The sequence below is a fragment of the Rhyacophila brunnea genome, unplaced genomic scaffold (assembly GCF_057557595.1).
Source record: "Rhyacophila brunnea isolate RB1 unplaced genomic scaffold, BYU_Rbru_1.0 scaffold_4, whole genome shotgun sequence".
Lineage (NCBI taxonomy): Eukaryota > Metazoa > Arthropoda > Insecta > Trichoptera > Rhyacophilidae > Rhyacophila > Rhyacophila brunnea.
Window position 1 is genome coordinate 44,606,711 of NW_028233068.1, and position 277,438 is coordinate 44,884,148.

General features: G+C 34.1%; 3 protein-coding genes and 2 long non-coding RNA genes across 5 annotated transcripts; 3 read left to right on the plus strand and 2 right to left on the minus strand.

The window, feature by feature from the left end:
• Positions 1-2,178: 2,178 nt before the first annotated feature.
• On the plus strand, positions 2,179-98,867 carry LOC147067421 (solute carrier family 41 member 1-like). The gene is made up of 12 exons (XM_085953952.1): positions 2,179-2,308; positions 16,400-16,501; positions 55,577-55,707; positions 70,325-70,429; positions 76,428-76,494; positions 86,284-86,396; positions 88,347-88,491; positions 90,104-90,250; positions 92,399-92,546; positions 95,566-95,771; positions 97,033-97,181; positions 97,716-98,867. The coding sequence occupies exons 2-12, from the start codon at positions 16,402-16,404 to the stop codon at positions 97,902-97,904; spliced, it is 1,500 nt and encodes a 499-aa protein (XP_085810078.1). The 5' UTR covers positions 2,179-2,308; positions 16,400-16,401; the 3' UTR covers positions 97,905-98,867.
• Positions 98,868-114,404: 15,537 nt separating this feature from the next.
• Positions 114,405-218,040, minus strand: Cals (calsyntenin 1). The gene is made up of 20 exons (XM_085953945.1): positions 217,811-218,040; positions 130,543-130,703; positions 129,804-129,925; positions 128,709-128,917; positions 128,101-128,247; positions 127,320-127,535; positions 126,857-126,937; positions 126,591-126,773; positions 125,108-125,235; positions 124,764-124,941; positions 124,464-124,601; positions 124,169-124,301; positions 123,066-123,259; positions 122,342-122,523; positions 122,103-122,219; positions 120,561-120,698; positions 119,897-120,053; positions 119,477-119,667; positions 119,081-119,183; positions 114,405-115,045 (listed from the first exon to the last, which is right to left on the minus strand). The coding sequence occupies exons 1-20, from the start codon at positions 217,899-217,901 to the stop codon at positions 114,978-114,980; spliced, it is 2,937 nt and encodes a 978-aa protein (XP_085810071.1). The 5' UTR covers positions 217,902-218,040; the 3' UTR covers positions 114,405-114,977.
• LOC147067423 (uncharacterized) lies at positions 183,751-210,931 on the plus strand. The gene is made up of 3 exons (XR_015071470.1): positions 183,751-184,984; positions 210,138-210,572; positions 210,617-210,931. It is a non-coding gene; the product is annotated as an uncharacterized LOC147067423 (long non-coding RNA).
• Positions 198,179-199,030, plus strand: LOC147067424 (alpha-tocopherol transfer protein-like). The gene has a single exon (XM_085954637.1). It carries the CDS (start codon positions 198,179-198,181, stop codon positions 198,956-198,958), a length of 780 nt encoding a protein of 259 aa, XP_085810763.1. The 3' UTR covers positions 198,959-199,030.
• LOC147067425 (uncharacterized) lies at positions 208,584-213,688 on the minus strand. Its single transcript, XR_015071471.1, has 3 exons — positions 212,404-213,688; positions 210,070-211,098; positions 208,584-209,323 (listed from the first exon to the last, which is right to left on the minus strand). It is a non-coding gene; the product is annotated as an uncharacterized LOC147067425 (long non-coding RNA).
• Positions 218,041-277,438: the final 59,398 nt, after the last annotated feature.

Genomic DNA, 277,438 nt, shown 5'->3' on the forward strand with positions numbered 1-277,438 from the left:
ATGTATTACTCGTATACCGTGAGAGAGATAAGAAAAGACAAACATTTTGTTTCAGTCATGTAGTTAGTGATGCTAGGATGTAACTGAAGAAAATGCTATTATAAATTTTAACAGAATACTAGTAGTATAAATATTTAAAATTATACAATTAAATCATACATCACTTTGGATATTTTATGGATAGAGTAATATTTTGTATCTGTTATAGTTTGATTAGGCAGGGTTTAATGAATTTAAAAAAATAACCAACAATATGTGTAATATTATGTATTCTTAATCCAACGAAAATAAATAAGTATGAATGAAAAACAGTGACTTCCCTAGACAAAATGCCGCCCCTGGGCAGCGCCAAAATTCCGATCCATTTATTATACAGTATTTTTTTTATCATCCGCGCGCGTGTCGTTTCTGGTCACCAAGGACGTCGAAGGGCAAAGGAAGTAAACTAGACATCTCAAACCCGATAAAAAATAAATTTCTGTTCAACCTTTTATGTTAGTTAATACATTTTGTTTCCAACCAGTGATCAGATTTTTTAATGGAAAGGTATTTTCGTTATTACTAAGTTTAGGTAACTATTTCTATATATATACCAAATGATTCTCCTCGATTTGCCGCCCTTCGAGTAACTGCCGCCCCCAAGCGACGCTCAATCTGCCTACCCCCACGGAACGTCACTGATGAAAAAATATGCACAATTTTGTCGTATCACCCAAGGTATACCAAAACTATTATGGTTTGGTTAGGAAGGGTTTAATTGAATTTTAAAAACTAACCAACACCATCTGTAAATTGTAGTATTAGTTCAATAAAAACAAATCCGTATGACTAATAAAGTTTAATGTGCACTATTTCATATAATGTATAATATAAAATTAAATTTCAATTTGTTCCCAACCCCTGTTTAAGGGAACTTCATCGTCTGAGACAACGTTAGCGATAATGTTCATTTTTCAAATAGTATGCGAATCAAAATATCCAACGACTTATCGGCAAAGTGCAATAAATATTTTTCTCGCCAACTTTTCCAATCAGTATAATCGAACTTGTCACAGGCGCCGGTCGCGCTCTCTGTTCGCAAAATTCGCGCGGCATATCAATTCTATCGAAACACTTTGTTTTTATTACCTAGATTGAAATTTAATAATATATATCAAAGGTATCCCGTCTACTTTCAATATTTTTTTCTGAAGTTATCAATGAAGTGATGCAGTGATTTTTCACGTTGTATTGTTTATCTGTGCATACTTATTTTTATTTGTATGTATAGCGTTGAATTTAATTTAATTGTTTTTTTTTTATTTTAATCAATAAAAAAGTATGATTATCGTTTGATTAATATTATTATATTTTTTTATCATTAAAATATGTTCATTTTAAAATAAAACAATCAGCATTCGAGATTGTTTATTAATATTTTAGTTAAATATATATCTATGTCTTTGGTCAATTATTTATTATAAGTGCAAAATCATTTTTCAATATAAATATTATAGTTTTAATGGTTTTAATTATTTTGCAATTTTACATTATTTGAGATATTTATACTGACGACAGTGTAGTTTATATGAAATAGAAATAAAAAGATTTAACAGTATGTACCCTCTACTTCTGATATTATTTGCAAAACGTGAAGATTTTCCGTTTGATTTTTTAGTAATAGTTATATTTAGATCTTTTGAGGATGATTTTACAACCCAAAAAAACCGTCAACATAAATAATACAAATATCGTAGAAAGTATAAAAATTTAGTTTCAGACTCATTACAATGTAATTTTACCACAGTTAATAGTATAAATTTTACTATGGTTTATTAACTCTTTCATTTGGGCAATCAATAATATTAAAATAGTGAGAGTATTCAATCTTTGTTTCAAGTTTTGTAAAAAAAACGTACATACCTTTGCCGTTTCGTTTCTCTGCTTAAAGTTAAAAATTGTTAGGTTAAAGCTCTTATGTTGAAAATAAAACAATTTTGCATGTCTTATAATAAACTGACCAGAATAAATTTATTAGAGATGGTCTCCCCAAATAAAATATTGAATTCGATATATTTTTTTAAACAAATTTGACTTTAATTGTTTATTTTTACAGCGTTCTAAAGACAAATTAATGATAATTTTGATGACGAAACTATTATTTAGATTTAAATCCATAAAAACCTTCCATGGCAATTTTGTCAAATAATAAATAAAATTATTTAAATAATATAAATTGGAGATGTTTGAATAGGATTTTTTAATATCTGTGATTCAGTGCATTTTGTGGAGTTCTTTCTTTTTATAACACAGGACCACCATTTTACAAGTAAGTTAATTATACACATATAATATTTAAACAATTATTGTAACATTTATGTCGACAACCTGTTTCGAGCTATAAACCCGTTGCCAGAAAGGTTCAAATAATCAAATGTGACTAAAGTAACAGTCGTATTCTCAAAACATACTTGTTTCGCTCATTGGCAGTGGCGTAGTAAGTTTATATTTTTTTAATGCTCTTTTATCTTTCAAAAAAGCTTTAAATATGATTCTTAGACATAATTTTTTAGTATTTTATAACTAGGTACATTACAAATATGTAAGTAACTATTTTAGAGTCATTAAATTTTTACAGCAATAATAGGTACTTCCATAATATTGAAATAAAAGTTTTATGTTCAACAAAATAATAATTGAAAAAAAGTTTGATTGCCATTATTATCACAAATCTATAATTATTATTATTGGTCTTTTTTCAATAGGCATTGCCATATTTTATCAATCGGCTAACGTTTTTGCTACCAGCATTTTTTTACTCTATCGTATATATTCGCACACATATCTATTCAATCTTCAAACTCAATTTATTCCGAACTAAAAATCGCACGTGTTGGTATGACGAGTTTTAAAACTTGTCTGCAATACAATTCACTATGAAGACATGAGTTTTTTTTAAATCCAATTTTTCGACATTTGACAATTAGCATCTTACACACAATTTAATTTCACATATTAAATAACATCTACTTTCAAAACACCAACAGCATTTTTCTCTCTTTAGTTCTCTTAATGTTAAATAAAATCATTCTTACAAGTACCTTACTCAACGTGAAATCTTTTAATAAACTTTTGAAAGAGAAATATAATATAATTTGTTAATCGAAATGGGTATACTTTATATATATAGGAAATAAAAATAAGTGCCTCGCGACAAATTTGAACAAAAACTTATCCATCGCGTCAAAGTATATTTTTATTAATTCTCTTCAACGTTCTATTATATTACCAATAAATTCATATTTTTATGATTCAATCCATACTATATAATATCGTCACTGTTCTGGCAGAAGACACTAATTCGACAAAATGACATATTGAGTTAGTTATACCAAAATGTTCCTTATTTCAAACTTTACCGTCTGGAAACCGTCTTAATAAATAAACAGTCTTTATTTTAAAGTCATCCTTCTTACGATTACTTAATAAACTCACATGATAGACCATTTCAAACATTTTAACAACTTCAAAGTCAAATTACTCAAAACTAGTATTCTCCAGTTAGTGTGTTCTGCCAGAACATAGACGATACAATGACATGATTTAAATGTACAATGAACTGTCATTAAATAGTTAAATTTAGTTTAATAATACATAAATGTATGGATTATATTTTATTTCTAGAAACAAGAAGCAATTAATTTACTATTGAACAATAATTATTTGCAAATCATTGTTTGTAAAAAATAAAACAACGAAAATAATATATTCTATGATTTCACAAATTACTTATGTTTATTTTCGGTAGATTGGTTTTGACGCCGTCAGATTAAATTAAGACAAAAATCAATTCAAAATTATTTTTTTTATAGATATTTGCGCTCAGCGAACCAAAAATAAGACATGGATACGCTCTGTCAATAAATAAGGGATTAATAGTAATCTATTATAATTGTAATGGATTTAAGTTTTGTACTATTCCATTTGAGTCGTTTTTTTGAAACCCGGTTTTCGCCTTTCGGCATCTTCAGGCACTGTGTACACTCACCAAAGGCAAACATACACTGACAACGAACACTCTTAACTCTGGCTTATATAATAATCAATTCAATAAAGTAGGTAAAAATTCCATTACCTACCCATCAAGTCAAGGGTCAACAATAAAAAAAACCTATTACAACAAACAAATTATGAATAGTTAAAGTTTTAGTGAAAATCAAATTAATAAAAACCGGTATCGATAATATCGGTACACTCGATAAGCATATTATAATAAATCGTCAAAGCTTAATAATAGATCATTAGCACTTATAAACAATAAAAATACTACACTCAAGAGGTGTAAATCGTCAATTCTAGGAACAATGGTAAAGTATCGGTTGTTAGTTGTAAGTTAGTCTTCAAGTCAAGTCAAGTAAACAATCAATACTTAATAATATTCCCAGTGTACCTACTTTTATATTTTTATATAATATTTTTTTATTTTATTTTTTAAATATACTTACATATAAACTCAGTAATATATATATATTTATATACACACGTATACATACTTAAATCCACATCCATACATTCTTATACCTATATACATAAATGTTGCATATCAATACCATTGACCATCTATGGTCTCGCATGTAAACCCTCATAATACGAGGGTGGGTCAATAAGTCCTTAGAAAAGCCGACAGGTGGCGCGACTAGTACTGTAAGCGGTTTGTTTTCATGCAGCGGCACTACCGATTCAGTATGCTGCGAAGTTTCAATCAGATTGGTCAGGTTGTTGTGTGTTTCTCGTACATTTAAAAAAAAAATTGCTTGTGGAAAATGGAAAAATGGAAAATTGAGTTTAGAGCTGTTATTAAACATTTTAATATAAAAGGGTTAACAGCAAAGGAAATAAAAAATGAGTTGGATTTAGTTCACGGCATATCTGCTCCTTCATTTGCAACTATTTATAACTGGTTAAATGAATTTAAACGTGGTCGTACATCAACAAAGGATGAACCACGCTCAGGACGTCCTGTAGAGGTGACTACACCAGAAATGATCAATAAAATCCACGATATGGTGTTAAGTGACCGAAGATTAAAGTTGAGTGAGATAATTGAGGTTACAGGGATCTCAAAAGGTAGCGTCATTTCTATTTTACATGACAAATTGGGCATGAAAAATATTTCTGCAAGATGGGTGCCGCGTTTGCTCACAGTCGACAATAAACGCAATAGGGTGGTGGACTCTAAAGCCCTGTTGTCGCTCATGCAACGCAATCCGGATGAATTTTTTCGTCGCTTTGTGACTGTAGATGAAACATGGATACACCACTATACTCCCGAGACGAAAGAACAGTCAAAGCAGTGGATTGCGAAGGCAAACCATGTCCAAAGAAGGCGAAAACCGTAAAATCAGCTGGTAAGGTTATGGCTACTGTATTTTGGGATGCACGTGAAATTATTTTCGTTGACTATTTGGATAAAGGAAAAACAATAACAGGGGATTATTATGCATCTTTATTGGACCAGCTAAAAAACAAAATTGAAGAAAAACGGCCTCATTTAAACAGGAAAAAAATCCTCTTTCATCAGGACAATGCCCGTATTCACACATGTTTACGATCAATGGCTAAAATTGAAGAATTGAAGTTCGAATTGGTCGACCACCCACCGTATTCGTCAGATTTAGCCCCCAGTGACTTTTTCCTTTTCCCAAACTTAAAAAAATGGCTAAGTGGACAACGTTTTTTTTCAAATGAAGAAGTCATCGATCGGACAAATGCTTATTTTGAGGACCTTCCGAAAACTTATTTTTCTGACGGTTTAAAAAAAATTGAGAAACGTCTAACCAAGTGTATTGAGCTCCAAGGAGATTATGTTGAGAAATAAAAAAAAATACAAAAATAAAAACTGTTTTAATGCTTTTTTCTAAGGAATTATTGACCCACCCTCGTATATAGGATATAGCAATGGGCTACTAGGAAAGCTAAGTTGATCATTTAAGATAGGTAGGCTCTGCAATTTACAGAATTTAAATTCAAATTCCATCAAGTATCTTGGGTCGGTAGTATTAATATTAATCTTTTATAAGTTTTCAATCCACATGTTTTAGTTGAAATTATATTTGTGGTCATTGTTTTTTTTCTTTCTCGACTACAATCCGATGAATCTTGACCGCCTCTCGATGATGTTTCTTAACAGATTTTTATTAACGACAAATTGATTTTAGCCACGTCTTGCTGAAACCATTAAGTTGATTGTCTGGGCCTGATCGACTATAGTCAGGTCGGGGCACTGAATAGCGAGTTACGATGGTAGTGATAGTTATTTATTATCTTCGAATGCAATGCGGAACTGTTTTGTAATAAATGAAGATTTATATTTTATTCAAATTAATTATTTTTACAACAATTATTATTTTCTACAAACAGTTCACGTTATTGCATTCAAAGAATAAGCAACATATAGCACTACGACCATGCCCTGATCTGAAGGTAATCGGCCTTGGGTCTATGTATAACACATATTTAAAAACAACACGTGTATGTGCCATACCCGGTATTCGAAGTAGTTTTTAGTATGTCTATAATATATTTACAACTGATATTTTATTATGATTAGACTTTAAAACTTCCCTGCAAAGCAAGAAAAGAATCTGCAATGGCAATTTTTATAAAACTAACCGTCAAATTCAAAATTATTTCAACATTTTGTATTGACCAAAAGAAGAAAATACAAATCTTAAAATATCTTGAAATTACTAATTTTGCACTTATCATTAATTAACCGAAGACCAGATAGCTATGATTTCATTTTAATTCTTATATTATGATGTTTTTAAAATTAATCTGTATACATTCAATCACCTAGTTGTATTTAATATGATATTGTAGCGGCGTGACTTCGAAAAGAGACCTATTGATGGCGCGGCCCATTGACTGCACGCCGCAAGCGCTATGTAGATGGATTAGGATTTAACTCTATGTTAACTCCGCAATTTTTGTCTCTCATCCAGTCAGCTTAGTCTGATAAGCTCTGACTTTTTGATCATACGGATCCTCTATTTTGAAACTAAACACCTTACACTATCGAGATTCGTTTCTTCTGAGAAGTATAGTTTCTAATTGCCAAATGTGATACCCACCTGAACTGAACGAATCCTTTGGAAAGTTCATGTGGTTATTTGATCAAGCGAGTCATCTTATCTTGTTAAAATGTTTTCGTGTACCGTTTGAAGTATTCTCTGTTATTGTTGATTAATCTCTGTGAACTCTGAATATATACTAAAACCGGAAGTTTTTCTCCACTCTACCTAGATGTATGCAACCTCGAGTTCATTGTTGTCATGTTAGTTTAGTCGATATTTTCGCCAATGCCACAGTTTTCCGATAAAAATATGTGTTTATTAAGAAGCATATAATATGTATAAGGTTACGCTACACACCTATAAATTATTTTAACCGATAGTATATTAAATTTAACTAGGTAGGTAATCGATCGCGACGATACACTTTATAACTCACAACCAGAGCTGCCAAATCGAAATAAAAAGTATAGATATGTACCTGATATAGGCATTGTATCGAAAGAAATACTTTAAAGTAGAATAAAAGACATCTTTCTCAAGACTGTGAGCGATGATGGTTAGTAAAAAAGCAGAAAGTTGCTTTATGAGCTAGACTAGGCTATCGACGCCCTCAGCGATAGGTAGGCCCGCCAAAGATTCTAGCCTGGGGGCCCACTTCAGTATGTAGGGGGCATGTTATATAATATAATATGACATGACATGCATACGTACGCAGTCTTCAGTTGTTCATATCTCCTAATAATAAAATTGAGTCTTTCCATGAGCTCAAAATATCTAAATTTTGATAAACGTTTTGACTAGTACCATAATACCTAAGCCAAATATTTGTCCTTCTGTAAGCAAATCTGTTGCTAAAATAATGAAATAACTGGGTCTTAGGGTCGCCGCTCGATAAATATTCACACTTACACAACGTATAGATTATATTGTTATTATCAATGTAGCAGAGTTTCATCTCAATTTCTTTATTTGAGGCTTCTTGAAAATCAAGTATTTGCAACAATTCTCGGGTATAAAATGTTTGAAATAGTAGCGGTAGAGTGGTGATATGAGGTAAAAGGGCGGGTGCCTACATACAACTGTTTTCATCCACGCGAGATCAATCGAGTGTAATATCTACTGACGTGGTGTCTAAAGACACTGACTCTATATTCATAGAAATGAAACGGCTAGGTATAGAGGCGCACGCCTAGACCCAACCGCTGCATATCTCATTGATTAAAAAAAAGTGGATAAATTTAGTTCAAATTTATTTATTTAGTCTGAATTCCTGTTCCCCGATGTCTGGCCTAGAATCTATACAACCCGTCGACATCATGTTCTACAATCCGCATGTCCGTATCTGTAATTATTTAAATAAACCCACGATAGCTGAGCGGCTTAAGCGTCGGCCTTTTACGTCGTGGGTCGCAGGTTCGAATCCTGGGTCTAGCAAATACACATTGTTTTTCAATTTGTGTGTTTAGTGAGAGTATGGACCTAATAGGTTGAGCAAGTGGCTAACGTCCATTTCTCGTAAAAACAAAAGATGAGGCCCATAATGATCTTATTAGGTTCGGAAATGGCATTTTTTTTAAACATGGGTTGTGTATTTTTGCGAGCATGCAAGAGAAACATCATGATTTAGTTTTTATTTTAAATGAAAATTTTCCTTTCAAGGTACTCGTATATTCATAGTATTTGTGTGCTACGTGTCTTTCCATTACATATTGTTTATCGTTATGTGCATTATATTATAAAATATACCTAATATTTACATAAAATAGACTTCGGGCCTTCCCCGTTGTACTATAAGTATGTATAGCTAATCGATTTTTCCCGCCGCCCATTTGAATACACATAAATAAAAACCTTGCAGCCATTTGTCAAAATGCACAGGTCGCGTATTGAAAAGGAAAAATATCACCTAATTTTTCATGCACTTTGCAAACATACGTTTTGAAGAACGGTGACGGTCGTGGAAATCATGAATATGCATGATGATGTTTTCGTAAAGTCTATATTATTGTCACTACCTATTCAAGTTTGTTTTTCTCTACTGTAAAATTAATTTCATTTTATGGTACGTAAGGAAAACAACATGTTTGGAAAAATTTGCTTGCGTCAGATAATAGAAGTCAAATCAATCAAATAATAATAAAGTAATTTATTTAAAAATAATAATATTACAGTTTACTTACTTCAATAAGGTATTTTAAAGAAGAAATATAATATACCTAATATATCCGAATCTTTAGGGTACATTAGTACGACTGCGTTACAAACAATCAAATAAAACGAGTTTGCGAGCTGACACAGCATCCCTCGGTGATTGAAGTAATAACGAAGAGATGCTTTACATCAGTGCTCCGCAACCGGTGTGCCGCGGCACACTGGTGTGCCACGAGACGATGCTAGGTGTGCCGCGGCGCATTGTGTATTTTCTGGATTTCGGTTAATAAAGAATATCTTCGGATTTCCGAGAAGGCTATCGCGGTTCAGCTCCCATTTTATACGACATATACCTATGTGAAAAACTTTTTTCAACTCAAGCTATAATTAAAAATGATAAGCAGTCATACCAAACGGGTGATAATAACTTCGGGTTTCTCTTTCGTCAGAGCTCTAGTCTGGGGGGCCGGGCTCAGGGGGGGCGTGGCAGATCAACCAAATAAGTGAGATAAACACAAATTACAAATTTTCTCTAATGGTTAAAAAAAACTAGCTATAATACTACACTGATACTAATATATTTAAATATACGATTGGGGAGTGTTTGTATTAATAAATACAAAAAATAGCTGAACATACAATGAATACCAATAATTTTACCTCGAACACCATTTGAAAAACACTACCTACTTTAGAGTATCTCACTGTCTTTAACCTTAGCGATAGGTATGGGGCCCGCTTCAGCATGTGGGGTCCATATTTTGATGGATAAATTGTTTTACCTGTGGTGTGCCGTGGAATTCTGGGAATACCTTTGGTGTGCTATGGGTGTGAAAAGGTTGCGGAGCACTGCTTTACATGACTGGTCATAGCCTCAAGAGTTCCGTCGTCGTGGCCGGCCATCCCTCACCCTGCAGCAATGCTACAAAGTTGATCTACGCGCTGCAGGTCCGGTATGAGGGAAATGGCTCGAACGTGTGCTTGCCCTATGCCCCAATGCTGGGGCGTGACAGGGTTAAAGAAGAAGAAGAATATAATCTGCATACTTTGAATAACGACGAACAGCACATTGATAATGTACTGATACTGATAAGCAGACGAAAGGGTTGTTCTACTTTAATAAATTGACAATTGAGACTGAGTATTAAATCAGTAAAAAATACATATTCATATTTAGGTACATAAAAAATAGTTAGGAGTAGGTACCTATTTTTATATAGTATATATTCAGGATCGACTTTAGGCGAAGAATTGTGCACGTGATGGTTTCATGCATTCAAGAAAAACTAAAATCTGGCAAAGAAAAATTTCGTTTACAATATTTTTGTGTGAGGACTGTGCGGGGATGAATACATGTGTGCGGACACATTTTGGTAGATGTGCACGCGCACACCTTACAGAGAACATTGCTGAGTCGTGAATCGCTCGATTAAGACCGAGTGTGGTGCGGGGTGGGGGCGGGGAGTGCTTTTAGCCGCCTGAATAATGTCTTCCAAAGTGACCTTCCACTGTACCTAAAGCGCAGTGTTCAACCAGTGTGTACTTCTCGTAATCACATATGCGTGTGAAACATGGACCCTAAGTAAAAGAGGGATCCAGAAGTAGAGATTAGAGTAGCACAACGTGGTATGGAGAGGCGCATGCTGGCCATAACGCGAAAGGACAAACAGAGGAGTGAGTGGATAAGGAAGCAAACAAGGGTTTGCGATGTAATAGAGTTCATTAAAAGCCTTAAATGGAGATGAGCTGCACACATAGCTCGAAGAAGAGTCAATCGTTTGACAAATTTAGTCATCCAGTGGTATCCAAGAGGTAAAAAACGTCCACAAGGTAGACGTAGAGGCCGCTGGATCGATGAAATGATAAAGTTCTGCAGAAGTACGTAGCAACGCAATTCACAGGACCGAGAGAAGTGGAAGAGGCCTTCATCTAGCAGTGGATAGATTCAGCCTGATGATGATGATGATGATGTTTGTGTGGCCCAGTATAGGGAGATGTACCTACTGCAATTTAGTATATAGTTGACATTGTCTGATTTGTTTTCCTTCAGCACGATGCTGAAGTCCGTGCGGAACGTCGCACTCTCGGGCTTAACTAACTTTAGTACCGTTGATTCTATGATTCGATAATAATTGCACAAACAACACGCCACTACCGATTAAAAAGGTTTCACCGATCGATTTTGATTAGGTATGTTGGATTCTCTCGGTTCGCTTTCTTTGTCATTTAAAACGTAGTTTAACGATTGTCTGCACAACAACACAACCGTATTATATCATATTGTGTAAACTGTAAAGTGATCTCTTAGCAAAGCAATTAAATTTTATTGAGAAATTGCCCCAAGAAACCGCATTCACGTGCCTACAATAACAGATACTTACCGCTCTTTATCCTTGAACTTAGAATCAGTCTACTGTATCTCCATAATTGCATCACACTTACGTTATTATCAGATCATATAAATTATTGAAAAAATTAAATTATAAACTATAACGTTTTAGTGGGTTTTTTTTCGATGTCCGATATTAATAGGATCATAATATGGGCCTCCACAGAGTTGGAGGTTTGTATTAACAGATTTTGTTTTTACGAGAAATGGATGTCAACCACTTGCTCAACCTATTAGGTCCATCATGGCCCACACATCTTAAAGCGAGCCCCAGGCCAGGATCTTTGGTGCCCCCCTACCTATGGCTAAGGTTAGTGGCAGTATGTGGTTCTACAGTGGCGATTTTCAAATGGTGTTCGAAGTCAAATAACATTCAGTGTATTTTTAGCATTTTTTTAACACATCGAACTATGGGGTTGTCGAGTAGGTATATGTATACACAACAACAATCGAAATTATGTCCCACAACTATATATTTTTAAATGATAATAATTTGAAGTGAAAAAGCGCCGCAGAATAAATACTCCGCGAAATAAATTTATATCCTCTGGTAAAAAAATATTAACATAAAATTAACCTATTACATCATTTTACACATGCAATGCACTTAAATATAAAAAAAAACAGTGGGAAAAACACAATGATAAGGGAAATGGGTTACCTTCTGAGCAGTGGTGAAAGGTGAAGGTAGGGTGTTAAGATGATCCGACATAAATAGTGTACTTATACTAAACTTTGTCAGTCAAATGTATTTGTTTTCATTGAACTAATATCCCGTTTAGACGTACGTGGATTTACTGCTGACAGTAAGTATTATCACGGCCATAACAAGAAAATGTACGTGTAAACATATATTATCCTGCAGTTGCAATATTGCATGCAAGAATCAAGAAAGTTCGGAAGATTTTGAATTTTCATGCGACAGTTCAGAATTTTTCGATCTGCGCTTGCGCAGTAGAACGATAGTGGAGAAACCTGTCGGCAGAAAATCGAGCTACGAACAAATTTTAAGGATAACCGATTTTCACTACCTGTCAAAGAATACCATAAGATAACATCGCGTCTCGCTCACTCTTGAAGAATGTGATTGGAGAGAAAGTCAGGACATTTACGTGGAAACAGGTATTGTCATGATAGTTTAAATACGCACTATTGATACCAGTAAATCCATGTACGTGTACAGGCGCTATTCGACTACAATTCGTAGATATTGTTTAATATTTAATTAAACCCTGCCTCATCCATGCCATAGTAGATAATGGTCAAAAATATTCATTTATCTATAAAATATCTTAAATTATCCCATTAAACTATACATCGTTTTAGATATTTTATAGATACAAGAATATTTTTTATCGATTATGAATTAGTATAAGCAGGGCTTGATGAAATATAAAAAACTAACCAATACCATCTGTAATATAATATATTCTTAACTCAACGAAAAAAAATAAGTATGACTGAAAAAGTGTGCAGTATTTTTGTTAGATCACCGATAGCATACCTAAACTATTATGGTTTCGTTTAAGCAGGGTTTAATGGAATTTTAAAAACTAACCAGCACCATCTGCAAATTGTATTCTTAATTCAATGACTGACAAAATTTTAGTGTGCACTATTTATGTTGCATCTTAACAGCCTACCTCCACCCCTCGCCACTGCTTCTGAGTACGACTGTTACAAATTACAATTTTTATTCTCGTGTGTGAATAAATATGGGATAAACTTCTACATGTATTAAAATATACTTTATTTTCTATAGCTATGTCTGTAATACGCATTAAAGTTTGTCACTTAAATAAAACGCACATTCAATGTTGGTAATATTTGAGGACACTAACTAATCGGGCTTTATGACCTGACCGTCAAAGCTGTTTTCAAAGCCTTGATCTACGGCGACTGTATTCTGCATTTATATTTGTAACAATATATTAATTTTCTCTTTGGTAAAAACCTAAGATTTTTATTTGACAATATTGTTTGGAGATCAGATCAAATACGTATTGTAATATCTCTCGAGATACGCCTGTATTTATCTAATCATTTTGGAGATACCTAAGTCTGCCGATTATAAACTAGCAGTTGACATTATACCTACACTAAAGCGTTGCTCTTTTGCGGAAACAATTTTCCGAGAATCCACAAACTCTACATCCGTTATCTCAGTACTCGAGTGGTATCAGACCGACATGGTACTCATTACTATTTTTGTGATTTTATATTGTTTTCAAGAAAGTTCAAACGTGTATGGTTGAAGTTCTAATGAAGCTATATTTTATATACTAATAATACATTTTGTTCAATCGCCTACTATGGCGCACGGACCAGCTTTTGAACAAGCCGAAGGTAAATAGTTTAATACATACCAACGTAAACTATGCCTAAAATATTTAAACATGTTTATTTTACAATGTTTTGTGTTATTATATTATCTAATACCGATGTGTTTTATTTATTCGTTTCAATAACCACGTGTGAACAATATTTATGAATACGTTGTGATTAATTCTAATTTGGAAGCTTTTTGTTGATAGTTTTCACCGCTATTTAGTGTAGATATAAAAAAATAACATTTTCAAGATTCTAGTATAAACTATTAATCTTATCGTAATTTTTCTTTCTTAAGCCTCTCGCAAGACTAATGTTTTCTATCAATATCCAGTAGAATACTTGTAGACTTTTGATCAGGGGTGATGAACCTGCGGCCTTTAGGGCCGCATCCGGTCTTTTGCGGTCTCAAGTGCGACCTTTTGACTGAATCCAAATTTTACACAATGAATCCTTTTATTTTTATATAACTTTTTATTTATTAGGTACCTAAGTATAAAGAAGGTAAGATTATTTCTCTAATTTCTTTTGTATTACATCAACAAAATCTCTGTGCTAAAGCTACTATTTTAAGTGACACTTTGCAACAAGTTATAAGTATTGTTTAATTTAAGTACTGTATTTGTGCAAATGCAACATGGCATCGGCCGTTTCGTAACATGCTGAAGTCTAACGATGAGATATTCAGTGTGGATTTACCGTATCATTCTAAAGTGCGTTGGCTATCGCAGGGACAGAATGTTGTCTCTGCGAGAACAGATAGTTGAATTTTATGAAGAACAGGATCTGCGATGTGAGTTATTTATTGAAAGTAAATTTCCATATGAATGTTGTATTTTTGTATGATATCATGTTAAATAAAATTAACTTGAATATTTCCTTGCAAGGTAAAACTAAGTCTATATAATATTATGACGTGTGGAAAAAAATCCAGGCATTTCGTAAAAAGCTTCACTTCTTAACAACTTCAAAAATGGAAACACTTCTTTTTCAAAATTAAATTTCGCCTCTGCGCTGTAACCAAATATTCCAATGCTTTCTAAGAAAAGGCAGACACAACCCAGTCATTAAAAGCTGGCAAATTAATAAATAGTTTTCATTAATTTTATATATTTGCTACGAGTATATCCGTGTAAATATATACATTTTAAAGAGTAACCCTGTATATAAATTAATTAATAAATTTCATTGTTTTCCTTCATTTACAAAATTATGTACTATAAATTATGTACATTATTATCTCTCGATTTACGCGGTTCACTTTTACGCGGTCGAGAAAAAAAAAAATTTTCTTGACTTTATGTCATTTATGATAATTGAATGCGGCCTTCTGACAGAAAAAGGTTCGTCACCCTGCTTTTGATACTCTTCAAGGGAGAAAAAAATAATATTTAATTTATCGTTTATTCTATTTTGAAAGTCCTGTGTGTATCTCCTACAATCCTTGTATTCCGCGGTCTACACGCCCTTAACGTATTTCAACTGTGTCGTACCATCTTAACGTCATCGCCTCGATGAAACTTTGCAAACTATTATTTTCTGTTCTGGCTATATTGCGAAAGAACGGTAAAACTTTCTGAAGACATATTTTTAGAGCCGGTTATCGTAGCGGAAATATTCATAATATTTATCTAGGAACTCGAAAATGGTACATTATAAAATATAATACTTAGGGATAATGACGATATACATTTCAAAGAAAAACCATATAAACCTGCTGTTGAAGATATGATCAGTTTGTCTTCAACTTTTCATACGGTGCGTTTTCAACGAGCCGGTACAAACTAGCGAACATCTAGAACATTGAACCTTCGTTCGGCACCAGTACATGTGTACTAAATCGCATTTATAATACGTCTCAAGTCTTGTTATTTCCGCGATATCTCAGTGATTCGGCGGAATTAATAAAAAATACACCTTTCCTAATCATTTTCATCTGCTCGTATATTATACAAAATTGCTATAAATACGCCTTTTCTCATTTTAAATATTCTGAAACCTCGTAACAAAATTTCATGACTGTATGAAGTATGAAAAACCGAAGCAGAGTCCAGAGTTCGGGGGTCTATATAAGTAGGTACATTAGTTTCGTAGTACTATGATGTTACATTCATGATTTTTTTAGTCCATCTATCTCTTTAGCATTGTATGTTACAATTAATCCTCTACCAATCATTGCAGAACTTGAGTCCGAAATGAGAAATCCATTCCATAACATTAATTTTTATTTTCTAGGAATACGGAAATATAGCATTTTATGTTTCCATCATTAACAAACAATTAGTAATCTTCTACCAACTATTACAGTACTTAAGTCAGAAATGAGAAGCTTTCTTGACTTTCATAATAGTGATTATCAATTGAACCATTGGTTAATATCGTTTATAATAATCTTGTTTATTGGTGACGTATTTTCTTCTACGCACATTCATTTTCATACCAAGATTTACAATATCAACATTATGTTCTATTCTAGGAATGGTGGGATCGCTCGACCCCACCAAGAACTCTGGCGCTGAGAGGAAAGCCATTGATCAAAAGTTTCCTGACTCCAAAAAAGAAATCTACATCATCAGCGGTGAGTATTAAAATTTTTCCATCATGTTTTTCCGTCATATACCTCCTCATCTAAGGGCTTTAACGCTTAAATGCATTATGAGAACCCTTTAATGTGTATATTACTTTTATAATTGACCACATTAAATTTAATGTTTAATATTATTATAAATTTCATTCACGCAAAAAATATTAAGAATAATTCAGTTTGTTGCTGAAAGGCACCATCATGCAATTAAGCGTAAATATAATATGAAATGATATTTGTTTATCAGAATTACCACGTCGTATGTCCGTATAAACGTAGTTATTCCTAACTTTTTCTATGCATTGTAAAAGAATATATGGCTTACAGTGAAAATTACTGAGTAATAATTATTATTATTGTAATGAATTCGTGTACGTATCCAAAGTTATATTAAAACGTTAAGGCATCGTTCTGTTGTACTCCAGATACCTAAAACCCAAAAAATATGAAGTTGAAACAGAACTATTTTTTTGCTGGTGAGATAAAAATATAATAATTGTGTTTTAAAAAATTCATTAATTTAACCATTGAGATATTTGCAAAAAAGGTTGCATCGTTAACATTGTGTTCTCTCCTGCATTTTCTAATGTATGACATCCAACATGACATGTATTGTATAATTAAATTTCTGCTTCCATTTAAAAATATTCGCATTGACCCTCCTGGATCCCTGCTCTAAGTTATTATCAATTGTTCTTGATTTGATTTCATAGAACGGGCAAGGTTGATTAGGTCTTACTAATTAGGTATATATTTGTGTGAGTATTAAATGTGTACAGTTTTCAGTTGTGAAACTTACTACTAAATAATTACAAGATAAAAAGAACTTTTTATATACCACGTTTTTAAATTTTCTGTTTAATCGTATAAAATTGACAATTCTATGTATTAATAAATACTTTTTTTGTACTTGATAGAAATACTGAATAAATATTGACTACTGAAATGTCATTTTGACATTTCATATTAATTTCCATAGTAACGTACGTATATATTAATAATTTAGTTGCTAGGACCCCCTTAGCAACCAATAATAGTGTTTTACTTTTTACGAATCTTTTCCGAAATAACTTTCCATACAAAACAGAATTGACTGAAAATTAATTCAATTCTGCTTAAAGATGGCTAAAAGTATTAAAAGAATGTATTGTCATCGTGTTCTGATATATTCTAAAAGTTTCAAATGTCGAGGCTAGTCGGGAAGTTAGTTAGAAATCTTCAATCGTCCAATACAAATCTTGGACAAACAAGAAAAAAATTGTATTGGACAAACAAGAATACAAGCTAATAAAAACGTGGTAAAATCAAAAGTATTTCTTCCGAATTAGAGTTCCTGGGTTAACCATTAGTAGTTTATGTGTCCCAATCATATAGCCCATATAAAATACATAGGTAGCCGTTTATATTTCGGGAATTGGCAACACTGGTGTTGCTAGGTGCAATTTGACTTAATATGTATTTTGAAATTTGACATTTTTAACGGCAGAAGTACTCAGAAAGTTTTAACAAACGGACGCTTTTTTTTTTAATTCATTTGAAAAATTTATTTCGACCATAAAATGGAATTAACTCGTGAAAATTTTCCTGTGATTATTTTTCACAACTTTCGATGTGGATTATTGCGGGAACAGTGCATTTCTGAACTTAATGCTTTATATACCATCAAAAACAACGGTATATCGCTGGTTTTCGAATTTTATCCTGGCCGTCGTTTTCTCACAGTCGAGCCGCTTGAAGGTCGTCCAAAATCGGTTGTTTCTCCAGAAAACATCGATTCTGTGCGTGAACTGATAATGCAAGATCATCATGTGACATACCGTGAGATTGAGGCATCCCTGGGCATTAGTAACACCAGCGTGTATACAATCATGCATGAACATTTAGACGTAAAGAAGCTATGTTCGCGTTGGATCCCGCAAAATTTGACAATCGCACCAAAAGAGGCGCGTGTCGATTGGTGCAAAGAAATGATCAAAAACACGATCGAGGTGATTCAAAAAGCGTTTATAAGATTGTTACATGTGACGAATCTTGGATCCATACGTATGAGCCCGAAAGTAAACAGCAGTCGACCGTATGGGTCTTCCAAAATGAGCTTAAACCAACAAAAGTTGCTCGCGCTCGAAGCACTTCGAAGCAAATGGTCGCCTGTGTACCTTATTTCGTCCGTGTCCTGAAACGGACCATATCGCAACTGTACCTTTAGAGAATTGTAGAACAGTCGATTCTGAATGGTATAAAACTATTTGTTTGCCAGAAGTTTTTGGTGAAATAAAGAAAAGCAACCGTCGGCGTCAAATCATCCTTCATCTAGACCAGGGGTTCGCAAACCCGTGCCCGCGGGCACCATGGCGCCCGCGGAACGATTCGTATGTGCCCGCCACTATTCGACAGAGACAGCATTTTCACGCTAGCCTGACACACGCAGAAAACCCGAAGTGAACGAACGCCACAAACTGAGCCGATGATCGCCGAAGCACGTGACAGTAGTCACGTGCTCGTACCGTCCCGATTGCTTCGGCGATCATCGGCTCAGTTCGGGTTTTCGGCGTGTACAAGGATTGATGTGCAAATAGCATTCCCCGCCTGGAACCGCGTTGTTGTCATTGTGATTGCGATTGCTGCCCCGTTCGGGTCGCGACAGTTAGCTAGGAGACATCTTTGTCTGACGAAACACGAATTAGGAGTTTTGTTATTCCTTCTATATAGTTCTAAAATGAGTGGACCTTCTTGAGAACTTTTTTTGGAAATTTTGGAGCTTAAGAATGATATTTTGCTTAAATCCTTAATATCAGAGGACTTTTGGAATACAGTGGACAGAGAAGTTCCCATTTTTGAAAAAATCGGCATATAAAACTGAATCATTTTTCGGTTCGACATATTTATGCGAATCATTGTTTTCAAACATGAACTTAATAAAATCAAGATATAGATCTCGACTCACCGATGAGCATCTTTATGATTGTTTGCTAACAGGATTATCGTCACACTCTTCTAATTATGAGGCACTGGCCAATGATATGCAATGCCAAAGATCACATTGACATATTGATATTCTATTTTTTTATAAAATGTCTTCTTTGTATTTGTGTTTTTTGTTTACTTTGTTTACGTTTTGTAAATACATTTCTCTGTGTGTATGCAATTTGAATAATAGTTTTATTATTTTGAAACATTTTTGTTTATTATTTATTAATAAATTATGAATATAAGAAAATAAATTATGGGAAAATGAGAAGTTATGGAAGAAGTTTGTCGATTAAAAATAGGTGGTGCCCGCCACCCTACCGATATTTTAGAATGTGCTCTAGAGTACAAAAAGGTTGGGAACCCCTGATCTAGACAATGCGAGCTCTCACACATCGGCTCAAACAAGCGCCTATTTGATTACTCAAAACATTAAATTGATAGGTCATCCGCCGTACAGCCCCGATTTGGCACCGAACGATTTTTTTTATTCCCGACAGTCAAAGATAAATTGCGTGGTCAACGATTTTCTACACTAGAAGAGGCGATTGATGCATTCAAAAACCATGTTTTGGAGTTACCTTCTGCAAAGTGGCAAAAATGCTTTCCAGATTGGTTCAAACACATAGAAAATTTAATAAATTATCGTGAAGAATATTTATAAAAACAATAGAACTGTTTTCATTTATAAAAAATCGTTTTTGTTTTTTATTCTCGAAATATAAACGGCTACCCTCGTAGTGGCAGTGGAATAAACCAACAACGTAAAAGCTCGTGACGCATGTATTCATTAAACACCTAGATTATATCGTCTCTGTTCTGGCAGAACACACTAACTGGAGAATACTAGTTTTGAGTAATTTGACTTTGAAGTTGTTAAAATGTTTGAAATGGTCTAGTTTATTAAATAATCGTAAAAAGGATGCCTTTAAAATAAAGACTGTTTATTTATTAAGACGTTTTCTAGACAGTCAAGTTTGAAATAAGGAACATTTTGGTATAACTAACTCAATATGTCATTTTTTCGAATTAGTGTCTTCTGCCAGAACAGTGACGATATTATATTAATCCCATTCTATTTGCAATTATTGTGTATATTATATAAACAATCAATAATTACTATTTATTGCCGTTTATATTAATTTACCACAAGTATGTAATTACTTTTACCGAGTACCTACAGAGTACTTGTCATACATGTTTTGCAATAATGATAATAATTTTCCTTTGTAAAGATCATCAATATTGTTTTACAAATAAAAGTGTTGAGTAAATAATTACATCATGTTCATTACTAACAGATATGCGCAATGTCTCGCTTATAATATAAGAATTCCCATAAAAAAAATAATGCACTGTCTCCCCCCGTCAAAAACTTATGAAATCTAGAAAATAAACTTTCATAACATTAATTTGAAATGTGTATTCTCAAAATATCTTTTTAAGTTTTTGAATTTTTCATGCTTTTAAAGCGTAACGTAAAGAACGTATCGTAAAACTGTGTGAGCCACTTTAAGGCTTTGTTTTATTAATAATTCAACTTAATTTTAACCAATACAAACTGGAAAATGTTGTTATTTCTATGTTAATTGAATTAGTTTATGAGAATCATAGCAATATAGCATTATCGCCGTGAAATTAAAAGTTAATATGCATGTATTATAATATCATTTAATACTAATACAAAGATAGTTAAATTACCTACTTTAAAAAGTACGAGCAGTTCACGGTCAATAATGAAAAAAATCTTTTACAGTTCAATGATTATGGACTTATTATATTAAGCAATTATTATCAAGGTAAATATGTAGTTATTAAAACTGAATTCTTATTAAATTCCAAAGTTGTCGGATGAAACCTTTTTCTATAGAGGTGTAGCCTGGACATAAGCCTCTAATTTTCATATAGGTATACTTTGAATGTGTAAAATAGAGAAGAAGGTTTAACATTATGAAATAGTTTGAACTTTATTTTAGTTTTGTCGCCTTTGCAAACAAGTTTTTAAAACTTCACTTTTTGAAAAACGCGCCAAACTCGTAGGCAACGTTTAGGAATGGGAACCGCCCGAAATTTATCCTTCTAACGAAATAGCGGCCATGTTTCTCAAATTTTCCCCAATAAGTACGCTTAATATTATTTTTATAATAATTTGCTAGTTAGATTTCAAATTTGTTTTTAAATGCTGGATTCAAAAAGGGCTGTGAAATGTTGTTGAAAGTCCATAGCACGAGGTATCCAATATGGTGACCAAAATGACCGCCGTGTAAAAATTATAATGAAACCATTATTTTACAACAACCATGCAATGTTTTTATATATTTAAAGTAAATGATAGCTTCTACTGAGACGGTCTGGTAAATGTGGTCGCAGCCATTTTTATAGAAATGCTACATTATTTTGTTTTAACCGAAATAGCATTTACTATACAGTTAAAATTCAATAAACAATTTAAAAATCGGGTTCTTCCATTAATTTCATATATGACCCGGAACTTCTCCTTCCGTGAAAGAATGGCAAGCTAGTACCTTACTCGTGCAACTATCAGAGTATATTATGTACATAATATGCGCTTATATACATAATGAAAATATATTTCCTTGAACAGACATCACGGCACACGTTTCAAAACCAGATGCAGTCTCAGTCTATGGATGATCTCTAATTCCTTTGCCAACTTCTTGCCTGGTGGTTTCTTTAGAAATAATGGTTGCGCTATAAACATGTCATTAATTGCGATAAACTTTTTAAAATAGGTAAAATTAAAATAATATAAGTAATACCTACCATTATTATCCGCGTTTAAAAATAATGACTAAAAAAATTTAAATTATAATTATGTTTGAAATTTCCCCGTTAGCTAAAATTGTAGGTGATTCAAAATAATACTCGTAACATAGAATTATTGTTAATTCATAAGATAAACAAAATGCGCTTCAAACCTTCAACCTATAAAATAATACGCTTATATTGTAGCGATAAAAAATTACTTTAAACTGTTTGTATAGTATATACTTTGTTATGTTTCTACGTGTTTTAATGCTTTAATGACTTATTTTATTGTTTTTTATCTTATCTTATCGGCTTTATCTTCAGATCGCTCTTTTAAGTTAATTAAAGAGATCGTAATTAGCTACTTTTACTGCGATTAAAGTGAATTATTATTTAGCTTCGAAGATAATCGATCAATATTGATTCGATTGATGTATTTTTGCATGGATTTGATAAAAATGTCATAATTATTAATTTAATACTGAATGCACACAAATTAATCAAAGTATTGCGTTCTTATGACCGCTCCCGGTGTTAGATTTTATCAGTTTTTTTTTTTAAATATACAGTGGCAATACCAATTTGTACTCGTTCATCGGATGTCAATATAATATATTCTGATTTAATGTTCACTTATCCGACATGTTTTTCTGGCGTGATTTTCAATTATTGATTTGTATGAAATCTTTATCGAAACTTTATTACAACCAATCGGAAACATAATATATTATGTAACTGCATTTTAGAACACATATCAATCTGTATTTTTTAAATTTAAGTGCCTATAACTTATTTCAATCTTTGAATTTATATTTTGATGTGTTATAATTAAGTACCTATAAATATTTTTGGCAAATGGGTGTGTTTAACCTTGCAAATTTATTTATACTTCATTATTATATCTCTCCATTAGTAAATTTTACTTTAATATAACAGGTATATTTAATGTCAAAAATATCATGATTAAAAATGAGTGAACTGTTATCATTTTAAACATATAAACATTTCAACAATTGGCATTTCTATTGTATTAATCCTCAGAACAGATAATAAATAGAATTCTGATATAGTTAGTGAGGCTATAGTATACCAATACACTAAATTTTGAAGCAGGGTTTTTAATTTATGAGTGTCCTACGAAAATAAACCATACATTATAAACGTGCAATAGTGTGTGGTAAAATATTGATATGTATATACATACATATATATTTTTTTTTATCACTACAACAAGTCGTGAGACCCAATGACAGTAGTGTAGTGAAACCGAGAATAAAACTCCAGGTAATCAGTAACTATATATCGCTGCTTGCACAAATTGAGTAAAGAACAGAGTGCTATTTTGGTTAGATATTACATCAATTGCCTTTTTACCTATGATTAGCGTAATTATTATCAACGTAATTGCCACTGTAAAATGTCACAGTTAAAATCACATTTAGTGATAAGTAATATTACAGGTACCTACGTTTGTTAGGCCCATAGCGTGAACCTACCTAATAAATTAAGTAATTGGTGTCATAGTACATTTCTTGAAAAAAAATCTGTTAAGAAGATGTCACTTAGTTGGCAGAGATCCACAGCGAATAGTAGAACCAACGAAAGTTATTCAGTAAAGTAACTTTAACTAACTTTTTTACACGGCTAGTCAAAAATCCTCTCATGGAACTGTATCCTTTTGGGATACACATTTTTTTCTAAATTGTATGCATTGATTACAATGTCTAACGTAATAATATTATGTATGTTGATACTGAAGTGCTGAAGATGTTGAAGTGGCGTCAACGTGATGGCACTCAATATTAATAATTGAAACTAATAAAACTAACTAAGATAATCACGCCTGTGTACACGTGCATGGGTTTACTTGCACCAATAGTGTGTATATTAAACTATCGCGATAATAACTGTTGACTAAGTGGGTAAGCGAGACGCGATGTTGTCATTTTATGGTACTATTTGAAATTTAGTGAAAATCGGTTAACCTCAAAATTAGTCTCTGCGCGGTGTAGTTGGTTTTTGTACCGACAGATTCCCTACTGTCGTTCTACTGCGCATGCGCAGATATCGCACAGTTCAATTATTGTCGCGTGAAAATTCAGAAGCTTCTGAGCTTTTTTGATACATGCATGCAATCTTGCAATTTGCACGATAATACGTGTTTACACAAGCTTTTTCTTGTTACGGCCGCGATAGTAAGAAGTTAAGATAGTAGTAATGTCAGCAGTAAATCCATGCATGTGTAAACAGGCTATATTTAAATGCTGATTACGATGTATTAATGCAATATTTAAGTTCCATATTAGAGCATATAGATGCGAAATAGAAAGTTTTTTGTTTTAATAGGTACTCTCTGTTCGTTGTGTGCCAATAAATATAGGTAGGTACTAGGGAGTGGCGAAGGGCGGAGGAGGGCTGTTAAGATTCGATATGCATAGTGCAACAAACGCACACTTAACACGCTAAACTTTGTCAGTCAACGTATTTTTTTTCATTCAACTAAGACTACAATGTGTAGATACTGTTTGGTTTTTTAAATTCAATTAAGCCCTGTCTAATCCAAGCCATAGTACTTATATAATTGTCAAAAAATAATCGTGTATCTATATAATATCTAAAATTATGCCATTAAATCATACACCATTTTAGATATTTTTTATACAATATAATATTTTTATCGATTATGGTTAGGCTTCGTAGGGCTTAATCAATTAAAAAAAACTAACTAACACCATCTGTAATAATTCTAAATTCAACGAAAACAAATAAGTATAACTAAAAGGTGTGCTTTATTTTTGTATAATCGCCCATAACATACCTAAACTATTATGTTTTGGTTATGCAGGATCTAATTAAATTTAAATAAACTTACCAGCACCACGTGCAAATTGTATTATTAATTCAATGAAAACAAATAAGTATGACTGACAGTATTCTGCCTTTCTTAGGAAGAAGGCAGTAACTGACTCTCACACACTTTCGAGATAAATGACATAATGTGTTTTTTCTCAAACTTTAGTACTGTGAATTAATAAAAAAACGGTGGTAATTTTTATTAGTAGGATGTTAAAATACAAACAAAGTAATAATAAATAAGCAGTAACTGCAATGAATAGGTGCAATTACTGCCTTTTTGCTAAAAAAAAAATGTATTATTTTAGAAAATGTCAATTTTTTCACTAAGGATTTTAACGGTATTTTAGTGATAATACTGATTTTAAAGTGAACAGAATAGGTATATAGCTTTCTAAATTACCTAACAGATTGCATTCATAACTCAATTTCACAAATTTTGCGAGTTACTGCCTTCTTCCTTAGAAGGGCAGTATTCAGTGTGGACTATCTATGTCGAATCTTAACAGCCTACCTCCACCCCTCGCCACTGGTTTTAGGTATATATCGTAAATAATAATATATCCATCAATAAAAACCCTTTTGTGAAGTTAATAAGTTGACAGTTGTTTTGAGTGGATCTGTCAAAATCATCCAACTCATCAGTGTCATTACTCATTAGTAATACGAACTATTTTTAATGCGTAACGAAATTAATATGTATCTACATACCGTAAAATGGGGTGAGATTATACCAATATTTTATTTAATACTTTTGTATCTAATTAATGTTTTTTAGATCGATACTTTCATTAGGTATATATGATACATATACTTTTCTTACGATTTTACCCAATTTGCTATTTATTGTACATATTTACCGTAGTATCTTTGTCATATTTCGTTATGAATGAAAAATTTACATATTAACGTACGATTAATACACTCTTCACTATGATACCTTGAATCTGTTTGTTAAAATGTATTTAAACGTTACATATTACCTTTCATCTTAATGTGTTATGTTAAAATGTCTTTCGGGTGCATTATATATGATGTTTACGTGTGCAACGCACGTAAATACGACGTAAGGAAAGACAACAAATAATCCAAAGGGAATCCCCGGCAGGAATTAGTATCATAGAAACGTACCTATCTATCAATTGGTTTTAATCAGTTACTTTGGATTTAAGTACCTATTCGATTGTCTTTTAGTTACTTGTGGATGTTTGGAAATACCATAAACACTTTTCAGAAATGAACAAAGTCTTTATATTAAGTAGTAGGTATTGAAAACACCTAAGAAACAAAATCTCAAATCTTGTGATTTATGTGTTAGATAAAAAATGCCTTGTCTATTAAGTAGATTGTTCATCGTAGACTTGAAACAAAAATAGAATAATTTTCTTTAAGCTGGACCGATGTTATTAAGTTGACCCGCTTTGAGTATTCAAGAATTATACTGACGAATTTATTTGAAATTGGTATTATTTATTAATAACATAATGTGCATCTACATACTTGGTTATGTTCCAATTTCGCTATTGCGCTCATCTCACACGCAGAACGCATCCGTATTTTGTATGGGATTGTACGTGTACGTAGTCCCATCATAAATCCGTTTACCATGGACATAGGTATATCACACAAGATTTTTTTTTTGCGAGGGGACTTTTAAACCTGTCAACATATCGGGCATCCACATACTTGAAACCGCCACTACACATTTATTTGACACTACATAATGGTAAATTGAATCTAAAGGTTTTTAATGTTATGTAAATCGAAACTTAATAATGCGTGGCATATTTGAGAGCAAAATCCTAACAATCTATTGACGATGTAGGAAAGATAAATGTCATTACAATGCCATAACTTTTCTCATTATAAAAATTAACATGCCGTAAAATATAGAATTCCGATAAAACGGTAATATTGTAAACGTTTTCAGTTAAAGTTGTGAATACTCGTCATATTTTAATAAGTACAGCATATTATTTCCATGCTTATAGTACGTTTTTTAATTTATTTTCTTATTAATACGTGGAGAAAAAAAATGGGAAAAATTGTATCATACTATAATATCATATTTTACAATGAATTCATCATCATCATCAGCCTGAATATATCCACTGCTGGATGAAGGCCTCTTCAAGCTGCTTCCACTTCTCTCGCTCATGTGCGTTGCGTTGCCCCGTAATTCCGCAGAACTTTATCATTTCATCGATCCAGCGGCCTCTAGGTCTACCTTGTGGACGTTTTGTACCTCTTGGATACTACTGGATGACTAAATCTGTCCAACGATTGTCTCTTCTTTGAGCTATGTGTCCATCCCATCTCCATTTGAGGCTTTTAATGAACTCTGTCATATCGCAAACCCTTGTGTGCTTCTTTATCCACTCATTCCTCTTTTTGTCCTTTCGCGTTATGGCCACCATGAACCTCTACATACCGCGTTGTGCTACTCAAAATTTCTGGATCTCTCTTTTACTTAAGGTCCATGTTTCACACGCATATGTGATTACGGGAAGCACACACTGGTTGAACACTACGCTTTAGGCACAGTGGAAGGTGACTTTTGAAGACATTATTCAGGCGGCCAAAAACACTCCACCCTAGCTTTACTCTGCGAATAATGTCATCAAATATACATCCATCTATAGACACTTGTTGACCCAGATAGATGTAGTTTTTCACTTGTTCGAGCTGAGTGCCATTGATGAGGATCTCTTTTTGGCCCGCAAAGCAGATTCGTCGTTGTTACATTTATTGTCTTAGCCTACTTTGTTGCTTTATTATTAATACTTTATTATCTCAAATTCCACCCTCCTCCATTCAAAAGATGCCATGCTAATACATAATAATATAATAACCGCTGATCAACCAAACAACGAAACTGTCTCTTTCTTAAGGTGACGCATCAGTGAAACGCCAAATAATGTTCAACTGTACGCGCGACGAAAATTTGTACTTGCTTCGCATTCATTGAGAGAACGTGGAGTCGGACGCACGTCACTTTGCTGCGTGATGGCGACGGGCCAATTAATTCTAAAATCGTGTAAAGATGACTAAAAACTTTACCCATTTACTTTAAAAAGAAAACATGTCAATGAATATATTATTATTGATACTAATAGAATAATAAACAGAACATAAAATGGACGTATGTTGGATTTATATGAGAAATAATATTTCGTTTGACAGGCGTCATTTTCACCCGCGACCCGCAATCCGCACATCGCCTAGCAACGATCTTTTTAGACCGTGCCTCAACTAATGCATGGCCTTAAATAATATTAATATAATTTGACAATAGTGTATATGTTATTGTTTAGTTCCCAGGAAAGAGTGCGCGATCATCGTCACGCAGATCGAACACGTTCAAGGACGTCATTAATTTCAGCTGTTGCACTAACCATCTGTCAATTTTCCCGCGCTTAATTTTTCATCGCCTACTATGTTGCGGGATCGCGCGTGCGCCTCTTAATTCGCAAGCCTTCTGAATTCAAAATTACATCCTGAATTCGATTCGCTGCCGGTTAAACCAGAGACAAAGACAGTTTCGGTAGAAAGATGACACGCTATAAATTATTCATGCCGCCGTTTATTTTATTGTAGATGGAAAGTGATTGAATTAATACCAACGTTTCCTACCATTCATCAAATTGTCATCTAATTTTAATAATGAACAACATTTATTTTCATACTTATTAACTATTTAGATATTAAACTTACATACCTACTACCAATAATAAGTGAGTAGGTTAAAATCAAAAGGACTTGTTACTCTCCATCGTTTACACATTGAGATGCAGGGTTGGCTTTTCCTTAAGGGTTTGGAGGGACCATCCCCACATCGTTATAATGTCAAAAATACACGTCCGATATTTTTATCATTGTCATAATTAACCTACTTAGTTTCATGATTGAATGAACTATTTAATTTATTTTATCCATCTGAACCCGTTGCAATTTTATAGAGATATTTATTAGTATACAAATAAATAAATCAATGATTGCAAATTATGTAATAACATAATGATGATTACGCGGTTTTAAAATCCTATTTGACGGTGACACCTATGTACAAATTAAGAAACCTATGGCGTTTATTTTTCGCTTACCGGGGTCACTCAGTCCCATCGCGTCGCCGTGGTACAAATCGCGTTCTACAAAGTATGTGAATGCATTACCGTTGGTATACGCATACTAGGGACCAAATCAAATAACCCCTAGGTGAGTAAAAACGCTCGCTGTATGTCGTTTAAAACTGATAATGGTAAGTCTATAATAATAATTACTATTAATTAACTTATTATTTTTAAGCACGCTTTTTAGATGTTATTACGTAACGACTTAGATAATCATATTATTTATTCTGAAAAAATACTCATTTCCTCATTAATAAAATCATATTACTATAATTAGCTTATTAGCTTAGTACATAATGTATAATATGAGAAAGTAGGTATGTATGTATATTTAATAATTAATGGCTAAGCCCCATCACCTTGAAAGTCGTCGGGCCCCCACTGAGTATAAGGATACAGATAGTTACACAATTTTGATGAGTTATTTCATATTATCTACATTAAAAGTTTTATTACGTATATTGTACCCACGAATGAGGCTGCATTAAAAAATGGCGAGTAGCCCTTTTGCTTTTCACCTTCTCAATTTATTGATAGATCGATGATATTGATATTGTCAATATTTATTTATTACTTATAAAAAAAAACATTGTGGACATAACAAATCAAAATTAGGGTAATTCACAACAAGAGATTATTAGCTCATATCTTCTCGTAATCATATAAGGTAAAAAGTTATTATTATTGAAAATAATCTAACTGTAGATTTGGTTTGTTTATTATAAACTTCGTATATTAAAAATAAATGACTTATAACTTGTTACAAATTACAATATTCTAAATATTTTTCTTGTCTGCCATTGAAGTATATTTTATTAGCATAAATTACACATTAAAATTGTCATCATTTTGTTATACTTTTTCACAGATTAAATAAAATTCCGTCCGTTACTAGACAGCAACGAACAACATTTTTGTTATTGAAATGTACATAGGTAATCTACCTTATTACATGCATAAATCAATCACCGTATCGATAAAAATGGTTTTATCTGTCAAGTTAAAGTTCTCATTGATAATGTAAGCAATCATTCATATAATTTGATGCTATTTATAAAATTAATAACCTTTAAGTTTTTATGTATAATTTCGTATCATAAATTCGTAATATTCCACGGTGTGGTAGTGCTACAACTCTCATATCTGAAACCGTGGTGCAGGTTCGATCCCATCACGCTGTTTATTTGCGCGTCCGGAAACTTGTACGTATGCAGTTCACCGTTGTACACTTCACCGTGAAATGTTGTATCGGAAATATATGGCCGTATATTAAAGACCGTCCAACCTCTTTGGGTCGTATAGTACTGACATAAAATGTATGTATAATTAATAAAACACTGTTTTTATCGGTTTGCATTTTACAGGAAGCCAGCAGCAAAATAATTTGAAAATAGCCGATATACTGAATTATTTGTTAGATTAGGTTGGGTTAGGTTTCCATCCTTGAATTCATGAACTATGAAAATTGAATTAATGTTCATATTGAATCTAATAAAATTGGAGACCGTATAGTGTACGGTCATCTCTACCCGATAGAAAACTCACGGCGAACTGTGCCACGGTGATTTGGTTTACGTACAATTTACATGTAACCGTTTATTTGATCTAAAGCAAGAATCCAATGGGTTCATAATTCTGTTTATTTTTGGTTGCTATTCAGCAGGCATTCCCAAATTTTATCAATCGTAATACTTCTTTACCATTAGCAATTCTACTCACCTTATATAGGGAATGGGACGATTTGACACCGCGAACTGGCCTCCGCCGATTGGCCTCCGGTAATTGGCCGCCGGTACAATCGGACGCCGGCCCAATTGGACGCCGACCCAATTCGACGCCGACCCAATTGGCCTCCGGGAGGATTGGACGCCGCATAGTTGAATTAAATGCGCAAAGGAATAGACGTACGTTACGATTTGTTGGAGTAAGTAAGCAAGTCAGTTTAATATGCTTCTATCTTCTCAGTAGTTGTACCTTATACATTTTGCGCTTGACACAGTTCGCGGTGCCAAATCGTCCTAGACCCCCTTATATAGTATCGTCTCTGTTCTGGCAGAACACACTAACTGTAGAATACTAGTTTTGAGTAATTTAACTTTGAAGTTGTTAAAATGTTTGAAATGGTCTATCATGTGAGTTTATTAAGTAATCGTAAAAAGGATGACTTTAAAATAAAGACTGTTTATTTATTAAGAAGGTTTCCAGACGGTAAAGTTTGAAATAGGAACATTTTGGTATAACTAACTCAATATGTCATTTTTTCGAATTAGTGTCTTCTGCCAGAACAGTGACGATATACATATTATTATAATATAACATCTAAATTCTAAATTATATTATATTTCGTTTCAATCATCAAACTAGATTTACCAAAAACTAATAAGTCCCAATTACATCTGAGTTAAAGCTGGAATACCAATATATTGGCTAGCAGATTTTCCGAATGAACAGTTTATTACCGCAAGTTATGGATGATTAGTTTTCTGACATTTTGCGAGAGCGCAATAGACATTTCCGGTTTGAATTTCATTCGCGCAAGATAAGTTCTGACCAAACCACACCAAAACAGTTGGAAACGGTCAGAAATGGATCCATGCTTGAACTACTTCCAACTGACTCGGAATATATCGTTATCACCGTAATCTTTTTGGTGTCATCCATAAAATTACATGATAGTATCTTTCAAATCGTTTTGGGTTAGTGCATGCGCGCAAAAAATCTGTAAGTACTGGTTGAAATTACAAACTGATTATTATACATCAGTGGCGAAGGGTGAAGGTAGGCTGTTAAGATCCGACATAAATAGTACATACTAAACTTTGTCAGTCAATCGTATGTGTTCCCATTGAACTAAAACTACAATGTGTAGATAGTGTGTGTGAGTTTTTAAAATTCAATTAAACCCAGCCTAATCCAAGACAGTAGATAATAGTCAAAAAATATCGTTTATCTATAAAATATCTATTAAACCATACATCATCATTTAAGATATTTTATAGATAGAAGAATATTTGTATTTATTGTAGTTGGTTAGGCAGGGCTCAATGAATTTAAAAAGACTAACCAACACCATCTATAATATGTATTCTTAATTTATCGAAATTAAATAAGTATGACTGAAAAAGTATGCACTATTTTTGTCGGATCGCCCATTGCATACCTAAACTATTTTGGTTTGGTTTTGGCAGGCCTTAATTGAATTTTAAAAACTAACTAACTCAACCTGCAAATTGTATTCTTAGTTCAATTAAAACAAATAAATATGATTGACAAATTTTAATATGCATACACCCTACCTCCACCTCTCATGTTATACATGAATCTCTCTTCCGAGTCATAGCACTTATAGTGTTGTGATCGCCTTGGAATTGATACCGTGATATTTTGGACCAGCCTTCCATGCGAGCCTTGTGGTATATATGCTATCGGTTGTTTTGTAAATTCCTTCACTTGATCACTCTGGCTTATTGGTATTCATCTTATGCCTTTTTTGCCACATAACAATAATTAATATTTAGATTCTTTCTGTCCCACGGCAAACAGTATGACCAAAGAAACACAAGAGACAATCACAATCACTCATTTGATAAAATCGCATAAATGTATTGTGACCTTACCGGAAATCGGACCCAGAACCCCCGGATGAAAGGCCAGCGCCTTACGCACTGTACTACGAGGGACTTTTTACAATAAATAGCTTTGCTATTTCATCCTAAATGCCATCAGGAGATCTCAAAGTATTAATACGTTGACCGTTTTATTCAAAGTAACAAAAATAGTGCCCTCTAGTGCTTTCCTTTTTATATTATATTAGATTCATTCTTATAGAGTTCAATTGAAGTTAATAATTAATAAATACATAACAATGTTATTAGAAGTGTATGCAGGTATTTATTATAGCGAATATGGGTAGTCAACGGTTTACAATGTCTGAACTAAACGATTACCATAGATAAGACTAAACACCGCAATAATGCACAAGACAAAGAAGATGACACTGAATTATGTTCACCGATTGCAGTAAATTAACACTTTACTAGTATTATGTTATGACCGATGTCGCCATGTTGTGTTACATTGCATACTTACACACTGATAATCATTAACTAAACACATGGACAGATAGGCAGTACTTAATGTGAGCAAATCATACTAAATAATTATTAGTTCCGTGGTGTTTTTAACTCGTTTTTTTTCCTTCGATTTTGCGACCATACAACAACTTCCTCGGTCATTAGTAAATACCACGTCACGTAGGTAGATAGGTAAACACATGTGCCACGCTTGCATGGGTTGACATCATTCGATGACGCTATAAATTAACAAAAACACCACTAAACTAATCATAATAATAATAGGTACTATCATAATCGCCACCAATGTTATAACTGGTTAAAACTAGATGTACAAAAATACTATTAGCATATACCACTGTATATTATAGTATAGGTATACCACAGAACAGATTAATAAATAGAATTCCGTTCGGTTATATTCTAATACACTAAATTTTGATGCTGGGTTTTTAATGTGTGAGTGTGCTACGAAAATAAACCACGCATTATAGACGTTCAATAGTGTGCGTTGCAACCTTCAAATACACCAATCTTTAATGGGCGTCATCGCATAAACTGAGCAGTTGTCAGTATTCGACGTATGACATATTCTTGACACGTGTTTAAGTTTATCCCATATCCTTCCACACTCGAGATCGGTTGCCTGCTTCTCCACACCCGTTAGATATTTCACTTTCCATTACTTCTGAGTTCCCTAGTATATACCCTGGCCCGCCGTAATAATATTTATTTGTCATTTTATGTATTAAAAATGCCACAAACTTACATCACACTAAAATTTAGTGTATACTCACAAAATGAGCAACATAAACGCCCTCATCTCTGACAATGTATTTTTCATTGTTTTATATTTAAATTTGAATAGGTATTTTAATCTTGAGTTATTCTGACATCAAAATGTCAACTATTAACTCAATGAGTAATCACCATAGGCGTAGACACCATATACAGTAGGTACCTTTTTTTTGATAATTTGTTTTTTTTTAGTTCGTTTAATAGAAAAACTGCATTGAAAACCTATCCCGTAAAATATAAGAAGCATTAATGAACTTAGTTAAATCGTTAGGTTTCATTATTACCTCCCTTACTTTCGGCTGTATGTTTATCATCCGTGGCTCTATCCTACTGACTTTCTCTCAGGTATGCTTACATACTGTAGCTAAAAATTTAGAAGGGATCTTTATTTAGCTACATATTTTTTCCGACTTATACGCGGCGTAAATGTGAACTCTGCCATTCTTGGTGATGTTGGCTTGTGTGTCTCTGATAATTACCTTAGGAACAGAGGGCATCAGTTGTTTGTTCTCGCAAGGTGCAAAACTAACCTGCCATTAGTGATGCCAATTGGGAGGGCAACAACCTTGTTTAATGAAATCGCTTCGTATATTGATATATTCCACTTACGTAGTGGTGAATTTAGGTGGAGGTTGTTTTATAAGTTTTCAAGATAGGGCCTATCAATAGTTCACTCTGGGTGGTTCCATCTACTTTTATTTTTGTTATTTCTTTTCTTATTTTATTACTTATTGTATTATTAACTCACATTTCTCTGTATTTATATTTTAAAAACTGTTTACACTTATTTTATGTCATGTCGTGAACGCTTTGAATTTGTAATTTGTTATGTTCATTATATGTAAAATAAATAAATTTGATTTGATTTCACTATTACAAAACGATGTATAGTGATTATCGATATACAACTCAAAATAAACGATGGTAATGTAATGCGTTCCATTATCTCGAAATTTATATCGACAGCAATCATTTTTTTACATTTATATCTGGAAACCGACCACGAGGGATCTTAACAGTTTTTAAGGACATTGTATGAAGACTCATATGCTGGACTGCCTTCAGATTTCAATATATAGTATAATAATCTTGGCGAAATATCCGTTAGAAAGAAATTATAAAAAATTGCCTTTTTAAACTTGTTAGTATAAATATCTGTATTATGGTATACTTTGTACCAGTTAAAAATATCTCTAAAGCATTCAAAACCGCTCATGGCTATTGTTAAACTAAGCCGAATTAGTACTACGTATTGTGTTTTATTTTACTTTATATAACTTATGTATGTACACCAAGAATTAACAGTTATCACCGTAAAAGATATTAGCCCAATTCTAAAAATATCTTCCAAGCGATGACTATCATTACGATAGTGTATTTTATAATATCTCTATTTGGCAACACCTACATGGGTGAAAAGACTTAATTAAAGATGAAATACACAAAATCTCAACACAACAGTGACGGATGAAAATTTGCACTTGAATTTCATATTTTTAACCCCAATTTAGTAAAATTGTATGTAAAAATTAAGCAGTAATTATTCAATTATTGTCATTAGTTGAGCTGTATTTCAACAAATACTAATAATTAGTTTAATAATTGTGGTCAATAAATTTGTGAAAACGTAAGTAATCTTACTAAAAAAGTTTGCCAATACTTGGTTTAATGAATATATATATATGTATATATATTATGTATATATATATATTATGTATATTATAGATCAATTTATGTACACAAATCCCGAGTAAAAACAATATGAAATTGTATGTAAAAATTAAGCAGTAATTATTCAATTATTGTCAATATTGTCATTAGTTGAGCTGTATTTCAACAAATACTAATAATTAGTTTAATAATTGTGGTCAATAAATTTGTGAAAACGTAAGTAATCTTACTAAAAAAGTTTTCCAATACTTGGTTTAATGAATATATATATATATATATATTATGTATATATATATATTATGTATATATATATATTATGTATATTATAGATCAATTTATGTATACAAATCCCGAGTAAAAACAATATAAAATGTATGTAACAAAAAATAATTCATTGAAAATTTAATTTTGTTCGCCATCTCTGCTCTCTACGGCCTCGTAGAGGTAGCTACGCCAAACACTCTATCCAAAGTCTAACTATAATAATCTGACATAAAAACATTAATAGCACTATTTTTAATTAGCGAAACCCTAATAATTTAGCGATAATATTTAAACAATTCTGAATTTGGAAGAATTTTGCTTTTTAAAAAATATATATTTATAATACTTGATAGTTTAACCGTTAACGTATGCCTATGTATTGAATGTAAATCACACACCTAAATAACTATAATATACTGTATTATCTTATCACTATAAGTATCCATTCAACTAGATAACTATTTCAATAAAGAGACCCCTTTACTATATGTCATATCTGCGATGAACTTATCATAATATCCTTATCAATTCTATATGTTAAATTCGATTACCTGTCCAACGTTTGAATATTTACGTACATCATAATAGTATTTTATCAGACTCGCACTAAAACCCATTCAGATACTTAGCCGCATATACAACTATCCTACAGGATCTCCATCCTAAGATGCCAGCGTTCACATGGTAATAATTTATGATAATTTGTCATAATATGGTGTTCACTCGCATGTAACTTCTACAGCTCTACGTAAGTACCGAACCGGAAAAAAATTGTTTTTTTTAAACGGTACATGTTCAAACACGCGCGTTAACATGATCTTACTCCCTACTTCAGTTATCGTTTGTCAACTTATGGCTACGGCCGTATGTTGTAGCTTAACTACTCTGAAATGCCAATAGAAATGGCGTATTTCAAAAAAATACTACCTTTTTCTTAGGTCAATAATAATTATTATAAAACAATCAGTATTCGCAGGATGTTTATCACATTTGAATGGTCAAAGACATAGCTTATAATCAGTATCTTTAGAATTATCTATCTATTGAATAATAAAATGCCTAATTCTTGTCAAATTTGGGATCACAGAGATTATAAAATATAATTTTTTATCGTAAATATTTTACTATATAATGTTAACATTAATTTTACTAATGATTTTGTAAATACGTTTAAAAATTAATAAATCTAAAAAATCTTCACACCACTTCACATAGACGTACTGAAATATGACTATATTCTAAAACATTAGAGCGAGAGGCTTAAAAGAATACTATTTTATCTAATAAAAATTCTTTTTGCAGTCATCAAATGTTTAAAATAAATATAAAGGATAATAAGGCTTCAAAGTTATATAAATAGATTATCTACAACGTTTAAGTAATGTCCAGAGCTATGCTCTGAAAATACCATAAAAGCGCCATTTTGACTTACACTGAGCATGTGGGCCGTTAAGGAGTAATTTTATTCCAATTTGTAGTTTGTCATGCCCTCTAAAATCAGGCACAATGCTAGTTTCTTCGTGCTTTATGACCATGTTCTGTAAATCGGATGAACTTGATTTTTTTCTAGCATAGGTACATATTTATTTATATAGACACATAATCCGTTAACTGTAAATACCTAAATTGTCGACTTACCAACTTTTAGCAGCAACCCCGCGATATTAAAAGATCTAAAGGTCGAACAATGTATAGTTGATATACTTAAGGTTAAAGACTCAATGGCGGTCCTAGTAGTCCAGTTCATAAGGCGCTGGCCTATCATTCAGGAGCTCTGGTTTCGATCCCCGGTGATTTCACAATATATTTATGTGAAATTCTCAAACTCTGGATATTTCTACACTACTGATTGGGTCGCATAGCCTCTTAAAAAGGGACACAAATGAAAACGTGACAAAGGACTGAAATGAAAAGAGACGACAAAGAGAGACATTTATCCGGCGATGGATCGATAGTAGATAAGATTATGATGATATAACGTAGGAATAAAATCAATTATTTTAATCATCAATCTATAGATAAAAACAGCCATAATAACTACTAAACTACTCATTTACCCACGTGTATAGTGTTACTATGACTTCAGTATAGAAAAATTGTGCTATTCGTGAAATTAGTTTAATTTTGTTTAGTACTATTGTATTGCGAAAATCAGATGGACTTTTATTACCTATTGTCATTTATCTAGATTCTAGATTATTACGTTATGGTATGACCAATAAATCCATACGTATCCCTCAATTACGTAACGTAATGTGATATCCTATGCCAGGGGTGGCGAACTTTTGTCTGCTTAGGTGCCAAAAAACTAAAAAAAAATATAGCAACGGGTGGCGTGCCAAGGGACTTTTTTAAAATTATTAACAGCATGTAAAACTTCGTGTCCGGAAACTTGTACGTATGCAGTTCGCCGTATCATACTTCACCGTGAAATGTTGTATCGGAAATATATGGCCGTATATTAAAGACCGTCCAATCTCTTTGGGTCATATAGTACTGAAATAAAATTCATGTTTAATTAAAAGACGATTCTTGTCGGTTTACACTTTACATAATGGAAGCCATCAGCAAACACAATTTGAAAATAACCGATATACTGGATTATTTGTTACGTTCGGTTAGGTTACGTTTTCATTCTTGAATTCATGGATTTTGCCAAAATCAGCTATAAAAATTGAATTAATGTTCATGTTAAATCTAATAAAATTATAAACTGTATAGTATACGGTCATCTCTTTCCGATAAGAAAGCTCACGGCGAACTGTGTAACGGTGAAATGTTCTACGGTCTATTTACATGTAACCGTAAAACTTCGAGTATGCAGTTTTCCTCCAACGAAAGTGTCCGTTCTGATTCCATATGTACTTAGTCGATTTTTTTTATTAATGCCTTTTTGGCGCTTCTTCTCAGAAGATTGTCTTCTTCGCCAAATACCCTTTAAACCTCTTAATTTAGGTTCTATAATTATTTTGCATGTCAGCAGAATTTCTGCGCGTGTCATAAGTTCGTCACCACTGTCTTTTACCAAAGTCTTCCAATCTTTTTCGAGTTGCGTAATTTTTTATATTAAATGACCCGAGTACGTTTACCTTCGATCTATGTATCATTTTACATGTGGATTATCAATCATCACACTTTTATTAATTTTCGCCGTTTCTTCACTCTTATCTTTACATTTTCAAACCATCAGTCAGCTGTGATGCGCCCCAGGCATCTCAGTCTCAGACGTGCAGATCTTCTTTTGCACACACGAGTTGTATACATATCTCCTCCGGCATTATATATACGTAACCGATCCAGCGCAGTCTTTGAATTTTTATTAGTCCCATATATTATTCTTAGGATTATTCTCACAAACATAATATTATACACCTTTCTTTCATCCTATTAAATAAGAGCCCAGCAATCTGATCCATATTTTTACACTGAGCAAAGGGCATATTTTCTATAAAGAATTATCTTCATATTTTCCGAGAGCCTCATATTCTTCAGAATCTATTGAATACCGAAATAATACTATTGTTACCAACGTCTATTCACCGGTCTATTTCATCGCTTGCGTTATCTGTACTTTTGAACAAGGGACCAGAGATAAATACATAAATGTCTACAATACTGTATAGCAGGGGATCCTAACTGCGTGCCCGCGGGTGCATGTGCGCCCCTGGCAAAGTTTCAAAATTTCTTATTTGTTGACACAAAGTAAAAAACCATTTTGAGACAGCTAATTAATTAAGATCTCACTGGTGCCGATACGCAGTTTGAGGGATTTTTTAATAAGCGAGAATTTATTTCCGCCATTCAAGATGTTACATGCTAAGACGCTAGATTTTTTTTAATCTTTTCAATACAGACATAGACATTACTAAAATTGCTAATTCCATAGGGGAAATTCTTCAAGAAGACACACTTCAAAACTTGAAGAAGAAATTTTAGATATACAAAATGAGATCTTAAAATCGAACGGACTGACTGAAAACATTTGGAATTTAGCTGAACATAAAAAGTACCATCTTTTGAAAAAAGGAGCTTACCAAATTAAATCCTGTTTTGGTTCCACATATTTGTGCGAATCTTTATTTTCCAACATGAACATAATAAAATCAAATACAAGATCTCGACTTACTAATACCAACCTTGATAATTGTTTACGATTGGGATTATCATCTTACACTTCTGACTTTGAAAAGTGAAATGCAATGTCAAAGATCACCTGTTTTATTTTGAATATTTATTTTTTTACTCTTTATAGAATTTTATATCTTTTTATTTTCTATATGTATTTGTATGGGTGTTTTATGCTTATTTTGTAAATGGCCTCACAGGCGTTTAAATGTAAATAAATGTATAATCTACCGATACAATAAATGTAACACATAATACTTAAATCTTGTTTTTTTAGAAACAGTTTTGCGCCCGCCACTATTATCCCAAATCTCAAATGCGCCCGCTTCCGCAAAAAAGTTAAGAACCCCTGCTGTATAGTGTATAATAATAATATGTAAAATAGGAGTGGGGCGATGTATCCATAATATAACCTTTCCACGAATTCCATTTTATTAATAAGATGTTCGCATTTTTTTTTTTAAATATGGAATTTTATATTTTCAAATTTGGAACAAAATTAAATTTTCTTTCCGGCGTAGGTCGCGAGTATGTTCGTAATTGTCATTGAAATAACAAAATGTGTTTGCTGATCAATAATGTTCCGCTACAAATAGCTTTTTAACCGTATGCCGGTAAAATTGCTACGTCGAGTTAAATATTGTGATTTCTTGCGCACTGCACGTACCCATTTTCTTTACTCACGGTCGTGATTATCGTCGAGTTAAAACAAAATATTGTCTCGTACTCATTGGTCTCGTATACCCGGAGACATCTCTCATTTCAATTAATGTTATGTAACCTTCTTATGAAACTCGATTATATAATTTTTCGTTTGCCCTGAGCCACCCGCTATGCTTTAAAATGCTGTGTGTTATACAAAGACATTGAACAGAACTTTCTCTATGATATCCTAAATATACACAATTGAAGCTGAAAATTACCACTAAAAACTAATGATAAAATTAGATGCAAGTGTTTGATGGATTACGTATTGTAGATTCATTTGTAGGAAACTTCTCACTATTTATTATTAATTAAAAACCGCAAGCATTTGAACACAATTTTTAATTCACTTAATCTGTCATAAATTATTATAATATATACAAATAAAGCTAAGATAACTTTACTCATACAACTTGAATTTATTATGAATCGATAGTATCATTTTATTTATTGCCACATACATTGACCATATCAATATGATTTTTTTACTGCTACCAAAACTAAAGCATTCACATTATATTGTGAAAATATATACCCATCAATATTCTCGTACAGACAATAAACAGCTTAAAACTGAACAATTACTATTTAGAATAAGTACCTACTTATTAAATGATCAAACATAAAAAAAATCTTGTAAAGCGTTGGTACGTATTATATCTACTGTCGAACAAGAACTTCTTGTCTACGTTTTAAAACTTTGAACTGACAATCCTTTGCAGTGCAGCCAATCGCACTTCCGATTTCAAATGAGGTACCCTCCTAAATTAATCATTTCATTTTACGATCCCGTGGTATACAGATATATCAATTTACGTAATTTGAAGCTTTTTATAATAAAAATGTATCTAAAACGATCAGGAGTGATGTTAGAATTATTATTAGTAAACTTTAAACATTAACAAAACTTCATAAGGCTGCCAATAATGGCGGTAATAAATAAGATTTTATAGACACAACTTTTCAATGAACCCAACATACTGAATATTTAAATTTTACTATGGTAACTAGTCAACCACACTAAAAATGCTTAAGAATCAGCAATGACGTCCCTAAACTAAATGCTGCCCCTAGGCAGCGCCAGAATGCCGCTTCATTGTGTATACAATATCACCTTTCATAACTCCAATATTTAAAAAATGTGTTGTTTTGATACTAACAAAATACATACCACTAAAACATACAAAATTAAATTTATAAATATTTTTTCCCCTAAAGTTGGATTTTTCGATGTTGGTAATACAGCGGCTTCTTACACATCGCGAACCCGACAAAAAAAATACAATCCTGTTAAAACTTTTATGTTAATTAATACATTTTGTTTCCAACCAGTCAGCTGTTTTTTTAATGGAAAAATATTTTCGTTATTACTATGTTTAGGTAGCTCTTTCTATATATGAAATGATTCTCCTCCAATTGCTGCCCTACGAGTAACTGCCGCTCCCAAGCGACGCTCAATCTGCCTACCCCCACGAGACGTCACTGAGTCGCCATCATGTGCTATAAAAAAATTCTAATGCTAAAAACAATTTACGATCACGTCACGTCAGCACCTGTACGCTTACATTAAGCACTGGAAAAAAGTGTGCAATGTCGTTTTACTTGGTATGTAAAAATATGTTATCAGACATACTCATCCCATGAACCGAAAACGATTAGTGTCAGCAAAATCTGACAATATGTATCGGAACCAAACAAATGTCACCTCACGCGTATCACGCCACACCACCAAACTGACGCGTTATATAACGTGTTATATTACGCGCACTCACGTGAGTTGGTAGTAATGTGTTCGGGCCATTAGTATTAGAGAACTTATTCGCAATTTACTGTAAGAAAAGAACGATGAAATACGAATAACTTACCTACTCCCATAGTTATTTTAAATCAAATCAAAACTTTTGGCCAGTACGATGAATAGCCGAAATGTTTTTACTGGTATACTATAAAATTATGGGTTCACTGAAACATAAAAAAATTAGCATCTCAAGGACTGCAAACGTGTACCTAATATCTGAACAAAATTAATATCTACCTATTTCTTTTGACACTTTCACATATTTCTATGAATCTCCAACCATGTCCGATCCTAATAGGATCATATATGGTCCTCCACAGAATAGTGGTTTGTATTAACAGGTTTTGTTTTGAAAATTTTTAATTTAATAAAATTGAAAAACAATATGTGTACTTGTCAGACCCAGGATTCGAACCTGGGACCCACGGCTTGATAGTCCGACGCCTAGGCCGCGCGGCCACCGCGGGTGAATGATTACTGAATAAATATATGTTTTCTAACTTTCGTTGCCGAAGTTCAAATGTTCAGAAGTTTTTTGTTATTGTCATGTTTGTCACACTAAAATAATATTAAAAGTTAATGTGTCAATATAGAAGAAACGAAAACGCTATCTAGTTGTACATTTGTTTGAACTATCTATCAAGGAAACTGTTTATTTTATTATTACAACGTTTTTCTTAGCTCGTATTCTTATTTGTCCGGTGGTTCTTTGTCCGTTACAAATCTTGCAATCGATTTTTAACTAACTTCCCGACTAGCTAGACATTTGAAACTTTTAGAATATATCAGAACACGATGCCAATGCATTTTTTTAATACTTTTAGCCATCTTTAAGTAGAATTGATTTAATATTCAGTTAATTCTGTTTTGTATGAAAAGTTATTTCGACACCATTATCGGTTGCTAGGGATCTGGGGTCCTAGCAACTAAATTATTAATATATACGTGCGTTACTATGTAAATCAATATGACATGTCAAGTAAAATTTTTTTTGATAATTTAAGCTAGCCGAGATGTTATCATTGCGAATTCGGCCGGACTATTTTTTATTCCGTTGAATACAGCACGGAGAGATTTTATATGATTTCTCCAGCAAAGCGGCCGGTCGCAAGCTACGTCTTCTATTTGTCATTAGTATAAATATTATAAATAACGTGCATAAAAACCATGCATGCACTCGAAACGAAAACATTGACATCATGAAATTCCTAGCATAGCGTTAAAAATCTGAGATTAAATTAGATTTAGGAGGATCACCAAAAATCATTATCAGGCTTACTAACATGCTAATCCAAGGTCACGCAACTTACATTTGCGACGGCGGCAGAGGATTACGGAACTTTGAAATTGGCAATATTTCAAATGATTTTTAAATTTGCGAAACTGTCTTAATAATTTGTATTTAACTATTTTTGTTATTCAATGAACAATTCACAAGATTTAAGAAAGTTATTCTAACTCTTAGACTATTTCTAACTATTGAACAAATACATAAATATGTATATTATTCGTTGAATAAAAAAAAATGTTAATTAAAAATTATTACCAACTTCAAGTAAGTTACAACACTAAAATATCTTGGAGTAATCTATGACATCGGTTAGTAATCAAAGTAACACCTACTTTGATTTAAAATACAAAAACCGATAGCCAATCGTAGCTCAATTTGGAAAGTACATCAGAGAGTATGTACGAGCCAATAGTTAAAATTTGTCGTAATTAGTATGGCAGCTTTAGCATAGTGGTCTATGCACGGCGGGCGCGATACCCGAGAGATGCAGGTTCGATTCCTGCGGGGTGTCTTACTTTTTTCAAAAAGTTTTTTTTTCTAATGGTTATAATGCATTTTCTCAAAAGTGTTTTTCAAAATTATGTATGTCTTAATTATGCTTGCGACTTTCACGGTCGCTTTTTTAACGTCATTCTTGGGTTTCCACCGCGTGTACTTCTTCCTTCTTTACTCGACGTTTCATGCTTGTAGCAGAGGCCATTATCAAGAGATTATTTCTATCTCTAAACGTCGAGGAAAGAAGGAAGAAGTACACGCGCTGGAAACCCAAGAATCTATTACCTGTCATAATAAATTTATGTTAGTATTAGGTACTACGCAAGTTTATATTAAATCCCTTTATTTTTTCATTGATACGTGACAAATTGATAATATTTATATTTTTGCGACGTAGCAGTGCATCCGATCGAATGTTCAGATAACAGAGACAACCATGAAAACAAATCCACACCGATTAATGCCCAAGATGATAATTTATTATTCTAGGATTTGTATTTGTTCATAATACTCTGCTGTTGGTATGTACTAAGTAGATACTTACATAAAATATAAGTAGGTACATAATGGGATAACATAAATATTATAACTTTCATATTATTCGCCTACTGTGGTTGAAATAAAATGATTACAGTACTTTTATTCTACTGTTCTTCCTTTTTCTTACCTATTTTCTATAATTTACAAGATTTATAAAGTCGTGTAGACACAGAAAAAGTTGACAAACTCATAAAATATTTATTATAATTATCATAATTTATTTTATTGTCAGTTGTTTTAATGGATTAATGCTAACTACAGTATCATTTTCATTACTTTTATTTGCCATAATTTAGTTTTTAATCTATTCGAGAAGCAGTTCTTATAATGTCTACGTATGTATTTAAGGTATACGTATAACATATTTTCAAAACAATTTCAAAAATATTTATTTTACATAATATAGTAAAAATGGAAATTTACAAATTCAATGCTTTCGCAATATGAAATAAAACTGGAAAATGTAAGATTTTAAGCCTATTTAAAAATATCTATAAAACAGCGTCCACCTAAACTCGCTCTCGCGTAAGTGGAATATAACAATATTTGAAACAATTCGATTGAATACAGTTATTGAACTTCCAATTAGCATCATCAATCTCAGGTTATTTATTGGGAGAATAAATAACAGGTGATGTTGATTTCTAAAATATCTATCAGTGACAACTGGCAACATGCTAATCATAAAAAAATAACTATATATACTATTGCTTTGCTATTGCTGTACCAGAACAGATAAGAAATAGAATTCCGATAGGCTATATACCAATACAGTGAATTTTGACACAGGATTTTGTATGTGTGTGTCCTACAATAATGAACCACGCATTATAGACGTGCAATAGTGTCTGTAATACGCCAATATTAAATGAGCGTCAATGCATAAACCGAGAGCAGTTGTCAGTATTCGACGTATGACATATTCTTGACACGTGTTTAAATTTAACCCGTATTCTTCCTTACTCGAAATCGGTTGCCTGCTTCTCCTTACATGTTAGGTATTTCAGTTCCCGTTATTTCTGAGTTCCCTGCGTTCAACTTTATAATTTCTTCTAGTTTCCCTTCACATAATATGTTCCTATTCGTATAGCAAAATAATTACACTCAAGTAATTGACACACCTTCACAAAGTCAGTGCGATACAAAAACATCATTTTATTATAACCCATCATTAAACTATTGTATATCTAATCAATTATGTGTTCTTAAAAAATCATACTTAATTTGGATATATATTAATTCCACGGTATTTTATAAAATCGTCTATAGCCTAAGCAATATTGATTTATTTTCTTGTGGCTTCACAGTATTTTTCTTGACAAAATTAGCACGTGTGATAGATTATTGGAAAACGTGTCATTGTGTATTGTGTGCGTAACAAATTGATTTAAACATATAACATGTCGTACTAATCAGTATACGTAGAGCTTTTATGGAACATGGTCTTTTATATGGACAGAATAATTATCCATTTACTGTTACTAATACATTACCTATTGTTTTTATAAATAGGATAATTAATCTTTTACAGAAATTTATCTTTTATTTTTTGTTACTCGCTATGCACGTCATATAAATATTATTTAATAAGTTCTTGACGTATTTCGTATTTCTACGTAATCCAGCGTGGGCAAACCTACAGCAGGCGTGTCACGTTAGACGCGTGGGGAAATTCTTTTGGCGCACAAAAAATTGTGGAACCATGTAAAACTTCAACCACCGGCACACAGAAAGTTGAGATCGATGCTGGAAATAGTAAAGGTGGCAATTTTGACGGATTTCTTAAAAAAAACTTCTTGATGAGGGAAAAAAATAGAGGAATAGCTGTAAAATGCTCTCGTCTTTGATTTTGGATAATCTGAAATTTCGGAATTTTCCTTACAAAGGACAGCTTTTATTGTCAATAGTTTCATTAAATAATACAAATATGGACCTCCACACAGTAAATTTCATCTCTCCATCAGAATGCAAACTCGAATTCCTTGAACATATTATGTGAAATTTTAAATTAATGTGAACTATTTCAATTAATCAAAATGGACAAAATAGAGGTAAAATAGACGAAGAAAAAAATGCATTTCATGGTAAAAACGCAATCAAAATACATAGTCGTGGCCCAAAAAAATAGAGGGTTTTATATAGGTAGGTATATATAAAATAAAAATAAAAAAGCCTTTTTATTTCTTACAAACAAAAGTAAATGACAGTTAATTGACTATATCTAATGAATATATATACATATATAACCTATAAACATATTATGTATATATATCTATCTATGATTGTATTATCTATTTATTTTCTAGTTTATGTAATACTATTATTATTAATTTTTTAAATTTATTAAAAATGCAATCAAAATACAGAGTCGTGGCCCAAAAAAATAGAGAGTTTTCTATATATACCTACTTAGTGATAAATATGGTAGATGTACTTCTTAATTTTATTAATCTAAAATAAATTATATCGCTGTCGGGATCACTGGATCGTTTAATTTAATACGACTTAAATTTATTTATTTATGTGTTGCCTGTTCAAAACGATAAGCAAGCTATTCCGTAAGTACCCAACCCAGTCTGAGATTTTTAAACATCCCTATCACGGGCGTAATCCAGTTAATCCGCGAGCAAATACTCTTTTTTTAATCACTTTATCGTCTCTGGCAGTAAATTAATATGGCCGCTTATAAAACGGCGCGAATCGGAAGTGTTTAATGTTTACGCGCGAAAAAATGACAGACGAATAACTTTGGGAAATGTCACCGTATTATAATGACTATAATGAGACAGACAGACAAATACGGTTATCATTTTTGACACATATTTATTTCAGAGAATAAATACTTCACCACTTACTTCATTTTTTTCAATGATCACAAATTGTTTTTCTAACCGTTTCCAATCATTTAATTATTGCAATCCCGGATAGAATTTCAATCAGCGTAATTTGGAACTAATATTCACAATCCAAATCCCGAGTGCACCAAGATTTATGAAAACATGAAAGATTTCCATTTTTTATGTTGTGTATACCTATGATTTTTTTTTTTTGACATTGAAATGAAAAAAAATACATTCTAGTATATTTCAAACTTTGGAATTTGTTTTTATTATGTTAATGCAGTTAATATAAAATCATGTTATGTTTATAATAATTATAATTTTAATAATCATTGAATCCAACTATAACCTACGTCCGGATTAGGATGGTTGTGAGTTCAAATGCAATTATGTACAAATATTTTTCAAATACCTATGTGTGTTTGTGAGGTGTTCCAAATCATGTAAAGACGTATGTATACTTTAATTTACCTAAATAAGTAATTTCGGGTGAAGATAATGTGAAAGCTTATTAACTTTGAAAATATTCTATCGTTATTAATCCCGGAATTTTGGCAATTCAAACCACAAAATTCAATAGCTAAGGATAAAAATAACATTTATATATTATTTCTTTCTCTCTTTCCATCGGTTTTCGTTCAGTAGAAGAGTAAATTCTATTCATTTTGCCCTTTGCCCTTTGCTAAATAAAGGGTAACTTTATATTAGGTGCGTGGTTTAAAAATCTTTTCTAATATTGTATATAACTGGTTTATGTATCAAAATTGTAATACATACTTTTCGTTTGTAAACTTAACTAACTGAGAAAGCTATCTGATTTTTATTGGATACATTTACTTTTTTCTTAATTATTGGTAATCACTTTTACGTTTAAAATCCGCCAAATAATAGTATTTTTCTCATTTGATTTAGATATGTCTTAGGTATCACCGAAGTAATTGTCTTTATTGCATTTGGCCTCGAAATCAAGAAAAATTCAAACCAATGGTGAAATGGATTATTGCGGCGGCAAAATCTCAGCGAAATATTTCCTTACTTCATTGTATTACAAAAAAGTAAGACAATTGAACAAACCTTGTGTTTTCTTGACAGTAAGTACATCATACTCTGATCTCGATAGTAAATAGTTTACACAAGGTAATACATTTAAAAAAATACCAGTGCTGGACATCTGAAATGTACTTTTTATCCGCTGAGCACACTGCATTGATAAAATAAATACGAAATCATACATTGCCATTAACAATTAAACGCAGACGTAATATTAAATCATTATGTAATGATTTCAGGATAATTTACCGTTTCTTTATTTACATTGTAGTTGCTGCATTATCTAGCTAGAGATCCATAAAATAAACTCCACTGATGATCCTTATGCATTCAATTGACTGCGAACTTTAATTATTTGACATTTCATACTCTAAAAGACATACTCCAATCCGCAATAATAAACGGTAATTATGGAGAACTATAGTGATCAATATTATTATTTTGTAATAAGTAACAGAGTGACCATATTTTGATATAAATTTTATATCTATGCTAGTGAATCTGTCCGTGCGTTCAATAATTGTCCTGGTACGCAACATATTGACCGAGCTACTTTGTAGTTAATATTGTGAAAATCAATCTTCAATATTAAATATATAGCTATTATATCAAAATCATCATTGGCTTCCCCACTTCTCATTATCTTGCGTCGTTATCATCCATGTTGACTGCATCCCGGAAAATAGTGCAACACCATCACTCGTCTATATTCCATCTGTTTTTTGACACTCTTCCGATGACATATTCGTTTACACTTTTATAAACAATAGTCATCGCCTAAGGTAGGTAATTAACTACATCGGTTCTGGCATCAATCATTTTTACTATTTATCTCAATTATAACTCGTTAATCAGGTATTCAATGGTGCTACACCCAGGCTACTTATAATAATTATTGTTTTCAACTGTGTACTATATTTTACCTTGAATGACCACGTTGAGCTACCTAAGATACCTACTCCTAAAACCAATGAATACATTTCCCTAAATAACATAGAAAAATAATAGCTGAACAGTTAAATCCGCCTCTGAACGTAATAAGGTGCATTGGGGTAATTCCGAATATGGGTATATTCCGAAAGTTCAAAAATTCTACCAATCGAAGCAATATTTTCCTATTGGCAACATTTAGTCTAGACACCATGTTCATTGTGTTCGCCTTGACAGTCGTCGCTAGTCGCTAGTGTCAACAATGCGTGCATACCATCAAGTTTTTTCGGAGAAGTGTTTTTCGCGCCATTTTTGCTGATTCGTAATTACCCCAACTTACATATCTCGAAATTCTGGTAAGTTATTTGAATAAGTGATTGCTTTTACGATAGATTATCGTTTTTTACGAATTGTGAGAGGAACACAATGTCCTAGCTCTGTTTTTTATTTTTTTTCGGAAATACCCCTTTGGGGTTATTCCGATATATATTCATTCCGCAATAGCCCACTTAACTTTTTCATACTAATTGGCAGTGCTTCTCAATCTGTAAATATACTAAAATTTTATCTAATTTAGATGTACATAATATACTTACTATAGTAAATTTAGCGTCGTCCTAATAAGAAGCTATCGCACGTCCTATTATATATAATCTTGGGTAAGTGCGGTAACACCAGCCTTCACTTAACAGCATAACTAGTGTATCCGACATCATGAGCGAATATAGCGATTCTGATATTATAGATTATCTTGATTTTGAAGTATTGATGGATGAATACTCTGAAGATGATTTTAAAATATACATGGAAGAACCAAGGTCACAAAAAAAACAAAAGATGTGAAATATGGTGAAAGTTTAACTGACGAAAAGATGCTCACCAACAACGATTCAAATTCTCTCTGTACTAAGAGTAAAGGTGTTGGCAAAAAAAGTAAAGGTAAATAAAATCAAGCGGATAAAACAGACAAAAAAAACGAAGAGAAAAGACACATCGAAAGAGATGACAAAGACAACGTTGATGTTTTTATAAATGGAAAAAAATATCACAACTAGAGAAGACTCAGAAGAAAAGGGCAAAGATGAACAACTGCTACTAAAACTGAAAAATAAAGATATAGTATACAAAACTCAAGAAAAAGACCCTCAAGAAGAAGGAAAATTACAAATTAAATGATTCAGTGCTTGTCAGAAAAAAATGGAGGTACTATATTGGGTTCATAGAAGAAATAATAAAACATGAGGAAACATACTTCTCTATCAACTTCTTAAAAACTATGAGACCACAGCAGTAGCTAACCTTTATTACGACCAAAAGAAAAGATAGTGACAAAGTTCCAGAGTCATTATAGTGAAGAAGATAGATAGATCGGTAGGTTACGCCGCTATTCTGACAAGACGTGCAAGTCTGCGCTCTAAGTTTAAATTCAATAATTTACTTATAAAACTGAATTACAATGTCTAAAAACATCGGTAATACCATGGAAAATGTGGATTTGTTGTGTGTTATAAGACAGCAGTCTGAAATGATTGCCATTTTGTTAAAAAAGGTAGAATCAATTGAAAAAATTCTAACTGATCACCAAATTTATAAAAATAAATCAGTGTCATTTAAAAGTGCAATTAAGCCCAGTGCAATTGTAGTAGACGTACCGTTGCCAGCGACATCGCCTACACCGGCAGCGCGTGCACTAGCGAACGAGCGAGCGAACGACACTGTTTGCTTCTCGCTCTCGCCTCCTGTGCCGGCACCGAGATCGACACCGCCACCAACTTATGCGAGGACGACACGGTCGCAATCGAAAATTAAAACAAAAATAGAAAATTATCCTGCACTCGGGGTTATCCCAGCAGTCGCCCCAGAAGAGGACTCCTCATCGTCACACGAGGCCTCACAACCGAAACCAGCTGAAGATTTACCTACGCCTAGGATTGTTGATGGATGGGCCACCGTTGCACGGAAGCGGCGTGTCGCGGTTCGGGGAAACCTCGCTGGACGAGCGAAAACTGTTGTGAAGCAGTATCACATCTGCCCGCTTCACAGAGATACAACAACGGCTGATGTTTTAACTTATTTAAATAAGTTATGTACCGCTGATTTCACAGTCGTGAAAATTAAATCAAGGGGGGACTACGCATCCTTCAAGGTAGGTATCCCTTCTGATGTCACGGACACTGTTTTGAGAGCGGATAACTGGCCACTTCACTCATTCATAAAAGAATGGGTGTCGAGAGTGGAAACTCCACGGTTGCCGGTTAGCTAAAAATTATGTATTAAATTAACACTTATTTTATGTCATGTCGTGAACGTTTTGAATTTGTAATTTGTTATGTTCATTATATGTAAAATAAATAAATTTGATTTGATTTGATTTGATTTGATTTGATTTGATTTGATATACAAAAAAAAGTGCTGATGAAAAAGAATATTACTTATGTAATGATAAAGATAGAATTTATTTTGACTGATTGCGTACCAAACCAATAGATCATTATTATGTATATGTGAGGCTTTCAGACCGTGTCTTTATCAATTCTGTTATATTTTTTTAACAGTGTAGCCCGCATTTTAGTTTTAGGTTTGCTAGCAGGAATAAATTATAAGTTTATGCCATAAAAGTAGATGAAAATGATTAAAAAGACAAGTTCCGACTTTCATTTAACACTTTTAATGTTGACTAATTTAATTGTATGGGTATGAAGAAAGATTATTTTGCTATGCAAAAAGCAGTAAGTAAACAAAAGACATCTTTATAAAAAATATTATTCTATCAAGGTAAGCAAATAAGAATGTAGACTCAAATAAAAATTGATTTTTAAAATTATCACTTTCTTTGATTTTCCTCGTCTTTATTTTATTGATTTAAGGTGGTAGGTACTTGTGTCATATTGAGATATTTTTTCTCATTATTTGTCACCGGTCGGAACAAAACTGGTAGTGACAACCGGGAATAAACCTGCTCTGCTCCATCCCGTTCCACAATCCCTATAATCCTAAGTACTTAACTGAAATGTTGAGAACCACTATCTTTTTTTGGGGTAATTCCGAACTAATAGTATCAAAAGTTAGGGATTATGGAAACTATTAACAAAATTGATGATATTTTGTGTTAGGAGTAATTACGGTCGAAAAAGAAAGGTAAACCTTCGGTCAAAGTGCAATAAAATCAACTTTTGAATAATTTCGGAATTACCCCAAGATAGTTCGTAATTTCCCCAATGCCAAAAAAAAATGACTCAATATTTCAAATTCTCAATTTAAAGAACCCAACTATATATTCAAGAATCTAATATATATTTATCATACATCTTTTCTTTAAGTACACAGGGGTAAAACAATAATGGCAGTAAATATAAAACACTTTGAATAATTAACCGAAATATATAACCTCTAGTCATCTCATAGAAATTCCTGTCGGAATTACCCCAATGCACCTTATATGAATGTATTGCAAAGAAAAATATTTCAACGAAATATTTCGTTAAAAATGTCGTTTGCTAAGAACGAATCAAAAAAAGTGTGCGGTTAAGTGTCAATCTCTTGGTAAAACAGTAATCTCATTATTACCTTATACCTTATAGGCATTGTTGTAAATATTGTAAAAAATCTATTTCCAGAGAGAATAAATTATATTTCTCAAACGGCATGGTTGATTTCCTGTCGGTCGCGGTCCGCTGGGCAATCCGTCATGCCAATAACTCCTCCAAACCAGAGAAAAGAAAGTGCATTGACCACGCCAAGAAGTATTCTTGACAGATCCAATGATTCGGAGATGGCTTCATTGTCTTTTTAATAATAACTTGAACTTCGACCTCGTATTTAGATTATATTTTTAAATCACTGATTCTATTACCTCTCCCATCTTCATGTAGTGTATTTTGACTCTGATAAGCGAGGTTATTTTCTATGGTTTTCTCTACCTAATTTAACTCTCTTGAAAATGTATGACTTCTTTTCAATGTCTTTATACTGAAAAAACTTAGGAAGCCGAATTAATTTGAAAGTTGACCTGTATGCTTATTCATTTATTTACAGTATTACATGCCATAATAACTGGCCTATTTAGCCGTAAATTACTAGCTATAAGCTACAAATTGTATGGTATATAATATATATCATAATATATAGGATACAATATATAGAATATAGAATACAATAATTAATTAAGAAAATTAAAATAATATAATACAACAGAGAGGTGCATTTTTTAACGCTTTACCTACGTCTTTTGTATGCTTATATACTTATGTTATGAAGGACTCTGGTGTCTTTAATCAATTTAATTATAAAGTTAACCTCTGAAAAGAACACATATTATGGGTACATGTAAATTCTATGAAGGTATTTTTTTATATTATTAATAACCATGTCCTTGCTTTTTCGTACTAGGTGGTCGTTAATAATTTTGAACAATCACAAACACCCAGGCTTTGAGAAAATCCCGTAAATAATATATTGTGTCCTCACTGGGGATCGAACCCAGAGCTCTCGGATGGAATATATGTAGCTATTACATTTTACCGTATCGTACCGCAAAGATATGAGCGTATAGCATTGAGATAAAAAATTACACGTAATGTTCCAAATTTATTAGATTCAATATTCACTTGATACTTACGAACACTTACTTGCTAACCTACTTTTGAATCATTCAATATTTTATAGAAATATATACGATATGATTGTATTTCTAATTTGCTTACTGTCTTTTCCTTGTATTCCGTTTGTTTTTATGACGTGTGTTAAGTGTATTGTTTAGACATCAATGCGATACCAATGCTATGCGGCCATTGGTTTATGACAAAACAGCTCACGGTTATCTTTGATATGGTCAACTGCATACGTGCAATTTTCCGGACACGGCATATTATATAATATGTTCTTAAAACAAACTATAATGAATATATGAGTCTAACTGTGTGTCGAAAACCATTATTTTTTTATTATGGACATAAAATTATTACAAATAATCATATTAATGACAGCGTAGCAAACACTTGCTTAATTATTTGAACAAACTGTGTATTTTCATTCGTAACCAATGACTACAGAACAATAGTTTAAGTACTCACTAATAAACCTATAACAACATAGATATTATTTTTGTAACGCATTGTGATTATTACCGATGTATCCATAAACACATAAATTGCTGAAATGGGCCATTAATCGTTATGGCGTATTGTAACTGTCATAATAATGTAAAAATACCACCATAAAATTACAGTAATAACATCGATTATCCTGATTTCATTATGATCACCAGTTTCGTGAGAGCATCAGAAAAATGTATAGATGTGTTATCAGAGCCGCACCCTGGGTAGATGCTGCCCAGGTGCCGTGTGTAAAATTAACACCCCAAAATAAAAATATATTTTTTTAGTGTAAATGGTGTTGTGTGTAATATATGCATAGTATATTTGAGCCCTACAAACTCCTCCAAGAACAATGTATGTCTATATTATAATAATAATGATGGTACGAGTATATCCTAGTAAATTATGCTCTTAATACATTCAACTATGCGGAACGCGAAATGTAGAAATAACTGGAGAGATATAACAAGGACATTTAAAAAACAACTATCATCAGTCGTGTGAGGCATACGTAAACGAAGAGGTTTAAATAATTATTATTGATTTAAGTTTTGCTCTCTTCCGTTAATTTGTGTCATTTTTGCGACCCGTGTCTTGCCTTTTTGCCATCTTGAGATACTATAGTTTAAATAATCAAAACACGGTCTGATTTTTTACTTTTGACTTTGTTTCAGATGAGAAAAGCAGCAGTTCTACCTTGGACATGGTGTCGCTAAGTTCCGCCTCCAACAGCGCCACTTGCGGCAGTACCGGAGACCTCGAGAATAACAAGGCGTCCATACACGAACACGAAAAACAACCACCAGTAAGAACATTAATATATTTATATAATGATTTTCCATTAACGCAAAACATCCAATGCCTACATATATTTTCACTATGTCTAGCTCAAGGCCCAGATGCAGAGTTGTCACAGTAAAGATAACCTAACTTAAGTCTAGACGCGTAGACATAATTATTTGCATGCGTGAAGCCGCCTCTAAATAGTGTTAGAATTGAAAAACGCAAATGGCATATTATGTCAAAGTAGTCAAATGCCTATATCTTACACATAATTAAATAAAATAATATAGTCATGAATCTCGTTCATTTGTTCGCAACATTGGTAATTTTTCATGAAGCATATAAAGCGGAAGAAAGTACCTAAATCTTGAAATGGTGCCTGTTTTTCGCAATCTGAGTGAAATAAAAATAATCAAAGAATAAAACTCCTGGCAACATAACTATTATAAACCCAATCTTTTAAAGCTTATCACACAGGCAACGTTTTTACAAGGGGCCTCCGGGTTATCTAAAACCGCCACTGGTATCCCACTGTAAAATAAATCTGTATTTCGATTGAAATTCAAACGAAATATACTGCTTATGCTGCGAAATAATATGCTTTATTTTTGTTTATACGATATAGGTATATATTATTATCTACTTGATTATTTTAACAGCTTTCATTTGCGTTTCTCAATTAAGCCACAATTCAGCAGTGTTGCTAGTCACTATACGTTTGATTTTGGCAGTATCAATGCCACATATAAAATATTTAATAACTGACCAGTTCTGACTAACTGTATTTTCCATCGGTGTGATGATAGTCGCCCTTTGATTGGCTCGCTAATCCATGATCAATACGTCAAAAAATATATTTCTATAACTCAACAAAGGCTCGATGTAGGTAAATCGGTCATATTTAAGTCCAAAGCCGTGGTATTTAAATATTTTGACATTTCGGTACGATTGTAGGTTACATTATCGGAAGTAAAGAAATTTCGTACAACTTTTTATAGTGCGTTTAACGATTCTGGAGAAATTCATAGATTTATATCATTATTACTAGCATTGCGGTACACAGTTACATCTTGAAAGCATCCAGTACAATATTTCCATCAGCCTCCATTTTCAATGAGCTCTCTTACTTCTTTCAACCTACCAAACTCCAGCATTAAAGAATCCGGTTATCACAAGGTCGTATCATTTGCCTTCTTGCATGTGAAACCTGAAGCGCGTAGATCAATGTTGATGGGGGCAGAAATTTCATCAGGCACACTATTATCGACTACCAGTGGCGAAGGGTGGAGATAGGCTGTTAAGATCCGCCATAAATAGTGCACACCAAACTTTATCAGTCATACATATTTGTTTTCATTTAAATAAGACTATAATTTACAGACGGTGTTGGTTAGTTTTTTTAAATTCAGTGAGATCCTACGAACCCCAAGCCATAATAGGTAATATTCAAAAAATACTTGTCTATCTATTAAATATCTAAAATTACGCAATAAAATCATACATAACTTTGGATGTTTTATAGATAGAATAGTCTGTGTATCTATTATATTTTGGTTTAGGCGGGGCTTAATGAAATTAAATAAATGAACCAACAATATGTGTAATATGGATTCTTAATCCAACGAAAACAAATAAGTATGAATGAAAAAATGTGTACAATTATGTCGTATTGCCCAAAGTATAGCAAAACTATTATGGTTTGGATTAGGCAGAGTTTAATTGATTTTTAAAAACTAACCAACACCATCTATCTGCAAAGTGTAGTCTTAGTTCAATAAAAACAAATGCGTATGACTAAAAAAGGTTAATGTGCACTATTTATGGTGGATTTTAACAGTCTATCTCCACCCTTCGCTACGGCCGACTAAAGTCGATACAAACTAGAGACATTTTGATAAATAAACAAAAACTACTTAGTTACTACATTTGGCAAAGAAAAGTCTTTAGGTATATATTATTACAATCATCGTTGTTTTACATTTAAAACATACTTATCGATTGAACACGCAAAGCTTATTCTGATTTCTTAGAATCCTTGGAAGGCTTGTTTTTATTTATTGTTTATGTTATAAACCCGATAGCTCTTACAAGATATTGCCATTATTAATTAGAAAAGATTGATATAATCTGGAAATCTACTCGACCTTCCTTCTGTCTAATGTACCCACTCCGTCTTTGATAAAGATCTATTTTCATTAATAATTGTTTTTTTATTATAATATAATATTACACTCACGTACCATACCTATTAATAGGATCATCATTATGATTCATTGTTTACTCTGTTCAAATGATTATTTATTATGTTTTCTTTGAATATAAATACGTACTTCAATAGAAGACAGTATAATAAATAACGGTGAAAATAATATGACGCATTTTACGAAATTTCCCAGAAGCGTGTGGAAGACCGAGGGAAAACAAATGAATCGTTTTTCCTGAAACAAAAACAAATCGAATAAAAATCATTTGTATTGTCTGCATCTTCACAAAGCTAGATATGACGTCACACTCTTATAATAGTCGATGAAAAAAGGCTTAGAATACATCATGGCGATTAAAACTAATTTATATGTATATCAATTTAGTCAGTGAGTATAATTTTATTTTTTGTGTTATGTTATCATTCGTGACCACTTAAAATCCAGTTGTTAAATAAATAGACAAACTTATCAGACCCCGACGCCATTTTTTTGCTGTTTCTTGTTGTTATGACAAAGTATGTTCATAAAAAATGTTCTGTTCGTACATCGACGTAGCAACGATGACTTTGAAGGTCGTCACTCAGACCAAGTGTGGTCACCCTTACTTGGTGGCAACACTGGAAATAGGGAATATAGTAATTATATTGTAATACGTTTCATAATTTAATAAAAAAAGAGAGAATAGGTTTCGACTCAAAAATTATGCCATTAATCCTTACATTATTTTACAGATATTACAGATAAAAGAATATTTATTATCGATTATGGTTTTGTTTAGGCCAGGGATTAATGAATTTTAAAATACGAACAGCTTTGTAAAATGTATTATTCTTCATTCAACGAAAACAAACAAATGTGACTGAAAAAGCACTAGTGTGCACTATTTTTGTCGGATTGCCCATAACATGCTAAAACTATTATGGTTTGGTTTAAGCAGGATTTAATTCGTCACCTCAATACTACAACTAGATAACTCTGATTTGGTCATTGTTGATAAATTTTAGCTTTACTTGATTAACATAAATCTAGGCTATAATTATTATTTAAAATAAAATTGTAAAATTGTGCTTTTCTTGGGAACAATTAAATAATAAATGTTCAATTATATGAAAAAATATTGTAGATATATTATTTTATTTGTTTAATGCATTTATGGTTTTAAAGTTATCTAATATTTTCAAACACAAAATTAATACAGTTCCCATTAACTTCTGACGTACCTACCTACCTAGTTTTATCGTTTTGTAGAGAAGGAAATGTAGAATCATATTCAATGGCTATCTCAAAAACAAGAAATCAAGTTGTCTGGTTTTAGTATTCAGGTGACGAATTGATTTAAAAAAAAAAACTAACCAACACTATCTGTAAATTGTAGTCTTAGTTCAATGACTGAAAAAACAGCCTACCTCTACCCTTCGCCACTGTATAGCACTACCATCTTAATTCGCTATTCAGAGCCACGGCCGAGGTACCTACTAAGCGAAACCATACGAATGACATCGTAATTTTTCATTCCTTAACTTATTCATACAATATCACATAATATATTTTACGTCATTATAATCTTAGCCTAACATAGTGTTAACTATTAAAAAATATGTGTTATTGAAATGTTATTATTATAAAGTTGATTGTGAACCGGCGCGGATGGGTTAATTGCAATCATGATAATAATTGGGCCAAATTATAGACAGCTGCTGACAGCTGATATTTGCACAGATGCAGATTTAAGTGAAAATGAACTTGCATGATGAACCTTGCGCATTCGATTACTGTGAATCCAAAACGCATGTGGACAAATAAACTGCATTAGTAACTTACATACTTGGAACGATCAGATGTGAATTCAAATTTATTGTCATATTTTCAGAACATAAACTACCTGGAATATGAATTTGTATTTGACATGGCAAGAATATATTACATAGATAGACGAAAGTCAATTATTATGTATCTCGAAGATATTCTGTATTTGTATTGTATTGAAATATTACTATTTATTACGGAATTATACATGTTTTTTTGAGAATGATAACTAAGCGTGAAATGATACACAATTACCACCAGTGTGTGTTGTGTATATCCGTGTACATTTTTGAGGCACTGACTATTTTTTATGCTAAACATTATTCAAAAATTTAATACAAACTAAAAAATCAACTCACAGTGTAGGTACATAATCAATGTATCTTTTTACTAGAATCACATGCTGTAAATAAAAATGATTATTATTGAATATGACAGTGAAGAGACATAACAATATCAATGGATTATTTTTTGTGAAGAAGTATTATTTGTTTGACTATTTTATTTACATTATATGCAGGGATTTTGTTATGTTTGGGTTATGTTGTTTGCTCAACGTGTGAAAAATACGTATCTTTTTAAGATTCTGGTATTCTTTATTAGTTATATGACTGGCTTCAACTGTTTACTGGGACCCTTTTAAATCTTGTGACGGATCGACTGCATCAAAAAAATCCGCCTCATCTCACAATCGAAGAAGAACGCATACGTTACAGAGTTCCCCTCGTGAAAATATGTATACTATTTTTTTAATCGGATTTATTCTTCGGCATTAAAATGGTACCCTGGATATACATATTCTTATCGTGACATCCCTTATCAAAGGTTAGCCACCATCCGGGGTGATCTTCGCTCTATCATCTACTACCCCGAAACAGTTCTGATATAAATAATATTGATTTAAGAAAAATAAACATGTTAATTTTATCCTGCAATCGACATTTCAAATCATAATCCACCGATCACAATTGAGCCGCGCTATCCTTTTCTATTATAGTCCCCACAGCCTAGCTAGGTCACATCGGGAACACGGATATCATTGTCGCTTTCCATCCACGGATTGTTTAATATATATTTTATGGACAGAAAAAATAGGTTCTACATTATTGAAAAGCACCTATAGTATCTTATTATTTATAGATGCTCTCATCATGAACCAAAGATAGAAAATTCGTTTCGGCAAGTGACATGCTTTAAAAATTTGACTATAGAAAAGCAATTTATTTGATAACATTAATAACTTACTATCGCATCTTATTTCGTTGTTTTTTACCCACATGGCGTATTTTATTCTATTTCCCTGGCTCCTGTCTTACGAGTTGATATCTTGTACGCATACCATGTCAAAATTTACTACCCTCTAACGCTACCACTCGTAATTTTCACTTTCAAACGTCAACGTTTTTCAAATAATGACATTCATACTTGATTTTTCGGGATTTACCTACTATTATTATTTAATAGTCGGTCTTATTATCATCATACCCGTTTACACGTGCATGGATGTACTGTGCACAGTAAGAAAATGTATGGGGAAACATGTATTATCCTGCAATTGGTAAGATTGCGTGCATAAATCAAACAAGTTTGGAAGCTTCCGAATTGTGATGATTTATTACGCGCAAGTAAGATTATTTTCGATCTGCGCTTGCGCAGTAAAGCGATAGGGGCGAATTTTCTTCTTTTTCTTTCGACCATGTCCGATCCTAATAGGATCATATGAGCCTCCACAGAGTAGAGGTTTGTATTGACAGATTTTGTTTTTTACGAGAAATGCATGTCAGCCACTTGCTCAACCTAATAGGTCCATACGCTGACGCGCACAAATTGAAAAACAATATGTGTACTTGCCAGACCCAGGATTCTAACCTGGGACCCACGGCGTTATAGTCCAACGCTTAATCCGCGCGGCCACCGTGCCGGTAAAAAAAACTAACTAATCATTTATACGACCTGTCAGATAGTAGTATAAAATGACAACCTCGCGTCTCGCTTACTCTTGAAGAATGAGATTGGAGAGACAGTCAGCACTTTTACGTGTAAACAGTTATTGTCATGATAGTTTAAAATAAGCACGATTGCCGACAGTAATTCCATGCACTTGTACAGGCGCTATTATGACAATTTTTTCACATTGATGCCAAAAGTATTGACGTATTTGTAAAACATAAGAAGAGCAAATTCGAAATTTAAACCCCACTCTTAAGGCTATTATAATTGCTCCCGTTTGTTCAATGTCTATTAGCCAGTGAGCTTAATTTCGCGCGATGTTGAAAACTGTCAGTAGGTCAATGCAATGAATAAAATTTGCACCGAATTCTTTCAGATTTGACGGAACGTAACCTTTCTCAAGCTATTGCCGGTGTATGAAATTTAATATTATTACCCAAACGCTCTTGTCTGAAGCATGCCAATGCGGGAAAGTGTCGCGTCTGTTGAGATACTATAATAGTAATTTTCTTACGTCAATATCAGAGCACACATTTTAGGCTGTCACATTCATTCCAAATTTTCCCGCATAATATCGTTACATAACTTACATAAGACTTCACTTAAAGAATTTGACTACCTATAACAAAATGTAGGCCTTATGACATGTTAGTATTAAAACACTTGATGTTATTTTTTCTGAACCGTTTTTAGTGTTGTTAATTTTGTGGCGTAAACACTATTGTAAACCGTACTATAATAATTATAGTAAATACTAGAATTTTGATTCCGCGGAATAATTTTAATTCTATAATTTTACGCCAACTATGCCAAAATATTATAATTTTGATGAATTCAAGACGAAAAATGTAACTATCAACGTTCTAACTTTGACACCTCGTATCAGACATTCCATATTTTTGATGGAGGTAATTAAAATGTTATATAAAATCAGGTAATCAAAATAAAAACCAAAATACATTTACCTTTAAAAATAAATTTACTTACTTTTGCACCGAGCGTATTTTTGTTTTTATTTAATTTCATTTAATAGTTTTTTTTATAACATTTTAACTCCCCTGTCAAAAATATTAAATGTTAGATACTAGGTGTCAATGTTAGACCATCGCTATATTGATTTTTTAGTAAAAATAATATATTTTACACCTCTGTACTTACAATCAATTCAGAAAAAGATGATAGATAACAAACACTGCAGCCCAATTAATGTTATGATTTTTGCTTGTTAAGGTTTATCTGTGGCTTGTTTATGGTCATATTAATGACGCATCGGTACGCGTTTGAAATATTTGTGATTGGTTTTCATATATGGTGGCTGCATTTTTGCACCATGTCCGATCCTATGAAGATCACATGAGCCTCCACAGAGCGGAGGTTTTGTATTAATTAACATACTTTTGTGTGTTGCCCTATAATGCCGTGGGTCCCGGGTTCGAATCCCGGGTCTTGCAAAAATTCACATACTAAATCACATCTTGTTTTTCAATGTGTTGTTGGACCCAGAGTGTGGACCTACTAGGTTGAGCAAATGGCTAACATCTACTTCTCGCATTTATTTATGGGGCATGAAAAAATTTATACTTAACATGTAGTTATTTTCCCCCTAGAAAATGTAACTTTCAATTTATATGTATTTGATTATTGATTAATTTAATACTTTGGACGCTTAAGGTGACGCATCAGTGAAACGCCAAATAATTTTCAACTGTACGCGCGACGAAATTTTGGACTCGCTGCCATTCAGTGAGAGAATGTTGACCCAGGAACACGTCACTTTGCTGCGTGATGGCGACGGGTCAATTAATTCTAAAATCGTGTAAAGATGACTAAAAACGTTACCCATTTACTTTAAAAAGAAAACATGTCAATGAATATATCATTATTGTTACTAATAGAACAATAAACAGAACATAAAATGGACGTATGTTGGATTTATATTACAAATAATATTTCGTTTGACAGGCGTCATTTTCACCCGCCACCCGCAATCCGCGCATCGCCTAGCAACGATCTTTTTAGACCGTGCCTCAACTAATGCATGGCCTTAAGACGCACCCGGCGCATAATGACCAGGCGGCCGATCGATGTAATTAGCGTGCATTTTAAATGTTTAAATCATTATCTAGTCAGCAGCGAATGAGTTAACGAAAAAAAGTATTTATTCCACGTTTAATAAATAAATTTGGACCTGTTTCGTCCGCCTCAGAGGGACATTTTCAACTGAATAATATTTATAAAACAGGTATTTACCAAAACAAAATATTATTGACAAAGTATTATTGGACGGATAATGATTGTGTCGCTTTTTGAATTTGTTTTGGTAAATACTTGTTTTATAAATATTATTCAGTTGAAAACGTCCCTTTGAGGCGGACGAAACCGGTCCGGATTTATTTATTTAAAGTGGAATAAATACTAAACTTTTTTGCGTTCATTAAATTACTCAATAATAAAATGCAGTTCCACCATAAATTGACAGTTAACACAATAAAATAAATATATGTATTTGACGTTAAACCATATTTTTAAGAGGATTCTAAATTTAAATTCAATTTGGCAACGCTGCGGTAGACATGATTCCATTTTTATTAAATTTGCTTGCATATACACAATATGAATTTAGACTCCGTCTTGGGAAGGTTTTTTCAGCGTCTTTGGTTGAGACACTGTTATAATAATAATATACACTTTAATATTAATACACACATTTTAGGTTGTCATGTTCACTCAAAATTTCCCCGCAAAATAGCTTTACATAACTCAATGATAGCTTCACCAGGAATAGCTTTGAAAAACGTGATGAATACACCCTCGTATACAATACAAGTTGTGTAATCGCTAGGGGTGGAAGGCGTTTTATAAAGAAGCGACCTTATTATATTATCGTGTCTATATACACCACCACAAGCATATTATGCTAGTATATAAGGGAGTTTTATTTGGTCGTTTCTTTATACGAACGACTACATATTATTATTGTGATATTACTTTGAACTCGCAAACTTTTTGTTGCCTTAAAAAACATAGAAGGAGGTAGTTTCATGTTCTACTGCCTACAGCAGTGATCGCCAATGCAACCACCTCGTTGTATTCACAATGGATATAATATTGCTGATGATTTACTTACAAATCGGTTTGCCGCCAAGGTCTCTCGTCAAGGCTTTATAGAATTCAACAGTACTTACGTTACGTGCCTAGCTCTCCAGCTCTTAATTATTGGGGTGATCAGCAATTACGACCAAATTTCTACATGGGGTAGTATTTATCTTTTGTCAATTTGCGGCATCATACAGCAAGAATAAAGTTGAAAATGAAGGAGAGAATAAATAGTATTCAAACAAATTAATTTAACCGTGTCATAAAAAAAAATACACAACATCTATCAGTGAGCTATTAAAAATGAAAATCAGTTTTTTTAAAACACCACAAAATTACGGGGCTCTGTCAAAATTTGTATCTTTCACAATGGGTTTTTTTTCAAATGTTATATTACGCTCGTAATGATAAAAAGGTTACCGACCCCTGTTTTTGTTTTTCTTTCAATATCTGCTTTTATCCTTGCATTTAATGGTTAGTGGATGCTATAAATAAAGTTTATCAGAATCATCATCAGCTAAGGTCGATCCACTGCTGAATGAATGTCTCCCATCGCTCCCTCCACTCTTCTTTTGAAGATACTATTCAGGCGCCCAAGTGCACTCCATACCAGTTCGATAATACAAACAATATTATAGATATTAGTAGAATAATAACGAAATATTATTCATCGTGTTTTATAATAATAAATTATATAATTTAATAATACAATTGAGACGATGTACCTATAACTAATATGATTTTGTTACAATTGAAAAAACAGTGATATTATATTTGATGAAAAAGACAACAAAAATAAAATATTGCTACGACAAACATTGTTTATTTATAGTGAATAATTTCAATAATAATTTGTATTGTACAGCTGCGATCGGTCTTAGATTAATTTGATTGTTTAAAATATTCGGTTTATGCCATGCCGCGATGTGCGAGTGGCAAACCGTACGCTTGTAAATCCGTGTCTGACAAATTCACAAATTGTGTTTTTTTTTAATATGTGTTTGAATCCAGCGTGTGTACTTCATTGGTTGAAACCTCTTAGCGGGCAAAACTCACGTCGGATTATCTCTTTTTCTTGGTTATTCCCTCATAGCTAAGGATTGTGACCACCTGGAAACTCAGTCATGAGCGACCAAGACTGTCCACTTCTCTGGGTCCTGGGTTTCTCTCAGGGCCGAGTGAACGCTGCTCCCAGTAAGCTTCTACACTTAATCACTACAGTGCGCCGAACAATGTGTCCAAAAAACTTCAGAATGCATCTCAGACATGTTGTCGAGAGCCGTTTCTTTATCTGTAGTCTTTGAATGATTGCTTCGTCCTATGTTCTGTCCAAGAAAATAATACGACTTATTCACCGCCAACACCACATTTCGAAGGCATCAATTACTCGACACCGAACAAAAATATGGAGAACACGAACATAATTTTCGTGGTATTTGAATTTCCTCGATCCTTTCATATAGTGGTAAGACGTGTCATCGTATTGTAGAGCCCAATGAAAAAATTAACACGTAACTAGCCCATCCGACTTACTAGCTGTCAGTAGCGAAGGGTGGAGGTAGGCTGTTAAGATCCACCATTAATAGTGCACTCTAAACTTTGTCACTAATGTATATTTGTTTTCATTGAACTACGACTAACTTACAGATGGTGTTGGTTAGTTTTTAAAAATCAATTAAACCCTGCCTTAACCAAACCATAATAGTTTTGGTAAACTTTGGGCGATAGGACAAAATTGTGCACACTTTTTCATTCATTCTTATTTGCTTTCATTGGATTAAGGATACATATTTCACATATTATTGGTTCAATATTATTCTATGTATAAAATATCCCAAATTATGTACGATTTATTGGCATAATTTTAGATATTTTGTTGATAGAAGAGTATGTTTTGACCAGTATCTATTATGCCATGGTTTTCGCAGAGTTTAATTGAATTTAAAAAACCAACCAACACCATATTATGTAAATTATAGTCTTAGTTCAATGACAAAAAATACGTATGACTGAAAAATTTAGTGTGGACTATTTATGGCGGATCTTAACAGCCTACCACCACCCTTCAACACAGCGATCTGCTATTTGATTTTCAATGGGTTTTTTTCCCATAAATTAAATAATATCATATAATTACCTATCATCACAATAGGTACTCACTTTTCTGAATCCATAATGTATTGCAAAGTTATGTAGCACGGTCGATCGCGATCCTGATAGTTCTTATTCAAGGTTTATCGATTGTTTTCAAAACCTCTACGTGTCGGCGTAGACACACTGTAGAGGCTATTCTTTGTTAGACACACTATAGAGGCTATTCTTTGTTCTTCACACAGATAATCCTATATTTATTCTATTATCTAGTAATATACTTTGTATATAGTATTTATTTTTGGTATTCGAATAGATTCAACTCACAAACCCGACTCTTGCCAAAATTGTGTCTACTAGAAAAATGAGAGTTTTCATTTATTTTAATATTTGGTTCGGGAAGTGATCTATATTTAGAACAAATCTTTTTACTTCCCGTTGAAGCACAAGGCCCTATGTAGTCCACAGCACTAAATTGTGAATTTCGGTTGTAGTGCCAGTAAAGTTATCGGTTATCGCTTATACTTTGAATGCAATGCGGTAAACTATTTATAGGATTATTATTTTATATTGAAAGAAAATGCTAACATGTTAATTAGTACGTACGAACAAAATATTTAATCATAAATCTTCATTAACTGCGAACATGCATTCGAAGTATAAGTAACAATTAGCACTACGATAGGAACTCGCGTGATCATGCAGCGGCATGATTATAAATAGATGTCCTTGGTTGGAGCCATTGCGGAATTTTACACCGGGTAATGATGATCGGTGACGTTTGCTTATAAGGAGTCTGTTCGAAAAATACACGTATACCTTTATTTTCTACATGTTACTATCTACTTAGGCCACTTAGGGTTTTTTAACTAAATTATTCATCCAGCAGCCGTGCAAAGTGGTTGTTTTCCGATATCCTAAACATATTTACGTAATATTCATAATATATAATAATATGTAGAACATAAAAAATAACAAGAACCTTTAGAAAAAGTATAGTTTTGTAAAATTTCCCAGACATTGTGCAATAAATCTTGTATCAAATATTTCTGGGGGTGCTCTGCACCTGCAACATCTATGAACCGCATTCCACTGTAACCGGGTCATAATGGGCGTGTAGTTGTCCTTCAGCGTTGCATAAATTCCAGGGAGTATACAAGGTTCAACCTTCTGAAGAGCTTAAACGATAATTAACGTGTACTGAAGTATTTATAAATAGCTAAACTTTAATATTATCATAGATGAGAAGACACTTGCGATACAGCTCGCTGTACTTATTTCAGTGTTTTGGAGTCATTTAAAATAAATATATATCCGTCTCCAAACCCACAAATACTCATGACTCTGACATCACGAATATAATAAGAAGTCAGAAATAATCACGACTATGACTTCAGCCCTGGTTTATTTGTTGTTAAATAATATATCTCATCCGTAAAAGTATCCAAGAAATTTACATAGTTACAGACAGCTTCAAGATCTCCAGTCGATATTATGATTGAAATCATATTCCTAAGTTCATTACATTAGCATGAATCTGCAACTGTATGGCCATGGTAAAAGATTTCTTTTTCAGAAATGTGCTCATAATATCACAATCGAAATTTTGTACATATAATGTTCTTTACAAAAAATAACATCCAATTATTATCTACTTACCATATAAACTGAAGTGACTTCCCGCGATTTTTTTATTGAGACAATATAATTAGATTTCTTTTTTTATAGACTTTTTTTTTACCAGCTCAAATATTTGTTATGTCTGCGATTATTAAGTCTTATCGACAAGTATTTTAGATTTGTTGTGAACGTATTCATATATTTTTTTCATTCGCTTGGTTAATTTATTATTTTTTCTTCTGTTATATTTACTCAATGCACATACATATCTGAATATACATAGTGTCTGGAAATCTAATTTACTATCGGAAAATTGTAATTAGGCACACATATGTTCAGTAAATATTATCAATGTTTTAATCTTAATAAATAATCAGGTTCAATGACTCATTTATACTTCAGATATTCTTTTTGATAAATATGGTACAATTTGTGTTATAATTTTTGAATGAAGAATTAAACATTTTTAAATTTTAGATACGTAACATTCATCGAATAAAAAAAATGTTTCATAATATGGAGGGTATCATACACACCTGTTGTAAATTCATTGATAAACCCAAAAAATAAATATGAAATATCTACTTATTTAAAGGGCTTTAATGATCAACATAGGACATGAGTCATGAGTGAATAGGACCTACTGAATTACGTAAATATGTATTTTTATGCCGGGTACTCATTAGCGTGACCGTTGCAGATACAGTAACCACTACGGACGCCAAATAATTAAGTAGTTTGCGAGCCTAATAAATAATTATTTCGTATCTAGAGTTGGTTACAGTATCTGCGCATCTATTCTATACACAAGACTGCTTTCGGCCGCTATCTATAGTAGGAAAGTATCCAAGTATTAACACTTATTGTAACAATTACAATAAGTTAGTTGTAATTGTTACAATAGGTGCTATGTTTTAACAGCACCTATCTTGGCTGTGATACATTTTATAGTGCTTCGCCTAATAAATTATTATTTCGTATCTAAAGTTGGTTACAGTATCTGCGCATCTATTCTATTCACAAGACTGCTTCCGGCCGCTATCTATAGTAGGAAAGTATCCAAGTATTAACACTTATTGTAACAATTACAATAAGTTAGTTGTAATTGTTACAATAGGTGCTATGTTTTAACAGCACCTATCTTGGCTGTGATACATTTTATAGTGCTTCGCCTAATAAATTATCATTTCGTATCTAAAGTTGGTTACAGTATCTGCGCATCTATTCTATACACAAGACTGCTTCCGGCCGCTATCTATAGTAGGAAAGTATCCAAGTATTAATACTGATTGTAACGATTACAATAAGTTAGTTGTAATTGTTACAATAAGTGCTATGTTTTAACAGCACCTCTCTTGGCTGTGATAAATTGTATGGTGAGATAGACCGTTTTGACAGTTCAGACGGCTAACTTATTGTAATTGTTGCAATAAGTGTTAATATTTCGATACTTTCCTACCCTATTTAGCTGCCGTAAATGTGTATAGAATAGATACGCTGGAACGGTTACAGTTACGGATCGCTAATGAGTACCCAGCTTAAGAGAGTATGGGTTTCCTGCAAAGACTATATTTATATTGTGTGTATACTTAGTAGGTAGGTACTACATATTTTGATTATTATTAAAGCCGTTTCATGTATTTTTGTATAATATAATATATTGTATAATATAAATTATGTTGCAATACAATTTACTTTCATTTTATGGTTTAATTATAAATTAATCGATGTTATGTAATATCGTAATTTTATTATTTTAGATATTTCCACAGTTTTTGTAAAAATATCAAAGCGAGAAAATTTATTAATATTTTTTTGTGGCCGACGCTTGCCTACATAATATTATAATATATTGTTTTTTTTATTTTGCAGAGGAAAGAAGAAAAATGGTGGAGTACGCTGATGCAAGTCGCTGTCCCATTCTTCATTGCAGGGATTGGGACGATCGGAGCGGGTTTAGTCCTGGGCCACGTGCAAGTAAGCATAATTTTATTATTATTATTATACAATATTAATGATTTCGAAAAACGTCATACAAAATGAAAGTCATTATAAAAGACCGACACAATCTTTCTTATCATTTTCTAACTGTGTTTCATTGTATGATAGATTTGTGCGATTATAAAATAATTGGATGGCAACAATAACGATTGTTTTCGCTGGTGGGTCAAGAGTGTACGTCTTCTTGAAATTTTGTAAATCCAGATTGCGAGTCAAATATTTAATGAATATAATTATTAAGAAAACAGATTTTATAGTGCCGCTGCAGCCCGGAGTAAACCTTGGCTATCACAATTAGACTCTTTTGTTCAGGTCAGTCTTCCGGTATTCTTCACCAGTTGATAATTGTCAGCATTCGATCTTGCTAGCTGCCCTCCATTTTCCATCTGGTCTACTAAATGTGACGCTCTTCCACTGTGCTTAACCGTATATTATACGTGTCACGTGGATGGTCCATATCTAGCATTTAATTCATTTTACACATTCACTTGATTGTAGAAACATTGATAAATGCCATCCTCACAGATGAGCCCAAAATCTTCTGCCAGAATCAAAAGTCGTCAGTATCCACGAACCGTATTACAAATACTACTTCACCCTATTACGTCACAGCATTGGAGAATATGGCAAGTACAAGATCGCGCCACTTACCCTACGGGTCTATTCTTTACACAAGGCGGTGTCGACGGTAGTTTATCATATTATATATGTATTGAGGCGGTTAATTGTTACAATAAGTTAACTGTCTAAACTGTAAAAAAGTGCTATGTTTTAACAGCCCCTCTCTTGACTGTGCTAACTTTTAGAGCGAGATAGACAGTTTTGACGGTTTAGACGGCTAACTTATTGTAACAATTATAATACCTCAATACATAAATATGATAAACTACCGCCTTGTGTATAGAATAAACCAACTGGGTCGCTTTTGTAACTCCGTTGTAGGGTGAGGAAGGCCTTACCTGTGACGGAATCCTTGAGGCTGTGCCACAATGGTACGGAGTGTCGCACTCTTCGGCGACATCCGGCACACATGTCCAAGTTACATGAAACGTTTCTTCATGACTACCTACTTCAATCACCGATTGTCTGACAAGTTCGCTCACTAATGCAAGTGTTTGTAATGCGGTCGTACCAATGTATCCATAAGATTCGGCAAAGACATCTATTCTTTAAGCTCAAAAGACGAATCCTTTGGAATCTGGTAAGATGATATATGTCTCACAACAATACAACGCTACGCTTCAAACAAACGACAATTAGTTATTAGAAGAGATAGCCTTAGCTGAATGAAGCCCCACTGTCCCCATGCTCTTTTTTATTTTCTAAAACTCTTTCTTTAAGCACCAAAGTGCATGATTGCTACATCAATCACATGCAGCTTTGTTTCGGAACTAGGAAGCGTGGCACTAAAATCTTTTAATCTTGACACGTGTATAGCGTCATGGAAGGCGACCGTGCACAAATCGCGGCTGCATATACATGGCGGTTAGAGATGAGGTAACTCAAATCATCTCCCCATGCGGAGTCTACGTGGCACAATACCGATCATAACCATGGTTTATCTTTATATAAGTAGACGGACTTTTTTTTAGTTCTTTTACAAATTTAATTTAATTATTATATATATTTCCACATCAAAATGGCAATAATAAGCTCAATATAAAAGAAAATAATGATGTATTATTGTAATATATGTTAACGGGGAAAATATTATGTAAATTTAATCGGACATCTTTATTCATTCGATATCGTCACACGGTCACTAGGTATCTCTGCGGATGACATATTTACCATTGCTATCCACCGTAGAGCGAATGTTTCATGTCGGATATACACTGCCTGTTAAATTGTGTATTCATAAATATGTGCATTAGGATCCAAAACATTCACCATCGAAAATAAAATATTTAACACACCGTGGAACTACATAATTATAATGTACTTAATCATGAAACACATATTATGACTAATAACCATTTAATAAGAGCATTATTATAGTTAATATAACAACACAGAAAATTACCCGGGTAGATTATTCAGAAAATTACAGTTTAAGTACGTATTCACATAATCTTCGTTGATTTCATTTGAATAGTGTGACGTCAAATAGTGTAGATAAAAAAAATACTAATATCTATATTGTATGTCTTAGGGAAATCCGTTCACTGAATCACATCGCGATTAGGTTAGGTAAGTGTTTTCAAGCGTGCAATTGAACATTACACTCTTAAATCTTAAAAGAGAATCATAGTAATTCTTAGATAGCTTTATTTTTAGATAAGTTAAAAGCGACAATTGTAATTTATACTTCATAGATTAAAAAAATTGCCGCTAATAGAACTAGGTACTAATATTAGTTACCACTATTGAAAAAATTAAAAAGCTCCTAAACGTTTACGTTCAATTTGTGATTAATTAGTAGGTAGTGATCATGGCCCCCACAAGGGGGGGGCTGACAGGGCTCTAGCCTGGGTGCCCGGACTCTGAGGGGGGGGGGGCGGCGTGACGGGTTGACCTGATATGTGAGATAAACACACATCACAAATTTGCCCTAATGGGAAAAACAAATCGCGTTATTTTAATGGAAGGGTATAACATTTCAAAATGTCTAGTTGTGTGATGCATTTTTTTATTATTGTGTCGATATTCGACAACTTCATAATTCAAGTGAATTTATTCAACATTACAGAAAAGCGCTAAAAATACAACGAATACCTTAGCCTGAAACAACATTTAGAAAACGACTTTGTAGAGCGTCCCACTGTCTTCTCTAGTGATGGGTAGGGGGGCCCGATTCACGATGTCGGGGGACATGGTAGTGATACTTAGAGCCAACGTCAGGGAGTTTGTTTTTATTTTAAATTAACCCTACATTATGTAGACTGTAGAGTAATGGAATATATGAATGACATATTTTCTTTTGATATAAGACACGTTGATAGTAAAAAAACATAGGTGAAGGTACATTAGGTAATTATTATTATTATTATTAATCACTTTGTCGGTAAGGATAAGCTATTACACTATTACAATATTGTGTTATTATTATTATTACCTACTAAACAAATCAACAGGTAGAACGTTTTGCGTAAATGTAGCGTATCGATATTTTGGAGACATATTACCATGGAAACATTTTCAGGCTTCGGAGATAACTGACTATTGGCTTTCAATTTTAAAGCCACGCAAAAATTCTTAATTTTTTTTTTTGTTGCAGAGTAAAGAGTGAGTTAACTGAGTTACTGATACAGCGTTTTATAACCGTTCTGTTTCAGAATTACACTCTTCTCTGTAACTATATATTTTGCAAAATTTTCGACGAGGGTTCAGGCATTTACACCAATTTAACATTATCTGATATCAATGGGTACCGTTTACCTGCCTAATATTTACGAAATGCTTAATATATTATGTAAATTAAAACAGTGAAAATTATCTAAAATAGCATCTCGTCTGATAGTAGGTATATGTCCTACTTATATAATAATATATACATCGCTGACAAATCAGTTGGTTAATTATATATTACATTACTAAACTGCAGAAGCTCGTAGTATAAGAAATATATAAATCCACGAATACAGCGGAAAACGCATTTTGAAAATAGCCGATAAACTGGATTGTTTGTTAGTTTGGGTTAGTTTAGGTTAGGTTTGGTTAGGTTTGGTTAGGTTAACCTAACAAATAATTCAGTTTATCGGCTATTTTAAAAATGCGTTTTCCGCTGTATTCCGTATAACCGAACAGTACCAAAAAACAATATATTGTATTGTTTTTGCTGCCAGACTGGGGACCAAACCCGCACCCACGCTCACTGCTCTAGACGGTCGTCCTGCTAACTACGCCACCGTGAGGACATTACTGTGTTATTGTATTACTTATATATATTCAAGCTTTTTTTCAATGTAATATCACTACAATAAGCCGATGTTTTAGAGCAATAGTGAAGTAATCACATAAATCATTGGGAGTCGAACCTGGCGCATTACGCATTAGACTACGAGTCCCGCCGAGTTATACATAGTTAGATATTCAGTACCTACTCGCAGTGACGTCCCGTAGGGGTAGGCAGATTGAGCGTCGCTTGGGGGCGGCAGTTACTCGAAGTGCGGCAAATCGAGAAGAATCATTAGGTATATCTATATAAATAGGTACCTAAACTTAGTAATCACGGAAATATCTCTCCATTAAAAAAATCAGCTCACTGGTTGGAAACAAAATGTATTAATTAACATAGAATGTTTAACCGGAGTGTATTTTTTTGCCGGGTTTGCGATGTCTAGTTTACTTCCGTTGTCCTTGGACGTCACATCCTTGATGACCAACAATAACACGTGCAGATTTGAGAATTATAGGTAGGTACATATTACTCACCTAATTATTTTATCCAAATATTTTTGCCATGTAACAACTACAACTCGCAAGTTAAAGTTGTCAGGTGTATATTTAAATGTATCTGAAAACCGTGGACTCGCAATATTGTCTTTTGAAGTAGAGCTGGCATTTAAATTAGACCTATATATTTTGTTAGTAATATATACATACAACAGATTTCTTAGATATTGAAGTCATGGAAGGATGATACAAAATATTGTATAAAAAAATGGGGTGGCATTTTGGCGCTGCCTAGGGGCGGCATTTTGTCTAGCGACGTCACTGCCTACTCGATGTGATAGATATAAAAAATGCGGAAATGGCAATGGGCTGCACATCTCGTTTGCCACACAATAATAACCAACGGGAAAAGGCAAGATTTAAAGTATGTAGCAACATTTAAGCAGATATGTACGTTTGCAGAATATGAAAATGTTGTAAATAAATCAACGCGGGTTTGCAATGTTCATCATATTCATATGTATTCATATGTTTACTAAATATTTAATTTTGTTTGATCAGACCCGACCTAGATGTATATGAGCAGGGTAATGTACGATGCTCCAAAATGAGTACGAATATAATGACGTTACATTTATCACAATAATACGCGAAAAGTACCAACTGAAGTTTCCTCTCGACTGTGTACAGTGGCAATTCTTTTTTTAGCATACGCGTTAAAATAATATGATCATTAGAGGTATCTACTTATAAAACCCAGGAAATTTTTAACATCCGTCTATTCCACACGATCATTAAATATGAGCCAAATAGCAGGTGAATTATTCTAGTTAAAATTAATGACTTTTGAGGATAACCCACGTGTCAAAAAAAGACTTATGTCTGTTATATTATATATAAATAGGCATACCTACTCGTAAGTTAATTGGGGAAAATCATAAAATAACACGACACAAAATGTAGTATACCAATTATAAGTGGTTCCATAATTTCTGACTGATATATGTGATGTTTACCGATAATGTGCTAGCCAATGGACAAAAATTTGGGTGAAAATGAAATTTAAAAATCATTATTCTGAAGAAGGTGTTCAATACAATCACCTGAAGGTATTAGGGATTATAATTTCGAATAGAATTTTATTATTACGGTATTTTTATATTGGCTGCGTATAGTGGCCTAGACAGAGACAATAACCAATGCTTGGATTCTGCATGAGCTGCACATCAATGACAGACTTCCTTGCGTCATTTTTTTGTGATTCTTTGGTCATACTGTTCGCTGTGGGCCGGAAAATCTTGAAAGATTAATTTCTCCTAGGCAGTGTCTGGAAAAATAGATAGTGGGCGAACACCGATATCAACTAAAATAATTTACAAGAAAACCATAAGTCTTGCAGAGGACATGGAATACTGGACTTACCACAATATTGATTCCGGAGTTATCACGATCCATTGTGATGAGGGTTACGATGAGGAAGAGAGAGATATTGAAATAGATGCTTACTGTTTTTTGACGAAAGTAATATTTTTCTTAAAATTTTTCATCTGAACTGTGATTAATTATTTTCTACGTTATGTAAAGATAATTGTTTTTCAATTTACATCTTTGATAAAACGATGTTTTCTTTTTGTTTCAGACATGGCCCGTCTTTACGAATGTGTCCGCGATATTCGTCCTCGTCCCTTCCCTGTCAGGCCTAAAAGGTAATATTTGTAATTTAAAAAACCCTTTCTCTATGATTTATCCGAAATCTACTATTTATTGTCCAGGCACTTCATTGAAAATGCTATAGTAATTATTGAAACAGTAGATAAACTTTCGCCTCCTACATCGTCAGGAACACTACTAACTACCGTCTCATCTGCAACACCTATCCACCGTCGAAGTAAAATAATATATTAGTAAAAAAAAAATTTAAGTGTTCTGTTTTTTTTTTCATATCTCGACATTGATCTGATATCCTTGATACTAATACATTGTGTTGTCAAAGTTGTTAAGAATTGGCGTTACCTTTTCTCTCGTGTTTATGTGATATTTTGGTACCTACCTACCTAGTTTAAATCAATCAAAAATTATATTTTTTACATATAGCTACAATATACGTTTATGTATTATTATTTACTAATTGAAAATTTTTATCTGTTTGTAAACATTTTAAATAAAGGGGACAAGGTTGGATTTACAAAAGAAGAATTGCATTTTCAAGTGTTTGTTTACCTACTCAATAGTATTTTTAAGTGTTTTTTTTTCTACAATTAAGTATGTGGTAGGTACGAATATATTGATACATTAAGATTACTAAAGACACTGCACTTCTGATACTAATTAGTGCATTTCTTGAAGTTATTTGAAACTGTGTCAACTGATTTGAAGATAATGGGAACGCGATTATATTCAATACCATGCACCGTAGACCTGAGACGAGTAAGTAATCTTTTATCGAAAGCATTTTTATCAAGAAATAAGTAATCTATCCTGATAATTAATATGTTGCTAGCTGCCCAGCAGTTAATGTTCTCTATGGGAGTAAATTTTATCTGGTATGGGACTTTCTATTTGTTATTCAAAATAATTTATAATATACCTAATTAGGAACATTTTTTCATTGCGTAGTGCGAATGAAAACAATGTATAATATAGGTATTTTAAAATTGGAACATCTGCCGTGACAATAAAAATGTTACTTATACCGCCTGTATACGTGCATGGATTTATTGGCAGCAATATTTTAAACTATCGTGACAATAATTTTACTGTTTACACGTAAAAGTACTGACTGTCTCTCCAATATCATTCTTCAAAAGTAAGCGAGACGCGATGTTGTCATTTTATGGTACTATTTGACAGTTAGTGAAAATGAGTATAGTTCGATTTTTTGCCGGCAGGTTCGCCACTATCGCTCTAATGCGCAGGCGCAGATCGAAAAAATCCCTACTGTCATATGAAATTTCAGATGCTTCCAAACTTTTTTGATTCATGCATACAAGCTTGCAACTGCAGGATAATACCTAGATGTTTACCCATACATTTTCATGTTATGGCCGCGATAATACTTACTGCCAACAGTTAATGTGTAAACGGGGTAATATGTTTCAAAATACTCTTCATAACTATATTAAATATAGTTAATAATCTATTACTAGCTGCCCGGTACTGTACGGACTCCCTATGCAAATGTCACGCGATCTAAGACTTTAATAGGTATTATACCTAGGTTGTGAAAAATAAAATTCGTACAAGAGTGAAAATTATTAATTTTGGTTATAATATTTCATGAAAATGGATTATTATATCATCACTATTTAAAATTAATTTGTAAATAAGTTTTAAAATGTAGGTAGGTAGGTACCTTGTCCACTCTTTGCCAGTGCATATATCCTATACTTAGGTACTAATATTTTTTAATCTCGTATAAAATTAGTAAGATCTAAAAAATGCTACACTCTATTATAGGTAATATCTAACATATACATATAACGGAAAATACCCTACGAAATTAATATAAGTATATTTAATATACATAGTTATTAGTTAGAAAAATCTTGGGCCCACAAACAAAAAGTGGCAAATACACATTTTTCGTTTGCAGTGGGAGTGTACTGCCTATCGGGTAGCGTATCTATCGTTCAAATTTTGCACCAAATCGTACCTACTAAATACTGGCGCCCAATGAGGGCAATAATTTTGACTTCAATAAAAACCTTAAAATAATGGTGTTACAAATTTCGAGCCTTGTTTAAATAACATGAGGTTTACTGATATTAATTATTACATTGTAATATTACATATACGTATGACTAACATTCTGCAGACAAATATACATTATATTCATATGTTTATGCACAACTCGGAAAAGCCTCAGATACACACTTATTAAATAAGCCGTTGATAAACATTTTACCTATTGGGGTTCAAACACACATATTTCGGTTGCCGGTCAGTCACTGATCTGTCGACCAGTTCGTCGCAATTTGTTTGTGGAATGTATAATTAAATAATCTTTTTATAAAATGGGATTCTACACTGTGACTATTCAATTAATTAAAATCTATCTATATCTAATTAGAGTCTTAAATAAAACAAATTTAAAACTATTAATTAGTCGACCACTTACAACAGTTTATAGGAGTAGGTATCTATTCGGATGCAGAAGTACTATAAATAACTTCTAGCATGATCCCAACATTGTCAATCCCCGGAAGAAGGATTATTATGGTGTCTAAAGCCGCATTTATACCAAGCGAGCGAATGTTCGTTCTTCCTCCACTCCGAGAAATTCTTATGCTCGCTGAACAATAAGCGGAGAATATCGCTGGAGTGGGGGAAGAACAAACATTCGCTCGCTTGGTCTAAATGCGGCTTAACAACATGAACGGAAATTTGTACGTATACAGTTCGCCGTATCACACTTCACCGTATCGGAAATATATGGTCGTATATTAAAGACCGTCCAACCTATTTGGGTCGTATAGTAATGAGATAAATCCATATCTAAATAAGACACGGCTCTTGTCGGTTTACAGCAGGCATGCCCAACCCGCGGCCCAAATGAAGACTGTTTGCGGCCCAAGTCGCAATTGAAGTTTTCAGCTTTCTATATTTTGCATTTTGGTATTCATACAATACAAAATACCGTTCTCGTAAATTTACCACATTTAACGTGGAGGTGGAATCAGCGCCTCCAAATTTTACTAATGGAGCTAATAGAACTGCCATCAAGCATGCAGTTAAAATGCATGTTCGAAGGGAATAAGCATGAGTTTTATCAGAAATAATATATCCTCGAAGATATATTATCCAAAATTAAAACGATTGGCAATGTGCATTACAGTAGCATTTGGTATTACAAATCGCTGCAAATCGTTCTTTTCGAAATTAATTGTAGTAAAACCGAAATGTCGCACCAGTGGGTCTATTCTATACTTATCGAACACTAAATTGATAAATAGTATCAAACTTAGGGTAGGTTTGTATCAAAATATTAGCACTTATTGTAACAATTACACGAAGCCGGTTTTTATTGTTGCAATAAGTGCGATATTTTAACAGCAGCAAGATAGGTGCTGTTAAAATATAGCACTTATTGCAACAATAAAAACCGGCTTCGTGTAATTGTTACAATAAGTGCTAATATTTTGATACAAACCTACCCTAAGTGTGATAATATTTTTCACTTTATCACTTTAGCGGTCGATAAGCATAGAATAGACCCACAGGTTGCTCAATGAAAACATGATCAATCAACTGCGATGCGCGTCAGCTAAATTACCAGTCAATATGAAAAATATATCAAACAATATACATACAAAAACAAGTGTCACATTAATTATAATATGGTAATAAAATATTTTGAATAAGTTGTTTTATTTTTTATATATATGTGACCTATGTGGTCAGTAATATTTTTTTTGGCCCACCAAACGATTTGGATTCGGCACCCCTGGTTTACATGAAGCCAGCGGCAAACTGATTTTTAAAATAGTCGATATACTGGATTATTTGTCAGTTTAGGCTAGGTTAAGGTAGGTTAAGTTAGATAAGATTTTCATTCTTGAATTTTGCCAAAATCGGCTATGAAAATTGAATTAATGTTCATATTGAATCTAATAAAATTGGAGACCGTATAGAATACGGTCATCTCTTTCAGATAGAGGGATCACGGCGAACTGTGATACGGTGAAATGTTTTACGTACAATTTACGTGTAACCGTCTAACAATACTAATTTACTAGTCCCGCCTAAGCTGAGGTTTAGACGTTTAGAGGTTCCACAAAAACAGTCAACATATTAATTGTGAATATCCTAGTTTCCCATATGATTGAGTTATTTCAATTGATTAGATTTTCAATAAAATCAACTCTGACGTACTTAGGCATACATAAATATGCTAAAAAAATAACGGCATGTTTTTGTAGGTAAGTAGGTATCATGTTTTGTTGGTTTGTTAGGCATTCCATCAATATAAGTCATCAGTGTAATTTAATGGCTGTAATTAATGATGGAATCATTCACATTACGACACAAAGTAATGAATTGCATGAATATTTTACAATCTATGGTTTTATTGCAGCCTAATCCTATCATTATGATTACAAGGTGTACCTACCTCTCTGGAATCAGGGTCAACAACTGAATAATTCATAATAGAAATAAAGAAAGCAGTCATATTATTGTGCAATATTATTATCTTTAAGTTTTGATTACATTGAGATGCACGTTGAGTACTATCACGTGACGTCACAGTAAGATGCCGCCACAGGAAAAAGTGTGTAATATTGTTTTTCTTGGTATTTAAAATGTCAGATTGATGCTCCCATCCCGTAGCACATTTTGAACCTTTAAAAACGAACATTGTCAGCAAAATCTGCCGAAATCTTCAGAACAATAATGAGGTCACCTCACGCGTACCGCACTGCATCGATACCCGCATGACTCAATGAACGTTTTTGATCATTTTCTACATGCCTACACATTTTTGCGTGTTTTTTGTTTTTTAACGGTTGACACTATGTATTTTCTATGAGAATGTTGTCTATTATCTATGGTCTGCAGGTTGGGTTATGTTGAAAATATTATCTATGGATGTGTATCGCAAGTAATTTTAATGTACGCACACATAGAAACTCTTAAAATTATTTGAAATCGGCATGAATAATAATTCAAAATACTAATGCATTAGAGTTGGCACTCTCCATCATTGAATTTACAGACACGATGATCGATCAAAATATTCTACAAAATGAAGAAACCCTAGACTAAATTTGTCGCCGTGACAGTACGCGACGTGCATCTCAATATAATCACAACTTTAAACTCAACTGGATGTGAACGAATGAATTTTTAATTAAATACAGATTTAATGTTTTTTTTAATTCTACAATGTCTCTGTATAGATTATTATTACATATTATAGTTTTATTTCAAGTCGGTATTTCATGTTAGAGATGAATATATTTTATTTGATGCCTTATAGTGGTTTATCATTATTACAATGTAGCGCTAAAAAAATATTTAATTCGTTGGAAAATTCCCTTCGACTGACAACCCTAATATTCTATAATCCTGCTCACATAAAAACATTACGAGTTTTATCTCACTATCTGAAATCTGTGAGGATACCATTAATATATTAACTCTCCGGACAGATTTCTACTTAATTCTAGATTAGAGAGGATTTTTCCTGTTAAAAAAAAAATTTATATGCTTTTTATTTATTTTTCTGTGTTTGTAAAACAGTTAAGGATAATTCATAATAATATTCTTCCCTACTATCCGAAATAGTGGTTGGGTCAACAAACAATGCTCGTGAAAACGGCTGTCAATAAAGATGCCTCGATATTGTAATTTCCTAATACTTACCTCGTTTCGAGAATTCTCGAGAAATTAATTTTCTGATGTTTCGAGAATTCTCATTTCTCTAGAAATCATCAAAAGTGACACAAGGATGTTGAAACAAAAAAAGAAAAATTTTAATAAATCGCGCGTTAAAAAAATGGCAAAAGAAAATCTAAAAAAGGCCTCGCTCGACTTTGAAGCAAAACAGATTTTTTTAAATAGTTTTTGCTAAGCCAAAAAAGTTCTCGAATTTTATCTGAAATGGATTCGGTCGACAGAAAATATGGAACGGATGAGTAAAAAAAAATAAGGATATTCTTGAGAAGAAAAAATGTTTTTCAAAAATATATTGTGTACTCGAGAATCCAAATTACTTTTACGTTCAACTTGATTCTCGTTAATGCACGATGTTTGTACGTAATTACGATGCTCATCCGGGGCACCGTATCTTCTATATAGCTGCTTATAATAATACAAAAAATGCCACCCTGTATTAGAAAAATGTTGTGCTAATTATTTAAATTTATCAACAATACGCAAGCTGCATAAGTAGTCAGCATGAATCATTAACGTCACCCACTTCAATAATTCAAATGTTGTTTATATTCAGACTGGCGTTACATATCCATATCTACTTCCACAAAATCAAATACTTACACCGAAATAACGATAACACCTCTCTATTAAGGTGTAGCAATTAAATGGTAGAATTGTGTCAGATTTTTGTGGCATGCAGGCGACTCTTTTAAGTGTTGGTATCGATATTTTCAAATGAAACCGGTAGAGGAAGGGCAGATTCTTCTGGCATTGCAACCACGATGGAGTCATTTTAGAACGGTGTTAGGCCCGTTTCAGACGGGACACCGGTATCGCGCTCGATATAATATAGGAGGCCTTTGTATTCGAATAAAGGGGCCTTTGTATTATGTTTATGAAAGCCCCAGAGCTAATGAGTCAACGCATAATTTTGCGTTATAAATTAGAACATAAAACTGGCTGCGGTAATAAAAACAAGTGTATCGGTGGCTTGAGAATGTAGCGGCCGACGGAAAAGTGTACCGGACACGCGTTGACTCATTAGCTCTGAGGCATTCATAAACATAATACAAAGGCCTCCTATATTATATCGAGCGCGACACCGGTGTCCCGTCTGAAACGGGCCTAACACCGTTCTAAAATGACTCCATCGTGGCTGCAACACCAAAAGAATCTGCCCTTCCTCTACCTGTAGTGTTTTGAAAACAAAATAATATCTTCACATTTACTTTTGTATGCGAATCTAATCTTAAATGAAGGACTCCTGAAGACACCCGAATCAAAGTGGCAGCTGGTTCAGAGAGACAAATTCGAGAGGCCCTAAACGAACACGCCTCCTTACTTAAACATGACCTAAACGTGTTAAACTAACATGACATTTTCCATGGATTTCACTCTTTCGTTCTAAACTCTAAATAAACAAAATGAAAGAGTGCCTATTAGCATTGACCGGATACTTTACTGCGCAGTGAACCCGTAAATTCAATCATAAATTGTAACCGAAATTTTAAAATGTCTCTAGTATTAAAGGATAAGTGTCACAAAATATAAAATTTAATGATATCAGTAAGTTAATAAGCTATTAAGATAACTTGGCTCTGACTGTGCGCGGCACGTTGCCAAATTATGGCCGTTGTTATTTTAAAAGTCCACTCCACACATTACGTTGAGTTAATGATTACTTGACAGAGACACGTACAATGTAACGTTGCCTACACTGAAAATAGGATAACTACATAATGTAATTTGTGAGACTCCAGTTAAGGCGATGTCTTTACCTACCAGAGGCACCTAGCGGAAAAATACGAAGCTTGCAATTTGAGACATTTTTTTGATAATTTACAATTTCAACTGTGTTAATTAAAAAATACATCTGAAAACATTAAAAATAAAAATATTTTTTATTCCAAGTCAAAGATAAACTTACAATTGTAATAAAATGTGAATTTGCCGCAGGGCCCCATGTTATTATTATATATATTTTATGGTCATATTTATTACTTAATAAAATTTAATTTATTAATTTTTCTAAGTTTCGCCTAAGAGATTTTTGGTTTTAATATATTTTATATATTATATATTTAAAAAAATATCGATTTTTATAAAAATATAAATGTGTATAAGGTTGAAATCCTTTTTATTTATATATTTATATATATTATATTTATATATATTTTATTTAGGTATGATTCCTCGATTTGATATAAATAAAAACGCTTCCAAGTTATAAACATTTATGTATTTTTTAAATCGATGTTTTTTTAAAATAAATATAAGAAATATTAAAATAAACTAAATTTTAATAATAAATATACATACCATAAAATATATGTAATAATAAGGTGTGGGGGGTCCTGCGACAAATTTACATTTTTTTACATTATTGTAAGTTTATCTTTGACTTAAATAAAAAATATTTTTCTTTTTAATGTTTTCAGATATTTATTTATCAATGAATACAGTTGAAATTGTAAATTATCAAAAAAATGTCTCAAATTGCAAGCTTCATATTTTTCGCGCAAGGTGCCTTTGGTAGGTAAAGACATCGCCTTAAGGCTTTGAAGAAAACCTTCTCAAGAAGCATTTATGAAAGCTGAATAAAAATCTGAAAAAATGCCATTTCGCTTTGCAGATTTATTTACAGCAAACATAGTAGGTAGGTACTTTTATCGCAGACATTTTATGAATTATTAGGTAATTAATGCCTGATATTGTTTTATGAATTACTACATACATTAACCATTTCGTACACGAAACAATATTGTCAACTTCTGTCGAAACCAAAACATATGATGCAAATATACTGCCCTGCTAGTGTTTTTGGTTTTGGTGAAATGTGAACCCAAGTTTTAAACTACCTTTTCTCTTATAGAGTAAACTCCCGATTATCCGTGTGCGGATTATCCGGTTTGCGGATTCCTGCAATCAAACCAAAATCACAGATTTTCTTAATAAATAATGAGTATTAAACATATTGTTAAAATAATAATTGTCTGTTTTAGAAATGTACAATAACACGTAGTATTTTGTAAAAAAAACCCATAGTTCGGATTATCCGTATGTTTCAATTATCCGTGCCGCCTCTCCCAACCATTCATTAGCCCGGATAATCGGGAGTATGTATTATATAATATTATTGGATTGTTTGGACATAATCTCTAAATAGTCTAAATAGACAATGTATATAATAGCATCCAATAATTATTATACATAATAAAAGAGAAACCATTGTTTAAAGCTTGGATTCTCATTACACTAAAATCAAATAACACTGTCTTTTTTACTTAGCAGGGAAGTATAGCTATCTATTGTAATACAAAAATAAAGCCTTCTTCTTTCACCCTGTCACGCCCCAGCATTGGGGCATAGGGCAAGCACAAATTTGCGCCACTTCTCTCGGCCCATCTACAACTCTCGCGCGTCCCGCCATGCACAGCGCATAGATCGCTTTTCTAGCACCGCTGCAGGGTGATAGAGGTTCTGCCACAAGGATACGGAGTGTCGCACTCTCTGGGGGCAACATGTCACATGGCCCAGCCACGTGAAGCGTCTCTTCGTGATTACTTCAATCACCGAGGGCTGCCGTGTCTGTTTAAGAACTCGAATGTTTGTAAGGCGGTCGTACCAATTTACCCCTAAGATTCGGCGGAGACATCAATTCTCAAAGCTCAAAAGCCGAGACCTACATCAATAAATTATTGTGGATAGCTGGCAGCCAAATTTCCCGAATAATTAATATTTAAAACATTCGGATGGAGAATCACAAAAACCACTAAAACACTATATTATAAAATGTAGGTATGTCTTGTGTAAAATATAATAATATAATAAGCGAATTTAGGGCATGTAAGAGAATCTTAGGATTTTATGTGGGTGGTGGAGGGTTAATATGTAAGCAAATTTATGTAGTAAATAATACCGAAAGGTCAAATTACATACCAAAGATAAACAATATTATAATTTTTCTTTAGCTACCAATTCAACCACAGTTAAGCATTGTGGAATCGGCATCACGTGTTATAAACTAAAAGATCTCTAGTTATAGTCCAAACTGAGTGGATTTCAATTCTTTTTTTTCAATTTCTTTTTTCAATTTTTTCAATTTCTGTTTACTTTCACAGGTAATCTGGACATGTGCCTCGCCTCAAGACTGTCAACGCAGGCCAATCTCGGGAACATGTCCTGCCCGAGAGAAATCACCAAGATGGTTGTAGGAAACATCTCATTGGTGCAGGTACAATACCTAACATTTCTTCACATATCACATCATATCCAAGATACTTATAAGATGTAAAGTTCACACTTCGGGTTACCTTCTACTAGACAGGGAGATATCATTTTGAGGTTGGAGAGTTTAAAACAATAGAAGTGACCACTAGGTAATAAAATGTATTACATTCAAAATAAAACAATCAAAGTTACAATTTTATACATTTGGCTATAATACTAATAGTAGGCTGAAAAGACCCAGGCTCACATTCCCCGCCACCGATAACGGTATATGCAAGAAGTATTGGATTCTATTCTCGACAAACGTTATTATACTCTTCAAAGAATAGACCTTGTTTATTTCTGGAGGTGGATAAAGAAAGGACTATCAATGGCATTTGGATTAGGTACCGCCATCTTTGTTTTTCAATCAAATCGGGAGGGACTATTCTATTGCCATCTGCAGATATCAAAAGAAAAAAAATTTACCAACAGTGACTTGCGAAAAATATGATTTAAAAAAATCAAATAGGATGTTTTTGGTCAAATTAAATCCCGAACACAACATCAAATCACATACCGTTGGGCGTTGTGTGTTTATAAAAGTACGTACCATACATATTTTTATTCATTATAATCATCGGCACTACATATTACCTAATGTGCATCTTGACTGCATTCAGCTACATCTACACTTCACTTCCATCAGTCTGCCACGAGATTCCTACACTGCTTTATTTTCAGGGATGCTGTATCTCTTTCCACAGTCCAAGTCTACCGACTTCCTCTTTTTCCCTTCCGCTCTATTAAAAAAATAAGTCTTGGGTTATTCAATATTTTTCATCCTTGAGACATGGCCTAATCAGTGTAGTCACCCCATTTTCACGTCTGTGACAACGGGGGAATATTGTTTTATGTGTAATATTTATCGTTGTACCTTCCTCGTCATGTACCATCTTCATTGTGTATCACTCCGAAGACCCTTATCAATATCTTCTTTTTATAGATATCCAACTAGAGTCTGTATTCTATAAGCTGGCATTCACCTCACGTCGTTCGCCGATGGAGAGCATTGTGCCATCGCGTTCGACTGCTGCAAGTTTTCATTGGGAGGGAACGAGAAAGAATGCAGTACTGAATGCTGAAGCGCGGAGGAAACCGCATGCCGGCTTATATAAGACAGACTCTACCTTTCATCCTATTTGATACGACTACACTCCGATCTTTTAGTCAGTACAGACCTGATCAGAATTTGTAGAGCTTTTCTTTGGTTTCTTTGAGAGGGGTTTTAATCTGAAGTGTATTTGTAAACCATAGTAGTGAGACCCAATATAATATAGATAAAATAGATCTAATCTCTGTCTAATGTTTATTTTGGTCAATGGCCTGGGCTTTCCATTTGCGCTCTGAAAGCAGACATGTTTGAGGAAAATGATGTTATCATTAATTCAATTATGTATATTTTATTTTCATTACGAATGAATATGTAATCTCTGTAATGGAAATCAGTAAATTTATCAAATGAAATGTGATCGTATCTACGATAATTATTGTTCACTTTAAATGCACAGACTAATAAGTTATGATTTTTATCAAGTATTGCATAATGTCTGTCTGTCACCTTAAACTCAAAAATTTGTATATTTTTTTAGGTTATGAAGTAGTTAGTGATTTCAGAGCATGGCAACAGAATTAGCCATCGTAATCTCTTAACCCGCTACACTTTTCATTGAGTTTCCTTTAATTTATCTACCTGATCAATCACATTTAAATCACGATGATCGATCCTAAACGAAAACAGTTTGGCCCTAACAAATACATCTCAGATCATGACTGGATTTTGCTGCTTATGTACCAATCTACAATGTAAATTGAGTTGCATCTAATTTGATGATTTTTCACCTCCACCTTCCATTATTTAATGTCAGTTTATATGCACCATAATATATGTTATTATATTGTTACGTTTTGACAGGTGCAAGCGATAGTAGCGGCGATAATTGTGTCAGTCTTCGCGATTGCCGTGAACGCCATCGTGGATCAAGAGTTCAGCGCGCACAACGCGCTGCTGCTCACCTCCTCGGCTGTCTTCACCGCAACCACCACCTGTTTTGTGCTAGGTAAATCCATATCCACATTTCTATGTATTATTATTCTTTCTTTCTTTATTCTTTTATGTATTAAATTATTTTTAATCAAATTTAAGACGTCGCTGATTGATGAAATCTCTTAGTTTTAGCATTATTTATAGTCCTAGTCATAGTCAGATCCGTAATGATGAAAAGAGTGACATTTGGAAGAAGGTAAGCTATAAAGATTCAATTATATAATTTAATATCATAGATTATCTTTGACAGAGACTTACATATAAAACACGACTCATGTCCTACAGTTTGCCTGCCTACTTGATTATTTGAAGAACATCGCCCATCAAAATGTATACAAAAAACTTTGGATTGCACCAGTGGCTAACTGCATGTGCATTGGTGGAATATACAACACCTCTATCTAGGTGTAGATGTATTATTGCGATTACAATTAAATTATAATGCATATACAAAAAGTTCTAACTAAAATAATTAATAATAAAATTATTATTTTTGAAATAAATATGTTAATAGGTAATTAAAACCAATTTTTCTTAATAAGGTAGGCTTTAAATAATCGCCCAGGGTGGAGTCATCGCCACTGCCACGTACAGAGTGTTGGTTGACATATCTATTCAAATAAACGCTTACGGTCAACCTTTTTAAGAGAGATTCCTGAATCTCTCTTATTTCTCTGTAGTGGGGCGTCAGTTGCTTTCATACATTTTTGAGTTCTACTCCTGATGCCAGCTATAAATCATGTTGGTAATATCATTACCTGGCAGCCATTTCTTGGCGGATTTGAAACACTTATAAAAGGTAGAAGTAGGTACATTATGGATCTCAATATAAGCATTCACCTGTGTAAAAGTGAAAAATTTGGGTTCCAATACATTCAGTTCAAGTTTAATATTGTAGCTGAGAATGTGTTTTTAATACCCAATCTATATTATTATATTTCACAACAGATTTATTTTTTTCAAATAAAATCAGATTTACAAGATATATGATAATGATAATAAGTAATTCATTTTGGTGCAATGTGTGGTGTATTTAGTACATTTAAAGAATAATAATATATTTTACAAACTGTTCAATGTCGATTTGGTGTAAACAGATAACTCAAATGCGATATTTTTTTGCACATTGGTCTCTAGAAACGAGACAAAGGTTTTAGTTGCATGAATATTAATTTATATTTTAAAAAGCGAGAAATCTCAATTACTGCCTGGCTATCAGTGGAATTATTGTTATCAGGGCACCACGCCAAATCAATCAGACACAGACGGACGGCAACACTAATACAATAAATGCCCTCTGCAAATTAGTAATAATAACAAATTTTCCTAACTCTGAATTATCGACCATCATAGTTTTTGTTTTACAAATTATACATATCATATAAAAAAACTAACATACAAAATAAACGATATTACTTACATATATATTTGAAATTAATCACATGCGTGAAGAATATCACAACAAAGTTTTTGAGTATCCAGACATATATTGCTTGCTGGTTGAAGAAATTTGAAAACATCTTCAGGTGAACGTAGATATTAAAATAAAAACAATAATTATGACATTTTAAGTCGTCAATTGACTAAAATTGAGTTTCATCATTTCTATATTTTTTGTCGCGCAGATTTTGTCCTGGTCACAGTGATAATAATGTCGCACAAGTTCAAGATGAACCCCGACAACCTGGCGACGCCGCTCGCAGCTTCAATCGGAGACGTCGTCTCTCTCACCGTGCTCTCCATAACAGCATCCTATCTCTACAATACAATGGGTGAGTACAAATACTTTGTCGATGCAACTAATCATCATCTTTTAGTACGAGGGTGGGTCAATAAGTCCTTAGAAAAGCCGACAGGTGGCGCGACTAGTACTGTAAGCGGTTTGTTTTCATGCAGCGGCACTACCGATTCAGTATGCTGCGAAGTTTCAATCAGATTGGTCGGGTTGTTGTGTGTTTCTCGTACATTTAAAAAAAAAAAATTTACTTGTTTACAAAAATGGAGAAAATTGAGTTTAGAGCTGTTACTAAACATTTTAATATAAAAGGGTTAACAGCAAAGGAAATAAAAAATGAGTTGGATTTAGTTCACGGCATATCTGCTCCTTCACTTGCAACTATTTATAACTGGTTAAATGAATTTAAACGTGGTCGTACATCAAGAAAGGATGAACCACGCTCAGGACGTCCTGTAGAGGTGACTACACCAGAAATGATCAATAAAATCCACGATATGGTGTTAAGTGACCGAAGATTAAAGTTGAGTGAGATAATTGAGGTTACAGGGATCTCAAAAGGTAGCGTCATTTCTATTTTACATGACAAATTGGGCATGAAAAAAATTTCTGCAAGATGGGTGCCGCGTTTGCTCACAGTCGACAATAAACGCAATAGGGTGGTGGCCTCTAAAGCCCTGTTGTCGCTCATGCAACGCAATCCGGATGAATTTTTTCGTCGCTTTGTGACTGTAGATGAAACATGGATACACCACTATACTCCCGAGACGAAAGAACAGTCAAAGCAGTGGATTGCGAAAGGCGAACCATGTCCAAAGAAGGCGAAAACCGTAAAATCAGCTGGTAAGGTTATGGCTACTGTATTTTGGGATGCACGTGGAATTATTTTCGTTGACTATTTGGAAAAAGGAAAAACAATAACAGGGGATTATTATGCATCTTTATTGGACCAGCTAAAAAACGAAATTGAAGAAAAACGGCCTCATTTAAACAGGAAAAAAATCCTCTTTCATCAGGACAATGCCCGTGTTCACACATGTTTACGATCAATGGCTAAAATTGAAGAATTGAAGTTCGAATTGGTCGACCACCCACCGTATTCGCCAGATTTAGCCCCCAGTGACTTTTTCCTTTTCCCAAACTTAAAAAAATGGCCAAGTGGACAACGTTTTTTTTCAAATGAAGAAGTCATCGATCGGACAAATGCTTATTTTGAGGACCTTCCGAAAACTTATTTTTCTGACGGTTTAAAAAAAATTGAGAAACGTCTAACCAAGTGTATTGAGCTCCAAGGAGATTATGTTGAGATGTAAAAAAAAAATACAAAAATAAAAACTGTTTTAATGCTTTTTTCTAAGGAATTATTGACCCACCCTCGTACCATATCTGTTCTTGTTATATTATTTGCTTTAACACAGTCAACTCTTGAAGGTGCAGATAATTCTACACACCATCCTTGGTTATGACTGAAAAGGAAGAGACTAATGCTAGAAACATAATACCATCATGTCACGTGAGCTCATGTGCTATAACCATTCTATATTTAAAATTGACAACCTACAAAAATATTGTCTCAATTACCTGTCATTTGTAGCTCCATTCTATACGATTGAAATAAAAAAAATATGTGAGATCATTTGACTCAATATATTATGACAAAATAAAATAAATGTTCTATCGAAGGTTGGTGGTGTGGCATGATACTGACCTTAGTGTGGTTGTGACACTTTTTGGCAGATTTTGCCGACACTATTCATCTTTCTGATAACATTTTATATACCAAGCAAAACAACATTGCACAGTTTTTGCCCATGGTGCAAGCTTGCTGTGACATGGTGGTCATGTGTTTCTAGCATTAGTATCTTCTTACAGATCTATATTTGCATCACCTTCGCCTACTGAGTCGTGACGACTAGTAACTACAGTTGAACTCAGTTATTATGATCTCGGATGTAATGAGGAAACATTCGTTGACATTTTGCTTTATGATTTTCTCCATTCACTGTTATAACGAGCAAATTCAGTCGACCCCATATTCCTCGTAATAACCAAGTTCTACTGTATCTGCTTATCCAGCCTATATTAAAGGTACTACTCGTCTGACTTCAATTCTTGCCTCCTTGCAGATACTTCACACAATGTAAAAAAATTATTGCATATTTATTATATTGATGTTAATTTTCAGATGACAGTATCTGGTTACCATGTGTGATGTTGTCTATTTACATTCTGATTCTACCGATGTGGGTATACGTCGTCCTGAAAAACATTTACACCCGACCTGTCCTCACAACCGGCTGGACTCCTGTCATCAGCGCTCTCTTCATCAGTGGGTATGTAACAAAAACCGCAAAAGAAGTAGCGTGTATATTATATTTTTTTCCATAAATACATCTCTTTTTTCTGATTTAAATCAAATTCTTGCTCAAACAGCATCATATATTGGAAGTATTGTTGGATTTTAAATAAACATCAGAGGTAATAGAATTTTTTTTGGCAACATTTTGTCAAATTGGGCTGCCTATTTGATACAAATATTGTTATTGTAATGCTCTAATTACACAGAGTCGCCGACTACCATTGACCGTCTGGTCCAATCAGTAAATGTGACTTATCTGTATACTCAACTAGACAATTATTGTAGTCAACTTTTGCCTAAAAGATTGCTTAAAATATCCAAAGCAGGCGATAGATAGCACACTGTCAATGCTGTCATGTTGACTTAATAATTGACACCAAACTGTATTTATTATATTATGAGCAACCAATGATACTCCAAAATACTGTCTGATAACAAGAAATCGGCGATAACAGGAAGTCGCTGTAGTCGCATATAGAAGACTTCTCAGTGACGTACCTGTTATGGCGGCAACACGTGCTAGATGCGTTCTGTGCCAAAGCGAACATATTCACGGATATGACCGGGCGTACAGTGCCGGCCATACAAAAAACGCGAACTTATTCGCCTGGCTTTGAAGACAGAATGCTAGTCTCAGGCGTTTGGTTTGAATAATTTAAAATTCGGAAGAATACTGGTCCAATAATGAAACATTTAGCATAATATGCTCATTTCGCGCTCCGTGGTATACGTATATATCAATTTACGTAATTTGAAGCTTATTATAATAAAAAATATGTTTAAAACTATCAGGAGTGAATTATTATTAGTAAACTTTGGTTTATTGCGAAGAAGAAAAAGAGTCACATCTAAAACGAGAGCTGATACATTGACTGATCTGTGCCGGGAGGTTTTGTATGGCGGCAAGTGAGAGGCATCAATCATAGATGTGACTCTTTTTCTTCTTCGCAATAAACCAAAGTTTACTAATAATAATTCACTCCTGATAGTTTTAAACATATTTTTTATTATAATAAGCTTCAAATTACGTAAATTGATATATACGTATACCACGGAGCGCGAAATGAAATGATAAATTTGAAATTAATGGAAGTGTGATTAGCTATACTGGAGGGGATTGTTAGTTCACAGTTTTAACACGTGGACAAGAAGTTCTTGTTCGACAATAAATATATTATGTTTAATTTCAGCTACTAGATGCTCTAAAAAGCAGCTTGTTAATCTCCAATCTCCAATAGGGTATGATGACATTTAAATTGGTGTAGGTAAGGTCACCAAAAGGCTTGTTCGGACTGTTCCAGTGATTTAGTCGAGTAGCGAGTGATTTGGTAAATAAACATGTCTGTACAGACAAATTTAGTCGAGTAGTTTAGTAAAATCGTCAGTCCAGTCGATCCATTTTATTCTATTATTTCGGCCAAGTAGCGACCCCCACCACCTCTCACTAAATACTAAACAAGCCACGAAACAAGTCTGAACAGGCGAGTTCATTAGTCGTCGACTGCCATAGAAATGACACAGCGTTGGAGCGAAGATACTACTCGAAATAATATAACTTATAATTATTATACTTCAATGCGACAAACATTAAGATAACCGTCGCGAATGTGTGTTGATAGATCCGTAGATAAATGGCAATATATTTCACAGAAAGCTTGTTGTTATTGACGATAGGTAAATTATCTTATAAATTATATTCATTTATTATTCCGTTTATTTTGTATACTCAGTATGAAGTATATTATGTCATGTTGATAATTTGTTGATTAATACGATAAATAATGGCAATATTTCTCAGAAAATTTGTTGTTATTGAGAATAGGTAAAGAGGTAGGTACACACTATCCTAGTGTTCATAAGAATAATTAGTAAGTTATATTAATTTATCATTCCGTTTATTTTGTATAGTCAGTAAGAAAAATGGAGCATAAAGTACCCATTTATTACCTAAACGAACTACAAAAATACATAGGTAAGCATTTAAAAATTTATGAAACCACAAAAATATAATAGGTATCCTATGTAAATTAGTATTCATCAATAGGAATTTGGAGCATAAATCGATTCAATTATGTCAACGCCGTTTTTGTATCGTGTCATTTGAATTATTTTTGAAGTTACAAGTTTATCTGACAGATGGCAGCACTCTCGTGTCGCGCGTATGGTGTCCGTTTTGAAATATCCGTCGCTCTCGTTGTTCTGTTCATTTTGACACGTCACTCACAAATGCACTGTGTTCGGACACTTTTCAGTTATTAATTCACTGAATCACTCGCCACTCTACTAAATCACTCGACCGGTCCGAACCAGCCATAACTGACCAAAAGATATTTCTTGACATACTTATAATTTTTAAGACTATCTGCTTATAATGTTTTGAAATACCTAATCCACAAATTATTGTGTGTACAAAATAGCTATTTATGTTTGTTAATAATTGACCATAAAGATTGACCCCCCCATTGTCATCCTTCATCACTTACCTCCTGTTTAAATAATGTGATGATTTTTAACTAATCAATCCCCGATACCATTAGTTAAAAAAACATTATTCGCATAGAATATTTTGTTGGTTTCGTGATGTCACATTTTCTACATCACCTACTCCTTCTCATCAGAAATCATCACATTATATCCGACCCCTCCCTGCTTATGCTGTGATGTCATGTACGGATGACCCCTCAGACAGACATATTGTCAATCTGATTATTGTTTTCTATTTTTACGGAAATCACACCCAATAATCAATTATAGCTATCAAGTGTGAACGAAACCAATTCCGTCTCACAATTTAAAGCTAATTTAAAATGGGTTCATTTGTTACCTGTCGCTTATGTTGTAATTCTAATTTCATGCTGAAATAAGCACGTCATGCAATATAATGAAACGGGCGCATTGAAAAGGTCATCGAATTTTTTTATTATTATTTATAATCTATATTCATGGAATGTTATGTAATTTTATCTAATAAATATTTAATATTTTGTCTCCAGACTCGGTGGCATGGTATTGGATCAGGCTGTCGACCGGTTTAAGGGTTTCGTAGTTTTCCAGCCGATAGTGAATGGAATCGGAGGAAATCTCGTGTCGGTCCAGTCATCGAGAATATCTACAATGCTGCACCGAGGCTCCATGCTCGGTCTTCTGCCTGAAGGTGCCAAGGTGTGGGAATGGCCGTGGAGGGTGCTGTTCTATGGAAGTGAGTAAACAATAATTATCTAATAGTGTTTGTCTGATATGTTTTATTATTTATTTGGTATTTTGTTTTTTTTTTTTTAATTCATTTCATTTATAAAGTGACTGTAATCTATCATTATGTTGAATGCATCTTTTACAAAACATCGATATCGATAAGACCAGTTCTCGCATATGGGTCGGTAACCTGATAAGTACATGACTAAAAACATTCTTCCTGCAAACTTTTGAATGGGTGGTGCTCCATGGTATGTTTGGATCCATCAAATGCAGTCAATTGGGGTGGAGAAGGACACAATGATGAGCTCCGTGATTTATTCAGTGATCCCAATATCACACGGGATGAACAAGTCATGCTCTGCAAAATAACTAACTATCTAGCCACATACAAGATGAGAGAGTAATTGACCACAACTTTAAGACACTGGGAGTGGAAAACTGGATGCAAGTTGTCCAGTGCAGATTCCCGTTTAAAAAAAAAGATTTTTTTTTCGGTTAGGTACATGTTCAAACACGCGCGTTAACATGTTCTTACTCCCTACTTCAGTTTTAGTTTGGCAATTTATGGCTACAGCCGTATGTTGTAGCTTAACCACTGGGGAATGCCAAAAGAAATGACGTATTTCAAAAAAACACTACCTTTTTTTTAGGTCAATAATTATGATAAAGCAATCATTATTCGTAGGATGTTTATCACACTTGAATGGTCAAAGACATAGCTTATAATTAGTATCTTTAGAATTATCTTCAAATGTGTTAATCTTGCCCATTTTTTGAATAATAAAATGCCTAATTCTTGTCAAATTTGGGATCACAGAGATTATCAATATAATTTTTTATCGTAAATATTTCACTATAATAATTTCGACATAAACTATACTGATGGTTTTATAAATGCGTTTAAAAATTAATAAATGTAAAAAATCTTAGCGAGAGGTTTAAAAGAATTAAAATCCCTTAAAATCCAGTTATCTAAATAGCAGATCACATCCCAACTATCATGTAATTGTACTCACCTATATTGTAGTTTTACGTTGATTTCATTGATAAAAAGTTAACAGAAAACTTTAAGAAGAGATAATAAGTAGATACGTTGTATGTATGATCCAATATTTTATCAAAATAAAACTTAGATCATACAACATACTTGCTCTCTTTGTGTGAATAGTGTACATTCCCTGCATTCCCCAGCTAGAGAAGTGGCAATATCAGCTGTGAAATAATGCTGTATTTTATTACATTGTGTTATTGTTTGCCCGTTACAGCTCATTCGGCGAGGATTGCCAGGATGTTGATCTGTCTTGCCATCGTCGGACAAATAGTCTTCATGATAGTCGCCGACTACATGTACATGTCGGCTGTCACTCTTACCGTAGGGTTCAGTGTAGCATATCTCATCTGTTCCACTCTGCAGGTAAATACCATATTCTATTTAATTTGTTAATTTAATTATTCTCACTTTATGATACCATAGGTGACAAAATCACATCATTTAGGTATGTTTTACAAACCCAAGTGTTCATTGATTACTAAAGACTCTTTATCCTTTGCACCTGCATTGACATAGTGACACAGTGTCTGAGTCTGAAGCTGTGAGCTGCGGATTTGAATCCCATATCTGGCGAATTTATATTTTTTTTCAGTGTATGTTTGACGCAAAGCTGACTTGACAAAAAGTTGACAAACGCAAAAATGGTAATTTATCCTTTCTCTGAAAGACTCTACCTACCTACAGCCATCTGATATCTGGTAAAAATAGCTTCATGATATGTCCATCTTACAGAGGTGATTCCATGTTCTCTCTTTCCCAGTTATCATAAGAGTTTTTTAAGTTGTCACGCTGCAGACGAATAAAATTATTTATTATTTTTTTATTATTAATAATTAATTACCAACCGATCTGATTAATATATGTTGGTGTTATTAAAGTGTCATTCTCCCTCAACAGGTAATGGTCCTCTTGTACGTGGCACACATCATCGTCCATGAGATGTGGAAACGTAAAATAGACCCCGACAACTCGGCCATCCCCTACCTCACCTCACTCGGCGATCTTCTGGGCTCCGTCTTCTTGGGGCTGTCCTTCTACATTCTGGACATGTTTGGTCAGGAGTACGGGGCATTAGGTGACGATTAAACGTGACAAGAATGTACAATTTATTATTGTTCAGCATCAGAAAGTGCCATCCACGAGAGCGCGCCTAAAAGGTTCAGGATATCTTGAGAAATTACCAAAACTGCCTTTGTGGTTTCTTTTTTTAAAATATGTACAAACGCTACTGTTATGTATTTAAATGCAGACGATGCATTCTTTACAAATTTTATTGTAATTTTTGTAATGAATATTCGGGATGACTCTTGCCTTGGTAGAATATTTATTGATACATGATTTTATTTCGAATCATGGTTGTTTTTACTAGGATTATAATAACTTCTTTAACTAAAGGTGATGTTATGTTTCCTTTTAATTCAACAATGAACAAAATATTTTTATTAATATTTATAAAATGTAGTTTAAAAAGATCAAATATGATCACTAAATTCGTCTGTCAATATTTGTACAAATGATTATTGAATCAATATAAGTTACTGAATTCTGGTCATAAATATCATGGATGATGGGTGATTATGGTTTTCGCCCTTAAGCGGAGCCTATGCATCTCCACAGAATGGAGGTTATATAAATGCACTAAATGGATTAGGGCCATTCACCCAAACCCATTATGTCATTGCTCTGTGTCAAACAACATATTTTTTGCCAGATGCTCTACCAATCTTCACCGTGGACGGGCACTTATTTAATTTCAAATTCAATTACCCACATGACCCAACATAACAAATTACAATTTTTTACACGTTGATTACGTTGTATCCGAGTTAAAACTCATTAAGTGCAACGGTAATTTACTATTTCACTTAATGAGTTTTACTTCTAATTTGAGGATTACGTATCATATATCTGTATATAACGTTATATTAAATACCTAATGATTGTTACAACTTTACTAATCCAAGATATGTCCAAATAACATTAAAATCACATAATCAATGTTCATTTACATCTACATCCAAATTCACAAAGATATTTATCTACCTATTTAAAAAAATATCATGTATCAGAGTCATCCCACATGTTGACATAAATAAAGCATTGCGTGTCAAGGAAAGAAAGGAGAAACTTCTTTCAATCATCGTAAATCATGTTCGGCCTACATATATTTTTTTATCTTTTTAGTGAATCTTCAATGAACTAATTATTTATTTTGATTATAATTTTGTTTATCTGTAACTATAATAGCAGGCAGTAAACTTGATTCTATCTTACATGATTTTGATAAACATGCATGAGATGTAGTTGTGTGAAATGTCAATGAATTTTAAGTGATGTATTTTTATCTGTGATCCAAAATGTCTCTTTGTACATTTTTTTGTTTTAACACCTAGTAAACAAAATATTTTAAATGATTGTGATTGTTCTGAAGATACTCTTGCATACAATAGTGATGTATTTCACATTAAGCATAAAAAGATATTTTCCTTTATGTAAGCTTTTTCTTTGTTGATGTATTGTTTTTTTTTTAATAAAATAATACAAGATAAGGTTATGTGAAATTAATTTCCCAAGGAATGTTAATGAATTATTGTCTGTAATTGATTTTAAAACAATGAATATTTAAGTAATTCGATGATATGTGTTAGTATGTAATAGTATAATTATTATTTCCGGCTTAGTAAGAGGCCTTTTATAACACGTATTTATATATTTTATATAATTGTTTAAATCTTATTTGTGTCCAACACAAAATAATATGGAAGACACTATTGTATCATATTATTATATATTATTTGAATTAGGTAGATTATGTTAGTATGTATACATTTTGTAATATGAAGTATTTACACTGTTACATGATCAAACAACAATCTATATTTCACGCAATTTATAATAACCTAAAACAATCTTAGAATTTGTATGATTCTTCTATTACAGATTTATGAAGACAAAATAGAAGATAGAAATAGATTCACAGATGAAAAACATGGCTATAATCTAATTTTATAATGGTTTCATTTTATTATTTTATGGTTGATAAATAAATATAAATTTAAGAAATATTTCATTAACACACTTAATCGGCTTTAAATCATAAAGTAGTCACATCAGGCCAATCTGTGTTATTAAACGTTATTTGTGATGAGATAAAGTAGCCAATGCACAACTACTGTTTTGTAATGGCATAGTGTTTTTATTTATTTTTCTCAATAGTGTGAGTGGTTAAATTTTTTTTGTTTAAACTTGTGAATCTATCAGTGTGCGTATGATAAAAACGTGGTTTTCTTTAACAAAACAAGCATGTCTTGTCGTTGAATTTTAAATGCATGTTTCACGAACGATACACAAAATCTGTTTTACACGTAACGCTGTCCTCGATATGGTAGATTTTCAACTTATCAATGATATATTCACACATACAATAAAAATCACAGCAGTTTCTCAACAATGTGAAAATTTTATAGAGTAACTGTTAGGTAACGAGCAGAATTCGTAGTGAAGAATATGTTTTAGTATTTAGTGTATGTACTTCATATTACGATTAATATTACAAATTGATGACCACCTTTATATTTAAATATTTTTTTAGTGTTCCCTTTAACATAAAGCAGGTCTTTATGATTTTAATAATGCATTTTTTTTTAAATAAATCAAATTAATTTAATGTAATAAATAGGTGGGTGCCCACTAATTGTGATTTTTAATTCGGTTTTTATATAATAATAATACTGTGAATATTATTTATTAATTTCGATATTTGACAACATTTTTAACAGCATATTAAATTTATAGATCGGCTAATGGATAATTCGTTTAGTTGCCGCTTTTGAATTAGGAACACCATCTAAATGACTAATGTGTTTCTCTAGGAACTGTCATACAGTATTATAATTTTATATTTTTTGTTGTCTATGATGAATATTGTTAATTCATTCATTATTTATTTATCAGTGTTGAATGCATTACGGAGTTCTGTGAAGATTGAATGTCTATTTTTGTCTTTTCTATGAGACACACTAGACCCCAGAGAATGCAAAATATTAATAATTATAATATTTCTATGAAAATTGTGTATGTATGACTACAATGACAAGTATAAGTTTGTGGTTAAAACACATATAACTGAATAGTAAAAGAGAAGTATTAAATTCGAAATAATGGCTGTGTACAAATTGGATGCTCCAGTATTTTTGTATTACGTTAGGTCTTTCTTTAATTGTATAGATACCAAAAAAAATTAATAATGATCATTAAACTGTCAATGTCATTCATATAGGTGTAATTATAATTCTAAATTAAAATCATATTAAGAATAATGTTAAAAAAAAAACAGTGTGATTGCCTTAACCGGAAGCTTCGATAATTAAGTGCTAACAATCATAATAATATAATAATATTATCTATATGTATGAGGGATTTTGATTGAGTGATTCAAATGCATACTTTAATGAAATAAAAACTAACTTGTCGGCCTATTATTGCAGGGAAATATCTACCTCGAGATATATTTTATTTTAAATAACTACAGTTACACACAAGTTTTCAACAATGAGCTGTGCAATGCGATATTATAGCGCCTCTATACGTGCATGGATTTACTGGCACCAATAGTGTGTAAATAAAACTTTCTTCAAACATAAGCGAGACGTGTTGTTGTCATTGTACGATGCGATTTGACTGATTGTGAAAATAGGTAAACGTCAAAAATGTTGTGCGCTTTGTAGTTTGTTTTTTTCCACCAGGTTCACCGTTCACTTGAAAATTCAGAAGCTTCTGAACTTTTTCGATCCATGCATGCAATTTTTTTGCGACTTGCACGATAATACGTATTTACACATGCATTTTCTTGTTATAGCCGTGATAATATGTACTGTCTGCAGTAAATCCATGCGTGTGTAAACGGGATATTTGATAATATGGGTTGTATATTTTCAATATCCATTATATTCAAACAATCAATTTTTGAAAAATTGTCATTTTTATGGATGAGATAAATAAATAGCAGCAACTAGAGACCATCCGTAGACTGAAACCGCATGTGCAATATTAAACTTATGATTTATGTTCGTGGAAATATTGTATTCACTAAGTACAAAAGCGTATATGTATAAGGTATATTAAATGGGTGTAGTCATACTCTTATGAACTTTGAGAAAATATATTTCCATGACGGGTCGGGTCGACCACATGCGGTTTGAGTGATGGCCTACTATTCATAGACAAAATAGATTACTACCAAAAATATGATTCTTTCATATTTGTGAAACGAATATTTGGAAATATACAATTGATTCTATTATCAAATTCTTAAATTTGACTATTTAACTTTTGGGTAACTTAAGAAACCAAAGTCTTATCCTCACTCATCAAAAAATATTTAAAACGTAAAATAATAATATAATAAATCATGTAGCATTTATGCATATTTTTAGATCATAGACAATAAATCACTCAGTGAATGTATTTTTGATGTAATAGTATATATTTCATATTAATAATTAATAGTCATAATTTCCATAATGGTGATAATTCAATTTCGATTTACTATTTGGAAGTTAATAACTCGTTTTAACTATCTAACATATAATTTTTTTATTTATCTAACTTGTCAGTATATAATTCTGATTTTTACGTTTCATCTCAGTCCAGTGCACACTGGACAAGAATAGCCACGACCAAATCTGTGACCCAAGTACCTCTCTTAATCAAAATCATGCTACTCAATCTACACTTATCGATGGATGCAACCAATATCCGTATTTATATGCATCAAAAGTATCACCATAATTCATTTGTACAGATGTAATGTTTGTAACAATAGTAACAAACATGAGTTATGAATTAGAAAGATTTCTTCTTCTTTCTGTGGCATGTCTGTTAAGGGATGTCGGCAATGGTTTTGACCATCTTTTCCCTGTCTGTCTCAGGACACCGCACAATGTGGCCAAAGTATGCCAACTTTTTATTGACATGTTTAGGGTCTCGTACAATGGTGCAGAATAAAATTCAACTGCAATGTGTCTCCTGTTTCTACAGATTAGCAGCAACACATACTGCAGAGTTGTAGCCAGGAGCAGAGATACAAAAAACAGAAAGATAACATATATTTTGGAATACCTACATTTTGCACAACGGCAAATTCAAAATGCCTCTACCATCGTTTCGTAGTATCCAATAGAGACACAGCAGCTTTTAATCTTAAACATTCTGTCCTGGAGTAGTGTGATGCTTCCATTTTAATACATGTGTTGCGGGAAAGAGTTAAATGAGACGAATTTGTTTCCGTAAATTTGCACTGTGGCTGGACCAATGATGTTGAAGAAACCTTTCGTCTGATAGATTGAGCATTCTAGTTTCTTTTCTGAAGTCACTGAAGCAAGTTTCAGTTACCATTCTTCTATGCAATAAACAATGAAGAAGTTCACTGATTTCACTTTGATACATTTTCTGTATTAAAGATATTCCTTCGGCCGGGCCCTTACTTATTTATTAAATCATCAATATTACATGCAATCTTTCGGGTTGTTAATGTTGTGAATGAGGCCCATTGTAAAAGGTAATATTGCAACCAAAATCTCGGTCGTGGTCCTGGCCGTCTAGTATACATACTAAGGCTTCATACCTCTATACCATGTTATACTAACACACTTTCAGTAGTAAATTGTTATTCGAAATCTATCACAATACTATTAAAAAAGAAACATGTCCATATCCGACATGATGACTAATTTTATTAGTTCTCGCTATGGAAGAGAGATTATTAAAAGTTATTCAATAAATAATATGATTTGTCAAAAAAGTTTTATAATTATAACTAGATACATAATTGTATTAAATCGATAATAGCCCATTTTTAAATTATCAGTTGTCTCAATTTGATTTAAAGAAATGTTCAAACAATGGCATATTTGGATTGGTTGCGGTTGCATGGATTAATATTTTAATTAATCTCCCTAAATTATTATACATTTAAAAATTGCCATTATTATAATATTAAAATTATGAACGTTTAAAATTTAGTTGAATCTCCCAAATATTATTAATTTATAAAATAAGTTCATGAAACTTTGTAATCATTATTGTTTGCCAGTAAAACAAAATTTGACAGTAGCACATCGATGAAGAGGTCTATTGGTAAATAGACACAACTAAATACTATTATGTAGGTTATAATATGTATTTTGTATATAAAATAATATTCTATAAGACTATAGATTTACTCTACATGCATGATGGAATCTTTTGCATTTTGTTGTAAATTGTAAGTAGGTACATATTATGTGATTGGTGCTTGAGTATGTCTTTTTTAATACTATAAGTCAGTATACTATAGGCAAAATAAATTATTAGATTATTTTCATGTATGTATGTAATGAATACTGAATACGTTTTGAGTAGCATAAATCTGCATAAGAACGTGATGTATAAAGTGTGGTATTGTCATTAAAATTTAGTGAAATATTTAACAAAAAGTAACGAGGTTGATTGATATGCATAAATTTACGAGCCTTTGCCATTGTAAAATAAAATTTTAACCAATCAGAGTTCCGGGACCCGCAAACAAAAATACTTCACGGAAACATGCTTGCGAACAACCTACTCACTCATATATTTATCGAGCCTACATCTACATGCCTAAAGCAATTATTAGTATGTTTTCTTGGTACATATTATTAAGCCACTTTTATTAATTGCAATTACTTAATTACCAAAATCATAAGATATTTAACAGATATTCTACGAATTAATTACATTAGATAAATGTAGTTTACCTACACCACGATGTACCAAACTGTACCAGTATCAAATACCCAATTCAATTTTATTATGTCAAAAGTGGATTAGTTTTTTTTTATGAATATTCACAAAGATCAAGCGGTTCACGAGATTCAAAAGGCCGGATCACGAATAACAATCTATAAGTAAAATCTTTATATTTCACGTGTTTAAAAATTATTGAAGTGTAATAAAATCGATAATTTTGTCACATAAAAACATAATTTTGAATTTCATGTGAAAATAATAATTTTATAAACTAAAATTCGAATTGCAGGAAATTTCAAATTATGGCTCCTTGAATCAGACTATTCTGTACTCATTTAAGATCTTTGTGAATAACATAATAATTAAGTTAATGGACTGTTTAGCAGTAATTAATACTTTACTTCTGTATTTAAAAGCCCCCCATGATTTGATATCATCACACGAAGATTTAATTAGTGAGATTCATTAATTTTAAGTTAGTTTAATAAGAATATAAAATTTATAAGGTTAGGTATCTGTTATGAGATTCTGTTGTATTTATCTGTTCATCCTAACCCTTTAGCCTGATCTGTCCCGGGAGGTTTTATATGAGAGGCCGCGAATTTTTTAGCAAAAATAAACTTTTTTTTTTGTTAATTATATTGAAAGTTTATCATAAACACTTACCAATCATATGCTAAATGTCTCATTATTGGACCAGTATTCTTCCGAATTTTAAATTATTCAAACAAACGCCTGAGACTGGCATTCTGTCTAAAGACAGGTGAATAAGTTCGCGTTTTTTGTATGGCCAGTACTGTACGCCCGGTACTATCACTGTTCCTATTACATACATAAACAATATTCTATCTTTCAAAATAGTGCTTACATGAAACACCACCTAAAATTATTGTGGTCTTACATACAATACTATTTGCAATGTGTCAACGTAAGTTAAGTCCACTTATGTTTACAGAATAATCATTACATGTGAATGAAATACATAGATCAAAAATAGTGTGGAATGTTAGTTACCCTACAATACTTGAGCAATTTAAAAGTATTCAGTGGAAAACTATATTCACAAATCATGGATGGATAGATTATGCAAAATAATGATACGCATTGGACAAAGACAAATTACAGTAGAACCTTGATTATTCAGGGTTCAGGTTAAAATAAAAATTAATACGCAAAAGTTATATTCCGGAAATAATATAGATTTTTTACTATTTTTTCACTTATCCAAATTTATCATTGTTCGGACTATTCTCATCTTCAATAAGTTCTACTTCTAAAAAAACGGAATTTAAAAACGTTCTCTATATTTTGTATAACAATAAATTGTATTCAAAGATAGATGTTCCTCTAAGGCCCTTGTTGAATTAGACAAGTAAAAATATATATAAACTATGTAAAAAAAATTATGTAGATAAATCATAAAATTGAAAGATCACTTTCCAAAATTGTATACTTTTAGTAAAATTATAACGGCGATTAAAGGGAAATTTGCCTCATAAAGTGTCCTTGCATAAGAGACACTGATTTTATGAAGAATTCAACTTTTATTATTTATTTTCTGTGATAAAACATTATAAAAATGAATATGTTAACTCTTAAAAATCAATGTGTGTTACAGTGGCGGCTAACGGTCGTAAATATCAGATGGGGCTGGAGTTAGTAAAATTTAAAACAAATCGACAATGTATTTAATCAATAAATTATCAACATAATTCATGATTGAAGATAAACAGATAATTGCAAATTTTAAAAAGGAAATAGTGTAAATAAGTCTGCGGTTCTTCGGCAAAACCTGATGTCACTTTTTGTTATTTTTCAGGGGAGCACTTTGAAATGTTAACCACAGTTGGTACATTACGTTCTATAGAACTACCAACTTTTATTATATATAATATATTTTATTGAAGACATCATAAAAGATAATGACATTTTGATATCATATGAGTCTTGAAGCACCAGATGCCAAAATTTAAAAAATGTGACCTCAACTTTTGCCAAAGAGCCACAAAAATATAAAATGGTTTGCAAGTGTTTTGGCCAGATTTACCGTTGAGATAGTGATAAAAATCAATCTTCATTGGCTTACAGCATTACACAGACGCGACACCAAACAGGCAGACTTGTCAGCTACCCTGCCCTGCTAAAGTAAAGACAGTGTATATACTTGGTTTTAGTGAAATTTGTTGTAGGAGAACCCAAATTTTGAACTACCTTTTCTCTTATATTATGTAAAATTCTTGGATTGTTTTGGATTGTCTATTTAGAGATTAGGTCAAAACAATCCAATAATTTTACGTAATATAAAAGAAAAAGTAGTTTAAAACTTGGGTTCTCCTACAATAATTTCACTAAAACCAAAAACACTTTTTACTTAGAAGGACAGTTTACTGGCCGCCCGCCTTTGCCATGACGTGATAAAAAACATCTAATAGATACTGAGCTGACTCATGCCAGCCAGATACGGTTAAAACCGGCAAATGCACTTTTCCACCCTGTATTTCTACAAAACTATGGAAGAAACACTTGGGGGCCGGGAAGTTTTATATTATATTCCACATTATTTTGTCAAAATTTAATATTCTAATTATGTTTTATCGGCTAGAGAAATACTGCCGAGGACTGTGACCCCTAAAGATAGACCCGGCCCCGATTATTTAAAATACAATTTCAATAAATGTCTTTGTTATAAAAATTGGATTGGATAATCAAACATATTGATTGGCAAACTAACAAATATTTTTCAGTTTGTATAAGTATAAAATTTACAAAGCAAAATAGGTAAAGAACAATTATCGCAGAATGTCCAATTAACTCATTTAGTGCTGACAACGCGACTGGCGCGTTTGCATTACCTGGCCATTCGATATAATTAACATGATATTTAAATGTGGTTTGTCAAAATACATCAGCTAGTCCCTTTCTTTATTCACAAGTTACGAATGCTTGCTTTAATTATGAAAGAAATCCTACAATATGATTTTAAAATGTCACATAAATGAATGAATTTAATTTTCTAAAGTTTATGTACCTAACTAAATAAATTATTGTCAATTTTTTTAGCGCATAGTTCTAAGTAAACCTAGTGCCAGTATTCCTATGGTTAATTTAAGACCTAGTTTTCATGTTCCCTTAATAGTAAGTAATTATTTTTATTTTGTAGATTATCATAGACTTAATAAACAATATTTTTTTAATGTTGAAAATTGTCTTTCATTATTTCCTTATTCACACATCTAGACCAGTGGTTCTCATGTGCGGCCACCAGAGGATTTTGCTGTGGCCACCAGCGCTTTACAGAATATTTCAAAAATAATTTATGAAATTGGTTGAATACACAAATGACTTGTCTTAAATTTCTTTCCACACTCAAATTATCCATAATGTCTTCTTGTGAATGAGATCATGTGTGAAATAGTACATATAATAAAAAACCATTTTAATAATAGCACAGTTGAAAAATTGAAAAACGGTTGACCAAGAATTAAGTCAATTTCAAATAATTGGCAACAATTGCTTTATTAATATTGCCGATTTTTCCTACTACTGTACACTGTGAAAGATCATTCTGTCTAATGCACTTCATAAAAATCAAATGTCGAAGCCAGTTAGTTGACAGATGTAAACTTAGAAGCAGCCATGCGGCTCGCATTGGAAAAAAGGAGTATTGAGGAATTTCCATTTACATTATTTTAAATTAAATAGATTTGTACTAAAATGTTCAAATGTCTTTTATTAAATGGACTTGTATATAAATAAATTGATCAATTTTTTCAGTATATAAAATTTAGATTTAATTTTTTCAATCACAATAAAAGTGAAATTTGGTGCGGCCACCAGACGTTTCCATAGAACTGTCAATGTCAACTGTGCGGCCACAGTTATTAAATCTCACGTGAGAACCACTGATCTAGACTAAGCACAACCTCATTTACACATTTGATCCAATTGAAAACGAATCTGAAAATTATTACAAATTGTCATTTTGGAATTTTGTTATACACCACTACATATTTATATATCCACCATGACAATAATGAGCATGAGTGCATGTTGTCTGAATCTTTAGGGTTAGTTACCATGAGAGAACAATTAAAAAAACTTTCCTACAAAAAACCATCACTGTGTTGAAATAGTATGTGAAGACCTTCAAAGTGTATGTCGAGGTATTGAAATAAAAGCCAACTATTCCTTACTTATATACTCATTTAATCATATATTTACCACCTCTCGTCATCTACAGTCAGATTAACTCAAACTGTATACATGCTGCCAAGTTTAATACTAAAATATATCGTGTATTAAATATTACATTCCAATTTACTTTGTTATAATAATATTAATCATAACTGATGGGGTTTACGTAACAGGGTTAAGGACACCACTGGAATGGGAATGGCTAATCATTGACCAAGCACCTGACAAAACAAAAATGACCCAGAATGTACCATTCGATTTTTTTGATTTTTACGATCAGCAATTTGTATTTATTACCAAAATATTCAAGCACTAGAAATGATTATAAAAATCCTAATCATGCAATGAATAATTTCAGTAACAAGTACACAACCAATTTACCAAGAATGTAAATGAAACATCATTTCAGAACACCCTATTATTAGCATATTATATTTTAATTAGTCCTGAGGAATTTTTAGTTCATGATTTATTAAATACAGTTTATGGTGTCAGAAAATGTTTAGCCATTACCGTGAGAATGGAGGGTTCTTTTGCCATTTACAGAGTTGGGGAAATTACGTCTTATTATTACTTCAAAGTACAATGGACAGTCTAAGGATTGATATGAACAAATCATTGTGCCGATAAATTATTATGTAGACATGTAATTTGAAGCGTAATATATAATGAAAACTATATAACATGAGAAGTATATTAAAAATGAAATATTAATTATTGTAAATTTATTAAAACGTAACTGCGTAAATAATGAAGTCAGAACACAAATCCTAATCAAGATGTCATTCTGAAGACAAATGAATGTAGCGTATCACACAAGCTACAAATACCAGCTAACTAATAATGGAATCAATATTGTCAGTTAAAACATTATACAACTGTTAAAATATCATAGATTTGTATTGACTTAAAATATTTGTTAAAAATAGCACAAAAACGTAAGTATTGTATTTATAACGGTACTGAGACTGTTCTTTCTTGAATTCTGGACATATTATAATTGATTTAAAATTATTAAAAGCGTTATAACATCATGTAACATCATAGAATAGAACGATCAAAATATTGCATGTAATTAAAAACAATGAATGATAGCCCAAGGAAATGCTGCTAGGCTGTATGTAATAAGTTATTGATATTGTGGAAATACCTTTATCATTAAGAGATGTCATCGTATCATGATTTTTAGGACCTGAATAACAATTTATATATAGGATAATGTTTATTTTGTAAAAGTTCAGTAATATTCTTTTAAATTCATTTTTGATATTCTGACTACTCCCATAATAGTAATAATTACAATGATGAAATCGCGTAACAGGAACAGATTAGTAATATTCATCACAGAAACGTATCTCTGTACCATGTACCTACCATTTAGGACCATTCAAGGAGTAAAAAATTAATATATTTTTAAATGCAAATGTGATATTTAATTTCTAGGATTATTAATCGGTGACATTTTTATGCACAATCAAAAGTAGAATACTAAAATTTATTCAAGACTCAAACTACAAATTGACAAAAAATGGTGACGTAAAATCCAAATCTAAAACTGAACGTTAATTAAATATAATATAATATAGTAATAATAATTTATTGTGCTGGGTGCACATTGTGTGAGTGGGATGCGTAATATAATATATTTATATTGAGGAAAAATATTAATTCGAAAGTTTCATTAGATTTCACAATGCGCAAGGTTGAATGATAATATTAATTGCAGGAATTATAACTGATTTATTTGGTCATTATTTCGCCTTACGTTGAATTCAGATATCATTCAATCAGCGTAGAATGAGTGCATCAAATTCCATATTTGCTTACTGTTTTTATACCTGAGCGTTTATGGTTTTGTTACAACTCTGCTTGGGATGACAACAGTAATAATCCCCACATTAATATTTTGATAATGCAAAACTTGACCGAAGTGTAGGTATACAATATTAGTATTTGAATCATCCAATCTGAAGTACAGTATAGGGTACCAATATGAACTTTCTTATAAAATCATTTATAAATAAGTACAAGTAACGGATGGTCCACTGTATACTTCAAATTAGCTGATACATTCAAAATGGTGGACTGCAACAAAATGGCGGCGACAATAAAAAAGTGAAGTGGCGAGAAGGTCAATAAACCAACCTCATTTTATTACTACCACAACTTGTAAGTGCATTATTTTATAACTTTCAGTTTCCCGCCGTTTTTAAATCATTCAATTACTTCTAAATTTAACTTAGCTTATCTTACATGGACAGGGTTTCAAACTTAAGACTATGTTACTATAATATATATAAATGTATAATATAGACTTTATCATCTAAAATGTATTCTTTTGCAGCTCGATATTATTTCTCAGTTTTTCTATTTCATTCTTTAAGAGGTTAGTCGATATTATTGCAACGTTGTAAGTAGGGCAGATGCAAAAATGTAAACAAAATATATGTTTTTTACAATACACATTAAGATTCGCTATGAAAAGCACACTTACCCCGACAAATATATAAACTAAGCATATTGAATATATTTAGAAACAGCAATATTTTCCAAAAAGTAATGTTCTGAAATATAATATTTAGATTTTCAAATAGAAGATTTCAAAATAAACACTCTAGATTTTATACATAGTCAACTTTCAATTCATTTTAGTCTATCGGTTAATTTAATGTATCATCAAAATTATCAATCGCCATAACGAAATTTGAGAAAAAAATCTAATAAATAATGGAAACACTTTTCAAATCATCTTAATATTCACAGATCTATAATAATATGCAATCATAAATATGTACTTTTTATATAGAAACGACAATATAAACAATGTTCAAAATTCATGTAAAATGAATATATTTATACATGTATGTGTGTGTATAAAAAGAAAATATGTAAATTGATTTAATTGAGAACCATTCATGTTAACAATATGCATTGCGGTATTATGCATATGATATGTATACACATTGCTAAAATAAAGGATATGTACTTGATAATTTGCAGTACAATTCGCACCATATAAATAATTAATCACACATATCACCAGACGCCATGTTAGCATCTTAATACTAATGCTAATTGTTGCTTTCAACTATTTCAGGATTGCAATAAAATCCTTAGGACACGGTGTCAGACGCAGTTCATCAAACCATATTTTTCCAGTCTGGGGATGCATGAACAGTTTTTTAATGTAATGGAGAAAAAAAACACGTTTAATTGAATATATTTATTTCTAATATTCTAATTAAAAATAGCTTACAAATTTTTGTAAATGATATTAAAATTAAAATTAATACAGATAGTAAAACTTAAATGTTATGATTCTTTCAAGCTTTTGAAAACTTCATCATTACAAAGATTCATTATGCATGTGGAAATTGTTTAATGATACATATTTGATGTAAAAAAAAAAATCGTGTATATCGAGTATACAAATGCCATGACATGAATTTTGAACATTGCGAATGAAATAATTTGAATGTAATTTAAGGAATGTCCTCTCCGGATAACAAGACATAGACAAAAATCAACAAGAGACGAAGAACAAAATAACGTGTTCTCTTAACATACAAAACAAAAACACGATTGCCTATTTTCCGGTACCAATGCGGGATTAATAATAACAACTACAAAAATATATTAATAATAATATAGCAATAAGAATAATACTTAAGTGAAACACATTTCCTTTGAAATATAAATCTCATAATGATAACATTTGTTTTACGAAGTAGTTGAAATACTGCTGCTGGACACAAAAGTAATAAAGAATAATATCTACTACAATGATTTAATATGTACCGACATCACAATTAGATTTGTTTGAGAAGTGACCCACTTTTGAAATCTAATAATTGTTAGAAACATGGAAACAATATTTAACTCCTGGTATAGTGCAGTGAACAACTTTAACATAAAATTGATAGCAAAAATATTATCATTCATTACTCAAAATGTCCAGCATATTCAAAGTAAGTTTTCTTCCATCAACAATATCATATTGCATGTTTTAGTTATTTATAATTATTAAAAAAAGAAGTATATAAAAAATACTGACTAAAGCTGGGATTAATTTAATACATCAGTTTAAGATTAGGTTAAAGCAATGTTAAGTTATAACTACCAAGCTGCCGACGAGACGTTTATAAATGCAAATTTAACAATAAAATTGGAAAATAGTTTTAAATTATTTTCAAAAAATTGATATAGTATATATAAATACAGGTTGAATTCGTGTGTGTGGGGTGTTTTATGGGCGAAGCAACATCCGATTGTGTTGCGAGTAGTAAAATTTACATAGTTTTTAAAGTATGCTAACACACATTACAGATATTTTGTCTTGACAATTTCAAAGGAAAAGAAAAATACATACATACATTACATATTATATTTTGATATACATCTATTATAAAATACAACTCATGTACGCGATACTATAATATATATTTTTCTATAGAAATGATTATGTTTCTTTTTTGAAATTGCTTTACTTGTGTATATAATATTATTTTATTTCCATTTTTATCATACTTTTTTTTGTTTAAATTTAATCCAATACATTTAAAAACTATCATTAATAGAAGAAATATACAATCTTTACACACAATGGTTTTCAAATGAATCTTCAACAATGGCGACTATTTTCTAGTGAACGAGGTAAAACAAAAAAATGCATTATTTGAATGAGACTGACCGCGAGCGCGCGCCTAATTAAATTCTATGGCAGGAAAAAAAATTAAATAATATCATTATTGCAGGGAAATTGTCATCCAATATTATTTCCCGCTGATAAAACAGATTCCCCTAATCCACTGTGTGTTGCCTGTGGAGTTCACTATTACACGTACAATCTAATATGGCAATCATTAATAAAAGCGATAATAAAAAATTAAAAGGAAACGATAGGAATTTTCCTAGAAGGCAGTGGATATGCATTGATAATACATACAATAAAAACAATTACTACAAAAATGTCGACAATCTCGTAATAAATTGGATTTCAAAAGATTCCACAAATACAATAGATTAAAATAGCGAATGAAGACATCTAGTGACAAGAATTATTTTCACATTAGATATTATTTAGCTCAGCACGCGAAAACGAAATCTACTTTATCGACTGGCTAAGTGATAGTACAAAAATTAGCCGTATCTTAACAATTATTACATAGATAATGGCCACCTCTTATTCAAAATTGATATGAAATTTTTCAAATTGTCAAGAGTTAGTCACAATAATAATTAAGTATTCATAATGCGTATTTTTTCAAGTTTTCCTTGCATTAAAAAGCCCATTGTAAGAAATTATGTATATCCTTCGATATGCCCGTACTTCTTTCCGTTAACTGAAGCATAATCTGAAAAAAGTATTGCCACACTAGAAAATAATAATTGTTCCCTGTAGAATTTTATCATACTGCGGACGCGACATAATGTAACCTTTGTTCAAAAGGTACAAACAGAACGGGTAAAACAAATAAATCGGAAAATTCAGATTTATCCGGACAGGCTACGAGGAAACTCTCTGCTCCATATAAAAAACTTACAATACAAAGTGAGGAGTGTTTGCATCAACGCATATAATAATTATATATTAAATTTTAATTATTATTCATTCATTATTATTTAGTGTGCAAGTAAAGACGGTGATAAGATTTTTTTATTCACTCTAACACCAACAACGGACCGGCGCGGAACAATACAAAAATCAAATACAACCATTTCCCCTCCCCGAATGAAATCAATAAAATATATTACTGGATTGATAATTTACATTAAATTAATTTAATCAATCATAATTAGATAGTTATTTTTTGAAGATTGCTTTATGAGATATGACCGATAGAATGTTTAAAACAATTGTACAGGAATTATCTATTATTTCGCGCCTTACATTCTAACAACGATATCATTCATATACCCACCCATTTTGCATGAAAAATGTAAACAATCTTCAACAGAAAAAAAATCCAAATCGAAAATGAATACAATTATTATAAATTTATTATTCTCGTTAGGATTCATCCGTTTGAAAACAAAATACATTTTCCAACGCATAATGGTTGCCGATTTTTAAAATTTATTCTTTAAGTACACGACATTCACAACAAACGAATCTGTCTCTCCCCCCCTCGCTCTCCCTGCTTTTCTACCAGAAACTTAAAATGACGACAGCCCGTCGAATCGCACCGACACGACAACTTACATGTTGGAGTTGTCCCACTCTAGTTGGTTGATGTTCTTGTACTTATTTCGGTTCTTGATAATCACTGAAACAAGAAAAAATATAATAAAATTACAATTGATTAAAACATGCAAACTTACAGAAACAAAAGGCAAAAAGCATTTTAAGTATCCCCACAGAATACGTCCGCGTGAAAATTATCAAAGGCCAATGGACAGCCAAATATTTATGCGAGTGTGTATGCCATCTCAAAAATTAAAAGCATGTAAATGTTTCCATTTCTTCATATTTACAATCCAATATAAGCACATATTTAAAAAAAAAAATGAGATTAAACATTTAAAAAACCAATGAAATCGGTAAACTAAAATATCAACAATTTGGAAACCCAGTAACATATCCCTGCTGATAGGTTAATAGGTATATAGAAACCAATTTGCTCTGTATATAATAATAATCAATTCAAACTAATTTAGCAATATGCCTAGATAGCTAACTAGCACTCACTAAAAAGCATAATAATAAACATAAGCTTAAAAATCCCTCGAAATAGGCAGCCAGCATTATGTATGACCCATACTATTCGTTTTTATATTTCATTATCATTTTGTGTTCACTAAGTAATCAGGTTCTAATTAACACATTGACCGATGACAAGTTTTATATAAAATGATTATTTGTTTTTAAGTATTATGTGATAGAATATCTAATGATAGTGTTTTTATTTTGAAGCAATTTTTTATACAATAATTATTGGTTTTTTTGATGTGCCGGCCGCAGGTGTCCGTCGCGACGCCAATACAATAATTTATAGCATTGTGCCGGACTCTCCACCTCACTGGTCACCTGTCTCGGTCTACCAACTGCGAATGAGGTTATTTTTGTAAGCTTGGCTGTATTCCTTTTGATTTCAGATTAGTCAGTTAATCACGCATACAACAATTAGTCATACAGCGTAATCTTATTAGCGAAGTCACATATTGTGTCACACTGCATACATGAACTTTTACTTTGCGAGTCTATCTCTAGTTACTATGGAAGAATAATCTCAGGTCAAGTTACAGTAACATACAAAAGAGCCATGCCGGTCACCCCATATGGGATAATACATAGTACGCATGCCTGCCAGCTCTGAATAAAAACTCAAAGATAGTCTTCCTTGCCGGTCACCGGTAACCCCAATGGCGCTCTTGAATTAACCCAGTGCCGGTACCCGGTGACCACGGTGATCAATGTATTAACGAATTAAATTGGTTTAGCTTTACAGTTTCACCAGATTCCTATAAACTGTCATGTTTATCCAATGATTTGATCCTTTCATCGATTTCTGTAATAGATATCAAATTCAAGCGAGTGCAAAAAAAAATCCGCATTTAAATAATAATTAAATAAATTAGCAAACACAACAAAGAACAAAATAAAATAAACAGTAAATTACCACATCAATACACTAGCCACTTGACTGGGTATACTTAGATCTAACCTACAGGTGCTCAACATAATATGTAATCACTTCAAATTTTTCTATAGTCAACACTAATTATAATTCATACTACATGTACGCAATTTCAAATTATTTTCAGGATGAACACTGAAGCAGGATAAGCAAAAATGCAACATAACAAATATTCAAGTGTAGTTTGAAGAATCATTTGAAGAATTTGCAAAATACAAGTATGTAATCTATTTCGATAAATGTGGTGCCGTGGAAGACGATAGATATTACATTGAGATCCTCTAGGCTTGTCTGGACAAACTGACATAACTTGCATCATGCGTAATTAAATATGGAGTACTTTCATTGTACGGCACCCACTTACCGTTTGACTGAATATAGTCCAAAAATGGAGTGAGCTGACGGGAAAAGAGAGAGTACCCAGTCAAGATAAATAATACGGTCCAAGCGCAACCGATCATCGGTCGGTCAACAAGCGAGACAAGACAATCAATTGTTATTTGTTTTGTTAATGCCGATGTAATATTACGACAACTGCCAACCATACTAGGCGGAAACCTTGTGTCATGATATAAAATCACGATGGTAAATAGTTGGTTAAATTATTTATCTTCTATTTGGGCCATACCACACCGCTATGGACTTACAATAGTATAATAGTAATACTAAATTCTACAGATGGGTTGATTAATAGATAACTATTTCGGTTGCAACACCATTAAGCGTATAATATGAACAATGTTTTTCATCTTCGTCGGAAAACAAAAATACATGAACAATTGTATCAGAACATATACGTAAATGTTCAGAAACCATTTTGATACAACTTTCAAACAGTTTGTATACAATAATCAATGCTGGTCAAGCCTCAGTCTATATTAGTGTTACAATTGAAATAATAATCGACTAAAAAAACTAAATGCAATTTAATATAATTACTATTATACTATTGAAAAATAGATTTCTAATAAGTAAATTTAATGCAATCTTGATTCATAACCTCTAAATTAATTCAATGTTACATTTTATTTATATTGTTTGTACCGTTGAACTAGAAGTTTAGGCCGCATTTAATTTCCAAATGCTCATGAAATCGGAATAAAACGTGTCTATTGCTGTTTCCCCGCCTCTTTCGGACCAAGTCGCAAGTTTCGCAAGTGATTTCACAAAACTATCTAAATTGTAATTGAAACCGCGATCACACTCCTTGATTCATACAAAATGTGGTCCCCTGACAGGTCGGTAGATTCTTCCTATGATATCGATGTTTTCCAAAATTTAAAACTACATAACCTCACAACATCCACTTTTCCAAATGTTAACATTGACACAAAACACAGGCATTCGACAAACATAACCGCTTTTTATCATTAATCTAGACAAGGAAGGGCACGGCACATTATAATTCATTCAATTCACTTGACAGCATGCAATATAATATATTACTCATATGAATTAAATTGCACCGATTTATAAAAGAAACTTAACACATATTAATGACATCGAGATATATTCAATTATATGAATACCGATACATAGGCCTAGAATAACATTTAAAATCGGATACTAAATACAATTGGAATTTACCAAAATGAATTTTACGGATATCTGAACAACGAATGACCTGAATTTTCACTTAATAAATTACTTTGGAACAATCAATACGCATATAAGGCCCAGTCCACACACGCACAAGTTTCCATATAAACATGACAGCTTGTAACAATCTGCGGTAACTTGCGGCAACCCTTGTTGCCGAGTTTATCCGGTAATTTGAGGCGTGTCTGTGGGCTGACTCTAAGGAAGGGACAGCGTAAATAAATAAGGCTATGCGGCCACTATGGAATTTTAGCAAGATTATAACAGCCTACAAGAGCAGCCTAAGCTCGGAGTTATCAAATAATGATGTAAATTGAAATTCTTAAGCATTTATCTACTTAAATTATGAAATACTCCTTGGACTTCTACTTTTAAAATATTTTAAAATAATTCTCGGCTGTATGCATACTCCATCTATAATAGCTCATGAATTGTATTACATACACAATAATTTATGGCTCATGTTACTCAGTATTGTTACAAACTAGTCCATTTAAAATCGCCAGACTCAGAAAAGTGTAATTCGTTGTCATGTAATTTTACAATATAATCTAAGAACCAGATGCTCGGTCACATTTAATTGCCGCTTGATGTTAAGTAGTGAAAATTAACCATTTAGTCAATAGTGGCACCATTAATTAATGGAAAATCGAGAAACACAAGTGACACTTGTCAAAATATTCAAATACCATAATGTGCACATAATTATGATTTTATCTAGCGTACAAATAAATGTAATAAAATACTATATTTGCTTGAATTTTGTGTGCAATTTCCACATGCGTTTCTCACGCCTGTCCTTATAGTTTTATTTAACAGCGAACCTCTGCATCTGGCACTGAGTAGTTTGTTTTTTGATGTCAAATGTAAGTTTACCCTGAGCCATAAATTGTAAACATATCAATAATTTCCCACATTAATAACATTATCTATAATCTAATACTTGACACAATTAACAGTAATTCAATAACTAATACAAAAACCACATCCATTCATAAAAGACCACCAGTCAACATGATTTCTATGACATCGTCAAGATTAAAAGTATAATAAGTTGCTAAATACCATCGTGATCCTCGTCATCGGAAGAGTCGTGCTGACAATCCGAGTCCGAGTCGGAGCAGCTGTCTCCGTCGGACGTCTCGTTCTCGCGAACCTCCTCCTCGTTCTGCAATCAGGCAAACGACAAATTACAATTTAAAACTTCATAATTAGTCATTGTTTTCTACTTAGAGAGAGCATTACGTATCAAGTAATCAAACAAAAATTTTATGAATGAGATTTTTAGTATTTTTCAATTTTTAAACATTATTTCTGATACAATTTTAAATTAGTACTATGATCACGTTTGAGAAATAAAAAAAAATTATAAATTATACGTTATGAAAGTAGGATTACAACACATTTAAGGATTTGCAATATCTATTGTTAATAAACTGAAAGTAGACAAAGATAGCTCACCCTCTCCATGGGATTAACGGTGATGGTTAAAGCCGAGTCATCCCAAGCCATCTCGGCGTCCTGCGATGCAGGAGTCGGTGCCGTGGGCTCGGAGCGAGCCGACCGAGAGCGCCGCGCTCTCGCCGCTGCCACACCCACACCCAGGATAATGAAACCCGCGCACACCACTCCTATCAGCAGGACAACGTGGTCTGCAAAAATATAACACCGAATTAGAATCGTTTTGATACCAAACATTATTTTTAATTAAGTTATTTTAATTGCAGTAAAATCTTGGGGACTAAATCAAATTATTCATTTTGGGATTATGTACTAGTTTTTATAAAGAAACAAACGACCATAGTAATTATGAAGATCAATCAGTCGGCAAATAATAATAAAAATGAATAAGTGTAGATAATGATGAATAGCGAAGCTTACTGTTTTGTTTGATAAGGGTGTCGGTGGTGTGTGGCGCGACCATCTCCACGCTGTGCTGGCTCTGCATGACGTGTGCAGCATACTGCCGCTGGGGAAGCGAGTGCTTCTCCGCAGGACGCTGCTTCTCCTGGTGAGACACCTCTCTCGGATGGCTCTCCTATACACACATTACATTATTATGACCATTCCATTTATTAGTTAAAATAAAACTCAATACCTTAAGCCCAAGCTGCTACCCAGATATGACATAAGTGATTGGGAGGCATGCCGAAAGATATTGTTGAACAATATAACAAAAATAATAACTTCAAAAAATGATAGGTACCTAACTAAGTAATCCTAAGTGTATCACGGAAATATTATAGTTTAAATGGTGTCCCGTTACGCTAAAAAGGTTAGGTAGGAAGCACTACCTCAACTTATCGTAATTTTAAAATGCTTTGCCTATACTTGAACTACATTTGCGAACATCATCATCACCATCATCATCAGCCTGAATCTATCCACTGCTGGATGAAGGCCTCTCCAAGCTGCTTCCACTTCTCTTGGTCCTGTGCGTTGCGTTGCCACGTACTTCCGCAGAACTTTATCATTTCATCGATCCAGCGAACATACAATATATAAATTGACATTGGTAAGAATATAAAAAATAGTCATAGCTTACAGCACTAACTCTATCTACAGCGTCCATCTTATCCGCCATGCCTGTGTGAAGTTCTGTGCGGTGATTAGCCGGGAACGCGATGTGCTGCTCTTTTGTATGAGGTTCAACTCCTTTCAAATGTGGATGGATCACTGTCAACTGTAAAAGAAATAACATAAAAATCACACAAAAAACAAAAAATGGAAAAAATCATACTAAGTAGATAGTATCACCAAACGAAGACACCGGGTACTGCCCCGACATAACATTTTGAGTTTTTACAAGTTTCATATTATAATGTAGTGTAATTTTGTAATATTGTATTTGTTGGCGCCAAATACTGTGTTTTCGCTCTATAATAACCCGTATTTTCAAAATGCTCGCTAACCTCCAGTCCTCTTTAGGAGTGCCAAGGAAGGTGAGGTGGCAATAGTACAATGAAAGTGGCACAACAGCGAGAGTAGGATACACAGATACCACATCTTCCAGTGAGCAAAAAGTTTACTAAACTGTATATTGTCTATGGTCGGTATGGTATAGCTCTGTAGTTTTGCACCTCTGTCTTTGTATTAATCTGTATCAATACCAAGTACAGTAAAACCTCGTTACTATGAATTTCACAGGACCGAAAATCGAAAAAAAAATCGAATTACGAATTATGAAATGTATGGGGGGAAAATATTAAAATAAAAAAAAATTTGATTTTCATCAATATCGTTTACGATCATAGATGTGCCAACTAAATTTCCACTTCCGCGAATGTTAATGGGTCATAAAATGTCAAGATTATTTTTATTACCATCTTAAAATAAGTAATTTATGATGTTTTAAGAAAAGTCTGTCACAATTTTCAATGACTGGCTCATGAAATAGTGTACTTTATTACGATTTATTGGATATTTTTATATGCCAGGACTATTCCAGGAAATTCGAATTAAAGGTATGGTTTTATATGAAAGTAATGTTCAAGGGACTTTTTTTTCGCGAAAATTTTGAATTACGGCGAATTTCGAATTATCCGTGTTCTTATTAACGAGGTTCTACTGTATTAATATGCAGCATAATGAATGTCTGGAAATACATTTGATAAGGTGTGCTTTATCACCCATTGTTTCAAGCATTCTGTATTATAGTATGCTTTATAATAAAACATACAAGATATTATCTAAACCTAGACCTAAAGGTCTGGGAATGCTATGCTTAATATTGACTTGTTTTATATAGAATTATAGTAGCTTTCCAAGTCAGTATCAGCATCGACTGCATTCAATCACTGTATTCAATCAGTTCAACGAGTTATTGTCAAACACATAATCCATTATATATTATTACTAAGTTATCATATACATTCTAATAAAACCAGTTAAAATGTAAATAATTAGTGTTTATATGAAGTTGATCCCGCTGTTCCATAACAGCTATAGCCAACAGTGTTTATATAGCTTGTCGTATTGGGCTGTCTCGCTCGGCTCCTTTCCTGTTCTTTCTTGTTACACCCGAACTATCAAACCATACCATACATTTATTAATTATTAGTATATTATGTATGTGAGAGGTACATACCGTTTGTACATATTCATTGCTTGTGAAACGTCCGTTCAATTCTGAGCAAGTCAGCTTGAACACTCGGTTGAGGTAATAAGCCGGTTTCTTGTTGGTATATTCGATTTGATGAAGGACCTTAAAAAATAAAGAACATAAATAAATAATTGAAATAAAATACATGGTGGTCTAATTATTGATACATTGTAGAAATAACAGAATGGCGACTTGTACTATCAGTAAGTCAACCGGTCAGTTACCTGTTGATAGCTGTCGACCGAATCAGCTCCACCTAAGATAACACCGTCACGTGAAACAGTGGCGCGAATATCATGCCGCAGGGGCAAGTCGGAAGCGCCCCGAATGGCGAGAGCCTCATGATCAGGGTTCAAAGCCGGGTACACTGACACTACGCAAGAGTCCAATTTCTGAGCTGCCTTATCTGAAATAAAAAATATTGCACACATACAATAGATTGTAACAAGTGAATTACACCGGATACGCGTCACATAATACATTTTAATAAATTTCTTTTTCTTGTGTCATTTATAAGAAGTCGGCGATTATCAGGAGGATCTTTATCGTCCATCTGCTACCTGTAACAGTTTGATGTAGCTGCACTCGTAACAACCACAAAGATTCTAAGCCACGAAATATAGTGTCTTCCTATCTTCCATGTACCGTTGATCTTTCCTTAGATAATGAGCTGGGGAATGCTGTACTCCTGTCAATGTAGCTGAGGTAGAGTAGTTTTGCAGCTAAGCAAAACTTCTCGATTCTTTCCCATCAACAATAGTCACCAACTGTCCGGATAACTTTGAGGCAATGTCTATACATTCACATCTGGAAGGTCTCAACTCTCCGTGATATTTCTTTGTTTAGTGTCATTGAAACGAATTGGGAAGATATAAACAATTATGTTCTTATGTTCAGATACTGTAGTTAATTTAAAATATATAAATCACATGAGAAAAAAAATCCAACCCTTAGGAGCAGTGCCATCCGAGTTCAAAACGCTGACACCGACATCGGAGAAGACTGTGACACTGGAACGAAAGTGAGAATAGTCGCAGGGAGTGTTGGTAGAACCGTTGATGAGGATGGTGGGAGTCTGAGGTTGAAGAACCATCACAAATGATTCCGCAGGACGTACTTTCACAGTGCGACCATTATCACACCTGGAATGTAAAAATAAAATGCATTACAAAATCTACTTTTTGCTCATGGAATATATTCAAAATCTATCAAGCCTAATGGTCAAATGCAGAAATATAACAGCTAAGTTGCCAAATTAAAACATTCTTACTATCGCTTGTTTTTCTCACTGCCACCAGTTAAGGTTAAGGCCACTTCACTTACGTGTGATTATGCATTTGGCCATACGATACAAACTTTCATGTTATACTTCAATACTGTTTTTCTCTATTCACTGCAGAAGATGGTGGGGGGAGCAGCGCAAAATACCATCTCCATATTAAATTCTTGGCAGGCCTCAAACTCGGAATCCAATGGATGCAGGATCGAGTCTAGCCCCTTGCACCTACATTTTTTAATTTTTTTTCTAATAGATGTGTTTTTGAGGCGGTTCCAAATTATGTACATATACCAAAATTTATTACTTCAAAAAAATATTTATAGCATCAATTAATAGCGAAAATTGTCAATTTAAAGAAGGAAAATAAGCAGTCAAAATTTTGTTTGGTACTGTTCGGTTATACGGAATAAAGCGGAAAACACATTTTGAAAATACCCGATATACTGGATTATTTGTTAGTTTGGGTTAGTTTAGGTTGGGTTAGGTTAGGTTAGGTTAGGTTAGGTTAGGTTAGGTTAACCTAACAAATAATCCAGTTTATCGGCTATTTTCAAAATGTGTTTTCCGCTGTATTCCGTATAACCGAACGGTACCTTTTTTTTTTTTTTTTTTTAAATATTTTGGTGATTCCAATCAGCAGATATTTATAAATTGACAAAGCAAAACAAACTCATCTGGTCTATTGGCACATGGCAAATATTGCCAGAATGAACAATGAAATACTGTTGGCTTCAGTAAGAATATGAAATATCAATACACATAGAGTACTCACGTAATGGCTGTAGCAATGTGAACGTTTCTTCTTCCAGGCGTGGGGAACATTCTGGAATTGGTATAGCTCACTTTTCTTAGAAGTGTTTCTAAGTCTTGTACGCTGTCTCCTTCCACCGATACAGAGTTTAGATCTAAAATAAAATCCAATATTAATATCCATGCCAAGAATTTATCAAAAGTTATAATATTATGACTATTAAAAAAATTAACCATAAATAATGTAGTACAATATAAAATGTAGAACATTAGAAAAAAGATCAATAAAATAAAGGGAATACTTGAAAAAGACTTACATAGATCTGGGGCTAGGCTAAGTCCCTCTCTGCACTGAGCCAAGCATTTGAGTTGCTGATGTCCTTCAACGGTATTAAGGAGGACATTCAAACCAGCTAAAGATCCCTTCATAAAGTGCTTCATCTTGGCATCAGATCCTACAAACATGAGTCGGAATGTAATTAACAATGGTAAATCACCACTTCATTCTTCAACCCTCTGAATACGGGTACAGTGAATGGCTCACAACTATTCGTAATATAAAAGTATTTCCAAATAGTATTCAATTGAGTAAGCGACATAATACAGTCATTACTAACCTTGCCAGCAAGCACCGACAGTCAATGTGGTGGTGACACCTCGAGTTGGGTGAAGAGGCCAGTCATCGATAACTTCAGGGTTCTTGGGTTCGGCATGGTGAGCCTTGCCATCGATGAACAGCTCCACGTTGGGGAAACGGACGTTCACCGAGTAATGATGCCATTCGTTGTCGCACACCTGGTTCAATCACAAAAATTACAAAATAACAATAAATATTGTAATCAAATAACCCCTTAATCCTAATTCAAAAAGTTATATAATATATTATATTACATAACCAATATGCCAAGTTAGTGAAAAAGATAATATTGAAATAGATATGTAATACAAAATGTGACATCACCTGAGGAATCTTCCATCTCCATTCGGCAGGTCGGAAGATGTTGAGGTCTCCCTCGGAGAAATCTCTTCTCAAGAGAAGGATCAACCGGCAATTTCTTACAAACAATGCGTAATGGTGACGATTCATTTCTGCAGTACAAAAAAAATATATCATTGAATATAAACATAAAAAAAATAATTACACTATCTAAAAATGCTTAGTGTTTTCATTAAACCAATGAGTTGGGACTAGAACAAGCTGTACGAAATATAAGTACACAATTGTCATATTTCTGGAATGTTTCGAATGCTGAATGTTCATTGAAACATGGTTTCACAGCTTGATTATAAAGGTCATCTTCAGAGTTTTGGCTTTTTGTGCAGATGACACACTCGTTTGACATATTTGTGATTATTCATCCAATTATTCTCTAAATATCCTAGTATTATCTGCAAAGGTTCTGCCAAATCTTGCCAATGTTTATCTTCACACAGCTTCTCAATGACACCCAATGATAAATATAAGACACTGTAGGCTTACTGACATCCGAAAGTTGACTACTCACAATTCAACGGATCAAATGACAATGTTAGATAATTCGCCATCATCTGTAGAGTATCATCTTATTATGTCATGTAAAATTAAAACTATACGAATTCAGCAACTTCATGTATTGAGAATAACAATAATACAGTACACTCTCAATAATCCGCCGCTCGACTATCCAACAACTACTATAATCTGCCTTTATTTTTACTAGTTGAAAGCACAAAATCAAGCTCTATAATTCGCCGGTATTCGATTGTCAAATTCAGTAGTCCGCCGCGTACAAGTATACAACGCAGATGAGACGAGTTTATTATGGAAACTTCTCCTTCGTAAAATGTACATTCATCGCAAAGAAAGTAATGTACCAGGGAGGAAAGTCCCCAAGGACCACATCACAATCATGACGTGCTCCAATGCAACCGGTACACACAAAATGAAGCTTTTGGTCATAGGGAAAGCCAGGAATCCTAAGCCATTCAAGAATATCTGCCTCACTGAACAACTGATTGTGTCAAGTGATTTACTGTTTAATATTCAGTTAATAAATACGGATAATTTAGTAAATACTTGATTTTGATTATAAATAAAACCGTAATTTGCTAGTACAAATTTCTCAAAAACTATTTTTACAAAATACCTGTTTTAATTTTTACCATGTTTTGTATGTATGCACTTCCGCCGCTTTCACTAATTAGACACTTGTCTGGTTTTTGGGGTGGCGGATTACTGAGACAGTACATAATTTATGTAATTGACTGTTTGAAAGAATGTAAAATTGTGTTGGAAACAATATCAGTTTTGTAAAATTTCGAGTGAAGATACTGTGAAGTTTGCTATAAATGGATTCGCAAAACAAAATGTCTTGAATTTAATTCAAACATTCTTCTGTTAGTCCTCATTTTTAGATCCATCTAGTAGTAGTTTAAGATGATATATAATTTGAGCAGGTACTAACTGTGATCGTCAGCCAAGCAGATGATATGCTCTTTCCTGTGCTTGTCCATTTCTGGGTGATCGGCATGCTTCATCCAAGTGGAGATGGAGAAAGTGCTGGCCAACGAATGGTTCAAAACACTCTCCGGAATCACCGCAGCCGTGGTCAAGCCATCGAATGAGAATATTTGGTCTGACTCATGTCCTGAAATAATTAATTTCTTATTAATTCATCCATATCATAACAAATTAACTTCATGCATATCATATCAAATAGACTCATCATACCTTCGTCAGTTTTCAAAGTTTTAGTCCACTCTGATCCAACTCCCGGACTTGGCAGCAAATCAACAGATTGTGAGTTGGCACCTGCAAACATTTGTTAAAAAGTATTATTAAAACCATCGCAACAAATTTTATCTATAGTATACATGAAGTCACGGAAAATCCACGAGCAAAGGTTTAACAACTTCACCAAAATGTTTTGCATTATACTGATAAGTGAAAAGTCTTGATAATATTATCTTGGCACATTATAATAGAATAAAATTATAGTACCATACTATAATTGAATGTAGTTATACAGAACTCAGCCACTCCACAAATTGGGCAAAAATGGGTTATTAAAGTTTCTGGAGGAAGCCAAAACCCGTCAAAGATTGTAGAGCCAAGGATGATAATGGTATTTACACACAGATATACTACTCGTATACAAAAAATATAAATGTTGCTGGTCATCAGATATCCTTACCACAAATTCTCCTCTGACTGTGAACGGAATAAGTATCTCTATCGCATCCCTTTCCGATGTGCGAGCTTCGAAGAGTAACAGTCGCCCTTATTCTCCTGGCTGTTCCGGTCGAGCTGCCTTCCGCACATCTCTTAGCCGCGCACTCCTCCAACATTGCAGAAGGAAAGAGGGAGAGCGCACCGCCACCCGGAGGATAGTCCACGCGTTCTGCCACTCCTGGAATTAATCAAAAGGAAGGGTTAACGACAGTTCAAACAAAATTAATAAGCATATAAAGTATTTAGACTCCTCCATTGCAAAAAGCAAGCCATATTGTAATCAGATCGTGAGCAGTAAACAAATGATTTTATTTTCAATCATTCAACCATTGCAATATGAAAGTTTAATGAGTTAGAAGAAAACTAATGAGCGATGATCAATCCATAAGTTTTGATGGGTATCAGGAAAACAACCACATAAGTGCACCTCTTAAATGCATTAGGATGTATTCATCATAATTATTTTACATCACATTTCTTTAGAAGTGACACAACTGGAAAAATAAATTATAGAAGCTAGAAATTAACTATTTCAAAATAATTATGTTAGTTGTATCAGAATAAAGACATTATTATAAATGTTTTATCAGCACATAGTAGGTATGTTAGAACCCTAAAGATCTCGTAATCAAAAATAGAGGCTAAATCAACATAGTGAAATCTATTTCAAATTACTGTGTATTTTTTTCTTAGATACGATTGATTAGGCACTTTTATAATAAAATCAAAAGTTAGTCGGTCACCTTTCCACCCCATGTTGCACTGTCGATTAACCTTGATGGTGACCATAACAGGCACAGACTGTCGCATGCCACAGTCATATGCCACCACTGAAAGGATATGGTTGTGAGAACGCTCATAATCCAATGGCTCCGTATTCTTGATCACACCTACAAATAGAAAGATAATGAAATTTTACAATATTGCAGAAATATAGAAAACAAATACACATAGTTACTTCTTCTTCTTCTTCTTCATCGCCCTCCTTTTTTACTGAATACTTGTAACATAGATTATCCAGCCATGACATACTATGTCTACTTCCAACGCTACTCTTTCCTCGAACTTCCCACTGGAGTATGACACTATTTGACATTTTCATGCAGCCTTCTCATATGAGATAATTCCAAGGTAGTTTTTAAAGCAAATAAGGTAGAAACATGCTTTATTTAAATGGCTGGCATCTATTTGTGAATTCGAAACATTATACTGTTAGCCAATTTAACAGATAAATCTACAGACACACATTGTAAAAGGAAATTTTTGTTGAATTTTTATATTACAACTTTTTATTTTTCCAATAAATATTATCAACTAAGCCAAATCTTTTCCTCAAGGAGAATAGACCCACCTTCATTGTCAATAATGAACGGTTGATCGGCGGTTAGGATCTCGTATTTGCAGACATCGCCGTACTTCGGCGTGCAATCTCTGTCGCTGGCCTCGACACGCACAATCTCCGGATACAGCCTGCCTTCCTCCACCTCGCGCACATACGAGGATTCCTCAAAAACGGGCGGGTATTCATTAATGTCCACTACAGTTATGTGGACTACGGCTCTGGAAATGATATTGCAGAAATTAGTTTTGTTGCATTATAACTTTCGACAAAGCACGTGATATTTAAAATATTTCATAAAGAGAAACTTACTTATACATGTAATTAAAGTTTCTATTTAAAATAACAGGGCATAGCTGTAAAAAAATATGAACCCAAATTAATTCTATGAGACTCATTAATTTCAATTATCATTGAAGACTATGAATAGATATATTTGTCTACAACAGCCTTCAAATATGCTAATAAAGAAAGCATGGTGCCCACACATAAACCAAACATGGTCATTTAAAAATCAAAAAGGTAATCAACCAGTGGCTGATTTACCATTCTTAGTTTGAACTTAACTAAAAGTTCAAACAATGTATCATAAATTTTTGAACATGTTAGTCGGGAGAAGCCAGTCCGTAATAGCTTGTAAATTAATCAACATTAATGAAAATAGTTTTTTTTTACCGAGTGATTGAAACATTTTTCATTTAATAAATGTTCCATGACAAGCATATTTGAGTACTTAATTTTTTTTAGACCATGTCCGATCCTAATAGGATTATATGGGCCTCCACATAATGGAGGTTTATATTTACAGATTTTGTTTTTACGAGAAATGGATGTCAGCCACTTGCTCAACCTATTAGGTCCATACACTGACTCATACACAAATTGAAAAACAATATGTGTACTTGTTAGACCCAGGATTCGAACCCGAGACCCACGACGCAATAGGCCAACGCTTAAGCCGAGCGGCCATCGTGGGTGCACAATTTTACACGAAATAAAATTTCAATTGTGTAAGAACTCATCACAATGATGTAGTAATAATATATATTTTTAATGGGTCTTTATTTTTAAAATAATATAACTGTGACAGTTGAAAATCGAACATACGTATTGGAATAACTTCCATCACAGCCTACAGCGGCAATGTCAAACTTGTAGTTGCGTCTCTTTTCGCAGTTCAAGCTGTGACGCACCCTCAATGCGGCCTCGTTACCATTGGTAACGACAACCTAAAGACAAAAAAAAACAAATTGTACATAAATACACTACCATCCTAATAAAATTTCTACAGGTTGTGAAATTGAAAAGCGGAATATGGAAACCAATTTTTGATGATAAAGTATATCTGTAAGGATGCAATTAAATTTAATATACTTAATAACATGTATACTCTGTAGTTAAAACACCAGAATAAAAATAATAAAAAAAACCAAAAAATACATAATAGATACATTGTAGCCTTAGTTAAATAAAAACAAATACGTTTGTCTAAACAGCCTACTTCCACCCTTCGGCACTGGTATCTCTTCGTATTTAGTTTGCTTTCATAATGTTGATTTTATAAATAACTGAATATAGAAATTATCAAAAATGTGGGCTAACATTAAAATTTTTCATATTTTTTTAATATTTTCTCTAATGATAATGATGCTAGAGTCAAAATCTAGTCTTTGCTTTTTCATTTTTCTACCTATATGATGTGTAATGACATTTATTAAAGTGTATAAAAGTCACTAAAATAATGAACAAGGAAAATCAAATGTAAAATTTAAAAAAACATTTTTTCTTTGGATTATTTTGACATAACATAATATAAAATTAATAGAACAACTAATACTCTGCATACCTCGAATGGGGCTTCCCCATGATGTTTATTGTTGAGGATGAGGAAGGAGCAGATGTCCCCCTTGGCTCTGATGGTCGGAGTCACCTCCACAATCGTTTCGTTCTCCTTGATCAGACCATGATAGCCGTTCTCCAAGTCTACCAGGTCCAAATATGGAATAGCTGCAACAAAAAGAAAACAATATCAATATAACGTGCACTTTACTAGCGAACTCAATCGAAAATAAGTAATCAGCAATCAACAAATAGATCGAAACATATTTTTAGTTGAATATTAAAGATTTAAGCCAATGTTTTGTATATACGAATTCAATATACCTAACATATTATTATCAAACTTTGAACAATAACGTATGTAATCGTATACCTCATACCACACTTTGAACCGTGAGTGTGAAACACTGTACAGAGTGCGTACCTACCTATTCAGGTTGATAGATAGTAAGTAGTTAATATTAATGGTTTCCTTCACCTATTTCCTACAGGTTAAATCACACTATTATGCAATCATTTTCGTGCCATTATTATTTTATGGAGTCAATCGTAAACTAACCCATCGCCACTTTCATAAAATAAATAAGAGAAGTGTATATTATTTTATATAGCTGTTTACGCCTCACTGCCAACTATATTATACCGCAATAAAACGACATTATTGCTTTTCAAATAAACAGACTTTAGTCAATTTAAAATGTCTGCCATTGCTTATCCTCTGCGTAAATAAAAACTCCACAGTGAACGATAATATTATTACACCATTGCTGTTAAACTGTAACCGACCTTCCATGATTCTTCGATATTGTCATTTTGACTTAACACAAAGATAAAACAACTAATAAAGTTGTAATCAAAATAATGGGGTTAATATAAGGTCGTTTAATTATACCGGGAGGGATGATATTAACTTTATATAATATTACCTACAACACTTGATTAGTAGAATTGGTAGCAGTGTTGCCATCTTTTTCTATGCTGATTATAGTACAAAGGCGTAAAAATTATAGTATTTCTGTAAAAAAATATAGTACAGGAACATTTTCCGGCTTAAATCCTTTAAAATTATAGTATTTCGGCATATTTCGCGTAAAATTAGAGTATTTTACATTTTTTGCAGAATCAAAATTATAGTATTGTACTATAATTATAGTACGGTTGGCAACACTGATTGGTAGCCGTAATAGAACAATATTATTTTCGTGCGTTGGCGCATTGAACGATGGCGGCCTGTTTTGATTAAAAATAAAAACATAGGTATCTAGACTCAAGAGAGTTTTATCAGTAACAGTGATATTTGTTGACCTTGAAAAATGTCATACCTGGGATAATGTTGTGTGTCACTGATCTAGATATTTTAATTCATTGTATTTATACAAAAAAAAACTTGTTTTAAACTGGTAACACAAATACCTACCACGGGATTTACTTCACTTCACCGGAAAATAAATCTCAGCATAAAATGTATTACTTGCAACCAATACAATCAATAAAGCCGTGTTGAAACGATCCAAGTACACTTGGACCGAGAGCCATCCAAGCGCACTCGTACGGGACATCTTCATACAAATTACTCCTGCCAGTCCTATCCAAGCTACTTGGACCGCGTCCTACTCATCCAAGTTAGCTTGGATAAGAATAATTAGTATGAAGCTGTCACTTGGGTGGCACTCGGTCTAAGTGTACTCGGATCGTACTTGGGCCGTGTCAACGCGGCTTAAGCCTTACATCAGGTTCTGTCTCAATAGCAGAAGTTATCCAACGTCATTGGAAAAATAATATTTATATGATTCAAAATCGAATTATCTTTTGAATAATACGTGGAAATATACCTACTCTATGTAAACGTATTACTAATAAAATAGCAAAGAATGAAACAAAAGGGTAAGTACACATTTCCAATTATGTACACTGCCAATAACCACGGATAACAGCAATAACATATTGTAGTTGATGCAAGATATTTAATGAAATTGGCGACGCAATATTAATAGAATTTCTCGCAAAAATGCAAATAACTGGGTACTGAGTGGGAGTGTTGGTAATGAGAACAAACTCTTAGTTTGTATTTTGTAAAATTACAATGACCAGGTGTAGATCACGCAGATAGAAGTACAATAAATCGAAATACAATTTAATCGAAGGGCTGAGGATTAAGAGGACACAGGTGAGTAAATTGTCTTGAAAGTTAAATATGCGATTATAAACGTTTACAACACCATCTTTGCCAAAAGAAGTCATATGAGTTAGGTATATCGCCACATTTATGTGTGATTTTAGTATATAAAGGGGTAAGTACAAGTTTAGACAAAACATTCAAATTGATAGGGATGTAAAAAATAACCACACTTTATACGCATGTGTTAATCAAATATATGTGATTCAATTCGTTGAAATCATTTTTCACGCAATTGGTGAGTACCTACCTACCTATCAGTCAAGTATATAAATAATGATTTAAGAATAGCTTTCAAAAAACCACATAGACAACTAGGTACATTTATGTATGAATGAATGAACCAGGGATTAAAATTAAAATGAAATGCTTTGAATGAAAAGTTAAATATTACGAATTTTACTCCATACATTGGATTACACACACCACATAAAATTCTATGTATAAATTGTTATTTTTTTCATACCAACATAATATTCGATTTGAATGTTTTGGAAGAGCTTGTCACTCGTTAAACACCAAAAACATTAATATCGTACCTAATCAATATTAATATAATAATTATAATATGTACCAGTGGCGTTTTGTCCAGTTTTTTTTTGTTAACACCATGCCCACTTAAAAGTGACCGCACGTTACTGACAGGTAGGTACCAAATCAATATTTCTCAATATCAAGAAATATATTAATTCTACGTAGAATAGTAATAATGGATTATTTTGAGAACAAAGCGTTCAAAACAGTTATCTAGATTAACAATAGGATGTTTATCATTAAATTCATCCCAAGTTCCTCAATCATTTGTGAATTTTTGCGGGACAGCAATACGTGTCCAGGACACTGAAATGACACCAAAGCTCTGATTTCAAAATAGTTACATGTATTTTGTTGAAAAGAGATCCCGTTGCAATTCTAAACCCGTCAATATAAAATAAAGATATGCATGAATGTTAACTTTAACAACGTAATAGTATATTGTATATATGTATATAAATCTATATGGAACAATTCGCGACCCTCCCGCGTTAACCTTATGTGTGACGTGTACCCAACTATTCAAATGAGGCCGAAACTACTCCGGAACAGAGGTTATGATTATTATTTCCATATCAGAGTGGCCCTTTTGTTTTGGTAATGGGCCTAAATGGCCCAAAATGCAAAATTGCTCAGAGGCAGGGAGCCGGCCAAAGCGAAATGACAAATTTTAGTTACCACGGCGTAAATTTGAATATGAATTAATTCGACCGGGAGGAGGATGACGTCGGCAGTGTCCAGTTGTGATAATGAGAGCCGTGTCAACATTATAAAACAAACTCTGGACTTGTTTTGCTTTCGGCAAACCCTTTACCACAATGAAATATAAATACACATTTATACGTGCCTACCTAGAATAAGTGGGATGTTTCCGCAAAAAGAATATTACGACGCGAGAATGTTATTAAAAGCTCACCATAGGTGCCTTCTACACAGATGGACCAATAAAAGTTGTCCGCCAGCCGAATTTGGAACTAAAATAACCACTATCATCAAACTACAAAAGAAGTTGTCAAACTTTTTCTCGACACTAAATTGCGGTTACGAATACAGTTTCTTAGTTCGCGAAAATATTCGAAAAGCAATATTACTCGACGGCACGGCATCGCCAATGCGATTTCCCACGACTCTTCAAGGAGTATAAAAAATGGGAAGGAAGGTTTATTGATATTTTCGAGAATCCTCGAAAATATTTTTTGAATTCTTCCCGGAGTACATCTTAAATTTTCCTTTGACGAATAATAATACTCAAGGATTAAATTGATCGAAATCAATATAACCCTACGGTTCAATTTCATGGTTCTTTCTCTTCCGGACTTACACGAATAATAAAATTACAATATGATCTTCCTACTTATAATGTATTCAATTAAAACCACTCTACAAAAAAATAATTATCCTTGATAGTAAATAATAAGTAAGTAGGTACTCGAATTAGTAGAGAAATTAAATAATAATATCCAGACTAGGTACATCTTTAAAAAATCTCGAGAAACGAGAATCAAGATTTCTCATAATTTCTCGATCACAAAGCCTAATAGCCATCACTCGCTTGGCAGCTTGAAACGGTCGTTTAGTAGTTAGTACCTACTACGCGCAGGTACTTCTGTGACCTACATCAGTTCCGAAAAATACATTTTAGAAAATCAAAACGTATCGCGCCACGGGCAATAATAATTAAAAGAACTTTGTACAGTATTTATAAGCAACACAACTAATGTAAAATCTACATTATCCAGCGCGTACCTATTCATAAATTAACATAAAATCAATAGCTTCACTAAAATTAGAAGAAAAAACAAAAATAATGTTAAATACAGCAAGATAAAAACTTCGATAGGTAATTTGATTAATGGATAATAATAATAATAAACAAACGTAGTTATGCAAGAATTTGTATACTGATTGTGATTATAATGAAAATTAACTTGGTTACTATAGAATGCCAAAGTTTAATATAATAGGAATATGGCGGGTGGTAAAGGGTTGGTTATAAAATTACTTGTTCATGAGAGGATTTTTTCATCGATCTCGAACATTTTATTTATAACGTCATAACCGCAATAAATAGTTTACTGTACTCGTGTATGTAGGTAAGTAAGTACCTAGTTATCGGTTTTCATTATTTACTGTATGTAAGTCGTGCCAGAATATAAAAATAATAATACAAAGCTATAAATGATCTATCTTGATCGATCTATCTCTTGTGTCATTTATAAAAATTTCAGTGCAAATTAATTTGACCAATGTTCGATGCAATGAATAAATATTATATTATATGATAATAACATTACGTAATATACTTCCAGACATTATTAAGCAAATAATTTATAATAACTAACTTACTTTATATTGGTTAATTTATAATATTTATATAAATAAGATTCATATTCGTAGTACATTAATTTAAACTCTGACAAGATTTACTTGTTCGTGGGTTATTTACAATCTGTCTATACTGACAAATATTAATTTTAATGTCCACCAATATCACTCGTCTCTTAGTAAGTCTTCGTGATACCCCATTGCAGGACGGATGTGATGTTTCGCAGTGCCGTGTATCGTGCGATTAACCTATTTGATTGATTTTTTTTAACTATATTATGTTTGTGGACATGTTAAATATGTCAAATTTATAATAATTGTGTTTTAATATTTACATAAGAAACTACTTTTTCTTCTTCTTTCGTGTTATTTATATTGGTTGTTGTTAGTAATTACGTCTCTTTATTTATTTCATATACTGTTCATAATTTCATACTGTTTATAATTTTGTATTGTATTATGGCGCATTGGCCAATAGCTGCATTGCCACAATACTCTTTACAAATAAATAAATAAATGATAATATTAATCCCAAATAAATGGTAGATAATAATTTGAACAAAATATGCAATCAAACGTCTTCATTCATTGCGGACACTACCATGGTAATTCGCAATTCGTTTATTGATCAGGGGTAATCATTCTTTCGATGCAACAGCGAATATACAATTTATATAATAAAAGATCAATACACATGGTAAAATACACAGTATTCACAGTTTGACATACGGCAAATCGTTTCGATAATATCGAACCGAAAAATACGTTAAAAAACCGTTGTATCTACCTACGTACAATTGGAGTTTACTTGTACTTTTAAATTACTTTTTGAAAAATTGAACTCATGCGTCAATGAGAAATCAGTCTCAAAAAATGTATACAACGAATTACGTATGGTTCGTCTTTTATTATGTTACGGAGGTATGAACACTGAAAGAAGAAGACATATTATAGAAAGGTGAGACCTTCGATGTGTGGCCACACAGCTGTCTACTGAAAATCCCTGTGACTTACAGGGTGACAACGTCCTCACGAGCGCAACGGAGCGTCCTCGTTTATATTAGTGGACAAATTACAGCATTCACCAGTTCATTATCCAGGGAAAGATCGATGGTAAACACGGTATATGAAGATTCTGTATTTCACGGTGCAACGATCTCCGTGATTCACCGAAGTATTCTGATAAATTCAAAATTATATTCTGGTTAGTGATTAGTGATTAGTGATTACACTGATTACTGACTACTAATAATTATTATCTATGAACCTTACGCAAACCCAAACATACAAGAGGAATAAAATAATGAATACCTGTACATAAAAATAAGTCTTCGAGGGTTACAAAGACTTTATAATAAATAATAATTAACGTGCATTAAAACACTGTTAATTCAATAGAAACATTCATATAATTATTATCGGCGTCCGTGAAGTATTTTGTGCATTGTTCGTGCGTAATTAAATTAACCCGATCGGCGCGTTAAGTTTCCATACAAAAGATGTGCTGTCCGCGGTAGGTTTTTCGAAATGTTATTCTTCGCTGTATTATAATAAATACGGCAGTTAAAAATTGTGGCTACAACTGCTATCATGCCTAGATATATAAGGATCCAAGTGCCACACTAAATCACATAATGGAGTGTTGAATTTCACTGTGTTTACTTTAACAAAACTACCGTATTGCTTTGTTCGGATAAACTCTGTAGCCATTTTCTATGACAAACACTCGACTTCAAAACAAGTGCGCCGATGAAGGCAATTAATCACTGACTAATTTTATTTTACGCGTGTTAAAAACACTTAAAAATGCCATAAAAATTATTGAAAATAATAGCTTTTATTGGTGACTTATGAATTATTGTTAATTAGTGTAAGTTTTATAGATGACAAATCCATTAAAATTGGATGGTAGTCACCAGTTTTATTTCGTGGCATAGATTGTGTCAGCATTTTACATGTTTTATGGGCCATTCTAATTTAAGCGTAAAGGTGAGTCCACACTGGTTGAAAATATTATAATAATTTTTTAGTTTTTTTTTTTTAGTGAAACTTGGATTTTGTAGATTACTTTTCAGTTTTATTGAGCATTGTATTATGTTAGTGATTGTCATTTTATGTTTTGTAAAAAAAACAATATTTATTTTTTGAATTGCGTAAATTTTTCAAAGTGCTATAAAAACTTTTTTTTGGGTAAGGTTTAAAAAATTTATAAGCATTAAATTGTACGCGAAGATAATATGTAATATAGTTGAAAAGTCAATATTCCATGATTTATATTTTATATTATATTTTATACCTACCCGTGTGTTTTTTAGCAAAAATTTATACGTTTTATATATTCCTTCATAGTAATTCGTAATTTATTGGTAAAACTTGCAATCCTCTAAAATATAATAATATATATTTTTTCATTCCGTGTGGACGCATCTTTACTAAATGTTTACGACTTTCAATAATGAGCTCGATTTATGACTTTGAAACAATTAGGGATGACATAATCCAGAACACAAGTTCAAGTACATTTTTAGAAATATTACAACAAATTTCTTTTCGTTTTTTGGTTGTCTTTTTCGTATTCCCGCACATGATGTAAAAATCGCGGTGAATTCAACTTTACACGGTAAATACTCGGCGCACACTCAACTCGAATGAAATATATTTTGTATACCTACTGCGCAGCCGCGAAAAATACCGCGTAGATTTGAACTGATGCAATCGTACCGGCGAATCTCGATAGATCGAGGGGGTTCGAAAGATCGATGTTTATGAAATTAAAACAACATATTTTTGACAAAGTTATCGATATGGCGGTACGAACACGAATCAGAGCATTTTTCAATACAAAAATTAATACTATGCGTGAAGTATTTCCTACTTTACCGACATTTCAATTTTCGATATCAACAGTTGCGACATCCGCCCAGTATCAGAGCTTATGTAAAAAACAACATATGTCCCATCCGCGGCGATCGGGTTAAATGTCACAGTTGTTAGTACGCAGGGGCTTACGTCAGTGCAAGGTTAAGTTGGGCAGAAAGTGAATGTTGTCGCTGCGGCCTGTACTTTGTACATACTCCACCGACTTCATACTAACTTCTTGTTTTTGTTCAGGTAACTAACGAACCATTGAAGTCGTCCGTGAAAGGTGAGCTTTAGTACACAAGGAAATTCATGAGATCCAATAAGCTCTACGGGTATAATATGAATGAACTCACGATTAATTACTATCACGCGAACGCTTGTCAGCATCTTTTATGGTTAAACCTAGTACCTACAGACCTACATAATATAAATATTTGCAAACAGATAAAGATTGTATAAAAATATGCACTTATATTGTTTATAGTGTTTGTGTTACGCCGAGGATGGAAAGCATGTACAATTAATGCACTGGCAAACAAGTTAATGATCAACATGTTTGGGGGATTTTTTACTTTCATCGGAATCAGTGACGGGTGGTGTTGTAAACGTTTGTTAGTTTGATTAAAGATTAACGTTCGCAAATTTGTATTATGTCAAAGCTACATTCAACTTGATAACGATGTCTGCAGCCGTGGACATTTAGAGTTTCAAAAATTGTGCACGTACATTATTTGTGCACCGGTAAAAATTTGTTTAATATGATTTTAGTTCCAAATTACACTGCCAGACAATGTCTTGTGCTAAATCTGATCTGATGTGTTGGATCTGATTTCCCAGTTGCTGGGATTCACAAGTTATTTTTAAAATACATTCTACCTTTATTTTTATATCCAACGTACATGTCTCTCTCGAACAACCAATCTCTCTACATTGTAAATCCACATGCTACGTCTGGGGAGGAAGTGGTGAATTATCTTTTATGTCGTAAAAGTGTGATAACCGCCACTGCCAGAATTTTGAGAGGTCTTATCAAAATAACAAATGATAATCAGGGGAAAAGATTTGATGGTATACCTGGAATGTCATTGTATTATTGTGATATTATAAGAATTTCAATTCCGTAAAGAAACAAGGTGTCCCTATAGATGGGACCTTTATCGCGACGAATAGTTTATTGAATTAACCCTCATCCATCACGAGCGAGACTGTAAACTGCCGTTGCAGCTTTTGTATTGAATGTCGGTATGCAAATGACTTCTGTGAAACTTCAGTTGGGCACCAACCAACTACCATTATTGCTGCAACTCGGTCTAATGTTGAATAGAACTATAATGCTTACCTCTGTAGGTACCTAACTCGCAGAGTCATCCATTCCGAGCTTATTTTTCAAGGAATGTCTTTTCTCCTATTAGAAGTAGTGGTGTCCCCTTGAACAAATATGCGAACAGGTTGATAAATACGCTCACGAATAATTGATTAGTAATAAAGGTAGCAGTAAAAATAGCAATATTAATTTGTTTCTGCTATCGACGTATATATAATTTCAAGCGCAATAGCTTGCTTTATGATAGGTATGTATAACAAAATAAACGTCAAATATCACGGCAATTCTAGAACAAAATAATCATACACACTGTCAACAGAGATATCACGTGACTTGTCCTGCAGCAACCTGTTACAATAGCGATCGCTGTATTTCGAGTAATTCATATTCCACTGTTATTTGGCGGAAAACTGTAGACGTGTTGGTAAAATACATAAAATTAGTAAAAACATGAATGTATATTTATAATATTGACGCACACTGCAATATTATACGTTCATTATGCAACCACATACATCTGTATGCATCTGTTTACGAAATAGTGCAATTTAAATGAGCATAACCTGCCATACTCAGGTGTCCATGGGCAGGAAAATACACGTTTAATTTTCACACGCCATGTGCATTTATACCAAGTCCATGTTCTCACCTCATGCACAGCTGTCTCCATCATAGACTTTCCTACTAAATTGATATTTAATAAGAGTTTAACCTTGAGATGTCGTTTACCACGGTGACAACAGTTTAACAAAAAAAAAACTTCACATTCGTAAACATAACACGAATCAGTGTAAACCAATGACATTAGTGTAAGCCGATCCAAAAAAATCTTTCGAACTGTCAGCGGACGTAAAGATAAACGTTGCAAAAGGCACCAGATTTGGAATGGGAACTTTTAGATAAGTACATCGTTTCGATGAACTTTTAATACTGTGTTCTTATACAAAAGACTTTGGATTTATGTTTCCCGGCGGAGGGGAAAGATTGAACGTATAAAGATGATATTGATCTGGAAAAAGAGCGAAGCAACAGTTAAAAAAATGGGCTCGAACGGTTCGGAAATTTCAGTCACCGAACCGGTTGATAATAGTTTCGAGGCGACGCAGCACTGCTAGGGAGTGGTTCGATAATAAGTTGAACTTTCACCGGCGTTCTGAAAGTTCTCAGGTTATTACTAATAATCTTTATTTAGCCAACGAGTCCCCTGTCGGCCCTTCGGCGTGCCCATTGGGGAATATGCAGTTACCACGTTATGTACTTGGCCATGGGGAAACTTTTATCATTAGGACTTACTATTTCTCCAAAAAATAATATAGGTATCAATCAATCACTTAACTGTATTACTAGTTATTATTACACAAATGCTTATGGAAAATTTGTAGCATTTATAGATTGGTAATCACTAATCATCAATACATTGCATAGTAATAATTCATAACAATCGTAACTGAATACTTTTAATTAGATTTTATTCTGAATAGTTTGATCAATATTACCAATTATATTGATAATTGTTATTCAATCAATGTTTATGCATAAGATGAATGGGTACCATGTGTACGCAAAAACATATAAAGAAAAATCCTAGAATGGGAATCTTCCCCATTCGGTTCATATATACATACACTATAATTTATATAATATATCAATTGAAGAGTTGAAGATTGAACGAATAGAACATCGGTAACCATGCCGTAAAAATACTTCAGTTTGTAATTTATACTTAGGTACTTACCTGTTTTTTTTCTGTAAATGAGGTCTTGCTCTCAAATTATTTATGTTATACATGAGTTCATGGAATGTAATCTAAAGTTAGGAATTAAATACTAATAACTTTTCATACAAACCAATTACGTGTTTGAATCCTGTTTCGCGCATAAATATGCATGTGGTGATGTGAAAACTATTCCTAACATATTTTTTAATTATGTATATGTTAATCCTCGGCACCGCAATTATTCTCTCATTTAATTCTACGAATCTATTTTTACTCAATAGCGGTTTCGCTTGTCAAAACAATGTTATAAAAATAAACGATGTAGTATAATGTATGTCTCATGCAAAATGTTCTATCTTGTTTACTCTGGTAATTAAGATAGTAATATAATATTATATAAGTTAGAAAATCTTCTCCTCTCTTTCTGCAAGAAATTAAACAAAGACACGACGTTTATTTTTATAGTATCCATGAACCGTGTCAACCCTAATGGTTATCGTCTAAAACGGATTTGTATAATTATCTAGATACTTTTATATTCTAGAAATAGATGTAGATTCTTAATTCAATCAATATTGTGTTTATTTAACCGGATAAACCGTATGTGAAAACTAGGCAAATACGTTACCTGTATTATATACTATATTATAATAATATGAACATGAATAGTTGTGGGTATGTCAACATAATGACATACTGGCAATATGTTTAGATTATTAGTTTGAAGTTTATGTGTTTTATCCATAAATAATGGTTATATATATCTTTTGGATTATGATCATTGATCAACATTCACCACTTCTACTTTAAATGTGGCTCGCTCGGATTGAAATTACGCTTAAATGCGAAATAGAAATGACCATACTTCAACGAATGTGGGTTTAACTCATCATAATATATTTCATTGATTTTAATTTAATTGTTATTGACAAAATATTAGTGGACGGATAATTCAATTTACCTATTGGTAGATTATTTCACCTTTTGAATTTGTTTCGATAAATGCCGGCTTTATTTATTAAAAGTGGAATAAGGACTGGAAAAAATTGCGTTTAATTAAATTAATAATACACTGCGTTTCCACCATGAATAATAATTGACAGTTAACACAATAAAAGAAATCATGGTTTAACTCCTTACACCTTACACGCCTTCTTCTCTTCACGATCATGATATTATGGCTGAAGATCGTGACCACTTCAAAATGCACCCATCTTCTGTACGATCAAGACTTCCCAGCCTGCAAGGTCGTCTACTGCTTGCGGGGTAAAGTAAAGGATTGTCTACCATTGCTTCGCATTTCCTGAAGAATATCAAAAAATCACCAGTCTCTACCCGGTATACGAGCATACGTTTGAAAATGCAGAATGCGTCTTATAACATATATTTGCTTCGCATTTACTGAAGAATATCAAAAAATCACCAGTCTCTACCCGGTATACGAGCATACGTTTGAAAATTGCAGAATGCGTCTTATAACATATATTATTGTTGGTACCCGTTCTTTTAATTTGAGTTTTTGGATGATTGGTTGGTACGCTGTATGCTCTGTGAGAGGAATTTGAAGCATTCAACTCCAACACTATATTTCTAAGCCACCAATTGCCTTCCGTTCTCTTGATTTCTGGGTCCACAACTCAACACTGTACAAAAATATGGAGAACACTGGCGTTTCGAAAAGGGTCAATTTCGTGGTAACAAGCCTAATCGGATTTAATTGACAGAAACAGGAAACAATTATTTACCCAGACCGCGGTATAATAATATAATCTGAGCGATAAGATTAAGCTAATCCCTATTTGGTGCAAGCGAACGTCTTCGGCTACAATAAATCCATACAGTGACGAAAAAATCCAAAATAACGCGAGCATATGTAGGAGTAAAAAATGAATCAAAATTGTATTGAATTCAATTACGCTCCGATTCGAACGAATTGCTGTTCCAGCCGGGTAAAAAAATCATCGCATTAATTCAATTTGATAATATCGACTTCTATTATACAGAATTCATATATTCATGTTCACCCGTACTGAAATAACGGGTGCCCATAAACTTCATAATATAAATGTTACTGAAAACTGTGTAATTTGCATGAATTTGTTTTCCAGATCTTTTGAGTGAACGCAGAGGAGCGTGTGGCAGTAGTAATTTGGTGAATCGAAGGTAAGAAATGGGTTTACAAGACAATGTAGATAATAAAGTGGATCCGACAGATAAGACGTAGTGGACAAATTAAAAAAAAAACAGGTTCTGTAGGTACATAACGAGACGAAGAAACGGAATACCCCGTACGTCATACGACAACGTCAGTATGGTGCGCCAAATTTAATAATCAAAGAGAATCCTTCCCCACCCGCTCCATCAGCGGAACACAAACTCACTTTACCGAAGTGTACAAAATTCTGAAGGTACATTTGCATAAAAAGAACCATAATTTGTAAGTTCCACATGGGACAAGGGAAGCTTACATGAAGCCGACAACTTGTGCTGATTTTTCCTAGAACGCATCCGCAATGTAAACTTAAGGCTATACCTCAGTTGAGGCATGGTCTAAAAAGATCGTGGATGGGCGATGCGCGCATTGAGGGTCGCGGGTGCAAATGACGCATGCCGAACGAAATATAATTTGTCATATAAATCCAACATGCGTCCATTTAATGTTCTATTTATTGTTCTATTAGTAACAATAATAATATATTCATTGCAATGTTTTCTTTTTCAAGTAAATGGATAACGTTTTTAGTCATCTTTACACGATTTAAGAATTAATACCCCCGTCGCCATCACGAAACAAATTGACGTATTGACACCTCAACGTTCGCTCTCAGACTGGCAGCGAGTCCAAAATTTCGTCGCGCCTATAGTTGAAAATTATTTGCCGTTTCACTGAAGTATCGCCTTAATGGACATCATTATTAAATTGAGTCATGAAGCAACGTTTGATGCGCGCGATAAAGTCAGTTATTACAGCATCCACTGGTCGCAAAATGATCATCATAATGGCAAATATTATGTAAACTGAAATCAAATGAATCGCAGTTTCATGTCTATACATTCATGGTGGGATAAACAATCATTAAAATTCTTTTATTTTCTAATGCACGCATAGAGTTATTTGCCAAGTTTTTGTAATACCCCAACGTGAGGTGTTGACTTACCCCCCGCGGTAACACCAGATAAGACTCACCAAAATTCTCCGTAAACCTCAAAGTATTACTCCGCGAAATGGTAGATACGGTCAGAATGCAAAAAATAATGTTTAAGCAATGTGATTAATTCTAAACGAATCGAAAAAAAATAGTTTTAATTATAGTCCATTTATTGTATATTTAAACTCAAAGTTTTATATTCATTTGACATGACTTTAAAAATAACCTCTTAACATTTAATAACTAAACTAAAACTGTAAAATATATTTAAGTGGTCACCATTTACAAAAATAGTTTCCGAAAGAATCATATTTTGTTTTATTTATTGAATGTTTTTTTAAACAAAAAGTCCTCTAACTTCTTTTTAGTTTCACCAGAGTGCATAGAGACCGCTAAGCATATAATATCGAACTGTAATTCTATATAATTTAACATGTACATAACATAACTCAATTACTCAACCACATGATATGATTATATTTTTTTTTTACTAAGAGTGATAGGTGCTTTACCAAAACAGATGTGTACTTTAGGGACAGACTGTATATTAGTTTCGAACATATCAATTCAAATGGAATATCAGTGGCGCTCTGACATTCTATCATTGATTCGCATCATTTATGTACGATACGAATCTTATCGATTTTTATTACGGGCATTCAGTACACAGACAAGACACCCGATAAAAGTCGCACATTTTATGTTTCGCCCTTTACGACGTGAAAGTGTAGCAAACGGGGATTAACTAGGTAAAGGCGATTATGTTGACCGCCGGAGGGAAATAGTTAAAGATCATACATAACATAACCTATAAAATATATCACAAGTGCCACTTTATGTTAACAGATAATGAATAAACCAAAAGACGGCGTAGGAAACTTTTTCTATAAATAGGTACATAGAGAAGGAGCCTAAATATACGAAAATAAAACAGAATAAGATTTACTAAAGGACAAATCAACCCATTACAGATTCAATTTGTGGCAAACTTCGCCGCAAAACACGCAAGCACAGTAACACTTTATTTAGATTCACTCAGTCAATTCCATTAATTATTAAATGTACAGTTATTGCCAAGATAAACCAAAAAAACTTGAATTTGTTAAATAGATACATTGACGATTTCGAATAAAAAAACATGTTTGACTTGTACCTACCGGACTCAAATCATTGATATTACCAATATGGATACACCTAGCGTCCTAGCTAAAGTTACTCTTGAAGGAACATGCGGTGTCAAAAAAAACATGGATCATTATTTATAATATTTACAGGAACAATCACAAAAAATACCTGTGTCTCATGAAGATATATAATAACGACACATAATAACACCACATATTTAAATGCGGAAACGTACAGAAAATAAAATTTTATATGGCCAGCAATTGAACCTTTCTTATTGAAAACGGTAAGGAATTAAGTTCAAATATTGTAATACAAAAATATCCAAATACTCCTGAGAGACCTCTTTGGAATGAGTAAACACATCATCATTTACTTACACAGTAGATAATGCGGTGGAATCTCAACGGACGTTTTATCAGGTTTGATTGGTTGCCGTTTGATCATCACTATTTAAGAGAGCATTATGAATCTGATTTATTAATTAAGTTGTTACTAGGGAGGAAATAATGCAATGATATCCAGGTGACAGGTGGGCCAAACGTGAAATAAAGTTTGATAATATTTAAATAAGGATTTTTTTCAGGACATAGATTATCCGTGTGCAACATTATACGAATTTAACAATGAAAATCAAATTAGTAACTTGGGTATAAATAATTCTATATTTAAATAATATGTTTCTTTATGTACCATAATAGTATCTGTTACCGGGTCAATCTTTTTCCTATCGATAGTGTCTTCTGTGATCACGGGTGGAATGCTGACCTCAAACCGGTCTCTTAAGATTTTTTAGTTGACGGCCTTACCAAAAATCTTCCCTTGAATAATAAGATGCAGATGTCGATAATCCTCGGGATGTCACATTATAATAAGGCCAAACAAATGCTAGCTTTATATGTAGTTTTAACATATTTGATTATTATTTCATTGGCCTTTTTAGTACGCGACCTCACCCCGACGATTGTAACTTGTAACGATGTCCTTGCCTCTGTGCACCCACATTACAAACGCTTCAACTTTTTTCAGCACTGTATCTGTGAGGGGCACACCTCCACTGTGTACCGGAGGACCAAAAAAAATAGCATCTCACCGTTCTTCTTCTAATTCTCAGACTCACGTATTGGCTACATGCTATCTACTTTTCTCATTCGTGTAAAAATTACATAAATTTACCAAAAAACTAAAATATTCAAAAGTCAAGTCAAACAACAGGTTTACATATTATGTTTGGGTACCCAGGTTCCAAACTCCTTCGCGTCACGGAACACGATTCAAATTATAAAACTTTGACGGCATATTGAAAAAAAGATAGGTACCTACTAAATCACTCAATTACCTTAAATATGTGGATTCGCAAACTTGTTCCACAATTCGAATACCATGGCTCCGATTTCATAGCTCTATATCAGCGATACTCAACCTGCGGCCCTTTAAGCTTTTATGTGAGGCCCGAAACACATTTATTATCAGGAATTTCGTATATCTTGGATTCGTTTCGACTTTGACGCACAGATAGTTGATCATTTGTATCATTTTTATATTTGTATCATTGTGATCATTTTTAAAATCTCAAAAATGTTTTGTAAAAAGAGGGGGGGGGATTTCATGATTTTTATCGTCACACCAGTACCTAGTGATGCGGCCTGCGTTACTTTACAAATATATGTATTTGGCCCGAAGAAATATAAGGTTGAGTATCATTGCTCTATATTATGCAGTGTAGATGACGAAAGCAGGGTACGAAAAGGTATGCAGGTATATGAAAGAGCTGTGGGAATTATAATTCCGCAGATCAACGCCAAGACGTCATTCTATTATCAGACTATCATATATTTTAATTTGACCAGAATTCCCGAGAGTTCCATTTGATATCTAAACAATTGTTTCAATGAGATACGAGGGTGGGTCAATAAGTCCTTAGAAAAGCCGACAGGTGGCGCGACTAGTACTGTAAGCGGTTTGTTTTCATGCAGCGGCACTACCGATTCAGTATGCTGCGAAGTTTCAATCAGATTGGTCGGGTTGTTGTGTGTTTCTCGTACATTTAAAAAAAAAATTGCTTGTGGAAAATGGAAAAATGGAAAATGGAGAAAATTGAGTTTAGAGCTGTTATTAAACATTTTAATATAAAAGGGTTAACAGCAAAGGAAATAAAAAATGAGTTGGATTTAGTTCACGGCATATCTGCTCCTTCACTTGCAACTATTTATAACTGGTTAAATGAATTTAAACGTGGTCGTACATCAACAAAGGATGAACCACGCTCAGGACGTCCTGTAGAGGTGACTACACCAGAAATGATCAATAAAATCCACGATATGGTGTTAAGTGACCGAAGATTAAAGTTGAGTGAGACAATTGAGGTTACAGGGATCTCAAAAGGTAGCGTCATTTCTATTTTACATGACAAATTGGGCATGAAAAAAATTTCTGCAAGATGGGTGCCGCGTTTGCTCACAGTCGACAATAAACGCAATAGGGTGGTGGCCTCTAAAGCCCTGTTGTCGCTCATGCAACGCAATCCGGATGAATTTTTTCGTCGCTTTGTGACTGTAGATGAAACATGGATACACCACTATACTCCCGAGACGAAAGAACAGTCAAAGCAGTGGATTGCGAGAGGCGAACCATGTCCAAAGAAGGCGAAAACCGTAAAATCAGCTGGTAAGGTTATGGCTACTGTATTTTGGGATGCACTTGGAATTATTTTCGTTGACTATTTGGAAAAAGGAAAAACAATAACAGGGGATTATTATGCATCTTTATTGGACCAGCTAAAAAACAAAATTGAAGAAAAACGGCCTCATTTAAACGGGAAAAAATCCTCTTTCATCAGGACAATGCCCGTGTTCACACATGTTTACGATCAATGGCTAAAATTGAAGAATTGAAGTTCGAATTGGTCGACCACCCACCGTATTCGCCAGATTTAGCCCCCAGTGACTTTTTCCAAACTTAAAAAAATGGCTAAGTGGACAACGTTTTTTTTCAAATGAAGAAGTCATCGATCGGACAAATGCTTATTTTGAGGACCTTCCCAAAACTTATTTTTCTGACGGTTTAAAAAAATTGAGAAACGTCTAACCAAGTGTATTGAGCTCCAAGGAGATTATGTTGAGAAATAAAAAAAAAATACAAAAATAAAAACTGTTTTAATGCTTTTTTCTAAGGAATTATTGACCCACCCTCGTACTTGGAGAACACCGGGGAACACAAAAATAATGGAAGCGGGTTGCCTTCTAGAGGTGTCTGTGAGAAGGTACAACTCGTGTGGAGAAATATAGGATACACTTAATAAACACGTGCAACCTAAATAATGTATTATGTTATTTTCAATATTTACGTAGGTATCAGAATATGCATTAAAGTTTATCACGTACACGAGACTCAAGCGGGGATTGTATTTCTTGCGTTGTATGGTATTGTTCAAGTAAATCATAAAGCAAAACTGGGTTCGTCTATACTCTATAATGACTGGTTTTTGCATTTTTATTTTATTAATCAATTCTGTAGAGTGTAGAGAACACATTTTTTCTCTGACCCGATATGTTTGAAAAAGCTACTAGTAATTTTTGGTGAAGAAATTTAAAAATGCCCTCTTTGTATTCTTGATAGTGACCATAATCGACTGGCTAGTATTGTATGTTTACAATATCTTTCAGCGCAATTAGCAATAGCTCGTGGCACGGCGGCCGATTGGGAAGGTCTGAAATCTGAATTAATCAACAGAATCGAACTTGGTGATGTTACGTTGAATATAATTCTCATTTTCAAATGGCTCAGATGTCCCTAAGCCTACCCACTATCGAAACTCCCAACTACTATCGAAAAGTTCAACGATCTTGTATTAAACTTGAAAGTTTGATGTTTACACTAACTAGGCCGGGGGAGGCATGGATCCGAAATCAAAATCTTTCATTCGACATTGCCAGATAACGCCACCATATTAAATTCCATCGTGGCACTGGTCTGAGGCTAGACATTGAATATTGCGAAAATACACCTATATCTTTCTTACGTGAAAAACTTTATTGAAATTTGAACTGACAACCGTAAGGCCCGAATGAAAGGGGATTACCGGGCATTGTGGGGGAAATAACTTATGGCACGTACCTAACGATTGCTTCTTATCCGATGGTGAAAATGATTAATCATCATTTGAACCCCTGGGCTTACGGTTCATTAGGTACATGTCACCGAAAAGGCCGCTAGAATAATATTCAAGGCTTACCTATCCCAAACTTCTACTAAGAAATTATTTTCGAGGCATTGTTACGGGGCTAAGGAAACTGAGCAATTTGTTTTTCTTTCTATTGTACTTACGCCGAATGTCGTTTAAAGTAAATTAAATTTCTTGGCTTACAGTCATTTCAGTTAATAAGAAAGAGCAGTCGTGGAAATAGTTTATTACAATACTTAATTTTCATTATTAATTAATATTTATAATAGTGTTTCTTATACTCAACATTTCTTAACGAGACCCAATTATTACAGTGCGTGACACCAACATTAACCACAACCAACGGTGGCCATACCAAACATGCGCCGAGGACTGCACATCAACAACTACTGTTGATTATTATAGGACTCCGCTCTCAGCCCGCCTACTACCTACCGCACCTCGTCGCTTCCACGCGCGGACTCACGCACCTTCCCGCGTGTACTCGGATGCCCTGACAGTCCGTGCTTTGATTATATCTATAAATACCTGGGCTACGGGTAAAACCATTGTTGGGATGCTCAACTTCAAGTCATATCGTAAATGGTTATCGTTTGCGCTCTAACACTTTCAACCTTCGATCGATGCACTACCATTATACACAATTAAGTGTAAAAAACGAAATAAATTGGGGCTAAACTTCGAATAAACGAATGTAAAACAACCTTACATTTTATCCACTTCTGCGATATCAGCATATTATATTATATTGTAATAAAAATACATAAGTACATATACTATTTTATACGCGTGAAAATGATTTCGGTGAATAAAAAAAACATTTGATTCGTAAGCAAAATTCTGTACAATATGCGCATGTATATTTGATATCACTCCACGGCATCTGTATGCAGTAATATGCGTAATCTTAAAATCGCTGGGATTAAGAAAAATATATTATATTTTGACACCGTCTGTAAATAGGTGTGCCGGAACGATTTCTTCCAGTGTACAAGAAGTAGGCAGCGCTAATTTAACAAATTCTGTGTGGTCGATATAGCCGACACTGTTTGAATCACTAATGTCGCTTCAGCTTATCTAGCTTTGTAACCACCTCCCGATTTCCTGTAATCCACCCAAACTATCGAACGTTATTTACAAACAAATACCCCGTTTACGCGTGTAAGGATTTACTGCTGACAGTACGTATTATCGCGACCATAACAAGAAAATGCACGTGTAAGTTGCAAGATTGCATGCATGGGTCAAAAAAAATCAGCAGTTTCTGATTTTTCAAGCAACCATTGGAACTTGTGAGATATCTGCGCCTGTGCAGTAGAACGATAGTGGCAAACCTGTCGGAAAAAAACCAACTACACCGCGCAGAGCATTTTTGACGTTTACCAATTTTCACAACCAGTCAAATAGCACCATAAAATGACAACAACGCTGTTCGCTTACGCTTGAAGAATGAGATTGACAAGACAGTCAGCACTATTCCGTGTAAACAGTTATTATCACGACAGTTTATTTTACACACCATTGGTGCCAGTAAATCCATGCAAGTGGACAGGCGTATAAAGCACGCCTCTTCGAATCATGTGACATTATTTTTAACCCAAAATATATTTAATGGGAAAGATAACATGTTTCGATACATGAAATTGAATCCAATGCTTTGCATTTGATACTGTTATAGACGTTTTTTAGCTCGGCCAACAAATTTACATTGAGCATGTGGGGTTCTGCCTAGAAGAACGTTGGATTGAGACCCGTATCTGTAGTAGGTACTAACTGGACCACCCCCAAACTTAAATACAACGTATTGTCACCGCATTGAATCCGGTGTACCGAATTTCATGTTCCGGGTGACAGTTAAAAAGTTGTAAATCTCCTCGTATCATTTTATATTATTACTTATAGAATAAAAATAATTCACAATTCCACATTTAATTATTTACTATCTTAACTATAAGCAATGAGTTTAAGCCTAGTTTTGAAATTATTATGATCACAATTAACTAATATAACATATTACATGAATGAATTTAATATACATACCTGTTTATAATCGGATAGCAGACATATTGTAATTGCAGTTAAACCTCGATTATCTGGACTAATTTGGGATAACGATAAATTCCAGTTTAGTTCCGGAATAAACCTTTTTCGTAGCAATTTTAGAAAACTTACCCTTTACGTATACCTAAACATACGAAATTCGGAAAATCGAGATTCCACTAACTATGATTGCGAAACAACCGAACGACAAAAGAATATGTGACAGGACTGATGTCATGAGGTAGGTAATGAAATACACACAAGAAGACAATGTAAAGAATTGAAGTCAACTACGTGAAGTGATTACCATTACATAATAATATTTCACCCGGTCAAAAAGAATATAATATTCAATGTGGATGAAAGGCGTAATCGAAAATTAGCGCAACGGTCATCAATTTACCAGATTTGCGTTACGAATAACGGCCTATTTATACATTAAATCATTTTTAATTTACATAAACCACCAACGCCGCCTTCCGTGTTGTTTCAAAGCATTTCGTGGAAAATGATAACATTGATACTTCCCGCGAAAAGCCTGAAACAATAATTGAGAGAATAGCGACTGACCTTTCCGCGTCCCGGCGATGCTGGACAAAGCCGTGGAAAGTGATACTGATTAAAACGAACTTCGGAATTTACATTCAGTCTGTAATTGAATATTCAAATTTGCGTAATGCCTGTCACATCATATTGACTAACGTCATTAGAACCACTTTGTATCCAATTTTTTTTTGAGACAAACCTCACCCGCTGGTATATTAAGTAAATTATAATATCCTACTAAAAGACTAGTGGTTTCCAAACTATTGTACGTTCTTTAATAATTGTTCGTTTTTCAAATATTTTAATTTCATATTACATACAACTACGAAATTTAGATATTTTATATTTATATGGATACATAATATTATGTATGGTTGTTTATTGTTTCATGTCTATTTTAATATTACACTATAAGATGGCTTTGGTACTGGTAGTTTTATGTATATTGCGGCCAAACAGTATGCGTGGAACGATTATTTAATTGAGATATTATTTGTGAACTGCTTGATTGAAAGGTTTGATATCGACTGAGGGCGTTCGTTTTATTTTATGTCGATAGATTCAGAGGGAAAAAATCATCAAATTAAAATGTAAGTACACGTCACTTTAAAAATAATGTTCTTAATATTCGATAATGTATATATTCAATTAAGATGTCATCAAATGTTTAATCGCTAGTGTTATTCCCAAAGTCAGAAGAAATCCTTCTTGTATAGAGATGGATCCTGAAATTATTAAAGTGAAACATAAACAGCGACCTCTGGGACCTCTAATTGTTATACAAACTCCATTCTCCAAACTTTCATAAAAATGACACGTCTAACTGAAACTCGCTTTACTATTTTTATAGGAAACAACTAAGGTTCTATCTGGAAGCAGATTGTACATTGTTGGTTATCCCTGTAGGCTCTGACAAAGGCGAATCAGTGATGCAGGTGAAAAGGTGTTGCAGCGACATGATCTTCAGGTGGAAAAATATATATTCAAGTTTTAACACCTAACGAAAATGCAATTAATGAATGACATCTGCCGTCTTTCTACCCAGTTTGAACAGTACGTAAGCTAGTAAATTATCGAGATTTTTTGAAAAATTTAAATTATTGTTGTGGGTTATAATTTGTGTTACGTTCTCGCGGTGTTGGAACACCCCCTATGATCTGTCTCGCGCGCCCCACTTTGGAGACCACTGCCGTGCATGAGCAGATCATTTGCACAACATTTGCAAATATTTTGATTGTGCGCGGTGCCGTTGGTCAACACTTTGAATAAATTCGAATAATATGCACACATTGATAAGTCAATATATGCACACAACACAAGATAACAAAGGGGTCTCCCTAAATAGTTATTTAATCGCCATTGAAAGGGCCAAGACACAATAGCTGGAGTATGGTTATTAGGTACATGCTCTGTAGGTATATGGATATTATAATCGCAATCAATGAATTCCCTCCATACTGTTAATGTACCGTTTTAATTAAGTTGCCTAATCTCAACACTCAATAGATAATCAATAATATTGAGGGTATCAGTTTCAAAGTACCTACCCAGTATACGCAGTTACCAAATGTTCTCTTACCTACACACTTTTCTAAAATATAATATTAATTTATCAATAATTAACAAAACGCATTTATTCCGCTAGTAAAATTGAGTTAAATTCGTAACATCAGCCGACATTGATAGTATGTAAGTATTTCAATGTACGTGCTATAATTATTATAAGTTGAATACATTTGTCGATGCAAATATTCTATTTTTTTTAGAATTATTAATAACCATGTCCTTGCTTTTCCGTACAAGGTGGTTGTTAGTAATTTTGAACAATCACAAACATCCAGGCTTTGAGAATAACACATAAATACTGTGTCCTCGCTGGGAATCGAGCCCAGAACTCTCGGGCGGATGGCCAGCGCCTAAGAAAAGCACACTGGCGCGAATCCAGCGGATACATGTCCAAGTCCCGCCGGGTGACTATTTTTTTTCTACAAAAAGACTTTTTCTTGTGTGTATATGCATGAAATATTTTCAAATTATGTATGTTCAATATAAATATATATAATGTTACATTCTCAAATCTTGTGTCTTATTCGTTGAATAAACGAAATAGTTTATTGGTTGATTAAATACGTACCTACTTAAATGTTAAATGCATGGTCGACATTAATTACGTTAAAGCAGATTTATGTTAGCAAAATATTCAATTCCTACTATAACTTGTGACCCCGTGATATAATTGTATTTAATATTACAGCGTACCTATAATTATCTCATAGGTAGAATGTAAAGGCAAAAACAACGTGAAATCGTAAATAATGTGTGCCGCAGATAAATTTTATTTGATGCTTTGACAGTGATGTCGATGTGTTACAACACTTGATGGAAATTCATGAAGGACACTCGTAGGCCAGATATTTTTTGTAATAAAATAAATACCTTAAAAATATGAAATAGGAACAGAATGATAAATATTTGTGAAAACTTAGTTGAAACTAAAAGTTTAAACTCGAGTTTACAAATATTGTTTAGAAAATATACACAAACAGTTTCTTCAAAGGTTATGGCGTTTACAAGAACGCACGAGTTATCTCGTCCATGGCCCAACACGACATACATGCTTTGACGAGTTAACTCGGCTCTGGCAGTGATCAATGAAAAAAATGTGTTGAAACGCTTGCGGTTTTTGACAAATGCGGGCGATAGTAGTGTGAAGACGAATCTCCGTTGCAAAATGAATTACAAATAATTTAATATTATTAGTAGAATAACCTTTTTTCGTCTACGCTTCCATATATTTATTTAGGCTCCGTATATATATGCCCACTCTATTATAATATAGAAATGCTATTTTTCACTGTTGTTGGTGCTGACTTATTTAACAGTTTCTTCAAAGGTTATGGCGTTTACAAGAACGCACGAGTTATCTCGTACATGGCCTGACACGACATACATGCTTTGACGAGTTAACTCGGCTCTGGCAGTGATCAATGAAAAAAATGTGTTGAAACTCTTGCAGTTTTTGACAAATGTGGGCGATAGTAGTGTGAAGACGAATCTCCGTTGCAAAATGAATTACAGATAAATTAATATTGTTAGTATTAGTAACCTTTTTTCATCTACGCTTCCATATATTTATTTAGGCTCCGTATATATATGCCCACTCTATTCTATAGAAATGGTATTTTTCACTGTTGTTGGTGCTGACTTATTTACACATAGCAAGGTTTCAATAGACCAAGTACTAAGTACGCATTTAAATAAAAATGTTCAATTAACATTACGAACAAATGGACGTAGCTATTTATATATTTTAAAGAAAAACTACATACAAAAGAATAGACAACGGGGCTGGTGCGGCCGTGCATAAATTTTCAAATAACACCGATACTTTATAATGATTAAGGCAATATTTTTTTTCCGAAACACCGCGTCTACATAATAGTTTGATACGATGAGTGCGCCAAAAAAAACCCAAAGGTAAGCAAACGATTCAAAAATAATTTTCCAAGAGAGAGACAGACTAGGCGCAGAGTTGGCGATCCTTTGAAAAACGAAACTGCTTTGTTTGCTTTTTTTGTTTGAATTATTAATTCGAGCTGTTAAAATTTTCACGTCGGTGTGGTCGTATGATATAGACACACAGAGATAGAGGACACACGGCCTGTGAGCAACTTATGTCAAGCAGTAGCGAAGCCCCGACACTGAGCGATTATTTATCATTTACCTTGAATCATAAAAATAATGTTAATTAACAGTGCGTAAGAGAAATTTATTAACACATAATAAATAACGCACTAGAGGTAATTGAATAATAATTTCATCCGCAAATAAAGAAGTAAAGTGAGCAACTCGGGATGCATCGAATTACTTTGAAATTATTGGGTCTGTAATAGTATGCATAATTTCAAATGACATAACAAATTATAAATTTAAAGCGTCCACGACATGACTTAAAATGTGTTTAAAAAATTTTCAAATAAGAATATAGAGCAATGTGAGTTAATAATACAATAAGACAAGTATGTACATGGAAGCACACAGAGTGAATGAACTAGGTTGAGTTGATATATATTGAACTGTATCTACAGTGTAAATTTTACATTGAAGAAATTCAGTTTCAGAACAAAAATTAAATTTAAATAAACTGAGAAAATTCAGTATAGGTATTTATGTATTTTGATTTTCTCTTAGATAAGCCTAATATATTAGAACACTTGGCGCACATTTCTATGCACTGCAAGTACGAGGTTTATAACATGCCTATTGAGTAATGTCCAGGTGGATATGGTTATTTTTTTTAGTTTTTTACTTCCATCCAAAACGCGGTCTTCGCCACCGATATCACAACGCAGTTAATAAAGTCTACGGACATACTTAAAATATTACCTATTTCATGAAAACGCCAAGTTGGTTCATATATTTTTCATATATATTCATATATAGTTAATATATGTATTACTTGCTGATTTTTAGAGGGATGGTAAATTTAATGTTTTAATTTTAATCGTACACCATTCGTACACTCAATTTAACAACAAATTTAGCGTGTTATATTCAACAATATTAAGTAATGAAAGATTTAGTTTATAGATACAAATTATGCCAGAGATGAAATTGCATTCCTAATGAACACAAATAACGTCGCAAGCAGGTAATTTGAATGTCAGAAAACTAAGGTAGAGCTTTCGTTATCTTATATCAACGATGTAATATATTTTATATACGTTCACAAACGCCGTATGCACCATAGAATAAAATTGTGTACAGTGGTACTAAGTAAATAATGGCATAAACAGATAAAATTAAAATAAAACAGATGGCTTGGGAATGAGCAAAATACAAGTTATCGGCCGTAAAAAATAATAAAATGAAATGAAATGAGTATGTAATTACAATTACAATAATTAATTAATAATAAAAAATCTATCAAGACTATTGCAAAAAGATGATAGGTACAATAATGCCTAATTGTATTGACATGTGCAATATAAACTATTGAGAATAAATGAAAATTTTGATATATAAAAATCAACGTGAAATAGGTTACAATTTTTCATAATTTCGAGTGAGGGCACGACGTAACTGGATCATGCTAAAGAGGTCGGGGTTGAAGATTGAATTAATAGTATTAAACATAACAAAAAGGTCATCTGATTGGCGCCGTGGATAATGCCAACAATCAGCTTCAAGCAGATATCGGCTAGTATAAAATATTGTAGCGACTCAGTCCCTGTCTTATGTTGGAATTATTTAGGCACAACAAGAGTTCAAACTACACAATACACCCGGTGTCCAGCCAACACAAAATTATTTTTTAAACTCGCTCCCAATGAACTATGTGGGTTCATAAGCCTCAGTACATTATACCTATACTTCCAGTATTTCTGCTGAAAGCAAATGATAGGGGGAAAATCGACAATTGTGACACATTTTGTAAACATTCTTCCCTTCTCGTGGTGTCTTCTACAAAAGAATGGCGATCAAATTTCAATATGTACCTATAGGTATTTATAAGACAGGTCAGTTGTATCGAATCACAAACGTCTTGAACATTGAACCACTGGCGGAGGTGGGGTATCTAGTAGAATCTCGCTTTACTCAGTTCTCTGCCTTTTTTCATTGTAAGCTGAAATAAATTATATTTCTCATTGCGGAACATATTATTGTATTCGCTTTTGAGGCCGGGCGGAATTTGCAAGCTCTTTGAATGAAATAAAGATTTACTAGAGCTTGAATTGAAACTTTAAGTGGATTCCTAACAAAAACAATTATTTCACAGGTGTGTCTAAGTACGAAAAAAAACGAATTTGGCTTTGGATGAAACTTTTCCAATACTTCTGTTATTACGAATTTTCATGGGTACGAGGAAAAGAGAGAAAACACTTGATAACGAGTAAAATCCATGACACAGGTTTGCATAAAAATAACGATTAAAGAAAAAACATGTAAAGCGTGAGCGAGCTGAGGTGTGAGGACCACTGTCTCTGCGTACCTGCCTGTCTGCGCGGTGAGGTGTCGCGAACGCTGTAGCTCATTTCTTTTTATCTGTCATACTTTTTTTACATCTATTTACTGAATATATATTTAAACAAGAGGAGACAGGGCCCCGGGGGCACATGCTCATTCATTGTACGTGGTGCGGAGAAATTCGGGAAACCTCTATTCGCCAGTCTCTCGACAGACACTTCACAGGTACGGAATAAAACATGATTTGAGTACCTCTGCTCATACACTTTAACTGAAAAACTTACAAAAAATAACTCCCGAGTGACTAAGTCATTATCAGCAAGGCAGGGTTAGAAATCCTGTAATCCCGAATCGCGAGATTTAACATGCCAGGCACCCGGTATTTAGGATGAGCTGCTTTCTGTGATTTTCATTTAATATAACCGATTTTTGTCAACTAAAGAAACATTCCGACCATGTCCGATCCTAATAAGATCATATGGGCCTCCACAGAGTAAAGGTTTGTATTAACAAATTTTGTTTTTACGAGAAATGGATGTCAGCCACATGCCCAACCTATTAGGTCCATACTCTGACTCATACACAAATTGAAAAAAAATATGTGCAGAATTCAAACCTGTGACCCACGACGCTATAGGCCGACGCTTAAGCCGTGCGGCCACTGTGGGTGTCGTAAAGAAATATTACTAAATATTAATTTCACTTTCAGCATTCATTATTATGAGAAAATTACACCAGTGTAGTAATCGGCTCACCGCTGAGCTTGACGAGCTTAATTTCGCAACGCTTAGCGTAAACGCGACATCATATCACATCAATATGGTTAGTGTATCGAGGATGTAACGAGAAGATTTCAAAAATCCATCAATTGAACCCAATTTAACTGATCAACTGAAATTTTCCGGTTTCAGTAGGCAGGCAAACGATGTAACATAAAACAGTTATTAAAACGAGAGAAATTTTAATTAATAATCACAACCACAATCAAGAAATATAATGTTTGAGACTTTCACGGTTGTTTTCTATCGTAATAGATTCTTGAGTTTCCACCACGTGTACCTACTTCTTCCTTTTTCCCTCGACGTTTCGATAACGGCCTCTGTAACGAGCCCGAAATGTCGAGGAAAGAAGGAAGAAGTACACGCGGTGGAAACCCAAGAATCTATTACGAGTATTACGACACACCAAGAGATATTATGTATGTATATTGGTGCCTGTGCTATTCTTCGAATGCATGTTTGTATATTGTATTCTGCACCTTTCGAGAAGAAAAATGTTTATTTTTCGAATTTCATAAGTCGCATATTTAGATTTCGTTTGTTTAAAATATCTTCAAACATTATTTCACCCCATCGCAGCTAACTTTACCTACGAGATACGAGCTGATTTTACCGGGAATGCTAGATCAGAAGAATATATACAATTATATACACAACAATTTTAACTAATGTTGGGTCAATTTTTTTATAAATCACGATAATAATACAAATCCCGAATGTAAATGTTAAAATTCTGTCCGGGATTGCAATCCCTGCAGCAGATGTAACTTGGAGTACTTTCGTATTCAAGATATTTATATGTTCTCCTATAAACGACGTAGGTATAGGTAAATCGTTTTACAGTGGCACCATGGGTACGGCAAATGCAGCTTGCAGTCGTAGTGGTATCGTTTGCTAGCATTGAAACAGGCATTGTCGCAAGCAATTCAATACACGCGCGAATCGCCTATGCTGCCACTGTAGAATGATTTACCTATACTAACATATTATTGGCATATATTAAATAGGTATTATGTAGATTACTCTGCTTCGTTCGATAATTACAGGCAGCGATTGAACAAAGATGATATTGTTATTGTTTGTAATCAACAAAGTACAAAAAGTGCAGACAACAAAATATATGTAGTAGGTAGGTACATACTATAAGCTATTAAGAAGAAAAATATACATTATTTGGAATAACACAAAAACATGTATATTATAAAAAATATATTCATCCAGAGCGGAAGTCAATCCTGCCTCGAACCTCAATAAAGAATGCAACATTCCTAAATACTGTGTATTTGTTCATTGAATAACGATTCCGAGATGGTATCGTCGAAATTAATTTTATTCAGCAGAAAATGGCTATCGAGTACAGCAGGCTACACCATTAATAATTTGATATTATGTTATATCTCGTTATGCAGGCGCTCCATTGACGAGCCAAAAGTTCGAGGACAATAAGTCGTCCGACTTGTCTTGCTCTGCCACTGACCATCCGGACGATTAATTAAAGAATAAAAAAAACTCAAGCATTGACAAATTACGATAGTTGAAAGACTCCCAAAAAAAATATAGAAGTGAAAAAAACACAAATTTTGCGTTTTCTTTAAATATTTCATAAATTTAAATAAAAAAATTATTGATAAATCTCACATTTTCTAATAATAATAAAATAATACAAAATGAATCATTTAAATGTTTAGAACAATTACAGGTTTTTGTCGGTCCGAATGATTGCGTATTAATGTCAAATCTAACTTACGTAGTGACTGGAGGACGTATTCTGGCAACTCGGAGAGTATAACATCAAACATGTTTGAAATCCGACGAACCTGGTCTGCGGACTACAGAGCATACTTCAGTGAAACGGCAAATAATTTTCAACTATAGGTGCGACGAAATTTCGGACTCGCTGGCAATCGGAGAGCGAAAGTCGAGCTGTGAACACGTCAATTTGTTTTGTGATGGCGACGGGGGAATTAATTCTTAAATCGTGTGAAGATGACTAAAAAACGTTATCCATTTACTTGAAAAAGAAAACATGTCAATGAATATATTATTATTATTACTAATAGAACAATAAACATAACATTAAATGGACGTATGTTGAATTTTTATGACAAATTATGTTTTGTTCTGCACGCGTCGTTTGCACAATCTTCGCGTCGCATAGTCACGATCGTTTTAGACCCGTGCCCCAGCTGAAGTATAGCCTTAAAAGATCGCAGATTTGGGGTGCTCCACGCGAAAAAAAAACCGAAGACAGTAAATCGTTTGACTCATGTGTCAATGGAACACAAGCATTAGAAAGAGTTACTTCTGACCCAAAAGAGTGTACTGCACCATCGTTGATGGATTTAAAATATAAAAAATAAGAACAGGAAAAAAATACCCCGCATCTCCAGTAGTAGATATGAAGAGTCAATAATTAAATGTATAAAACTCCCATCTGCAAATCATTAGCGAGGTGTGCTTTTCCTCTGGGCGTGAAATGGATTTCACATTTTCCGACGGCCGATGGGAGGGATGCTAAACAAAGAGAATTATTCCATAGGTGCGATAACAAACCGAATACTTAAAAAGGAAATGAATATAAATAAGAGAGAACAGCAGAAAATGCTCTATGAAAAATAGACGCATCATTCACCTGTCGTAAGACGTAGTGAGTATGTACTAAATGTATCCAGATAATAATTTATTATATTAGTTATTTCGTAAGTCCATATCTGTAACAATTTCAAATTATATTTTACGTTTCACTTTTCTTTTTAAACATATTGCCATTCATGCATTTTAATGCAGGTTAAACTAAATACACATTTATTGCTTTTAAATAATAGTTCTCAGAAATGAGGATATTGAATTTTAGCTTGTGCTGTAAATTTCTGCGTTTTCATCATAAAATGTGTTATTTTAAACTTTGAGTTAAAAGTGATTCCAAAACATTCACCACGTTCGTACCCCCTTCATAATCAGATTTGAGAGCTTTTTTTTAACTTACGTAATTATAGTTTGCTAATTGATAGATTTCCGACAGAATTAATTATACTACGAAAACGAAGCATTTTTAGCGAAGGAAATATAGATACCTACATTAAGAGTACGCGTAACACTGTATCAGTGACTCTGAACTAAGACTTTGATTATTATCTACTATGTAATGATCTACCAATACCACAAAGTACTGTACTAAATCATGTGGCACACGTATTAATTATATTTTGTATTAACTGACGATGGCATATTGGTAATATATAGCACTTACAAAAAAAAACACTTGCGCACCATCATGCCGGTAATTGTCAGTAATTGATTGCAATAGCTAAAACACAATCCGTCTGTAACAGCGTTTACAAGTATTGTTAAAAAAAATCGTTTCCTTTGTTCACAGCGAAATCTTCATTGGGTTTACGGTTTACCTCATTGTTGAAATCATGAAACCCAAAGAAGACAAAGCCAAAGACGTATTGACAAATCTCCGACATTATTATGAAAAATGTATTCAACATCCCCTATGCGAAAAAGTCACACATCAACGTTATCAGACTTTCGCAATGAAATGTGAGAATTTCAATAATTCGTCAAAAAATTTCTCACATCCAAAACTTCCCTCAAAGTATAATAAAGTTTTTCATAGTCTCAGCTGCGCGCGAATTTGTGGTAGGTCTACCTAGGTACTTCCCCGGGTATCAAAAATAGTTTCCTCTTTTTAATATTTATTACGTATATGATAAGACAAATTCTTACCGCGTTCGCTCTTACGTCTACGTAATTAATGGGAATTTTTTACCCCGAAAACTCCAATTCATCCCGATGAGAAACGGTAGGCAAAGGTCCAAAAGGCTGACTCCGCCCTAATTTAATTAGGTGAAAACAAGCATATTGGGAAACTAACCAAAGAGGAACTCAATAATTGCATCAGATTTCGTCGACCTTACCTTATCCTAAACCTTAATAATATTATTATTTAGCAGGCATAAAAGGCCAGGTATAATGAGCAATATTCCTGAGATGAAACGATACTTAATACTACGAAAACACTACGAAACACCGTGCTCTCATGTATATTAATTATAGATAAATACGTATACTACATTTTATGGTAAACTATACACAATTAAGAAGAGTGTATACAAGCGGTCCCGTAGGTATTATGTAAATATGGTAAGTGACAAAACCTCGTCAGCCTTATAATATAAGGTTGTAGCAAATTGTTCAGGAGATAGTAAAAAACAATTACAAATAAAGCCTGTACAAAATAAATATTTTCAAAGTAATATCTTCTTGTCGAAAATATTAATTTCACACGCAGAGCAGATAGATATTAATAAATTCTCACCAATAATAATAATATGAAAATCCTACAATATTCAAACAAAAAGGGATTTACGAGGTTTACAAGTTGGCGATAAAGGCGAAATAATATTTCGGTTAGGCGGATTTCTGTGGATCGTACAAGCTTGAAACATTAATTGTCCAATACAAATAGGCAGATTCGAGCTTTATGGGCCTGAATAAGGAACATGAAACAATAACAAAATTATTAAGACAAGAAACCATCACTCAATCGTATTTCCAACATTTCACCAGTGAAACTTCTCTGTACTGGGTGAGTTTCACAATGATATTATTCCGAGCTACTTGGTATTACTACGAGGTATTTATTGCCTATTGGTAAACGTTTCGTCGTTTTCACTCATTCCTGAACTTACTTCAATAAGTAATAATTAGAATTTACTATGGAGGATATAGACACTTAGGTTGTGATTATATTGAGATGCACGTCGCGTACTATCACGCTGTCACGGCGACAAATCTAGTATATGGTGTTGCCACCTCTGTAAATTCAATGATGGAGAGTGCCAACTCTAATGTATTAGTATTTTGAATAATAATTATTCATGCTAATTTCAATTAATGTTAAACAGTTTCTACATGTGCGTACGTTAAAATTACTTGCGATTCCATAGTTAATATTTTGAACAGAACCCAACCTGAAGACCATAGATAATAGACGATATTCTTATAGAAAATACATAGTGCCAACCGCTAAAAACAATAAACACGCGATTTTGACATAATCGAAAATGTGTAGGCATGTAGAAAATGATAAAAAAACGTTAAATGAGTCATGCGGGTGTCGATGCAGTGCGAGACCTCATTGTTGTTCTGGTGATTTCGGCAGATTTTGCTAACTGACAATGTTTATTTAATGGTTCAAAATGTGCTACGGGGTGGGAGCATCAGTCTGATATTTTTAACACCAAGAAAAACGACATTACACACAGCGGCAGCTTACTGTGATGTCACGTGATAGTTCGCGGCGTGCATCTCAATATAATCACAACTATCATCGATATAAATGCCGAACGTCTCATTATCATAAAATACACATGTCGCAACAGGTCCGAATAGCACGTGAATCGTAAAAATCGCATTCTTCGCCGATATCAAAATGCAGTGGTGGAAGTTTCGGCAGATCCATTCCAAGAAGTAAGGCGGGCAGGCAGGTATGTCGGCCATTCAAAATGAACGAAAGAGTTTGGCCAGCGCGTTTGGCTGAATAGACAAACAGGTGGGTGACCGTTCCAGGAACGGGATGTTCCGGCGAAAGTCACACAATGGATATATTTTTTACCACTAAATGGAATGGCGTGCCGCTTCATTGGACGACAGGTATCCCAATTAAAGCTGTTTGCATACGGAAAAAAAATTCGCTAGGTGATTGGTTGGATACAGCTCTGCGTTATATTTGGCAGAACAGGTAGACACATAAATTTAGGGCGAAATGTAGCACTCATATTCTTAATGCTATATTTTGTGTATTCAATGCTACCGAGAGTTCACGTTTTTGTATCCGCTACTTGTTGATGTAAACGTAATGTAATGAACATATTATTATGTACCTACCGTTATATTATAAGTGAATCAGTATGCCACTTGGTACGATAGAAATATTGGTTAAAACTTTATTGTACAGTTATTGAGATAATCCTGCCCACCGTTGGGCCGAGTTTAGCGCGTTGCGATCAATTTGTACTGAGTTCGAATCTCTGTGGCTTAGTAAAAGTCCCACACGTCTACGAAAACGTCTCACAGCGTTCAACGAATTATGAACAATCTACCCTATACATTGTACCTAGGGAATCCAATCCCGGGATCCCAAATCCCGGGATCCCGAGCTATTTTCGATACCTATGAATCCCGGGATTGATAAACATAATCCCGGGATTTCGGGATTGATTTTTTTTATCAATTTTTATGGAAAATATAACAGAAAAAATACTTTTAATACAAAATAACTTCATTAGAAATAAACTGAGTTTGAATGAAGTTTGATGTGTAGGTTGCCGATTCATTTTATTTTTTCACATAAATTATTAAAAATGAGAAAGATTGGTAAAAAAAACAATGCTTCGCCCTTTTAACAAAGTAATTCCACCATGATATCATACGTTTTACGGCAGTTTCATATTTGGCTGACTAATTAGATTTATGAAGCGGAAAGGCCATAAGTACGCCATGATTATTTGCTTTACTATTTTAAATCTCGCTGATCTATTCATTATGTCTTTACTATCAGAAATAGCAATCTCATATTAAATTCACATTATTATTTATATTATAATATTATTTACTCCATTGAACTTGTGTATTTCCAAGATTTAACGTATACAATATTAACAATAAATGTCTTAAATAGTATAAATTATACTAGATTTATTTTTGACCGGTTTTATCATTGTTATTTGTAAATATAAAAATTTTATATTAACAATGGAAAAAAATCCCAATCCCGGGACCAGTCCCGGGATCCCGGGATTGTCAAATTGTAATCCCGAAATCCCGGGATCAGAAGTTTGGCTCGGGATTGGATTCCCTAATTGTACCTAGTCTACGCTACGTAGATACTTATCACGTATCAAAAGTATGTTATGTTAGTACCTGAAGAGGCACTGTACAGATTCATGCGCGTTGAAGCGGAAAATGAGTAATTTCCTTTTCTTAACTTTCACATCTTACCAAAAGATCAGTAGGTAGGTACATATCGTTCCATATTTGTGAAGTGTTAGAAATGTGAATTGATCGAAAATTCGACGTGAATTTCTGAACCTATTTTGTATTCTGAAACGGCTCCGAATCTATATTGAAATATTGACAACATATTATAATAATATATAAAAACGATATACTTACAATAATAAACACAGTATAAAAATACATAGAAACGGATCTATATGAAAACGAAATTGAAAAAATATTACTCGTTATACTTAAGCTGCATTTCGGATTGCACTTTCACTTGTAGTATACATTACACTTCTCCACTCTTGAGATTTATTGACGTGTACTGCGTTGAGATTAAAATGCGTCGCATTAGTGTTACTACCGTAAAACAATTAAGTACATACATTATAGGTACCAACATAATATCACAATAGGTTGCCATTTTGCAATATGCCAGCATATCGAATATTATTTTTTCCCATAGGTACCAATAATTCAACCACACCAAAAACGGGTTGGGTTCGCCATAAATTGTTGTAATTCTAAAAGTTCATATACATATGTAATAATACTAAATACGACATACCAAAAAAATTTTCTTCAACAGACTAAAGCTGACCAACGTGAAAAACGTTATAACGGAAAGATTTGTATGTCCAAGACTAAACACAAAACTGACTAATATATGTATATAACTTTACTCGTACGAATGAAAATATATTCCAAAAAATAATATGTAATTGATGGATGACTAAAAAACTAAGTGATTGATAGCTGACAAAAAATAGCATACGTACTATTTATTTTTTTAGAAATCTCATTAAAAGTAATTGAGATTTTCTTTTCTGACGAGACAAGTTTTGGTCAAAATCTTCATGTTACACGCGTTTGAATAATGGAAGAAAATTACCAATATGACAACTAAGACATTGTATGATAGAAAATTTGTAGAACAATACAATCAAATATATAAGTATAGGTACATCAAATAAACCACACCAAAGAATATACCTAGCATTCTTGAATATTCATGAGAAAATAATAAATCTCAAGAAGCTTTCCTTAAAAAATCCTAGGAAACGAACCGATAGGATTCGGATACACTTCTTGCTTTAGCCACTTAGCTATAGGTATACCAAAGTGCCTTCATCGCGAATGTTCTCCAATATGCACATGATCTAAGGATGTATAAAATTAACTCAAGAGATAACTATATATGTAGTTTCAATAAAGAGATGACTAGAAGTTTATCAGAAAAAAAATTAAAGTAATAGCACCCACAACCATCGCATTCAGGGCATTATAAAAATAAGTGAAATTAATATATGTATATATATTAAACATCGTGTATATATAGTATCTACAGTAAAATACATAACTACGTAATGTTGTGAATACTATAATATATGAGTAAGGTTGGGAACTCTGTATCCGTATCCCTCAGTCAATTCACCGTCAAACATACATGGCCGTTTGGCCAATTATTATGAAGTAAGGTTGCTATTGACATTGATAGTATAAAATAAATAATTATGAGAAAAGTATACATTAACGATAATATAGTAAGTAGGTACTCTCCAACTACGGATCAGAATGTAATAGTAGAGCGGAATGCACAATCAAAGATATCGTTCCTAAGGATAAGTCGCCGAAAAGCATGACTTAACTATAGACAATCCTGAGTATAGAGTTAATGAATCCTTAACCATAGACTACTTTTGTTATGAACACGCCCCCTTCTGTATTACCATTTACCACTGACAGCTGCTGTCAAAATAAATTCGCATGTCTATAACACAGTCCATACACTCAAATTCATTTAACAATGTATCTCAATATGGATATTGATAGTGTTAATTCGTTTGGCATGTACTTGCAGAATATTATTTTATTTTTATACGCCAGCCCGCAGAAATACAAAATACCAGATGAAGAATGACACTTGATGCTAGTGTTACCATGTTAAAAAAAAATCTTGTGGTGCCTGTGGAATCACGTATAATGACTTATAACGGAAACATAAGAGTATTATAATTAAATATTAATATGTATTTATAGTTATTGCATTTATAAAATGCAGTTGTCATATTTTTGTCATAGTTTAATAATTATAAAATAATTTACCTAATTTACCTAACGAGAATTTTTAAATATGGTATTATTTTCAATAAAAATGATCTTAACTAAGGACAGTGTTTCTGCATAGTGTTTTCTGCTAAGGAAATTTTAGTTATGACAAATGTTTCTGCATTCCGCTCGTAGAGTATAGTAATAGAGAGTATAATATAGTAATAGAGCAAGTGGTTGACATCAATTACTCGTAAAAACAAAATCTGTTAATACAAACCTCCACCCTGTGAAGGGTCATATGATCTTATTAGGATCGGACATAGTCAAACATGTACCTACAACATGTATCACATATTAAAAGATGATTAATAATATTATTGTTCATATATTACGATACCTATTAGAACACTCCCAGAAAAAACTGGAACTGATATGGATTCGAACACACATTGATCACCCGGGAAACCAAAGATATGTGAATACGCCTATATGTTTTAATCTTCCTCAAATGTGGGATCAATGTTTCAAATCCCCTGTCCTCAAACTCTCAGAAACGTAATTACAAAAAAATATTTAAAACGATCCGGCCCGTAGTCGCTCGAGTAAAATTTGGAAAATAAATGATGAAAAAGGTAATGAATCTATTTTAAGACACCCCCACTCCTTCGAGTTGAATGCTTAAATTGAATTAACTCATCTATAGGTATATTACTATCTATAATAAATCCTTTAGATGTATAAGAAAAAAAACTGTCTAAAAAGTCTTAACTTTTTTAATAATGAAAAACGATTGCTGGCTGGGTAAGTGGGTGTACTCGGGTACCTATATATGTAATTTCGTTTAGAACAATTCTGTACTTCTAAAGAGCAGCAAATTCCGTCAATTAATTACGAAATCGACGACGGGTTTCACGTCAAACCGGAATTACGAGAAAAAAACACAACATTGCGACAATCCCGAAAGAGTCCCGGGAAAACAAAAATACGGCAATTCCTCCCGCTTTTACGCGAGGGCTGACGCGCACCGTCGCGTAAAAATACCGCATAAAAAAGGACTACAAATTATATGGGAGGAGATTCGGATGGATTTGAATTTGATGATGCGAATAGTTGATTCATTGACATGACACTTCGAATTCATTGACACCATAATACATATTTCATTTTTACACCTTTCAAAAACCTCTGTCAGATTTAGTGTTATATTTATTAAAGAACTTTACTGTATCACTCACATTGCGCCTACGCAAAATTATAATACATTTTTGATAATATGAAATGTTAAATAAACGCCACAATATCCAACAGTATGAGGTATTATAGCGCCTGTACACGTGCATGGATTTACTGTCAGCAATAGTGCGTGTTTCAAACTTTCGCGACAATAACTGTTTACACGTAAAAATGATGACTGTCTCTCCTATCTCATTCTTCAAGAGTAAGCGACACGCGATGTTGTCATTGTATGGTACTCAATTTGACAGGTAGTGAAAATCGGTTAACCTCAAAATTAGTATAGTTCATTTTTTGCCGGCAGGTTCGCCACTATCGTTCTACTGCGCAGGAGCAGATCGAAAAAATCCTTACTGTCGCATGAAAATTCAGAAGCTTCCAAACTTTTTTGATTCATGCATGCAAGCTTGCAACTGCAGGATAATACAATATTTTTATCCATACATTTTCTTGTTATGGCCGCGATAATACGAGGGTGGGTCAATAATTCCTTAGAAAAAAGCATTAAAACAGTTTTTATTTTTGTATTTTTTTTTATTTCTCAACATAATCTCCTTGGAGCTCAATACACTTGGTTAGACGTTTCTCAATTTTTTTTAAACCGTCAGAAAAATAAGTTTTCGGAAGGTCCTCAAAATAAGCATTTGTCCGATCGATGACTTCTTCATTTGAAAAAAAACGTTGTCCACTTAGCCATTTTTTTAAGTTTGGGAAAAGGAAAAAGTCACTGGGGGCTAAATCTGGCGAATACGGTGGGTGGTCGACCAATTCGAACTTCAATTCTTCAATTTTAGCCATTGATCGTAAACATGTGTGAACACGGGCATTGTCCTGATGAAAGAGGATTTTTTTCCTGTTTAAATGAGGCCGTTTTTCTTCAATTTCGTTTTTTAGCTGGTCCAATAAAAATGCATAATAATCCCCTGTTATTGTTTTTCCTTTTTCCAAATAGTCAACGAAAATAATTCCACGTGCATCCCAAAATACAGTAGCCATAACCTTACCAGCTGATTTTACGGTTTTCGCCTTCTTTGGACATGGTTCGCCTTTCGCAATCCACTGCTTTGACTGTTCTTTCGTCTCGGGAGTATAGTGGTGTATCCATGTTTCATCTACAGTCACAAAGCGACGAAAAAATTCATCCGGATTGCGTTGCATGAGCGACAACAGGGCTTTAGAGGCCACCACCCTATTGCGTTTATTGTCGACTGTGAGCAAACGCGGCACCCATCTTGCAGAAACTTTTTTCATGCCGAATTTGTCATGTAAAATAGAAATGACGCTACCTTTTGAGATCCCTGTAACCTCAATTATCTCACTCAACTTTAATCTTCGGTCACTTAACACCATATCGTGGATTTTATTGATCATTTCTGGTGTAGTCACCTCTACAGGACGTCCTGAGCGTGGTTCATCCTTTGTTGATGTACGACCACGTTTAAATTCATTTAACCAGTTATAAATAGTTGCAAGTGAAGGAGCAGATATGCCGTGAACTAAATCCAACTCATTTTTTATTTCCTTTGCTGTTAACCCTTTTATATTAAAATGTTTAATAACAGCTCTAAACTCTATTTTTTCCATTTTTGTAAACAAGCAAATTTTTTTTTTAAATGTACGAAAATAAAAAACAACAACCCGACCAATCTGATTGAAACTTCGCAGCATACTGAATCGGTAGTGCCGCTGCATGAAAACAAACCGCTTACAGTACTAGTCGCGCCACCTGTCGGCTTTTCTAAGGACTTATTGACCCACCCTCGTACTTACTGTGTAAACGGGGCATTATTCTAAAAGTCACAACAACATCGTCAACAAATAATTAAAAAAAAAAAAAAAAAGATTAAGCAACACATAAAGATTAGGCAAATTCTACGTGTAAAATTTAGTGCCTAGATACTTTAATCATAAAGAAGGGCCCATGTGTTTTGTCGCGTTTGACCTTTTTTACGTTATCAATAATATCGAAAGTTTGAATCAACGGACACCGAGGCCTGTTCATGCCAAACATTATTTTGTACGATACTATTAGTGCATCTACTTTTGAAGAGATTCACTTTTTTTATTCGATGGAGCTCATTGTATTATAATATGTAATATATTGCGATTATTAGGTTTTTATGATCATATCTTTTATTTTTAATTTCTACGGCCAAGTGTCTTTTTAGTGCGTTAAATTAAACATAGATTTGATGCTTGTGTCCTTGTTTATTTCATAACTTCATGTCACAGACATTCTGACATTTTCGTCGTCTAAATTGATATTTTGCGTGGATAATTAATTATAGCCAATCATTGTCGCAATTCGTCGTATGTTTTTCTCTCCTATAAAGTTGAAAATTTAACAGATTTTTAATTATTAACGATAACAGTTATTTAATTATTATAGTATACCTAATAAATAAGTACTAAGTAACGCAATTGGTGCAATTTTGCGATTATATGAAGATCGAAAATTGGAAGAAGGTCTGAATTCGGGCACGCATCGACTTTATTTGACCAGAGCACGAAAATCTCCGACAGGCGTCGATAGTAATTATTCTTTTATTTTATTATCAGTAGCGTAAAAAATAATTTCACAAAAGGGGTCGCACAAAAACGGTTGGCAAAAACGGTGGATTACTATTGTACGCGGGTATCCCGGTGTCGCGCCTTTGATGTAAATTTAATCGATATAGTGAATGGACGAATGAATGAATAAGGAAGGAAGGCAAAGTGTCAACACTTCAGATTGATATCAGCCGAAGACAGGCTGAGAAGCAGTCGCCAGTTGTTATCAGACTTCTCCGAGAGCGTATTCCGAGAACACTTCACCCGTTCACTTTTGCACTCTCCATGAGAATTTAATACGGATTGTTTTCTGGAAAATTTACGCTCCAAGTGTACTTATTGGAAAATTAATGTAAATTTACTCAACACTAATAAACACAACAGTTCACAAAACACGCTAATTGAGCAGAACGGCTTGGAAATTAAACTTATTGTTTCTCATTTACATATACAATTCCAACACTATACATTTTAAATGCTATAAGTAATTTATAAACATATTTAAACAGACTTATAAAATACTGATAACAACAGAGATGACTACTTATATTATTGACAAACATGTAGTACATGTCTTATAGTTTGAGGGGTTTGACAGTAAAAAGTGGGAACCTTATAAACTCTTACAATTCCAGCACCTGAAGAATCGTTTCTGCAACGTTTTTAGTATGGTTCAATGGGAAATCACAGAAAAATTACGTTGTACACTGGCATTCGTGTGCCGTCAACCAAGAAAAGTCATAACAAATTAAAGTTTCCTGATGTATTTAGTAATTAATACTTATCTGCACAATTAATAATTTTATTGACAGCGAGTCGATGTTGAAAATGCTTGTCCTTTTTTGACAGCTGATGCTGTTATTATCACCATATTGTGAAGTTTACGGTACAAATGAATCCGCAATGCAAACATAGCTAATTAAAACAAATAGGTAACGTCTACGAAGGTTTTGCTCAGTGTCCTCCCCCGAAAAATATAATATATTCTGTACCTACTAATTTAGATAAAACAAATACGAAAACACATAAATAATTTCAGTGGTAATAACTACAATTAATTAATCATCACATTATAAAAAATATATATAAATAAGTGATGAATCGCCACTGTTAGGTGGGTTGGGTCCATGCCTTGTGGGGATCTTTATCACTTTATCAGCAATAAATAAAACATATCCAATTACGAAAAACGTCTCCGAATAAGTATAAATAGAGAAGACTGAGTGTATTTCCTAATTGGCCATAGCAAAAAAACCTCTTCGTTAAATAAAACCCGATAATTCGCCGGTTAGGAAAACAGATAATTTCATTATGAGTGTAAACCTAACCACATCACTTGTGCATAGAATCTATAAGCATTATAGAGCATAAGACATAATATTATACATAATGTTTTATACACATACAATTTGGTACGAAACCGCCGCTTCAAGGCAATCTCGTACGTAGCTGCCTATGTTTTATAGATTTTCTTAACCCATTGCCTGCCCCGACTGAAACACAAAGCGACCAATACATTTGAACGAGTATCGAGTATTGACATAACAAAATAAAACTACACATGCCATAGATATCGATTTTTTTATATATTACACCAACTCAAGTAGAATCGAAAAGTTTATTATATATAACGAATTAAAAAAAATAAAATTAGTTTAATAACGGAAGGATGCAACATAAGAACATAATATAATTTGACAGCCATAATCTAAAACGTAATAGTTAATATTATACAAATTCAAATATAGCTTTAATTTTCTATTTTTTTAATATTAAATTATCCCACTAGTCACTAGTGGATTTGCGATTCTTTTATATGTAGTTATATAAGTCTTTCGTTACAAGTTACCCCGTTATCGCTTTCTACCTGAGAAAATTTATATCCTGCTCGCATTTTCTTTTCAGCGCTTTTTTACGGCGGTATTTTATTGCTTTTCTACGGTGGAGAGAATATCTTGGCGATCAGTAAACAAATCATAGACTAATAAGAAGAATGTATAATAGAAAAAATGATGAATGAACGTACGTATCTACCTATGCGAATTTTATCATAGCATAACTTAAAACCTGCATTAAAAATATTCTATACAGTGGTGGAAAACTTTATTAAAACCCAACTACATTTTTGATAATGTGTTGAGAATGGCTATCCAGCAAATGAGTAGTCATTTCTCTGTAATGTTCAAATTAGACAAAATAACTTTGTTATTTTTAATTTAAACAATGGTCAAAGTAGTTAGATAATACTATATTAATATAATAAAACTTGTTATAATGTACCCGAATACCGCTCGGAACGGTGTAATTATTTTTTATGCGTAACTATATCTCAACGTGTAGGTGGCGGAGAGTAGCCCTTTTGCTTTAAACCTATTCACACAGCGCAACTAAAAAATGTGTAGGAATTATAATGTTACGTCAGAGATTTTAAAAGTGTGCGTCTCGGTACATATTTTTTTATTGATCATATCCGATCCTAAGAAAATCATATGTGCCTCCACGGAGTGAAGATTTGTATTAAAAGATTTTCGTTTTAACAAGAAATAGGTGTTGGCCACTTGCTCATCCTATTAGGTTCATACTCTGACTTGAAACACACGTTGAAAAACAATATTAAGTGTATTTGCCGGACCCAGGGTTCGAACCTGCGACCCACAACATTATAATCCGACACGTCAGTCAACGTTAAATACAATTGAGTAAGCATTTATTTTGTGGAATTCCATTTTACAAAATGATAATATAAAGTATATTAAATTCTACAGGTGTAGAATCCGTTCCATCCAAGAGAAGACATCTGTAGAAAATAATACAATTTTATTTATATTATCATTTTGTTTAATACTTTAATTCAATGCAATGATCCGAGCCTTCCTCCCAAGTAATACCACCATTAAACAAACGTACATCATGCCGTTGCCTCACTAATCACAAATTCTTTCTTTCGTTGAAAGTCTTCGTACATGTATTTTTAAATCTATGGCCTCTATAGCGGATTAGCTCGTCGAATCCCGATTCCATCTGCGACTTACCTCTTCGAAGCTGTTTTAGGCGGTAGTACCTAATACAATCCAAATATCACTTAACTCGGAAGACGAGGGTAGCTGCGCTGCGTCTAGTTTGCTTTAAAGAATTGAGAATCACTAAATGGAAAAGTCATCACGGGCATCATGAAACTGAAAGGTTTGAAAATCACTGCGTTGCCTATTAATGATTGACGCATATCAACGACAGGTGATCGCCAAAGAACATTCAACCGCCAAAATGTTTTCTACGTTCACATGCTATTGCATTTTACACAATGTGCGGACTCAATAATCACTATAATGTGTGTGGTTTAAAGTTTTAATAAAAACGCATTAATTTTAAGAATATTTTTAGTATAGATCTACCATCATAAATTGGCATTTCAGCGAGGGCGCTAGTATGACATTGAGAATATTACCATAACTAACAAAAAAATTGAAATTTATAATTTTTTATTGGTAGTAGATTTCTGTACAAATATTATGCAATCCATAATTCGAGAAACATGTAAAATTAAATGGCATTTGTAAATAATTTATCCTCGATAGACAATTTTAGTTTCAAATTCGACCGGCTGCCAACTTACGATGGTAGATCTTTAGTAGGAAATTGTATTCTTTTCATGCAGAAAAACAATGTAACAAATATGACAGAAGTATAAGTCATTAACGTCACAGGAGTATTATGTTTGCTCTCGCATATCATGCCGCCTTGATACTTACAACAATGTATTATGAATGTTAGTCTATCGCGGCTAGCGAAGCTTTGCTTCATAATTATGGATAAATAGCGTTGGCTCTACTATGCCTATTGCATGATAATACTTCTTTCGTTCCCTTTCCCCGGGCGGAACATGTATAAAAGCACTCAAATATTTCACCCGGAATGAAACTATAGTATTTATATCGCTCTAAACAAGCGGGAAACCGTAAACCCCACACCACACTTTTCAAATGTAGAACGGGGGAAACACTAGACAGCCACACAGTTTGCGGGCGAGTTGACTGCCACAATATTTTCAAAGACACTCGAAACACACTCGTGCGCAACATTGTGTCCATTGAGACGCGTGACCTACTGCAGTGGCAGTGTGGCCTGCAAAAAACACAAAGGGTTGGGCGCGCACCCTCCACAGACATAAAGATATGACGTCTTTTGAATACCGCAGCAGTTGCGGTGTTAACGGACATTCGGAGCGTTATTGAAGAGCGTTTATGAGTAATGGTCACAATATGATATTCACCTAAGATAGTTGAGCTTCCGACATAATATCATCGGTACAGATGGTTTATCGATTCCTTTCATATCCCAACAATGAATGGGTGATACAATTCAAACAGAACATTATTATATAGTACATCCAGGGAAGTTGAACAGCACGTTATAATATTTTAAACGATATCAACTATTACATAGGCACTAACAAACCTTCCGGTCTCCGGACGAACAGGGAGGTACGAGGGTGGGTCAATAATTCCTTAGAAAAAAGCATTAAAACAGTTTTTATTTTTGTATTTTTTTTTATTTCTCAACATAATCTCCTTGGAGCTCAATACACTTGGTTAGACGTTTTTCAATATTTTTTAAACCGTCAGAAAAATAAGTTTTCGGAAGGTCCTCAAAATAAGCATTTGTCCGATCGATGACTTCTTCATTTCGTCTCGGGAGTATAGTGGTGTATCCATGTTCCATCTACAGTCACAAAGCGACGAAAAAATTCATCCGGATTGCGTTGCATGAGCGACAACAGGGCTTTAGAGGCCACCACCCTATTGCGTTTATTGTCGACTGTGAGCAAACGCGGCACCCATCTTGCAGAAATTTTTTTCATGCCCAATTTGTCATGTAAAATAGAAATGACGCTACCTTTTGAGATCCCTGTAACCTCAATTGTCTCACTCAACTTTAATCTTCGGTCACTTAACACCATATCGTGGATTTTATTGATCATTTCTGGTGTAGTCACCTCTACAGGACGTCCTGAGCGTGGTTCATCCTTTGTTGATGTACGACCACGTTTAAATTCATTTAACCAGTTATAAATAGTTGCAAGTGAAGGAGCAGATATGCCGTGAACTAAATCCAACTCATTTTTTATTTCCTTTGCTGTTAACCCTTTTATATTAAAATGTTTAATAACAGCTCTAAACTCAATTTTCTCCATTTTCCATTTTTCCATTTTCCACATTTTTTAAATGTACGAGAAACACACAACAACCCGACCAATCTGATCGAAACTTCGCAGCATACTGAATCGGTAGTGCCGCTGCATGAAAACAAACCGCTTACAGTACTAGTCGCGCCACCTGTCGGCTTTTCTAAGGACTTATTGACCCACCCTCGTATCTAGGGTGTGAAAGGGAGAAATGGGTAAGCAGTATGAAGAATCTGACGTGGAACTGATGTATTGATTATTTTTATACACACTAAAAACTATACAATTCGACGTCACACACCAGAACAATATATATATATTTTTACCACGTTTTTATTAGCTCGTATTCTTGTTTGTCCGGTACAGATTTTTTCTTGTGTGTCTAGTACATTTTTTTTCTTGTTTGTCCAAGATTTGTATTGGACGATTGAAGATTTTTAACTAACTTCCCGACTAGCTAGACATTTGAAACTTAGGGTCTTAGCAACTGAATTATTAATATATACGTGCGTTACTATGGAAATCAACATGAAATGTCAAAATGACATTTCAATATTCTATAATACTTATGTATTCAGTATTTCTATCAAGTACAATAAAAAGTTTTTATTAATATATAGAATTGTCAAGTTTATATGATTCAGCAGAAAATTTAATATGTAAAAAGTTTTTTTTATCTTGTAATTATTTAAATTAAAATCATTAATAACGACGCGCATAATGTTCTTAGTGAGTATAGAAAAATCAGATCGTGTTTTAACTATACGTTCAAAAGTCTAAAAATGATTAGGTACATATTATTTTGGGGGAGAACTTTGACGAGTGGCTCATAAGGTTGTATGGCCCTACGCGAGAATTCCTAATCGTACAAATACCTGCCAATATCATTTAAAAGTATGTATCCAACATCTATGGGTTTATTCATTTTACATCGACAAATTCATCCAGGTAACCGCAATCCAAAACCATACCGATCTCCCAACAAGACGTACTCTGGTCATGACATCGAATATGTGTATAGAATAAAGCTATTAGCTTCTTTATATATATATATATATTGGATTAGCTTTGTTAGATTATATTGGTTAGCAGTGCTAACCTTTTAATTACCACATACAAATAACACGTCAAGTATATCTAATGGTCAACGACTCCAAACGCGCCAGTCGCGGTGTTAGCACTAAATGAGTAAGTTGTACTATTGTATTCATATCATAAAGCTGTCTCGAATATCAATTAACACTGCATAAAATTTACTTTTGACAAAAAATAGATTTTACTGATTTTTTTAAACATACCGACAGCGCACAGTATCCATAATTGAATGTAGTTATGCAGAATGTAGCTAGTCCACAATAATGTTGAGCTGAGATAATGGCACTTTAGCAACAACATGATATTAAAAATGTATGTAAAATGTAAAGTTGTAAATAGTATTTTATTTCAAGAATATTTATTTTGCGGCTTGGCTATTTTCAGCAGAACGTAGAGAAACCTTCTCGAATCTGATCTATATCATATCTCATTTTTTTATTTTTTGTGGACTGGCTACTTTCTGCATCTATGTCTAATTTAAATTGATTTTTTACTTCTATTTGGCTGTAAACTAAATTTACGAAACAATCACATAGACGTACATTTAGTAATCACGTTTATGCATTTCCTGAATATTTTACCTGTTGGCATTAGTGTTTTTATTTGGCGCGCCGAATTCGTCCTTGCCATTCGTAGGTAGGTACCTACCTAAATTATGTAAATCCACTCACTTGGCGCACCGCATTATCCTCCAAGATTTTCCAATATATATATGTATTAAAAAGGAAGGCATTTACTTATTTACTATGCTTTACACATAAATGAAGCCATATCATCATCAGTGGGCCTATTCTATACTTATCGACCGCTAAAGTGATAGATATTATCAAACTTAGGGTAAGTTTATAACAAAGTATTTTACAACCAACGTATTGTAATTGTTACAATAAGTGCTAATACTTTGATACAAACCTACCCTAAGTTTGATAATGTTTATAACTTTATCACTTTAGCGGTCGATAAGTACAGAATAGACCCACAGGAGTCGATTCACTGCTACTCAGCACATTCTCCTCCCTGCATCCACTGAACTTTATGACTTCGTCTATCTAGCGGATTTTAGGACTTCCTTGTGGTTTAGTGTCCCTTGTATGGCATTTGTGGAACGGTCGACTCGCCGAATGACACGTCCAGCCCTTTGCCATTTCATTTGCTTACTGACATACGTATATCGCGTACTCTTCTTTGTTTCAATACGTTCGATAATATGCTCGCAGTGGCGAAGGGTGGAGGTAGGCTGCTAAGATCCGCCATAAATAGTGCACACTAAATGTTGTCAATCATACCTATTTGTTTTCATTGAAATAAGACTACAATTTACAGATGGTGTTGGTTAGTTTTTAAAATTCAAATTAAACCAAGCCATGTTAGATATTAGTAAAAAATACAAGTCTATATATAAAATATCTATAACTTTGAAAATTTCATACATATAATAATATATTTTATCTATTATAGTTTGGTTAAGACAGGGTTTAATGAATTAAAAAAATGAATCAACAATAATATGTGCAAAATGTACCTACATATTCTTAATCCAACGAAAACAAATAAGTATGAATGAAAAAGTGTGCACAATTTTGTCGTATTCCCCAAAAAATACCAAAACTATCATGGCTTGGTTTAGGCAGGGTTTAATTTATTTAAAAAAAAAAACTAACCAAAACCATTTGTAAACTGGTGTATTAGTTCAATAAAAACAAATACGAATGACTAACAAAATTCAATGTGAACTATTTATGGCGGATCTTAACAGCCTACCCCCACCCTTCGCTACTGCGATATGGAATGAAAAAATACAATATATTGCAAAAATAGAAATGCCTAAATTAAATACCTAGTTAATGCATTTTACTTGTGTACCAACATACAAAAAACAGATACTTATGAGTTTTTCAAAGAACGTTGCATAATGATTAAATGATAGTATTCCAGCTATAACACGAATAATATGAGAATGTCTCAATACCTAGGCAGTATTTATAATCAATTATTACCGGCTTTTATCATTACTTTAGACAGGGTATATTAGGTGGCCATAAATACTTCACGCTTTTAAGTGTATAAATAAACGAGGCATGCGCAACTCCTACATAGATTGCCATCGAGAACACGAGATAATAACATTTAATGTACTTTACTGTTTTCAATAAATTACCTTAAAAATTGTCCGAAGTAATACGAAGCGAGAATTTTGTTGTCATATTAATTAAACCGAGGCTTACCGCCAGAGTAAAAAAGCGACGCGCCACTAAAGAAGATTAGGCAGACAAATAAAATTAACACACGTAAAAGTGAAAATATTCATACTCCGTAACGAACGTTCAAATTTTCAAAACAATCTCCGCGTTGAATTTTTATACCGAAAAAATTAATTACAACACAGGTGTAATGTAAGTATAATTCTTCATAAGCTCTACCGATTTTTTTTTCTTTTTTTTGTTATCGGATTTGACTCGCACACGAGCGAGAGAAAATGTGAGCATTCAAAACTAACGTGGGGGCTGGGGGTTTCCTTCGCAATGCTTTATAGGGAAAATCTTCGGATAGGTGCGAACTCTCCCCCTTCAGTTTGCCTATTGAAAAGGAAATAGATAAGTCCTGTATCGGTGCGGTGATAATTTTGTAATAAAAATACGTGCCTTCGAATCGAAAAACGACACGAAAAAAAGATATCTTCGTTCGCGTTTATTCGGAAAACTATTTTATTTTTATGTAAAGAATAGTTTGTCAAACGAAAGGCAGGTGGTCGCATGCAAAGTAGAATTTCGTGTGATATTCTGAATTAAAGTAAAGTAAAGAATTTCTAACCCACAAATGCGTAATTTTTTATTATTTTCTTTTGTAATTCTATACAGCTGATGAGCTAATGCATTCAAAGAAGAGAATGCGAAGAGAAATTGGAGACACCAAAGACTGGGGGAATTATAAACAAATGAAAAGACCAAACTCAGCTTGCCACCCGGTGGAATATAATATGTCGTGTGACAAGAGAAATGGAGAAGCATGTATGTACATAGGTTCCAACTCTCGGTATTCGATCAGTTGACAATCGAGAGGAAACCAAACCCAATACGAGTCTAAAACACCTTCAATCTCAAGAGAGGTTATTGTAATAACCAATCTACATTTTTTTTTTAATTTCACCCTCACTTATTTAGTAATCAATGGCAGCATTGATAGCGTAAATATTTATTTTTTTTGTGAGAAAACACTATTATAAGTAACAAGAATGTAGATATGGATTGAAATGTACGCAGTATTATTATGTATAAGACCAAGTATTGTGATACCTATTTGATAACGAGTAATCGATGTAACCAGAAAAATTACACCTAGTAGGTTAGTTATATCCGTAAATCAATGGTTTCTCATCTGTAACTGTGCTAATACTGGTAATAATTAATATTACCATAAAAAACAACTACGCAGGTAGATATTATAGCCGTTGCTGTAAAATAAAAGAAACACATAAATACATATTATTATGGCGATTAAAATCGCAGCACATAAAAAAGTTTCCATAAAATTGTTGACCAAAGCTGGATTGCATCACCCGAGTCGAGAATTATTAATATTTTCAATATGAGATATAAAATACCGTGTCGTTCGTTAAAAATCATAAGATACAAACTACCGTATCAAAATACTTGCCGTGATTTCCATACTGGATAATAAAACATAAGCTGGGGCCAGAGAGCTGTGTGGTGACTTCAGAAAATGGGTGAGGCGACGACACTGTCCCTGTCAAACATCGTAAACTGAATCGGGGAAAGTGTTGGGAGAATTTTAATATTAAATTTTCGTACCCAATAAAACTAACGCTATTTTTAAACATCAAAGAAATTTATATTTTTCAGTAGACATGCACGAGGACGACGAAATAAAAGAGAAGATATTAAATTTCTTCAATTATTATTATGATACTTCAAAAGTTTAAATAAATATAATATATGTATATCAAACCCCACCGCTAAGATATAGGCGGCAACTACTAACTATGTCTATTGATTTAGTAGTCATTTTACATTGAGATGTTTGGCTAGCTAACCAATCGTATTACCAATCGATAAAATAATCAACTGACTACAGCGACTGACTGCACCCACAATATTTTTTCAGTACGGTGAGAGAACAAATTCTAATGTCATTTGATTTTAAAATAAATTGTTAGATATCTATCCGACGATCGATTATATCATTTTGTATTCACTGTGGGCAGATAAACATTGTGACAAAAGAATCGAACAAAGGTGAACTTGGCCTTTGAAGAATTTAGGGAGGGGTCAAGAAAAATTAATGTCTGCGTCGGTGAATAATGAATACAGACAATATCGAAGTCTCGTAATAATTTACTAAATACAATAGAGATGCATAGATTGTTTTATACGTTTAGAAAGTGTTTATATGTATAATATTATTCTTGTGGTAAATATACAGCTTGGTTAGGTTTGGTTTTCATCATAATTTGCGTTCCTCTAAACGTGGTGTAGTAGCTAGGGCGCTGTATTTTACATACAGAGGATCTGATCTGGAGTTGCCTCAATCATACCACCTATATCCTATAGTAATATAGTTTAAATAGATTATTCTGCTTCCGTCCTATAATACAACTTAACATCATTCTTGTTGTTATTATCTAGTACCGTTAGATTTGTTTTATACAGACTTTTGCGATGTTGAATCCCACCAATCAGCAATTCTTCTATTCTTTGGGAGGTCTGCCAGAGAGACGATGGCCAACAATTTCTTCCACCGATGGTATTCCGTGCAACACAATGTTTGAGATTCTAGTTTCGCCCATCATGTCCATGTCCACGTGTGTATTCCAAAATGTTTATTTCTTATATTCTTATTATGATCTCCAAGGAATTTTCCTATGATACATCAGAGTATCCTGCGTATTTCTAGGCTTGTCGACATGCACATAGTTTTGGCAGTTAACTACATGTTAATTGTACGTATGCAGTTCGCCGAATATATTATCGCCGTGAGCTTTTCTAACGATAACAGATGGCAATATAGTATTGAGATAAAATAACGCGTAGTTCGCGGAGCATTTAACTTTAACTGAATAGTAATTTTGTACGCTCGTGCGCTTCTTGAGATACAAAGTTTATTTTCTCGAGAGCGAATGGTGGTGTTCCAATTGAATTATAATAATTACGTCAAGTACCAGTTACGAAGGGTGGAAGTAGGCTGTAGAGATCCGACATAAACAGTTCCCACTAAGCTGTGTCAGACACATTTATTTCTTTTCATTAGACTAAGACCACAAATTGTAGATGGTGATACGAGGGTGGGTCAATAATTCCTTAGAAAAAAGCATTAAAACAGTTTTTATTTTTGTATTTTTTTTTTATTTCTCAACATAATCTCCTTGGAGCTCAATACACTAATTGGTTAGACGTTTCTCAATTTTTTTAAACCGTCAGAAAAATAAGTTTTCGGAAGGTCCTCAAAATAAGCATTTGTCCGATCGATGACTTCTTCATTTGAAAAAAAAACGTTGTCCACTTAGCCATTTTTTTAAGTTTGGGAAAAGGAAAAAGTCACTGGGGGCTAAATCTGGCGAATACGGTGGGTGGTCGACCAATTCGAACTTCAATTCTTCAATTTTAGCCATTGATCGTAAACATGTGTGAACACGGGCATTGTCCTGATGAAAGAGGATTTTTTTCCTGTTTAAATGAGGCCGTTTTTCTTCAATTTTGTTTTTTAGCTGGTCCAATAAAGATGCATAATAATCCCCTGTTATTGTTTTTCCTTTTTCCAAATAGTCAACGAAAATAATTTCACGTGCATCCCAAAATACAGTAGCCATAACCTTACCAGCTGATTTTACGGTTTTCGCCTTCTTTGGACATGGTTTGCCTTCGCAATCCACTGCTTTGACTGTTCTTTCGTCTCGGGAGTATAGTGGTGTATCCATGTTTCATCTACAGTCAGAAAGCGACGAAAAAATTCATCCGGATTGCGTTGCATGAGCGACAACAGGGCTTTAGAGGCCACCACCCTATTGCGTTTATTGTCGACTGTGAGCAAACGCGGCACCCATCTTGCAGAAATATTTTTCATGCCCAATTTGTCATGTAAAATAGAAATGACGCTACCTTTTGAGATCCCTGTAACCTCAATTATCTCACTCAACTTTAATCTTCGGTCACTTAACACCATATCGTGGATTTTATTGATCATTTCTGGTGTAGTCACCTCTACAGGACGTCCTGAGCGTGGTTCATCCTTTGTTGATGTACGACCACGTTTAAATTCATTTAACCAGTTATAAATAGTTGCAAGTGAAGGAGCAGATATGCCGTGAACTAAATCCAACTCATTTTTTATTTCCTTTGCTGTTAACCCTTTTATATTACAATGTTTAATAACAGCTCTAAACTCAATTTTCTCCATTTTCCATTTTTCCATTTTCCACAAGCAAATTTTTTTTTTAAATGTACGAGAAACACACAACAACCCGACCAATCTGATTGAAACTTCGCAGCATACTGAATCGGTAGTGCCGCTGCATGAAAACAAACCGCTTACAGTACTAGTCGCGCCACCTGTCGGCTTTTCTAAGGACTTATTGACCCACCCTCGTAGTTTATAAAATTGAATTAAATCCTACCTAATGTCTCTCCACAGCCCAGCTCCACCGTTCGTCAGTGGTAGGTTGTAACGAGAACATAACTACTTTTAGATCATTCAGAATTCTACCAGTCTTTTTATTATATTATAATAATATGTAGTATAATATGATTATGTGGCATTCCTTAGTTATTTGTTTATCTTCTCAGTTTATTCCAGTAGGTAATTCTCATGTGTTGTGTTATTGTAATGTGTCAGAATTAGTTGTGGACCTGCTCAGTTACCAAGGTTTTAACAGTGTGATTAAAAGATGATTAAAAGAGATAACAGGGTGATTAAAAGATAACAGAGTGATTAAAAACTACCCCGTGTAGGTACTTTTGGGAAGACATATCCTCCGTCCCTCTTTTATAGAAAGTTTGCTAAGAAACAATTATATCGAGTTAGTTTTAGTAACTACCTACCTACCGGTAATTAGGAACTTTGAGTTATTTTGAAAGCATCGCAAACAAGTCCTAAATAATAATTATTATTCTTCAGACATAGTACGTATCTACAATCTACATTCTACGGCGAAGAAACATTTATAATCCTGTAATCTCGGCGATATTGTAGGTATAAGGATGTAGGCAATCTGTGTCTACTAACTTGCCTATTTAAATTTTAAATATGCATATCGGAGTTCTTAATAACTTCGACGGAAATACTCGGGATAATCTTATAGAGCTTTCCTGCCAGATTAGAAAGTTTTTCGGCCAAAGCGATTTGAAGTTTTTCTGGTAAAGTTACTTACCTACTTCGGTAGACTTTACGTGGAAATCGGAGTAAATTTATATTACGAGGGTGGGTCAATAAGTCCTTAGAAAAGCCGACAGGTGGCGCGACTAGTACTGTAAGCGGTTTGTTTTTATGCAGCGGCACTACCGATTCAGTATGCTGCGAAGTTTCAATCAGATTGGTCGGGTTGTTGTGTGTTTCTCGTACATTTAAAAAAAAATTTGCTTGTGGAAAATGGAAAAATGGAAAATGGAGAAAATTGAGTTTAGAGCTGTTATTAAACATTTTAATATAAAAGGGTTAACAGCAAAGGAAATAAAAAATGAGTTGGATTTAGTTCACGGCATATCTGCTCCTTCACTTGCAACTATTTATAACTGGTTAAATGAATTTAAACGTGGTCGTACATCAACAAAGGATGAACCACGCTCAGGACGTCCTGTAGAGGTGACTACACCAGAAATGATCAATAAAATCCACGATATGGTGTTAAGTGACCGAAGATTAAAGTTGAGTGAGATAATTGAGGTTACAGGGATCTCAAAAGGTAGCGTCATTTCTATTTTACATGACAAATTGGGCATGACAAATATTTCTGCAAGATGGGTGCCGCGTTTGCTCACAGTCGACAATAAACGCAATAGGGTGGTGGCCTCTAAAGCCCTGTTGTCGCTCATGCAACGCAATCCGGATGAATTTTTTCGTCGCTTTCTGACTGTAGATGAAACATGGATACACCACTATACTCCCGAGACGAAAGAACAGTCAAAGCAGTGGATTGCGAAGGCAAACCATGTCCAAAGAAGGCGAAAACCGTAAAATCAGCTGGTAAGGTTATGGCTACTGTATTTTGGGATGCACGTGAAATTATTTTCGTTGACTATTTGGAAAAAGGAAAAACAATAACAGGGGATTATTATGCATCTTTATTGGACCAGCTAAAAAACAAAATTGAAGAAAAACGGCCTCATTTAAACAGGAAAAAAATCCTCTTTCATCAGGACAATGCCCGTGTTCACACATGTTTACGATCAATGGCTAAAATTGAAGAATTGAAGTTCGAATTGGTCGACCACCCACCGTATTCGCCAGATTTAGCCCCCAGTGACTTTTTCCTTTTCCCAAACTTAAAAAAATGGCTAAGTGGACAACGTTTTTTTTCAAATGAAGAAGTCATCGATCGGACAAATGCTTATTTTGAGGACCTTCCGAAAACTTATTTTTCTGACGGTTTAAAAAAAAATTGAGAAACGTCTAACCAAGTGTATTGAGCTCCAAGGAGATTATGTTGAGAAATAAAAAAAAAATACAAAAAAAAAACTGTTTTAATGCTTTTTTTTAAGGAATTATTGACCCACCCTCGTATGTTGTTATAGTTTAAATTTGGGCCAAGCGCGTAAAATAAATCACGCGCCATCTGATATTTCGCTCGTATCGATGTGGCCGAACAGGACAGGAAAAATAGTAGGCACCGATACGGTAATAGTAGCCACATACGTTACCTAACCAAAGTAGGCAACTGATCGCGATAAAGGATAAATTGCCATATGGTGAGTGAATCATGGATAACGGAGACATGTAGGAGTATCATTAATATCATTATCATCAGCCTGGGTCAATTTACTGCCAGATAAAGGCATCTCCAAGCTAATTCTATTCCAATCAATCATTCGATACCTCACTTTTCAGGAAACAACTGAACATACCTACCTTGTTCTAAGATAATGGCGTTTGAAAATTGTTCACAAATTCTTATTTCAATGATTGCCTTGATTTTTGAAGTAAACGTGTTCACAAATAATCAACCCTGACATTCCCGCTTATAATTGAATTAATGATTAATCCCAGAAAATGTTATTAGATTTTTTGACCCGTTGAAGAATTTGTTTGTTGAATTATACTTATAGATAAGACCTTTCTACATCGAATGTCATTATTAAATTAACTTTGAAATTTTGAGATGTTTCCCTGTTGAACTAGGGCAGCGCTCGGCAACCTATGTCACGCGTGCCGAAAATGACGGTTTATTAAAATTGTCGGTACTTTAAAAACTGTACCGTAATGGATTATATGTATATAAACTTTGCAGAAGTATTTCATAAACAGATTTAACAATTTACAAAAACACTCACCCATGTTTAAATATATTTTGTAGCCTGACATTAAAGACACTTACAAAATTGATAAAAAATATTTTGAATGTTTGAACATCGAGTATGTTGATTTAGAGTTAATCGAATTTAAAAATTCTGAAATTTGGAAATTAAACTTCAAACTGCCAGAGACGAAATTATGAAAAACGAAGACAATCATCTTGACATGATAACCAAAACGAGGAATGGACTCCCATTGTATGAAAAAAGTCGCATTCGCTCTTTTAAGTATTTTCGGTACAACGTACTACTGTGAGCAAACATCCTAAATTATGAAATATGTTATAAACCCGTGTCGAAATCGTTTAACTGAAGAAAATTCGGAAATGTGTATACAATTAAAATCTTAAACTATGAACCAAATATTGAGGTGTTACCTTCCAAATGTGTGTCCAAGAGTGTCCAGTACTTTGTTTTCATTACCTATTTTGTGGTACGCCAATGCAATTGGGTTGCCGACCGCTGAACTAGGGTATCGATATGCATTGCGTTGCCACTAGGGAATCCAATCCCGAGCCAAAATTCTGATCCCGGGATTTCGGGATTACAATTTGACAATCCCGGGATCCCGGGACTGGTCCCGGGATTGGCATTTTTTCCATTGTTAATATAAAATTTTTATATTTACAAATAACATTGATAAAATCGGTCAAAAATAAATCTAATATAATTTATACTATTTAAGACATTTATTGTTAATATTGTATACGTTCAATCTTGGAAATACACAAGTTTAATGGAGTAAATAATATTGTAATATAAATAATAATGTGAATTTAATATGAGATTGCTGTTTCTGACAGTAAAGACATAATGAATGGATTAGCGAGATTTAAAATAGTAAAGCAAATAATCATGGCGTACTTATGGCCTTTCCGCTTCATAAATCTCATTAGTCAGCCAAATATGAAACTGCTGTAAAACGTATGATATCATGGTGGAATTACTTTGTTAAAAGTGCGAAGTATTGTTTTTTCCAATCTTTCTCATTTTTAATAATTTATGTGAAAAAATAAAATGAATCGGCAACCTACACATGGGTATAAATCAAACTTCATTCAAACTCAGTTTATTTCTAATGTAGTTATTTTTTATTAAAAGTATTTTTTCTGTTATATTTTCGCTTTTATTTTATTTTCATTAAAAATTGATAAAAAAATCAATCCCGAAATCCCGGGATTATGTTTATCAATCCCGGGATTCATAGGTATCGAAAATAGCTCGGGATCCCGGGATCCCGGGATTCGGGATCCCGGGATTGGAATCCCTAGTTGCCACATATCTCTGAATAATTGATCCTATCGATCTAGCGGCATATAAGTAGGTATATCTACCATTTGACAAACGTCTAGATTTGCCTATCGATTATCTCTTCTTCGAGTGTTCTGCTCGCAAAAAGAGGTCCATACTCTTAAGGTAGCACAGCGTGGTATGGAAAATTGCATGTTGGCCATGTGACGCATGGTTATAAAAAACTAAACATTTGGATAATGTAAACGAGGCTATTCAGTGGCAGTAATAGTTTACTTAATACCGTAAATAGATTTACTGCGTATCTACACATATATATATATATATATATATATCGATATAAATAAGTGCAACCACTGCAAATACCTAAATACTTCCCTGATGTTCGACCAATAAAATTGGTAGATACCTCCTACTGCTAATTTATTATTTTTTCATTTAACAAAAATATTGTTAAATTAAAAAGTAATGCTGTCATGTCTCGACCCGAGACGCTGTGCCGTAAGTGAAAAACACAATTTCTTAGAAAGCAATACGAAACTTTGACATTGTTTTCGGTCGCCATCCTTTTATTTGACGGTGAATATTGTACGAATTTATTAGAGTAATTATTTCATAAATATCCATGTAATAAGAGATTTTTTTACCATATAAAGAAATAAACTGAATGAGTGGTTCAACTTACAATAATTATTGTGTATAACTGCGAATATATAATAAACGTAGGTAAGGTACACAGTGGCTTGTTACCAAGATTTGATAGAGGACAATACCGAAGTAAATTATCAATTATTGTATTAGGTATATCTAGGTAAGTCTAGTTTTATATTATAATTATGGTTGATGGAATGGAGAATACATCGATGCAAAGCATTGACACGATTAGTAGATACTTGAACAGTAACATAATTTTGTAAAGCTCTAGTTCAGATCGCGAAAAGTATAATATCCAGCGCACATGAATAAATTAACAAATGCATCAATGTCACCGTTATATTGAATCTTTAAAAAGATATACGCGGAGGTAGCGCTGAGACGAAAATCCTGACGAAAGGTCAAACTCATCGGGGAGCAGAAAGGTATTAAGTCCAGTCACCGCTGTGTCGTCAGCATTTAACTTTGAAAAGGTAAACCTACGCCATGTATTATGCAAGACGAATAAAATAACATAGTGGACTAAGCTCTCTCCACGCTTTGCATAATTAATACACAACACGATAAGGGAATACGATAAGAGTAATAATAACGTTTAGTCTAAATCCTAAACTCGAACAAGTGGCGAGGTGAACAAATAAACTTGTACCCGGAGGTATCTACATTCAGGTGACGGACTCCTAAAACCCTTCATTCAATCGCTGAGCAAATAATTGACAGAATATTATTTTATTAGTCACCACAGTAAAATAAATTCATAAAATATTATCACAACATAAAAATATAGGGTACAAGTCGGTTTACGGGAAGCCAGGCGGGAACCGCGCTGATTTTCATGGCCGATTTTGATAAAATTCATGAATTATTCAAAAATGAAAACCTAACCTAACAAATAATCCTGTATATCGGCTATTTTCAAAATTTGTTCGCCGCTGGCTTCCCTTAAACCGACAAGAACCAAATATAGGTATTCGATGCATCCTATCGCATTTTGATTATTATGACGTTAGAGGCCCTTCACAATGTCCCAAGTAAGGCAAATGTATGGTAATACATTTTATAACTTTGCACTTTTTACTATACTGATACGCTATGTTATATCTCGCATAACATTAGATCAAATGATATTCACTTGTATTAATATATTATGTAGTACTTACTTAATAAATAAATAGATAATGTATGTAAAAAAATATGTTTATAATATTACATCATTTTCATCCTACAGCCGGAGTGTAACGTTATAAAGCATAATTATACGGCACGTGGTGGTCACCATTGTGAAGAGGGCGACATACGCTCTATATGGCCGATGTTTGTCATCTATAGACACAGTGTCGGTGTTTCATTGTATAAGTAGATACATTTATGTATGTACCTACAAAAATTGAATTAATTCATTTACTGTTTCAAAGAATTCCCGTGTCAAATATGACATAAGTTTCGCATGCATGATTAAGTTTATCAACAAATACGTGCTTCCCAGGGAACATAGGCTTCCAGATACGAATGCCAAAAAATAATCCTTTACAAAACAGCGGCATATATGAATTAGTATGTAACGTAATATGTGACCGGATGTAGGTAAGGCTGTCAAATCGACATCGCATAGATACAAAAGTATTGAAGTATCGGTCGTAAGGTATAGATACTTTAGTTGACGGCTCTAGTCTAGGAGTAGGTAAATTGCGAAAACTGCGATTAATTAACAATCGAATGATTAGGTTTGAATTCTAACATGGAACTTTTTCACACGTTACAGGCCATAATATAATATGTTTACGACAATGAATGTGGGCGAAATCATTTTTATCAAAAAAGTTATTTTATTATACCTATAAATTAGGAAGATCCATAATATACTGTTGTTCAATATGGATTCATTGCGACCACAGAACAAATAATGAGAGTTAATTTTGGTTTTCCGTCTGCACGACATAATATCCAGTCAATTCCCACGCTACTCGTACATGACACCACGGTGAAACTGGAAATCTATAATATTGACCAAGCCTGAAAGTGCAATTTCGAAAAGACCCTTGTAAATGACATTGTTGTTGCCTTTGCTTACTTCTGAAGCGACACTGTATCCATTGAAGATCCAACACAGCGTACAACTGGTATATTAAAACACATCGATCACTGTTTTATTGTGTATCGTTATACTGTTTAGTAGGTATAATCGTTCACAAGTAGTTTTCGACACTGCTGTATACCTACCTAATATTATATACCTATATGTGGTATTTGATCAGATTATAATCCAGTGCAGTTACAGTGTTACTAAGTTTTCTGAGCTCTTCCAGTTGGTCAATCCAATTGAAATAATAATAATAATAGGTAGTAGGTACATACCTACATATTATTGACAGTGAGTTTTATGAATAATTTTACAGTTGCATTTTATTTGGTCGGTTTAATGTGAGATAATAATATATTCTTATTATCGTGCCATCCCCTAACTGAGGTCAGCCACAATCATCTCCTACCCAGAACTGTACTTCTGTTCACCATTCACCTTCCCTCTGATGACACGCCGAGGAATGCTGTACTATTATCCTCTCATAATATGGGCGATTCACTGTAGTTTTACGGATCGAATGGAAAATATCAGTTTTGGACTTATAAATGACCAAAAACCCCATACAGATCCCATATTATGTCCTAGTCGAAATTGTGTCAATTTGATAAATGTATTATCATGTTAGGCGTAATGTAACACAAATGTTACTGTCCCGAATAAAGGGGGACGACTTTTGAAAAGGCGGGACAGGTCCCCAGCAGTTCGTGATGGCTGCTCACCTCATTGTACACGGAGCGTTATGCGGGGGAGTTGAATCAATATGAAACGATACGCCGCGACGTAAGCGATTCGCAAAACTTTACTGAGTGAAAGATTTACAGACTAGAAACGTCACGAACACTTTAACAACAGATAGGCTGAGTTCATACGAAACTTATACTTATTACTTTGGATAGGTACATACTTGATAAGTGAGCCCGAGACTTTTCAATAACGTAAATGTGAATACTTACCCCACTTGTCTACGTTGCGCATTTGTGTACCTTCAATGTTAAAGCAAACTATTCGACAACAAAAAATACTCCAATTAGTAATCTCATGGTAATGGATTAACATGCGCGAGGAAGTGAGAGAGTAATGTCAAGTTATTTTAAATATAATCAATAAAAAAGAATGAATTTTCAGAAATCACAATATTGTGTACCTACAACCAATAACGTGACACAACAAGTAGCGGAGCACTGAGAGTAAGTACCTATATCTAAAAAGATTGACGACGATGACTGCTGTCCATGAGACGGCCGCACGTCTCAAACAGTGTGGCATGTCATCAACGACTACCTAATACTAGTAGAAATGAGCGATGAGCTCTCGGAGCTCTTCGTAGACAACATAACCACGAAATTAACCTCCAGACGAAGCGAAATACCAAACAACAAAGTAACACAAGCACACTAGATAAAATATCTCATTAAGGCCATTAAACTTCACTTAAAACTGTAATCGAGATTATTTTAAAATATCATAATCACAAATGTGACTATATAAATAACTGAATGTAATTATTTATTTGAAACACCGTATAGGAAAAGGCAAGGGCATGGTTCATAATAAATAATTAAAAAAAAAACAAGAAAATAAAAAAACTTTGGTAAATTTAAAACATTATTCGCGGATTTTCATCTCAATGTTAATTGTATAAAAAAAATGGACTGGCCAAATACATTTCAGAGCACATGACTACAGATTTGATTTTTGTTATAAGGGAGTTATTTGAAACAGCCTACTTAATATTTTTTATTTACACTCTTTAATTAATTTAGTAGAACTGTTGATGAATAAAATTTGTTTATATAAGTAATAAATAACTTAAGTAGGCTGTCTCGAAAAACACTTCTGTAAATGCGAGTTAGAAAAGTTCTACATTCAACTGACGAATTGTGTAAATTAACCTCTAATAAAAATTGTTAAATGACTGGCAGCTAATAATGATTACTCATCAATCAATCAGTAGTCCCTAGTCGTAAGGGTGTTCGCCAAAAAAAACGTACGCGTTGAACTGAGATAGTAGAAGATAATACGCCTAATACGCTAATATCAATTAAAGGCGTCAAATGCTTCGTGTTTTTTTTTTGACAGAGCTTTCGCTTAGCTTTCGACGAAATTTCGCAGGATGATGGTGACCCTAAAGATACTGCGAATTGACACAACATTCGGCAGCGAACTGTCGCAATGATGAACCCAAATTTAGACCCACCTGTATATGCTACATCACATCCAATTCCTACCTCCAATATTGAATTTATCGATACAAACATAAACGTATTTACAGATTTACATTCACCACATCTGACTGAATTACGCAACCACAAGTACACCTTACACTCCGGCTCCCGCAAACTTTTCCACAAAATAACGAAATGTATTTGAAATGAACAATATTTTTCTCCAAGTATTCATAAACAAACAAAAGGTTACCATAATTATTGCTTGTAATGTAACTCGTGTTAGTTAAAGGGCACGCATGCCCACGCGTCTTCCGCTGTAATAACCCCTGGCCTTGGTAACTTATTAGTTATTATCAATGTCATTTGCATAATATATACCTAATAGAAAGGCTCCGTCTCCATAGAATAATACTTTCTTCAACATATTTGGTAAATAACCCTAGTATTCAATAGTTGCTTTCAGGAACACACCTAATGGAAAAGTTTTTCTTTATATCCACAGAATTTGCACTGCTTTTTCTTTTTGCGGTGCCATTTTCTATCAACGTTCTACGTACGTCTCCCAGTCCTTTGCCAGTCACATCAACTCTATACCGTCCGTAATATTGAATCAATTTCAGAGATTGTATAGAGGAAAAACCTCATGCTACGCGGATCTATGCTTTCCCTGCTAAAGTTGCAAAAGATCATAAATTTTACCTAGCAAAAAATATGTTCGAAGTTGATTTCGTTTTCTTGAGTTGGATGACCGGTTATTTTATAGTGATAAAATGTACGTTCTAAGACAGTCATTCATTAATGACGATATTCATTACCTATATGCCAAACTACGAGTCTGTTTTCACAAGTTCAACAAACAAGTGTTACTAATGAAAAACACCAGACATCTATTTTGAACTATTATCAAACGCGATGTCTCATAATAACATTTTTCAGATCTAATAAATGTGTCACCGTTTATTGAGAGCCATATGATAAAATTAAGAAATTTTCTTTTCGACCGGAACCAACGGTTGCTTGGCAAGCGCTGTAATATGACTACAGAAACTAGTTGATTTCCGAACTATAAAAATCTATCAGAAACACCTGTTCAAAAAACAGTATAAGTAAATCACATTTTCCACAGAAAAAAAACCAAATAAGAAGATGGGCATTTTTCCTTAACTTAACTATGTAGTTAAACCCTGATTATTCATCTTGTACGTGGCCAGCCGACGCATCAGCTGCCCGATAGCTTCATGAATGTTAACATTTTTACAGTGCGTGATTTATTCATCCTGGGTACGTGTCCTAGTCTGCTGAAACGTCCTACCCTCGTGCCTTTTACAAACTAAATATATTCGCATACTTTAAAATACCCATACTAACTAAATAAACATGTTTCCCTATCGAAAAGCCGTATCTGGATTTTCCGCCGATAATTTAACTGAAGGAATGATTGAAATCTACGGCCCACGCGTCTAGTAATCTGAGATGTCTTATTTTGACGGCTTCCACCTACCCCTGACAGCAGAAAATTATCTCATAGGATTGAATATAACTTTACGAAACACTCACCGATGATTTTCCGTGTTACAGTTTATTAGCTCGGATCATTAAATCAATAATTAATTAATTCTATACAATTCGTAAAATTTAGCCTGTCCTGCCCACGTAAGAGAAAACTCTTATATTATGTTATTAATACGTAAGTAGCTGGTACTTGGGAAACCAAAGTGATTTATCTGAGGCAGAAATGTGAAGCTTATTTGCATCCTTGATTGAGAAATACGTTTCGCCAGATGGACGTGCCATTATTGTAATGAGAAGAATCAGGATTTATTGTTCGGTACGTATTGATAAATAAATTGATAATGAAGAGGTGGAAGACGGCGGATGGCTATATCACACACAGCACGAGCATCCTGTCTTGTTTCAGTTAAAAGTGAGCAAGACGATGATGAGACAATGAATAAAAATAGACATCATTAATCAAAACCGTGTACGCTGCATCCGCCGTTCGTTGTCACACCTATCGCACACCGAAAGCAATATTAAATTTCCCATCCTTATTAATATTTTCCCAATCGTTTCAACGGATTGTACATATTATATTATGCAGCGCCTCGCCAAAAGAAGTCTGTTCTCTCGTCGAATGTAGATTAGACCCTTGCGCCGCAGCCTAAACTTCATACATATTTATGTAAATCGCGTTTCCGATACGTGCGGTATTTGTTTTTACCTGAGTACCTCTAGTGAGCAGCTAGTTACGAGTATGTTTCGCTTTCATTTTCACTTTAATTCCTTTCTGATTCTCGTTAAATATTCAGCAATTAATTATATCAAGGACGTGACGAACTTCTGTATGCCGTCGTATACCAACACGGAATAATTATGTAAGTTTTATACTTCTCAAACGTAATTTTTTTTTTTTACAGAAGTTTGAAAAGTGTTTTGCAAAGCACACACACCTACCCAAATAAAACAGCGAATTTCCGTCCACATTTCGGTGTATGTAAATATATCGTAATGTATTACAATGGCGGGTCCTGGAAGGTCTCTTCCGGATACCTGATATTTCGGAAATGTTTTGCAAGATTGTAGCGAGCATTAAATAGAAAATATAATACGGCAAAATTCCGTCACCGTAAGTAGGTACCTAATAATAAAGTTTTCATTCCGCCAAAGTAGGAAGGTACTGGGACGCATCAGTACGAGGTACACATTATATTCTTGGTTAGATGAAAAATCGAAACTGTGACCCACTATTACGGTGAAGACTTTGGCAAACGATCACACTGTTCGCTCCACCGTCAACCATGGCTGATTTGACAATACTATACCTAATAATATGGCCGACAATAATAACTATGATGACGTAAAATTATTTTCATGTTTTGCATCAAAGAAACGTAACCACAAAGAAGTACGTATTGTTCATTTTACGACAATCGAAATGTTTACTGTTGTCAATCAAAACACAGTCGTAACCAAAAAGAATTCTTATTATGCGACAAAATACAAAACAAAATTATAAAACTTCCTCATAATAATAATATTACATCTGTCAACACTGTCTATCCGCACCGCCTAAGTAAATAAATAAATATTATGTGATATTATATTAATTCACCGGTGGGAATATCGGAGCTTTTCCCGGCGAATTTCGCAACGGGAAGACTCCACCGCTCCTGGCAAACGCTAAGCTTTATGTATTTTTAGCGACTGCTAATTGGTTAAAAACAGCAAACAGTCTGGAGACACAACATTATTCGTATCAAAATATTTACAATACGAATTAAACTGAAAATGTAAGTAAATACAGAGGTGTGTCAAACGTACCTTCGGATCGATGTCGTGCCAAGCCTTCTTGATTGCCAATATGTACTGAAGTGGGTGCTATAAAAGTAAAGATGCGGATTTGAATGCATTTTGCTGTCGAACTATCCATTAAACTACAGTATAATTATATAACTTGAAGTGAACGAACCTTACACAACAACCACAAGGAGACTTAACTGATTAACCCAATATCTGTTCAATATCGACGACCCTCATGAAGCTCAGGGAATCACACCTAGGTCCGTTACTATTTCCGTGATTATTTAAATGCGGTCATATTATATTATTCTAGAATATGTAAATCCAGATGTACAAACTAGAGATAATATAAATGGTTCGAATTATCTTATCACCATCATCATTAGTCAGAATCAATCCACTGCTGTATGAAGGTCTGTCCAAGCTGATTCTATCCCTATCGATATTAAGCGTTGTGTTGCAGAAACTATTTCGTCAAACCAGCGGCCTTGCGCACGCGTTCTACCTTTTGGGCACCATTCGTGATATAATACACACTCTCATTCAAAACAGCTTCCGATAGTAGTGCAGTATCAAGTGATCAATAGAAGTATTATATTCATATCAAATCAGAATTTTTGCCCTACTTATATTATTTTGTTTATATTGGGTGTTTTGGAATCAAGACCTACAACTTCAACCAGTCTTCGACATTTTCAACAGTCACATACTTTTAATATAATTAAATTAATTCCGTGTCGTCTACGATCCAGCATAAAGAAGAGTATCCAAAGGTTCCAGTTGAAAACATAAAGGAAGAAGAAGAACAATCTATTCATCATGTCTACCGTCGCTGATGTTAAGAGTTGGTGCGACGAACAGGTCTACGGCCAATACTTATCAGAGGTCGATATTGCAAACTTTTTGCACTGCTGCTGGTACGAGACTGAGAAAACAAAGGAGACCATCGATGCCTACTTCAAGATCAGGTCGTACGCCAAGGAGATATTTGGCAACCGGGATCCATGCTTGCAATCCGTTGTCGAAGCCTTCAGAGTCATGTCATTCGCGGTTCTTCCCAAGACAGTCAATGAGAGCCGCGTGATATACACGGGATTGTGCCAGACCGACCCGAACATGTACGTCTTCGCAGATGTCAGGAAATGTCTGCACATGGTCGTGGACTTGCAGCTCAAAGAGGGACAAGAGAAAGGATTCGTGTTTATATTTGACATGAGGGAAACAGCATTCGGCCATGTTAAAAAGATGGACGTGGAAACCATGAAGAACATCATGCTTTATCTACAGTACGCGATACCGGTGTGCATAAAAGAGATCCACTTTGTGAACATGGACCGTTTCTCGAACGGCATCATGGCTTTAATGAAGCCCTTCATGACGAAGGAAATCCGCCAGAAGATAAGCTTCCACACAGAAGGGAATGATTCCTTCTACTCTCTCGTCCCAAAGGAGATCTTGCCAGTTGAGCTGGGCGGCGCAGGAAGCAGTGTTGAAAATCTGCGAGGTCAGTGTAACAATCTTTTCTGTCTTCTATGCTTCATTATTTTGTTCATAATCCAAGCAAAATTAGATGGCGATATGCTTTATATACCTATGTAATTAATGGTCAACGGCTGGTCGGCCCCAAGTGGACACATTGACGCCAGTAGATGTGTTCATAGCAAAAGTTGGGAAATGCCAAACTGCCAGTAAGTCCCATCTGCTGGCCTCCCCGCGGCGACCTCCAGGCAATGCAGCGTAAGCTGTAGCTAAGAGCAGGGGGCGAAGGGCGAGTGACCGGCGCCATAAAACTGGCCTTCTGGACGAGGACATATACACTGAGGTTTCAACATGCCTGAACGAGGTTATTACGGCCTTCCGCGGCAAACAGGCCGGCGCCAAAAGGCGCATAACAAATGCCCTCCTGAGCATGTCGGAAGCCCACAGCCGACAAAATCTAGCCATGGCCAAGCTAGAGCGGAGATCAATCGTCCAAGAGGCTAGGATCCTGCACCTTGAAAGATTATTGAAAGACAGGACCTCCGGCCTCAACTTACAAAAAAAGGCTATCAAGGACCTGCATGCTCAGTCTAAAATATTAAAAACTATCCAGCCACAAGCGGTCACAAACGCCCTACCTACAGCAACGACACCTGCAATGTCATGGGCCACAGCATTGGGCAGGAAGAGCCGCCCACCTACGGCGACTACAGCAACACTTGCTCCACCCTCCACCTCAACATCCGCCAACCAACAGTTTCCGTCCCTGCTTCCCCTCGCCCCCAGACCGGGAGTTCTCTTCTTCCCGACCGGATCTGGGGAGAAGAAGTCGGATACCACGAAGGAGATCCTCAAGAAGGCCTTCGACCCCAGGTCCCTTGGGGTTCAAATTACGGGTATCCGTAACATAAGGAACGGAGGTGTAATTGTTCACCCCCGTTCTGAAGTCGAGGCCAAGGCCCTTATGAAAGCCCTGGAGACCTCGGAGGCTGCCCTACGAGCCGAGCTCGCTGGGAAAAAACAGCCTCGTGTCATTATCTTTAACTTACCGTCGACTCTCACGGAACCACAACTCCGGGAAGCTATCTTCACCTCCACCAGGGAACAGACCGGCCTGCCAGAAAAGGCATACCAGGAAATAAGACTGAGCCACAAAGCCGGGCCAAGAACCGACAGATGCCACTTTGTGGTCTTCGCCCCGGCGGCCATCTGGTCTGCCCTAATAGCAGAAGACAGACTCTACATGGGGTGGGAATCCTTCCCTCTTAGGGACTACGTTGGGGTAGTAAAGTGCAATATTAGCCACCTCTTCGGTCACATGGCCAAAGGTTGTTCTAACAAAACCCCGACGTGCAGCCACTGCGCCATCTCCGGCCACGACCGCGAGGACTGCCCCAACAAAGGAAACCCACCCAAATGCGTGGCCTGCCATAAACACAAGCAACCGTCTGATCACTCCACCGGCAGTCTCGATTGCCCAGCAAGGCTACACGCTGAGCTGCGCGAGAGGGCTATGGTGGACTACACTGCCACGCGATGATTACCTTCGCTCAGTTGAACGTCAACCTGAGCGACGCTGGCTCGGCGGAGTTAATTGAGACCATGCGGGCCACAGGCTTGTCTCTGGCGCTGGTGCAGGAACCGCACCACTGGGGCTCTAAAAGGGGCCCCAAGGCCACTGAAAAGGGACTCGGGTGCGCGGGCCTTGTCGTCAGCGCCAGGGGTGCAGAGCCAAAGGCCTGCGTCTTCGCTCTTGATCCTCGCCTTGGCGTGCTTTCGCTCTCGCACCTGTCAACTGAGCTAGTCGCATGTGCAGACATAAGCTTTCCCGGAGGAGGCAGTGTGGTGGTTATCTCCGCCTACTTCAGCTTTAAGAGCACAAAGGAACACGTGGCATCAGTGCTCGACGGCATCCTACGCGCAGTTGGTGGCAGGGATGTCATCATCTGTGCGGATGCAAACTCGCAATCCCCCCTCTGGGCGCCCGTGGATATCCCCCTATGCGACGCGGACGTCATCGAGGAGCTGGTTCACCAGCACAACCTGGTCGTCCTCAACGATCCCAACAGCTTGCCGACTTTCGTGTCGCACGCAAACTCCGGAAGCACCCACATCGACATCACCCTGGCCACTGAGTCCGTCGCGAGACGAATCAGCGGCTGGAAAGTCCATGAGAGCGCTTCCATGAGTGATCACCGGCTGATCACTTTTGAGCTGGCCACTGTCTCCTCGCACGATGGCGTCTCTGACGTATCCCCAACCCCGCCCACGCGATTTAGAACGCGCGACGGGAATTGGGAAAAGTTTGAAGAGGTGCTCTCCAAAAAGCTTGACAGGACATCTAGAACCCGATTTCCGGACCTGCACTCAGCCGCCTCACGACTGACTGCAGAATCACCGGATCAGCCGAAGCTTCACTTGGACGCTGCAAGCCCAAGCCACCAAGCCAGTCGCCGTGGTGGACGCAGCATGTTTCGCGCCTGCGTGACCTTTTCAGAAAAGCGCGCAAGGCCCATCAACGTGCACGCCTGCGCAAGCAACCACCTGCCTCCATCGATCCCCTTGCAACCATGGCCAAATCCACCCGAATGGAATACAAGAAAGCGATTACTCAAGCCAAGAAAGACTACTGGCGTAACTTCGTCACCATTGAGGGAGGTTCGGACCCCTGGGGTCCTCCATACCGCGCATTGAGGCTGGGACTCAGACCGACGAGCCTCCTGTGCGGCATCGAGAAACCGGGTGGCGGATTCACCAGTACCGAGTCTGAAACGGCTGCGGTCCTACTCGAGGCCCTCATCCCCCTGGATGACGAATCCAGGGATGATGACGCCATGAGGATGGCCCGCTTTGAGGCTTCTCTTCCCATCGACACGGATCACTCATCGTTGCCTTCCGAACAGGAGATCAACCACATCATACGCACGTTGATTGCTGGCAAGGCCCCGGGCCCGGACTGCATTGACAATTTACTTGTCAAACGCACATGGGCCATCGCCGCGCCAGAGATTACAGCCCTCCTCAGTGACTGCATCAGAAGCGGCACGTTCCCCGACTGCTGGAAGAGGGGCTTACTTAAGGTAATCCCCAAAACTGGCAGCCGAGAACCGTCTAGCCCCAAAGCCTACCGCCCTCTAACACTTCTGCCCGCTCTGGGCAAAGTGCTGGAGAAGCTACTGTGCCACAGGATTGAAGCCCACCTGGAGACACACTCGCCGCTTTCCGATAAGCAATTTGGATTCAGAAGAGGCAAATCAACAGTCGACGCCATAAGGAACGTGATTGCCATTGCTGAAAATTCTCGCCGTAAATACGTCCTAGGAGTTTTCCTGGACATTGCAGGTGCGTTTGATAGTGCGTCTTGGCCTCTTATACTTCGAAAGCTCCGGCTGAAGAGACTACCAGGAAATTTGTTCGCGTCAATTCAAAGTTATTTCACCAATAGATCGATCGAGTTTCGAGTTGGTTCAACCACAATAAAGAGGAACACCAGCATGGGATGTCCCCAGGGCTCAGTCCTCGGGCCCCTTCTCTGGAACGTACTCTTCGACGATCTCCTTAGAATTCCGCTTCCAACCGACTGTACTGTCATTGCCTACGCAGACGATGCGCTGCTGCTGGTCGAGGCCGACAGCAGGGCGAAGATTGAGAGCACCGTTGGCGAAGCTTTAGCATCAATTGAGGCTTGGGGTAGATTAACTAGACTATCATTCGCACCTTCCAAGACAGAAGCCATTGTCCTTAAAGGACCGAGACGACTTAGCTGTTCGAGACTACCCACAGTCCGATTCGGTGACACGAGAGTGAAAGTGTCGAAGATCGTCACCTATCTAGGCGTCAAAATGGACACAATGTTAAATTTCCTACACCATGCCGAAACCCAAGTCCACAAGGCTGGGGTGGCCTTCCAGAGGATCGGCCGCATGGCTGGTGAAGGATGGGGCTTAAAAGTAAGGGCGCTCAAGATCGCCTACGGCGCCATTTTTATGGGAATCGCGGCTTATGCCGCCAGTGCTTGGTGCCCGCGCATTCCCAAAAGTGTCAAACTTAGAATCTCTCTTTTAAGAGGACAGCGCATCGCGCTTCTGTCCATTACCAAAGCCTACCGTACTACCTCAACTAACGCGCTCCCGGTCCTGGCCGGCATTCTCCCACTTGACCTGCATATTCAGGTCAGCGGCGCTTCAATATTGCTCCTCAAGGGCGAGGAGGCCGACGTTGGTGATTTTCACCTCGTCCCTCCCCCTCGGCTAGCTGGCGAAGGAGTAGCATTATTGAGGCGCAGAATTAGACTCATGTCGCTCAACGCGGCCATTACGACCTGGCAGCGAAAGTGGGACGAATCGACCAAGGGCCGGCACACATATACGTTTTTTCCAAACATACAGTGGCGAATGGAGATAACCAAATATCTGACTCCAGACCATTACACCAGTCAATTTGTGACTGGTCATGGTGGATTCGCTGGCAAGCTCTTCGAGCTTGGACTTGTAAGCCGTCCGACATGTCCATGCGGAGGGGAAATACAGGATGCCAACCACATCCTATGGGAGTGTCTGAGTATGTGCTCCGAACGGGAGGAAATGCTCAGGTCGGTCCAACCAGCTGTTGGACCCATCGGCCCGTCCGACCTGGTTGCTACTAAGGCCAATTATCTTGCTTTCAAAAAATTTGCGGCGTCTTACTACGGGCGTGAAGATCTCTTCACATAAATTTTGCTGCCTGTATGATTAGCTTCGTTCTTTAATTTAATAAACAAGTAGGTTCATTTTCTTTTTAGTCATTTCCATGTGCTTTTTCTCTCCCTGGCACTTTGCATTAGAGTAAACTCAGTCAGAGCTCACTTTGAGCGTAGCAATCTAAGTCTTGGGCATCTTCTCCCAGGACACTCCCAGGCCAATTCTTAGATGCTTCACATCACCAATTGATGGGTCCCGTGATACTCTCGATTAAGACCGAGGGTGGTACGGGGCGGGTTTGGTGGAGGGACTTTAACTTCAATATGGCCTTCTGGCTAAGGGAAGGAAATCCCCGACAGAAAAACCCGGTCGAGCCGACCCTCAGGGCCCTCGTGGCTAAGGCCTCGGGAGCGCTGGGCTAATCACCTTACCTCCTTAAACGAAACATATTAACACAACACCTACACAGCAGCCTCGGACAACAACCGGCTTTGTAAAACGACGACCTTGCATGGAAATGGATAATGAAACAGGTAGAGTAATCCTCTCTAACAACTCGAGTATGCATGCGCATTGGGACATATAATGTTCGCACCCTGCGTACCCCCGGAAAGGACCTGCACGCCACACGCATCATGCACACCTACGGTGTGGACATCCTAGGGCTGAGCGAAGTGCGCTGGAAAGGAACCGGGAGAAAGTTGATTGAGGGTTACTCTATTGTCTACTCAGGTCAGGAGCAATATCATCGCCAGGGAGTGGCAGTATTGATATCAAAGAGAGCGGCCCGTTGCCTCGTGAAATGGGAACCAATCTCGGAGAGACTGATACGTGCCTCCTTCAAGACGCCAGATAGCTCCTTGACCGTCTTTCAGTGCTACGCCCCCACTGAGGATGCCGACGCGCAGATAAAGGATGCCTTCTACGATTCTCTCCACGCGGCAGTCTCCGCCATCCCCCGAAGAGACCGCGTGATTGTAATGGGGGATTATAATGCGAGAGTAGGAGCAGACCCGGTGCTTGGCCCTACGGTGATGGGACGACACGGCCTCGGTGACCCAACGATAATGGTGAGAGGCTCGTGGAGTTTGCCACTCTGAACGAGCTCGCCATCGGAGGCACTGTTTTTCCCCGAGTAGGAGCAGACCCGGTGCTTGGCCCTACGGTGATGGGACGACACGGCCTCGGTGACCCAACGATAATGGTGAGAGGCTCGTGGAGTTTGCCACTCTGAACGAGCTCGCCATCGGAGGCACTGTTTTTCCCCACAAAGATATTCACAAATATACGTGGACGTCTCCTGATGGACAGACTAGGACGCAGATTGATCACTTCTTGTACAGCTTGAAGCACCGAAAGGAACTTCTCGACGTGCGTACTTACAGAGGCGCCGATATCCATAGCGATCATGAGTTACTCATTGAAAACATCCGAGTAAAACTCAGTCGCCAGGCGAGGCCTCCAAAGCGCGAACAAATTGACATTGATAAGCTCCGACGCCGCAGAGTTCGGATCGACTTCGAAACTGCTGTACGAGATAGTGTAGATCGTATCTACGAGCGGCACACATCTGAATCCGACCTCATTGAGGCGGACTAGAGCCTCATAAAGAGTGCGATTGTGTCGTCGGCCCGTACCGTCCTTGGTACCAGAAGGAGTGAGCAGCCAAAGTGGATGTCTGACGAAACGTGGGCTGAAATTGGAAAACGAGCCAGGCTGAAAGCCCTGAGAGACGAGGAGACAGACCCCGACCGAACCGAGGACCGCCGGACTGACTACCAAACCCAAGACAGGGTAGTCAAACGATCAGTGCGGTTGGACAAGCGCAATTTTATGAACCGGCAAATTGAAGCGGCAGAGGAGGCAGCAAGCAGAAATGACACCAGGAAACTCTTCCGAATCACCCATGAAGTCTGCGGCAGGCGACCACCGACTCCCGGAGCCATTCGTGGTCCCAATGGACGTCTGACGCAGAATGTGTCAAGAAGATTTTGAAGAATCATTTCTGCGGAGTGCTGAACCGCCCACCCCCTTTGGATCCCTTTGACATATCTGCGGAAGCTTTACTTTTGGACATTCCCCGAGCGACCGACATTTCCGATTGCCCGCCCACGCACACCGAGATAAAATCGGCTGTGAAAAGGCTCAAGAACGGAAAGGCACCGGGGGGAGACGGGATTCATCCTGAATTCCTCAAGTACAGCCTGAGCGCAATCCTGCACCCTATGTTTCATTTGATGACAAAGGAATGTGAAGAAGAGCGCTGTCTAAGGGACTGGGTGAACGGTGAAATCATCACACTTCACAAAAAAGGTGACCATCTAAGCTGCGACAATTACCGAGGCATTACGCTACTCAGTGTTCCGGGAAAGATTTTGGCAAACATCCTCTTGATGAGAATAAGGGACCCAATAATGCACGTCCTCAGGAAAAACCAAGCCGGGTTTCTACCTGGTCGAGCGTGTGCAGACCAAATCCACAACCTTCGATGTCTTCTCCAGCAGAGCCATGAGCTGAACAGTCCGATGGCCTGCTGCTTTGTGGATTATGAGAAGGCTTTCGACAATCCGCACCGCCCCTCCCTCTGGACGATACTGGGAGCATACGGGATCCCTCCCAAGATCATTGCCATAATCAAAAGCCTGCACGAGAATAGCGAATACTGTGTCAGAATTGGAGACACTGTCACGGAATGGTTCGGGGTCACGACCGGAGTCAGACAGGGTTGTGTCCTTGCACCGTTTCTTTTCATCATTCTCTTTGACTTCATACTACGGAAGTCAATACCACCCGACCGAGGCATACCTGTTACCCCCACGGTGAAGCTATGCGACCTAGAATACGCCGATGACGCTGTCCTATTCGACAACTCAATCGAGGGCATTCAAAAGACAATCGACAGGTTGCATAACAACTCCTCTCGCGTTGGTTTGAAAATCAACGCGAAGAAAACCAATGTCTTGTGTAATAGCACCTGTCCTGATCCAGATTTCCCTCTGATTAGCGACGGACAAAACATCGAGAGCGTCGACAGCTTCAAGTATCTGGGGGTACACATCACGAGAGATGGCATTTTGCAGAAAGAGCTCGCTATCCGAATGGGAATGGCTGGAGCAACATTCAACTCGATGCGGAATGTCTGGGACTCACGATTGTACTCGGTCAAAACCAAACGCCGCCTATTTGACGCTTGCATTCTGACGGTGCTGCTTTACGGTAGCGAATCATGGCACCTTACGAAGGCTCAGAGCAACCGTATACTGAGCTTCGAAAACAGATGTTTTGCGACGAATACTGGGTGTGCGGTGGTATGACTTTAGGAGCAACGAGGAGATAAGAGAACGCACCAAGCAGCCTCTCATCACGCTGAAAGTGAAGAGGCGACGTTGGACCTGGCTCGGCCACGTGCTGCGGATGCCAGAAGAGAACTTCAACCTGGCTTGCCTGTTCTTCAAGTCGACCGGATTCCGGCGTCCTGGAAGGCCGCTAAATACAATCTACAGAGTGTATACGGCGGAGCTACGGGATGCTGGTTTGACCTGGAACGAAGCAAGAAGACTGGCGAGCGACAGGGATTCTTGGAGGCGCCGCGTGGTGCCCATATGCTCCAGTTAAGGGGCGGATATGGCAAAAGAAGAAGAATATTATTTTATATTATAATAATATGACTATTTTTTACGCTTTTTACTTACTCGCGTGTGGTTTAAAACGAGTTCACAGAATTTTTCAATTAAATAAAATGTCGACGTGATGTATTATTGGCTGCTTATCTACTCATCGTGACGGATTGCTTTTCATACGCCCTGAAAATTGCCAAATAAATCTTACATCGGCGTAGACGTGTGAACTTCTCTTTAGATTAACCTGCAATGCGATGTCATTGGTAGGTAACCTAATCACTTGACCAAAGGTTCTTTCATATTATGTTTAATCTCCATTAAGATTTACATATTTGGTGGTTCAGCATTCGCTAAACCCAGACACAGATATTGATCGGGAAAAAAACGTGAGAATTCGACCCAGCCGCGTGATTAGAGCCACGTGATCTATCTAATCGTGCTCCACAGAGGGCGCCAAACAATAATAAAACCAAGTACCAACATACTACAAGAGATATACTTTATGATCATATCTACGGAATATAAAAAAATTCTATAATCTACAGTTTCATAAAATCTGCTTTCGCAACGAGAAGTTCTCATCTGCCGCAATTTATTCATAATTTTTGTCAACAATGATAGATAACATTTGTATGATAAGATAACAACTTCACTACTAATTACTTACCGTATAATAATGTAAAGTTATGTATTGTAAAAAATATCTATACTTACAAAATTATTCATTCATGGAAATCTCTCTCTAAAAGTACCTACTTAACATTTAAAGTTTAAACCTATACACCAGTCGCGATGTAATCCACCAGCAACAAAACGTATGGATGTCAAATGCACAACATTATAATATAAATATGTATTTAAATCTTAATTTATCATGTAGATACTAATAGATATGTTTATAATTTAAAGTTACAGATGTTTTCTTTTTGTTAATTTTCAAATATTCATTGGAATGCTCTCTTTTGAGTGCAAGCATAGAGTTGTGTGAAAGCAGTGTTTTTGTAATAGGTATAATAAATTTAAAAAAAACATTTGTAATAAAACGCGTGGATTCAATACTAATTGACGTTCGGCGTCTCCGCTAGACCAAGCTAATACGTAAATGAGTCTTGCGAATTACTCAGGAAGAGTATAAAATGATAAATACTCCCAGAATATTGGAATAAGATCAGATTTCGAAGTGAATAAAAATCAGCTGAAAATATCTAGAATTAAATATTATTATGATATCGTTGGTATAAAAAACAGACGATTCTCACTTTTATTTCTTCGATATTTCGACTCTATAAGTATACATATTTTATTTGACAGGTGCTTATAAAAAAACCTCTGAAGATTGAATAATTAACATAATTAATCTAAAATACTTACAATAATTTAGTAATTTTATTCATAAGATGTTTGTTATGAATAAATTAGTCTGTGAAAAGTGATTTTTTTGTTTTTCACTTATAGAAAACTTCAAATGTCCTCTATATTTTATTTTGGAGGAAATAATTGATATTAGTAGGCTTATGCAATCTGGCGAGTAAAAACTCTTAGATTAGGTGACAAAACAGTAAACTCCGCAAGAAACCTCTTTTCACAGTTATCTTCTCGCGATCCACGCTGATTTAATCGCTACTTTGAATGTCTGAATTCGTATCTTGACGCTTACAAATCTACTGAAAATTCAAAGTTAACGATTATATCAGATTGAATGTGATGTGCGAAGTGCTTTGCAGCGAAATGAACAATTTGTCACTTACAACTTTTTGCCGAGAATGAAAGGCTGTGCGCGAATTCTGGGTGTGTACTGCGAGTCCGATGAGATTTTTCACCAGAGCCTATCATCGATGAAAAAGCCAGTGAGTCATTCCGAGATGATATACTATTGATTTTCCAAAGAAATTCGAGCCCGAGTTAGGGTGTGTTTCAATGGTTTCCCACGTAAAAAAAGATAGGGTAAAAAGTTGTCACCGATATGCGTTTACTCAGCCGATGGATAAACTTTTCAGATATTCATATACTTAAAGATTGTCAAGATTGTCAAACCAAAAAGGGCGTAAGGGACGTTTTTTTACGAAAATTAATTATTTATGGGGTTAGATTATTTACAATATTATATTTATCACCCGAAAAGCGCGTCAGCAAGAGTTATTACGAGACAAATTAAAAACTTTTTTTCAGTACGGTATATGACACAACTTCTTCTTCTTCTTCGATGGCACTACAGCTCAAGTCGAGCCCTGGCCTCCTCCATCGCTGTCCTCCAGCCGGAACGGTCCTCCGCACGTCTTTTCCAGTTCCTGATTTTTAGTATCTGGTTGGCATCTTTTGTATGTATGGCAGTGGCGAAGGGTGGAGGTAAGCTGTTAAGATTCGCTATAAATAGTGCACACTAAACTTTGTTAGTCATATGTATTTGTTTTTATTGAACTAAGACTACAATTTACAGATGGTATTAGTTAGTTTTTAAAAATCAATTAAACCCTGTCTAAACGAAACCATAATAGATTTGGTCTAATTTGGGCAATGCGACAAAATTGTGTACAATTTTTCATTCATAGTTATTTGTTTTCGTTGGATTAAAACTACATATTACACATATTTTTGCTTCATTTTTTTGATTCATTAAGCCCTGCGTAAACCAAACTATAATAAATAAAAAATATTATTCTATCTATAAAATACTCAAAGTTATGTATGATTTAATTGCATAATTTTAGATATTTTATAGATAGACATGTATTTTTTGACTAATATCTATTATGGCTTGGTTTCTCAGGGTTTAATTGAATTTTAAAATCTAACCTACACTATCTGTTAATTGTAGTCTTATTTCAATGATAACAAATATGTATGTCTGAAAAAGTTTAATGTGCACTATTTATGGCGGATCTTAACAGCTTACCTCCACCCTTCGCCACTGATGTATGGTGTGGTATGACACAACTATTATTGTCAAATACTCGTATCATCAATATGTAAATCAAGTTGTAAATAGTCACATAATACGAGTACATAGGTATCATGTGGTTTAACAAACAGGGTATCAGAGGAAGGTTTATTTTCATAGGCTAATTTGTAATTGTACATACAACATAATTGTATCAAATTTATATTTACGTCAAAAGCTTTCAATTAAACATGAATATTATTATTCTGCACGTGGAGTAGAGACGATAATGGCTACATAGAATGGGGTGTTTAGAATGATGCTACATTTTGAAACAAGGTGGGAATTGTCTGCAAGTCGCTGTTATCATTATTATAACATAATATCTTGTACTGAATGATGCCAAATGAAATATGCAGTAACTTACTGGTACATAAATGTATGTACATTATGTACTTTTAAGTTCAAGCCAAGTAAGCGATACTTATCAGCGAAACTTACGCAATGAATTATGCCACACTTGAGAATCACCCCGCTGAACACAATATTGCCATATAGTTGCCATAAATATGCCATAAATTGCCATAAATATGCCATATAGTTTCCCGCTAGTTATCATATTCTCTATGATTCAGACACAATACAATAAATTGGTCAAATCGAACTAGCCGCACCAGCATCATATTTCGGGAAATGCAGAGATTTCATTTGCTTGGTAGATAGGGTGATTTCTACTTAAAACATTATCCATAAAACTCGAGATCGGAATTGGGCAACTTTTTAATCTTACCCTGACAATACCCAAAGTATATTTAAGTATAATGATCTAATCCTAATCCATTTCACTTACAACACAACAGTGTTTACTTGCATGTAATATAATATGTACATCCAGGGGCATTTTCAGACTTTCATAGGCTTTAGTCAGTTATTTTTAAAACCATCGATCTGAAATTTTAAATTAGAAGATCGAAAATTTACGAAATTTCTCCGTACTTCGTGGTGTTATTATGGCAATATTCCAGGTCACAAAGAATGACAATGCTAGCAATGTACTAGGTGGCCATATACCTATTCCGATCGCTAAGTTACGAGGGTGGGTCAATAAGTCCTTAGAAAAGCCGACAGGTGGCGCGATTAGTACTGTAAGCGGTTTGTTTTCATGCAGCGGCACTACCGATTCAGTATGCTGCGAAGTTTCAATCAGATTGGTCGGGTTGTTGTGTGTTTCTCGTACATTTCAAAAAAAAATTTGCTTGTGGAAAATGGAAAAATGGAAAATGGAGAAAATTGAGTTTAGAGCTGTTATTAAACATTTTAATATAAAAGGGTTAACAGCAAAGGAAATAAAAAATGAGTTGGATTTAGTTCACGGCATATCTGCTCCTTCACTTGCAACTATTTATAACTGGTTAAATGAATTTAAACGTGGTCGTACATCAACAAAGGATGAACCACGCTCAGGACGTCCTGTAGAGGTGACTACACCAGAAATGATCAATAAAATCCACGATATGGTGTTAAGTGACCGAAGATTAAAGTTGAGTGAGATAATTGAGGTTACAGGGATCTCAAAAGGTAGCGTCATTTTTATTTTACATGACAAATTGGGCATGAAAAATATTTCTGCAAGATGGGTGCCGCGTTTGCTCACAGTCGACAATAAACGCAATAGGGTGGTGGCCTCTAAAGCCCTGTTGTCGCTCATGCAACGCAATCCGGATGAATTTTTTCGTCGTTTTGTGACTGTAGATGAAACATGGATACACCACTATACTCCCGAGACGAAAGAACAGTCAAAGCAGTGGATTGCGAAGGCAAACCATGTCCAAAGAAGGCGAAAACCGTAAAATCAGCTGGTAAGGTTATGGCTACTGTATTTTGGGATGCACGTGACATTATTTTCGTTGACTTTTTGGAAAAAGGAAAAACAATAACAGGGGATTATTATGCATCTTTATTGGACCAGCTAAAAAACAAAATTGAAGAAAAACGGCCTCATTTAAACAGGAAAAAAATCCTCTTTCATCAGGACAATGCCCGTGTTCACACATGTTTACGATCAATGGCTAAAATTGAAGAATTGAAGTTCGAATTGGTCGACCACCCACCGTATTCGCCAGATTTAGCCCCCAGTGACTTTTTCCTTTTCCCAAACTTAAAAAAATGGCTAAGTGGACAACGTTTTTTTTCAAATGAAGAAGTCATCGATCGGACAAATGCTTATTTTGAGGACCTTCCGAAAACTTATTTTTCTGACGGTTTAAAAAAAATTGAGAAACGTCTAACCAAGTGTATTGAGCTCCAAGGAGATTATGTTGAGAAATAAAAAAAAATACAAAAATAAAAACTGTTTTAATGCTTTTTTCTAAGGAATTATTGACCCACCCTCGTAACATTAAACTGAAAGTACACACGACACTGTGTCTGTGTTTGTTTCGGTAAGGATACAATGTGAATGAAAATAATTAATTAAAATCGGCAGGTATTGCTTATTTTCAATTTTTTGTTTTTGTATTTTCAAGTGAAATAAATATTGTAAGCCCTAAAAGTTTCGTAGTGCCTTATGCACACCTCACCCGAAGAGTTTTAAGACCATTGCCAGAAGGGTTCGCAGAATCTATTTGAATTACAACAGTTTATGGCGATTCCGCAGTCTTTAATTAATTAATTAATTGAAATGATACCCATATTTAAAAAAAAAATGCCTTTGCAACGATATTTTGTTATACCTACTGTACGCATGATGTACCTTCCTACTTACAGATAAGTAGGTATCATTGTTTTTTTATTGTGTATACTTTATGTTATGTTTGTAACACATAAATTCCAATGCATTTTCATATCAGTACAGCCCTGTCAAACGAATCTAACGCCACAAAAGTATAATGTGCGCTTACAGATGAATCTTCAATACGAAATTACATTCAGCTAGCCTCAGCATTAGCAAAACTTTCAACAGCTTCACAGTCATATTATATTCCCATATATAAAGTTTTCGTAGACGTCTGAACATACCTCACTTTATCCATCTCCAAGATCTTGTATGAGTGTACGAGAGCTACGTATGTATGCCGAGACTAGGAGACTGGTATAGGTGGGCAGCTCACAATTCAAATTATATTGGAATTCTTGTTAATTTGTTTATTAATATTAGTCACTAACCTACTGAATTATTCATTGTCTGTTGTATATTATTTAATTTAAACAGGAAATTGCACAGGACGTCTGACAATCCGGTGTCTTGTATGGCAGAATCACGCAAAAAGAGCCGAACATGTCAGAGCGCGGAAGTTCGCTAAAATGATAAGATAATACTGCAGATGAATAATACGAATAATCGTGTACATAATATGGCGCATATGCTACGTTATTCACTAACATGAATCATATGAATGCATTAGATGAGTAAGTAGGTATGTACATGCAAAGTCACTGCAGAGTAGGGAATCCAATCTCGAGTCAAATTTTTGATCCCGGGATTTCGGGATTACAATTCGACGACCCCTTTTTTTTCCCGACGATTTTTTCGATAGTTAATATAAAATTTTTATATATACAAAAAACATTGATAAAATCGGTCAAAAATAAATCTAGTATAATTAAATTTATATTATGACATTTTATTGTTAATATTGTGTACTTTCAATCTTGGAAATACATAATAATGCATAGGTGTAAAGGAGTAAAAAATGTTTCTTGATCTATTTATTATATTTCTCAAATTCATATCACGGATGTTACAGAATCGTACATATTATGTGGAATTTTTAATTTATGTTAAACTATTTAAAAATCTAAACGATTTTCATTTATAAAATTTCGTAGAATCAATATTGTGTATAGTGTTTACATTTATTATATGATATTGCTGTTTCTGATAGTAAAAACTTGATGAATGGGTTAGCGAGATTAAAAATAGTAAAGTAAATCATGGTTTATGGCCTTTCCGTTTCATAAATCTAATTAGCCAAATATGAAACTGTCGTAAAACGTATGAGATCATGGTGGAATTACTTTGTTAAAAGTGCGAAGCATTGATTTCTTCCAATCTTTCTCATTTTTATTGTATGTAAAAAATAAAAAGAATTGGCAACACATAGGTAATAAATCAAACTTCATTCAAACTCAGTTTATTTTTAATGTAGGTTAATTAAAATATTTGTTCTGTTATATTTTCGTTTTTATTTTATTTTCCATAAAAATTGATAAAAAAATCAATCCCGAAAGTTTCGGGATTATGTTTACCAATCCCGGGATTCATAGGTATCGAAAATAGTTCGGGATCCCGGGATTAGAATCCCTACTGCAGAGGGAGTTAAAATAATATGATACCTAACCAAAGAAGTGCCTACACACCTAAATAGGAGAGGTAATGAAATCATAGTTTTAAGTAATTGATGGGTCTGTAATGGAAACATGAAACTAATCCAGAGCAATTATGTTAAAATGTTTCCCATCCGCATCGGAAAACAAAAATCCAAATGTTTTGAATAAAATGTTCGGATAGAAATGTTTGTAAGTATACAATATTCAATGTTCACCGAACTGATTTATGTAAATTAAATTTGTCTAGGCTCGGCATAATATTTATATGAACATTGGTTATACGAAAAACAAAAAATAAAAATGAACTAAATATCTGAAATCTGCAATGCGAAATACCTTGCAGCCTATTAACGGTTAGCCGTAGTAATCTTTTCCTTGGCTCCACTTTCATAATAGTATAGGTAAATCATTCTACAATGGCACCATAGGCGATTAGCGCGTGTATTGAATTGCTTGCGACAATGCCTGTTTCAATGCTAGCAAACAATACCACTACAACTGCAAGCCGCACTTGCCGTACCCATGGTGCCACTGTAAAACGATTTACCTTTACCTATATTATTAAATTTACGCAGTCTTCGTGGAACATGGGCTTTTAATCATTGGCATCTCTTTTGTTGCTATGTCGCTTGTCCGCAAATATACATACATATATTATGGCGCTTCAATTTTAATTAAAATTTCACGGATGATTTAATTTCATTTTCGGTGAAGTACCTAAAAGAAAAAATGAAGTACGTGGATTCAGTAGTTTGTATATTCTCACAATGCCGATATGTAGATATATCAAAAAATATCCAATAGAAAAAAATACCGTTTAATTAAAAGTACACAAATTAGGACATTTGCGGTAAAATAAAACAACAAAATCTATTAATTTTAAGAAAACTATTATAGGTACTTCATTCTTTCGCGTATTTTTTAAGGACTAGGATTTTTTCTTCTTGCACAGAAAAAGGGTTTACAATATTTACATAGCAGGCACGTACCTACTTACTTAAATATTATGAACATTCGTGTTATAATCAATTCATCGATCTGACAGGAAATTTCATTTCTTTTGTTTCGAATAATTTATATTATGCCAGTGGACAGTTTAAAATTTGTCCTTTTCAAGGTTCATTTACCACATAATCGAACTCCTTTATATTAAACATATATAAATTTGAAAAACACTTCTGAGAAAATATATTACTTACAACCAATAGAAAAAATCTTTTTGAAAAATGTAAGACATCGAACCTGCATCTCTTGGGTTTCGCGCCCTGCACATAGACCACTATGCTACGAGGTGACATACTAATTGCGACAAACTTTAACTATTGACACTTAGTACTTTATTCATCAGCGCTCTTCCAAGGTTGGTTATAATATATTTTCTCAGAAGTGTTTTTCAAAATTATGTATGTTCAATAGTTAGAATGGCACATTCTTAAATCTTGCGAATTATTCGTCGAATAAAAGAAATAGTTAATTCTTTTATATTACTCGTGGGGGTCGATTCCCGGGTCCGGCAATTCACGTGTTATTTTTTATGTGTTTGGACCCAGAGCAAGTGCGTACCTAATAGCGCTGAGCAAGATGCTAACGTCAATAATTATTTATCGTAAACAAAATAGGTATTAGGTAACTAATAACTTCGAAAATCCTTTTTGTTCCGGCGATTTTACGCTACCACGGCCAGATTTTATACTTTATAAACACTAGTGGCTAGAAATTATTAAAATATTTACGGAATATTGTTAGTACCTATTTTACTTGTGTCAACTGTTTCGTAATGTTGACATTTCTGCAATATTAAGACGAAAAATTAAATTATTCTAACAGATGTTTTACCTGATTTTTTATCGTATTCATCGAATCGATCATACACTCTCGAGGAAAAACAGACGTTTTCCTCATCGTATTAATTAATTTATGGTATTTATGTATTTACACAGTGCTAGGAAATGCCTGCTGAAAAGCAATCGCTGTGTTTACACAATAATATTAGTAAGGTATCCGTTATATTATTTCAGATGTCAGACAAGCAAATTTACACTAACTAAACATACCTAGCACGGTACCGAAATTATATTTACTGAGTATTCACCTCCTTCCATAATAAAAGTCAGCAGTGACTTTAAATCTCAACGTTTTATATTGATTATAATAATAATTAACGTCGTGTTTGGTGTCTCTAGTTGGGTAGAGAACATTACTCGAGCTCCCTTGAAACAATAAATTTATTAATTAGTTTACCTATGTCAAATGTTTGACATTATGGAGTACCTACCTACCTAGTAATAATAATAATATTATTATCTACTTACTCCCACTCGCAATGTCTTCCCTTTTCCTTGGGCTGTTCATAAAATAAATTACTCAGTAAACATGTTAATAATGATCAAAATATATAATATGTAGGTACATAATCGAACATGATTATTTACTACAAGCGGGGGACAAAAACAATTCAAGATTTTTTTTAAATGTGGAACCATTATTCCTACGAATTTTATGATAGCTAGTTATTTTTTTGTCAGCATTCGCAAATAATTATAAATACAATCAAAATGTTACCACAACCATAATAATAAAAAATATTTCTTTCTGTCACAGAACAAAACTGGTTTTCTCCTTCCTACGTACTTACTTGGGCCAGAAATTAATACCTAGTATTCTCAACAATACAGACAAAAAATCGCAGAAAGACGAACTGCGTTTTTTTATTATTTCGCGTTTTCCAGGGTCACAAAATATGAAAACAAATCGATATTTATATGTGGTACTAATTACCAACAAAGTACCTACATATTATAATTTTATATTTTGATATCCTAGATTTAAATTATAGTTTAGATAGATAAGAGGTATATATTTATTCCTCTCATGGAAGACGGAAACAATTAATAGATTATGTTCCTAAATCACAATGACATTATAATATGACTTCTACAATATAAATATCATTTTAGAGTATTTTGACAATCTTATTGAATGAATGGAAACGACCAAGATCGAAATTCCCACACATCACTACACCAAAGTAAATGAAAGGTTGAACAGGAGCGACAGATGGTTATTGAATTAAGAATAAGTACGTCATCCTGCAATGGACCAAAACGTTTTATAATGTTAAATATTAGTGAAATCTGTGTGGAAATAAACATCGTAGTTAAAGCCATAGAGACCCTCACAAAAAGTAGTTAAATGATCGATAATCGTAGCGTATACACATACTGCACCTAAGGCACAGCAGCTGCTTTTGTATACCTATCTATATCACAGTATGACACATTTAACATCATTATACCCTATTTCGGAAACATTTTTTTGGTAATTCCACGAAAACAAACAAATTTCTAAATACTGCGTTGCTCGCTTTTGCGGTATATTCTTCTATATTGAGTTTAATTGGCAATTGAAAAAGATCTTCCCGCTTTGGGTGAAGACCGAGGCATGGGAAATAGAAACAAAAATTTACCTTCATTGTCGAAGTCGTATTTTTCGGTCGTGCGGGTTGCTGCACACGCCGCGATGCACAGGCACGCCACAAACAATACTCTCACAATCATTATCGTCTTTGTCCTTTAATTATTTATGGATAACAAAATGTTGATGATTCACTTGACACAAACCACAACACACATCTCACGGGCGGCTCTCAACTGAGTTCGCAAATGGCGGATATAATCTTCATCGATTGTATACAGTAGGGTTGCCATTTGCCAGACACCACAGAATGTGGCGACTTCTCAAAATGTCCACATATAATTTATTACTAGCAACATCATTGTCCGATTTTTTAATTATTCATTTTGTGAGTCATTAACAGATGTCGGACCTATATTCAATAACACCAACTGAAAAATAATATTAATTTACGCGTAATAGTGTGAACTCACCGGTGCGTCTTTAGCTTGTATGGTTAGTAGGTATGCGACACACCGGTGAGCTCTTAGCTTTCATCGGGTTAAGTAATATGTTTCCTCGCCCAATTTAGAAGTTTTCGCACATTTTGGTAAAAGTACTAATATTTTTAAATATAATATAATAAAATAAGAAACTCAAGTAGTGTGTGTAAAGTTTTTAAATGATTTTAAGATGAGAATTGCAGATTAATAATTAGAAGAACAATTGATTTCTAAATGCTAATTGAATAGTTTTACAATAATAGTGTCTTAATTAGGAATAAATTAGTCATTACGATACTTTGACTGTATTTTTTTTAATTCCATTCTTTTTAATACCTTAAATAACTGGTAACATTTCATTAAATAGCGGGAAATTTAAAATCTTACGTATTCGCATTCCAATGTACGTAGGTACGTAAATATTAATGAATTAAATTATGTATATAGGCTTTTTATCGAAGTTCAAGGTAGGTAATATTTATAAGTGAATTTTCTATGCCTATTCTCTCTATACCAGTAAGGTACCTACCCAGTTCTCATCTAAGCAGTGATGCACAACCTGCGGCCCGTGGGTCATGCGTCCCAAAATGACAAGTAGATACATGATCACCAAATCTAAAAATCTTCTAAACTTTCCAGTGCTGTTTTCTTTTTTGTTGTTATTTAAACGATTATTTTTTGCACGTAATGCAGAATAGAAAGTGTTTGCAGTATCCGATATGTAACTAACATTTACATTTATATTATTATTACCTTTAAAATAATACACGTTATATTGTCTAGTCTAGTAAATTATATCATTATTTTTTCAACACTTTGAACCCGCTGAATAATTATAAAATTGTTTTGAAGTGGTTCTAATTCCGTGCAATGGGTATGGTCACTGTTGAAAATATTTATAAAACACAACAAAGTATGTTTGTAGCCAGTTAAAGCCAGTAGTAAGATAAAGTGAAAATAATATTATTGTTATCTTGTTGCACCCAAATAATTTTATCATCCGCCAGGCACCTAAGGGTTTTACAAGATTTATTTAAAAAAAATATATTTCAAAAGTTACACAACAATACACGCGGATGGTAGAATAAATGAAATATGGACCACCCAGTTATAACAACAATTCGGTTGTTTTTTATTTAATGTTTATTTCGTTATGTAAAACTATTCATAAAAAAATAATGCATCATTGCATACCATATTATAACAGTAGCGAAAGGTGGAGGTAGGCTGTTAAGATCCGCCATAAATAGTGCAGAATAAACTTTGTCAGTCATACGTATTTATTTTCATTCAAATAAAACTATAACTTACAGATGCTGTTGGTTATTTTTTGAAATTTAATTAAACATTAAGCCCTGCGAAACCAGGCCATAATACATAATAGTCAAAAAATACTCGTATATCTACGATAGAACAATATTTTTATCTATTATAGTTTAGTTTAAGCAGGGCAATGAATTTAAAAAATGAACCAACAATATGACAATCTCTATATATATAAAAATCTCGTGTCACGATGTTTGTGGCCGAACTCCTCCGAAATGGCTCGACCGATTTTTATGATTTTTTTTATGTATATTTGTTAGGTATGAGAATAGGTCAACAAGTATATTTCATACCGCTAGGTGATTAGGGTATCTCTATCCAGAAAAATTTTCTTTTATTTTTTTGACAATTTTTTTTTCTATTTTTTTTATTATTTGGCATAAAAAATACCTATAACTCCAAATTTTCAACCTCCTACCCCCACCCTCCCATTTTTTAATCGCGATTATATTATTTTTGTATGAACAAATTTAACCATACTTCGTATTTCAAACAGAACGAAATTATTTATGTTGTTGAATGACAGATGGCGCTACGTAGAAGAATTCAAGAGAAGCGTCGCGTCATTTTGACATTTCATTCGGCATATCACAACGCAGTGCGTGCAAAATTTTGTACGATTTATTTTGATTTATCTATTTTTATGTGCGTGTATCAAAGTCTCAATGCCAGCAAGACGCAAGGGGGGCCATTTGGGCCGTCGAACGAATAAAGCAACAAACATGCGAAATAGTAGAGCAAAAAGAACATACGAACAAATCCAACAAGTTAACAAAAATGTGCGTGTAAGCATGTCGCAATTGCGTGCATCTCAATCACAAGAGGCACGAGCTGAACGATATCAACAACGACAATTGGAACGGAGCCAAGCGCGCCGGCTCGTATAATATATTATTCTTAATCCAACGAAGACAAATAAGTAGGAATGAAAAAGTGTGCACAGTTTTGTCGTATCGCCCAAAATATACCAAAACTATTATGGTTTGGTTTAGTCAGTGTTTAATTATTTTCTAAAAACTATCCAATACCATCTGTGTAATTTTAGTCTTAGTTCAATAAAAATAATTACGTATGACTAACAAAGTATGATGTGCACTATTTATGGCGGATATTAACAGCCTAACTCCACCCATCGCTACTGCCATATAATAATCTCTATACTGTGCAATAACAGACCCACCTTGTACAAAGAAACAAGGGTATCTATGATTCGTAATATACCTACTTTTAAACCGCATAAAAGCACATTAGAAAGATTTTTTTTATAAATAGAAATGGAAACTAAATTTTCCTGGTTTCGTAATCTTCTAATATATAAAAATTAATATTTGTGTGTTTGTTTGTTCGTATTTAATGCGCAGCCATACCGTTCATCCGATTGCAATAAAACTTTGTATACTTATTGCTCGCACTTGCGGGAAGAGTATAGGCTATACTAATATATAAAAATGAATGTCTGTCTGTCTGTGTGTCTGTCCCGTATGCGTTCCTATACCATTCATCCGATTGCAATGAAATTTTGGTAAGTGGTTGCATGCACACCCATGAAGGTTTCTGAATTAGAAAAATCATCATCTTCTTCTTCTTCTTCATTATATTTTCTTTTATTCGTATGGTTCCTATACCATTCATCCGATTGCAATGAAATTTTGGTAAGTGGTTGTATGTACACCCATAAAGGTTTCTAAATTAGAAAAATCATCATCTTCTTCTTCTTCTTCATTCTATCTTCTTTTATTCGTATGGTCCCTATACCATTCATCCGATTGCAATGAAACCTTCGTCAGTTGTTGTGGTAACACCCTCAATGGTTTTTGAATTAGTACAACCATCTTCTTCTTCTTCTTCTATTCTATATTCTTCTATTCGTATGCGTTCCTATTCCATTCATCCGATTGCAATAAAATTTTCGTCAGTAATTGTGCCAACACCCGCGAATGTTTCTGAATTAGTACAACCATCTTCTTCTTCTTCTTTTTCTTCTTCTTCATTCTATCTTCTTTTATTCATATGGTCCCTATACCATTCATCCGATTGCGATGAAACCTTCGTCAGTTGTTATGGTAACACCCGCAATGGTTTTTGAATTAGTACAATTATCTTCTTCTTCTTCTTCTTCTATTCGTATGCGTTTCTATTCCATTCATCCGATTGCAATAAAATTTTCGTCAGTAATTGTGTCAACACCCGCGAAGGTTTCTGAATTAGTACAACCATCTTCTTCTTCTATTCTATCTTCTATTCGTATGCGTTCCTATACCATTCATCCGATTGCAATGAAATTTTGATCAAGTGTTGTGCTCACGCCGCAAAGGTTTCTGAATTGTTACAACTATTTTCTTTTTCTTCTATTCTATCTTCTTCTATTTGTATGCGTTCTTATATCATTCATCCAATTGCGATGAAATTTTGACCAGTTGTTGTGAGTACGCCCGCAAAGAGTTCTGAATTAGTACAACCATCTTCTTCTTCTTCTATTCGTATGCGTTCCTATACCATTCATCCGATTGCAATGAAAATTTGACCAAGTGTTGTGTTCACGCCCGCAAAGGTTTCTGAATTGATACAACCATTTTCTTCTTCTTTTTCTTCTATTCGTATGCGTTCTTATACCATTCATCTAATTGCGATTAAATTTTGACCAATTGTTGTGCGCAAGCCCGCAAAGGTTTTTGAATTAGTACAACTGCCTTCTTCTTCTTCTTCTATTCGTATGCGTTCCTATACCATTCATCCGTTTTTTTGGATCCATCCGGAACTTTGGTGAGTTGTCGTGCGCACGCCTGCAAAGGTTTCTGAATTAGTACAACCAGCATCTTCTTCTTCTATTCGAATGCCTACCTACACCATTCATCCGATTTCAATGAAACTTTGGTGAGTTGTCGTGCGCATGCCCACGAAGATTTCTGAATTAGAAAATCATCTTCTACTTCTATTCGTATGCGTTCCTATACCATTCATCCGATTGCAATGACATTTTGATCAAGTGTTGTGCCCTTGCCCGCGAAGGTTTTTGAATTAGTACAACCATCTTCTTCTTCTTCTATTCGTATGCGTTCCTATACCATTAATCCGAATGCAATGAAACTTTGGTGAGTTGTCATGCGCGTGCCCACGAAGATTTCTGATTTAGAAAATCATCTTCTTCTACTATTCGTATGCGTTCCTATACCATTCATCCGATTGCGATGAAACTTTTGTCAGTTGTTGTGCGCACACCTGCGAAGGTGTCTAAATTATTATTATATAAAATACAAAGTTTGTTGTTTGTTTGTTCCATCCAATTTATTTTCATATTGCCATATTGTATTACAAAGATATTTTAATATTAAAAAAATAATTACCTTTTATTATTTTTCAAATATCTAAGATAAATATAACCACGAAGCGACCCTGTGCGAAGCCGGGTACTTCAGCTAGTATTATATAAATTCTGATGTACCTACATACCTATATAGTAAAAGCTGGACATGTCAACTTGTAACATTATGGAGAAAAACGGAACAAAAGGTTTACAAGTCTAATCACATTAGTGTTATACCTAAATAACAAGATGTTTAATTAATATTAATAATTAATAATTAAAAGAAAAGTATTGAACTCCCTTGAATATTAATAATGAGTGAGTGAGTCGATTTACATTATTTGATAGAAGCCTGGGGGGGGGCGCCTCAAGATGTGCGGGCCATGCTATGGGCAAGGCTGGGCTGCAAGCAACTTAATAATAATTGGATTTTTCTGGGTCTGTGTAACTTATTCTGATTCGCCATTTTAATTAAATAAAATCCGGTGATGGCATGTAGAAACTTCAAAGAATTCATTGTGAAATTTTTGTAATCAGTGCTGCGATGTTATTATAATATTCGGAAACCCCGATACCAACCTGATAATATAAAGCTTCGTATATTTAACAAAAGGTGGTTTAAACGAATATTTTTTGTAATAAATAATCAGAATAATCTTTTTTATCACTTTTGATTAGGTTCGATTTATGTATTTGTAGTACTTAAAAGAATCACACTACTTTGATAAAGAAAGACATGGCTATCTAATGTTTTATACAGCCAAGCAATAATCATACAAACGAAAGCTTCGTAAACTTAACACAAGATGGTACAGTTGTGTTACTAGCTATTTGCACTATTAATAATTGAGGCGTAGAGTGACAAAACCCGCTCTGGGCGATTTTTCAAAAAAAATAGTTATGAATGTACGCAGGAGCTCTTTCGTAAGACCTATCTTCTGTTTTAGATGAGAGTTTTAAATTCCTCTCTGTTTCTTCAAAAAATCTAAATAAATATCGAGGAGACTGACTAAACCCGCTCTTAAAATAAATTTGTTCTGGTAAAACCCTCTCTGCGTAACCGGCCAATCAGACGCCGCGATTTAAATAATGACTCTTCACGAATCTTTTAATCTCCATACAAAACGTCAAACCGTTTTCTCGTGCGCGTCATAATTTTGCTTCAATTATTTTACTATTTTTTACTTTTAATAATGAATGTATCAATAGTTAGTGTGACGGAATCTCAACAAGAACAATCAAGGAAGCGTTTTAAAAATCCAGCTGCTTGGAAATGTAGCCTGTTACGCCAATAAACGTATTTAAAAATTGACTATATTTTGCTGTATTGTTATGAATAACCCAGTGGTGGCTCATATTATTTTCTAGTTTTACGTGTATTTTTTGTTGTCATTTATACTTAATATTCTATGTGATATAATAAAATATCATAAGGTTCTTACACGTTTTTATCATTATTTGGTTTGTGTCAAAAATATAATTAAAGGAAAACTATTTTCTGTCGGAGAAATGCTTTTTGTTTGATAATTTGTACTATACAAATGATAGATTTAGTAGGTTATGTTACGTTAGGCTAGTTTTTTCATCTCCCTTGATAAAAAATGACATTTCTTATCATTATCTCCACGCGACAAGTTTTTTTCGTCATAAAATTGTATCATTCGTTAATATGAGCGATAATGAATTTTAATTCAAATATGTTTCTTAATTTGTAGATTAGTTTAGTTGTAATAACGACACATAGTTAACAATGCTGTGCTATCTTGTAGAAATACCGTTACTTTTATAATACGTTTTTGCAATAAATTTCAGAAATTCCACGTTATCACTATTATTTGTAGGTATATGAAACGGAGCAGGAACAACAGAATATAGGTAATAAATATTTATATGGGAAAATAAGTAAGCTCATACTTCGCTACTTTTGTTTATCAGATTTGGTTTTCTGAATTAAATGCTATAAAACATCTAATATACCTAAGTAGATTATGAATAATATAGCTTAAAAATATTATTATTTTATTTTTACATTTAATAAATAGGTTGGTAGGTAATGATGGGTTTCCCACAGACATGGAATTTGGGGACACAGGTAATACAGGGATTAGTTAGGTAAAAGCCTGTACTTAAGTCCGCTGGGTTTTTTTTATTTATGCTGTTGATATTATTAAAAAATATGTTATTGTTATTTCAAATTATCTTATAATTACCTTTTAAGGGTTTAAAAATATATTTCTGATTCAAAATATGGTCATTAATATTAAAATTATTAAGAATTATTAGGGCACTTATATAATTATAAAAGATTAGTTACCTATTAAACAAATAATTTGCATGGTATGTAGGTAATAACTAATTGTTTCCAGGAAAAGTAACATTTAGAATAGAATAAAAATAAGTACATGGCATAAACATATTAAAATTAAAAAGTTTCACAAAGGCAATTTGACATAGTAAAAAGTAGGTACTATTTAACTAAATAACTATTTTTTTAAATTAAAAAAAATATATTTTTAAGACAAGTATATAGCACTATTTTTAAAAAATATTACATACCAATAAAACAGCTAAATATGTAGGTGCAATGCGAAAAATATACAGCTCCCAGTAGGTAAGAATGGCTATAAAATATTTTTTAGACAAAGTAAATTCGAAAATATATTACATAATTATAATAAATACGGACCGCTACTGAACTATCATCTCCTGTTAAGGTGACGCATCAGTGAAACGCCAAATAATTTTCAACTGTACGCGCGACGAAATTTTGTACTCGCTTCGCATTCCTTGAGAGAACGTCGAGTCAGACATACGTCACTTTGCTGCGTGATGGCGACGGGCCAATTAATTCTAAAATCGTGTAAAGATGACTAAAAACGTTACCCATTTACTTTAAAAATAAAACATGTCAATGAATATATTATTATTGTTACTAATAGAATAATAAACAGAACATAAAATGGACATATGTTGGATTTATATGAGAAATAATATTTCGTTTGACAGGCGTCTTTTACACCCGCGACCCGCAATCCGCACATCGCCTAGCAACGATCTTTTTAGACCGTGCCTCAGTGATGCCAACCGTACTATAATTATAGTACAATACTATAATTTTAATTCTGCGAAAAATGTAAAATACGATAATTGTACGCCAAATATACCAAAATACTATAATTTTAAAGGATTCAAGACGAAAAATGTTCCTGTACTATATATTTTTTTGAAATACTATAATTTTTAAGCCTTTGTACTATAATCAGCATTGCAAAAGATGGCAACACTGCCGTGCCTCAACTAATGCATGGCCTTAACAATGTACCACTGTGCGACAAACACCGCTCCTTTTAAAAAATTCCGCGTCGAACGCCGCTCTGTCAGGTAGAGACTGACAAAGACCGCTCTTGGGATAATTAAAATGCATTTATTTGAATAAATACAGCTTATACTTGGATTTGACAATTTATTATACTTTTCCGTATGTAACGGAAGAAATATAACATCTAAAATTACACTTAAATCATCATAATATGCTCAAAACAGTTTTTCGTCATTTACTCAAAACTCAAAAAAGTCTCTAGAGCGGGTTTTGTAACTCTACGCCTCAATTATTGTAGTGTTTCCAAGTGTTTCCCAAACGTTGGACGTCTGTGTACCCCTTCTATAATTTTCGTAACACTGACTACCCCTTGCATATACATATTATAATATGTTCTTTGATAACAATCAAAATATATTTATTTTTTCCTTTTTTAGTAAGTACATAAACAAAATAATAATAAACGAAAAATGAAATTCATTCATAATAAAATATAAATAAAAGTTATATTATAAATAACATTCATTATAACCAATGAGAATGGTGAAATTGTTAATGTTGAGATGGCAGATCATCGTAATTTGGTTCCCTGATTATTAATTTAAATCTGAGATGCGGTTCCACATCCAAAAGCCTTAAGGGCGGACGTGCTCAGCGTAGGTCAAAATGGAACTTTTATTGTATTTTCAATGCATGATACTGGACATTCCTTAAACGTTGTAGAAAATCTATTTATATAATTTTGAAGCCTTATTATCCTTTATATTTATTTTAAACATTTGATGACTGCATAAAGTATTTTTATTACATAAAATAGTATTCTTTTAAACCTCTCGCTCTAATGTTTTAGAATATAGTCTTATTTCAGTAGGTAGGTACATGCATGTGCAGTGGTGTTTATAACGCATTTATAAAACCATTAGTATAATTTATGTCGACATTATTTTAGTGGAATATTTACGATAAAAAAATATATTGATAATCTCTGTGTCCCAAATTTGACAAGAATTAGGCAGTGTGATAAACATCCTACGAATAATGATTGCTTGATAATAATTATTGACCTAAGGATAAGGTAGTGTTTTTTTGAAATACGCAATTTCTTTTGGCATTCCCCAGTGGTTAAGCTACAACAGACGGCCGCAACATAAATGCAACACGGCAACATAAATGCGTTTAAAATTTAATAAATGTAAAAAATCTTAACACCACTGCACATGCATGTACTGAAATATTACTTTATTCTAAAACATTAGAGCGAGAGGTTTAGAAGAAAACTATTTTATGTAATAAAAATACTTTATGCAGTCATCAAAAGTTTAAAATAAATATAAAGGATAATAAGGCTTCAAAATCATATAAATAGATTGTCTACAACGTTTAAGGAATGTCCAGGATCATGCTTTGAAAATGCAATAAAAGCTCCATTTTTACCTACGCTGAGCATCTCCCCCCTTAATGTCTAAAAATGCTGAAAAAAGCAACTTTACATAGATATTATGAAGTTGGAAAAGGCAAGATGTATTGCAGGGCTTTCTCTGTTAAAACTGGACACACGTGTGCATTTGCAACCAGAATGATGTTAAAGTACACTCCTTATATTTAATTTTATTGTAATCCGTCTGAAGCTGATTCTAACAATATTGCTCTTCTTCCTTTGTTGTATTGATGTCGTATTAATGCTTAATGCTTGTTGCACCAGGCGCAGCCAAATCCCGGTGCAGCGTTTACCCCCACCAAACTCTTCCCGTACCCCACGGGGTACGCGTACCACACTTTGGGTGAGACTACAAGATCGGATGCTTCACTTTCGTTACTATTATTATTTTTACATATTCTTACCGGCGATATTATGAATTATTAGTATTCAACACCATAAAATAACTATTTTAATTGAAAATCATTGAAGACGGTAATCATAGAAAATATTATTTTCGCCGCCATTTTATATTTAGTGGCTCCTCAGTAAATTTTGATGTTTTTTTTTCTAGATGTCTAGGTATATGGATACCTCGCATTTACTATCGAGTTTCTTTAAGGAAAGGAAGTGGTTTCACGCAAACTACTCTACTCGATGCTAAGTCAAAAGAATTTTTGCCTTGATGAATGAAATGAATGCCTTATTGAAAACAAATCGTCTACCCGCATTGAGTATTGCAATTTGAATTTGACCAGAGCCCATGAACAGTGCTCGAAACGGGACAATTTTACGAGCTGGAGCGCTCGATAATTTTCCGAAAATATTATTATATTTATCTAATACATCATTTTGTGTATTATATAAAAATAAGTGTATTAGATTTTTTATACACCTGCCAAAATCAGACGGTCAAATGTGATCACAATCTTGTGGTATGCAAGACTAGGGCATAATGTTGTCGGCGCCGCCGATGAAAATGGAGGATAACCTCACGTCATACAAAACATTTTTTAATATGTTTCCGATAAGTTTCGTATAAACTTTTAAAAAATATATTCAAGGTGAATGATTATAATATTACTTTTCATTTTTTCCACGAACAGTAAGTGCGCTCCGGTGCCTTCCGGTCCATTTCGAGCGCTGCCTATGAAACACCCTTGCAAAAAAACATGGAAAATTCTTTGTAGCGCAAGGCAGTGGTAATTATGATCTGAGATTTATATAAATGCATTCTATCCGCCGCCGCCGAACAACGGCTTTTATAGAGATGTCCACAATTCATTGAATTTTCAGAGCTATCCCGCCAGACTATGATAATAATAATATATTACTTAAATGTTTTATCTTTGGGTTTCGTTGAAATTAATATGCTGAGATAAAAAGTTATCACCAAAAATGTCAATAAATACGGAATTTGTTATTTTTATATAGGTAGAATGTAATAAACGTTGCCAAACAGCTGAAATGGAGATGGACGGGGCACATTGCTCGCCGAAAGGATGGCCGCTGGACAAATGCCGTCATCCAGTGGTACGCAAGGAGCACGAAACGGCCACAGGGTCGCCCTAAAAGCCGCTGGATTGACGAACTGGTAAAATTTGGCGGAAATACGTGGCAGCGAATGACACAGAACCGAGAGAGTTGGAAGAAGCTTGGGGATGCCTTCATCCATCAGTGGATTGACCCCGGCTGATGATGATGATATAGGTAGAATAATAATATATTGAATATCAGCGGGTCTATTCTATACACAAGGCTGCTTTTGGTTCGCTACGGCAGCTAAATAAGGTAGGAAAGTATCGAATATTTGTATAATGTTAAAACATAGTAAGTAATTATTGTAACAATTATAACTAATTTATTGTAATTGTTACAATAAGTGTTAATAATTCGATACTTTCCTACTCTATTTAGCTGCCGTAGCTGTCCCAAAGCAGCCTTGTGTATAGAATAGACCCGCTGATTGGTTTAATGTGTTAATGTTGAATAGTGGATTGCATAGTGATAGTGGAATATTTCCTCATGTCTAAGGATTGTGACTCGGATAATTTGGATGTCGAACAACCTTCTCAAAGGATTGTCAAGGATGTGTCAGCGGATGGTCCGTGGCACTATTGAATTGGTGTAAACATTTGGGGCATCCAATGTTTCCTTTAATATTCTAGCAGGGCATGTTTAAAAGACGAGACAGAACTGAAGACACAGTTTGACAATAATTATAATACTTATGAACGTTAGGCCACGCACATTCGATAGCCACTTGTAGATGCGAGATGGTGAGTATCTGGAAATGGGGTATGTCCTCGGGGAAGTGCGAGGATCTGCGAGATAAATGCGGAAATTATGTACCTACCGACCAGAATTTGTTAACGTCACCCCTTCCATCGCCGGTAGTAGATGTAGATACCTAGGCCATTCGGGTTCAGCAGCCAATCGCCAGGGATGGTTATCATTGTCCAAGACTTCTTGAACAGTAGGTATACTATATTAATTACGCTGCATTGTACTTTTGCAAAACTGGTCTTCGCCAGGTGTTATAATATGATTCCCGGACTGGACTGATCTCACACCACATATTATTAGATATCATCATAATTAACAGACGCAGGCTCGGGGCCACGTCGCACAGCAGTAACCTTTAGTTTGCACTATGTATGACCCAAATCCCACCCAAAAAAACTTATTAGGTACTAGTAGCGAATGGTGGAGGTAGGCTGCTAATATCCCATAAATAGTGCACATTAAACTTTATTAGTGATACGCAGTGCTCGAAATAGAAAATTTTACGAACCGGAACGCTCAATATTTTTTCAAAAAATATGTGCAATATTCGATATAATAACTGTAATACAAAAATATCTCAGTTTTACATAATGTACTTTATAAAACATTTTCATCACCACATTCGCCCGAATCAGTTGTTTGTGACATCAAAATATATAATAATATAAGTTTACGAAATCGTTTACAAAATCATAACATTAATATACAAATATAAATATCTAAATCTATATGAATCTAATTTGAGTAGGAAACATAAAAATACATGAAATAATGGACAAACCAATACAATTTCCCATTGCTTTCGTCAGTAGTTTGAATAAATTATAAATGTATAACTAAGTGTAGATGGAAACATGAGTAAAGATACCTTGTCGTAATTGATTTTTGGGTTTTTACCAAGTGTACTTCTTCCTTCTTTCCTCGATATGTTATAATATAATGATTATGTTTGATTATGATATTATGATATCTCTTGATAATGGCCTCTGCACTGCAACTAGCCCGAAACGTCAAGGAAAGAAAGAAGAAGTCCATGCGGTAAAAACCCAAAAATCAATTGATGACAAACAACCGTGAAAGTCTCAAACAGCCTTTGAGATAGATACAGACAAGACACATGCTACTTTATTCAAAGCTCTGATTTTTAGTAAATTGGAAATATTTTGATAACACTATTTTTTAATCAAATCAAAATCCAACATGTACGAAAAAGCAAGAGCATCATGCATCAAAAACACAGTATGAACATCATAATAAATTAATTTAATAAAATTAGGTACTCAATTAATACACTAGTTTTACTAATGTAGCATTCTTTATTAAATATGCATACTTTTAATCAAACTTAGACCTAGATTCTTTGACTAGCTCTGGTGTGGTGATTTAGAATCAGGTTCACAAAATAAATAAAAGTGTTCCTTTGGTTCATCGAACTATCCAAATTATTTGTTTTTCTTATTGGTAGGAAGTTGAAATGGAGTACCGCTGGTTTCAAATTATCTTGTTGCTTAATTCCGTATTTATTAATATTATTTACTACTAGCTGAAGTACCCGGCTTCGCACAGGGTCGCTTCGTGGTTATATTTATCTTAGATATTTGTAAAATAATAAGAGGTAATTATTTTTTTTACATTAAAATATCTGTGTAATACAATATGGCAATATGAAAATAATTCTAATAGGAGTAAAGGTCAAACATAAGAACACTAAATTAAAATCGAATCCAAAATATGAAAACGTTATTAATGTTATTAGTATGTAGTAAAAAAAAAAAAATCAAAATTGGATGGAACAAACAAACAACAAACTTTGTATTTTATATAATAATAATTTAGAAACCTTCGCAGGTGTGCGCACAACAACTGACAAAAGTTTCATCGCAATCGGGTGAATGGTATAGGAACGCATACGAATAGTAGAAAAAGATGATTTTCTAAATCAGAAATCTTCGTGGGCATGCGCATGACAACTCACCAAAGTTTCATTGCAATCGGATTAATGGTATAGGAACGCATACGAATAGAAGAAGAAGAAGATGGTTGTACTAATTCAAAAACCTTCGCGGGCGTGCGCACAACAACTGGTCAAAATTTCATCACAATCGGATGAATGGCATAAGAACGCATACAAATAGAAGAAGAAAAAGATGATTGTACTAATTCAGAAACCTTTGCGGGCAAGGGCACAACACTTGATCAAAATGTCATTGCAATCGGATGAATGGTATAGGAACGCATAAGAATAGAAGTAGAAGATGATTTTCTAATTCAGAAATCTTCGTGGGCATGCGCACGACAACTCACCAAAGTTTCATTGCAATCGGATGAATGGTGTAGGTACGCATTCGAATAGAAGAAGAAGATGATGGTTTTACTAATTCAGAAACCTTTGCAGGCGTGCGCACGACAACTCACCAAAGTTTCATTGCAATCGGATGAATGGAATAGGAACGCATACGAATAGAAGAATATAGAATAGAAGAAAAAGAAGAAGAAGAAGATGGTTGTACTAAATAAAAACCATTGCGGGTGTTACCACAACAACTGACGAAGGTTTTATTGCAATCGGATGAATGGTATAGGGACCATACGAATAAAAGAAGATAAAATGAAGAAGAAGAAGAAGAAGAAGATGGTTGTACTATTTCAGAAACCTTTGCGGGTGTTAACACAACAACTGACGAAGGTTTTATTGCAATCGGATGAATGATATAGGGAACATACGAATAAAAGAAGATAAAATGAAGAAGAAGAAGGAGATAGTTGTACTGTTTCAGAAACCTTTGCGGGTGTTAACACAACAACTGACGAAGGTTTCATCGCAATCGGATTCGGAACCATACGAATAAAAGAAGATAGAATGAAGAAGAAGAAGAAGAAGGTGATGATTTTTCTAATTCAGAAACCTTCATGGGCGTACATACAACCACTTACCAAAATTTCATTGCAATCGGATGAATGGTATAGGAACCATACGAATAAAAGAAAATATAATGAAGAAGAAGAAGAAGGTGATGATTTTTCTAATTCAGAAACCTTCATGGGTGTGCAAACAACCACTTACCAAAATTTCATTGCAATCGGATGAATGGTATAGGAACGCATACGGGACAGACACACAGACAGACAGACATTCATTTTTATATATTAGTATAGCCTATACTCTTCCCGCAAGTGCAAGCAATAAGTTTACAAAGTTTTATCGCAATCGGATGAACGGTATGGCTGTGCATTAAATACGAACAAACAAACACACAAACAAACACACAAATATTAATTTTTATATATTAGACTAGCTGAAGTACCCGGCTTCGCACGGGGTCGCTTCGTGGTTATATTTATCTTAGATATTTGAAAAATAATAAGAGGTAATTATTTCTTTAATATTAAAATATCTGTGTAATACAATATGGCAATATGAAAATAATTATAATAGGAGTAAAGGTCAAACATAAGAACACTAAATTAATATCGAATCCAAAATATGAAAACGTTATTAATGTTATAAATATGTAGTAAAAAAAAAATCAAAATTGGATGGAACAAACAAACAACAAACTTTGTATGTTATATAATAATAATTTAGAAACCGCACACAACTGACAAAAGTTTCATCGCAATCGGATGAATGGTATAGGAACGCATACGAATAGTATAAGAAGATGATTTTATAATTCAGAAACCTTCGTGGGCATGCGCATGACAACTCACCAAAGTTTCATTGCAATCGGATTAATGGTATAGGAACGCATACGAATAGAAGAAGAAGAAGATGGTTGTACTAATTCAAAAACCTTTGCGGGCTTGCGCACAACAACTGGTCAAAATTTCATCACAATCGGATGAATGGCATAAGAACGCATACAAATAGAAGAAGAAAAAGATGATTGTAGTAATTCAGAAACCTTTGCGGGCAAGGGCACAACAACTCACCAAAGTTTCATTGCAATCGGATGAATGGTATAGGAACGCATACGAATAGAAGAAGAAGAAGATGGTTGTACTAATTCAGAACTCTTCGCGGGCGTGCTCACAACAACTGGTCAAAATTTCATCGCAATCGGATGAATGGTATAAGAACGCATACAAATAGAAGAAGATAGAATAGAAGAAAAAGAAAATAGTTGTAACAATTCAGAGACCTTTGCGGCGTGAGCACAACAGTCGATCAAAATTTCATTGCAATCGGATGAATGGTATAGGAACGCATACGAATAGAAGATAGAATAGAAGAAGAAGATGGTTGTACCAATTCAGAAACCTTCGTGGGTGTTGGCACAATTACTGACAAAAAATTTGTTGCAATCGGATGAATGGAATAGAAACGCATACAAATAGAAGAATATAGAATAGAAGAAGAAGAAGAAGAAGATAGTTGTACTAATTCAAAAACCATTGCGGGTGTTACCACAACAACTGACGAAGGTTTCATCGCAATCGGATAAATGGTATAGGGACCATACGAATAAAAGAACATAGAATGAAGAAGAAGAAGAATAAGATGGTTGTACTAATTCAGAAACCTTCGCGGGTGTAGGCACAATTACTAACGAAAATTTTATTGCAATCGGATGAATAGAATAGGAACGCATACGAATAGAAGAATATAGAATAGAAGAAGAAGAAGAAGAAGATGGTTGTACTAATTAAAAAACCATTGCGGGTGTTACCACAATAACTGATGAAGGTTTCATTGCAATCGGATGAATGGTATAGGGACCATACGAATAAAAGAAGATAGAATGAAGAAGAAGAAGAAGATAGTTGTACTAATTCAGAAACCTTTGCGGGTGTTGGCACAATTACTGACGAAAATTTTATTGCAATCGGATGAATGGAATAGGAACGCATACGAATAGAAGAATATAGAATAGAAGAAGAAGAAGAAGAAGAAGAAGAAGAAGAAGAAGAAGAAGATGGTTGTACTAATTCAAAAACCATTGCGGGTGTTACCACAACAACTGATGAAGGTTTCATCGCAATCGGATAAATGGTATAGGGACCATACGAATAAAAGAAGATAGAATGAAGAAGAAGAAGAAGATGATGATTTTTCTAATTCAGAAACCTTTATGGGTGTGCATACAACCACTTACCAAAATTTCATTGCAATCGGATGAATCGTATAAGAACCATACGAATAAAAGAAAATATAATGAAGAAGAAGAAGAAGATGATGATTTTTCTAATTCAGAAACCTTTATGGGTATGCATACAACCACTTACCAAAATTTCATTGCAATCGGATGAATGGTATAGGAACGCATACGGGACAGACAGACAGACATTCATTTTTATATATTAGTATAGCCTATACTCTTCCCGCAAGTGCAAGCAATAAGTTTACAAAGTTTTATCGCAATCGGATGAACGGTATGGCTGCGCATTAAATACGAACAAACAAACACACAAATATTAATTTTTATATATTAGATTACTATTTTAATTATCTTGTTAAATTAGACAGTCAGAAAAAGGCCCTTATTTGAGTCCCGCTGGTTTAAAACTATTTTATTCCGCCTAACACAACGATAAATATTTCAAAGTATTACGCAACCCGAATGCAATATAAATTATAAAAATAATGTGTTACATCGCGGCTGGTCACACGCGAAAAATACACTCTGATCTGTTTTCCTAAACGCGCCAATAGAAGTAGAACTTCAAAAAAAGCTTAAAAAAACAATATAATCACCTGCATAGGTTGTATGAGTGCCTAGACATTTTCCAGTGCTTTTATAAGAATGTAGACTAAAGTAAATAGTATCATGACACCTACTTTTGTATTTCATAAACCATAATCTACTACCTACACTATACAGGGATTTTATAAGAACCTAATACATTCGCCTAGTATGAAAATATCATTATTCATTATTTAAATTTAGTAAGAATGCAAAAATTCTAAAAGAAATTGAAGATCTTGGCATAAAAACAGCAAATGTCACAAAACACTTTTTTTTCAGGAGAGGGTAAAAACATAATATCTTGGTTGTCAAAAATTTTTTTAATAATTTGACAATGAGAAATTATAGAGAAACCGTATATGCACTATATGAATGTAAAAAAATATTAAATTTATTTCGGTTAAATAGATATTTAAAAAAGAATGAGTGTGACATTTGCTGTTTTTACACAATTTTTGGACATTTGTTGTTTTTATTGCAAAATTGAAAAGATCGAAATGTAAATAGCATGACTAAAACTATAATGTTATTAAATAAAATAAAGAATATATATTTCTGTTATTTTTTTTATCATAATACAACTTTTAATAAGGTTTGGAAATATTATTTACCTATTAACAAACGACTTCAATGTTTCTAAAAAATCAAGAATTAAATATTTGAAAAAATGAATCATGTTAATACTGATTAGCTTCATATTATTATTATTGATTTAATTTAATAAAACACATTTTTTAGTATCTACTTATTCAACTTTTAATAAATAAATCTGAACCGGTTTCATCCGCCTCTGTTTTTCTGCTAACTGTTTTCAACAGTCGAAAATGTCCCTCTAAGGCGGACGAAACCTATCCAGATTTATTTATTAAAAGTGGAATAAGTACTAAAAATGTGTTTTATTAAATTAAATCATTAACACAATGAATTTCCACCATGAATTGATAGTTAACACAAAAAAAAAAGAAAACCGATTTGCCTCGTCTGACACCTTCACTATCAGCAAATTAAACGATACATTTATTGGGTTTTGTAAATATTTAGCTAATTTTAAAATATATTTTTTATTTAGCTCCTTTCAATGGAACTAATCCACCATATGTTGTTTTAAATGCAATCGTGACTTGCATTTGATTTTTATTCACAACATTGAATCTATCCCACAGCCTAGAGAGAAACTGAAATGTTCGCAAAGCACTTCTCCCTTACTAGCTTAGTCTATTTTGTACATTATAACTAGCCTACAAATTTTTACCGATGCCAAATGCCAAAGTTTTAACCTATGTTTCATATAAAAAAAATCTTTTTCTCCGGTCTCTTTAGATTTTATAATGAAGGGCCCAGAATTTTCCTTATTGCATCCAACTGAACAATAATGAAAGTCACCGTTATTTGGTAAAAACGTTTCATGGTTTTGTTAATTTTTCTCTTTCGAGACGTTTCAGATGTCTATGCTAGTAATATCCATGATAAAATATAAAAACAATCATAAGAAAACGTCATAAAAAGCAATAATTAAATGAATCAAGGATAATTTGACAGCTCAGACACTAAATTGTATGGAATATATACTAACATTACTAACGCCGCCTGGTGATAAAAGTGTAAAACTACTGGACCTTTGCTGTTTTCACACAAAAATGCCTGGACTATTGCGGTTTTTAGAAAAGTGGCATATTTTTGAGAGCAGATTTGAGAGACTTATGATTTTTTTTTAAATATATCTTTGCACAGTTGTATGTAATCATACACAGGGAATATAGAAATGCAATAAAATGAAAATGGAAAAAAGTGGACATTTGATGTTTTTATGCCAAGATCTTCAATTGCCATGGTAACTATTAAACAATAATCAAAAACGAATTGTCTTTAATCGATTACAAAGCAATACACCTACATAAGTTTATGAATGCCTAATACATTTTTTCCAGTGCATCGATAAGAATGAAGTGAATATTTGAAAAATAGAACATTATGATAATTTTATATTTTTTGACAAACACCTTATCTATGAGCTTTATATTATAAGAGCCTAATACATTTTTTTAAAATATGGAATATCAATATTATTTTTAGCGATGTAATAATATGTGAAAATTGTAGAAGGCATTGTCATTTCTTCATAAACAATCTACCTGCAGGATCTTATGCGAGCCTCATACATTTTTTTTTTTAAATATGCGATATGAATATTATTTTAAGCTAGGTGAAAATTCTAGAAGACATTGCCATTTTTTTAAAACAATCTACCTGCAGGGTTCTATGCGAGCCTGGTACATTTTTTTCAAAATATGCGATATGAGTATTATGTTAAGCGTAGTAATAAATAGGTGAAAATTGTAGAAAGCATTGTCATTTCTTCATAAACAATCTACCTGCAGGATCTTATGCGAGCCTCATACATTTTTTTTTAAATATGCGATATGAATATTATTTTAAGCTAGGTGAAAATTCTAGAAGACATTGCCATTTTTTTAAAACAATCTACCTGCAGGGTTCTATGCGAGCCTGGTACATTTTTTTCAAAATATGCGATATCGATATTATTTTAAGCTTAGTAATAAATAGGTGAAAATTGTAGAAGGCATTACCATTTTTCATAAACAATCTACCTGCAGGGGTCTATGGGAGCCTAATACATGTTTTCAAAATATGCAATGTGACATTATTTTAAGCTTAAATTAGATGAAATTCTATTTTTAAATATGTATGCAATATATTTTAAGCTTAGTATTAAAAACGTGAACATTTTTAAATAATAATAAAAAAACTATTTTCATTAATAATTTGATTGCAATATAATATACCAATATACACCTACCTGCAATGGTTTTATGCGTGCCAAATACATTTTCCATTGTATATATTACTATTATAAGAATGACGTGAATATTCGAAAAGTGGATTGATTGCATCATGATACTTTTGTATTTCACAAACCATCTACCTTACGTCCTTCTATGATCTAAACCAATAATACCAGTGGGTCTATTCTATACTTATCGAACACTAAATTGATAAATAGTATCAAACTTAGGGTAGGTTTGTATCAAAATATTAGCACTTATTGTAACAATTACACGAAGCCGGTTTTTATTGTTGCAATAAGTGCGATATTTTAACAGCAGCAAGATAGGTGCTGTTAAAATATAGCACTTATTGCAACAATAAAAACCGGCTTCGTGTAATTGTTACAATAAGTGCTAATATTTTGATACAAACCTACCCTAAGTTTGATAATATTTTTCACTTTATCACTTTAGCGGTCGATAAGCATAGAATAGACCCACAGGTACCCTAAATAAATGATGTATTTTGTGATTTTGTCTGCACGCAAAAAAACATTGTTGTAATAATATACTATTATATTATAATATTATTGTCTTATTAAGAAAACGGAAGAGAACAATAAATCTAAAGGTGCTTTCTTCAATAAAACTTTTATTTTTTTATTATTAAACACATGGGTTGTCTAGAAATGCATTGTTGGGAAAAAATATACCTAGCTCGATGTATTTCTAAAAATAAAATTTTATCTTGGTTAATTGTGGCACCCATTTGTATCGACATATTATGCAGGAATAATAATCAGGGATTTTCAACCAGTAAAATCATTGTTTAATAGAAAGATAATTATTTTATTATGTTTTAAAATATTTTGAACCGGAACGCCATATGAAATATTCTGATGAGGCTCGAGAATTTTACGAGACATCTTGCTATCTTCTAGGATTCCACGAGAAGGAACGGTATATTCGAGGATTCCACGAGACGGAACGGTATTCTCGAGGAATTCACGAACCGGAACGGCGCTCCAAGGCGTTCTCCTTCATTCCGAGCGCTGGTCATACGTATTTGTTTCTATTGAACTAAGACTACAATTTACAGATGGTGTTGATTAGTTTATAAAAATCAATTAAGCCCTGCCTAAACTAAACCGTAATAATGTTTGTATACTTTTGGCGAATTGTTTACACTTTTCCATTCATACTTATTTGTTTTCGTTGGATTAAGAATAAATATTACGCATATTATTGGTACATTTTTTTTTTAATTCAAAAAATATTATTCTGCTGTAAAATATCCAAAGTTATTTATGATTTATTTGCAAAATTTTAGATATTTTATAGATAGACGAGTATTTTTTGACTATTATCTATTATGGCTTGGTTTTTACAGGGTTTAATTGAATTTCCAAAAACTAACCAACACCATTGGGTCTATTCTATACTTATCGAACACTAAATTGATAAATAGTATCAAACTTAGGGTAGGTTTGTATCAAAATATTAGCACTTATTGTAACAATTACACGAAGCCGGTTTTTATTGTTGCAATAAGTGCGATATTTTAACAGCAGCAAGATAGGTGCTGTTAAAATATAGCACTTATTGCAACAATAAAAACCGGCTTCGTGTAATTGTTACAATAAGTGCTAATATTTTGATACAAACCTACCCTAAGTGTGATAATATTTTTCACTTTATCACTTTAGCGGTCGATAAGCATAGAATAGACCCACATATGTAAATTGTAGTAGTCTTAATTCAATAAAAACAAATAGGTGCGTATGACTGACAAAGCTTAGTGTACACTATTTATGGCGGATATTAACAGCCTACCTCCACCCTTCGCCACTGTTAGGTACATACCCAGTGACGTCCCGTAGAGGTAGGCAGGTTATACGTTGCATAGGAGCGGCGAATGAAGGAACTAATACAAATATATAAATCGATTCTATGAAGCAGAGTATGCGGTCGCTTCATTAGAAAGTATATTAGCTTAAATATAGTCAAATCATAAAAAATAACTATTGTTCTATTGTAATACATCTTAATAATAGCGGATTATCGCACAGCCAAGATTTTCACAAGGGTGCCTCGAAATCTACAAGTGCCACAGATCTCCACGTACCTAAAACTAACACTGTTTGAGAGTCATTTCGTAGAAATAGTCTAATTATGAAACTAATGCCGCGTATGCCTTCCTTGATGGACTTACTGGGATCGAACGGAATTCCTGAATCATTTAATTAAATGGATCGAAACTCTATAGGTGCCTAAATTTTGCCTTTTTTAAATTGATGTGATTTTATATATTATATAAAAAAGGCTAGTCTCACTGTTAATAAACACGAAATTCTTGACCATAGAGGTTTTGCTGTTTTTGTTTTGCGTCCTGAATGCAGTGACGTCCCTAGGCAAAGTGCTGCCCTTAAGCAGGCTTGAATGTCATCGCCTTTAGTTTCAAATTGTCTTCAAATTCGTTAGGTATCTACTTACCAATTATATAATTTATTTTCGGCTAGCTTAAACAAACAAATACATGACAATACTTTAAATTTACATACACGCCATCTACTGAGAAACACAGCATTTCTACGAAAAAATACTTTAAAAAGCGAAGGTCTAGGTATGTGGAGGTCTATAGCATTGATAGATTTAGAGGCACCCTTGTGAAAAAAAATCTGTGAGGTTAAACCGCCATTAAAATATGTATTATAATGTATATTATAATACAACAATGCGATTTTTATACTTCTTCTATTATTTTTTTAAACTAATATGTCGATACTTTCTAATGAAGCAACCGCATCATCTATTTAATGAAAAACGACCACTATACTTAAAAGTCGTAATATTGTATTAATTGTTCCTTCATTCGCCGCCCTTGATAGTGTGCCGCCTTCACACAATGGATGACTGCCCTATCACTGCCTGAACTGCTATCACAAGTTCTTCCCGGCCGTGATACAACCATATATTTGGTTAAATAAATAAATAAATAAATAATTCACAATATTTATTAATAATCTCCTGGAGTGATATTTACGGCATAGAAGAAGATTCTCCCTTGCATAAAAAATTTATAGTGTTATCTATCATCGTCATATTTTATAGCCAATATACCAACAGAAGCATGTGAAATAAATATTGAAAATATTGATTAATATTATTTTCCAAATAAACACTTATTTTTCAATAAGAAAGAAATCTTGAAATACCTGTCCGCCGCATCTTAACGTTGACCTGTAGCATTGATGTATTTTAATTTATTTTATTTTATTAAGTAAAACTAAGATTTTCAGTGATTATAAATACATATAAATAATTACAAGATATACAGAACTTTTTATATACTTACCACGTTTTTAAATTTTCTGTTGAATCATATAAACTTGACAATTCTATGTATTAATAATTTAGGAGAAATAAGGCAATTGTCAACAAATCATTTTTTGCTATTTTGCAACAAACAAATAATATAGAATACTGAAATGTCATTTTGATTTCCATTGTAACGCACGTATATATTAATAATTTCGTTGCTAAGACCACCCACTTAGCAACCAATAATAGTGGATTGGATTACGGATTTCTTCCGAAATAACTTTTCATACAAAACAGAATTAACTGAAAATGAATTCAATTCTACTTAAAGATGGCTAAAAGTATTAACAGTATGCATTGGCATCGTGTTCGGATATATTCTAAAAGTTTCAAATGTCTAGCTAGTCGGGAAGTTAGTTAAAAGTCGATTGCAAGATTTGTACTGGATAAACAACCACCGGACAAACAAGAATACGAGCTAAGAAAAACGTGGTAAAATATATTAAAGTGTAAATGTTGCAAACAGAGAAGTTTCCATTGAAAACCAAAATTAACAATAATTATAAATGAAAATAATATTAATATAGATAATATATTGATGAACGGTGACTATGGGTATTTTTTTATTCGACCATGTCCGATCCTAATAGGATCATATGGGCCTCTACAGAGTAGAGGTTTGTATTAACAGATTTTGTTTTTTTACGAGAAATGGATGTCAGCCACTTTGCTCAACCTATTAGGTCTATACCCTGACTCACAAACAAATTGAAAAACAATATGTGTACTTGCCAGACCCAGGATTCGAACCTGGGACCCACGGCGTGATAGTCCAACGCTTAAGCCGCGCGGCCACTGTGGGCGTATAGTGGGCGTGGGTATACGGTGATATATTTTAGTTGTAATGTTATAGCTAAATAAATATCCATGTTTTGTTTTATTACAACAGTTCATAAAATAACAATTAATTATACAATTATAAATAACACACTGATATTTTTTCTTAAACTGCCGATTAAATTTTAATATTATCAAACTTTGTGGAAATAGGTCTTAATATTAAGGAAAATGTAGGCATTAATCAGTGTAGAGTAGAGTAGTTTTTATTTGTTCATCGTGGTGCAATGCCCTCAGTTCTTTGTGGAATTTCCAAAGATTATGATAATAAAATACTGTTTAGTAATTTAACTGCGTAATGCTTATCAGTCTATAATGAATAGATTTTCACTCTAAAAATACATATAGGTGTTTGAAAACATTTCAAAAAATATAACCTACTCTTAAACCTACCTATAAAGATAGGAACGCATTTACTACACAAAAAATATTACTTTGGTATAATATGTAGTAAAGTTTGAAGGTCAACACAGATATTTTTATGAAATATTATTTTTATTAGATATTGTATACAAAATAAATGTATGGTACAGGTTAGAAGACGTATGATGTAATCAATACATATTAATAAATGTAATAAATAATATTGTTAACAAAATAAAACTTACTAATATACAAATCATATCATCAGCTGAGGTCGACCCACTGCGAGATGAAGTCCTCCACGATCTTCTTCTATTCTTATCGGTCATGTATAGTCATCAAACTTTATGAGTTCGTCTATCCAGCGGGTTTTAGGGCGACCCCGTAGTCGTTTAGTACCCCTTGGGTACCACTGTATGAGAGCATTTATCCAGCGGTTGTCTACTCGCCAAGTGACATTCCAACATTTCGCGTACTCTTTACTAATTATTTTGTGGCCATTTCGCGTTATGTGCAACAAGCACATATCCATGCTAACATGCGCTATTTTGATATCTCATACATTAAGGGTCCATGGTTCACACGCTTTCGTGAACACTGGTAGCACACATTGGTTCAACTCTTTGCGCTATAAGACACTATGGGAGGTCACTTTTGAGCATACTATTCAGGCGCCCAAATACACTACATGCAAGTTTGGTTCTACGTACAAATAATATGTATAATACATATTTTAAATTATTCATACTATATGCATAATATTTAATAAATTATTTTTATAACATATTAAGGACATAAACTCTTCTATTTTTAACACTATAACAGGCCATGAAGCCCAATGACAGTAGTGTATTTAGCAGTAGTAAAGGATGGAGGTAGGCTGTGATAATCCGACATAAATAATGTACACAACTTTGTCAATCATACTTATATTTTTGAATTAAGAACATAACATATTATTACAGATGATATAAATTTCAACTATAACCCTGCGTATCTATAAAATATCTAAAATTATGCCATTAAGGGCTTGCGCAGACAGAGCGCGGTCAGGCGGTCTGCGTTCCGCGTTCGGAGTTCGGCGTTCTTTGTACTGTATGGACTTCATACTGTATAGGTACACAGCCGGCGGTCAGACCGCGCCGGTCAATTGGAACGCTAGAGTTCTGGAGTTCTATGCCCGGAATTACAAAGAACGCCGTACCTCCCGTCCAGTCCCGTCATAGGAATTTGAGCAGTCACACAACATAGAGCGAAACCACACAGGGGAGTGAGTACGCAACAGCGGTGCTTTCTCACTTCCACTCGCAGTCGGAATATAGCGGTCTCGCATTATGCAGCGCTTGTGTCAGTACAACGTTTGTAAACAAATGGAACGCTTATTGTTGACCGCCACCTGTCTGCTGTCCCTGAACGTTAGCGGTCAACGGTCGGTTGAACGCAGAACTCCGACCGCTCTCTGTCTGCGCAAGCCCTAAATCATACATATTTTGAGATATTTTATAGATAGATAAAAACAAATGACCGACATAGTTTAGTGTACACTATTTTTGTAAGATATTTATCAGCCTACCTCCACTTTTCGTCACTGGAATTTAGTAATAGAAAAGAAACAATCACAAACACTCGGGCTTTAAGAAAATCACATAAATTCACAGTTGAACACAGAATAGGCACCTTGAAGTTGAATACAAAGTAATTCGTTAAATCTTACTTCAACCATTTTTTTTAACTTGAAAAGATGTTGATGAGCACTTCAGAACTAAGTTGGAGGAGTTGAATCTCACTTTGGTAAAATTTAAAGTGAAGAGATCAAACCTCCACTTACTCCTCAGCGCAGAGTCTTCATAGAATTAAATTCTTAAAGTCGGTTGCAGATCTTAAAAAAACATATGTTATTGTTATTTTATAGATAATATACCTTTCCTTTCCTTGACCTCGGTGTGAAGATGAAGAGTGTTTCAAACGTTACCAACGAGCTGGAAAGTTAGATCTGACAAATTTTAATCACTGCCTAGATCTGTTATTCCAACTCTTCGGTAAATGAAAGGTCATATCAATCAGCTAATAGATTATATATTTTGTTGTTCTGGTAGCACCTGGAGATATGAAAGCAAGCTGCCAGACGACAGGATTCCTCGTAGTCATCACAATACAGACATCGACAAAAACCGTTCTGGTTTTCCATAAAATCAAAACGTTCCAAAATCATCAAAATATGCGTATTTATCATAATCTGAGAGCAAAGTTTTACCAAAGCATAACATGCAAAAAAATGCTGTATTTTAACACCTCGTGTCACTAGATTTCAAAATCAGCCAATTCCATAATAGATGAATAGGAGAAAAACAGCTTTTTGTTTTCTCAAACACACAGTCACAAGGGTGAAAGTTTATATTATTTCGAGTATAGAATATTTAAAATTAATAAATTCATTTAACATTTTGATAATGCAGAAATGTTAGAAAGCAGTAGTTCTTCAGCAATTCACAAAAAAGTCAAAAATACCTAAAGGTGGACTTGGCTGATTTTGAAATGTAGCGGCACACTCAATCACAAGATTTTTTTCGTAGAATGGGCCTCCAAACCTGTCAGCGCTTCGAGCTTGCACCTATCTAAAACTGGTAATTATTATAAATAGTATCACAACTTTTCGTTAATAATTATTGAATGCAAGTATTATCATAGAATTAAGCAAAGGCACAACATTTAAGTAAGTAGCTACACACTTTTCCAATTACTATCCAAAAAATGAATAAATTCATCACACGGACAGTATAAATCAATGCACCAAATACACTATACCTGTACGCTATAGTATAATGACTAATGAGTAATGACCCGAGGATGGTTGTAAATAGCGATTTTATAAAATAATTTATCTACTGACTGTAGGTACTTCTGACAATATTAATATAAATGTGAATTTCATCTAAATTTGCATTCGAAATAAAATAATTATTTTTTTCCTGTTCCCTCAAAAGTGTTACTAATGAACCAATGAATAATAGATTGTAAATTTCACAATGAAATTAATTGTCAGGGGCAATCTACAGGGTTTGAGTTGCGCAAATAATATTATGTTGAATGCTGGATATATGGAAAATAAATGTATGTGTAATACTTAAATTCATATCGAATGATATTAAGAGATTTTGTTTTTCGTCGCACGTTTCCCATAATATAAATTCTAATTGATCAAGTTTCTACTATTTCATTTGAGTTGTTTTTTGCGACCTGGGTTTCGCCTTTCGATATATTCGGGCACTATGCGCACTCACCAATGGTAAATGTATACTGACAATCATGGATACTGTCAATTCTCACTTATATAGTAAATTAATAGGTACAATATAATAAGCTAAAAACGTTATTACTTACTAAATAATATTATAAATATATAAATTATATATTAATAAATAAATTATATATTATATATTAATAAATAAATTTGTTGTTGACAGTTAAAAATGTCCTTCTAAGGCGGACGAAACCGGTCCTAATTTATTTATTAAAAGTAGAATAACTACATTTTTTTGCGTTTTATTTAATTCATCAATAATACAATGCAGTTCCATCATGAATTGACAGTTAGTTAACACAATAAAAGAAATTAAATTCAAATTCCATCAAGTACTTAGTCGATAGTTCTAATTTATTTAATAGTAGTATTATGTACCTTTTATTCAGATGCATCCTTGGGCTGTCTCTACTATTAATTTTAGTTTTAAAGTGTATATAAATTCATTACCTACGATAGTTTATATCCATTAGAACTTTTTTAATAATAATAATCGTCTCATCTCCACGAAACCTATTCTCAACAGTTGGAATATTGGCATATTGTTTTCTTAATTTTCCACCCTTCAAAATGTGGCGCTCTTCAACAGTGCTCGAACTGCCTACCCTCACGGGACGTCGCTGTACACCTACCGACCACCATAACCAAATATTCACCACGAGAAAAACATAAAAGATCACATTTTTTGTTCGAAGGAAGTATTTTTAATTTTAAGTAATTTATTAGGTTTTAATTATCATGTTATATTGTTTCGTTGCACTATCAGTAGATAAATTTTATTACTTAAATTAACTAACGCATGAGGTATTTAACAAAATTATTTAAACTGAATTAATTTAACTTTTGCCATTTAATGACTATTGACGTAGGTATTTCTGGCAGTTATTAAACATAACTAAACCCAGCTAAACAATTTTTTTAACACAATAATATTATTCACATTGATTATTTGGTTATTATTTATGAAAATAACAATATTACTTGTAGTTTTTTAAAACGTCTACACACATGCCAATTGACACAAATCTATCGCAATCTTTCGGACTTTTGACGCAAAAGAGCGCACGCAAAATGGCGTTACACATCGCCTCTTATCTATATGGTCTTCAAGTTGATGTTACGTGCAACTCGAGGCCTTTTTTGTGATAACAATATGTTGCAACTTAACCGTCTAAGACCTGAACGAGTTTTCAGTAAATGTAAAACAAAAAAAGATAGCAGTATTCGTCGCGCTAAAAAAATCCGCGCGTTTTTTTGTTAGTACGTTTTTGATGACAAAAAGTCATTGACGTAATTATATCAAATAAATTAATATGAATTGCAATAATCACTCCAACGTATGTAGTTTTTTTGTTGAACTAAATACAATATGCAGTATACCTACAATCCAATAATATGCGGATCTGTTAGGAAATTCTAATAACGATGCTGTGTAATGTACGAGTATATTGATGCAGGTAGTAAGTTCCTATTATGTTTACTAGATAATGAAATGTACCTATAATATGTTACCCAAATATCAATGATTATTGTCATAGGTATAGATTTTTGAAGTTATACTTCTTTAGGCGCGTTTGGAAAATCAGATCAGAGTGTATTTTTGGCGTGTGACATGTAACACATAATTTATTTTTTCACACAAAAAAACACACTCGATTGGATTCGAACCAACGATTGTTCGGTTATCAGCCGAACGCACAACCATTCCGCCACATAATGATACTGCAATCGTGACGATTATACAGTATATAGTTTAGAATTGTTCCCTTGTCTAGGCAGCGAATTTATTATTGTCGGCTATTTGCAATTCGACGTCGTTCGATTCGATTAAACGTCATAGTGACAGTTATTACTTTAAAAATAAAAATAACGATAAATAATTATATAATATAAGTTAAAGTGTATGGAAATAAACCAACTGCGCTCCAATAAGCGGCCTTTTTTCTTAAGTGTGTTATTTAACAAGATAATTAAGAGCTAGTCGAAGAATCTAGTTTATCACAAGTTTTGTTTTGTTTTGTTACGCCAAATAAGTATAACTTCTAATGCGCGTACATAAGTACACACACCGATTTTTTTTATATTCTATAGAGGCTGTGAAAATCAATATATGAAATTCAAATGACATTTATATTTTACTTACAAGATATTTGACACTGGCTATTTTAGATTAAATTAGTTAAAATTAGTTTGACTAACAATTTAATAACGATACCTACACAGTGGCGGTTTTGCCCGACGAACTAACTGAGTTTAAGGCCCCTTCCGTTTGAGTGGGAAATTTGTGATAAACACGCATAGGTACTTCAAGATTTCACTCAATAATACTTAATATTGTATTATATTATTGTGTACTAACAATCAAACTATCGGGCGTTAATAAGTTATAAACGTCTTTTTCGTGTACATACACGAAATATAAAAAAAACATCGCTGAAAGTTTAAATGTAGAACGTTTTTCTTTATTCACTACAGAGCCGCATTATGTAAATAATATACAATTCATTAGGAATATCCTTTTAGTCTAAATTAAAAATGCATGACTATATAGATTACATGAATACAAACGATATATGTATACGAATAATAAGTGTTTAAAAAAATAGGGAAATATAAGTAAAAGACATACCACTCCTCGGCGGGTTAAAATTATAAAATACTGCTTTCAAAGATGATAAGGTCTTCAGCCAGAGGTAGATTAAGTATGACTAAAGTCTTTCGAGTGAAAAATATAATTTATTTCCGATATTGAACCTAGTAAGTTTAAGCTTATATGTCGTTATCAATCTTCAAGGTATTGATTAAATAAGTGTTTAGTAGATATAGATAACAGCCACACCTTTGTAAATGTATCAATAATTATTATTTGATTTTGAAGTGTTTGTTTTTCCAGAAAAGATTAACGCCTTTATCGATATCAAAGTTCATAGATGTTATCCATGGTTTTCAATTATATTGAAGTAAATTAATAATACGTCTCTTGCGTAATTTAATAATCTTTTAAGAACAATCTATATTTTTGAGAGGCGCCATCAAGGATTTTGATACGGTAGTTGGTATTGATAAATAAAATTTTAAAATAACGAGACGCTTATCTTTTTAAATAGGTACGTAATTGAGTATAAGTAGGGATTAGAAGAACAATATTACCTAAATCAACTCGAAGAAATTATTATAAACATAAAAACAAATAGCATTACATATTATTATTTCCACAAATCGACATAAATTCCATTCACTTTTTTAGTGTTACCTACAAAATGTTTTAGAATTTTAATAATTCTGTGAAAATTGTTTTATAATTAATATATCTAGTTGTGCACATTCTAGTCAACATAATTTAGGTCCCGCATAATTATAATGATATACATATAAATATAAAATATTGGTACAAGTGTGTTTACTGGAAACCAGGCGGCAACTGATTTTGGCAAAATTCATGAATTCAAGAATGAAAACCTAACCTAACCTAACAAATAATCCAGCATATACAGCTATTTCTAAAAATTCTTTGCCACTGGCTTCCACTGAATAGACAAGAAAAAAATATTTTTTTTGTTTTTAATATTTGTAATATTTGTGACAATAGTCAAGTAATATATTACATCGACTTGCTACATAAAAGAAACGATGTAGGTTACAGATCTGCATGATATATTTTATTAAAATAAATAATTTCGTGGATATTTTTTTATAATTTCGATGGTACGTTAAAATTTAAAATAACTAAATAAAAGGGCCATGTATTGGCGTGGTATTACACCGATACGGCACTGATCAAAGTAATTTAAGATGATTAGTCGATTACATTTTATTGACTAAGGGAATCTTGGCGTTGAGCTTTAAACATATTAAGCTAAATACAATACACATTTTAATATTCCTTTTGCTAAGTTAAATTATTATGTAAACAAAAAAACATATCTATATAATATGGAGCCTAAGTACCGAAGTCCGTATGGCAGTTACAAGGATTATTTTGTATTAAAATGTTTGCTATAAATAGATAAAATAATTCCACGTTATGTGATAAAATATTTTTTTTAATTCATTACTATATAATTATATTACTATCAAAATATAAATTAAAATTAAACTATTTTCTGTTTTCAGGTCCTTGTTTTTTTATTATTATTTTTTTTACTTTAAATATCAAGCTTAGTCTTTAATAAATTAATTTACTCAGTTTTAGGGAAACAAATTAGAACATAAATTGTAAAACATCAATATAATCAATCAATCAATATAAAACCGGCGTACTTATGCGAATGTGTTTAGTTTATTGAACAACATGTATAAAATAATTATATGTTACAAAAATTCGTCAGTTATTAAAATATTATCTGAAATTGAAATTTTGCACATACGTACGTAAATAATAGGTACCTAGGTAGGTAGTGTAGGTGCCTAGGTAAGGAATGTACTCATTGCCAAAATTAGTGGTAAAATGAATACTGATAGTGATAACATTATTGGCAAATGCAAAACGAAGCAAAAATTATATTAATACTCTCTGGAATAGGTGCGGCTCAAGGGCGTGTAATTGGTGTTACGTGCAAAAGTTTTGGATTTGATGCCAGTTTGAAATTTATTTTAGATATTAGGTAATATTTACAATACCAGAATACAGAGAAAGGCCGAATTAACTTTTAGATATTATTCAAACCTTATCTGCATACTATTGATACGAACCGGGCTCGCACACAGGAATAAAAAAAATACATACAACATATTACACCGTTACAAGTTAATATAATATTACACCGGTGATATTAAAATAAAAGTTTGGTTTTACTATTGCTAATCAATATGTCTAAAAGAAAATACATGTGTCAATAATGAAACAAGAAAGACCGGGAACATAGGCAACAAACAGGTTGAATGGCACGGCCAGTCAACGTCACCCAATCAATACGCATACAAATATATCCCGATATACGCAAATGAAATCAGATGATCTGAGCGGCATATTATAATTACCATTTAATTACTTAAAAAACTGTACTTAACTTTAAAAAGTAAGGTTAGTCAGCGATGTCGTCATGGTGGCATTCAAACGCGCCGACCCGCCTAAAATCGCTACGTCATATCCGCTTTTCACCGTTCTCAAGATGGCGGCTGAGACTTGACGTTATCTATTGGCGATGGTAAAACTACAATAAATTACTTCTGACTTAAGCATAACAGTGCCTCGGCTAATATTAAATCTAATTATAAATACGATATTATGTAAGGTTTAATATTATTTTTTTTAAATAGCTAGGTAGGTACTAATCTAATAATAGGTAAATACGTACACGCAAATTATTTTAATTGTTATGGATAGATAAGTATTTATACAAAGATTATAGCATGGCCTTAATTGTTCCATTATAGGTACATTCACAATGACATAAAACGTATTAAAATTAACTTAAATAATATACAAATGAAACGAAAAACAATATAATGCAAACTGCATTTATGTATTGCTAAAAAATAAATAAAATTAATACTGAAAACTTACCACACGTTTGATAGTGTTGATCACATTTTGATTTTGGAGATTTTTTATATAAATATATTAATAGGCTTCCGATTATATATTGACGGTTAAAAAAATGGCGACGTAAGTCGTAGATGTGAAAAACTTAATCAAACGATTTCTTAGTTATTTAATTTGTTCACATTGATTTGATTATTATCGAATGATGTAAGTAACTATTAATAGAATTATTGAGATTATACAGTATTAATAATTGAATAATTAACTGGAGTGACGATTCAAAAGGTAAGCCAAAAAGTAGTTTACATTCGTGTGTACTGTAACAGTTGATAAAGGATGGTTAAGCCAGTGGACGCTTTATTTATAGGTGCCGTTTTAATTTCGAAAAATATGTATTGGGTATTGATACGATTGTTCACGCTATGAATTTATTGGTTGTTTGAGTCCTTATCTTGTCCCAGGACACTTCAGCTATCCAATGGGATGGCATTGATAATGTCGTATCAGCTGAACACATCTTGATTGAAAGTTATACTGTTGCAGACTGTAGAGTCGCTGACTAAAAACTTTGAGAAATGAATCCACATCGACTAAACAAAATTCGGATAATATTTTTATATTATGTAGATAATCAAAGCATCAATAAAATAAATGATCACCTGTTCACTGTTCTACAATTCTAGGCTGGTAACTATCACATAAAATGTGGAAGACAACTGTTTGCATTTCCGAGTTCTCGTGTTTCCATTCGATTTATTGATGATGAAATCCCGAGGTTCAAAATACTAGAATCCCGGGATTCATGGCCGAGCCTAGATAATGCGAGAACCGATTGGAGGTTGCGCGCGAGGCCTCTGGGTACAGGGCGCGAATATTACTATTATTTTCGTCAAAAACAGTAAACCTTTGCTTAGCTATGCGAATAGGTATATAAATATTAATATTATTTATTGGACATTTTGATAATACCTACAACGAAGTCAACCTAATCGAGGTAAATGTAATTTTCTTGCATATTTATTAACAAAATCATTCATTTTAGCTAGTTTTTCAAGTAATAATAAATAATCAACAAGATATTTCGAGGCAGTTAAATAAATCTTGCGTAAATAAAAATAGTCAAATAATCAGCCATGAATAATATTATTATTAGTAGTTTGGACTATATCTACTGTGATGTCAATGAGCACATTTTGAATGTGTTTTCTGAATAAAGAATCTCTCTGCATTTGAAATGTTTTACAATCAAATATTTGATTATTTAAAAAAAAAAAAAAAAGTAACTTTTCTTGGGTGCCTATTTCGACTGCTTCGGTTTAGGTAGGTATGGTAGAATTTCACGACTAGTCTAATTAATTGACAAATAATCCTAGTTTTACAAGTGAATATCTAATTATTATTAACTGTTTCAAGACCGGTATATTTGGTGAATATTCATGCTCAAGTAATGAAATAATTTGATTATTTGACTCGAGTGTTAACCTGCAACCAGAAGGAAAATATTTTGTCAAGTTGGTACATCACTTGTGCCCGTTGTGGGCCTTTTGGATTCGCCGTTTCAAATTCATTCCTTTTCCATTTCATTTTAAACTCACTTTACCATGAATAAATAAGACCAGAATTATACAATATACTTTAAACACATTGCGTTACAGAAAACTTCTCCAATTTAATACATATTTTTCGCTCGTAGATACTGTTGTTCGCTGTTTCGAAATTTTCCATCATCTTAATGTAGGCACAAAGTTACTTTCTTAATACACTGTTATACAGAACACAAATTGAATAATCGTTGCCAGGGTCCCGTCTCTTTAAAATATATTATATATTTTAAAATATAATTAACTAAGTATCACAATATATTAAAAATAACCTGGTAAATAACATACCAATAAAAAATAATTCTGGTATTATAATATGAAATACGTGCACATACGAATAGTCTCATATACGACTGTCAGATGTTGAGATATTATCTTCGTTTCGATGAAATTTGGCCTGAGATTCCCAGCAGAACAAATACACAAAGGCGACAATATAATGTAAACAGACTGGATCTCTTTGCTAGGCAGTGACAGTTCACTGATAGAGAAAATATCTACATATGAGTCACAATATTGTCATATTCATTACAAGCGGAGCATAACTTAATAGACTTTGCACGAGGATCGGTAGTGAACTATTCGCTCAATCATCACTCTGACGATGGAAGGAATAAAAGGGCAGAGATATAACCATGGCCCCCATAAGAGGGGAATGAAGGGGCTCTAGCCTGGTGGCCCAGGCTCAGGGGAGGGCGGCGTAGCAGGTAATACCTACCAGATAAGTGAGATAAACAGACATTACAAATTTGCTGTAATAGTAAAAAAAGTGTATTTTGCTTCGAGAGTATTACCATTTTAAAATATGTGATCGTGGGATGCAATTTTTGATTATTGTGTGTCAATACTTGACAACTAATTATTCCTAACCCGATAAACTAACAATTCAAGTGGATGTATTAAAAAATCAGTAAACATACAATGAATACCATTAATTTTACCTCGAACACCATATGGAAAATGCTAGTTTAGACTTTAGAGGATCGCACTGTCTTTAAGCTTAGCGATATGTAGGTGGCCCGTCAAAAATCCTGGCCTGAGGAGCCGCTTCAGGATGTGGGGGCCTTTGAGATAATTCCACAACATAACCTTATTTTTGTCATTTACCTATTCGAGAAACTATACATACAAACTCGTGCGTCTGATAATTTAACGCACCGTGTTTTTAGTGGCTCCATTATATGGACCTAACAGATTGATAAAATAACCGTGTCCGGAAATTTGTACGTATGCAGATCGCCGTATCACACTTCACCGTGAAATGTTATATCGGAAATATATGGTCGTATATTAAAGACCGTCCAACCTCTTTGGGTCTAGTACTGATATAAAATTCAGGTCTAAATAAAACACGATTCTTGTCGGTTTACAAGAAGCCAGCGGCAAACAAATTTTGAAAATAGCCAATACCTATACTGGTTTATTTGTTAGGTTAGGTTAGGTTTTCATTCATTGAATTCATGAATATAGCCAAAATCGGCCATGAAAATTGAATTCATCTAATTTATTGAATCACTCCCAGGGGGGAAAAGGCCAGTGGGAAAGCCACGCACACGATGGGGTGATAACATTACAAAAGATGCTAACCAGCTGCTAAAAATAAGAAACTGGAAAAGACGCGCGGAAGACCGTTCCGGCTGGAGGACGGCGGTGGAGGAGGCCAGGGCTCGACTTGAGCTGTAGCACCATCGAAGAAGAAGAAGAATTTATTGAATTTAATAAAATTGGAGACCGTATAGTATACGGTCATCTCTTTCCGATAGAAACTGTACCATGGTGAAATGTTTTACGTACAATTTACATATAACTTAAAATAACTGACAACCGCTTCCTCTAAAAAAACTGATATCTTCGGGAGGCGGCCAATATTCACATCTAATTGTGCATACAAATAATGATATCTAAAAGCTACATAATACAGTGCCTGTTAAGTTTACTGAAACAACAAAAGATGTTGAAGGAACTCTTGTTTTTCCGGATGGAGCCTTCTTTGGTTTTACTAACGAAATCGCTGAAAACTGTTCAAGTTTGTCATATTATTATGATGTGCCATTTTATATGCAACAAACAATGAATTTCTCTTTTCTGAGTTTGTACGAAAATTAGTAGACTACGGTTCAGTGGCGGGTTAGGGATATGGAGACCCGACGTATCGACTAATTTTAAATACACCCACGATAAAAAAAAATCGCATTATTTAGGTAAGAATAATTATTATTGATGATAACAGTACTGTTGCATTAATTCATAATAATATTAGAGGTTTATTTTTTTTTGTGTACGTTTATGTTTGAGTAGTTTGTTTTAGTTGCCTTTTGACGTTATTTGCAGGTATTTTTTTTATGCTTTTAAACTGTATTAATACTACTATGAATTTCTATAGTTTGTTGGTAAAATTTTCGAGGTCCCTTTATAAATATCTCTTTACCAATATGAGTCATTTGCGTCAAAGAAAATCGTCGTTTCCGGCGCATATATTCTATTATACACAAGACTGCTATCGGCAACTATCGAGGGTAATTTTTCATATTTTTGTATCGAAGTATTAGCACTTATTGTAACAATTACAATAGTTGTACGTGTTACAATACATGCTATGTTTTAACAGCACCTCTCTTGGATGTACTAAATTTTAGAGCGAGATAGACAGTTTTGACCGTTTAGACGGCTAACTTATTGTAACAATTATAATACTTTACTACAAACATATTATAATAAACTACCCTCGTTAACCGCTGAACGCCAGCGGCCAATAGAAGTAGTCGTGTGTATAGAATAGATGCGCTGGGGTCCTTTATTTTCATAATATGTTTAGTTTCAATTTATATAGATCAGAGTAATCTTCAACGTATTTGATTTTTTACAACGTTTTTCTTAGGTCGTATTCTTATTTGTCCGGTGGTTGTTTGTCCGGTACAAATCTTGCAATCGATTTTCAACCAGCTTCCCGACTAGCTAGACATTTGAAACTTATAGAATATATCCGAACACGACGACAATGCATTCTTTTAATACTTTTAGCTATTTTTAAAGCAGAATTAAATTCATTTTCAGTTAATTCTGTTTTGTATGAAAAGTTATTTCGGAAGAAATCCGTAATCCAATCCACTATTATTGGTTGCTAGGGTCCTAACAACTAAATTATTAATATATACGTGCGTTACTATGGAAATCAATATGAGTTTCAAAATGACATTTAAGTATTATTTCTATCAAATACAATTTTTTTTTTGATCGTTTAAGCTAGTCATGTCAAGTTTATATGATTCAACTGAAAATTTAAAACCGTTGTCTATAAAAAGTTCCTTTTATCTTGTAATTATTTTTTGGTCAGAACCAAAAAACATATACATTATCAACATAATAATATGACAACGCGTACTACAATTTTTGCTGAAATATTATAATTTCTTGGACCCTTGGTCACTTGGATCAATTGCATTTATCATTCGTATAAATAAAGCTGAGTAGTGATCAAAATATGTTTAATGATAATGAAGTGTCTTTTGAGGATGGGTTGGGGTGGGATAATTCGCTACTGGTTGGTTATCTACATAATATTACTTTCATGGATCAAATCGAATCTTTATTTACGCAATATGATAAGAAAAATGAGTAACAACCTGTCAGAAATGTACCTACATGCTTTCAAAGAACCGATTGATAAAAAATATATAATATTGGTTTTTAATTTTATTTACATAACACTTAGAGTTAGTTTTCGCGATATAATTAGGTAAGCAAATATAAGATCGCTATCGACTGCGATTAAAAGTAGGAGAGTCAATAAAAATAATGAATTATTTTTTTTGGAAATCGATTCCACGATTTGCTGAATTGATTTTGACTAATAGCATAATACCCCGTATACACATGCAAGAATTTACTGCTGCCATAACAAAAACTCCACATGTAAACACGTATTTTCGTGCAAATTACAAGATTGCATGCATGAATCAAAAAAGTTCGGAAGCTACTGAATTGTCACGCGACAATTGGACTGTGCGATATCTGCACCTGCGCAGTAGAATGATAGTTGTGAACCTGCTGATAAAAACAAGAACTTCACCGCGCAGAGACTCATTTTGAGGTCAACCGATTTTCACGACCTATCAAATAGTACCATAAAATGACAACATTGCGTCTCGCTACTCTTGAAGAATGAGATTGGCGAGACAGTCAGTCATGGCCTCCACAAGGGGGGGACTGACAGGGCTCTAGCCTAGGGGCCCGGCGTTATAAGCTATGTAAGATCTATGAGAGATATGTAAGATAAACACACATCACAAGTAAAAAAAGGCGCTACTTCAAGAGGGGGTTATTAATATTTTAAATATGAGAGACAACCCCACAAATCAAGTAGATGTATAACATCTACAAAAATAGCTAAACATAAACTGAAAGCCCTTATAGTACGTGTTAAAACTGTGAACTAACATGCTCCTTCCATTTTTAACCGCACTTCCATTATAAACTTACAAGCTCCTCCCATTTAGCCGACAACAGCGCTTCCTTCACGTAGCCAAGATGATGTTGCAGAAGAATACTTCTACCTCTAACACAATTTTGAAAATGCTTCTGTTGTGCGTCACACATGCCATCAAACTTAGCGATAGGTAGGGGGGCCGCCAAAGACCCTGGACGGGAGGGGGGGGGCATTTTAGGATGTGGGGTACATGCAGTCAGTACTTTTACATGTAAATAGTTATTATCGCGATAGTTTAAAATACACACTATTGCTGCAAGTAAATCCACGCACTTGTACAGGCGCTATAATAATGCTAGTAGGTAAGAAAGAATATTGATAACCCATCGAAATCGGCCGGAATCACTCATCAAGACGGCTACCGACATAACTGCATGCTAAGTGTGATTTTTTTGCAATTGTATGCCAACTGTATGAAGAAACTACGCATCAGTTAAAATCGGGGGGATTCACACCTTCTCTTTATCTCACTCCTGCAGCAGGCCGTGAGTGATGCAATACGAATTACATAATATGATGAGTTCACGCGACTTTCCTCGTAGTCAATTTGAAAACGACTTTCACATAAAAACGGTTAAGGGAATAAATATAAGAATAGTTAATGCTTCCTCTTCAAAATCTCAATGAAACCAGAATATATTACTAAGCCCAATTTATATTTTCACACCTCAATTCCTATGGGTTTATGATTAAATCTACCCCGCCATCAACGCGATCGGCATGCCTGCCATTTATTATGTATATATATACGATTTTACAGAGGCTTTGACTGTCATATCGCCTCTTCTCATCTTGAGAAGAATCCGCCGATCAGGTCCTCACTCCAATTCTGTTAAAGAACTTTACAATTTTGCCAAGCTCTTCCGTCTTGTCTAACAAACGCCAAGGCACCTTTCAATAGGACGACATACTCAAAGATATCCCCAATACGCAGCAGTCGTTTATATTTAGGGCATTGTACCTACTGCTATAATCATGTACAATGTCCTCCAAAACATCACATTCATCGTAGAGCTGAGAATCGCTTCTTCCCATGAGGACATCAAAAATGTTTTACACATTGTGTGTCTTGTCCTTAGCCTCCGTAGGCCCACATCCTCAGCGTACGTCAAAATGGAGCTTTTATGCTATTTCAAAGCATGATCCTGGACATTCCTTAAACGTTGCAGATAATCTATTTACATAATTTTGAAGCCTTATTATCCTTTATATTTACTTTAAACATTTAATGACTGCATAAAGTATTTTTATTACATAAAATAGTATTCTTTTAAACCTCTCGCTCTAATGTTTTAGAATATAGTCATATTTCAGTACGTCCATGTGAAGTGGTGTTAAGATTTTTTATATTTATTAATTTTTAAAAGCATTTATAAAACCATTAGTAAAATTTATGTCGACATTATTATAGTGAAATATTCACGATAAAAAATTATATTGATAATCTCTGTTATCCCAAATTTGACAAGAATTAGGCATTTTATTATTCAAAAAATGGGCATGTGATAAACATCATACGAATAATGATTGCTTTATAATAATTATTGACCTAAGAATAAGGTAGTATTTTTTTGAAATACGCCATTTCTATTGACATTTCCCAGTGGCTAAGCCACAACATACGGCCGTAGCCATAGATTGACAAACGATACATGTTTTAGAATATAGTCATATTTCAGTACGTCCATGTGAAGTGGTGTTAAGATTTTTTATATTTATTAATTTTTAAAAGCATTTATAAAACCATTAGTAAAATTTATGTCGACATTATTATAGTGAAATATTCACGATAAAAAATTATATTGATAATCTCTGTTATCCCAAATTTGACAAGAATTAGGCATTTTATTATTCAAAAAATGGGCATGTGATAAACATCATACGAATAATGATTGCTTTATAATAATTATTGACCTAAGAATAAGGTAGTATTTTTTTGAAATACGCCATTTCTATTGACATTTCCCAGTGGCTAAGCCACAACATACGGCCGTAGCCATAGATTGACAAACGATACATGAAGTAGGGAGTAAGATCATGGTAACGCGGGTGTTTGAACATGTATCAAACCGATTTTTTTAAACGGTGCTTTTTTTAAAACGGTTTTTTAAAACGATGCTTTGAAAATAGCATAAAAGCTCCATTTTGACTACGCTGAGCATGTCCCCCCTTAAGCTCATTTCTCACCAAACGTGAAGATGGTAGAATGGACTTACTCCATTCCCCCTATATATATTGAAATTATTATTATTTATTAAATACTGAATACAAGATTCTTTTATTATTTATTAAATATTGAATACAAGATTCTTTGTTATAGAAATTAAATCTAAATATATAACTACAATATAATAGAATTCTTAGTAAAGTCTCGATTGTATTGAACCTTGCTAGAAATTAATATGCCGCATGGCAATAAGTTTATTGCAAGATGTTGCTGGAGCGTAGGTAATTAAGAAGTAAGGGAGCATCGTTAAAATTAAATTGCCTTATTTGAAATGACAGCAATTAGGAGGGTCTTCATTCGGGCATAGAATTGATATCGGCTAATGATATAAGTTCAATGACACGTAGCTGTCTAGTAGTTTCTAAAGACTTATATGTTACTATTTTTAAATGTGTCATCTACCCTACGTATTATCTCGAATACCGTTTGTATCAAATATTTATTTTAAATCAGTTATCTGTCAAACAAACCGTTTCCTTGCCGAGAAACAGGTATTTTAATGCAGGTATCGTACAAAAACTAGATATATATATATGTGTGCGCCATGTATGATTAATATATATATATATGTGCGCCATCTATAAATGGTTGAGTAATAATGATCAATTTTATTAAAAACCAGAGTGTTGGAGCGAGCTCTAATTTTCGAGCGAGAAATTTTTAGTGCTCCGGATGTTTTTTTTTTATTATTAAATTTTCCTCCTAAAGTGAGAAGAGGCAGATAATAAAAGACGATTTGCTGTCGGTTTTATTTAATAGAATTAAAAAATGAAAATGACAAATAATATTTTTTATTTTAAAACTACTTATTTTTTTTAACATAATTCATATTATATTGAAACTTTTTACCCGGTGCAGAGCTGGAGCAAGTATTAGGTACCGGAGCGGAACAACTCAAAAAAGGGTCCTCTCCAACCCTTTAATTATTACGAACATTTTTCACCCGCGGATAAAAAATATTGTTCACGGTACTTGTTTTTGGTCTGGACTAAATTAGCAGAATAAATTAACATTTTATAAACCTAAAACTGTTACTGAAATATTATGTAGTGGCTGTTTTAAGCTGAAGACATGGTTGGAGCCCCCCTTGCATTGTTTTGCTTATGCTATAAACCGCAACTTATATTAATATGTTTTTTCAAACACTGAGAAAAATGCGGATATTATTACGATTTTCATACTTTACTTACATACATACCCCACCCGCTTCAAGGAAAATCGCAATCGGTGATAATATAGTATTAGAGTTTGCATCTGAGGGTGACGTTCATTTTCTTGATGCCGAAACCCCGGGATTGAAAATATTGTAATCCCGGGATTAGTTTTTATATTTGGCTGACAAAAAAAATACATTTTTCTTAACCAAAGTAGTACCTATAGAAATAGTTTCTTAATAAATATTAATAAATCTGAAGAAAATAGACCTAACCTAGACATGAACAAAAACTAATTGTAAGTACGAGTGAGAAAGCATTCGGCACGTGTATAATGGGATAGAGTGAAATAGGAGACTTATAAAGACGTAGTGGAGCCGCAACATATTGGTTTGACTGATGTACTTAGGCCCCAAACTCAGAAGTACGTGTTTCTGTTATATATTGTTTTTGTGTGAAATATAAAGTTAGTGATGAATATTTTTAGTTAATTCGGTAGAAAAGATGGTTAACTACTGTGTTATGTTTAAATTTGGTAGCCGTACTGAGAAGCAAAAGTATGATATTACGTTTCATACAATTAAGGCTCCACTGTGCGTCATACGCAAAGAAAGGGGCTTCATATATCTAGACAAACCCGCATCTCTTTAGTATTATTGCTCTAAGGACCTAACCGTCTACTACTAATAAGAAGTAGAAAATGTATAGTAGGTATACCTATTATTATTTTATTACATAAAACATTTTAATACCAGAAAACACCATTAATTTGTCTTTATTGGGATTAATCTATCGGATAAAATATGCATAGTTATAAAGATACTCCGTACAAACCAAAGATATTGAAGAAAACTTTATTTTGCTAGATGTATCATTTTTATGATTTTGTTACAAAAATCGCTGAAGTTTCAGTTTGTCACAAACGCCATTTTCTTTGCAAAAAAACAATAATTTTATGGCTGTGACTCTTTAGGTACCATATTATGGTAAGTACTTTATTATGTAGATAACAAATTCATGGAAAAAAAAATATTGACCCAAATGTTTATATTAACTTAATATACATTCCATTTCCTGCCGTCCTTTGCCATACAAAGAATTACGTTTTTCCAGAAAAGTTTTATGATAGAATACTGATCTTTTCTATTTAGTCTTTGAGAGGTTGCTAATCGGTATTCTTTATACAAAACCATTCGTTATCGGCTTTATACCAGGGTTTCTGTCCGGAACTGAACCGAAAACTGAAGACCGGAAAAACCGTTATTATCGTCGGAACGAAAACCAGTACCGAACCGAAATAAAAAATATCGGTTTTTTCGGTTCGGTACATGTTCAAACACGCGGGTTAACATGGTCTTACTCCCCACTTCAGTTGTCGTATGCCCAATACGTCTTACGTTATGGGTCTTGGAAACATTTAAAAAATAATCACTCGGAGCTGAACCGAAAACCGAAAACAGGAACCCAATCGGTATATTTTTTTTACTTGAACCGGAACGAAAACTGAAACGAAAATAAAATAACGGTTCAAAGTTCACATACATAATGTGACCAGACGTCCCGTTTTCAGGCGGCGTGTCCTGGTGTCTCCGAACATATCTTTGGGACGCCAAAATGTCCCGTTTTCCAAAAGAGAGAAACTCGCTGTAGAAATTTAAAAAAAAACGCGCAAAATCAAAATCTTGGCGGCAGAATCTAGTATCTACTCAACACCAGAATTATATATACTATATAATAAATATTATATACTTTTATATAATAAATTTGTTCTTCGGAAAAATATAACACCTGATAAATTTTCATGCATTCGCTTCTGTATGTAGTTTTCAATAATAAATAAAATAATATGTACCTAGGTACTGTAAAAAAATATGGGGGAAATGAAAACATTACTGTCTTGTCAATTGTATTGTATGAAAGTGTGAGGCGTCTAAAACGGATATGTGGGTACCTACCTTTTTTTTAGGTGTCCCGGTTTGGGGGAAAAAATAAATGGTCACGTTATCCATACACTTGATAGGAATGTATATATTTTAAAATATAGCTTTTGTTTATTCTTTGATTTGGCGCCCTTTGTAAGTACACATAGTACCTTGGCTCGGTCCTAGTTCGGTGCAAAAGATCGGAGTGAGAAACTGCCGATGTAATTTGGCTTTTAGGTCAAATAATGCAGGATTGTGCAGCAACGGTTACGTCATGTAAATTGTATGTAAAACATTTCACCGTGGCACAGTTCGCCGTGAGCTTTCTTGTCGGAAAGAGATACAGAGATACTACTACTATACGGTCTCCAATTTTATTAGATTCAATATGAACATTAATTTAATTTTCATAGCTGAGTTTGGCAAAATTCATGAATTCAAGAATGAAAACCTAACCTCACCTAACAAACAATCCAGTATATCGGCTATTTTCAAAATTTGTTTATGGCTGGCATCCTATAAAAGTGTAAAGTGTAAACCGACAAGAACCATGTTTTATTTAGACATGAATTGTCATTACTATACGACCCAAACAGGTTGGACGGTCTTTAATTTATGAAGTGTGATACGGCGAAATGCATACGTACAAGTTTGCGGACACAGTAGCAACGACAAAAGGGAGAGTTTCGCAAAAAAATATTAATATAATATCAACTGCATAATATTATAATATGATTTTATGAATCATTGAAGCATTAGCGAGAATATTTTATTTTACATGTTTTTTACCTAAATTCTTAGTAGAATATGTACATAACGAAAAACATGAATTAATGGCTAAATAATATGTGTTCTTTGCCATGGCTGAACCCTTTATAATTGTATTTATATTTTTTTATCAACACGTCATTCTCTTGCTTATAATATAAATGCCCTACCCAGATTTGATTTTAAAATAAATATCGACGGCTTAAATATTTCGTAGAGTTGTACATATTTTTTTCGTGCGAATTTTGATCCACTTGTAATATTATTTATGATTATCAGCTGTTTGAACCTTGATTAAATTTTGTTGAAAGCCACGATTTTATCAGTTAAGAAGCTACACGCCTAGTTTTTTTTTTATCTTTATAATGTATCTAATAATAATTATTGGTGCCATACTTTTCGTAAAAAATCAAAATTTACGTACTGGCTAGATTAATCTCTAAGCAAGGTTTATCAATATAAAGGACTAGTGCAGGGTTGGTGAACCTTTTTACGTACCTACGCGTGCCAAAATTTCCCAAATATTATTTTTCGACTGTCTGACGTGGCAAGCAGTTTTTCACGGGGAAAAATGAAAAAAATAGATTTAAGGAATGCCAATAAAAATGTTTAAAATTACAATTTAGTTCTTGAGATTCTATTTTTCATCGTGTCTCTAGCCGGATGCAGTAAGAAAAAGTAATGCTTGCCTGCTATTTTTTATACAATGCGATCTGTCATTTATGCATGAATTTCATCATTTCCGCTTGCGCATCAATTGGTAATTAATATTATTGGTAAAAATAATATTAAAAACTGAAGAAAATATGCATGCCTATGTCGATATTATTTTTAACATTACTTATATATATTATATCTACTTACCTAAATACCTACATTTTTTTGTAAAACTTTTTTATTAAAATTTTTCATTTACCTAAATATTGTCGGTATTTTTTTCTCTCTTCAAAATAAAACATTCGCGTGCCATGAAAAATCATCTCGCGTGCCATATGTTCGCCATCACTGGACTAGTGAATGACCCTCTTAGATAATTTAGTAAAATTATATCGTTCACTAAAATATGCATTACTGTCTCGAATAAGGGTCTTCCATATAATGGCTTCACCCCGTAAGGGGGTGGGAGGTTCCTGATAATATAATGTGATGGTTTATGACGAAGGGGATAAGGAGTCATCCCACCTTTCTGCCAGGTCTTCAACGCCGCATCGCGATGACATATAATTAGACAAAATAGTCCGCCTTCTCGTCTTTGAAGACCATCGTGGATGCACCGCGTACCTACTTGAGCATGAATATCAAGAGGGAAGACCCCAGTCAGGACGGGGAGCGCGTCCAACAACCTTTTTTGTTCTAGTAAAATATAGCATGCTCTAATATTAAAATTAATCAGCATTTCGGGCCTCAATGTAACTTAAATTATTTAAACCACCACAGCGTAGAACCAGTGATTAGTTACTGTACATTGTGGTGGATTAGAAACTGGAAAATGGAGACTGATTATGAACAGTACGAGTTATACAACGAAATCCTTTCTCTTGACCTGCACATACAGGTACACGGAGCATCCATGATGCTCCTCAAAGATGAGAAGGCTCCAAAACTTCATGCGGAAAAAATATCCTTGAGAAAGCGAACAATATGGTATGATTCTGGATGCGGCGTTGAAGACCTGGCAGCGAAAGTGGGATGCTTCGATCAAGGGCTGGCACACATATGTTCTGTTCTTTCCGAATATACAATGGAAATTGGAGATAACCAAATTGACTCCTGACCGCTACACTAGTCAGTTTTTGACAGGGCATGATGGATTCGCTGCCAAGCTCTACAAGCTTGGACTTATTACCCGGCCAACATGTGTATCTGGCGGAAAACTACAGGATGCAAATATCCTCTGGGAATTTCCGAGAATTTGCTCCGAGAGGGAAGAAATGATTAAGTTGTTGGGCCCATCGAGCCGTCCAACCTGGTCAAAAAATCCAATTATATTGCATTAAAAAATTGCGGCGTCTTATTGCGGACGTGAAGATCCACACAGGTTTGTTTATCCATATTGTTTTAGCTTTGTTTTTTGTATCTTATATAATATCATTAAATCTCCATGCCTTTCTCTCCCATGGCACTTTTTATTATTAAATTACATATTTTACTAAACTCAGTCGAAGTTCATTTGAGAGCGTGACGACTTCAGTCTTGGGTATCTGCTCCTGAGACATTCCCAGGCGTAAATAACTGATGATGCTTCACATCCAAACGTGAGGCCTCGTGCCTCGATTAAGACCTAGTGTGGTGCGGGGCATTTGGGTTTGGAGTGTCCATATTTGTGTATATGTGCCATCTATCTATAATTTCATTTTATGGAAAATATAAGGCAAACAAACACAGAATGCATCTTGTCGGATCTGCTTTTAACTTTATAAACTAACTCGTTTTAACTTTATGAATTGTTATTGATCCTTATAAACGAGCTGTGGTTAATTAAATGGTAGCATGATTTGTGACGTAACTATAAAACAAGTCAGTATTTATATAATTTTCGTCATTATGTCTTTACTAACTTGAAGACGATATTTAACATAATAATAAACCTATACAAACTTGAAAAGTGTAGAAGTTTTTATTATATTTTGTAATATAGTATGATATTACTGCTTGCTAAATAGTACCTAAATATCAATAAATACTTTTATGTTTGATAAAAAAAGTATGTAGGTAGGTAATCAGTTTATTTTTTAATACTTAGTTAACTTATGAACAGATCAAATAGACGTTAATTTTACCTTATCAATCAGTTATCACATTATCAAATCAGTATTATCGCAAAGCAAACATTGCTGTGTGAATTATCAAAATATTTGTAACTAAAAAATAAGTATTATATTTAACTTATACGTGGCTGAATTATTATAGGTATGAGAGACCTTGTGCTTGCCCATAAATGATCTGATGGCAGAACATTGATAGGGCGAATTAAGTATATTAACAATAACAAGTATAGTTAAGATCTTGAAGAAACCCTCCTACTTCTATGAAAATGAGCCTAAATAATATAATATTTAGGTGAAGCTGAAAAAATCTATTTAATTAGGTACTAGTATTTTAGTACCTATCTAAATCATTTGTATCTTACAAGAGTCGTACATACTAAGATTTAAATAAAAAAAATGTACCTATACTTACAACATTTTTTTATAAAATGTGAAAACAAGAAAAATCGTATATTATTGTAGACAAGAAAGCAGTGGCGAAGGATGGAGGTAGACTGTTAAGATTCGACATAAATAGTGCACAATAAATTTTGTTAGTCAAACGTATTTGTTTCCATTTAACTAAGACTACAATGTATAGACTGTATATAGTAGTTGTTAGTTTTTTTTTTAATTTAATTAAATCCTGCATAATCCAAGCAGTGACGTCCCTAGACAAAATGCCGCCCCTAGGCAGCGCCAAAATGCCGTCCCATTTTTTTAAACAGTAGGTATGTTTTATCATCCTTTCATAACTCCAATATCTAATAAATGTGTTATATGGAGATATTACTAACAAAATATATAGGTACCACTAAAACATACCAAATTAAATGTAGATATAAAAATCGAATAAATAAGATAATTATGTTAGACATTTGCCCAAATCACCAGAGTCTGAGGTCCTAATTAGTTGATACTTCTGACACATTTAGTTTGTACCATTTAGCAATACACAGATTTATTATTTTCACACCATTTTTACTATGCTCATATTATACAACATGTAAACAAAATAACTTTAGCTATTTCTATATATAACAAATGATTCTCTTGCCGCCCTTCGAGTAACTGCCGCCCCCAAGCGACGCTCAATCTGACTACCCCCACGGGACGTCACTGAATCCAAGCCATAGTAGATAATACTTACAAAATACCTATTCGTTTTTCTATAAAATAGCTAAAATTTTGCCATGAATAAACCATACATAATTTAAGATATTTATTTTATAGACAGAAGAATATTTTATTTATTTATTTATTTATTTATTTATTTATAAAAAAGAGTATTACGGCATTACAGCTTTTGGCCAATGCGCCATAATACATAATACATACAAATATATAAAAATATCTTAATTACAAATAACAACTAATATGACAAGAAAGTGGAAAAGACAGCATGTGTAAATATTAAAGAAATATGATAATATATACAATTATAAATTTATCCTATTTAAAACGTCTACAAACATTAAATAATTAATAAAAAACAAATCAACCTTTATGGTGCCATCAAATAAGCTAATTGCACGATACACAGCATCATGAAACATAACATCTGTCCTGCGACGAGGTATCTTGAAGACCGTGGAGCTGCGAGTGATATTGGTGGGAACATGAAAATTAATATTTGCCAGTATATGCGGATTGTAAATGAACCCACGAAGAAGTAAAAAGAAATGCTTTAAAAGAACAATCACTCTTCGGGTAGACAGGGATTGCATTGATAGCATACCCAGAAGAAAACGAGTCGGGAAATTCATTTTATTGTCATTATCATAAGGAAAGAACCCGTATGTTCTTAAGTAGAGAAATCTAAGAAATCTATTGTGGACTCGATCCAGCTTAATTGTGTGCATGAACCTATTAGGACTCCAAATAATGCTGGCATATTCAAGAATACTCAACACAAATTATACGTATAATGTACGTAGCACTCGGACGTTTTCGAATGATTTAGAAACCCTCATAACAAAACCAAGCATTTTGCTAGATCTAGTACTGATGTTAAGAATATGCTGATTGAAAGTGAACTTTGTATCATACAATACTCCCAAATCTTTTATCTCCGTTACCCTACTCAATATTATACCAGACAATGTGTATGGGTACAATAAGGTGTGCCTTGAACGATTGAATGAAATAATATTACATTTGGAGGTAGCGAATTCAAGTTTATTTAAGATAGACCATTGCGAGATAGCATCTAGGTCAGACTGCAACATCGCACAGCATAATGGGGTTTCAATAGTTCGAAAAAGTTTAAGATCATCTGCGAATAGCAAACAAGAAGAATTGGTTATAACTTTGACAATATCATCAAAAAATATTAAAAACAAAATTGGGCCAAGATTTGAACCTTGAGGAACACCAGAGTTTGTTCTAAAAATCCGCGATTCATTCCCATGGTAATCAACAAATTGACGGCGATTTTTCAAATAAGAAGCAAAAAAACATATTATACTATATGACGCGCCAAATGTACAAAGCTTTTGTAATAAAATATCGTGATCAACACGATCAAATGCCTTGGAAATATCTGTGTACACAGAATCAACTTGAATTGACTTATCCATAGAATTTGAAATAAAATTATTATACACTATAAGATTTGTTACTGTGGACCGCCTAAGTCGAAAACCATGCTGCGAATCGGAGAGGCGAGAGTCTATTTGACGGTTGATGTTTATATGTAATATCGATTCAAATAATTTACATGGAGCCGAAAGAACTGCTATTGGCCTATAGTTAGAGATCTCTGATCTAGATCCCTTTTTATGAAGCGGCCTTAGGCGGGTTATTTTCCATGCATCAGGAAAAGTGCTGGATGCTATGATTAAATTAAATATATGTTTAAGCGGAAAGGATATATGTTCGTAACAGCCCTTAACCACATAAGGTGGCAAGCCATCTGGACCAAATGAACTTTTGGGAGACAAATTTGAAAACCCATATTCCATATCTTTCTCGTCAAAAGCTGAGATTTGAATATCTTGCGTTGCAGACGAAGGACCAGCAGAATCGGGGTCAAGTAGCGGTTCTATTGAGCTATAAAGTGATTCAAAATGCTTAGCAAATGCATCAGATATAACATGGTTCTCTATAGGATCATTATTCAACGTCATCATGGCATTGTCTTTTGTAGTACTACTGGAACTAAGCGAATGAATATATTTCCAAAAACAATTAGGATCTGAGACAATATTTCGACCAATCGACGTTAGATATGATTTGTGAGCCGAAGAGATGTCACACTTCAATGAGTTTCTAAGACAGGAAAATTTACTATAATCTGCAGTCCGTCTATGTTTTTTCCACAGTGCATGATAATATGCCTTTGACCTTAGATTATAAATAATTTCTGGCGTAAACCACTTAGGATATGAGTACTTCGGTAGATGAACGAGCCGGCGAGGGAAACAGGAGTCCAGACTATTATAAAATTTATTATAAAAAATAGCTAATGCCGTGTTTACATCAATTTGTTCATATAAAGAGGTCCAATCTGTAGTACTCAAAGAATTATACAGCGCTAAAAAATTTCCATTTGAAAAATTCCATTGCGGATTATGCCTATTCAGTGGAGGAATCGACGAATCATTTCTGTGCGATACATGCTTAAAAGATAAAATTGTGCAAGTAGAGGGATGATAGACATCTTCAGGAACGAGAGGCTCATCACACGCGCTGACCACCGTGCAACCAACGTTAGATAGCACCAAATCAAGCGTCCGACCGAGACTATTTTTCACAGAAGAAAATTGTTTTAAATTAAATAAATTATTAAAGCTGGTATAATCAGATTCAATTATACCAGCGGAATACAAATTAAAATCTCCCAAAATAATTAGTTTTTTGTTGGGCAGTACCAAATTTTCTATTATGTGAAAAAAATCACTGTATGTAGTCGCTGAGCTGCCGGGAGGGAAGTATACAGCGGCCAAGTACAGTGAACAAAAGTTAAAATTAACTTTACACAAATTAAAATCAAAATCATATTCAGTTAAATTTGATCTGGTTGGATATAAAGTTTGTGTGGACAATGCTACCCCATTTCTAATTGCCAGCAAAACGCCCCCACCTCGTCTACCATTTCGACGGTCTGTTCTATGCACAGAATATTCACTTCCGAACAGCTCATTGGCCGATATGGTGTCGTCGAGCCATGTTTCGCTTAGAGCAATTATCGATGGTCGGGCACACAATATACCCTCTTTAAATGTATTTACTTTAGTTTTTAGGCCTCTTACATTTTGATAATAAATCTCGCATGACCGAGGTGCGGAAGTTGTTGAATGATGCTTATTATAAGCGAGTCATGCTGAGGATGGGTGAGGGATTTCAATTGAGTAGTCCGTCATTGATCGCTCCCTCTGCTCCGCATACAGGCGAGCCGGACATGTTGCACTATGGGTCGGGTGGTCATATGGCCGCTTGTGACGGCGGCAGGCAACGCATTTTGGTGAAGCTTCCTTCACGGGGCAGTCCGCACGGTCGTGGCCTGGTTCGGCACAGTAAGAACAGGTGACGTCTTTTGCCGAGCATGATTTGGCCATGTGCCCATATAAGTGGCATTTATTGCACTTGGTTACCCCTAGATAGTTCTGGAGTGGGAAAGAGTCCCACCCCATGTACAGTCTGTCATCTGCAATGAGAGCAGACCACACCGCGGCAGGTACATACGTGATATAATGGCATCTGCCAGTCCTGGGATCCGCCTTGTGGCTGAGGCGTACGGCCTGGTAGGCCTCCTCAGATAGACCCGTTTGCTCTCTTGTAGAGTTGTAAATTGCCTCCCGAAGCTGGGGTTCTGTAGTGGAAGCCGGCATATTAAAAATAATAATGCGAGGCTGCTTTTTTCCTGCAAGTTTAACACTCAGAGCAGTCTCTGAGGTCTCCAGAGCGCTGACGAGACGCTTGGCCTCGTCCTCAGAGCGGGGGTGTACGATAACACCTCCGTTTCTGACGTTTCTAATTTCCGTTATTTGTACCCCAATATCCCTGGGGTTAAGGGACTTCTTGATGAGCTCTCTTGTCGTTTCCGATCGTTTTTCTCCTTCTCCCGTAGGGAAAAAGAGGACTCCAGGCCTTGGTGCTAGCGGCAACAGCGAAGGAAATGCTGACCCGGTGACAGCAGGTGCCGTGAATGGCGCCGCTGCCGGACGCTGCCGCCTTCCTAACGCAGTAGCCCAGGTGGTATCAATAGGGGGGGCAGTGATGGTAGGTTCCTTGTTGATTTGTAATGTGGCAGTTTTGAGAGTTTTCGTCTGCTCTCTTAACTCAGCAATGGCCAGGTTTTGATTTTCAATGCTTAATTGCTTATCACGAAGTTGAATCTGCAGGCCCTTAATCTCGCATTCCTGCGCTACGACTTTTATCTCCAGCTTGGCCATGCACAAATTCTGCCTTCCAACAGCCTCGGAAAGGCTTAGTAGGGCATTATGTAGCTTATCTTTAGAGTCAGCCCTAAGGGAGGAGTGCACTTCATGTAAGCACGTTTGTATGTCATCATAGATTACATACCGATGATGGTTTGGTCAGACAGGGCAAACTAACCAACACCATCTGGAATACGTATTTTTAATTCAACGAAAACAAGTATGACTGAAAAGTGTACAAAAAATTGCACAGTTATAAGACCCTATGAACAGATTGTGCATGGCCCACTTATGTGTTTCTAAAAATGAAATCCTACTGTTCCCCCTCCCCGCATCATCATCATCATCAGCCGGGGTCCATCCACTGCTAGATGAAGGCCTCCCATCACTCCTTCCGCTCTTCTCGTGCCCTAGTTCTTTGCTTCCACGTACATTCACTGAACTTTATGAGATGCCGAGATGAAAATTAATAACTATGCGTCCGGGGTATTCGTTAATACGGGCAATCTTATGTTTTTGATCAAGGTCGTAACGAGCTTCAATACTGTGACCGTGCCGAAATTTAATTTGATATAAATAATAAGAATTTTAAGTTATACACATTTTTATTGTTTAGAAAATTCATTTTTTTTTAAATATTTTCACTGCAAGATTTTTCTATTGGTTATTATTCTCGGAAGTGTTTTCAAAATTATGTAAGTATGTTCAATAATTAGAATGTTACATTCTTAAATCTTGTGAATTATTCGTTGAAAAAAAAATAGTACTTACTTAAATTAAAAATACCTATATAGTTTTTCACTCATTCAATGCAGAGTGGTACGATTGCTACAAACCAAATAGACAATGATTCGTTCCATATTATATTATTATTTGATTTAATAATATTTTAAAACTTGACTTATTGGTACCTAACTAATATTTATTGTGTACCTAGTAGGTATCCGTTTCTCATAACTACCTATATTGACTATGATAAATTTTAACGATAACATCAAAAGTAGCAGGTATTTATATCATGCCCACAATAGATAACTATGATTTTGTGAAATAAGGTGTATAGATAGATAAATACAGCATCTTATCAATAAAATTATCGGCTTTACTAATTCACAGCCCTACCTATTCTGAATTTACGTAATATTACAGCACACATAGGTACAATGTAATAGCAGGCAGCTGGGTTAGGTAGATACGTAATTATTTTAATTCATAAGTAATCTGATTAATGTTATCAATAATCATATTATTATAACACCAGGCACTGTAGCGAAGTGGTTGAGATAATAACAAGCAATCGAGTTATGTAGTGATGAGAATCAACAAAATTAGCAATCGGTTTTCGCTAATCTTACCCACTGTTGAGGCCTTCGCGCTATTCTAACATATCACTTAACTTCAAACCAATAAAAAGGTCATAAATATGATAATATTATGTACCTATGTCATATTCATGCAGTTACTTATCCTGGGAAGTTAGCTGTCAGGCGTGATGTTTCTTAACACACCCGGTCATGAATGTTGTTGAACCTTATTACTGTCTTACCTGATTATAATCGGATGCATTTGGAATCATGTACGACGCAGTGCCGTGGCGTGTGTTAACAAGTATTGTAGATAACCGCATTGTTTATGGAATTGTTCAGAATTATATCCGTGTTATTTTGATCAATAAAATTAACGGTGGACGGTGGACTTATCGGTAGGTAACTACTTTGAGCGGATTCAGGAGTAGAGCGGTGCGCTAACAAGAGGCCTGAATTTAAAAACATAATAAATATATGTATTATACGAAAAAAATCTTTGACAATAATGTTTAAAAGCATGAAAATGCTGCTTGTTCTTAGGTACAATGTTATGGTAAATTATTATCATGTCCCAAAGCATAATTTATAAGTATTCTAAAATTGCGAATATATTTTCCGACCATTGAGAATGACAATGTCTTAAACAAATGTTATAGATAATTTCGAATAATATTCAAAATACAAACGTGCAACAAAATAAAAAAAATATAGTTATTCAATGATGCCGAATATTTTTTCAAAGAGATAATGTATTGTGGAAAAAATTTTCACTGTCAAAAATCGTCAAACAATCGACCGTCTACGAATTTGAGAGGGTTTGCTCTTTCTTCTCCGCGTGAGGTTATATTCTACTAATTTATTTTCCTTTTTCTTGTCGTTGGTCATTCCTATTTACTGGCCATACCCGCGCGTTCATTTTTTATGTATGGAGTTTGGGACCCCTTTGTCTTCATTCTGGATTTGGCTTTCTTATTGTTTACATGTTGCGTTTGACAGTTCATTCTAACTATCAAAAAAATTATCTTGGACGAACGTTAAGTGATAGTTAAGTGGAGTTAAGTGATCAGTGATTATGGCGCAACATCTGAATGACCGTGAGGACTGTGAGGAGGATATTCTAAAAGCAACGGACACCAAACGGCGAAGCAGAACTGCTACAGGAAGAAAACTTCAACGTACGAGCGTCGATTAAGATGTTTGAGGTATCCTCGTTACGTACCTTATTTTAGCATGAGGACCGGCAAGGAGTCGCACAACGCCCAAAAAAACAATTCTTGGCGGCCCCTACGGTCGTAGAGTTAGGTCTAAATGACAAGTTGCGTCGGTGCGACCACTGGTCATCAGCTAACCATCTGACGGAGAAGACCATCGCGGCCCTCCAGAATTCGAAGTTTTCCCAACGGGACAGCTTCTGAAAGGGTATGCAAGGGTTAGTGTATTGGGCAACCAATCCTCAAAACATCATAACAGCGATGAGCCTGTACCAAAAAATCAAAGAGGGTTTTGGGGACAACGCATAATAAAATTTGCGAGAACATGACTCAGATCCTTACCGGAAGGATACCTTCACTCGGGAGGCACCATCAAGGATTCCTCCGAGCTGAGAGTCCCGGAACACTCACATTATGGCCGGGGTACTCCCAAGGGGCGACGTCTTGTGGGAAGGAAGTTCTCCATCGGAGGTACGGGCTCCACCAGGGATCCGTACTCTAAGCGGAGGTGACCGCATCTGGACGACCAACAACATTGGGGGCCACCTAAGAGACTTTCGGTGAGTCTGGATGGCGTAGTGTACCCCCCCCCCCCAACATTGGTAAAAATAATAGCCGTAGCCCGCGTAAGTCCTTCTTTACTTTTACGGAAAGAATTTCAAACGCAACAATCAGCAGAGGTCACTCTCGAGATCGAGGACTTTAAGAGCTCAAGGGTTCTAGAAGAAGCGGGTCCAACTTCCAGTTTTCTCTCAACCCTGTTTCTGATCAAGAAAGAAGACGGGACCCTATGCCATGTTTTCAACCGAAAGCGTTTGAATGCGTTCCTACAGCCAAAGCCATTCAAACTAATTCACCATTACGAGGTTCCAGCCGTCTTACAAACAGAAGACTGGCTAGTAATAATAGATCTAACCCAGGCGTACCTCCAGGTACCCATGGCTTCTCAACATCGTCGATTCGTTCGATTAGCCTACCAAGGAGAGCTCCTACAATTCGCGTGTATCCCGTTCGTGCTGTCAGCCACTCCGATTATGTTGGCATCCCTGACCAATTGGGTCGCCGAACGCCTACGAAAGAATGGCTGAGAATATTCACTTACCTAGACGACTTCTTAGTAGCCAACCAATCCGAGAAACAGTCTCGGTTCAAGTGTAATACAGGATACCCTTCCTACAGTCTTTACGGTGGTTAATAAATATTAAAAGATCCTGTCTGAACCCAAGCCAACAATGAGGTTCCTGGACATCACGTGGGACACACACAACAAGCGGAGGTTTCTGTCGCCGGAGAAGTGTGTAGCACTCCGTCACTATCTGCTAATGCAGGTACAAAAAGGCAGTTGGTCCCTCAGACAGGCACATATCCATTCCCTTCTGGGGCGATTCAACTTCACATCCTACCTCCACGAGGAAGGTTGTATTTCCGACGGCTACAACGCTCCAGTCATCAATATGGCTGAAGTACCATCCTCGCTAATTGATGACAATCCCACCACAGGCCCAACAGGACATCATGTGGTGGCTCCAGGTGATAGGCTCCTCAGAGTTGACACACAGAACGATATTCAATCACTTCCTGACGACAGACGCAGCCGACACAGGCTAGGGAGCCCAACTAAATGAACACCACCTATCAGGTACGTGGGAACAAGACCAGTTAGCATGGCATGATGGCATTCCAACAGGAAGGAAATGTTTGCAATTCAATCTTGGGTACAATCAATTATAGGATCAGATCTGCTTCTGCAGACAGACAACAAAACAATGGTGGCATACATCAACAACGAGGGCGGCACAAAATCTGTCACCCTCCTAAACCTATGCCGACAGATACCTATTAGTATTTACCAGTCGAGCCAACATCACGTTTACTGCACAATACTTCCGCAGAAATTACAACTGCGTGGCAGATCATCTCTCCCGCAGACAACTCATTCCCGAATGGCACCTCATCAACACCGCAACCACCCCCCTGTTTCAAAGATGGGGTGTTCCCGAGGTCGATTTATTCGCAAGCGAAACAGCACATGTAATTGCAACGTATGTGTCACGAGACGTTACAGACAGTGACGCGCGGTTTCACGACGCCTTCAGCCGAGTGTAGGACTTCAGACTGGCGTGGATATTTCCCCCACCAAACATACTTTCACGAGTTCTAGCGCACCTGAACTCAGCAAAAGGGAAGTACTTACTAGTGGCACCGAGCTGGGAACAATGCTTTTTGGGAGTGGACTTACGAAAAAGGGCGATAGTACCTCCTTATACAATGCCTCACCTACATACGACACTAGTAGGTATGGAGACCAACCGTCCACCTCCAAGGACCCAGGACCTGTCTATGGACTATGGATAATTTCGGGTGGGGTGGAATAACATCAAATTGAATGGTGGAAAAAAGGGCACTCCTTACTTCCAGATGGCGGCCTTCGACTCTAAAAACTTATAAACCAGCTTGGAACAAATGGAAGACAATGACATGGTGTAAGCATGAACCTAATGGATCATAATAGCCCTCAACCAATGGAATTGGCCAGATACCTAGGCTACTTGCACAACATGGAGGATTTGTCGTACAACACCATCCGGGTGCATAAGTCAGCCATAGCCACATTTTGCAAACCGATTATCATTGTAGATATCAGCATCAACGTGGTAGTGCAACACAATATGTTACAGGCAATTTCGGTACATAAAACGAAACCCGTCAAACCACCGGTTTGGGATCCAGGACGAGTTGTAGATCATCTTAGGAAAACAACACCGGTGGATTACAACCTATTCGAAATGTCTCGCAGGACAGCTACCTACTCGGCTGCTTCTCGCATCGGGACGAAGGGTTCACGACCTCACACTACTCAGTAATAGTAGACAATGGATTAGTGGATAAAAGTGACCACATA

What these genes read in the sequence shown, in the direction of transcription:
- LOC147067421 (XM_085953952.1), top strand. Translation starts at nt 16,402, where the DNA reads ATGGTGGGATCGCTCGACCCCACCAAGAACTCTGGCGCTGAGAGGAAA. An exon ending in CTATCTCTACAATACAATGG is followed by an intron (nt 90,251 to 92,398) that starts GTGAGTACAAAT and finishes GTTAATTTTCAG; the next exon opens with ATGACAGTATCTGGTTACCA. An exon ending in GAGGGTGCTGTTCTATGGAA is followed by an intron (nt 95,772 to 97,032) that starts GTGAGTAAACAA and finishes TGCCCGTTACAG; the next exon opens with CTCATTCGGCGAGGATTGCC.
- Cals (XM_085953945.1), bottom strand. Translation starts at nt 217,901, where the DNA reads ATGATTGTGAGAGTATTGTTTGTGGCGTGCCTGTGCATCGCGGCGTGT. An exon ending in GATGGAAGTTATTCCAATAC is followed by an intron (nt 128,918 to 129,803) that starts GTATGTTCGATT and finishes TATCATTTCCAG; the next exon opens with AGCCGTAGTCCACATAACTG. An exon ending in CTGCTTGGCTGACGATCACA is followed by an intron (nt 125,236 to 126,590) that starts GTTAGTACCTGC and finishes TTTGTACTGCAG; the next exon opens with AAATGAATCGTCACCATTAC.
- LOC147067424 (XM_085954637.1), top strand. Translation starts at nt 198,179, where the DNA reads ATGTCTACCGTCGCTGATGTTAAGAGTTGGTGCGACGAACAGGTCTAC.